General features: G+C 40.8%; 9 protein-coding genes and 8 non-coding genes across 26 annotated transcripts; 14 read left to right on the top strand and 3 right to left on the bottom strand.

The window, feature by feature from the left end:
• Window positions 1–48,003: 48,003 nt before the first annotated feature.
• On the top strand, window positions 48,004–58,216 carry LOC131448113 (glucagon-like peptide 2 receptor). The gene is made up of 13 exons (XM_058620234.1): window positions 48,004–48,778; window positions 51,308–51,407; window positions 51,505–51,609; window positions 52,432–52,553; window positions 52,642–52,748; window positions 53,858–54,014; window positions 54,092–54,251; window positions 54,404–54,464; window positions 54,558–54,624; window positions 54,932–55,020; window positions 55,803–55,941; window positions 56,043–56,084; window positions 56,550–58,216. Exons 1-13 carry the CDS (start codon window positions 48,689–48,691, stop codon window positions 56,916–56,918), a joined length of 1,608 nt encoding a protein of 535 aa, XP_058476217.1. The 5' UTR covers window positions 48,004–48,688; the 3' UTR covers window positions 56,919–58,216.
• Window positions 50,860–50,931, top strand: trnac-gca (transfer RNA cysteine (anticodon GCA)). Its single transcript has one exon. It is a non-coding gene; the product is annotated as a tRNA-Cys (tRNA).
• Window positions 58,217–59,070: 854 nt separating the features above from the next.
• On the top strand, window positions 59,071–63,236 carry pts (6-pyruvoyltetrahydropterin synthase). 2 transcript variants are annotated; one of them, XM_058620202.1, is made up of 6 exons: window positions 59,071–59,218; window positions 60,316–60,395; window positions 60,501–60,520; window positions 61,366–61,422; window positions 62,105–62,175; window positions 62,280–63,236. In XM_058620202.1, exons 1-6 carry the CDS (start codon window positions 59,127–59,129, stop codon window positions 62,401–62,403), a joined length of 444 nt encoding a protein of 147 aa, XP_058476185.1. In that variant the 5' UTR covers window positions 59,071–59,126; the 3' UTR covers window positions 62,404–63,236. The 2 variants fall into 2 exon arrangements, with proteins under 2 accessions (XP_058476185.1, XP_058476184.1); XM_058620201.1 differs by having other exon boundaries at window positions 60,498–60,520.
• Window positions 63,237–68,468: 5,232 nt separating this feature from the next.
• Window positions 68,469–113,081, top strand: LOC131448324 (putative uncharacterized protein MYH16). Of its 2 annotated transcripts, XM_058620677.1 has the most exons (24): window positions 68,469–68,673; window positions 77,750–77,932; window positions 85,934–86,161; window positions 87,914–88,018; window positions 89,713–89,799; window positions 91,075–91,220; window positions 92,105–92,195; window positions 102,103–102,159; window positions 106,093–106,179; window positions 106,366–106,611; window positions 106,704–106,821; window positions 107,661–107,788; window positions 107,874–108,070; window positions 108,160–108,292; window positions 108,380–108,596; window positions 109,221–109,357; window positions 109,659–109,762; window positions 110,036–110,228; window positions 110,314–110,517; window positions 110,608–110,733; window positions 110,824–110,994; window positions 111,191–111,391; window positions 111,486–111,632; window positions 111,728–113,081. In XM_058620677.1, exons 1-24 carry the CDS (start codon window positions 68,590–68,592, stop codon window positions 111,878–111,880), a joined length of 3,543 nt encoding a protein of 1,180 aa, XP_058476660.1. In that variant the 5' UTR covers window positions 68,469–68,589; the 3' UTR covers window positions 111,881–113,081. The 2 variants fall into 2 exon arrangements, with proteins under 2 accessions (XP_058476660.1, XP_058476661.1); XM_058620678.1 differs by lacking the exons at window positions 68,469–68,673; window positions 77,750–77,932 and adding an exon at window positions 83,293–84,087.
• Window positions 113,082–119,313: 6,232 nt separating this feature from the next.
• On the bottom strand, window positions 119,314–171,434 carry LOC131448541 (growth arrest-specific protein 7-like). The gene is made up of 14 exons (XM_058621108.1): window positions 171,126–171,434; window positions 153,344–153,461; window positions 146,543–146,620; window positions 145,640–145,728; window positions 143,863–143,916; window positions 139,501–139,590; window positions 137,382–137,497; window positions 137,100–137,174; window positions 131,358–131,436; window positions 128,255–128,383; window positions 127,627–127,750; window positions 120,569–120,648; window positions 120,368–120,466; window positions 119,314–119,608 (listed from the first exon to the last, which is right to left on the bottom strand). Exons 1-14 carry the CDS (start codon window positions 171,306–171,308, stop codon window positions 119,495–119,497), a joined length of 1,428 nt encoding a protein of 475 aa, XP_058477091.1. The 5' UTR covers window positions 171,309–171,434; the 3' UTR covers window positions 119,314–119,494.
• A 2,519-nt stretch (window positions 171,435–173,953) lies between these two features.
• Window positions 173,954–177,513, top strand: LOC131448648 (radial spoke head 1 homolog). The gene is made up of 7 exons (XM_058621274.1): window positions 173,954–174,091; window positions 174,322–174,435; window positions 174,722–174,827; window positions 174,909–174,999; window positions 175,488–175,623; window positions 176,280–176,351; window positions 176,475–177,513. Exons 1-7 carry the CDS (start codon window positions 174,041–174,043, stop codon window positions 176,529–176,531), a joined length of 627 nt encoding a protein of 208 aa, XP_058477257.1. The 5' UTR covers window positions 173,954–174,040; the 3' UTR covers window positions 176,532–177,513.
• A 15-nt stretch (window positions 177,514–177,528) lies between these two features.
• Window positions 177,529–180,763, top strand: LOC131448647 (radial spoke head 1 homolog). Its single transcript, XM_058621273.1, has 8 exons — window positions 177,529–178,355; window positions 178,755–178,868; window positions 179,003–179,108; window positions 179,187–179,277; window positions 179,360–179,495; window positions 179,766–179,837; window positions 180,428–180,506; window positions 180,626–180,763. Exons 1-8 carry the CDS (start codon window positions 178,236–178,238, stop codon window positions 180,679–180,681), a joined length of 774 nt encoding a protein of 257 aa, XP_058477256.1. The 5' UTR covers window positions 177,529–178,235; the 3' UTR covers window positions 180,682–180,763.
• Window positions 180,764–181,445: 682 nt separating this feature from the next.
• On the top strand, window positions 181,446–184,905 carry adprm (ADP-ribose/CDP-alcohol diphosphatase, manganese-dependent). Its single transcript, XM_058620930.1, has 3 exons — window positions 181,446–182,263; window positions 182,563–182,679; window positions 183,695–184,905. Exons 1-3 carry the CDS (start codon window positions 181,618–181,620, stop codon window positions 183,988–183,990), a joined length of 1,059 nt encoding a protein of 352 aa, XP_058476913.1. The 5' UTR covers window positions 181,446–181,617; the 3' UTR covers window positions 183,991–184,905.
• Window positions 182,247–197,653, top strand: map2k4b (mitogen-activated protein kinase kinase 4b). Of its 5 annotated transcripts, none has more exons than XM_058620925.1 (14): window positions 182,247–182,263; window positions 185,867–186,014; window positions 188,342–188,377; window positions 189,409–189,441; window positions 191,475–191,649; window positions 192,398–192,572; window positions 192,668–192,787; window positions 193,104–193,223; window positions 193,334–193,385; window positions 193,486–193,613; window positions 193,980–194,057; window positions 194,851–194,999; window positions 195,592–195,637; window positions 196,490–197,653. In XM_058620925.1, the coding sequence occupies exons 2-14, from the start codon at window positions 185,900–185,902 to the stop codon at window positions 196,601–196,603; spliced, it is 1,341 nt and encodes a 446-aa protein (XP_058476908.1). In that variant the 5' UTR covers window positions 182,247–182,263; window positions 185,867–185,899; the 3' UTR covers window positions 196,604–197,653. The 5 variants fall into 5 exon arrangements, with proteins under 5 accessions (XP_058476908.1, XP_058476910.1, XP_058476909.1 ...); XM_058620927.1 differs by having other exon boundaries at window positions 182,248–182,263; window positions 191,547–191,649; XM_058620926.1 differs by lacking the exon at window positions 189,409–189,441 and having other exon boundaries at window positions 182,248–182,263.
• Window positions 197,654–201,863: 4,210 nt separating this feature from the next.
• myocd (myocardin) lies at window positions 201,864–264,264 on the bottom strand. Of its 4 annotated transcripts, none has more exons than XM_058621294.1 (12): window positions 264,133–264,264; window positions 230,354–230,419; window positions 209,978–210,162; window positions 209,166–209,270; window positions 208,757–209,076; window positions 207,902–208,058; window positions 207,321–207,821; window positions 206,796–207,242; window positions 206,127–206,273; window positions 205,517–205,645; window positions 204,067–204,124; window positions 201,864–203,321 (listed from the first exon to the last, which is right to left on the bottom strand). In XM_058621294.1, the coding sequence occupies exons 1-12, from the start codon at window positions 264,233–264,235 to the stop codon at window positions 202,774–202,776; spliced, it is 2,766 nt and encodes a 921-aa protein (XP_058477277.1). In that variant the 5' UTR covers window positions 264,236–264,264; the 3' UTR covers window positions 201,864–202,773. The 4 variants fall into 4 exon arrangements, with proteins under 4 accessions (XP_058477277.1, XP_058477279.1, XP_058477281.1 ...); XM_058621296.1 differs by lacking the exon at window positions 264,133–264,264 and adding an exon at window positions 236,994–237,279; XM_058621298.1 differs by lacking the exon at window positions 205,517–205,645.
• Window positions 241,305–241,376, top strand: trnat-ugu (transfer RNA threonine (anticodon UGU)). Its single transcript has one exon. It is a non-coding gene; the product is annotated as a tRNA-Thr (tRNA).
• On the top strand, window positions 241,740–241,811 carry trnat-cgu (transfer RNA threonine (anticodon CGU)). Its single transcript has one exon. It is a non-coding gene; the product is annotated as a tRNA-Thr (tRNA).
• On the top strand, window positions 243,887–243,958 carry trnat-cgu (transfer RNA threonine (anticodon CGU)). The gene has a single exon. It is a non-coding gene; the product is annotated as a tRNA-Thr (tRNA).
• Window positions 244,740–244,811, top strand: trnat-cgu (transfer RNA threonine (anticodon CGU)). Its single transcript has one exon. It is a non-coding gene; the product is annotated as a tRNA-Thr (tRNA).
• trnat-ugu (transfer RNA threonine (anticodon UGU)) lies at window positions 245,066–245,137 on the top strand. The gene has a single exon. It is a non-coding gene; the product is annotated as a tRNA-Thr (tRNA).
• trnac-gca (transfer RNA cysteine (anticodon GCA)) lies at window positions 251,438–251,509 on the bottom strand. Its single transcript has one exon. It is a non-coding gene; the product is annotated as a tRNA-Cys (tRNA).
• A 6,296-nt stretch (window positions 264,265–270,560) lies between the features above and the next one.
• On the top strand, window positions 270,561–270,654 carry trnai-uau (transfer RNA isoleucine (anticodon UAU)). The gene is made up of 2 exons: window positions 270,561–270,598; window positions 270,619–270,654. It is a non-coding gene; the product is annotated as a tRNA-Ile (tRNA).
• The last annotated feature ends 2,335 nt before the right edge of the window (window positions 270,655–272,989 follow it).

The following is a 272,989-nucleotide window of genomic DNA, read 5'->3' as shown; positions in this document are numbered from 1 at the left end:
AGGCTGTGGTTCACCAGGACCAGGATAGAGAAACCCTAAAAGACCTCTAGTCATAAGACAATGAGTTGTCAGATGTTCATGAGTCATCAGGAGCTGCATTAACTTGTGAGAAAATTTATCAAATCAGGGGTTCCTCAGAACCAGGATTGAGAAACCCTGGCCTATGTTATAGCATTTTATACAAGTATAACAACGTTGTTTTATTTGTCAAGATATAAGAAAAGGAAACTAACCCTGGAAAAAAGGACAAACTTTTGTGTAACGTTGAATTTTGTTGTGAAAGTTCCATGAAGTTCCGTGAAGTTTCGTGAAGTTCCATGAAGTTCCATGAAGTTCCATGAAGTTCCATGGCACAAAATGATCTTGAAGAGATTACTTGAAGGTCAAAATCCTACATTAACCAACATTTTACAAACAGTGTTTTCTTGCCTGAGAATAAGAGGTTAGTAACGGTAATGAATGAAAGTAATAGAGGATCATAGCTTTATAATCACTGAAGCTTTAACTCTTATTGAGATCCAAATGTGTGTGAAATTAGCATTATATATCGTTTTTAGTCATTGAAAAAAAACAGTTCAACATTTTGGAAGCTTATTTTAATGTCATTACTGTATATTTAATACGGCATTCAGAACAGTCAGTAAAACGCCAACATTAATGGACTGAATCTGCTATAATGGTACGTCGTGGGAAAGGGTGTACTTTTGTAATGTGCTTGAAATAACCCTTTAAACCCCTCAAACTGAACTCCAGACTCATTTGTACAACTGTGAAGAAGCAACAGCAGTAACAGCGGCTGAGATAATAGTATTAGATAATAGTTGTGTCCGTGCTCTGTCGTATCTCTGTATGTTATGCGACTCCTTTCATGTACGGACCACACGATCCTTTTATACGTTCCACTTAGTCGCCTCCGCGAGGCAGATGACATATTTGCCAGTGAGGCAACGGTGGAGGCTCAATAAGCTTTTAGTTATGGTTCACTTAAGATCCTCACGCCGACCTGAGACGAGGAACATGGGAACAAACGGGCAAATTAATCTCACTGCTGCTCCGAGCTCAGATAATTTAATCTAACCCCCGAACCTGCTGCGTTTCCCTGGTGAATTTGAATAGTTTCTATATAGTCACATACAGTAGGGGAACACTTCACTGGTAATGAATGAATTATTATTTAAAAAGATAAAATAAAAGCTGCAGTGTGTACTTTTTTGTCTTGTTGTTGGTTTTCATGAACAGAAACGATGTAACATTATCTGTTTACTTCGTTTTTTCATCTGAAAATCAGACCTGACAGAGGGAGCATTGTAAAAAAAACTGCAAAAAGCTACTTATTACAGTTTTAACGGTGGGATTTTTATGTTTTTGTAAACTCAGCTCGTGTGGAAACAATAATGTTTCAAACCAGAGGAGAAAAACTCATTGTTTTACAAAAACGCCCACTTATGTGTGGACCGGGAGCCTCATTAGCTTAATCAGCTACATCCGACAAGCGTTCTGTGATTTCTACGACGTAAACACTGCCCTTGTTAGTTTGAAACCTAAAAGTGTGGACAGAAATGATAGCAATAAAGTAAAGGTCACAGGGTCAGGAGATCAATAGGTGTCCTCCTTTGGGAAGATGAATGTGCAGAGGAAAGTTCATACCAATCTGGCCATCGGTTCAGTGTTTGGCAGAGATAACAGCAGGACCGCTGTCTGAGTCTCCAGAGAGCTGATATTTCATAATATCCTTCTTTCACAATAAAGGCCATCCATGTCCTGCTTTGGCAATTTTCCCTGATGTTATGTTCTATATGTATTTCCCAAAGGAGTTCACCGGTGTTATCTCGTCATGTGAAGACCGCAACACCGCGTCACCATCTCTCTGCGCTACAGCTGCAGCAGTCAATACTTTATTGTACTGTAAAAAAAAAAAGAATAGAAAAAACAGATGTCAGCACATTAAGTTTAAGGAGCTCTCACTTAAATATTCCAACTCCTTTGTCAGCAGATCAGCATAGACGCTGCTGAGGTGATCGTTTCTGTGCTTTTTACAGTTTATAAAGTGGTCGCGGAGGGTATTCAGCTGGAGGACGTCAAACACGAGCACATGCTGGAGCCTCAACCGCCTACCACTGTTGAGAAGTAGAAAATATTGAGCCTGTGCATTGGTCTCCCCGCACCATCTCATGGTTCCAATTGAGGTTTTGGTAGATCTTGTCCATGTAGATAAGTGGGCAAAACTTCATCTTCATCCATCTTCTACCGCTTTATCCTCCACATGAGGGTCACCGAGAGGCGCTGTATCAATCTCAGCTGACACAGGGCGAAAGGCAGGGTCAAACAGCCATCCACCCTCACACCTACGGTCAATGTAGGAGTGTCCAATTGACCTTATCCCCAAATCTACATGTTTTTGGACTGTGGGAGGAAGCTGGAGAAAACCCATGCACACACGGGGAGAACATGCAAACTCCATGCAGAAAGGCCCTTCTTCTGACTGGGTCGTGAACCCGGGTCTTCTTGCTGCAAAGGCAAGGGTGTTAACCATGACACCAACCGCGTGGCCCCCAAAACTTCATCTATGTAGCCATTTTTCCATGCACAGTCCAGGGACTCACATCAGACTTGACGATGTGCCACTGTTGACCAGTGTGTCAACTTTCATGAAGATTGGCGCATTAATTTTCACGATACGTCATGATATTCAACACCAATACAATGTGTTTTTTACATTCTGTCGCCACCAGGGGGCACTGCTTTCAAAGTCCAGAGTTCAATCATAGCAAGTTTGGATGTGCTTGGACTTTCTGTTGCGACGTTATTAACAGTTTCTTGTTGGCGAGTCATCAGAATCAGAATTTAACAGAACTCTCATATGAGAGAGATTCTTAGAGAGGTCACAGTAACCTTGACTTTCCATCATTAAATCCTTCTCGAGGTTCAGTAGAACATAATGTGCCAAAAATCTGACAGGATTCCCTCAAGACGTTCTTGAGCTATTGTGTTGACGAGAATGGGACTGAGGGACAAACGGGAAACGTAACTCTGGCCAAGGCTGTCGTCGAAGGCTGAAGGCAGAATAAATCAGCAGTAATGATGCGATTTTAAATGATTTACAGTACGACGCTGTCACCCTCTCTCTTTGTGTAGTCGTTTTGACACGGGTTCCTGTTCCGATCCAAGGTCAAAAGTCCTGTTGTTTAGGGTCATTTCATCTCAATCAAAGATTATGAGCGAGACTCGTAAAAACTGACCGGTGTGTGTTAGTGGTTAGTTAATTAAATTAAAATATAAAGTTTCCCTCGGGTGCTTCCTGGACATGCACTTTTGGTTTTAATGTTGTTCAGTCTCTTAAATCTGCTGCCACCAATAAAGAGGGAGACTTTGAGCTGCTTTCATACCTGGAACTAAATCTGTGGGAGAAAGTAGTTCCACTTTCACTGTGAGGTCTGTGGATGATAATAAAAAAATAAAAACGCAGAGGGAATAACGTTTCTGGGAATAACTGAACATCTCTTCCTTCATGAGGGAGAGTTAAAGCCAATCACAGCATACTTTAGGTGAGAGAGCGGTATAAATCCTAGATATAAAACTTTATTTGAGACTTAAACTCTGGATAATTGTGTTGAGGAAGGATTTCAGATGCTTTAAATCAGATTTATTGTTAAGCTTTAAATGTGTGAAATGAAAGGATGAAAGGATATAAAGGGAAATAAATAATACGAGCTACTGTATGTGCGTGATTCTGAGGATCTGTGTGAAGCACATTTTGTCATTGACCAACGTTAGCTTGCGTAAACAGAGTCAGTACACGTGCAGCTTGTATCCGACTGTTGACTGTTGACTGTTGACTCTTTGACTGTACAAATGACATGAAATGTACATGAACTGGGTACCAAATATTTTGCTACTCAACCTTTTCCAGGTGTGTTGGTGTCACATAATCTTTGGATAGTACCTGGCACCTGGTGCTTTTTTTGACACTCAATACGACACTCTGTATCTAGTCCAATACTGGTCTAAATCCCTAAATCAAATCCAAAAGATCTAGGCACTTCTTTTGGCTTCTCCATTTAGGGGTCGCCACAGCAGATCATCTACCTCCGTCTTTCCCCATCTTTTGTGTCCTCTTATGTTACACCAACCTCCTTAACAACATAAACCTTCTCTGTGGTCTTCCTTGTTGTCAGTGATCCGCAAATTTGATTTGGCAAAGCCATACGCTGGATGCCCTTTCTGACTCTTCTTCTTCTTTTGGATCAGTCCAATACTGGTCTAATTTACTAAATCAAATCCAAAAGATCTAGGCGCCTCTTTTGGCTTCTCCATTTAGGGGTCGCCACAGCAGATCATTTACCTCCATCTTCCCCAATCCCTGTCTTTTTTCTTCGGCCAACAGTAGCCCAATTTCCATCGGCACCCTGTTAGTCGTTGGTCCCTAACCCATTTATAAGGACCTGGGACCAGCACTAGGTGGACACTGGATTTGGCCCTCCATGGCTGGGTTACAAATGCTTCGTTAAGTAGAGACTGTAAAAAGTTCTTCTTCTTCTGAATGTGGATGTGGTACTTGGGGAAACTTAGGTTTTTGAAAGGTTTGGTTATGGCTAGGTGGTAAATGCCTTAGTAATAGTATAATTGGCTGTATTAGACTGACTGAAATCAGAATTAGTACATACTCAAGGTGGTTATATATCGATATAGGATAATTGTCCTCAAAGGAACCATATGAGTTTGGAACACAAAGAAATCATTCTTCATGTGGATGGTATTTCTTGTTGGCGGTCAAAGTAACTCATCAATACATAACTAATTACTTTTGCATGAGTCGGAATGTGTCTCACTGTGTCCCGCTAATTATCTCCAGACGTCCACGCATGTTGTCAAACAAGGACACGGGCGATTCATGTCTCGGTGTGCTGTGCTGTAAAATCTTTCTAAAAGATGTCGTATCTCACCTGGAAATAAATAAAAATAAATCTCTTAGAGAGGCAGCAGATAGCTTCAGGGACACAACAATAACTCAGTCACCCTGAAAAACAAAGGTGCATTGTGTTGCCGAGGACAATGGAGGAGAGAGTGAAAATTAAAGTTGGAGAGAGAATTTGAGGGGAGAAAACATGGTTAAGTGAACTTTAACTAAAGAACTAATTAGTAATCCGATGAAGACACCAGCGGTGTCGACGTAGACGTTGACACTGCTGGGGGAAATTAAGAGAAGACAGAAACAGACGAATGTTGACAGCTTTCCAAATAGTGAATCTAATGAAGATGGCTATGATTTCTCTCAAAGGACAGGTTGATTTAAACGTGGTGTAATCAGGAAGCATGCGAGCATGAAGGGTGGACGTTTTTAACGCCAGCTAAAAGAGAAACGTGAAAGGAATTTTCATGGTATGAAAAATGTTTTTTTGACATTCCTAAAGACTGGGTCGTGGAAGGTTTGTCTTTGTGGGGGTCCCCAAGCAAATTAGCATATTTTGTGAAAAATAACATTAAATTAAGCTATAGTTAAATTACCTAACATCCATTAGCTCCTCCCATGAAGATTCTTAAGTGAAACCAATTGTAAATGATATTAGGTGTTTGCAGATACGGCTATAAATGAGTTGTTACTGTCATTATTTATTCATATTGTGACTTGGGTCACAACAGTTTAATTTCTTTAAAAAGTGGGTCCAGATATAAAACAATTGGAAAACGATGCCTTTAGTTGTCTGGAGCTAACCAAGCTAACTGGTTAAGTTATACATCAATTATTGACTGAATTTGACACGTTTTACAAGTAAAATAAACAAAATTCACAATCTCCTGCTGCATTCTTCATTTTTGACCAAGTAACAAAAATAACCACATCAGATTTGAGAACTGACTGAGAACCCAACGAGCGATGATGCCAGTCATTCAGTTTATTGATTCACCACCACAACATGTTGGTATTGAAGAATTATTGAGAATAAATATGACGAAACTATCATCTATGATAATACATTAGACCCAATAACCAAAGAGATATGGCACGTGACTTTCTAAGGGCAGCAGAGTTAAAGATATTGGCAAAAATGTGACACAATATATCGCTAAAAGAGCCACTCATACAGACCCTTCTCACAAAGCGTGCATTCTGTTCACCTGTTGTTGAATGGTTGACAATAGTTTAGTTTCTTTAAAAAGTGGGTCCAGATATATAGAGCATTTGGGAAACGCTGCCTTTAGTTGTCCGGAAACCAAGCTAACTGGATTGTTTTCAGTAAATAAAAGTTATAAAAGTTGTCGTGGTTCTCGCTCCATGCCGTACCATTACTCTGGTACCTCAAGGGAAGGGTCCCAAGATGGAACGGTTAGGGGTGGGTATTTTGGTACTATTCCTCATGGAAATGCAAAATAAATACGTCCCAAACGTTCCCAAACGTTTTCCTTGGTGGAAATGTGATCATAAAGCCAACCAATATTGGTTTATGTTAAGGAAAAGTTTCCATTGGTATATTACGAGGTAATCCTCAGTTTAGTAAAATAAACTTTGGAGGATAAACAGCATGAGAAATGAAAAATGTATAGAGGCTGACATGACCTGATTTTCCATCAGTCCGGTGGGAGTGGCCAGCAACGGCCGAGCCTGAGAATCATCTGGTCCACAGAAGCAGGGAAAAAAGCAATCAGGCTGCGAGGACAACAAGGTGAAAGCTCAGTGACCGTGCAGGGACAAGATTGTTGTTTGGACACGGTGGAGATAAGGATAAAGGTCTTGTGTCAATCTCTGTGTCCTTTTAAGCATGAGACGGTAACGTCTGAAACTCTTCTCACCCTGAAAAAGTGATAGTGAAAAATCATCAGCGGCCAAACCGACTGCCGGAGCGTTCTTTTACATGTTCCGAACCTCTGAGTTCTGATGTGGAACGCGGCATAAAAACTAAGCTGAAACAAACATGGATGATCTCACCGGGATCCTATATCACACAGAATCAGCCTCAAACATGATCAAAGACAACTGAGTGTGACGGACGAGGACGGAACGACGCGGGAGCGTGCAGCGGCTCAGATGTTGCTGTGGCAAAGTCAATGCACTCCATCATATTTTGCTATGTACAGGAGAAGCAGGATGTGTTACGGCTCCAGTGTACGTTTGACAGGCTGGGTTAGTTATGCTTCTCGCTCCCTCGTATCGGCCCACACTGAGTCCTACAGCTGAATGAGCTCCTGGATCATTGTCTGTGACCTTTAAAATGAAGATGAAACACCGAACAATACAGCTCTGGTTTGTTTTATTTATATCTTAGGCAAAACTGATATTAAAGAACTTGCTGTGTTTCAGTTTTTTTACCAGTAGGGCACATCCATCTTTATCTGGTGACGTCACGAGAATATTCCAGCTCTGTTGTGCTTCTTCTGTTTTGCTGGTAGAAGTAGCTAAAGTAGGCTTGATAAATGTTTTTCTATTAGGAGCAAAAAGGAGACGCTGAATATAGAAACTGAGGAGGGTTTAAATGAGTTTTTCCGCACCAGAAAACACCTGCAAAAAAACATTAATTGTTTTGATGTCCTTCGTGTGAGGAGACATCTAGCACCTACATTAGCTACTAGTAGCAACAGTAGCCAGACACAGTAGAAAAGGTGCCAAAGAATGGAACTGTTGGGGCCGGTTATTTTGGGACTATTCCTAATAGAAACGTAAAAACTATATGTGCCCTTCTCTACCAAACTGAACTGAATTGTTCCAATACTTTAGTGTGGGACATTAGCAGCTACTAGCGTCAGGCTACAGCTGCAAACATCACAAGAAGCCATGTCATCAGCATATGACATTAGCAGCTAGTGTAGCCAGATGCCTACACTCTGGCTACACTAGCCTGCTAGCAGCTACTGTTTATGCTAAGTGTTACTTTAGAGGCTGAGGCATCAGCATTTGATGTTAGCATACCTCTGTAGCCAGACACCAGTAACTGCTAATGCCAAACACCTCTGCTAAATCGTGTACCTATAGTAGTTATTACAATATAAGTGGTCGATCCTCACAGGAAGGACAAGATGATTGTTGAGTTTAGCGTTCTTCTTATTGCGTTGTAATATTGGCAAACAAACAAAAGAAAAGGACTCCTCAGGTTCTTCTTTCTCTGTCTCGTTTTCTTTTCTCACAAAGATCCATTCATCAAGCTACTTTAGGCTACTTTTACCAGCTAGCAAACAGAGGAGGCTGCACCTCATGCTCTATTTACATCGGGAGTCGGAACTGAGTTCACATTTTCCAATTGAGAAGGAAACACAAACTTAACTCAGGCTAGCCATTGTTAGCTATTGTTAGCAGTACCAGTACTGGCACTGGTTTGTTTCAGCAAATATGAGATAAAAAAAACTATTATGAACATTATTCAGTGCTTTATTTCCACTTTAAAGTTCCCACTCATCACACCTGGTCCCACGGGTCTGAGATTTGAGATTTTTAATGAGTAGAAACTCATTACATCACAATACCACAGAGCTTTTATGGTTTATAGGCTGCTCATATAACACAGCTCATTACAGCTGATTTAATATGAGCAAACACATATTTGTAGGAGATTGTGGAGGAATGAAAACATACCACAAGGTTTTTGTTTCCCACGTCAGCCGCGCTTCTGCTGACACTCATGGAGCTTTGAGGCCGGCCGCCCTGCATGCTGTTTTAATTACCCCAGAGCACAGAGCGCGCTGCTTTCATGGATGCTGCGAGGAGAGCAGATAGAGAGCGGGGGGGGGGGGGGTAAGAAAGATCTCGGGAATCACTTTGCGATCACAAATGCACCAAGTATACACCCTGAAAACACACGGCACCCCCAGGGTTAACGGCTGCTCTGACCCAGATACACGACTTAAGCAGAGAAGACGACTCCACGGGCACAATGCCTTCATTAGATATGCGCTTTAAAACGCCGCCTGATACTGGTTCCATTAATCAGAATAGAGAATGGGCTTCGGGATTGGGAGGAAAAAAGGGAAAGATTAAAAGCCGTGAGAGAGTTGTCATGGGAGAAACTCTCTTTCTCGTCTTAACGTACATTTCATTATACAACAGAAATGCACCTGTGTGATTTCCTGGATGCAGGAGGTATTTTTGTGTTGTGCTGTAAATTCTCCTTCTCTTCTCCAGGGTTTTCTGGTTTTGTGTGATCTAACACACACACACACACACACACACACATAAAAACAGGCAACAAGTATTTATGTGAGCTGAGAAGTAGGTCAAGATGGTTGTGTCTACTTTTTCATTTACCGTTCAGTCGTTCCCTTTCAACGTCAGACAATGAAGCCGTGTCTGACGAGAGAGACGACGTTATGGAGGTGAAACTGTGACGCAGGACGGACGCGACACAATGTATGAACACAACATGGATGGTGATTTACGAGTGGTCACCCCTTTTTAGCCTCCAGTTTACTTATTTTGGTATTTGAACCCATCCATTCGTTCATCTTTATCCTCCATATGAGGGTCAAGAGGGTGGCTGGTGCCAATCCCAGGTGACATACCCAGGTGATAGACGGGGTTCCTTACTAACACACAACGTTCAAAGAACGAAGGTTCTCCTGAGGTTAGCTACAACCAAACCAAAAATGAACATTGAGAGAAAGTTCCCTCAGGGTTTGGATGGAACTGAAGGTAACCTAAATGTTCTCCTTTGGTTGCACCAAGGTTTCCACACAACGATTGGTTGTTTTTTGGTTATATTTTTTTGACTAAAAAATAAAAGAGAACTTTCTGATGTTCAAATGCACGCCATCTAATCATGCATCAAAAATTGGAAGTGGGAGGGGCTAACAAAAGTGAAAAAATAAGCTTTTATTAGGTGATTTTTTTGATGAACGGAAATTGGTACACGCGTTAATCATGTTCGGACGGTCCAAAAAGTAACTGAGAGCTTTGGTCTTATGAGTTTTTTTATGTATTTTTGTGGCTTACAAACCAAAAAAGGAATAAAATAATAATATAAAGGATACAAATTTACATTTTAACATTAAATCTAGGGACATTTTGGATTATTTGTCATCTGCTTTGTAGCCCTGTGATATTGATCCACTCAATCGCTGCCTCGCTGTGGATCAGTGGAGGAGTGAACAGGTGTGAGCAGGTGTGCAGAGACAGGTTCGATCTCTCCCTCTCTCTGGCCTCATTTATCTCCCTCTGTCACATCCAGCTGTTTCTCGCTGTCGCCGGCTCATTGTCATTCAGGAGGAACGTTTGTCCTCCAAACTTATCTGTGGACGAGTCCGGCCTCTCAGTCGGCAGATCCTCTGTCGATCGACAGACTCTCAGATTGGGATCAGTGCATTCGATGGATGACGGCTGATCACTTTTGAAAAGGACTTTGTAAATCTGTAAATCTGTAAATCTGTAAATCTGTCCATCCCAGTCTTTGTAAACTGATTTCTCAAGAACCTCTTGGAGGAATGTTTCCAAAGGTTCATGGGACGATCTGATTGGCTGTTATCGGGTCTCTACTATCAGGCGGCTGCAGGATTCAATCAGTAAAATGGCGTCCGTGTCCAGTCAGCACCTTCAGTTAATGAGCTGAGCATTAACGCCACATATGCTACATGTTCTCAGGAATGGACAAAACATATGCTGTGGAGAACCCACATTCACAGTCTGTTTGAAGGAAATATACATCATCAGTGTTTTCTTTGTCTTGTGAAAGGAGTGGAAGAAGAAGAAGAAGAAGAAGAAGAGAGAAAATGGCTGAAAACTTGCTGCCATCGAGGATTAAATACAGCCTAAAACCACTGTCAAGAGCATTTTCATATCTATGCTGAGCTTCAAACAATCGATACAGGGCAGGGTTTTCTCAATCCTGGTCCTCGTGACCTCACTGCCCTGCAGCTTTCAGATGTTTCCCTGCTCTGACACACCTGATTCCAATGGTCAGCTCATCAGCCAGCTCTGCAGACGCCTGATAACAACCTGGTTATTTGAATCAGGTGTTTCACATGCACACACACACACACTCCAGAGAGAAGCTTTGGAGGAACCAAACCAGAATTTGGACCTGAGCACTAAACCACACAAACCTGCTGCCCACACATTATCATGTCATTCATATTTTTGTGTTGCGATGCAAAGGAAACACTGTTGAATTTCTTGAAGTGTTTATTTGTGAGCAGCTCATTACAATGTATTACCTGCCAAATTATTAGGAACACCTGTTCACCAACTGCTCAGTCACATGACAGCAAATTTATTTTTCATTAAAATAAGAAAGAAAGATTGAAAGTCCAAAATTGTCCAAAAAAAGGAGAGAATATCATATAGCAGCAGTTGTTGGGTGAGAATGTCTTGTTGAGGTCAGATGCGAACACTTGAAACCTTGAAACAAAGAAGCTACAACAGCAGATGTCTGTACCTAATAAATCGGCTTGTTTATTTTCAAAGATCCACTTTGTAGCCCCGACTGCTTTTGCCCTCAGTATCATTACACTTCATTTAAGAGTCCAGTCATGGACAGAAGAGCCACTGGCCAGCTGCAGCGCCACCTGTGTGCTGTCACGTCACTGAGATAAGAGTCTGAACTCATTGTCAGGGACGAAGGAAACGAGCAGAACCACCCGGTGACTTCATGTGGGTCAGCAGAAGGAAGCGGCGAGGATCTGATCGTCGCATCTGTGTCACCGGCCGGGGATTCTGTTTTTCGTCATCGTGATACATTTTAATGATGAGGACGAATGCACTGTCATTGTTTGAGGTCAAACATGTTCTCCACTGTTTCTGTGCAGGGAAAAAGTAAAAAAAAGAAAAGGTTCTTTCCTGTCACAATAAAGTAAGATCAGACCTTTTTCCTTGATTGTTGCGTCGGGTGTTTTGTTTGTTTGTCAGTGGGCGAGAATAATGTGTGAGAGCACTTTGTGTCCTATGATACTCAGAAGACAACAGAAGATAAAGTTAATATAGCAGATGACGTCATCAAAGTCACCGTAAAGTGATTCAAAAACATCTCTTCTGACAGAAAAATGTGTTGTTTTTGACATTATCATGTTAATAAAGTGGTAATATTACGAGATTTTGTATCATTATTTAATTTAGTTTTAGTTTCTCATCTTGTCACATGCTGCAGCTGATCATCTATGCTTGATTAATAATGACTTTATTCTTGTAATACGACTTCATTCTCGAATGGTTAAATCATTTTTTTGTTTCAGTTTGGCCCTAATACTCCACTTTGCTGGATTTTGAATAATTAAAAAAGTCAGCAAACGTCACCGTTTATCAATATTTCTATCCTCACTAAAGCATTAATGTGAGTCCGCTGTCGGAGTTCTGTCCCCTCTTATTGCACAGTCACATGCACAGTCAGGCCCTTTCACATTAGTGGGGACCAAAGTTCGCGAACACATCATAAAATAAATGTAAATGCTCTCGTATCAAACCCTTTAGCTTCATTTTCACCTTTTTGGTGCGAGTTTAACGACATACTGACACAAACACAGCGCTGGTTTAGCTACACTTTACCTGCTCGATGTCGCCCTCTTTTCTCTACCAGTGGTACTGCAGTGGTACTTCATTTCCTCACATTTGGGCTGAATTTTTAATAAAATGTTGGGGCTTTTCTGTGTGTTTTTGCACATTTTCAGCGAGTTATGATCCATAATTATTTACTCCACAGTTATAATTTTATATACATAAACATTGTGTGAAAAGGTCTTTAAGGGTTCGGGAGGGGCGGACATTGGGTCTGAGCCCATGTGTTCTGGACTCTGTCATTTGTCAAAGTCTGTGAGTCTTATTTTTAGAGCCGCTGAAGGTGAGACAGGAAACAGAGTGAGGGAGAAGGGGAATAACACGCAGTTAATGACCCACCTGCTGCTCAAGGTGTCTGCATCCGTGTGGGTTTGACATGTAAGAAAGAGAAAACGGAGTTTTCCAGTCTGTATCCTGATTTAGAAGAGTTTGACCAATCACAGAGCAGTTCAGAGAGAGAGGGAGAGAGAGACGGCGCCTCTTATTGGCTGCTCTACTATACAGCTACATGCACTCAGTTGCTATAAAAGGCTGCTATTCTTTCAAAATGTGACTTATAGATATTTATAGATATAGATATACTCAGGCCATTAAGTGCAAAAATGTCCTATTGAAACTAATTCAAACTACAATTTTTAATCTCACTTCCATTAAAGCATAATGCATGTATTTAATTATATCTGATGGTCAATCTGGACTTTTGTCTTGGAAGTTATAATTTTTACCTACTCTCCACTAGATGGCACTGTCACAATTCCCCCCTCCCGCTCATTGACATATTCATATTTTCTGGTGGAATTTTTAGTAGTAGTAGTTTTATGTAGAAAAGGTAGAATATATTAGTAATGTGTAATATTTTTTAATAGCTAATAACATTCTTGTATTTATTCTTGTCCCCCTAGTGGCAAAATGTCAAAACATCACCCTTAAATTTTGGTGTATACAACCAATACGAGTCTTTCTTGACGTCATTCTTCTTGTGTTTGGAGTGTATACATGGTTTGCGAGCTTTATACTTCTTCTGAGTCTTTGGTGTGTTTCTATAGTAGCGTTACAGTGCCACACACAGGTCTGGCATATGTACTGCAGCGTTTAGAGTTGTTGTGTATAAAGACATTTCTTGAAATGGTGCCATGTTTACGAGAAAGGTAAAGAAAAAAAGACTTTCTGTTTCTGTGTGGATAAGGCCTCAGTTGCTTCACTCAAACTGTTCTCACTTAAGACTTAAGGCGTTTGAATTTCCGACAGCTTTGTGTGTGTGTGTGTGTGTGTGTGTGTGTGTGTGTGTGTGTGTCCTCTGAAGCAGGCAGCGCGGCATTATCTCACTTTCACACAACTGCACTTCTGTGCGTCCGACACTGAGAAGAAAAAACAGCCCAACAAAAGGAATCATCAAAGCATGAACACCTCACTTCCTCTTCCATTTTTCATTCACAAAATAAAAAGAGAGGGATTTTTTTAATGAGGCGGTGCTGCAAAGAGAGAAGAAATCACTGAAGTTGTTTACCATGCCCCCGGTTTTTAATTAAGGGAGCCAGACGCAGCACGGAGAGTGGAGGATGTGATCCGTTCACTGGAACCGCTACCTCGACCGTGATGAATGAGCTGTCATCTCCAATTGTCGCCAAACCTCGATCTCCCAACACCTGGAGATTCCTGCCACAGCGGGTCCAAGCTACAGCTACAGCTCCAAGCGGTCGGCAAGGTCAGAGGTCACGCGGGTACGTCAACGTAAGCCAGAAAACTTCCAGTGTGTTGGAGTGAGGTTTGGAGACACAGACTTTCTTCCTCTGTCAGTGCTGTGGAACAACTGTCACACAACCAAGGTAACGTATAATACGCGTAATGTTCGTATATACTGTAGTAGACCCATGGTTCTCAAACAGTACGTGAGCTGCCTCTGGTGGATCTTGGAGGAAAATCAGAAATCCTCCTGTTTGGATTTGGTGGAACTGATTTGTTTGCTGGTTTTTATTCTTCTACTTTCTTCAATCACTTCCTGGTCTGATTACCTTCTCCACCCTAATGATGTAACGATGCTGTAACTCAATCTTTCCTCCGTCTGTGTTTGAAAGTGTGCCTCAAATGTGACCAAATCAACCCGTGCAGATAGGTTGATTATGTCTGGACGTGTAATTACCACGTCACACAGTCTGACTGAAAGGATGGGATCAGATAAAACATCAGAGTCTGAGACGAGGAGAGAAGCTGCTGCCGACGTTTGCCCGGAAGTTTCTACAACGCTGAAGAAAAGTGATGAGCACAGAGTTTGTCTGTGACAGGTGACATTTGTCTAACACTGGCCACAGACTCTGTGGGGAACAATCCTACTTCTGCCTCGGTGTCCTTCAAACACCATGTGGCTTCACACAGAGAAAGTGACAGTGTGACCAAAGCTGATATTTCAGGACTGAACTGTGCTGAAGTTTTGATATCACACAGAAATAACCTGTCGCAGCAGACACTCGTTGGGTTTACATTCAACTTGTTTCACTGTTTAACGGCTTGTTTCTTAAATTCAATGACAGAAAAGATGAGAGGGCAAATCTTTCCATTAATTATGTGTCTTATCTAGGAGAGTGAACACACCAGAGAGCACAGATCTCCATCAAGGCTTAAGGACATTGTCAATTTCTGGCTTTTATTTGGTTTAGGATTAGGGTTAGGGTTATGGAGATGTTAGGAGAAGGCATGGTGAAACTTGGTATCTGGTAGAGTGTATAATTCTATATAGTCACACCAACTTTCGTTTAAATCCAATAACTTTTGACAGATATATGATTATTTTTTTACAGTTTTGCCCATTATAAAACATAGGGATTTTTTGAAAATTTGATAAAAAAAAAGTGTATTTCATCAGTCGGTAGATTCTTACCAAACTTAAATGAGAACATATTTGGTTGATAACCTACCCATCATGAAAAATTCAAATTGATCCGTCAAAAACTGGTTCAGGGTTAGGGTCATGGAGATGGTTGGGGTTGGCAGTTTGAAACTTGGTATGTTGGTAGAGTGTCTGATTCTATACACACACACCAATTTTTGTTCAAATTCAATTGAGTGTTTCCTCATCACTGTTCGTTGAGATTGACGCTGCTGTTTTCATACAAATCATACAATTAGGTTATTGCAAACTCATAATGACGAAAAAGTACAATTATTATATTTTCAATTTGTGTCAAATGAAAGTAGATTCTTCTAAATTTTATGTAGTGAACCTTTAAGTTAGACTTCTTTTAGATGCAGCTGAACAGAAACGGGGATGTTTGATGAAGTGACACCAACAGCAGGAAACAAAGGCGTCTCCAGGCGAGGGTTGATTTGTTTACTTCTCTCTTCAAAACATTGAAAAGTTTATGTTTGATAAAATATACTTTAACAGGAAAAAAAATCACTGAAACCTAGCAACAAAGCTGGAAAAATGTTGTGATTTGCTGCAGGACGACACTTTATAAACGTGATGAGCTTCTCCTAGCATCACGGGGATCTGAGCACAAAGTAATTTAGCTACTGTTTCCACAAATATCAGCAAAACATGTTTTATGTTCCTTTACAAAATGGAACAACAGCTGATGAGTCATTATACTTTTATATTTCCCGGAATAATAAACCTGTAAAACCACAGTCTGTAGTTCAACAACATTTCTGCACTGACTTGATCACAAAGGATTTATGACGTGGGTTTGTTCTTCATCAGATTGACATTTCTCCTCATCCGTCTTTTTTCATGCCGTCTCTTTTGTGTCTGTCCTTGGAGCTGGGACAGAGCAGAGTGAACCGTCCCCAGCATCCTAATCTCAGGTAATGGAAGAAAATTGGTCTCGTCCTCCACTTCTTCGTCTCCATCGTGAGAATCCTGACCTCCACAGAAGCTTACGTTCACCATTAGAATAAAGGCTGACAGAGAAATAAAACCCAAACCAGTGCACCAGTCTATTTTTTACCATCATAAAATCCTGGGATGGAAGTTTCTTCCTCAGCAGATGGCACAAATAAAAATAAAGAGACTTAAATTCTCCCAGTGCAGACTGGAGTAGAAGAAGAAAACAGCACAATGACCTTGAACTGACAAATGAAAAACCCATTTCTAAATTGCTGGGAAATTCCAGGAAGCAGCAAGAATCTATTGTGTTTTTTGTTTCTGATTCTGCTAAAATAGTCACAAATGCTAAATATGTGAAGCATAATGATAGTGACATTTAGCATTTAAAACAGTTACAGCTTTTTAACTTCTGTAATGTGACCCATTGGTCATTTTATGACTTAATAAAGTTCTTACACGTTGGTAATCACTCGTTTACACGCAAGGTTTAATAGGGCTAAGGCCGTAGTATGACTAAGACAGGCAATCGGACAAGTTCCTGAGTCCGATTATCGGGGATGGGAGCAGTTAGCATCCGTCAGCCTGAAAACACACTGTCATGCTACACAAGGTGACCTGTGTTTAAAACTGTGTGTGTGTGTGTCGTTAATATTCAGTTCAGTGTGTTTCCTGTTTCCTTATTCAAATAAAGCTCGATTAACGTAAATGGAACCATAACGAGTCTCGCTGAGTCATTCTGAGCTAAACCAGTGGAACAGCAGCAGAAAATGAAGTGAGGATCCATTCACACACAAACCCCAAACAACCGTGTTTGAGATTTCAAGAGTGTGAGAGTGTGAGAAGACAAAAGCTCAACCATCGGCTCAAGTGTCGCAGAGAAGAGAAATGTTACTATTTGTGTGTAACAGCGGGGGGCGGAGTCCTGCTGAGGCTTGTTTTACTCTGCCGTCACAGACGTGTCGAGTCTAACAGAGAATCTGACGTCATTTATCTGACGCACACATTGTTTATTTACCGTCATGTGGTTTGCCAGCTTTTCTAATGACTAAGGTGAAAGTCTATCTCCTTCTAAAAAATTTTTAGAGACGCGGGTCCATGCTTTCATAACATCTCAGCTGGATTACTGTCATTCTCTGTATGTGGACTTAGACCAGTTACCTGTCCAACAACTCCAGCTATAGTCCAGAAGAGACCACATCACACCTGTGTTGTGGTTTCCTCCACTGTTGGTTTTAGGGTGGATTTTAATGGTTTGCTCAACCGTGGTTATTTTTAAAGAGTTCCTTCACAGATTTACTTTCTCCCTGTCATCTCAAAATGGTCTCTTCTGGTTTCGACAAACACAACAAAAACACAGCTTGCACACAAACTGTTCTTAGGTTATTATTTTTCCATCGACATAAAAGTTGACATTGATTGTTGTTGACGTGTTTCAGCCTGATGGTCGTTCAGCACAGCAGCCATTGAATATCTTTTCATTTTGTAACTTTTGCGATATATAATCAGACTTCAGTGCCTCGCCGACACAGCCTCCCTCGCCTCCCTCGTCTCCCTCGTCTCCCTCGTCTCCCTCACTCTTTGGTGTGAGGGACACTTCTCCTCCCATGACGTCCTTCGCTGGCACCTGACAGAGCCAGTGAAAGGAGTCTGGCAGGACAGCGTTGAAGAAAGAGGTGAATTATTTATCTGAGCATCTGGGCTTCATGTCTCTCATTCATCTCGGTCCTTCTGTGCTCTTCATCTCACCCCCTAATCTCCCTCCTCCACCACCCTCCCCTCCCCTCCCCCACTCGTCCATCAGGAGGAGCTGCTCTGCTTTCACATGTTCCTGCACCGCGAGTCGACTCCTGATTATAAAATGTGATATTTTTGCATTTGAAGGTAGTGTCACGTTTAAAGCTGAGACTCCACTATTCAGCCGTTTCTACGGTGGCCTTCACATGCCAGAAAAGACGTGGTCGTAGAGTTATCGGTGAGCTGATGGTTCACACTGATACAGATGTTTCAAAGCTGTTTTATAACGTTGGTGATAATGGTGTTAATGAGAGAGGTTAGGGTTAGTACTCACATTAGCTCACATCCTTTGTTTGCTTAGTAATGGTGCGTTCCATCTGTCGTCACAACTCGAGGTGTTTCTTACACAGGAACACAACCAACCCCAATACATAAGTAGGTAAATTGGTAAAATGTAGAAGAATTTAAGTATGTTTAACTCGGGATGGGAATCGGAATCGGTTGTAATCACTGGATCAGAAAAATCCAAAAATCGCATGTTTCACTATGCAAAAACTGTAAAAAATGTAAATATTAGCAAAAGCATTTCAGCCGAGTCATGTTTGTTGCTGTTTATTTCTTAATTTTTTCAGAGAACAATATTTGTTACACAGTTGGAGAATTCTGTCAATGCAATGACTCGGCACAAATGTGTTGTTAACAGCTTCACACGTTCATAAATGGTCTAAAAAGGCTAAAATTGGTAGATTCTCGAGTTTGTGATATTGGTATTGGACACAAAATAGTCACATCTTCCCGTCCCTCGGTTTAAAACAAATGGTTGGATTTATGTAAAAACTGTACATTTTTTTGTATCCCATTTTGTTTTTTACGATCTCACGTGCTGCAACAGTTGGAGTCGTTAACGTGCCGGAGGGGTTAAACAGCTGAGCGACCTTCGCTGCCTTTGTGACTCTCTCTCTCTCTCTCTCTCTCTCTCTCTCAGAGATTGAAGCATTCCATTAAAATCCCAGCATGTTGCAGAATGGCACACAGCCGACAGGGCTGGAGGCTGCCACATATCCTCCATGACAACCAGTGATCGATGACGAATGGAAGCGCGCGAGCTGAGGGATTAAAAACAACCCTCCATAACTTGCCAGGCCGTTAATTCATTCCCCCGGTCGTCGCCGTCGTCCTTCGCTGAACCTCTATCCTCCGTCCTCGCCATCACTCCGCTCTGCAATTTCCGGCTGTTTTTGTTTACTCTTAAGTCTCAAGTCGTCTAATTTTTCCCCTCCCGTTTGACATTTACAGTCGCTGAATGAAGCACCCACTTAAAGAGAGAGCACAAATAATTTAATATAATCCAGGGAAGAAGTGAAAAAATTGATTGAACATTTTAAAAAGTGGTGGATTTCTTCAGCGTAGCTGACAGAAGAAAATAAAAACATAAAGAACTGAACATTGCTTAAGTGAAGAAGAAAATGCATCACTGTCACAAAACTTTGAAAATTCAACCTTGGTGTGAAACAAAAGCTAGAAAAATCACCATTTCTGACATGAAACCTGTCAATGATTGGATACAGATTTAAAAAGTATTTACTATACAAAAGTGTGTTTCAATGAATCTATTATTCTTTAAAAAAAAAAAAAAAAGCTTAGTTATTTTAGCCTTAAAACAAACCGTTATGCGTATTTTAGGTAAGGAACTTGTTTTAAGGACGTGGATAATTCGCACTACCATGAGCTAGCCAGAACGTACGTTTAGCATTAGAAAATTACATCTTTTCTGGTTTTGAAGGCCACCGTAGTTCCCTAATATGATTAGAAAAGGGAGGGATGAATAAACGGACAAGAAGTCCATTTGTTGCAATCTGCAGTTTCACCATTAGATGTCACTACTTCTTACACAGTGGACCTTTAAAGGTACCCTCGTATCAAAGCTCCACCCTAGAGAAGCAGCATTGAGAACACTTAATGAATGAAAACACTTGAGGTGCAAGTGTGAAGGGTTTGGTGACATCTACGGGTGAATGTGTATTTTGCAGCCAACTGATTATCTTTTATCTTTTAGTGTCAAACACTCATCAAATGATGATGTTTTCAAATGTCTTGTTTTGTCCACAAACCAAAAATGACTCAGTTTTAATGTTTTCTTTGATACATGGAGCAAAGAAGCGTCCCGTGTTTGTTTTTCTTGCAAATGATTGGTCGTATATGTTGGTCATCATATTTTCTTAGACAACTTTATTGACAGCTGTCGTGACCTGTAAGTGATTTCAGCTCAAATCTTGTCCTCAGGGGACGTTGCAATACCTCCCGATATTGACTCATTCCTAATGACGTGGTTGTGTAAAACTGTCGTCAAGTCTTTCTCGCTGTCAGCACTAATAACATCCGTGTGAATAATTGGCGTGTGTGGTGGTGGCGGTCTCTAAAGGGTCTCGGTCCTATAGTTTCCCTGAGCTCCAGTCCATCCTGATCAGTCGACAGATGATGTGACAGCGAAAGTCGTCCTGTTCTTGCAGCTGTCTCTTACCTCGCTAATGATTGCTGGTTGGACAGAAATTGTCCAGCTGTTGTGTGTATTGTTGTGTTGTGTTGACGCTGTCTCCAGAAAGACTCAGACTGCCAATTAAGGCAGGCTGGAGTTTTTACACCTAATGGTGGAACATAGTACAAGATAGCGGCACAGCACTGCTGATCAAGAACAGCCGGATCAATAATTGGTCTTTTTTTGACAGAGGGTGGAATCTAAGAAAAGACAGCGAAGTGGAGGAGGGGAAAGAAAACACATGTAACGGGATAAAGGGAAAACATTTCAGACTCAGGTCATGGTCTCGTCGTACATCACTGCTCTGTGTGAGACTGACAGCAGGGATAAATATTAGTGTTGTGTCAGGGTTTGACAAAGAAGCTTTGTGTCAATGTTCAACCTCACCTGTCAACAGAGTCAACGAGCGCAGGAGAGAGAGGGAGGGCAACAGCACGGGTCATAAAGTCGTTAAACAAAAAGACATATTAATTCAATTCAATTTATTCATATAGCGCCAAATTCAACATAAATGATCTCTGTCTACTATCATAGTAAGGCAGAAACCTTTAAAATGTTACAGAGAGAAGAGAAAACCCAACAGTTCACAAACACTAGGCATCAGTGGAGAGAAAAAACTCCCATTTAACAGGAAGAAATCTCCAGAAAGAACCAGACACAAAGATGTGCGGCCATCTGCCTAGACAGGTTGGGGTGAAAGGAAAAATGGGGGGCAGAAAGGACAAGAGGTAGAGACAGTTGTATCACGTTATAAGTCTAGACAGGACAGTTCTGAGTCAGTGATGACGTGTTTATAGAACTATACAAGCAGCAGCAGCAGAGATGGTTGATAAATAATTTTACTGATATCAACTTTATTTATATCATAATTATAATGGTGATTTTATGAATGGTAATAACAATAATAACAGCCTTCGAGGCTGGATCTGGATCCTGTAGCCTGCAAGATGAGCACACAGAGAGAAAGATCAAGGTTAATGAAAGTCTATAGCAGCATATTACGATGCAGTCACTTGATCACTGATGCTAACAAACTCCTCTGTTCTGGAATTATTAAGGTGGAGAGTATTTAAACCAGCAAGGCATTATATATAGATCACAGGAATAAATACGACTTTTACAACACGCTGTACGAATTATACAACTTCAGTCATGTGAGCGCAGTGTGTACATGTACACACACACAGTATCACTTTACTTTGTGTCTTACAGCTCGATTTCTCATGCTCCAGAACTTCAAAGATAGAAAAACTTGCTTTAATAATGGAATAAGCCAATTTGAACAGAACCTTTTTCTTTGTGTTTAAAACATGATGTTTCTGCGGGAAACTATAAATATAAAATGACCAAGAGTCCAAAACCAGAGTATGAAAAGGTTTGGTTCATGTGAGTTCATTCATTAACCATTGTTAATTAAAACCGTAAAAACATTGTGATACAGTTGTTTTCCATCAAAGTGCCGTTTAGTTCTCCAATGAATTTCAGATGAAGTTGGTAATGGCAGACAGACTTAAAATGCTGTTGTTTTACACTTGAAACACCACAACCTGGATTTTACTTGTATTTGCTTTGAGTTAAAGGTCCAATATGCAACATTCCCTCAGACGATAATGAGAAACCAACCATGTGGGGTTGTTACCATGTTAATTAGTCACACTTAGCTCCACTTGACTGCGTATGGAAATGTTCCGACTGTCAGGACTGGGATACTTGAGGTCACCACCAGCACTTTAGTTGGACAACTCTGTTGTGCTCTGACAACTGACCGACATAAGAAGGAACCACCATTTGGAGCCTGACACATGGAACCTGGCACCAAATGGACCATCATTTACAAAATGGACGTTATGCTAGACTGAGGAAGTGACTGATACAAAACCGAGTGGAGTTGAATAAAACAGAGCTAGAGCTGTTGTGGAAAAGCCCCATTGGTTCAATTTTTTGGGCTAGTACAGCAGAGTTGGAAGACCCATTCCACCCATGGTCGTTTGCTGTGAACCCAGCCATTGGGTTCTTTTAGCGCCAGGTCCCAAATCTGGATAACTGGGAGGATTGTGAAAGGAAGGTCATCTGGGGTCCGAGTCTGGTTATTGTCCACAGACGTGATATCTTACCAGATTATCCTTCACAGCCACTTTTATTTTGCACAGACGTCTGGTGGCCTTTAAGTATTAGCACAGTGAACCTTTAAAATCAAGATGGAGAGTGACACTGTAAGGCTGTTTACAGCATGTGTGGAGTTAGAGCCGCGATTTATTTGGTGCCGAGTAGAACATGCTCGTGCCCGTGATTCATTTTCCTCACGTCCCTAAAATGATTTGGCACTTAAATGAAATCCTGACCTTGAGGCACGTGAATTACGACGTAGATGTAGACGCTCGCTTGTAATTTGGTGCGATAAAACATGCAGCGCCTCAAATTTTTAACAAGCGATGCACTGTGCGGTATTGATGTCGCTGCTTTGGCAGGAAAAACATGAGGTTTTGGGCAGAGACGGATTGAAGCTGGTGGATGAGATGGCGTTGGGAGCCGCAGCGCTGGTGAATTCAATCCCTCACAGTGAGACAAATTGTTCCATTAGCAACTCGCTGTCCCTTCAATTTCTCAGCCTGTTGATTAATAGCTAAAGAGCTCTGTCTGTCACACCGGCAGTCTGACTGAGCATGTCTTCCCGCGGCCCGAGCTCTCGGCTCTGATGCTTGTATTTACCTCGCCCACACAGAAATGCACAAATTCACCCACTCACCTGCGTCTCTGCCGGGAAATTAGACCGGCGACCGCGCGCAGTAATGGGAGGGAAAAAATCAGCCGGTGCCATCAATACAAATGAAGGTGCGGCGTGGTGGTGTTGCGGCTCACTTTAATGTGATGCGGTAAGACGTGGATTTTCATTTTCCATCAGCTCCGTCTTGGCTCCACCAGGCTCATCAGCCGCTCAGACTTTGAACATGCTGCATATTTCAACTGCGAGGTTTGAAATAAGAGAATGGCAGCAGAAATCAATTGGCCTTGGCTTATTCAGTAATGCCTCAGTGTCGCTGTGGAATGCTAATGTTGTTCTGGCTCCTGATCTGTGGAGACTGACAGCAGCTACTTCTCATTCCCTCTTTCCCCTCTTTCACTGCTTTTTTATTCGCCTCATGTCTCATTTATTTTATCTTTTTTTGGGGGGCAAATTGGCCAAAAATGTTAACCCAAATCTTGTTATTTTTTTCCTACTGTGACCAAAAAAAAAGTGCTTCAAAAACTGACATTAAGGTAATTTCAAGACTTTGACCTCATCAGTTGAGAATCACTGGCTGATTCTTCACACCTGACAGGTGACTTACTGAGGGCACCAGTGTCAGCACTGACGACTTTCACGTTGTCAGGATAAGAAACGCAAGAAATATCAGAACAGTTTACCCCCAAATTTGCATTCAATTACTGAACTGGGAACTATTTAATTTTCAGTCATGTAATGAAACGTTGGGAACACTCTGTTCATACCCAACGTTTCCCTACAGAGATTAAACACTTTTTTTTTCCTCGTTGCTTTTTATGCTCTTTTTTTATTGTCTTGCATGTGTTTACTGTCGTGACATGTTTAATTAACTTTTATGGATTCTAATGTAACTGTACAGCACTTTGGCCAAACGTGTTGCTTTTAAGTGCTTTGTTAATAAAGGTGAGTTGGCTTGGATACAGGAATGGACACGGGGGACAGTCACGCAGCAACGGAGGACGAGTCATTGGCTCCACAGAGGACGTTTTCCCTGTCGAATGCTGTTGTCCCTAACGACAAAACAAGCTGCTCTTTATTGATAAAAGTGCCTCATAACACGTTTATAAATCATCATCTTGAGCCACGGATGGCGGTAATCACCCTGTTCTAATCCTGAGTCAGGATTAGTGATGGAAAGATGCATAACTTCAGCCTTCAGTAATGAAGTGAAGTAATTCACTGACAAAGCAGCAGTAGAAACAGCAGCAGCAGCAGCAGAAACAGCAGCAGCAGCAGCAGTAGAAACAGCAGCAGTAGCAGCAGCAGCAGCAGTGGCGGCACGTCGACGACAGTCCTGATGTCATAATCCATCAGGACTGTGTGTGAGAATGTGGCCTCAGCCCCGGTGATCCATACATCAGACTTTTAGAAGCAATATCTCGCCGCATGACAGCGGTGACACGTTTCAGAGGAACGACCGCGCCGTCTGCTTTCTGCTGACTCCACGCACTCGCAGACAGAATGATGCAGGGTGGTGGATTCTTTTAAATAATTGCTTTTCTGTGTGTGTGCGCGTGTTAATGTGTGTGTGTGTGTGTGTGTGTGATTCCACCCCCATGACAAGTAAATGAAAAAGACAAAAAGAAAACAAAGTGAAATCCAGACACGAGTTGTCACCTGCAGAAAAACTGCTCAGCTGAAATGAAAAATCTACCTGACAGGCATTTCTGTGCAGAAGCTTATTAAAAATAAACATTTAAAAAGAACAGGAAAGCAGAACGGATACGTACACTAACTGTCCGCTTTATTAGGTACACTCGACACCAGTGGCGGTGCAGTAAATGTCATATACTTAAAGTAATATTATAAAAAAAGTGTCATTTTCTGGTAACATCCTTTAAACAAGTCTGCCACAGTCTGAGAACCATGGAGTTAGTGACACACTGCAGCCACAGTGAGCATCAAACAGCTATAAATAAATTGCAAGTGTGATATAAGTGGGACTAAAGAGGAGAAACTCATCTTCTAATCTCAGCTAGAGTCCTGAACTGTTTTGCAAGAAGATTAATTATAAAAATGATGAAATATGGATCAAAAGTTAAAACAGACCCCAAAAAAGGAGAAGAGAGAAGCCGGAATTCAAGAGCAGAGCGAACGACTCTTGAATGATGAATAAAAAAACGCTGCAGTTTACGAAGCCTGTGGGAACATCTAACGACGTCAGCCGCCGCGTCTGTTGAATCATGTTTGGTTGAGAATCACTGTCACAGTGTAAAGTCTGTCCCTCACGAGAGGGTTTTCAAATCGCAGACACAACAAACAAAGGTTTGTTTCTGACCAAACTTTCAGTTTCTTGTGTCTTGTGAAAATATTTCACAAATCACAATAATATCTAGAAAAATCTGCTGCAAAATTTGGATCGCGCCTGCCTCTTGCCGCTAATGTCGTTGGGTGTCAGGGGAGTAACATATGGGCGGATTGAACCTTTAAAACTTACAGAGAGAGACTGACTATTGCAGCTGGTTGATATAAATGTGGTTGTATGAAATAATGACGTTAGCTTGGGTATAACTTTTCCCACTCCTCAACAATTTAAGGGTAAAAACCCCCGAAACTACTCACGTTCTTCACTAAATGTAAATTCAGTCAGTAGAGACACTGCAACAGGATAAGCAAAATATAATTGCACGGCAAAAACTACTTTATAAACCGAGCGTGAACCCTTGTCATGTACAGGAGAAAAACCTGGAAAACCCCCGAGCAAAGGACCAGTGCCACTAGCACGCTTGGGTCTGGTTCGGTTTGGCCTCCCTGTGGTGGCCCGGTGGCCCTGGCCTCAGGCTCACCAGAGTGTCTCCAATAATTGTAAATTCAGCAACCAATTTTAAATATACATATTTTTGTTCACCCGTTCACTCTGCTGCAGTTTGGGCTCAAGTTTAATTTTGCTGCATCTATGGCAACGTCATTAATCCACCAGCAGATGGAGGGGAGCGGGGGGGATGTTTACCAGCTCCAGTGATATTTCTGTGTCGTTCTCATTCTCCGCCTCAGTCACATACCAGGCAAACACACCTAATGAGGAATCACGCGCTATAAAACCATCACATCTGGTTAATAAATCACCGGGAGACGAGGGAGGAGAGGGAGGAGAGGGAGATCTTTAGCAGGATTCATGATTTAACTTTAGATAAACAGAAAGTTTCAGCCAATATTCAGTTTTAACTCAACAATTACACTTGATCTGATCTGCTAGATTTACTTCAAACTTTCTAGTCACATACATGTTTAACAGATGAAGTTACAGTAATGGTTCAGCTCTGTTTGTGGAAAGATGGAAAATGACACTGAACCCATAAATGTCCATGTCCTTCCTGAGAGGAGACCATATTGTAGCTGCTAGGTCGTATAGCTGCTATTGTAGCTGCTAGTTCTGTAGCGACACATGTTACCCAGTCCAACAGAGTACAGAGTAATGTCATTTCAAAGTCAATGTACAAACATTACTTCAAGTAAACTCCATAAAAACCGCTATAGCGACTACAGTAGCAGATTTATTACAAGCCAACTTTAGCAAATTAAACAAAGTTGGATAATTCTTGTGATGTTAGATGTTCTGGCAAAAAAGTAAAATACAACTCTTATTGGGGGTAAATCTAGTATAATATCAAGTTAAATACTGTGTTATGTTTGTTGTGCTATATAAAAACTTAAAGAAACCACAGGCACATTATTCACTTCTTCACTTCAACTTTCAACATGAAAAATATTGTATTTCTTTTTCTTTATTCTTGGGTTCTAGATTGAATTTATTTCCCCACATGTGGGTAATTTGTCAAAGAGCATACAGGATGAAATAGCCTGGATCAGAAGGATCTACGAGGAGGCTGTTGCTGTATTAATTGCATGTGTAAACCCACTGTGGACCAGAGCTTTATGGATTAGCTTACTGTCACTTCCTCTTTGGAAAACCTTCCATCGCGTTTAGGTGGATTAGGCCCTCGACTGACCACTTGTATATTAATAAGTAATTGTGCCAGCAGTCAGGACCCGGCATACATCCTGAATTGTAATGACACGACTAAATCAAAGAAAGTGGGCTACAGGGGGAAACATTGTGCTATGTTCGGTCTTAATCCAACCTGGAGAACCTTTCTGTGTCTCCGCCCGGGCATCCTAATGAGCGTCAAAATGTCAAAGACGACTGACGAGAGGACGGGACAACACAAATATTGGTGTATTCACCAATAGTTCGTCCATTTGTCTGGGGAGCCTTCGATTTTGGAGAGACGGGTAACAAACATGGAACGGTTAGTTTCAGGCGTAAATGCTGTGGTTCTCAGTGCAGGCAGGTTTTTTAGTTTGACACCCAGTCAATAAGATCTGATATTCCACAAAATGATGATTAATAGTTGATTTATTTTTTTTTCAATCAATATTGCTGTATTTTCTCGACGTTATACCCGAGACTTTTCCCTCACCGTGTGAAAACATGCAAGTGCAGCCGATGCCGCTTGTTACAAACCGTAATTGACCATAGACATAGATGCTGCTCAGCAACTTGGATCAACCTCACATACCCCAAGTTAGGCTTCCAAGATGGCTACTTCTACCGTTAATAGCACTTTTATCATATTTCTTTTACAGTAAATCAGTTGATTTACTCCATAGACATGTTGCTACGCTGTTAATATGCACCAAATACCACGTAGAACGTTGTTGTCGACTGATATTGCTAACGATCATAAACAATGGCTAGCCCATGATATCTTTCCATTTCCAAATTTGTCAACTGGAACGTGGTGAACTTAAGGTTAACATCACTCCAAGTTCTGAGTTCCAATGTAAATAAAACACAATAATCAGCACCAGCGCCCCCTGCTGCCCACAGTGAGGACACCAGGAAGACAACAGATGTTAGCCACTTGGCTAACAACAAATGGCTCAACTTTAAATAAACGCTACAACTTCTTTTAATAAAAAACAAAAATGTTCTGTCTGCAAACTGCTAACTCTCCCACACCAAAGTCCGTAGAGGAAAATCAGCAGTTTTAGCTGGCAGGGACACGGCAGCGTCTCGGCTGCTGCTGCTGCTGCTGCTGCTGTGTTTGATAAAATGATGTCACTTGGGTAAAACAAAGTAGAACGAAGGATTTCAAACACTGAAGTCACAAAATAACACATTTGATGTTTCTGTGCGGATGCAGCCATGGATCAACAACTCCTCTGTGCTGTGATGTAAAAATCACACATTTTCCCAATGGACTTTGGTGCAGGCGTGTGTGGAGTGTGTGGTTTAGGAACAGAACGTTCCGTGACTCGACGTATCAAAACATTGCGACAAGAGTCTCTTATATCATCTCTGAATGACACACATAAAGATGTGGAAACAAGTCTTTGCTGTAGAGGAACATACGAGTGTGACTGAAGGCACTGGGTGTTGAATTGGAACAGCTCGTTATGTCTTCTCACGCTGAATGGGATCAATGAAAACACAATCTGTGATCAATCATTTCCCACCACAATTCAACGTTCTCTTAATGTCTTTGATGAGAATTGTAAAATCGTGTGGGGAAAGAAAAATTCCGCCATTTGCCCAAGTTTACTGTAAGTCGTCTGAACTTTGGCTGCCGCTAAAATCCATTGTGATTATTCTCCTTTTCATGTGTGTGTGGAAAAATATGCTTTAAAGCCACCGAGGCCCTGTGGGCGTGTGGAGAATGACTCGCGCTGGTTCAAACATGGAGCTCAGCGAGGAGTCGGCGGCGGCGTCGACACAAAGCCTGCACTCCGCACAGCACAAAGGAAACCGTGTCCTTGTGCTTCTACTGTAATGATGCTGCGGGATCCTTCAAGTCAAAGCAAATTCTCTTTCAACTTAAGTTTCCCACAGAAAAAGTCAACTGTGCCGCTCATTTAGGGACGACTGGTGACGCGTGACCTTTTCATCTTAAAGGATGGGGTTGAAGCGGCGACAGGTGCAGAGGTGTAGCACAGCTTTGACTCTCACACATTAAAGGGATAGTTGAGGTTCATAGAAGTGTGACACAGATGTTCTACAGTTCATAATTCTATCTCTACTCGGTTTGGTATCAGTCAGGTTTTCAGGGATTTTTTAAGTCATTTTAACTGATTTACAGTTGGACATTGTTGGCTTTGATTCTTGTGTCAGACGTCGCGCTCACGACTCTTCCAGTGATGACACTCTCTGACCAATCAGTGGCCAGCAGTCTGTTGACGTCACATTTTAGTATCTGCTCAGCTCGCTCGGATCCTCGGTACCAGGTGCTATCAGTGACCGAAAAGCAACAAACCCGAGTCGAGTCGAGTCCTGCTACAACTGTATGATGGGAAAGCAGCAGCTCACGTGTTCCCACAGGCTGAAAATGTACATTTTCTCTATGGACTTTATGTGAGTACACTTCTTTCATCTGTATTTTCCTTTTCTTTACTAATCTTTGTGTCGTGACTAGTCCTTTAGAGCTGTGGACATCACGTATGTCATTTTAATGCTGTATTGTGTAAGGTATGACTCATAAATGACATAAATGACTCATAAATCACAGTACCGTAATTCCTAAATGGTTGAATAACTTCCAGATATCCAAAGTGAAAGGAAGCCGGCAAATCATCTTGGAAAAAGGGGCAGAAGAACTCACTCATTGAACATTTTTGACAAAATAAATCCAGATTATCATAATGGTCATAAAATGGTTAAATTGACACCTCAGGATCTTCCCTTCTACAGCTTTAACAAGGTGAATAAAATTCACAGTGATTGTTGGTTTTGCTGCAGGAATAAATGGATCATTTCGGTCCGAGACGACAGGGTTAAACAATCTCCACCTCTGTGTGTGTCGGAGTGAACCGACTCCTCTAATGCACCTTGACATCGTGTGGGTGAACAGCTCATTCTCCGTCTGTGTGCTCCAGAAACACACACTCCCATCTTTATGCTAATCCTGCAGCCCCAGACACTCACAGGATCCCAGGAGAGGAAACTACACACCTGGCAGGCAAAGCACCAGAGAACCGACCACACTCACACCAACTGTTCTCCGTGCACTTTATTCATGTGAGGAAATGAAAGCATCATTTGATTAAAACGCTTCGTTCATGCATCTCTAACTCCAATTTCCTTCTTTCTGGGTTTTATTTTATTTTATTTTATTACTGCCATCATGGCGGTAAAAAAGCAGCATAACTAAAACAAATTTACAAACAGTCTTTGATTAAATTTTCTGGGGATGTGGGTTCTCAGTCTAGGGGAGAGCAGTAATTATATTTTGGTTCTGATTAAAAACACAACAGTCATGTTTAACCTTGCAGGATTGGGGAGTTTTTGACTAATGACTGAGAAAATATAATAGTAGTTTATGGTTGAAATACAGAACATGTTTCTGGATGCAAACCATGAAAACCTGATTTATTTTGGTCATTTCACACATATTACATTTGTTTACACCAATAAAATGTGGGTTATGTTGCTTCTTTCCTACAGATCTAACCATCATTTCTCTTGTTTTGTTACCTCCATCAAGGACATTAGGTTTGTTTCTTTTGCCAGTGTTTGTCTGTCTAACTGTTCAGGAGTAGCATAACTCAAAAAAAAGTTTCAAAAAGTTAGATTACATTATCTTGTGCTGTAGGTTCTCCTTCCAAAGAACAAGTCATTAGATTCTGGTCGTATCTGTACTCAGGATTAAAAACAAAGAAACAACTTTAAACCTTACAAAATAGAGTCGTTTTCTAACTTAACAACTCTGCGAAAACTGCTTTAAAAAGTAAAAATCATGGAATTGGATACCACATGTACATCGAGGATCTTGTGTAGTTAGGGTTTAGTTACGCTTTAATATTCATATACTTTTATTGGAAAAATGTATGCGTCACAAATCAGTTGTTCTCTTGTGTCAAAGCTTTATTTAAATTTGAAGCGCTGGCAAAGGGTCGAGCTGACACCGTCACGTCTCAGCTGATACACAAGGTTCAGGAGACTTTTCTGAAATTGATGCAGTGACTGAATTATGGTGAGAGGAAATCGAGTGATCATCGATTTGTCTCCGTTGCCCTTACACAGCACTTACTTCTCTCCCACAGAAACTTTACGTCGAGCTTCATCTCTCATCTGTTATTAAATCCAGCAAAACAGACCTTATAGGAACAAACTGAGATCTAATAAACTCCAACAACCTGAGTCAGACATGTTGAAATTGCAAACAACAATCGCGCCCCCCCACCCCCCCTTTTTGTATTTAAACCTCGAGTTCTGAACTGTGATGAGATCATTTCCTTTGTTTTGCTCCCCCAAGGCTGTTGTTTGGGGCTCTTCAATTATTCATGGGTATTTCTTTCATTTTCAGGGATGAATGTGTGAATAATGTGGGTGTGCGTACATACTGTACTGACTATAGTTTATATGAGGTTGGAGTGTGTTTAGCCTGAGGGGGAATATCTTCCACTAAACAACATTATGAATGGCTACGCTGAGTTTAGCCTTCATATTGCTGGCATGTTAGCCACGGGCGAAGTATCAGCTTTTAATGTTGCGGGTCACAATCAATCAGTCCACTCATCCAAGTCAGTAACACTAACATGATATCAAAAAAACTGATGATTAACCAGAATTCAGCAGGAATGAAAGAATAATCTGGATTATTATCCGGATAAAACTTAATCTGATGATAGAGCGTACGATCCTTCATACCAAATATCGTTCAAATCCGGTATTCGGAGTTTTGACAGAGATATGATATTTTACAGTTTTGCCCATTATAAGTGATCAGGATTTCTTGAAAATTAGAATTTTTTTACAACACCATCAGTTGGTAGATTCTTACCAATTTTTAATGAGAACAGTTGGGTGATTACCTATCCATCACATTGATCTGTCAAAAAGTGTTCCAAACACATGCAGGGTAGGGTTATGGAAATGGTAGGCGATAGCAGTTGAAACTTGGTACATTGGTAGTGTCTGATTCTATATACACACACCAATTTTCATTCAAATACGATGAATTTTGAGAGTTTTGCCCATTAAAAAAAGGACAAGGATTTCTTGAAAATTTTAATAAATATAAATTGTGATGTCATCAGTGGTAGATTCTTACCCAAATTGTATGGGAACATAGGTAGACAATGATCTACCCATCACAAAAAGACTGCTAACAAAAGGACAATTTAACAGATAAATCCACGCCAATAACAATAATTACAAACACTTGAATGTGTAACTAATTCATTCTTGATAATTTAGCTCCTCTTGAAGTTAAAAAGTCACCGACATTTTAACTCCGTCGATGACGCAACGTCAGGAGGAGTTTTGGAAGAAGAAGAAATGTCACATATCATCTGCATAACATTTTATAATCTTGTTATTCAAAGGCCGCAGATGTGTGAGAGTTTCACAAAGTGAACGTGTCGTGATTTTCTGAATGTCAAGTGTACGACGCGATCGCACTCATCCTGGTCCTTTTTATAGACTGCCGTCACATGTCAGAGGATACAACAATTGTGTATGAAAAAGCCGGATGATGATGAACGAGTGAACGACCCACTTTCCCCTTGTAGCCGTGTTTGCCTGATTGTCTCTGTCTCCCTCCAGGACAATGGGGACTGATTTCATTTTCACCCACTCGCACTGTGAGCACTGATTGAAAGGATAATGGAGAAGCGGACACCTGTAATCAGGAATTATTTCAGAGTCAGGAAATGAGTTTGTGACAGGATTTATTACTCTCTTCTGTGTGTTTATTCTCTCTCCCTGTAGAATCTTAAAATCTCATGCCAGAGTTTATCATGTATTTTTCTACTTTTGAATCTGGGTCTTAACCCTTTAACACCGAGTGTATAGCAGACAACACGTTTGTGCAAGCGCACTATGCATTACCGTAAACACATGACGGTTTGTTCTATCGAAAAAATTCTGAAAGCTGAGATGTTGCACAACATTATTACGATGAGTTCACTCGCTCTGTTGCAGGTAGCCGGCCAATCAGCGTCTTTGTCACCAGAGAGGAGTTGGAAAAACACCTGTACATGAGTTTCCATTTTATGGCCTGTTTTTGCACATTTTTGAGACAAAGAGTCAAAAATTTCAAATTTAACACAAAATCTGGTGTTCGTGTAAAACTACAATGTTTGTATGTTTTTCTCAATTTTAAACTGTTAAAACACTATTTTAACATGCAGTAAACTTTAATAACTGCCAGATATTGAAAGTTATTCTGGTAGAATGGGCAAAAGCACTGTGTCACAGGATAATTTCCAGGCCCTTTTAAGGTTAAAATAAGCAAAGAAGTCCACATGGACATTTTGAGGCTTGGGTGTTAAAAGGTTAAATGGCATTTCATTCATTTTGTAAATCTATTCTCAAATTTTTGTTTGTTTGATTGTTTATTATTATTTATCCATTTTTGATTAATTTATTTGTCTGCTGAATTCTGTCCCGTCATTACTTTGTTTAGTCTCATAGACATAATCACCCCTTACCCTAAGCTTAACCATTTTAAGTAATTCTAACACTTAAACCAAGTCGTAACCCTCACAAAAACCCTTAAAGCTGTGCAAAATGTGCTCATAAAGTGAAAATGTCCTCACAAGGTCAAAACCCTATGAACAGCTACTACTTCTCTCTCTCTCTCTCTCTCTCTCTCTCTCTCTCTCTCTCTCTCTCTCACACACACACACACACACACACACACACACACACAAATACACAAAGCCTTCCGACTCACTCAAAAAACATCAGGTGCAACACTGCCCCCCTCAGGTCACATCTGGTATGCCAGCTATTTTGGTGGTTTCATCAAATTTTTTTGTTTTGTCACTCTCAGTTGTTTGTCCTATGTTTTTAAATATAAATAAATACACTAAATACACAACACACTCATATATATGTATGTATATATATATATATATATATATATATATATATACATATATATATATACAGTATAATTACTCTATATACATAGTGAGAAATGTTGCTGCTTCAGTGGCAGTGATGGAATTTGACAGATATTCAGAGCAACTGACAAAAATGAACAGACTGTCGAGATATTTTTAGTTTATTTTTTGACACTAACAATAATAGTGTGACAACTGTAGACTCTGCAGTGTGTGTGTGTGTGTGTGTGTGTGTGTGTGTGAAGCTGAGGTGTCATTAAAGTGGAGTGGAAACACCTGGCCAGTGTTCCCAGTTACTTCAGGCGGCCTAATCAACCACACCAGTTTGCTCCTGTGTGCCTCTCCTCTGCGTTTTCTCCCACTTAACTCCTATACTGTCGCTCCTGAATCATATTTCTCTTATTTTCTTTCATACATTTCAGTTTGAGTTGGATAAATTCCAGTGTTTGTCCTATTTTTGTTGCAGTGGTAAGAGCTGTTGATGAAACTATGAAACTGGACAGATACGAAATAAATAGATGTGAATGTGATGAGGGGAAAGAAAAATACTCCTCCCTCAGTGCTTTATTAAACCAATAAAGCCGTAAAGTATAATATATCATTTAAAATGTTGAGGAAATTATTCATCTGGATTGAAATAAACATATTTAAATATATATTTGGTAAATTCACTAAATATACTATTGCCATTATGCCAGTCACACACAATATACAGTATGTTCCTATAGTGAGGATGATATTACCACAACTGTCACCCCCTACATAAGGTAATATATGATTCTCACATAATAAATAAATACATTTTAATTACAATTTTTAAAATTAAATAATGTTAAAATCATATTGTCATATATTTTTAACATATTTTTACATTTATACAGTGGAAGAAGTGCTTATAAAATATATATTTTGGAAGCTTAATTTAGGTTCTTAAAAATATCAAAAAGAATAAAATAATGTTTATATGTATTTTCATACATGAATAAAGTAAAATACGGGCATTTCTGGCTTTTTGTTCAGGATAAAAACCACAAAAAATGCTGGTTTTACTGTTTTACTTAACAAAAATACTGAATGGGTTAGCGTTTTGAAAACAATGTCAGAACGTTAGAAGAAGCTCTCAACAACACAACTTTTATGGCTTTTACAGCATTGGGTCACATGTTCAACGTCCAAATATTTGAACTCAAGTGACCAAAGGGATTTTAAAAAAGTGATTTCCCATCATAACGGTTCATCGGCCCTGAACCACGATTGTTCCAAACTTTACAGAAGAAGCAAAAATGTTGAATTGCTGCTTCTATGATATGACATGATCTGTAGTTTCTATAATAAGTCAAGTCATAAGTTAGTCATGGAGAAACAAAGACAGGCGGTGCCACAGTTCAGTGGGATTCATCCTCCCCAAACCGTGACTGTTGGTACAAAAGTTGTGTGAATTGTGTAGCTCACAGTCCAGCAGATGGCGCTGTTTACCATACATTTACAGCCACTGTGCTTCATCACAGAGTGTTGAGGTAAACACGAGCCCTCGCACTGACCTTTAAACTCACTTAAAACGTGGGAGACTCGCCTCCAATGACACGACACGTTCACAGCTTCCTGTGAAGGTTTTTTGATTTCTCCCTCCCGACACAGAGGGAACAAGGAAGGAGGTCGGTGATGAAGTGCAGAGGGAGGGATGAGCGCTGACATGTGACACGATCACAGGTCTGCACATCGTCTTGTTAGCATGGGATCTTATCTTCTCAAGAGGAGAAGAAGAAAAAAATGATTATGTAATGGGAGAAAAAAAAGGGTTCTTCACTGAAGCCTCGGCCTGTGATCCTTCAGCAGGGGCCGAGGAATGTCCTGGTAGGCCTGGAGCTCCGGCTCCACCTTCGAGGCCCGAGTGGAAAGGATTCCTGTGAGCAGACACGTCGTCTTTAGCCGCGTCTGCGCTCAAGGTCATGTTCCAGGAGGGGTTAGCAAGAGCGATGATGGAGGGAGACGAAGAAGAGGCCGCCCTGTTTCTAAGTGGGAGACACTTGTGGCCAAATCTGGGCAGGATGAGAGAATGAGGACGGTTTGGACCTCGGCCCTGGAGCCGAGATGAAAATTAATAGTGTTTATGTTGAGGAATTCGTTGCAGGAAATTCTGACGGGATGCAGGATGTGTGTTGATTTGTATCAACATTTTTTCTTTCCCTGCAGCATTTTTCTACAGGAGTGAGACTCCAGAGGCTCCAGAGGCTCCACAGACTCCAGAGACTCCAGAGGCTCCAGAGGCTCCAGAGGCTCCAGAGACTCCACAGACTCCACAGACTCCAGAGGCTCCAGAGGCTCCAGAGACTCCACAGACTCCACAGACTCCAGAGGCTCCAGAGGCTCCACAGACTCCACAGACTCCAGAGACGGAGAGCAAACTCATCGAGGGAGAATCAAACAACACAGAGGAGACCAAAGTCCGTCCAAATCACCACATTTAGAGCATTTTAGCTCAGCTTGAGACAACCTGCGGATATGATGGATGTCAGGGTAGAGACTCTATAGATAATCTAGACCTAATTAAGTCTACGGTATCTGAAGAATATGTCTGTATGTTTTCTATAAAATGGACAAAAATCGAGAATAAAGCCCCAACTAAGAACTGGAATAAATTGGGTGTGGAATTTGGTTTGTTATGACGTGTTTGTTCATGTGTTCTTTCGCTGTCAACAAGAACAATGATGTTTGTAAACCCTCCTGCACCAAAGTCCACAGAGAAAATTGACGTTTTAGGTCGGGGGTGGGGGGGGCACAGGAGCTGCTGGTGTAACCGCTGCCTCGTGTGGTCACTTTGCGTCACTCAAAATAAGCAGTGAACTCCCCGCATACCTGTGATGTAAAAATTGTTGATTTCCAATATGGAATTTGTGCAGGGGCGTGAGCGAGCGTCTGCGATGATGTGTGATAAGGAGAAATATTTTCCCTGGACGATCTGCGTCAATCATGTGGGCAGAGTGAAGCTCCCAGAGCTCGGAGATTGTGTTGTTGGATCTCTGGGGCGTCTGAACCGCTGCCACCGCTCTGTAAACTAATCACACCTCGAACATCCAAACCTTGGACGCGTCTTCTGTTGACGTCTCTGTGTTTAATCAACCTCCTGCTCTGTGTCAGTGTTTGAACGTGACGGCATTTTCTCTCAGCTGTAAAACCTACCGCCGCTGACTCGTCCCGCCCCCCCGTCCCTGCGGGTTCATTGACCGCAGAGTTACTCGCACTGGTTTCAATCATCCTTATGGAAGCAGCTGCTGCTGCTGGGGCCCCTGACGACTGAGCTGCTACCGCATGTACACGACAGAGATGTTTACGTTGCGAGTTCTATCACGAACAGGCCGCTCCCGTAGACCACGTTCACAGTGTAAAGGCAGCGTCTCCTCGGCGTGTTTTATGGTCCGTTTGACTCTAAATGGAACCATTATTTACACTCGATTAAAGAAGAAAAATCTTAATTGATGTTATAAATCAAGCGAGAAGTGGATTTATTAAGGAAAACAGTGGAGACGCCCCCTCATGGCCATTCGAGAGAATACAGGTTTAAGACACTACTGCACTGGATTCATTCTGTGTTTCTTTTAAGGTCTTTAAAATCTATGGCAGTGCTTCCCAAAGACTGGGTCACGACCCATAGATATGTCACAGGAGATTGTTTTTGGGTCCCCAAACTAATTTTGAATTTTTTTAATGAGTTATTACAAAACTATCAGGGGAAAATCATTTATTCACTAATTATAAATGATAATACTGTAAATTAGTCAAACCAATTTGCTCTTGTGGCCCTCTTTTTCAACTAGTTTTTCTTTACAGCTAGTTTAGGGGATAACTAACTTTATCGTAGCTTTATTTATATAATATTATAGTTACTTAGCAAAATATATGACATGTTCGTGTCACATTGGAAGAAATATGCAGAAAACTGATTTTGTTTGCATTGAGAATCTGACATCTTTGCAGTTCTTTTATTTATTTACGGAACACTGAACAATGTCCAGAGTTCTGCAGATTGCCTTCAGAAATTCTATTTTCTCTATTTTCTATTTTCTATATTCTATATAATGGGTAATATAACTTATTACTTTTGACACCAAGTTGTAAATGTGTGGAATATTCCTGCCCATCACTGTTTACATAAACTACAATACATTACATTACATTAACTTAAACAGGAAGTTTGAAAGTATGAAGACAACAAATTACTATTTAATTCAATTTATTTCTGCCTTTTTTAATAAAATGTTTTTGCTGTCACTGAAATAGCTTTTAAATTAATACTTGAGTAAGTGCAGTGAGGCAGTCAGAGTGATATAAACACCATCATTGCCCCCCCCCCCCCCCATTCATTCTTTATGGTTGGTTCAGAAAACAGTTGGTGGTGTACACGATGGAATAGATATGGAACTTACTGCCCCCTGCACTTCCTGTAGTGCATTGCAGTTACTTAACTTTAGGTTTTTAATTAAACAGATTATATTCCTGCAGCTGTAGGGGGGGGGGGGGCTTAGTTGTTTAGCCCCGGTCCAGTTAGTCATCACATGAGGCCCTGTGTCAATAATACCTGAGCTCACTGGTGGTTAAATATAGAACCGGATTATTGTGTCAGTAAACATCGGATCACTTGTTAGCACCATCTTGAAACTTCCACCGACACCACGATCAATTATGACTTCGTGTCTTTGTTTGTCCTGTTGGTGTGACTGTGTGTGTGTGTGTGTGTGTGTGTGTGTGTGTGTGTGTGTGTGTGTGTGTGAGTGTGTGTGCATGTGTGTGTGTGTGTGTGAGAGTGTGTGTGTGTGTGTGTGTGTGTGTGTGTGAGAGTGTGTGTGTGTGTGTGAGTGTGTGTGCGTGTGTGTGAGTGTGTGTGTGTGTGTGTGTGTGTGTGTGCGTGTGTGTGTGTGTGTGTGTGTTTACTCCAGGCTCTCGCTCCGGCTGTCGCCTTCAAACCCTTAAAGCAGCAGCAGCAGCATCAGCAGCAGCAGCAGCAGCAGCAACAGCAGATAACTGCCTGAAATATTAATTATTTGATCGTTATCTCAAGCAAAACACGTAAAAAAAGAAGAGATAGAGACGACGTACAGGAATTGCACAAATCGGATTTTTCTTCACTGATAAGATAGATAGATAGATAGATAGACAGATAGATAGATAGATAGATGATAGATAGATAGATAGATAGATAGATAGATAGATAGATAGATAGATAGATAGATAGATACTTTATTCACATGGATAAATCAAAGTATTAGAGTTTTCTGGAGTTTCTGCATGATTCTTCCCAAAACCTCATGGTTTTATTTACGCAAAGTTAAACCTTTAAGCGCCTCAAACGCGTCCCGTTATCTTCTCTGTCTGTACACAAACATGACAGCAGCTTTTTCATCATGACCTCCTTCCCCTAAATATAAACCGCCCTGCATGGATAAACATCGTTTGATTACCATCGTTTGTCAATGCTAATAAATTATCACGTTTCTTTTTTTAGTCTCTTTTACTTTTATAAAGCAGCTTGATTCTGTGTGTGTGTGTGATCAGAAGTTATCGTGGAAACTCTGTGTTGTGATCGTGACCATGTGAGGTTATTTAGGAGACTTTGTGCCGTGTTTAGACTGAGCTGCTGAGTGTGTGTTTGGGAGAATATAAATGAAGGATAAATCTGTGCGCTGACATATTTCACACACACACACACACACACACAGCTAAACTCTCCCTCTCGTTCCTCCTGAGAGAGCGTGAGAGTCTCTCTGTCTTTACGTCTTTTAATGCAGTATATTTGTCGTTTTTGAAAATCCATAAAACTTAAATGAAGGGATTTGAGAACGAGAGAAATTGACTCCTCTGAGGGAATCGGTCACGTGATCACTGTGACATTAACCAATCACAGCGCACTTCAGACTGAGAGAGAAAAAGCGGGCGCCTCCTATTGGTCGCTCTCCAAAGCACATGCTCGTACAACAACAGTAGCTATTTAGGAATTGGTAACAACTGTTTATGACAAAAAAAGATAGATTTACTTAAAAAAAATCCTTAAATATTAGCAGAGAAAATAAGTACTTTTTACTTATTTATTTTTTGTTTTTATATATTATTTGATCTGAGTCCATTTTACCATAATTAACTTCATTTTACAAGCATATTCTTAACTTTGTACATAACTATTATGTGTTTGTTATATTTACATATATTTATTTTCTTGTTATTTATCAGTTTTTTTTTAGTCTTCACTATTTTTATGTTTTATGTGGTTAAATAAAGGTGATATAAATTAATGTTATATAAATAAAATTTTTATAAGTGATAGTTCAAGTTTTTTGAAGTGTTGTCGTATGACTTGAGCGCCCCCCTGTGTCCAGAACCAAGTTAACAAGAGGCTCGCCAAATAAAACTACATCTGATGATCATGATATGTGAAGAATATCTTCTCTTTTTTCATCTTATCGTTAAATTGAATTTTTCAGAAGTAAAATTCTGAATTTTGTGAACTGGTCACTTTCCTGAACCAAACCCCATTGAAAAAATCACCGTTTTTAACTCACGAGGACACAGAAGCTGCTGGTCCACTGCTGCCCCGTGTGGTCAGTTTGTGTCACTGAGGTGAATAAAAATGAAGGAGTTCAAACCTCGAATGTACTAAATAACACACTAGAATTTACTGATGGAGGAAACAGTGGATGAACGACTCCCGTGAGCCGTGATGTAAAATCGTACATTTTCTCTATGGACTTTGGTGCAGGGAGAGAAAGCAACACAAACTGAAGCAAAAACAATATAAAAACTTAAAGAGGAATAAAAATCCACTCTCATATCCGACACAGAGGAAGAGTGAGCGGGAGAGAAAAGGTGGCCGACGTTTGAGATTGGAGGCATCTTTCATTTGGTCCTCGCCGTCGCCTGAGGACGCGTGGAGCTGTGTGAGAGGAGAATTAAAGGGTTGAGTCCTGTGTCACCGTCCTGTTAAGCTCCTCCTAAGCACAGCAATCACACGCTGCAATAGAAGAAGAAAAAAACAACAACGCCTCAAGCCTTTAAAAGAACGCTCCTTCGGTCCAGAGGAGAGGAAATATCCAGTTAGAAAAGTAGAGAATAAAGTCACGTGTTTGCTCAGATCTTCTTTGATTCCCCTATTTCTTTCTTTTATTGACTTATGCCGAGTCACTAATGAGTCAGAGCAGGAATCCTGGACGTCAAGGATTTCTCTGTTTGTTTTTTAAACATGTAATAAAACTGTGTCCGAGTCGGAAACAGGCGAAGGTCACGTGTCCTTGGATAAAGTCACGTGTATTTTCAAATCTTAGGGCCCGAGCCACGAATGTCAGGGGCGGAAACGGCACCTGGCACGAATTTGTGCGAGGAACCTATTGTTATTCCTTCAGATTATTATTAAATCCGTAGCTTTGAGGTCATTTTTGAGGAGGTTAACGTGCATAAAAACTCTTGAAACTTTGCATGGAGGTCAGGTCTTGGCGAAAATGCAATATCGGCATAGTTCCCGGACCCGTGCCTTGCTCAATGGCTCTACAGTGCCCCCCTCAGGTGAAAACAGAGGCAACATTGAGTTCCACCGAATTTCCCGAAACTTGGTGGGAAGATGTTATAGAACGAACAAAAAAGTCGACTGTAACCATGGCCTCAACTCAACAGGAAGTCGTCAATTTTGAAAAACGGCACCAATTTCTACTCAACAGATCAAAGATGAAAAGTTATCAAAAGTTTTTGCGCATTCAAACTGGCGTAGCCATGGCAACCTCTGTGTCTTGGAATTGTAGGAAGGTTCTTAGTAGAGGATGTGTTATATGCAGAAGAGGAATAGTCCTACGGTGATCAATGAGGTAATAAAAAATTCAAATGATCCTATTTTTGACACTTTCACCATGTTTTTCTCAATGTTGTCTCATTTTTCTGTGTTTCTGCCTCTGCTTCTATGAATGAATGCTTAAACGTGCAGGAGTGGCATTATCTAGGCCAGGGGTCGTCAAAGTAACACAATAATGAGTTGTTGTTGTTGTGTGTGACAATTCCATGACAATGTATTACTACTGTGGTAATAAAAGCCTGTTAACTCCACTTATGGGTCAAACAACGTAAAGAAAAGGTCTTTTTTTCACCTTTTCACCTTCAAATTTGAAGCGTAAATTCATTGTTTTTGTAAAAAGTTCAATATTTGGTCTTGGTCGCGTCACGTTGCCGTGTTTCTCCTTGTGGAAGCAGCCAGAAAACAAACACCCTCGCTGTTGCACAACCTTGGTGCCTCAGGGTCGTTAACCACCTCATCGATCGCGGTTCTTCATGCTGTTATTTGGCGACGGAGCGATGTGGAGCCTGGAGCCACCGGCGTCTGCTGTTGACCCAGGCTGACCGGTGGACGCGGTGGGGCAGGATGTTCCCGAGGTTTGTTTTTCCGGCTGAGAAGTGACACTCGCCATCCTCTCCGCTCGCCATCACTGTGCCTCGGCAAGAATGTAAACACGTGGATGATCCATGCACATGTTCTCTGTGTGCTGGTGTACAAGCTCACACGCACTGTGAAGTGTGCATAGCAACAATATTTATTGGTATCATGTCATACCAGCTTGAAAAAATGTCACAGTAATGTTTTCATTTCTATGAATCCAGAATTTAAGGGATATTTCAGTGTTTTGAGTTGAAAACATGGCTGCCAGCAGGAACACGAGAAACACTTAACAAAAGACTTAACTATCAATATTTCCACTAGCATAACTTTACAGTAATATATTTGTTGCCTTATCTCGTCATTAGATCAGCCGTTTTTTCCAGAGTTTCTAAACTGCTTACTCCCCCACACCAAACTCCATGGAGAAAATCCTCGTTTTTAGCTTGCAGGGACCCAGGAGCTGCTGGTCTATGGCCACCTCATTAAGTGGTTTTGTGTCCCCTGGTTAAATTCAAATGAAAGATTTTACTAGCCGAAATCAAAGACATTTACATATTTGAAGTTAGTGATGGAAGCAGCAGTGATTCCATCACATAATAATAATCCTCAGGGCTGTGATGTAAAATTGCTGATTTTCTCTATGGACTTTGGTGAGGGAGAGTTTGCAGTTTACAAACAGTGAGATAACGTGGCAGAAATATTCTAATGACATTACTGTAGATTGTATTAGGAGAACCTTTCTGTTTCTTGGCTTCCCCATTGGCAGCCATGTTGTTAAAGAGAGTGATCATCCTGTAGCGCCGCCAAGGCAAACATGGGTGGAACAAGCCAAGACGAAGTTGCACCGAATTTCACGAAACTTGGTGGGAACTTGTAACAGCCTAAGACGAACAAAAATGTAAATTGGGACCACGGCTTCAACTCAACAGGAAGTCGGCCATTTTGAATTTGGCGTTCCATCTTGGGGATTTGCGTGCTACGTAAATGAATCAAAACAATTTGTACTAGACACATGAAAGGCAAAATGTTATTTAAAAGGTTTTTGCAACACGTGAAAAAACACGTCACAAAACACTGAAATCATGAATGTCATGTGAACATGAGGAAGTAGTCATTTGGTTTCACAAACTTATGCTAGCAGGTTTTCTCAAGTAGGCAAACACGTAACATGAAATGTCAATAGTTTTCCCTTCTGTAGTTATTAAGTTTCATAAATGCAACAAACTACAGTTCTTTTAAATGTAATACTTGATGTTATCTTCATTTTATGGGTCAAATAGTTTTTGTGGCTCCAAATGAATTGGGGTCAAAATGGCTCTTCTGCTACTAGAGGTTTGCCGACCCCTGACCTAGATGTTCCAGAGATGATCCTGACCCAGATAATCCCGTTAAGGACGACAAACCTTCAGAGCAAAGGTGTCCACACTCAATCTTCTGGAGTGTCTCCAGAAGTCGCGTCTGTAAACGCTTCTTTGCTGCTTTGGCCGTGAAATAATCAGCATGATGCTGTACAGCGTCTTCATACCGGGGGTCACCTCTTTCGCCAAGAAATGTTTGCACTCCTTTGTGGCGTGAAAAATGACCCAAGCTGCATCTCCGGGGCCTGGGGGCCTGCACCTTCAGGCGGCCGAGAGCCAAACTTAAACAACCTGTTTAAGCTTCCACATAGCACCTGTCCCGTCGGCTAAACACTTCCCAACCCGATTTGCAGGAGGTTGTAAACATTTGCAGTGCTGTGTTTACGCAGGACGTGTAAGAGCTCCCCCCCCCCCCCCCCGCGATCCCAACTGACCTCCGTCAACTTTCGCTGCTCTCCGGTCTGTGTGGGCGGAGCTGAGATTTATGCATCGCCTTCAAAACACGCGGTCAAACTGACTGATGGAGGAAAAACACCACAATAATCCCGACCTCGACATTTTCACCTCTCTGTTTAAAGGTCACTCTTCCACCGACGCAGCCACAAGATAAATAACGAGGTGTAATAACTATCCTCCATAACTAGCTTTATTTATGACCTGGTGAGCAGAAACACTTTCTAGGAAAGAGTCGTTCATCTCAGAGTAGATGAGGTAACTCCTCACACACAGGACAGCCATGACAGGAATGCAGTGAACGTCTTAAACTCAGATTATGTACGTGAAACCATATGGAAGAAGAATTCTATGGAACAGGGGCGTTCCAAGAGATTCTGGAGGCCAAAGGCTGAAGGGGACATGAGGGGCCCGTATATCAGCACAACCATTACTAGGTATATTTTTTATTTTTGTGTTTTTTTACTACTGTCGTGACTTTCTTCTTAAATTAAACATCAACAAAAACAGCACAATTCCAATTAACAGTGTTTGTACTGTGGCCTGGAAGTTGCCAAAACATTTTAATCATCAAAAACACTTTCACTTTGAAACAAATTCACAAAATATTAAAGACTTTTACAAATCCCCCAAAAGACAAGTAAACAAAAGTTGAAACAAATTTACTTTTTTTTTCTAAATTTACAAAATTCCAGAGACTTGAAACAAATTTACGGAAAGAATTTGCATTTGAAATGAAACACAAAACTAACTTCATCGGTACAACAAAAAAAATTGATCACCAGTGACCAGCTGACCAGACTTCACCACTTCCTCTCAACCTGGCTTTCAAAATAAGACACAACTTACAATTCGTATATCAAACTTTTTGTCATGCTCCGCCTTCCTGCGTCTCCGCCTTCCTGCGTTCATCTCCTGCACCAGGTCCACACCTGCTCCCAATCCAGTCATCAAACACCTCGACGTATTTCCTGGTTCTCTGGTCACTCGTTGCCAGATTGTTCTAGAACTGTGTGCAGTCAACGTCACTGAAGGTCTAGTAATTTGCTTGTTTCTTTTTACCTTCTCTGCCTTCACCTCATGAAATATTTTGCATTATATGTATACATATATGTATACATAGATAGATAGATACTTTATTCATCTCACAGAGAAATTCACAGTTCAGCAGCTCCAGAATATGTTCCACGATAGAAACATAAGAGGCATGCAAGTCTATGTACAGTCTAAATATAAACTGAAACATATGTATAAAAAGGAAAAAAGAAAAAATATATAAAAAATATAAAGGCGTTAAAAAGAATGAGATGCACATGTGTGCTTGCGTGTATGTGTCATGTATGATGCAATGCACATATATTTGTGTGTATATATATATATATGTATATACACACACATATATATGTGTATATATATATATATATATATATATAATAAATCTATTGAGAATGTGTGAAAAAACACATTATTCTCCACACAGTGATTCATTAACTGTGACTCAAACAGCAGCTGGTTAAAAATTAAGCGAAATGCAATTGGCTGCTTTTTCTTTCCTCATTCCTCAATGAAGACAAAGCACTTTGTCCAAAACAAATCATCTTTTTTATATATATATATATATATATATATATATATATATATGCATGCACAATAATCACAGATGATGTTGGTAAATGTGTTAAATGAGAAACTGGGGAAAGATTCAAGTGTCAAGTTAAAGTGAGTTTTAAATGGGAAACACTTGAAACTCTAATGTTTTCTGGTCTTCAGCTTTAAAGGAGAATTCCACGGTCAAAGTGCGTTAGCGTGGTTTAAATCTCCTCAGATTACTCTAACGTAATTCTCTGTTTTCTTCCCTTATCACAGTCAGGGATAGCGGCGCGGCAGCGGCGCTGTGAGCTTCTGCCTCACACATAATCCTATTTCTTCATATTTCATCTCATGTTTCCTCTGCAGTGGATTCTGTCACATTCACACGGCGGAGACGAATGAGAGCTTTTAAAAACAATGATAGCGAGGATTGTTCTTCTTCTCTGTCGCCTCTTTGGATGAATGTGACGCTAAAGATATTTAATACAGAGAATATTAAGTCTTTTACGTACTTACTTACTTTGGTATAATTACATGCAGATATGTGATTATTTTATATCTTACTATTATATGCACTAAAATTGCCCTATGTCATTGTTTCTCACGTTACAAAAAATGTAAAAAAAAAACAAAAAAAACTTAACTGAATTATATAACAACAAAAATGTTGTACATAAGAATTCTTTTTTGAAATCCCACTTCGAACCCTCACATTTGTTGTCGTTTCCAGCTAAATTTTGGGTCTTTTAAAAACAAAAGTCACCATATTTGAATGAGAAAGGGGGCGGAGCCTGACTGACAGCGCACGCCACGTTCCATTTGTCGTCGGAACTTGAAGTTTCCAACCTCACTAACCGCGAGTTAGCTACCACTCACACAATCACTGCGACTTCTACCGTTTATTTAACTTCTGTCGTATTTGTTTCACATTGAATGAGTTTCATTTTTATACATTTAGACAAGTTGCGACGCTGTTTGTGTGTACAGGTTGCTAACAGTGGCTAGCTCGGCGTCCATGTTTTTTTTGCGACTTCTCTCTGGAATGCCATGAACTCCGACTTCTGACTTCCGAAGTAAATGGAACGCAGCCTGACTCGCCTACACCTGCATCAGTTAAACGTTACCTGATGTCAGTGAAGAGTTGTCCATGTCCAAATATCTGTAATGTTTTACGGTCTTTTATTCTGCTAGCTAACTTTTATAAAATAAAATGTTTGTCAGAAAAAGACCTGAAACTAGTGACTGAGAACATTAACTCCTCAGATTAAAAAAGTTTGAGTTCATTTTGACATAGACTTTACATACAAACCAGTGGAGTCGCCCCCTGATGGCCATTTAATAGAATACAGGCTTCTTCCACTTCCACATTCGCGCCACGTTTTTGATTTTCTTTGTATTGGTTTTTCAGGTTAGATTTTAGAAAAAACATCCTGAATCTGAATTTAGATTTGTGTGTTTTAAACAAGCTTCTTTTTTACTTTAACTTGAGGTACATTTTTAGAGCAGTACATTTACTTATGATGAAAATAGTGGTACTTTTACTTGAGTAGAATATGTCAGAACTCTTTCCACCTGTGCTTGCACTGACGTACGTACAAAAGACTCGTTCCAAGGCGTCAAAAACTAAGTATTTCTTAATGTATAAGTGTTTTAACGCTTGTACAAAAACACACTTTGGTCAATTTCTGCCAACAAACCCCAACTAAACACTGAACAATAGCACGTTAAGTGTCTGCTCCCACACTTACAATGGCCAAAAAACCTTCAAGAGGTTTAGAGAGGTGCTTTAAAACGGGATCATTCTGCTTTGACGTATGTAATGAGACTTGAGTCCATGTATAGGACACGAGGCTGGTGCAGGTGTAACTTTAGCTCTCTGCTCTCTCTGCTCTCTCTGCTCTCTCGCTCTCGTGTGTGTTTGGTTTCACTTCTGTTCGTTTACATTAGATTCCCATTAGTGTCAGAATCACTGGGTGATGCCCGGTCACTGTGTGAGAGAGTGGAGCGGAGCAGAGAGGAGGGACCACAGTCTACAGTCCACTACAACCGTTTACATGCTTTTTAACGTGTGATTTAGTTTTAATGTAACTTCTCACGGTGGCTGTCAGCACATGCAGTTTCCTGCTCTGCAGAGTTAGTGTGGTGGTGATGATGCAGCAGCAGCCCGGCTCTCTCTCTCCAGGCCTTATCTTGATTGGTTGTTGGGGGAGGACAGGGCGGGAGAGGCGAGCTGTCGTTGAGGATCCACATGCACTCTCAGTTTGCACCGCATCCATAGGGAGCACGGACTGATCCACGGACTGATCCACGGACTGAGCCACGGACTGATCTAGGGACTGAGCCACGGACTGATCCACGGACTGAGCCACGGACTGAGCCACGGACTGATCCAGGGTCTCCTCAGGTCTTCACAGACAGGAACGAGATCACGACCTCTTCACCTTCGTCATCGAGAGGAAGCGACTTTTTGTTTTTGTGTTGATAAAGATCGGCAAAGCAGCAAGGAATCTTGGGAGATTGTTGGGGAAAAGACTGAGGAATTCCAAGGAACATTTTTAGGAGGAAACATCTCCCAATAAAATCTGAAGAAGCTGGTGTGGTGAGAGCGGTGTTTGTTTGAGGATGAGTGCGAGGCCTGGCTGGGACCGTGGCTGAGGCATGAGGGAGGAAACCATCTGAGAACCGGTTCCAATGTAAACACAGATCACCATGCCAACCCTGCTGCCAACCTGGCACAAGACCACCTGCACCACCATCACCACCACCCTCCTCCTCCTCCTCCTCCTCTGCAGCCGCCAGGTAAATCAACGCACGAGCTGCAGTTTTTATCTCAACACTGAAGCTGACATTTAAAAGTAGTCCGAGTTTATCCCCTGTGAACTAACGGTAAAGCAGTTTCCAGTCTCTAACAGCAGAGGGCGCCGTCATTACTCCCATTAGTGTTTCCTGTAAGAGTGACCAGTAAGTCTTCTTTATAGAAAGTCTTGTATAAAAGTACCTTAAATGTATTTTTACTTGTTAGAAGTTGAAGTCACTTTTTTTATATATATAATATCACTTCGTCTTGAGAGTTAGGATTGAGCCATGGTGGCTCAGTGGCAGGGTGAGTAGTCTTTCAACTGGAAGGTTGTGGGTCCAATTCCTGGTGTAGTGGAGTAAAAGTTACTAGAAATATAAATAACAAAGTAAAGGTACAGATACATGAATTTGAATGAGTACAGTAACAAAGTATTTGTACTTTGTTACGTAACAACACTGTTTATCTAAATACATGTAACCTGTGCTTGACCCTGCGTTGTGTTTTCATGTTTTATTGATGGAGGAGTGACTTCAGATGCAGGATTGTCCGGGATGGTGATCAAGAACCAAGCATGGCAAGGGAAAGTAAATGTTTGGTTCATCTTGAGTTAACTTGAATGAATCAAACTAAAGATTTCAAAAATAATAATAATACGTATTTTCAGTGTCAAATATCAAGATTTCCACAAAAAGCTAATGAAATAAACCACTCAGGGTTCAAATAAATAATAATTAATGTAGTGGAAATTTTATTTGTTTATCAAAATACACAACATAAAAGCTGCAAATGAACTATTAGTGAACAAAATGGCAATAATGTGTTATAAATAACACAATAAAACTTATAAGACGTGACCTGCAGGGAAAGGGAAAGTAGACCCACGTGGACTAGACTGTAATAGTCATGGTCCAGGTCTTGGTACAAGTCTGATCTTTACAAAAAAACACAACATATGCATAGTTGAGATTCAGGTTTCTTTATTTGTCATTGTATTTTTTAATACCAATTCTTTAATGTTAGTAAAATGCTTCGGGCGTCGGATGTTTTTGACGTGTATTTTGAAACAAATCAGTAGCTTTTCCACAACTTTCATTATTATTTATTTGAAATGTAATTTGCACATTGTTAATATTGACATTGTTGTTTTAAAATGTGTAATTTGTGAGTGCAACAAAATTAGGTTATCACACAGCAGCACAGTGCGTGTCCATCTTTCAGCGGAAAGTAACTATACTTTTATTTTAATTGTTTTTTTATTGTTGTTGTTTTTTATTGTTATTTTATATGTGTAAATAGAGTTTGGGCTTGAAAAAAATTCAAATTCAGTCTGTGAAATCAGCCTGAAAATAGCAGTTTTTACTACGGCACAGTTTTTACTCAAGGCTGAAAAACAGAAAAACTCTTTCATCTTCATCTTCATCTTCATTTTATTTATTTATATTTATGATGCAGTTTTACGTAAGATTCTCAGAGACAGAGACACTCACTGCAGTTTGTCTCAGTAACGACAGCACACGTCGAGCGCTGATGTGATGACCGTTGATCAGCGTCCAAACATCCTGTTTATAGACTTTAAAACCTCAGGAATAAACAGACGCGCGCGCGTGCGTGTGTGTGTGTGTGTGTGTGTGCCCGGGGTTTTGATAAATCACCTGCATCAATGACACAGATTACAGATTACACCCAGGTGGAAGTGTTTCCCCCGGCAACGCACAACAACGTCGCTGCTGAACAAACACTCCCACCAAGTGGGTAAATACAAACACTGCAACGCATCAGGAAGTAAAAGAATAAAAGAATCATTCAAGTTTAACTAAATGAGTTCCTTTTGATTCAGGTTTATGTCGATGGGATTCAAGCATGATACAATTATAAAATTCAACACTTGCAGTTATTGTATTTATACATAAAACTTTCTACATGATGTCATTTTCATTTTATGACTGAACAGTTTATGGTTTTACGACAACAGATTCATTATATTTGGGTAGAGAGGCGTCAAAAATGGCTCCTCTGATACTGGAGGGTGCAGAGTCCTGGTCTACAGTGAACGGTGATGGGGTAATCAGGTCAAAGAGTTGGGGGTGTAGCTCAGTGGTAGAGCATTTGACTGCAGATCAAGAGGTTCCTGGTTCAATTCCGGGTGCCCCCTGCCCTTGGCTTTGAGGAGTGAAATAAGGCTTGAGCCTATAAGTTTGCTGGTTCAGGCTCCCAGGAGAGGGATTTGGGCAAATCCTCACAGACACCATGACTTTCATTTACCAAATGTGTCCTTCCACTTTCAAACTTTCAAAGAAGAGCTTTCAAGAAGCTCTTGAAAACCCAGCTCAGTTTTCAGGATACTAGAGTTTGCAGAGCCCTGGTCTAGACTAGCCCATGATGGGGAAATCTAGCCAATGAGTTTGGGGTGTAGCATCTGTAGCATGAAAACAAGAGTCTAAAAGACAATAAATACAAAATGAAATCATAGTCATATCTCCAGAATAAAAACTGCCCATGTGATCACTTTGTTCTCTCTTCCTGAAAAGGTCTCGGCCTCAGTTCTGGAAAGTCTGATCGCTAAACGGACCGAATACTGGGAGAACTGCAACAGAACGCTGGTGCACTCAAGTCCACTCTTAAAAACTGGTGAGTCCTTTTACCAAATGTTCATCATCATCATCATCATCATCATCATCTTTGTCTGTACATTACCTCGACTAAATCCCGGCGATCTTCATCGCAGGAAACTTCTGCAGAGGAACCTTTGACACGTTTGTGTGTTGGCCTCATTCATCTGCTGGGAATGTGTCTGTGCCGTGTCCTTCTTACCTCCCGTGGATCAGTGAGGGTAACGCCAAGTTTTACCACTTTATCAAACCGTCGTTTCCAGCCAGAGCAAATATACAGCGTTGTTTAAAAGTCTGAAGCCACCGGTTTTTGTCCGTATGTCGGTCAAATTCTGTTATCTTTAGCATGAAATGGAATCTGTTGTGAAGCTTACAGAGACTTGTATCCGTCTCGAAACCTTGAGTTTACAAAGTAGAAGAAAATCCTGTGGGAAAAATGGCGTTCAACCCCATTTTGGGGCAAAGTTGCCAATCTTTTTCTACTTTACTTCAGATTTGAGGTCATCTGCTTCTTTATTCATTTACATTTGGAGCCTGCTCTTTTAGTCCAAAATAGCTGCTTAGAGATGTTACCAAATACGGTTTCTAAGTAGCGAGACTTTCCTTGAGACATTTGAAACCAAGCTTTGACTGATTTGATCATTTGTTGAAAGCACCTTTGTGCCACGGAGTCTTTTCTTTGTCGCATTCATTCACTTCAAACATAAATCACAAGACAGACCGTGGCTAACGTGATCGGCTAAAGTGTTTTCACGGTGGAATTTAATATTGAAATATTTAATCTCGCAATCAAGATTAAAACTGTCTTGTTTTGATGAGTAAGAAGCAACAAACTGACAGTGATTGGCTTTTATTTTTTAAATGATTGACAGAGTGCAGGGAAATCCTGCTGTGGATTTATATAATAGCTAAATATTGGTTTCCTGATTTATAATAAAATATACCCACAGCACACGGTGAAGGGATTACCTCATGAGTTTCAGTCAGTCAGCCTGTCAGCTAATGAAATCATGCACATCAGAGTCTCTTTCAATGACACGCAGACGCTTCCAGGAGGGTGCACAGAGAATGCTTAGAGAACGGGAGGTGGCGTCAGAAGGAGAACTCTTCAGAGCCCTGGAGAGGTGACTCAGAGTGTCAGGAGGACCAGTTCTTCAAAGACAAGGTGAGGAGAAAAGTTGGGACAGGTGTGAAAGCTTCAGCAGAAAGTCAGGTGATTTCTCAGGGTCACTGTGTTCTCTCCGTCCATCCAGGAAGACGAAATGCTTCGTCAGACAGCGCTCAGGCTCATCTCCGTCATTGGCTACTCCCTGTCGCTGACCTCTCTCACGCTGGCCACTCTCCTGATGGGAATACTGAGGTCAGTGGCCGACCTTGTCCGGATTTTCTTGCACAGTAACGATGTAAATTGGCATTTATATATAAAGAGATAACAAAATAAAGTGCTCAGTTTCAGAAAAACATTTTTAAACACACTCTTTTAAGTGGTGAAAAAGATTCATAGTGCTTCCACCTCTGGTTACAGCGTACGTGTGGATCTCCCTACATAAAGCGTGGTTTTGTTGCTCATCTGATGATTTGTTTCCAAACCATCTCCAAATGATTGAGCCGCTGCTTTTTCTTTTCCTAACCAAGAGGCTCTCCTCCGTCCGCACGCTCCGCAGACGTTGTTGCTTTCTCCATGTTGGTTGAAGAGGGCCGGAGTGTCTGTTCCTGCCCCTCCCCCCTCTGTGAATGAAAGAGGAAGGGCGGGGGCGGGGCCGCGGGGAGCTCCGGTCAGTGGTTTGCCTGGAGCAAGGGTCACAGCGCAGATTTGAACTATATCGACATATGTGATACGGTCTAATTCCATATCGATATATCTTTTATATCGATTTATCGCACAGCCCTAAAGAGGACACAATAAACTACAGTGTTTGTTTCTATCATCACACTGACACTTGTTCCAGATGATCATCTAAATTAAATAAGAAAGATATGAACGATCCTAACGTCGTTAGTCATTTGCCTGCTTCGTCATTTCCTTCAAGAAGATTCATGATTGCTTTATTTGTCCTGAAGTAAATCTGTCTGTGACACAACGGCTGCCACGTACCACCACACACAAACATGACAGAGACTAATACAGTTACAGTGCAACACACAAACCCAATAAAACATCAAGGCCCTTCTTCTTATGGCCTGAATTTAGGAGATATGTCATGTTTTTTTGGATGGATTCAGCGTTGACCCTCCATACCGTCATTGACACCGAAAAAGAAACATCAGGAGCTGGAGCAGCAGAACACCGAGGCATTTACCAGACTGTGGGAAAGTTTAATGATCACAAATGTCACAGGAGTCAAGAATCGTTTCCACGTCAATGCGTCCGCGGCGCCTCGATGCTTCGTCTTCCCCTCTGTAATGTGGTTTCAGTTTGCACAGTCACTTAATGGATGTGTCCCGACTCTTCCTGTATCTGCTTACCAGGAAGCTTCACTGCACCAGGAACTACATCCACATGAATCTGTTTGTGTCGTTCATCCTGAGAGCTGTGGCCGTCATCTCCAAGGAAATCATACTATACATCATGTATTCCAACCTGCCAAAGGACGACCCTGGATGGAACTCCTACCCAACCTCTGCGGTATGAATAAATAATATCAATGATGTTCTTGAGATTGAGACGTTCCTAAGTCAGTTATTCACATGTTGTTCCCACAGACAGCGCTGATGTGTAAATTCTCCAAAGTGTGCATGGAGTACTTTGTGGCCTGTAACTACTTCTGGCTGCTGGTGGAAGCCATTTTCCTCCACACGCTGCTCTTCACTGCTGTCCTGACCAAGAGGCGACTTCTGAAGAAGTACATGCTGCTCGGCTGGGGTAATAGATATTGACAATGAAAACATGTCAATGTGAAAAATAGTCTCATAAAATAGCTACTCAAGTTGTTACTAGAAAAGACAAGAGACTTTTGAATTAGTTTCACATTTAGCCACTTTAGCTGTTCATTTTATGCTTTTATGTCTTTCCAGGAACTCCCGTCCTGTTCGTGACGCCGTGGACAGTCGTCAAAATCATTTATGAAAACACAGAGTGAGAGTTTGATCCCCTACTTAATACAATAAACTAATGAGTTATACAAACTGCTCCTCCATGGCTTGACTGTAAATGTCTTGGATTCCTAAGGTGCTGGTCAATCGTGAACAGGTGGTTCTGGTGGATCATCAGAGGCCCGATCACTCTGTCTGTGCTTGTAAGTGAAACTTCTGAACTAACCCTTTGAAAGTCTTGAGAATGAATAACAGTAACATTAGCTCCACATGCAGTATGTTGCTCCCTGGAGACTTGGTCCTCTGCTCTCAGGCCTCTGATGAACATGATCATGTGATTTCATACCCCGTTTACAGAGCCAGTCTTGTGAGGGCATGTGACACTGAACAGTGAGACAGTCACAAGCATGACTGACAGCTAATTTCTCGGTGTAAAGCTTCACTGATCATTGTCACACGGGGTCTGGTGTACTGTACATTTCAAATCCACTGTTGTGTTGTATGTTGCAGGTCATTTTCTTCATATTCATCAAGATCCTGATGCTGCTGCTGTCCAAGCTGAAAGCAGACCAGGTGAAATTTACGGACTACAGATACAGGTATTCACTATTTTCACACAAAAGCATTTCCCTAAGTGGTGTCCTTAAGCATTTACGTATCACATTATCCTGGGGGACCACTGGGCAGCCCATGGCCTGGTGGAAAGGGCAACTTGGCTTGTAACCAAACCCAAATTCCAACAGGGTCAGGGGTTGGGGTAAATCTGAGCAAGGTACTCAATCCCCATTGCACGGGGGATCACAACTGGTGTCGAACCCTACAGAGGGAGAAGAGGAAAAGAATCCTGGAGAACCACTGCATCTTTTAGATGTTCCAAACCTGATTCTTTGGCTTTGGCAGAACTTGATGACGAGCTGAGCCTCTGAATCTTGTGTGTTGTGGAGCAGGGAAACATCTAAAACATGCAGGGCAATGGGTCCCCAAGACCAGGATTAGCAAGCACCGTGGTAAACAATCCCATTTGAACGCAGCATATTTATAAAAGTCCAGCTGTTCAGATGGGAAACTGCTGGAGCAGCGACTAAAACAGTAGCTGGGAAAGAACATACAGAAAAGGAACATGACGTCACGTCGCATCCTACCACAGAAAAACAGTATTAATCCTCCTTTCTTGACATCTTATACGTCTTAATGATTTATACCGTGTGTATAAACAGTACAATTTAAAATACCACCGCCCGTACATTGTGTCCTCTTTATCAAAAACATCTTCACATGTTTACTCTTTCTTTCTTTCTTTCTTTCTTTCTTTTCCCCCTCCTCGTTGTCTTGCTCTTCAAGAGAAGCAAGCATACAGTTAGTTTTTGTTTATGTCCATCAGTTTGGCGAGAGCGACGCTGGTGTTGATCCCTCTGCTGGGAATCCACGAAGTGGTCTTCACTGTGCTGATCGATGAATGTGTGGAGGGCAGCAGCCGCTACGCCAGGAACTTCCTCAACCTCACCCTCAGCTCTTTCCAGGTAACAGCTGGTAACTTTGAGTCCACACCTGGTGACAAAAGCTTCTTAATGCTCTTCTAGATCCATGTCAACCCTAATTTGGGATGTGTAACATTTTCCAGGGTTTCCTCGTTGCTGTGCTCTACTGTTTTGCTAATGGAGAGGTATGTATCCTACATTTTTGCAATTTGTTCCAGAAAAGCCGATTTTGTGCAGCGTTCAACCCTTGTTAAGTGAACAAGGGTGTTTTCCAGACATTAGGTTGCAAATGTCTGCAAAAGTAGCTCTTGACATTTTTTGCAACGTCTTTTGCCAGCTCCTAGGTCAAATATCTGGATTATGTCATAGTGGAAAAATCTTCTGAATGTTCCCGACATTCCTCTGCTGTTGAACTCGTCTGACCCAAACAATCCAATTGTGTGGACCTTTTCTGGAGCTCATGATTAAAAAACAACCCTATCAGTATCTGTTATAGTATATGATTTATTGGTTAGGTTCCTTAGGTGGTTAGGTGGAATATGACTGAAACTACAAAGAAACAGGTTTCAGAAGTTAATTTCACTGCTCAAAAAACCTGCAACAACAACAAAAATCACTGCAACTTTAATCATTTCTTTGTTTGTTTTTAGGTCCAAACTGAACTGAAGAAGCGCTGGCAGCTTTTCCTATTCACCAACCACTTCCAGGTCAGGGGTTGTTTTCAAGGAGCGCCTCTCAAGCACCTGTGGAAGTGCACTCGATGGCGCCACACCCAGTGCGCTCAGCAGAATGACTCTTATGACGAGGGGGGCACTTGCGCGACTCACCCTCACCTGCATCAGGTGGCTGTGCACGGAGGAGGTGGAGTGCTCAGAGTGGGAGAGGTTAAAGGTCAGGGGCTGAAGGGCGGTGACATAGCAGGACTGGACTTCCTCACCAGGAAGAGTTTGTCCAGCAGCGATGGAGAGATGACGCTGGGGGAGACCATGGAGGAGATTCTGGAGGAGAGCGAGTTCTGATCACTGGTTACCCTCCAGGTACTGAGATAAGAATCATATTCATACAAAACCTGGATCACCCACATGGTAACTGCATATAGATCAACAATCAAACTGCCTCAAAGTGACTGAAGACCTTCACAAATAGGACCTCCAAGTTCTCCAGGCCCAAGATTCAAGAATCTGTTAGACACTGCAGGTTTTAGATCTGGGTTACACATGTCTGCATGCATGTACATGGCCACGGTTCCATTCGCGTTGTGTACTTGAGGGTGATCTTCAAAGGTCTTTGTCCTCATTTATATGTCCTTATATTCTCTGAGCGATGGCTTGTACATGTGTGGACACTGACCGCCACCTCAAGTGTCCATGGTTACCGTCTTCTTCGTGGTCTCCTTTGACCAAAACAAGAGCTTGCCGCTAACTGCACAGGAAAGTGTTCTGCTACAAGGAGCTACAAGGAGCTAGCGCGATAAGAGTCACAGTCCATGTGGTCACATGATGCACCACTGAGAACATTGGGCAGTTACAGATATTCATGTGCCATGGACCACAGATAACCAATGTGGACACACAGACATGTTTAATCAGGCAAGCTGAGGGCTAAAATAACTGTAAAGTAACTGGAGGCTTTTTAGCTTGGTCAGTTTATCGTTACTTATGAAAGTGTACAGTGAACTCCCGTCTCTAAAAGGTTAAAGTTGAATTCACACTTGTAGATTCTCTGGTTCCTCGATGGACCAATTGATTCAGAATTACTCACAGAGGCTTGCACACTTCATGATATTTGACATGTCAAGCGACTGAGAGTGGAGATCTGAGCATACATTACTTTTATGTATGATATGAAACATTTACATACATATACATTTGTCGCTGCCATCCAAACTCATAACCTACAGAAGCTAAAAAAAAAAAGATCAAATATCTGTTGCGTACTCTGCAGTCACGGCGTCATATAAACACGTCACAATAATCCTCAACTATACAAACGTTGTGTTTGATTTACCGTGACAGGTGAAAAACATCCTCCTGTCACAGGCCAGTTATAAATATCCATATGACACATCTGGATTGAAACGTAAACGTATAAATACAATGTATTTGTTGTCTGAATGTGAATAGCGAGACTCATTGTGCAGCAAGTTTTACGGCTTTACATGTTTTCTATTTCCTACTACGAAGCTCTACACGTGTATAAGAATGTTGTTGTACAGTTGTATAGTACTGTATATCATGATTTGTACTCGTAGTCTCACCAAACGATGTATGTATGTATGTATGTATGTATATATGCACTAATAAACAGTTTAATTGTCGGGGGCGCTTTTCTTCTTCTGCTGCCTCTAGTGGGAGCCGACAGAACATCTGCTGAAATCAGGTTTGAACAGATATTATGTGACATCAAATTTTACGTTAAATTAGACATTTATCTTAATGGAAAATGTATCTAAATTATCTAACACAATTAGATCTTTCAAAATGATCTAACGGTGTGTTCCAGTTGTAGTCGGAAGTCGGTATTTCTTTAGAATTATGGAATAACAATGGCTATAGCTTGAAGTACGCTTGATTTTTTTCCGAATTCTCAACACGAACGTGGTGTCAAAAGACCCGGCCGCACTCAGAGTGCCCTCTGCTGGACGTTGCAGTAATTACTTAAGGCAGTCTGACGCGCCACTACTGTAGGATGAAATTTCTTTTTACAATGAATGCTTTGGCTTAGGCTTAAGAGTTTTACTGTATGTAGTTGTTTTATCGAACTGAATCTAAATTAGACCATCATTTATTGCTGTATTTAAGTCGAGTAATTGATATATATATGTAAATATATTTGTAAAACACAAACTATTAGTGTACACAAACCCTCATACTTTTTATACACTGTCATCAAATGCTCTTTTCATGAATCACATGATGCCTCAGTGTGATGTCGAAGTAAATGACCTTTATTTGTTTAAATAGGTGTGAATAATTCATTTAAGCTGTAAAACCCTCTCCTTCCCTCTGGACTGTGGGCAGTTGTTCTGGGGGGGCCAGGGGGGATTGTTGGTACGCATGGGGACATGTGAGTTGTATTGACGCCCTTTATTCAAGCCAATCACGCTGTGACGTGAGTCACCAGGGGCTGGATCTTTAGCTTCAGCAGCTTGTCTTTATTATCCCCCCCCTCTCTGTTGCTGCTGCTACTACTGCTGCTGCTCCCCATCCCCTCCCCCGGTGTTGACCATGGCTGAATCCGCTAAGAGCGACTCCTCCGCGGATCGTGTCGGATACATCACCCGCGTCCAGAGCTTCAGCGCCTGTCACCGGCTCCACAGGTGGGGAAACACTGAGCGGCGTCATTAGCAGTGGAGTAGCCGTTATTCTTTGTAATAGCCGGTTGAATTATTCACTTCGCTGTGTGCCGAATGAAAGCACTGCTATACACTTGTTCGGTTGACTTTGTTTTTTCCAATTGGCTGCAGCGGTTTTCGTACGAAAGTGAAAATAAATTAAATGTGTTGACATTTACAACAGGGACTCGCGCTGTCAGCACGAGAGTCGGTCCGCTAACCTCTCTGCTGTCCACAGAGTGACGTAGATTCACCAACAACCTCCTCTGCTTACTAATGTATGTTTTATGCGAAACACGCGTTTAAACTGACATTTTAATCATTAATCTAAACTCTTTCGTACGTTGTTGTGATACGTTAACGCCACCGCGTCCGCCATGTTGGACACCACCGTCAATAATATAAAAAATATGAAATGCTTTGTATTATTCAGTGGTTCATATTTAACGGTCAGGTAGTTGGAAACGATAGTTACACTGGGATGTAATCACTGCCAGACGATGAAGACAGGTTTACAAGATTATAAGGGCCATTTTCTGCTAACGTCTGGAAGATTGTTAGTGCCAGGAAACTTAGTATGGAGGGTTATTAGAGCCATAGTAAGGAAACAAGCAGCTAAAGTAGAAACCAGACCACATACATGGATAGCTTTGGATGACTCTGTAATGATTGTTGTCTGTGTGTGTGTGTGTGTGTGTGTTTGTGTGTACCTGCTTTAATTTGGTAAAGTAAACATAATCCGCTAATGCTCATGTGAGGCTAATGCTATAGTGCTAACTCAGTCAGCAGTCATACGTATTTTTTTTTTAGGGAACTTTCAAGTCAAGTTAAATTTAATGTTGTTGCCGAATTAAAACTAATGACCTTACACAACAAAGTTATGTACGGAAGGTTATTAGGGCCAGGTGTAAGAAAAGTATGGAAGATAATTAGAGCCAGGATTAATAGGTACAGGAGCAGTTTTTGTAGGGCTATACATTCAAAAATGTAAGTTGAGTGTGTATCAACGTTAGATTACATGTACTAAATCCTTTTAGGGTTATAAAGTGGCACGTTCACGTTTCTTGTTCATCTGTTTTCAGTGCTTTGCTGAGTGATGAAGAAAATAAAGAAGTCTTTGGGAAATGTAACAATCCTCACGGTCACGGACACAACTACAAAGGTTTGTCGTACAGTTTCACGCACACACAAGTTATACACGAGCTATACATTAAAGTGTGAACTTTCAATGTTTTCCATTCATCTCTCTTGTTTCTATCCACAGTAGAGGTGATGGTGCGTGGAAAAGTGAGTATCTGTCAGAAATTGTTTTCACTTAATGTTGTTGTTTGATTTGCACTTCACGAAACATTAGCTTTGCTCAATGTACACTTTTCTGAATCACATGTGATTCGTTGCTGTGTTTTCGGCTAAATTTAGCATAGAGAGTTTGCTTTTTAAAAGTAACATTGGTTTTCCTGGTTCCGCTTATGCTCGTTGCATCAGTAGCCTTTGTGTCAATTTTGAATTTCCCCTCGGGGGCGGAGCTGGGGATTAAAAGAACATCTGATCTTGTTGCTTCAGTGTTAATAAAGTGACTAATAAATAAAGGTTTCTTTTGCACATTACTAATCCCACACACACACACAAGATAATACTTGAAAATGATCCTGTAACTCTTGCCCCATTTTTCCAGAATAAGTTTCAACGTGTGGCAGTAATTCACAATTTACTGCCTGTTAAAGTAGTGTATTAACCATTAAAATGAAGAAAAACACTGCAGTTAAATTTAAAATTTAAAAAAAAAACAACATAAAACATAATTTTTTGTCTCCAAATCCGAACTCTCTCGTCTCTCTGGTGACAAAGACGCCTGATTTGCCGGCTTCCTGCAAATAACCATAATAACCACACATTGGCATTGACGTGGAAGTTCTCAGCTTTTTTTTTTCCGATAGCACAAACTGTCGCATTAATACGGTAATTCAAACGTGTCGTCTGCGACACGCTCGGTATTAAAGGGTTTTAAGCTGTGTCAGCACATTCTAGTCCTTGAATTTGAAGGGAATAAGTCCTGGAAAAATCCTTGAATTTGATATCAACCAAGGTGTGAGAACCCTGCGCTCACCTTGACTTCCGTGTTGTGTCTCCAGATTGACCGTGTCACTGGGATGGTCATGAACCTGACGGACCTGAAGAGACACATTGAGGTGAGAACTTCTCTTTACTGGGATTTCACCCAAAAGTCTAAAACAAGAATTTCTATTCAGTGTTTTAAATCATTTTCCTTTAAGTGTGGGATTTGAAATATGCATTTCCATCACTCTTGTACTCCAGTTTTGCAGTTTTCTGACGGGAAATTTGAGTTTGTGTCACTTTTATGAACCACCAACACCTCCACACCAAAGTCCATGGAGAAAATCGCCGATTTTACATCACAGCTCTCCAGAGTTGCTGATCCACTACTGCCTTAATTTCTCTGTTCAAATGTTATTTTGTGACTTTGCAAGTTTAAAATGCTTAGTTCGGATTTACCTCAGTGTCACAAACTTGCCAAACGAGGCGGTGAATGAACAGTGACGCCCTTTTCTCATTTGAGCTAAAATCGCTGATTTTCTCTAGTGACTTTGGTGCAGGGACAGGGAGGAAGACGTTTAGCTGCTTTTGTCACCATACAACATTTTATTTATTGAGTTTCCCTTAAACTGAGCATGAAACTGTCTCTCCAACCGCCAGTAGTAAAACAACGCACCAACTAAAAGCGTCCTGTCAAACACAGAATGGTTCCTACCTGAACAATTCTCACAGATTTAATACAAAATCAAAATCCTGAAATCTGTAGTCAAACAACGGTCATTTCAAGTATTATCCTGAAATGATCCTGTCCTGCAGGACGTCATCATGACTCCACTGGATCATAAAAACCTGGATAAGGACGTCCCGTACTTTGCCACTGTCGTCAGGTAAATATCTCCTGTATCTACTTCATACAGTAGCTTCCACAGATTGTTTACGTGTGTGTGTGTGTTTGTTTGTCTGTTTATTTATTTTGTTCTTTGTCCGTCAGCACCACCGAGAACTTGGCTGTTTACATCTGGGACAACATGGTGAAGGTCCTGCCGCCAGACGCCCTCTATGAAATAAAGATTTACGAGACGGACAAGAACATCGTCACTTATCGAGGAGAGTAGACGACGAGTGTTTTCTTTTAAGCGGGTTTTGAAGTGTGGTTTCAAACATGGGCTGCCTGTGTCGGTACTGACACAAGGAAAGAACAAGCTGCTTTTCCAAAGACACCTTATCTCACTGTTAAACAGCCTTTTGTAATTGGAAATTGAAGTTTGTAAAACTCTCTCCCTCCCGCACCAAACCCCATATAGAAAACTGCTGGTCTTCTGCTGCCTTGTTTTGTAAGTTTGTGTCACTTGGGTCAAGGATTTTACGTTGTTCAAGCTCTGCTTATGTTGGTAAAGAGCAGTTTATTTTTACTTTAAATCATAAATAATTTTAACGTCTTTAAACACATTTAATGACGTACAGATTATAGATTTATTACATGTTAATCCATCAGATTGTTTGTGTTTTTGTAAATAAGTTTTGTTTATGATCATGAAGCTGCGTTTCAGAAATGGACAATCACTTATTTTGTTGTTGTTTTACCAGTGGAGTATTTCATCGCACAGTGTTCCCTGAAAAAGTGTAAAATGGTTGACAAAACAGCAAAAATACTTATATTTTTAATTTAAATTAAAGTTATTTGAAATATATATATATATATCTTTACATAGCTTGTTAAATTAAGCTTGAATGGAATAAAATGTGAATATTGTGTATTTTTCTTTGAAACAATTGTCAACCTTTTTTAATTTTCCCAGTGTAATAACACTGACTGCAGCTAACACTGACACCTAGTGGTAGAAAAGTGCACACCACAGTTTGTTGTATTAAACTTTGAAGGACTGTTGATTTTGAATGGAAACATACATTTTCTTATAAAATAAAATGTACAATTTTAAATCACTGATTCTGTGTTTGAGTTTTTATGTCATGGCTCCTCCCACATTATGACTCCTCCCTCATTTCAACACATTAAAGGGCACTTCAGTAGTTTTATTTTTTATTGTATTTAAGTTCAGAAGATGTTCATGTTCGAGCTCTGGAAACACTCAATCCTACAATTCCCATGATGCAATGTGTTTATATCAGTTATTGGATGTGTGGTTAATTGTCACATCCGTACACAGTTTTACACAAATACACAAAATCTTTCTTTTATTTATTATTACTATGATGTGTGCTGCTGCCTTTCTTGGCCAGGTCACCCTTGTGAAAGAGATCTTCATCTCAATGGGTCTTTTATCTGGATAAATAAAGGTTAAATAAAAAAAATATTATGTCATTTATCCTCCTCCATTGCCGTCTATAGTCTAAAATGACCACATTTTAAAGTGATAAAGATTAAGTCTCTAATTTAATCTCAGAAAGTGCTCACACTCAGATTCCCGGCATAAGATTAAGTGTTATATTGAACTTAATATTATTTTTTCTAAATTTTAGAGGCAGAAAAACATTCAAATTATAAATGGATGTGATCAGTTTTAGTAGTACATGTGTTTGGCCACTAGAGGGCGACATATTACTTCTGTATACATACCCCACATTCACATTTAAGATGCAGGAAATATTGATAAAACCACCACTTCTACAGTTAAATTGAACAAGTATTGACAAAAAATTTACAATTTTGTCACTTAACTGATTAAATATTGATAAAAATCTGATAAAATTCATAGATGTTTTTCATTTGTCATTTTATGATTTCTTCCATCTGTTTCCACACGTCCGTGTTTCCTTGCACATGATTTACGTCGACAGTTGGACATGAAGCAGGAGGAAGAAGACGTGTGGGATAACACATGCCGTCTGATTTATTACCCATGGTTCAGTGCAGCGGGTGTGGAGCTCCTCCTCCTCCTGCCACCGCTGCTGTTGTCTCTGCGGGGTTTGAAAAACTCTCAGTGACAAAAGTGTAAAGTCAGCTCATGACGGCGAGTGTAATGCATCATGGGTACATTTCAGATATTTCTCGGGTTGAAGATAACACGCCACGAATATTTCTCGCCTCATTTCACAGAATGCATTTCCTCGTTGCGGCTCATATGCGTGACTTTGACACTGTTTGAACACTGTGACCTCACAGTGTGTGGATTAAAGCTTTAGTATGTAACATTTAAACATAAACAAAATGTCAAAGTTATATTCAAAACATCGTCACATGACCTCTTTCTCTCTGTGTTTCTCTTAGTATAGCTTTAGTTTTGTTCCTGTGTCTGTGGAGACACAGAGTGTTGCATTTTAAGCTAAACTAGGAAAGCGAGGTGACAACAGTGAACTTTAGATTAAGGTATGAGCCCCGGTTCTCTGAAGTATATTTTGGGGCGGAGTCTGGAATAGCGTAGCAATATTAGCAATGTTTTGATGACAGAAGTAATATACTGGAGGTTTAAAGCTAGGGTCATTACAAGTGGAAGAAACTAGCAATAGCATCATTAGCATATATGGCATCTTATTTGTCACATCGTATTGTATCATATCGTAACCTGACAAATTTTCAAATTGTATCGCAATTAAAAAAACATTCATATTTCGTCATATAATATCATCAATATCGTATTAAATGCATAAATCTTTTTCATATCATATAGTATTTTGCCACATTTTTGCATTGCTTCATATGCTAATGTAGCATATTGAATGTTCCCTATGCTATCTTAACATATTAAATGTTTTTGTGTATCATAAAAGTCATTTCATAGTAAAACAGTGGTAGAAATCAGTTGTTGTCTCTCTGATGGTTGTTTTTCTTCGCGGTTTGGATAAACTTGTTTATTCAAACACTAAACTGTCACTTTCACACTAAACTCTCGGGGGTTTTTCTCTCTCTCTCTCTCTCCAGACGTCAAAACTGTGATGTATTAACACTTGAAGTGTGTGATCCCTTTAATACCACTGTGAACTTCGACCGCAACATGTGTGAAGTGTCACTGGATACACACACACACACACACCTTCACTCACCGTCCTGTATCTGAGGCCACAGTTGTAATCTTTATGTCAGGATTCTCCCGTCAACTCACACCTTTAATTAATCAAATTCCATAAACCTGTGTCAGACAAACAAGCCGGAGCAAGAAGCAGGAGAAGCAGAGATAACGCCACAACCTTCCTCCTCCTCCTCCTCCTCCTCCTCCTCCTCTGTCACTCTGATTCCAGATCAGAATCAGCCTCCATCTCCTCATTATCTCCTCCTGGAATTCCAGGAACGGTTACCTGATCCCACATCTGCTCAGACAGACTCACTTCTTTTTCTTCTGGTGATAGAAAACAAATTTAGTGTCTGTTCTGTAATCACACTCCGATAGAAGGAACCTGGATTACTGCAATTAACACGTAAAAGCTGGTGATTTTCCAGCTGCTTCAGGGACAAAGTGTTTTACTCCCCACGCCTCATGATGATCCTGAATGTGTGTGTGTGCATGTAATGTAATGTGTCGCCCACAGCGAGACAGATGTGTCGGATTACATCGCCCTAATTGTCTTGGCAAAATGTAAGAGAAAGATATGAGGAGAATTTGTGCTGCTGAACGTTTTCAGGACCTGAGTTTTTTGGACTGAAGTGAAGTGGTTTTCTGAGTCGCAGTTTTTCTTTTCACCCCAACCTGTCTAGGCAGATGGCCACTGGTTCTGTCAGAGATTTCTTCCTCTTCTTCTTCTTCTGTTAAAAGGAGTTTTTCCTCTCCACTGATGCCACTAGTGCTTACACATTGTGTGAACTGTTGGGTTTCTCTGCTCTCTATAATGTTGTCTATGTACATGTGAGACTTGAGATAACGTATGTTGTGATTCAGCTCGGTGAAATGTTGAATTGATATCAGTGCTTCGATTTGGATTTGTTTGGGGAAATGAAGCCTGTAAAAGTGTCGGCGCTTCTTCTTTTTTAAAGCCTCCGCTATGGAGATTCTGTTTTCGTCGGCGTGTCATTTATCTGTAACTTGTCTCCTGTCTACAGTTTTTGACGGATCGATCTTAATTTGTCTCGTTTTGAGGCGGTGGAAGAGGTTACTCGTAATTCACCTCTTTGCAGCAAGTGTCACTTTTGCAGTCTAATATAAAAGTAACTAAAAGTCCAAATTAAAGTCCAAATCATTTGAAATTCGATCGCCTTTTTCACTTTAGGTCATGTTGAATTTCTACAGGGTTTTCGGGGAATCAATATCGGAACTTTTAACGGCTAACGTTACCTTACAAAATCTAAGAAGTTAGTGGACTAGCTTAAATATTAGTGGAAGTTGTTTAACTTTATAAGACACACCTGCATACCAACTGCTTGTTAAACGTGCCGTGTGTAAAATGTAAGCTAACAGTCTGGGGCAACTTGGACTTTCCGTAAGGTAACGTTAGCGAGTAAAGTTCCGCGTTAGCCTTTGCTAAATTCTATAATTTGAAATTCAAACGTCTTTATCACTTTAATGTATGTTGAGTTTCTTCAGGGTTAACAACTAAAAGACAATGTAAACCATTCCGGAATCAATATCGGCTAACGTTACATTACAAGGTCGAAGAAGTTAATGGACTAGCTTCAAATTCTTGACACGTTCTTGTTCCACAAAACAAGCGAGAGAGTGTCAGACAAAATGAGGCCGTTCATTTTCCAAAACTTCACCTGAAGAAAAAAAAACCCTGAAGATGAGACACATGAGATAAATTATCCTCCGCTGTCATCGTAAAGTAATCACTTCTCCTTCTCCCGCCCGCGGCCAGACGATGGTCGGAGACGAGGAGTCAGTGAGCGACACTTTGACGCAGGCAGACGCACAAATGAATCTCAGCTCATTGTCCAAGGAATCCTCTTTTTGTGAGACTCGTTGATTCCACATGAATACGTCGATTTCTCAGGGTTTAACTAAACACTGGATTCGCCCTCTGGCTCGTCAGACGTGGGCTTTTAAACGATGCTGTGGAGACGTTTGTGCTCGTCTTTTTTATACAGAACGAGGTGTGAAAGGAGTTTGTGGTTTCTTTACCGTCACAGAAAAAGAATGTTTGTAATAAATGAACGATCAAAAGAAACAAACAAAGTTTATTCAACTTAACGTAGATAAGCCATCTCATTACTCAAAAATATAATAAATAATACATTTCATAAAAACATTTTCATTAACATAAAAATTTCAAATTCAATTTGTAAAATTATTTTATCTACAATTTCCACCAAATGAAAATGACCTTTAAATTTACTAAACTAGTGTATCAGCTTTCTATGTCTTTATAGTGACACCTGTCATTTTCTAACAAAAGATGAAATACTTAAATTTTCAACTTTCTTTAGCGACTTACTTAAATTCATAAAACCTTAACTTTTCTCAAACGTACAAAGTTACAATGAATCTACTTTATATTTGTTTACAGTAGTAACACAACTTAGCATTGATGTGTCCTTGGGCAAGACCCTTAACCCCACGTATTTATATACATATATATATATATATATATATATATATATATATATGTGTATATATACAGACCATTTACATGGGTATATACTGGAATAACCTTTCATATGTACTGTATAAGTGAGAAAGAAATAATTAACACATGACAAAAGGGAAGAAAAACTCATCAATCTTTCCCCCTAATTATTTTTTTTAACCACATAAGGAAATCAAATATTTAATTATTTTTAAATTGAAACACAATCAAAATGTGTGTGTGTGTGTGTGTGTGTGTTCTTGTCCACGCGTCTTTGTGAGGACCAAAAAAACAAAACTCAGGACATTTTGTGACAGTAAGGACAATTTAAGCTAGTCCTCACGTTCACTCACACCTTATAAGGACTGATTAAGACCTGGTTTTAGGGGTAGGTTTAGGCTTGTGTGTGTGTGGTTGGGGGTTGCACTTTGATTTGATTGCGTTGTTCTTCTGTCAGATGTTGGTGTGGCTTCAGGGTGGGGGGAGAAGAATGTGTGTGTGCGTGTGTGTGTGTGTGTGTGTGCCTGTGTGTGTTTGCATGTGTGTGTGTGTGTGCGTGTGTGTCCTGTTGAAGCTCGTTGGTGTTTTCTCTTTGCTCGTCACCTCCCTCTCTGCTCATCTGCAGGGTCAGGTAGCAGGCGTTACACACACACACTCTCTCTCTGTCTCTCTCTCTGTCTCTCTCTCTCTCTCTCTCCCACACATACACACAAACACACACAAACACACACACACACACACACACACACACCCACAGCCTGAAGACAGCGCACACACACACTCATGCTTCACTCTGTCTCCAGAGCCCGCACGGGTGAAGACAGCATGGACGTCTGTGAGCAGTGAGGATGGAGAAGAGAGTGTGTGTGATCGAGACTGACTTCCACCAGTACAGACCCACCATCGTCCTGCACAGCAGACCTCTGGCTCACGTAAGAGACCTCCACCTCCTCCTTCTCCGCTTTCTCCTCCTTCTTCTCCCTCTTCTTCTTCCCCATCTTCTCTGAAGCGCCTTCACTCTCTCCTCTCCTTCTCCCTCTCTGGTGGTTTCGGTCTGTCACTGTTCTCCAGCCTCTTCCTGAAGGCTCCTCCTCTAATGGGCTTCTCTAACAGAGGAGCTCCTCGTTCAACAGGGGGCGCCAGAGTGCACAGGATCATTTTTTGGTTACTGTGTGTGCATTTGTGATGTATGGCATCTGAGTTTCCGCAAGGCTTTTGTACGTTTTACATTATTTTCCTTCCAGGTTTTTGTTTCTCTATAATTGTGAGGACATCAACCAAATAGGATGCATGACATAAAGACACAAAATTGTGGCTTTAACCACTTAATTTGGCTATTGGACCCCAGTAGGGCGTCCCTCAGTGAGGGTGTATGGTGGTTCCCAAAGAAATCCTCAAAAATCTCCACTGAATTGAAATGTGTAGCAACATTTGCGTATCAAAAACAGTCACTACGGTTGTTAACGCATGTAAATTAAAGAGCAATCAATAAAAGTTTCTTTATTATCCACATATCCATAAACCAAAAGCACAGGGTTGCTGGTTGAGCTCTGCTCATGCACTTTAAGGTTCTTGGTCAGTTCCTCTGCATGTGAATCTACATTTGCAAGCATTTGCCACCACAAATAACTCCTAAAATCTGAATCTGGAATATTCCTAACCTTTGTCAGGCGTAGTATACTTAAAACTAAGGATCACGTATCTACCAATACCAATATTATTATGATACATTGTCATTTTTAGACCTTTTATGAACGTATGAAGCTGTTAACGATACATTTATGCTGAGTCTGTCAGATATCCGATCCAGTGATTTTGACCGATACCGATTCCCATCCCTACTCGAAATTCAATATTGATGATGTTAAAATATTCAGTAAACTAACACAAAGTAGGGTTGACAAGCCAGCGATACCGCTTTGGCCAGAAAACTAGAATTTTGTTGTGGCATGAACCCAAAATCAGAGGTTCCATGGAGCTAATACAGGCTTTTGTAAGTTGATGTATCTTCAAAATAATCTTTGAGATATTATTTGAAGGTTAAAAACCTACATTTTGTTGCTTTAAGTCCCCTCACGTGTCTAATGATTCAGAGGCCACTGCTGTACAGTAAATGCTATACGACCATGTCGTGCTAACCGCCCTTCCTCCTCTGCAGACCATGACGATGGCGGCTCATTCAGCACATGAATGTGTGGCTTTTCTTCTTCGATGATGCTTCATGTGGGTCATCATGATACTTATTGTATCTGCGCGTTCTCCTCCAGCGATGCGCTGATAATATGATGATTAGATCAATAACTGCACTTAATTATGTCTACGGGGCGACTGGCACTGCTGTCAATCACGACGGCGGAGGAATACAACAACACGCCGTTGTGTTATTAATGTCTCGCTAACTCCTCCGTGTAATTACCTGACAACAATCGCACCATTGATATGATTCATAAGCTGGTATGATTGCAGCTGACGTGCGGCCAGTGGACCAGTGGAGTGTAAGTGAAATGTGAAGTGGTTGACTGATCAAAGGTTGCCTCTGCCTCCCTCCCTGAACCTGGATCTGGGGTTCAGCCAGAGGCCAGGCTTCAGCCTGAGGACCGGTCACCTGGGAGCAGTTTGTGCTTCTGCGGCACAAACACAGCTCCTCACTGACACTGGAGAGTAAAGGAACAGATGGAGAGATGCAGTATGATTAACAAAACCAGGTCTGAATGAGTTTCCGACACTCATACTTTGGAGATATAGGTTCCTGGATCAAATCTAGGTTTTGCTGCAAGTTTTCTGTGTAGAGTTTGCATTATCCTTCAGTGTTTGTCGGTTTTCATCATAAACTCCAGCTCCCAAAGCCATGCAGATGTGGGTTTAGGTTAACTGAGGACTCTAAATTGACTGTAGGTGTAAACATGAGTTAATGTCTTCATGTGATAGAATGTTGACCTACTAGAAATTCAGGTTAGCTCTGTACATGCATGCAACCAGTGATACAAGGAGAGTGTAATGATTGATGGACTGTCTAGATGAGTCTAGGTGAATCCGCTTCAGTTTTTTTTTTTATTGTATTGGCATTTTATCCACAAAGAAATTATGTTTTGGGAGTCCCAGTTTCATGGTACGTCTGTAGAATGTGCTGGTATGCATCATCAGTGATGTTCCTGGGGTCCTCAGGAGGTTTGGGTCTTTCAACATCAGACCACTTCACCCAGGTGACCCATCAAGGGTTGATTGAGTCCCATAATTGCATCCCAGTAACACCAATCCACAGACACTCCCTCTTTATCCAAATCTAGTGATGGAACATACTGTATGGCTCCCTTCTTGGCAGCTCCAGTTACTCCAAGAACTGCCAGGGCTTTGCAGAAACCACCAGACTGTTTTTCAAAAACCTTTTCCAAACATTTCGTTCCATTTCCATGTGGATCAGACCTCACTCCAGATCAAGGCAAGTGCAAACTGCCGTAAAACACCAAAAAATAAGAAGAACAAGAAAAAAGGAAGGTGATCTGTATTAGTAGACCCCACCAATCACCCAATGTCAGCTGAGATGGATGGATGGATGTCACCTAAAAGTTTGTGACCTGCTCTTTTGGTAGTGGTAATCTAGAGGTCCCATGTTGTTTTGTTGAATCCAGAAGAAACCGTATTTGGAAAAGCGGGGGGTAGGAACTTGACTGAAAGCTTGATCCACCTACATCGGCAACCATGCACCAACTGGACATCACTAACCATGTCAATGTCCACATAAATGCTTTACTTCCTTATCCATTTGACTCCCAATGGAACCAAGAAGACCTGAATCTAACAACTGGGACCATAAGCTGTCAATCAAGACAAAAATAGAAGGATTATCTTCTCATAACCTTGTAAACAAACCAGTAGCATTGTCTTCTGATGGCTATTCATTAGAATACAGGTTTAATAATGACTAAAAGTAGTTTCTCCAATGATTAGAAAGGAAATGATTGAAATTTCACAAAACAAAGAATGGAATTTGGTGTTTTATGTCAAAGAGACGGCACTTCTGAAGCGGAGCATCATAAGATATTTACTGTACACGGTGAGTTCAGCTGTGTTTCAGTTCAGTGAGTGCAACCGGTCAAGCACCGAGCGATTCTGTGAACAAATCTTTTTAATGATTCCCGTGAATCACGTCACTGGACTCCAAAACAAAAAACAGCTGTTTCTAAGTTGTTTTGCTACTCTCTGAAAACGCTGAGTTAAATATTTCACTTTTCTGTAGCTTATCTTGAGTTGTTTTCAGTTGCGTATTAAACCACTGGCAAAGTGTTAATAGGAGCTGAAATCTGGAACATCTGTGCAAATAAAAGAACAAAATCATGAGATTAATAACCCAGTTGCCTCCTCTTAGACATGGAATGTCAGGAATCAGAGACACTAACTTTAAGAAATGACTGTAGAAAGTTATGCATAAAAATGTAACTGTAAATTAGTTGTTTTCACCCCTCGGGTTTGATCAGAGGAAAATCTCTGAGCTTCAAGTCAAAACATGAAAACTTGGTTTGACTGTAACTCGTATTCATCACGTCAAAAAAAGAGCGGTTGGATGGAGACAAAGAGCACATTTCATATTTGCTATTTGCGACAATGGCTCTGGCTTAAGAGGCTGAGCCCTGTGATCATGCTAAAGGTGAACCATTGATGTGTCACATTCGTCTTCCTCCGCTGTTGCCGGAGTCCGTGTGCAGAGCGACGTTGAGTGCGGCGGTAAATCCTGCACTGACAGGTAAATATGTCGTGTGTTTGAACTGAGTGGAGGCAAAGGAAGTTCAGGTGTGTCAGCAGTCAGAGGCTAATGACGGCTAAACACACTTGTCCTAAATCTTACTTTGGATTACATGGCAATTACTCACGAACACTTAAGGGCGGTGATGCAACATTTTAGCCGTATTAGTTTCCCGCTGACAAACGACAAAGATAAACTCTCTGTCTGGTTTGAGAGAGCTAAGCTAATGACAGCTCTTTTCTAAACAACAACTGCTTTATTTCCCCCTCTTTATTCTTTAAATCTCAATTTTATTAACTGTATATACGCCCACTTGCTGCTAGTTTAGCTGCTTGATGTTTCGTTTAATGGCTATATGTTAATTTAGCCGCTAAATGCTATGTTCACCATCACATCATTCAAACACGGCTATTTTTACCGTTAAATCACTTCTGCTGTTTTAGTTTCACAGTTAATCAATCGTATACATTGTACTTTTTAATATTTTGCCATAAAAAATGTGTTATTTGTGTATGCAAAATACCATGTTTTGATTGGTGTTGCTAACAATGGCTATAGCCCAAGATACATTTGCAAGTTCTCAATTGGAACGTGGTAAAGTAACGTTAGTTCCGATGTAACTGGAACACTTTGTTCACAGTGATGTGCTAATTTAGCTGCTAAATACTATGTTCACTCGCTATTTGTTAATGTCGCTGCTAATTTCTACATTATGTTCACCAAATATTTGCTAATTTAGCTTTTAAATGCTACATTATGTCCACCTGCACCAGCTAGTTGGTTATCTAGCTGCTAAATGTTACATTATATTCACCAGTTAGTTTATTATTTAGCTGCTAAATGCTACATTATGTTAACTAGCTATAGCTGGTTATTTAGCTGCGAAATTCTACATTATGTCCACCAGCTAGTTCCTAATTTAGCTTTTAAATGCTAAAGTTTCTGAGATTTCCTGTGACATGTTTGTTGATCTTTTAAAACTGGTGGAGTCCATACAAGTTTTGGAGTCATTTGATATATTGTAATTATGTTCTGAATTGTTGAACTTTTTGGCTAGCATGGCAACTACTGACAGATGCTTAAGAGCGACGCCACTTTTCCCGTCTTAGTTTCCTGCTGTCAAACAAAGGGTTGAGAGATAAACTCAATGTCAGGCTTGATAGACCTGAGCTAATGACAGCTCCTTTCCAACCAGCCTTCAAATCTGCTTTCCCTTTTTCTTCTTTTTCTTCAGATCTCAGTGTCGGAAAATTAGCTCACGTCTGTTTTTCCACTGATGGAAACTACAACATTTTTGTTTGTGCGTCGGAAGTAAAGCCAGATTGTCTTGTAGGATCTTGTTAGGTGGTTGGAGTGAAAAGAGAAAAAGCTCTTTTTGGATTTTGGAATGGAGTGTGAAGTCATGCAGTCAAACCACTGGGCTCTGCAGGAAGCATTAGTCGCTTTGAGCATTGCATGTAGGTCAAGGTGGTTTAATGGAGTAAAATGCAGTAAATATGTGGGTATTTAAGGCCTGAAAAGCCTTTTAATGTTAAGAATTCAACACAGACTTTAAAGACCTCATGTGTTTTGCATGTACTGTCCATGTACAGACTAGTACATATAAAGCACTTCTTAATAACTGCATTCTCCTGATGTTTAAAGGGGTTATACTGTGAAAAAACATTTCTTCACAACTTCTGCAGAGTTTCTCCTGCCAGTTCCTGAGTCTAATCTCTGGAAAATGTCTATGTGAGCTAATGTGTCTTTATTCGGCTGTTGATTCGCTTAGTAGAAATATTATTGCTCTACAGATTAAAATTAGCTTGTGGCTAAATTTGGTGCAGCCACAAACCTGCTGCTCACTGTCCCTGTCAACTAAGCTAATGACTAATGACTACTACTATGATAAATGACAGTAGATACCCAGATGATCCTCTGCTGCGTTCAGAATCTCTGTACTGAATTCTCCGGACACAGAGTTCACATAGTAGTAGTTGCTAGTTTAGCTGCTAAAATGTATGTTTTGTTCAGCAGTTATATGATAACTTAGCTGCTTATTTGCTAAGTTTGCTGTTATTTATATCAGGTAGTTGCTAATTTAGCTTAAACCAAATAATGTTCACTGCCCTGCTAGTTGCTAATTTATCTATTATGTTCACCAACTATTTGCTAATTTAGCTTCTAAATGCTACATTATGTCCACCTGCCAGCTGCTAATGTATATGTCAATTGATGCATGATGTCCACTAGCTAGCTGGCCTTTTTGCCACTTAATGCAATGGTATGTTCCCCATATATTTGCTAATTTAACTCCTAAATGCTACTCTAAGTTATATTATCTCTCTGTTATGTTCTATGACCTGCTAGTCGCTAATTTAGATGCTAAATGCTATGTTATTAGTTTCTTGCCCATTCTTCTGTTAAATGCTGTTATGATCACAGCTAGTTGCTAATTCATTGCTACATTACTGTCACCTGCCTCCCTAGTTGCTACTTTAAGCATCAAATGCTGTGTGTTGTCCATCAACTATTGACTGATTTAGCTCCTAAATGCTAATTATGTTCTCTTCATTATGACCAGCTAGTTGCTAATGGTGCCTTTAGATGTAGTTCACTGTGTTTTTGTTGATGTTTTTAAAGAAAGTGTTTGGGTCCATAGAGGTTTTGAGGTCTGTCAGTGATATGGTTCTGAATTGTTGAATTTTTCCCAGGAAAAAAGTTTTAGAAGCACAAAGTGAGTTAAGATTTCTTAGGGAGGAAAAAAAGGAACAATAATAAGAGAAGAAGAGTCTTCTGGTTTCCATATTTGCCTTTGCCAATGTTCTGTTCATCACTTTACAAGGAAAACGGGCGTATTGACATAATGTTTTTCATTTTTATTCACGAAAATACCAGTTTTTGTTTATCATATCTTGCAGCTCTTCAGTTTGCTGACAGAAGCTAAAGAGAACTGCAGATTCTAGCGATAAAAGCTTTCACACTTTATCTGAATATGATTTGAATCCGATTCTATTCACGGCCAGTCCTCATATGTGTCTCCAGTGTCCACAGTCTCTCTTGTCCAGCTCATTTTTCAGCCATGGCACAGCGTGTGTGGAACATCACTGCTGTTTACATCGGTCTTGCGGCGTTACAGGCGTGTGTTTACACTGCGAGTCTGGTTCCATGTGAATCTGGTCTCTGCAGCGCTGGAGGTTCTGCTGATAGGGAGGACAGCTCTCAGTCCAGAGCAGTGACATTTTTTACTTTGTTTGTCTGCAGCCTCTGAAGTGACTGAGCTTCTTCTCTTGGCCTTTGACCTCTGTACCATGTAGTGATCCTAACCAGAGTGAGAGAACTGTGTTTGTCTTATTTTGTTGGAGTGGAGGAGGTCGATGTTTAAAAACTCATTTACAGCTTCATAACTTTTCAGTCATTCAACATTTGTCTCTTCATCAACAAGTTAAAGCTGGAGTAGGCAACATATTATTGTGATTAATGATCTTTAATCCCATAATAACATTTCAGGATAATGTAGGATTCATGTAAATCAAGTAATCTGAGGGAGAACAAGACTTCTGGTGCTCCTCCTTATCTTGAAAAATGAGTACATAACAAGGGTTCTCAACCCCAAGGCCAGGATCCAGCAACAGGCCTTGATATGAGCTAAACTAGGCCGTGAAAACCAGCAGAAAACAAGTTGTGTTTGGTTTAATTTTTCATGGAAATGTCAAAGTATTTATTACATATTACAAGGAAATATTAATATTAATAAAAAATAATAATAAAATGTAATAGTATCAAACCAAAACAAGGCTCAGCAATGACAAGACGTTAAAACTACTCACCATTCTATAAAACAACTGATGGTGTTTGTGCATTATCCCTCTTTAATACCTTCCTCTCGCTTTCTCTCCATAAGAAGTCAGAGTTCACATAGTTTGACATTTTTCCCATAAAACGTCAAACTATTCATTACATTAAACAAGGAAATGTATATTCATTCCAAATGATTACATTTTTTGCATTTTGTACAGTTGTTAAGGTTGAAATTATGGTTTTACTTCTAATAATAATAATTGCCATCCCGCTGAGACATGTAATGCTGTCCTCCATAGTTCAAAAGTTCTTTAGAATTGTTTTTTTTTGTGTTTTTTTGTGTGTTTGAAAAGAAAAGCGTGAGTTTTGCATGCCTGTGAGATTTGTGCCACCAGGCATTTACATTGACTTTGTATGTAATCTCATTAAGTGAATAATTGGCGATGCTTTCACATCATAACGTGGTATTATTGGATTATTCTTCTCAGCTCTGACAACGATTTTCTGATCTTAATTAACAGCAGAGAGGAAAAACCATAGGTCAAAAGTTGACCAATCAATTTCACGTGTGATCGAATCCTGAGAAGATTTTTCATTTTTGACTCGTGGAATTGGAAAAATTTGATACATTTTTGACTTAGTTTTTACCAGTTTTTGCTGTTTAGAAGTATTTAATCCTTCCAAAAGCACCGGTGGATAAAATGGACACCAGTGGCGCTCCATTACACCATTTCAATTGTCTGCTACTTTTAGTGAAAAAGGTTGGGAATCACTTTTATAGAAATATTTAAGATACGGCTCTGGATGTTTGAAAAAAGGCTGGAAGTGACAAAGTTGTTCTTATGTACAAAATTCACGTATCTGTTCTTTTACTTTGTTATTAATATTTCTAGCAAATTGTACTTTTACTCCAATATATTTCCTCTAACTCTCTTTGTTACTCGTTACTAACAAATAAAATCAGAAGAAGAAGAGCTGTTTTAGATGACACTTTTCACCCATTCACACGTTGCAACATGGGGTTCAGTGTCTCATGTAGACTAGCAGAGCCAGGAATTGAACCCACAACCTTCCAGGTTGAAAGACAACCCTACCACTGAGCCACCATGGCTCAATCCTGACTTTTTTAATACTTTTATTTCTAAACCTTATCAGAAAATTACATGTTGATCCTTAAGGACAGTAAATGTCATAAACTTTAAGACTTTTTACTTCAGTAATATTATATAAAAAATTAATTTTCTGGTAACAAACTTGTACTTTGACTCTAAAAGTATCACTTTTAAGATACTATTATGTCTTAAAAGAGCTCCTGGTTAGAAAGGCAGGAGCTCAGAGAAGAAAGTTTGATGTCGTTCCAGAGAAAAGAGAAGAAGCAGCAGGAGTTCAGAGAGAGAGAGAGAGAGAGAAAGAGAAAGAGAGAAAGAGAAAAAGAAAGAGAAAGAAAGAGGTATCTGAAGAAACTGTGTGTGTGTGTGTGGTTTCAGGTCAAGTCTCTGTCGCTGCAGCAGCAGAACTTTCACACACAGGATCCAGAGATGAGGGAGCGAGAGGAGCTGAGGAGAGCCATCGAGCAGAGCGAGCGACTCCTCACCAAGGTGCAGGAGCTGGAGCAGCAGAACTCTGAGCTGCACGAGGCGAGGAATGAAGCCGCCGTCAGACACCGAGCTGTGAGTCTCACCCTCTTATTTCTCAAAAAAAAACTTTCCTCTTTTGTTTCACTCACTCGATATTTGAGGATTTGTTGTGCTTGAGTCTGAGTTTCTGCTCGATAAGGGATTTTGTTTTTGAACGTGGTCATTACAGCCGCCGTGGCTGGATGGAATTAAGTGGATAATGATAGAGCAGACACAGTCGCTGCTGCTGTGTTGGAGCTTGTTTTAATGCTGCGCCGGCTTTTTTACTCGTGTGTTGACCACTTTCCAGCTGATGGGTTTTATAGAGATGCTGCTGCTGCTGATGCTGCTGATGCTGCTGATGATGCTGATGCTGCTGATGTGAGGACGCACCACACTCTCTCTGCTTCCTGGCCTCAGGCACACATTGTGATGGATGGTTGTGAGGATGACTGGATGAGGGGATGAGGTGTCACCAAGCCCTGAAACCCTAACATTCCTGTTCATCAGGGACGTAAAAGCAGAGAAGGATGAGCTGATTTCTACGCGTTAAAAATCACCAGCTCTGAGTATTAAAGTAACTTTTAATTTAACCAGAATATTTTGCAAGAGTTTCTGGGCCTAAGACGGGCAGCAAAGTCAACTCCGTCTCTGACGTCTTCTGACGTCTCTTCTGACGTCTCTTCCGACGTCTTCAGTGGAACTCATCGTAACTGCAGCTCAGTTTTCTCGTGTCAGTTTTCTTCCTCTATGATCACCTCGGTTCCTTCATTCAAGCGTTTTTCGTCACTGACACGAGTCGTGGTGAAGACTGAAAGTCTGTTTCTCCTGCAGCTTAAATTCTCCCAGATCACTTTTTATAGTCTTCATTTCAGCAGAGTGTGGTCTGCAGCTTCTCTCTTTTCCTCTTTTATTACCGTTTTATGGAAAACAATAACTCCTTTATCGGAATCACCAGGTGTGCTCTGGCTCCCGCTGCGTGTTTTCTTTACTGCTCTGATTCGCCCGACCGTAAATAATGAAGGTGAAGTGTGGAGGAGACACATCGAGCGGTGTAATTCATCGCTCGCAGCAGTCTCGTTTGACTGCAGTGGGAAATGTGAGTCCTTGTCAGAGCTGGTTAGTGCTGCTGCTGCTGCTGCTGCAGGAAACCTTCCAGTTTTCCAGGAGAATCCTGTCCAGTTCCTCATTATTCCCGTTATCATAAGAGGCGGAGGAGACGACTCGTCCGTCAGCGACGGTTTTATGAATCCTTGCTCCTCAGTGCAGCTTCGTCCTGAAAGGTCACCGCTTATTTTAAAAAACCTCAAACCTCTGCACAGCTGATCACACACAGAGCAGCAGCACACAGTGATGCACGTGAACATCAGATTATACATTTTTGTGACATTTACAGAAATAACCAGACTATAATCCAACTTTAATCCTGAGTCATCAAAGTGTGGGTTTCAGAGAAAATACAAAACACACTTTTTACAGAGTGTACTGTCCCTTTAATGCTGAAATAGACTTTAATCTCATAAATCAATAATCAACAGATCATTTTTAATCTTTTTTAAACTTTTTTTTACTTTAAACTTTACATCTTAAACTTGCCATCATAATGTTCCAAAAATCCACAATGTCTGTATACTAATCTAACCCAATCTAATCTAATATAATCTAATCTACTCTACTCTAATGTCATCAAATATAGTCTAATCATTATGATGTTCCAAAAATCCACAATCTGTCTTTATTCTAATACTAATCTATTGTAATCTAATCTAGTCTAATGTAAAATAGTATCAAAAATTGTGTATTAAACTTGTCATTATGATAATAGCAATCAAAATATCCATAATCTCTCTTTATACAAATCTAATCTAAGTAGTTTTTTGTTTTAAACTCTCATTATGATGTTCCAAAAATCCACAATGTTTGTATACTAATCTAATCTAATCTAATCTATCTAGTCTAGTCTAATCTGACTACCCTTTCTTTCAAATTTGTCATTATGATGCTAAAAAGCAATAAAAAAAACAATAATCTGTCTTTATATCTGCTCATTTAAGACTTAGTTATTCTCGTGGTTACAATGATTTTTATAAATATTTATTTGTAAAAAATAGTCGGAAACAAATTTCATCTTTTCCAGATTCTTATTGTGAACAGTGTTGCAATAATTCAGGAAACATTTGATACCGAAACTAAAAATTGCTTCAAACTAAGAGAAGTCGTCAATCACGTCTGTCTCCAGCGTCTCCACGCAGACGTTCACCTGAGGCTCACCTCACCAATTAGTTCATGTTTCCAGTTTTGTCCGTCCCCCCTCGTCTTTGAACATTAAGACAGTCCTTCGTTCCCCTCGTCCTCCTCTCGTCTCCTCGTCTCTCCACAGTCTTTTGTCTCACAGTTTTTTTTGCCTTTGGCCTCAGAAACTTCAGAGTCGCTCCACACTGACAGTTTTTCCACATGCAGCGCTGAAGCATCTGCACAAACGCTCCACATTTATTTCCCATTAACAGTAATTAAGGGGTAAATAGTGGACTTTTCTCTGCTTAAATCCATTTGTACCAAAGATGTTTTGGAACATTTCTCCCACTCACTTCTTGCAGATTCTCATTTAGTTTTATTAACCGTTTTATTGGTGTTTTTGTGCTGCACTTGTGAGTAAGTGTAGCTTATAATAAAGAGCATGTGGTCATCATTTTTCAGGGTATTTTTCATCTGGTTACCTCCAGCAAGACTAGCTCGATTTTAGTCCGACTAATGTGTTTACATGACGTTAAGGAAACCAAAATACTGTCTTAGTCCGACTAAGACTAGCTCGATTTTAGTCGGACTAACGTGTTAACATGACAAAATCTTGCATAAAATGTGGTTGGGAGTCCAAACACAATCCAAGGAAATTTTCCAGAGATCCGCAAGAAAAGATGAGTTGATTCGGTCGCGATTCACAAAGTCCTGATTCAGTCTGATTTCCAGTTTTACTTGCTTATGAAAGAGTAGATGGCAAAGTAACAAATATGCGGACTCAGCTGTTAGCTTAGCTGTTAGCTTCCCCTGTGATAACATAAGATTATGGGCAAGTCTTGTCGTGAGATTTGTGCAAAGGATACACGAAATGGCAAAATATTTAATGGTTGCTAAAATATTTAAGGGTGTTTTGAATCAATATCAAATATTTTAATTGAAAAATCCTTTATACTTTAATGACTTGAGTTGAAAAAGCTTTGTGGATAATTCACAGCTTCACTGAGCCTCGACCCTGGTTGAAGTGGCTTCTTTTTTTCCCCCTTTTCTTTCTCTCTTTTTTTAACAAGACTCCAAGATTGATATCTTCAGTTGAAAGCATCTGGCAGCTGAACCCACAACCTCCTCTTCCCTCTGGTGTTATCACTCATCTTCCCTTTAGCATGTTAAAAGGCAGCTGGTAATTAAATACCAGGTTTTCTACCTCGGTGGAGGCAGCGACAGAACATTCTCAGAATATGGGTTTCATTTGGAATGAAGTCGCCGAAACGACGGCGCAGATCGTCTGTGTAACCAGAGGCTCTTCCTGTGATCCTTTCATCTACTGTAACCCATGTCCTCCAGTTACCTTATGACTCTGTAATCACTAAGAATCAGGAAGAGTCAGGAAACTGGTTTTGCTTTTGGAGCATTTGTATGATTTTAAAAAAAGAAAAGCTACGTACAGTATTTGAATGATCTGATTCTGTGGCGGTTGTTGGTGTTGGACATGAGTGGAGTCTGCAGCTGAGCTCAGTGTCCTGACTTCCAGTGGGAGTGGGAGAAAGAGATCTCTCTGTGCCGCCTCCCTGCACCAGAACCCAGACCACATTGTCAAAATAAGACAATCTGAATTCTCGGAAATCCTCAGCTTTTCACGTTTGTTGTTGGTGCCTGGACGTCGTCCACAGCTCAGTGGCGTTGGCAGAGTGCTTATCCATCAGCTGTTTTTCTGGGTTTTTATTTGATTTGATAAGGTCTTGGTGTTCCAGACAGAAACAGAATCCTCGTCGCTGCATAACGACGGCTCTGGAATTTGTGGTGCGCTGAGTTGTTAGTACACAAACACAGGTGTCGGGGTTTTTGTTTTTTTGATTGCCCGCTCTTGTCGTATTTGCCACAAATATGCACATTTTTCAAGACATAAACATACTCGAAGGTGTCGTATAGCACAGAGAGACACTCTTTACGACCCCCCGTGGACCCATTAATGGTGAAAAATGAGTTTTTTTGCACATCTAATAGCTGTAGGTTTCCCTCTCATTCCTCTACTTTATAGCATTATTTGTTGCCAATGTTTTCCACTTATTTCTTCTGTGAGTTTTGTACATAACTCACATCTTGGCAGTCGAGCTACAGCGTTGAAGTTGACTTTGCAGTTTCTGCAGAGCTCAGTCGTAAAAGTCAGTCAAAAATTCCACATTCACGACTATTTCATGACTATTTCCAACATCAAGAGGAATTTTACAGCTGAAGCTTCAAAAGCTGGCAATTAAATCTGAGGTGAGCACGATATTGTTGTCATTACAGATTAATAACGTCATGCAAACTACTCAACACAATGTAAATGAAGTGACCCGAGAGATCACTAGACTCTTCTTCCAGCCTTGCTCATCAAGTAGGAGGTTCTCAATAAGTCATTTTCCTCCTATAACTCAATAATGAACTATTTTTCTATGAATTCAACCTTCTACGGCTTTTGATAACTCGTTCTGATGCATTTACAGTCTGTTTTGCTGACTTGTAGCGGCAGCGTTTTTGGCACGTGGCACACGTTATCATTATCATTAGCCCATCTCTATTTACAACATCAACAGTTTAGCTTTGCGAAAATCAAGGTCTGGAATTGTGCAGTTGAAGCATAAAAAGGTGGCAATTAAATCTGAGGTGAGCAGGATATTGTTATGTCGTTATTGAGCAATAACTCGGCACAGTGTACATGAAGTGATCTGAGAGATAACTAGACTTCTGCTCCTCCTCAATAGGGAACCCTCGATCCTAGAACTCAATAATCAACAACGTTTCCATTGATTCAACCTTCTACGGCTTTGGACAACTTATATTTACGCCTCTGTTTTTGTGAATGTTTGGCACCTGGCACTTTGGTTATCATTATAATCTCTGCCACTCTAACCCCTCTGATGTAAACTCCAGATATGAAAGTGCTTAATCTAGTGTGTGTGTGTGTGTGTGTGTGTGTGTGTCTTGGCCGCTTCATTCAAGAAAAACATCCACACTTGGACGTGAGCGAGGCACAATATGCCCCGTTGTTCTCGCTAAGATGAATGCCGTGGCATTGTGGGGGGGCAGGTGGGCGTGTGCGCGTAAGACATTTATGTCAATTATAATGTGGACTGTGACGAGAGCAGGCATTTTTCCACTCTGGAACTGTGCCCTTGTTTTCCTCGTCTCTCGGTGTTCGTGGCGTTTGATGCTTCGTCTCTTTTTGAGGATTTTCCTCCCTGAACTGACATCCAACACTGAGCGGCCGCCATCCCAGTGGGACACCTGGATCCACCTGAAACTCTAAGGAGGCACCTGTTCCTGGGGGAGGAGATTATCAGAGCAGGGAAAGTCGTGGTGGTAAAACAAGAGTTTTGTCTGAAAGTGGACTGAGCAGCAGCTACCTGCACATACTGGGAACCGGCTGTGAACCATGTACTAAGGAATGTTTGGATTTCAGCGGCGTATCCCAGCCAGTGCAACCTAAACAAGACAAGATGAACAGAGGAGACGAAGGAAGGCTCTCACAAAGACCAGGCTGAAAGATTAGGTGCAGTGTTGAAGAAAGAAAGAAAGAAAGAAAGAAAGGGAAATATGTTGTGTGAGAGAAACTCTGGGATCTGATCCTGCTGCGAAAATCCACCTGGAACAACCAGAACCAGCTGTGAACCAAGAGAAGGACGAGAGGGGGGAAAAAAAGGAGAAGTGATTAGGCCTCTACAGTAAGAACAACCGGGCAAGTCGCTACATCCCCAAACAGGTGAAGTCTGCACAGGGAGGCGGTTTATAGACTTCACAGAAGCAGCATTATCATCATCATCATCATCATCAACAACAACATGATGTCTGTGAGGCAGCGCCAGCGTCGCAGCTCGCTGTCTGACGACTCTGAGGAGACCAATGGGAACCATGCAGACCCTGGACCAGAGCCAGAACCTGAGGAACTGGACTGGGATGGCTACAGCACCACACTGGAGCACCGGCTAGCGGCTGTGGGTAACGGATGCTGGTTTATGAAATATTTAATGATATTCCTGCCAAAAGATATTTTGACAGGACAGTAAGTGTGAGGGGGTAGAGGGGGGCGGAGACAAGCAGCAAAGGATCATGGGTTGCTGCTCATGTTCTAGGCCCTGAAGCTACCATGTGTTACCATCCAAATGATCTGCCATTTTAAAGCATTTACAGTAATGATGTCCATTGTGTGGGTTATCCAGGAGAGTGACCATGTCTTACATACTAATGTAGCCGGTCAGAGATGAAATGGTTACTATGGCGACCCAATGGCAACCACCAAATACCCTTGAGTAGTTCTAGAGTAGTCCTAGAAAAGTGTTTATGTTGATTCTTCTCGCAACTTGCCACTGTTTGTGGCATTTGCGACTTTTCAGGAGTTATATGCTGTGATTGGACGTTCTGGACAATGAAGATTTAATTCTAGAACTAGTAACAACCTCCTACGATGCAATCAATGACTTCATCTGTGATGGTTATTTAGCTGTTAGTAAAGTTTTTCAGCTGATTTTCAAGGTTTTCTTTCTGTTTTGTAAAAAGTTGTTTTGTTGTGATTCTCATGGTATTGGTCAATGACGATGGACGTCTAGGAACAGTTTCCATACGTTTTCATCAGGTTTTGTTTTACTCCAAAAAAGCTGATACATTTCTGACTTTTCTTTCTCTTAGTTCTACGAAAAAGTTTGTCCCGTACGCCAAAGATTGCGTACTACAACTAGCAACAACCTCCGACGCTACAAGACATGTTTCAGCTGCTTTTTAAGGTTTTTCCTGAAAAGTTGCGTTTGTTTTCCGAGGCATTTTGTGTTCTGGAACATAGTGTTTTGTAAAATGTAATTTTGTTTTGATTCTCCGCAAGTATAAGTATACAGTAATTATACAGTACTGTATACTTACAGTTGAAGTGATTCATGTCTATGTTCATGTGTTTTAAGGTGCATCACTTCCTGTGTTACAATCACAGTCAGCATACCTGCACCAACAGCTGTGTGCACTTCCTCCATGTTTGACGATCTCGTGTTACGGTCACACCTGTTTGTTAAAGGTGATAAAAACAGCTGAGAGTGAAAATGATGTGAAAAAAAGAAAAACCCCAAATAAGTGCAGGCAACCGAAAAAAACTCAAACTCAAAGTACTTTTATGGAAATAAATGCAGATGGAAATGTGGTCGCCTGTTCCTGTCACAAAAGCCAGATATTTGGGTTTGCTATTAGCTCGTTCCAAATGCTTTGCCCATGATGACTGGTCCATGAGAGAGTAACAGTAACCAGAGCCGGCGCTCGCACTCAGCGCTTTCACTCCTGTTATGGATGGCTGTCGACTAAGTGATGTGGTGTTTTGGTAGAACTCGCTTATCTGGTCAGCAACGCTGCGTCACCGCTGCGGCTCTGCTCCAGTATATTAGCACAAGTGCAAACTAACAAAGCTCGGGGGTGGATAAGTTTCATCTTGTGCCATAACCTGTGGTAAGAGCCTCTTGAATGAATTGCTTTTATTTGCTTCAGCATGTTTCACTACCACTAATACCCTGATGTTCACCTTTTATTCTCTTAATACCTTGATTTTTTTTTCTTACCTCATTTGACCTCACTCCTTTTCTTTCCCTTTTTTTTTGCAAAAAAAAGCTATGGTCCGTGTGCAGATACGTCTGAATCGTGCAAAAGTTATATAATATGATAATTGTTGAGGTTATATTGAGAGCAAGAAGGTGTACCAGAGTTCTGAAATGCAGCAGTGATTCTGTCTCAGTGGTAAACTTAACACAACATCGCATGAATACATGAATTATCTGTAACTGTAAGTCTGTGCTGGTTGGTCTCCAGGAGCAGGAGTGCGTCCAGGCGTCCGAGCAGCGCTGTGTCCAGCTGGAGAAGGCTCGGCGTGAACTGGAGCGGCAGCTGTCGGGCTTGTCCGAGTGTCTGGACGAAGAGAAGGCCTGTTCGGCACAGCTGGTCCTCCAGAGGGACCGGCTGGAGGTGGAGTGCAGCAGCCTGAGACGAGACCTGGACGAGCTGGACAGTGCTCTGACTGTGGCTGAGCAGTGTAAACAGGTGGGCTGTTACGTAATCTCCACCACACTGAGCTGACAGTATATCATCAAGGATAAACACTGTTTTCTGACTAAAGTATTTCCATATTGTACTAATGGATTTTAGTTTAGTTTTAGTTTTAGTTTTTTGAGGTTTAATTTACTCTCAACTCCAGCAGCGATCGCTACATAAGACTGGAACAAACTATAGTTATGATACAACTAGATATTAAATGTGTATGTAAATGTTCACTCATTTTAGACAGATTTGGGTGATCATGAAGCAGAGAGTACAGAAAAGAACGATCATCTGCATAGAAAAGAATCATCTGCATATAATGCAAATAACGATCGTCTGCATAGAGAAGTATAATAATCGTACTTTTCTGCGTTTTTTTAGTCATTTTCTAGCAGCTGCTCTCACTGAGAACGTGAACGTGGTTTGTCACGCTCTGTCACTCACAGCGACGATGGAGAACAGAAATAGAGAGAACCTTTAATTTGATGACAAAAAGGATTAGAATGACATAGATGTAGTTTGTAGATGAGTCATGGTACGAGTTTTGTGTGCATTGCTATGACTTTAACGATATACAGCGCTACCACCGTTCCTACCCTGAATTAGTATTAGATTGATGTTCGCATCACTTCCAAATATGTTTGTTTTTATTATGCGTAGCTGCCGAGCGACAGAGAGCAGATGACGGACAGATGACTTGTTGCTGGTGTTTGAGAGCAGATTTATTATCAAGTGGGAAAAAAAACGTCCCCAAAACACATCAAAATGTTTTTTAATCACGACAAACTGTCTCGTGTCTGTGTGCAGACACCAAGGAGCGGAGGCTGCTTTGACATCTCCGTTACAGCCCCCTTCACCAAACCCCTTTATCTTCTTTACTGAGGGGTATTAAAGGATTAAGATGCTATCTCACCTCAGGAATGCCGTAAGAATGCACTGTACTGTCTGCGCTGCATTGTCAGGTCGGAAAAAACGGGCCCGACGTGCCGCTGCTCGAGCCTCCGCAACTCCATACATATCAATTAGATCTGGGTCACTGCACTAAGGATCCCGATCCTCGGGTTTTATGAAGCTTTTTTCCGCCACTAATTGTTTCCCCCACGTGGGGAAGGTCACTGTAACATTACAGAGAGGTGTGAGACGACTCTGGCGACTGTAGATGCAACAAGACCGGGCCTGTGTGGAAGCAAGAGTTGACACAAGCCTTTGAAAAAGAAATGACGTGACCCTCATGTCTTGTGTCTGTGGTATGCTGTCAAAACAGTCGTTAACACCTGGATGCAATGCCATTGATCTAAAGGCGCAAAATTTTTTCGGTGCATGGAATTTGCTCATAAGTCTGCTTTTGGAAATTTATTGTCGCAACATTTGTGGTTGTTTTTGAAGAGTAGGCGTACAAAGCCACCAGTCAGCTGACATGCATTTGCTGCCCGATGCTCTAAACTATCACACATGTCCTGGCGGGGTCCTCGGGTCGGCGGCGGCGGCGGCGTTTTGCAATACGGAGGCAAAATGAATGGCATTTGTTTCTGTCATGAAAGGAGACTCTTGTTTTACAGTGTGGCTGAAAAGACCATGCTGCACTATCCATCATGGCCGATGATGAAAACATTTGTAACCAGACAAAGATGAAGGGTTTCAGCGGCACTAGATTAGCAAGTTATCTGACATCTGCTGGTGGATGCAACACATCCCTCGCATTCACTAATGGCTCTGCTGATTGAAAGTCTTTATCTGCGTCCTTTTTCTGTCCAGTTGTCAGACGGCGAGTCGAGGAGTCTGTCGGAGCAGCTTTATCACAAGGACAAGGAGGTGCAGAAGCTCCAGAAGGAGAAGGAACATCTGGTGGAGCTCAGTCAGGTGAGATCACAGTGATAGAGCTGTTACGGGCCATTACGTTCATTTAATACTGCGCTTCCATGAAGCCAGGAGACTCCAGAAAAACAACACGAGTCATAAACGGAGCAGTACGTGGTAACATAGATCACGTCTTCCTCTGACATCACAAGGGTTATTTAAAGGTTTGTCTCTTTTCAAGAATTTACAGAAAATGAGGGGAAATAAAAATGAAAATGTGTTCGTTTTGCTGGCGTTTGGTTCCAAATTGTAACCTTCACCACATGAAAATGACGCATATTCTACCTTTTTTCGCTCCATCTTCTCTGCAGACATTGTACACATGTGCGGCGCAGGCCTCAGAGAGTGTGGAAATAATTCAGTTGTCATCATAGAACTTTAAGTATGTGTAATTTTAAAGTTCAGGACTTAATATATCTACGGTTAAAGAAAAATGAAGAGAACGGCCATGACAGGCTGCTGAAAAACCACTTCAAAACCACTCAAAACTAACTCTGAGTTTGTTTTGAGTGGCTGGTCGGAAGGAAGGACGATCGTCAGATGGGCAGTCGGTCATTTGGGCGTCTGGTGTTTTGGCCTTTTAGATAGATGTCTGGTTGGTTAGTTAGTTAGTTAGTTAGTTAGTTGATTGGTTCTTTGCTTGCTCGGATGGGTGGCTGTTATCTGGCTGGGTTGTTTGGTTCTTGGATGGATGATATTTTTTGGTTGGTTGTTTGGTTAGTTGGTGGATATCTACTGTACCTGGATGGATGGATAGTATTTTGGTTGGTTGGTTGGGTGGGTGGATAGATGTGTGGCTGACTGGCTGGACTGGTTGGTTATTTGGTTGACTGGTTGTTTGCTTGGTTGGTTGGATGGATGATTGGCTGCTACCTGGGTCTGTTGGTTGGTTGGTTGGATAGATGGACGGATGCATGATGGATTTGTCAAACTACTGGTTCCAAATTGAAGAGTACACAATGTTTTTTACTGTAATGTGTGCAAAAATCAGTTATTATAAAGTTTTTTTTGCGTTAGATTCAGTGTAAACTCTGTAAGTCTCAGTTAAGTCGATATTTGTCACAGCGTACAGAGATACCTCACTTACGGTCTGACTGAGAGGAAAACAGAACCATACGTCCTGAAGATCTGCCAAAAAGCCCAGGACTGGAGATAAACGTGCTGCCTATCACCTACAGCAGCAGCATTCTTTCAAAAGTGGGGCAGACGCTTTGAAATGGATAGAAATCATAACATTTAACGGCCACATCGTGTTCTATGGCAGCAATTCCTCCCAGATGCTTTGACCAACAGTAGCCTCCTTCATTGTGTAATGTGTGGGAGCAATTTAGCCTCAGACCTCATTATCCTCCTGCTATTTGTTGAACATGTCGTACATTATTAATTCGGCTCGAGGAAACATAATACGGATCATCTTGGCACCGCCGGAGCTCTCACAGCTGTTTTAGCAGAATCACAGAGTTTGACGTTCGTTCCGAGGCTTTTGTTGCCAGTCGATGAAAAGCCGGAGAGAAAACGTCTGATCCATCAAATCAAACTGGAGATGACTTCTGACATTCTCTCTGCAACCAAACATCTCCCCATCTTTCCGAGCAGCAATGTGGCAAACAGATGGGTGTGAATCAGCCCGCTGGATGATCAGTGAATTAGGGGCACATGTGCAGCCCAGACTCAGACATCTTGTTTCACCCCAACAGCAGGCCATCGAGGACCTACAGAGCGAGGAGGAGAAAGTGAACCTTCTGACCAAAGAGAAAACCAAACTTCAGATGCAAGCTGAAAATGTAAGTACAGAATATTCCATATAGCATTAATATTTTTGCATTATTCTCTATTCAATACCACACTCTCTTAGATTTTTGCCCCCGTTTTAGCTTGGAAATGTTTTAAAATGAAGCTTTTTGTGGCAAAACATTGGTTTCTTCGACTCCAGTTTTGAAGCCTTGAGTTTAGAACTTTGTCCAGCTCCATGATGGGTTTTTTTAAACCAGAAGAAACTATATTTGGTGGAGTTGGGGCGAGCTTCTCTGAGATTTCATCTACTGAAATATGACCTACAACTGCAACCAGGCATCTAATGAACAGATTAACTGTCAATCACATGGTGTCCATTCTCATAAAAACGTCCTTTATTTTCTACCATTTCAAAAATGGAAGTCTTTTTGACCTGAAGCAACCGAGTCCATACATTTGTCAGGAAACTGTTTCTAAACATTAATATTAAAGTGAGAAGTAGGCTAATTCAGTGGTGTCACCCCCTGGTGGCCATTCAAGACAATACAGGTTTGAGATTCAGGTATGTACCGACCAAATCACACTTCAAATATATCCTTTGTCATGCTTCCTTGTTCCACCATTGCTGATCCTTTTTTGTCCAGAGTGTTTAATCTGTGATGTGCATTTCTTTAAGGATATATACATATATATATGTATATATGTGTGTGTGTGTATATATATATATATATATATATATACATACACATATATACATATACATATATATGTATAGATAGTATATAGTATATATTTATATATATGTAGTATTACTGATGCATTATTTTAGGCAAATCTTCATATCAACTTTAAAATACAAAGAAACATCAGTAAGAACAAAGGAAATGCTTCAAAAAACCATACAGTTTTCTTTTTTTACTGCAAACTTTACTGCAAAACACTGTGGTAATATTAAAGTTATGGACTGAATATTTGACAGTGATATGCGGAATGGAAACTCAAGGTTGTTTCCCTTAATTGCAACCCTGTTAGCCAATAGGCTTTGGCAAATCCAGGGGGGAACATTGAACACATGTAATTTTACACATAAAAATGGTCAAATATACGGTCAATGAAAAACATATCGATTACCGGCAGAAATTATTTTAACTACCGGCAGTTATCGTTAATAAAAAAAAAGAAAGTATTAGTACCCATTTTGATCTTCAAAAACCTCGGTTCATTGGAACCCTCTGCCTGTAAACTATCCTCTCTGCAGCTGTATGACATTATGATCACAGCATATTGTCTTTCCTACCTCCCTGCACCGTTGTGTTTGTGTTCAGCTGGAGTTCCAGCTGGAGCAGGAGCGCCGTCAGCGCGGCGAGCTGGAGAAGAGCCGGAGGAAGCTGGAAGGTGACAGCCGCTGCTCGCAGGACAGTCTGGGAGAGATGGGGAAGATGAAGAGCGGCCTGGAAGACCTCATCAAAAGGTCGGCCAATCATAACGTTCGCCGCTGATACAGGAAATCAAATGCTGTAAAAGAGAAATTCCAGTTTTGGTCAGTGATAAATCACCTTTTAGTCTTGCCTGTAGTGTTGGTCGGTCCGCCATAACTTTTGCCCAAACGTTCATGGTTTGGGAGGATGAATCCCACTGACTGTGGCACTGTCTGACAATGTTTCTCCATGACTAAGACATTCTGGTGTTGGGGTAAACTGAACAACCATTAGAGTGACTTGGTACAAACATTAATTGTCCCCAGAGGACAGACTCTACTGATCATGTGACCTGATCAGGGAGGTGAGGTACAGCCAGAAGAGAGAGACCAGGAGCAGATATATAACCGGTGTGTCAACCCATGCCAATGAGCAACACCTAGCAAGGAAAGGGCGGGGCAGAAAGTTAGCGTGAAGTTTGTACCACCTGGTAACTTGCAGTTAGTTGTATTGTTGTGGAAATGTTTGTTGATTATTATTAGTGAATAGTTGTGGTTACTCTCAAGCAAGTAGCGCGAGGATATACAAATGATCAGTCAACACGAAAAGCACACGTTAAAAATCGTTAAAAATCAGATTTATCGTATTTATCACATTTAATCCCGTTTATGGTTTATGGACTAACGGTACAAGTTCATCATAATTAATGAACTTTTAAATTACATTTCTAACAATCTTTTTGATGGTTGTTTAGATTTCCACCCAAATTCTTACCTCTTGTACTAAGAGAGAAATGGCTGAACCGTGCATGAATCTTCCATCAAGTTTCACTTATTTACTTTGTCTCTGTCTTCTACAAGCATCTCAGTTAGCATTACAGTCACCGTGATGTTTAGCGATAGCGGTGGGTGACATTAGAGTCTCTGTGTCTCTGCAGGAAGGAACTGGAGATCACCAGCACCAGCTCCAGGCTCGAGGCAGAGGAGGCCCTCAACAGTGGACTGCAGAGGAAGAGCAGGGAGCAACAGGTCAGTTCACCAACTTTGTGTTTGTATGAGAGACTGTATGATACTTAGTTATTAGCAGATGCTGGTCACAGGTTTGAATCCCAGTTTGACAAACCAGCTCTAGATGTAGGTATCTTAACCAATTACCTTTGCATGTTCTCCCTGCGTGCACTGGCTATCTGTGAGTTCTCCAGGTCCACAGTCCAAAGACTAGGATTTAGGAGATTAGGTTATATGGACACTCTAAATCAGGGTTTCACAAACCTGGTCCTAGGCACCCAATGCCCTGCATGTTTCAGATGTTTCATTGGTCCAACACACCTAATTCAAATGGTCATATTGTCATCAGGCACATCTTAAACATGTAGTGTGGTGGGTCCTCAGGACCAGGATTAAGAGACACTGCTACCAACGGACCATAGGTGTAAATGTGAGAGTGAAGGGTTCTTCAGGTCTGTTTGTTGGCCTTGTTCCTGTAATGGACTGTTGACCAGTCCAGAGTGAACCCCGGCTTTTGTCCTAAATCTGTTAGGATTGGCTCCAACTCCTTCCACAACTTTCTACATAAATGAAAGAATGAACGTCAGCACTCGATCTGAGAGAGTCTATTTCCATAGTCATCTGGTAGGAGGTAGGAGGACTGGTATGTTCCTGCCACCTGCAGCCTGTAATTTGAGAAGATGTCGTGAAATTGTTTTCAAAGCGCTGCGTAATTACACATCCATATCAAACACCTTTGATAAAATCATATTCCACAGACAGCTGCATATCATGTCTATTCAATACAGTTTACAGAGAGAAGAAGAGAACCTGATTCTAGACATAAACTCTCCATGATTGTCCACCTGAGAAGAAGTCAAACTACCAAGCTATGGTGCTGGATTGTCTTTTAAAAACACCCCGACTCAGCGATTCAATCATTGTTCTTGAAGGACATGCGGGGAGCTCAGCTGTAGCTCACAGAAGAACGTGGAGTTGCATACCTGTCTTTCAGCAGAGCTGCTGGGTTCTACACTGTGATTGGAGAATCACTTCACAGCTCCATGCTTGTCAGGAGATGGTTAGAACATGCGTACCGCCTACATCCACCCTGATAACCATCTCCTGCTTTCCTCGTTGGTGTCACAAGGTGCAGTCGGGGGTGAAAAAGTTCCTACTTTTAAAGAACAATATCACATGTATATTTTTCTGTTCCTGGTTTCTTATATGGAAGTTTCCATCTTTGACTGTTCCTGCCACTTTATTCTGTGGCTAAAATTGGCAACAAAAAAAAATGTGATTATGTCATTGACATTTTCCAGGCACGGTTTAGTGGGTCAGTGATTGAAAGATTAATATGCAGGGACCACGTTTGTCTGTCAGTGTCAGGTTGAAAATAAAATCTTGGATTTGCTGGGTTACCCTGATCTGCACTGAAATCTAACTGCATTCAAATAAGAGGTTATATTCAAGCTGACAATATGGGACCCAAGCAGGTTTGTCCATGGTTTCCACTTCAAGCCCATGCCCACTTAGTACCTGTTCCAGGCTACCTGGGTACTAAGTGGGCATGGGTTTGAAGTGGGCAAATTATGCTGGTCCCATATGGTTTCAGTGTGTGGGCAAACCCACTTGGGGCCCATATGGTCAGCCCAAATGTGGGGCCCACATGGACACGCTGGCTGATTGTGAGCTACATTACTCAAGAAGATGAGAAGAGATTTTGATGCCAATTTCTGGGGGGTATACTTTATGGCCCAAGGAAGAAATGATTCGATTTTGATCATGTTTTGACCTGATTTTTTTTAGATACGCACCGGGAACCAGTTTTGTTTTCTTTCTGACAGGGATGCACTTCATTTTCACTTCATATTCAGCCTTTTTCTGCGTTTAAAATGAAAAAGAAAGCATTTCTCATTTGTCTCATCTGCTTCTCATCTGCTCAGTCATTTTACTTGAGTGTGTTTTTATGGTTTTTGGGAATGTAAAAAAAAAAAGCAGCATCAGTGAGTGACTGGTAAATAACCAGTGTGGTCGTAAAAGCTGTGCCACTTTACTGAACCTCAGAACAGCAACAACATTATGGGAAACGCCATCACATTAGTGGCCACACAGATTACGACCAAGAATGTCCATGTGCAGTGGAAAACCACCCACAACAATCAAATCCTCCACCGTTTAGAATGCCGCCATTTAAAGAGCCATCTTAATTATGCCGACTCTGAGAGGCCTTGTAGCACATAATCATTTTATAATCACGATTAGTGCGGCTCTATTTGTTTGGATATTGTCGTTAGCGGTGAGCGGACTCTGGTGTTTTGCCTCAGTGATGTTTATACTCCAGAATCAAAACCTGAGTCTGAAAGCTTTTATCTGTGTTTTTTCTGTCTCCGTCTTTTTTGATGGAGCGTTTAGATGAGGCGCAGCACGCTCAGACAAGTCATTTTAAAAGCTCAGGTGGCTGTCGATGCTTTGTTTTTCCCTGCAGAGGTTCATCAGAGGAAGAATAAAGAGTGTCTTTGTGAAGTGAAAGGTGATCCCTGTGTCTTTGAGGTTGTTTTTCACATTTACTGTAGCTTTGGCATTCTCCCTTTCTTACAATGAGGCTATTATTATTAGAGTATGTGTGTGAGTGTGTGAAGACGCGAGTGGACAGTCCTTCACTTCTGTTGCCCACTCGCGTCTGGTTCTGACGGAAAGGTCACATGAATATATCCATGAAGTAGCCACACATTCATTGTTTTGGTCATTTTCTCAACCTAAATTGCGGTGACAGCTTAGTGTTGGTAGATATGAGTTAATTCGTGTGATGATAATGTAATGCATGAGGAAAAGATTATGTTTTCCTCCCTCATGGTGTCACAACCGTCCGTCTTATAAAAACATACCAAATGGTCTTCGTCACACCACAACAATCCACAAACAAGTCTTCAGGTGTTTGGGTTTTTAAAGTGTCTGTAAAGTATCTTGTGAAAGCTGCGACGTGACTTTCAACACTCGCTGGATTGAACGGCATCGCTGGGTTTGAATTTTCACCTCAAACACTCGGTGAACTACGTCATGTTGATACGACTCGTGTGAAACAGTTCACCCAAAATGTCTCTTTCAAACACTTTTGTATCTGTTTTTGCAGAAAAAGAAAAAATAGAAAGGATTTCTGTCAGACTGGTCGTGAAGTAGGACAAATAATAACATGTTATTCTGTCTGAAATTGCACTAATGGCAGTTCTAGCACGACGACTTCATAGCTTATAAGTACCACCCGCTGACCGTTTTTCTTCTCCAGTTCCCTCCATTAACAGTAAAGCCTCTAAAGTTGAGCTAAATGTTAACTCATGTTTTCAGGGATTTCTTTTAAGTCTTTTTAACTGATCTGCAGTTGAACAGTGTTGGCTTTGATTCTTGTGTCGGACGTCGTGCTCATGACTCTTCCAGTGACGACACTCTCTGACCAATCAGTGGCCGGCAGTCTGTTGACGTCACACTTGGAACCTCGTCAGAGCAGGTACTCAAAAAAAAACCACCAGATACCAGGTACTAGCACTGAAATGAGTCGAGTCGAGTCTTGCTACAACTGTATTATAGAAAAGCAGCATGAGCTTCATTCTCATGCTTTTATTCCACACATTAGGAAGACAACAGCCAGAGAAACATTGGAAAAATCCAGACTGAATTGAATTTATTCTCCGTCAGCTTAAAGAATTTAATACAACATCGTACCAACTATCCACCAGCTAAAGATAGTTAAAGTTAACGTATTCTGACAAACTGAAAAAGGACATATCGCCACCGAGTGTAGCGGAGTTAGACACAGTCCATTCACTTCCCTGCTAGTGTTGTACACTGGGACAAGGACAGTGGTCCAGTTAAATGGACAGTAGCTGTGAATGGAAACGTACGGACTGACTCACCTCTTCACTCAACAGTAGTTGACCTGAAAGCAGAGTCTTGCTGAGGGGTCACAGTCCTGCACTCAGCCCCTTGTTTATTAGACGGTCGTAAAGCAGTTCATCTCAGAGTGTCCTCGCTGTAACGGGGTTATCACCAGCAGGAGCAGATACAGCTCCGTCATGACCTGCCGTCTGTTTACTTTACACCAGATGTTTCTCTGGAAGTGATCTGTCTTACCTCGACGCAAAAAAAACACACAAAATATGTATTTAGAACTCCCAAAGATGAAGTAGAGAAGAAGAACAGACTCCTGCTGTGAGGCTGCAGTACCAGTGACAGAGGAAGAGGGAGACAGAGAGCAGGACTGTAGCTAAACCCCTTCTGTGATTGGTGAAATAGTGAAAATGTTCTGTTCAAACCTGACAAACAGTGATGTTTGCGGACTTTGGTCCTCACTAAAGTAAAAAACCACAACAGTATGTGTGTGTGACAGTGCATTAGAAGAAGAGGACTGTGTTTCCATCGTGGTCCAGCTCAGTTTGGTAAAGTCCTGGGTCAGGCTTGCGTTTCGACTGCGAAAAGTACTTTTCTCTGCTGCGGTTTGTGGCTGTTTGTCTCAACAAGACGCCAAACTTTGTATGAAAATAGTCTGTGGACGTTTGAAAACACCGATCAAAGTAAAGCAAGGTCGTGACATTTTTCTGTCGCCCAAAAAGCTGAAAAAGGCTCCGCTCTGACCGTACCATTTTTACCATTTTTACTCTGGTACCCTGAAGGAAGTGTGCCAAAAAATGGTTATTTTGGTACTATTCCAAATGGAAACACGCACAAAAATACGTAGCATACTGCAGTGTTTTTCAACCTTATATAGACTATAACGACGCTCCCTACTGCCACCCACTGACTTGGAGGAGTATTACTCTACCAGTCACTGCATTGCTGGCATCGACACTGAACAATTACATGCCGAGTGACTAAATCATATTTTTTGGGATCTATTAAGTGACATTGTAGAATTTCCCACCGCACATCAGACAACTGCAGCTCTACTCAGTGGAAACACTCTAGTGTGGACCAAAGCAGCGTGAACGTTGCTTCTTTGTGAAGAAAAAGGTGTTTTGTTGAATTCAAAGTTTGATACTATTACGTTTACATGTAATATTCTGCTCAAACACAGAAGAACAGCAGGGTTTATAGACGTTAGTCCCCACTAAAGCGTCTAAGTATCATTGTGAGGACATTTTTTTATTGAACCCCACAACTGTAAGGGGCTTTTTCGGGGGGTTAAGACCTGATTTTAGGGTTGGGGTCAGAATTGGGTTTAGGTTAAGTGTTAGGGTTAAGTATTAGCTGTGAGGGTTAAGGGGTTAGGAAGGCATTATGTCTATGATGGGTCCTTACTAAATGTCACTGAATTTTTCATGACCTAAAACCTCATTTTTAAACATTTTTCTAATCATTCAAATGTGACACAGTGCTCAGAAGAGTTCATCTTCGCTTTGCCAGAACTTTAAGGATCTGCAAAAAAACGTTCCCTCATGACCAACTTTCCTGACCGTCCACTGCGTGGGAAAAGTGCGATCAAAAAACAGCTGAGCATTGTAAGAAAATCAGGGAGTGTATTCATACATGATTCATTTCCTGTAGCTGCTTTAAATTGGGGGAAATCAACAATCCTCTGCTGTACATGACTGTACGCACCTGTGCCAAGGCCCAGGTTTTTACCTGCCGTCGACACCGGGTCAACGGAGAACTTTCATCACGACTTCTTCCCTCAGCTGCTGCCATCTGAAGCCATTTAAGAGAACAAAGCTGCGGCTCCACTAGTGGGGGCCATGTGTGGACAGTATGCTGGACGCTGCAGCAGGGGGTGCACAGGCACGCCTTTCAAATTCCAAACAAAACAAAAAGCAAGAAAAAAAAAATTGGCCCCTGTGACTTCCACGGGGAGCAGCGAGGAGGGCAGAGTCCGACAGGATGTAACTGCCCACGAACACGAGCGTCCACACACACACGCACACACACGAGGCCACATCTGACTGTAATTCATGAACAATTATTTTAGCTTTTAAAAAAAAAGAAAAAGAATTACCGAGATCAAAACCCTTCAAAGTTTTCTCAGCAGTCACGGGGTTAATGTTTCTGCGACTGTGGAGGAAAAAGTCACTGAGGGTGAATTTCATTCAGAAAAATTCACACAAAAACAAACACACTGTTTAACTCTTTCTGGTGCAGTGACGTCACAGGGACTCGCGCTCGCGCTCGTCGCTTCTTCTCCACAGTTTGTATCAGAGCCGCAATATTTATTTTGAGGCTGAGGAAAAATAGAGAATCTAACGAGAAACAGACACAAGAGGCAGAGAGAGGCTGTGCATGTGTGTGTGTGTGTGTGTGTGTGAGGGGGGGGTGTGGACGGTGAACTGCCGGAGGGGATCAGCAGAGTGTGTGTGTGAGTGTTTCTGTGTGTGGGACAGTCAGACAGTCAGACAGACAGTCAGTCAGTCAGTCGGGCTGCTGCTGCCTCACCATGGCTGTTCTCTCTGCAGACGTGCTGCGCTGGCATGTGAGTCTTTATTATTTATTTGTGTTTAATGTTCTCTGTTTAACAGACGTTTGTGCCATGGTTACAGTGTCGTTTTCATTTTGAATGTTTATTTTGGTCATTTGATTTTAGCTCCTGTTGAATTCTAATGAATGAAACATGGATGAGATGATGTTACAATTATGGTTTTATGGTGTTTTTTTTCTGCATTATGGTGATTTTTTTTTATTCTTGTGATGATCATGACTGGGTGAAATGTGTAGTCTTTACTCAGAAATTCTGTCCTGCTTGCCAACATACAGTCCTAGTGATACAATTTAAACTGCCACAAGGGGGAGTTATTTTATTTAATTTGTGAAGCTTCTGTTTTGACCAATTATAACATATTTGTTGTCACATATGTTAGAAAATTCTGTTTCTCTTTCCATCATACAGTCCTTGTACTTTATTTTGAAAAACTACCAAAAGTGGGAGGTGTTTAAATTCAAATGATAATTTATGATTAACTTATTATTTATTTATTAATTTTTTTAAATGCAATGTATCATATTTGCAATTGCAACCGAATTGTAGTGTAAAGTGACGTCACTGTTTTTTAGAGTCATTTAAAGAGTTGATCGCATTTTTATAAGTTTTAGTGAAGATGATCGCAACAACATTTTTTAATAAGTTTCGATGTCTATTAGCTATTGCAGCTAAACTGACCAAATATAACCAATACAACCCACCCTTATACTGAAGCTCCGCCCCAAAACACTGGAAGTCACTAAACGCTTACATATATAAAATTACATGTAGATTATGTAGTCTATTTCCTCTAAGTCTTCAAAAGTTTAAAGCGTTTTTTTTTTTTTTACAATTATCGCAATAATATTGCAAATTTCAATTTGTTTGGTCAGGATAACCGTGACAGGAATTTTCATGTCCTGCCGTGTCGCCGCGTCGTACATTTTATTGCAGTATTAATGGATTTGAATCACATGAAGTTAAATTACAGACATAAAGCTCCTCCCATTTCCTTTCAAGTCTCCAAATGATACAATTTTTTTAACAATATTTTGTCTCTTGACGATTAGCGATTAAATGTGTTTGAATGTGCTTGTGTTGTTGCTGTGAACGGCCTCGGGGCCGCTCGTCATGTCAGACACACTTCCTGACACTGAGACGTAGATAGAAAGTGCAGATAACGGCGAACATGATTCAACACGGTCACATGCAGCCGCGTCGGGAAAACCAGCAATAAATCTTTAGTGGAAGCAGCAAACACGGCTTTGGCACGAGATGAGTGGAGCCGTGATGCGATGCTGCTGCTGCCGCTGGTGATTATTTATGTTTGTTCGCTCTGATTGTTTTCAACGCTGGAGCCGAATCAAATGAAATAAAATTAGGATCGTTTAGTGCTTTCAGATGGCGGAGCAGGAAGAATAAAGGGTTTTTATTTACATTAAAAGTAGCAGCAGCAGCTGCAGCAGCACCGTTTTGAAAATATTCCATTGAGAGTTGCTGTCATCTTTAAAAATTTCCTATTTTATGGATTAAAAATGTATGTTTTTAATGTAAAATCTTACTTTTTAAAGTTATTTGTGGAAGAAAAAGTGAAGCAAATCCAAAAATACAACATACTTTATACTTAAATAAATGTTCATATTTAATGTGTTTTACCCACATTAGCACAAAATGTTTATTCCCTGTGAATAAAATGACAAAGTAAATCCACATTTACACAGTTTTGGGTTAGGGTTAGGGTTAAGGGTGGAATCGAACTTGCGACCATGATGTCTTTGGTACACAAGTTAGGGTCTTAACCACTGAGCCACTCCACCCCAAAACCTTTGTAAGGCATTAATTAAGCATTAATAATAATTTCACATGTTCAATATTCACAATGTTGTTATTATTAACTAGTTTGTCCTCAAAAGCAGTTGTGAAACACATTTTAAAATCACATTTAAACTCGGTTGCCCAGGAAATGACCTCACTTGAGTCAAACTTTGCATGAATGCCAAAATAAAAGCATCACTTTGAAGAAAAAAAAACCTCAATTAAATCAACTTTTCACATATTTTTAGACAAATAAAACTTAAAAACTGCAATAATAAGATAAAACTTAACAGAAATATGTCCAAAGAAGAAGAAGAATGGTATTTTCAGGAAGAAAAAGTCACCAAGGAGCAAAAAACAATAACGAAACACAATTTAAGTTTAATTTAAACTTTCACTGGACATGAACTTTGAAACCAAAAAAAAAACACAACAAAAAATTCCCTGAATGTCTTGAAACTGGCACCAGTGTTTTGTTGGTGGCGCTGAACTGGACACTCCAGAACCAGAACCACCAGCCCTGGGTCACGGGACAGATAATGACGGTGGATACAAACATTCTTACTCTAAATTACTACCTGAGGAAAAAACCAGAGGCACGGATCCAGATCCCCAGAGGGGGGTGGAGTGTGTGTCTGTGTGTGTGTGTGTGACGGACTGAAATAGCAGTAACAGTCTGTGGAGTTGACGCCCCATTTGTTCTCTGAATGTCAGAAATGATCTAGACTCTGTGAAAAACCACACGGTAACAAATCACCGGCACACATGTCCGAGTCGTACGTCACATTTCAGTGAAGGGCACCAGACTGTTTTCTTTTTTACGCTAAAAAGTCCTGTTTAAATCTTGCCATTACGTATGGGGCAGGGCCCAGAAATGGGTCCCCCCAAAAAATGTCCCCCCCCTTTAGTTAAGATTTACATGTGTATGTTTTAAATAAAACGCATCACATTAAGTTTTAATTAATTTACCAAACATTTCTGAGCAATAATTACAGATATTACAAATTGTAATTTTATGTACGTGTACAGGTTTATAGTGACAGGGATTTGTTCATGTCGCAATGTAATAGATACATCCCGCCCCTTCCAGTCCCCCAAAACAATGGGGGTGGAGCTACAAAAATTGGTAATGTAAGTCATGTTTTGTGCAACATTAGCAAGATTAGTTGGTGTTTTCTACATATTCCAATGGACACAAATCTACTTTGCCCAACTTTTGACTAAAGCTGCTGTTAGCATTCCCCTTTTCAATTCAATTTCATTTGTATCTGGCCAAATAATAAGGAAGAAACCATGGCAACATTATAGTGAGCAGCGACACCTCACAATTCACACAATGAGCAAACAATAGCCGTCAGTAGAGAGAAAAAAATCCCTTTTAATAGAAGAAGAAATCTCTGACAGAACCAGACTCAATATGTGCGGCCATCTGCCAAGACAGGTTGGGGTGAAAGGAAAAATGGGGAAAAGAGGTTGTGACATGAACATGTTTGGTGAGGGGTTGGGGCATTTATTCGCCTACAAATAGCCTAGCATCACAAGCAGAATCCTGATTCTGCTTGTGATGTTGTAGGTTAACTTACAGTGAAAAGTTTCTCTGAGAATTCCGATTTGTCACCAAGCAAAAACTGACATTGATTTAACTTAAATAATTTCACCAACAGCAGCTTTAACTCGATTGTCTATTTTCTTCAGGCTCGCATTGAGGAGCTGGAGGAGGAGCTGGAAGCAGAGCGGGCCATTAGAACTAAGGTATGGTCACATCTACACAACTCAATATGTTGTCCTCTTTCTTTTCCCAGGATGCAACAGCTCAGCCTCACATCTGTCTCTCAGACTGTACGCTAGATTAGAGGACGTTCGGAACCTTCAGGTCCATGGGTTTGAAGGCAGTTCAGAGTAAAAAATTTAAATAAATAAAAATAAGAGAAGAAAGGTGGTTGATGTGTTGGCAGTCAGTGGTGTAGGTGTTCTGGTGGAGGCCTCTGGTCACCTCAAACCATCTGCACCTGTGATAATAAACTCAGGGGGAGAGACCGCATGTTTCTGATTAACATACAGGGCAACCCCAGAGGCGAGGAGGGACCCCAACATCCCTGTTTCTTATTTTTCTCTAACTCTTTCCTTCTCTCTCACACACACACACACACTGGTGCACCTTCTGTTTCTTGTAATCCCTTCATCCTGCTCCTTTAGAAGAAAATTGATAGCGATTTCCTCCTTCACCGTCTTCACTTATCATCTTTATGATGTGAAGAATTTTTAAGTGGAGATGAAGAACTGGACGTTTTGACTGTTCTTTGTTTTATTTTCATCTCAGGCAGAATTTTGCACACAGTTGTTTTTGCCATAGAACACAGCCATCTTTAATTAATGATAGCACATAAATGGCTACAAATTGTGGCAGCTACAGTAGCTGCTAACGTTACACTAAGAACACAAAATGTAGCTACAGAAGCTGCTAACGTCAAACACCAATACCATAGCGTCTGGCTACAGTAGCTGCTAACATCAAACATCCTATAGCGTCTGGCTACAGTAGCTGCTAACATCAAACATCCTATAGCGTCTGGCTACAGTAGCTGCTAACGTTGAACATTAGACCACAAAATGTGGCTACAGTATTTGCTAACATCAAATACCAGTACTAGCATCTGGCTACATAAGCTGCTAATGTCAGTAGTAGCTGGCTACAGTAGCTAACATCAAACACCAATACTTTACCATCTGGCTACATTAGCTACTACCTTTAAATGCCACGGCGTCTGGTTGGCTAGTTAGCTAGATGTGAAAATGAATGGGTACAATTTATTGGAACGTCCAGTAGAAAAGAACCCTTCTCTAATAGTTCCGTGCTTCATCTTCAATTTTCACCTGGTATATAGCATAAAGCTAATCTTCTGGGGTGGGCGGTTCAAGTGCTTGTTGTTGTTTCAGTGGAGACGCTCTCAAAGCGAGTGTGTGTTTAAGCAGCTCACCCAGGTCGTCCCTCTTAAGCCCCGACTTCACTTCACGTCTTACAGTAAAGGTGAAGGCAGCCAATGCAGCAGGAACATTTTTCACCAGCGAGTGTTGAATAGAGTGACAGAGGGCCTGAGGGTGTGTTTTATACACTTCTCCTCCACTCTGGGTGGTATTCCTAATGGTGCTCATCCGGGTCTCCCAACCCCACCCTACTCCACCCCACCAGTCCCTGAAGCCACAGAGTAGTGTAGTGGGGGGACAGGCACGGACATGCAGGTCTTTATCCGCTCACATCCAACATACCTGAGCTGCAGACAGGCTCGCCATTGTTAGGCTCTGCTCCTCAGGTCACACAGGGGAGATATCATCAGGAGATAGAGGCTGACAGACGGACAGACAGACAGACAGACAGCATGGTTTTCCATGAGATCTTCCTCCTGCTGGAATGCCAGCCCATCACACACACACACACATTTATTTGTATAGTGGAGTGCTCCCACTCAAGAAACAGTTGAATCAGTGCCTAAAACAACACAAAATTAGGTCAAACTATGACCTCAGGGGAAAAAAACGGCACTTAATTAATAATTCTTACATCAACAATAATAAGTTAGGTTATGAAGTGTAACGTGAATTCTGCCACCTGACTCTTCAAAAACTGGACTACGTCAAAGTCCTGCAAGTGGTAGCTTCCAAGTCTATGGTCTTTGGTGCAGAAGCTTATCACTTAAAAAGACAGCTGTGATGAACACACGCTCCTTGTTTGAGCAAAGAATTATCTTCACCACACCTTGTTAATTGTGAAGGAAACAGGGTGTTAACATACAGATTAGTTTCTCACACACTGGCATGTATTTGCACAACACAGACACACTCGTACTCTTTCACACTCTTGAGCAAATGAAGATGAATCTCCCTCCTCCGGCCGGAGACTTTGGGGGCGCTGACTCCACCATTAGCATGTGAATGGCAGCGAGTGGTGTCGGGTGGTGCTGATCTAGAGGAGCTGTTGACTCAGCTAGTGGAGCACAGGGGAGTGATGAGTGAGCCGAGTGCTCAGAGGGTGAGGCCGGTGGGCTGCAGGTTCCTGGAGGCTGGTGGGAGTGAAGGGGAGAGGGCCCCCAGTGAGTATCATCTGTTTTCCCTCGTTCTGCCTGAGGTGTGATGATGGCTGTGGCTCATTGCTGCTATCAGGGAGGCCTGAGACGACGGTATTTACAGACCAGTCTCAACAGCGACGGCGGTCTTTAAAACAGCTGTAAGAAGGTCCGAGTTAAAAACAACAAGCTGGTTTAACTGCACGTCGCTGTAATGGTCCTACATTAAAGACTAAACTCTCTCCATGTGTGTTGCTGCACCACAAAGGACTCAACATGTCCACAGCTTTGTATATGTTATTGCACCAAACAGGGGCCGACAGGACACATTTTTTAAGGAATCCTTTCAAATTTGGCACAAACATTCATTTGGACTCAAGGATGAAAGGATTAGAATTTGGTGGCCAAACATCAAGATTGCCATGGTGTCACAAAAGTGTTTTGCAATGTGACCGCATTATCTTAAGTATGCCTCAAGAAAATTTGGTACAAATATTCTCTTGGACTGAAGGAACTGATTAGAACTTGGTGGCCAAAAGGTCAAGGTTGCCATGGCTAGTAAGTGCAGTTGCTAGCAAGTCTGCATCATCTTAAGTATGCCTCAAGAGTGTTCTTTCAAATTTGGTACAAATATTCTGTTGGAACTGATTAGAATTTGGTGGACTACCGCTATCTTCTGAAGATGGCTATGACCTGGATGACTTAAGGTTGCCATGGTGTAACAAACCTGTTTTGTCATGTAAATCTGGCACAAACATTCACCTGGACTCGTGAATTAACTGTTTTGGAGACTAGATTTGTGTGGACAAGAAAAAAAGTCATAATGGCTGTATAAAACGTGTGTTAGGCCTCTTTAAGTCCACATTCTGGAGAAAAATGGTATCAACTGAAACTGTTGGTCACTGGTCATTATTTGAAATGCAAAATCTAAAATGACTTTAAAAAGAGTATATGATTACTCAATATTTCAATGATTTAAAACTGGAACCTATTGATTCAAATAACCATTTGGCAACAGGGATCCGAGAGCCTTAGGGCTGATTTCCACCGTCAGGATTGCAAGGGTGGATTTGATTTATTTGACATTAAGAAAAATGTAGAAGTAAATCAGCCTTAGCAAATAACTGTAATTGTGCTCTGTAAATGACAAATGTAAATCTATCATCGCTGCATTTATTACCCCTGCCAAGGAGATTAGGGTGAAGGGGTTGGGCTGAGAAAGTACCCATTAAACTCTCAGTAAAGGGGGCAGAGCCAGGATTAATTAATCATTTCATTTGACATGGCAATATCAGGATTGCATGATCTACAGTACATTGTTTTGTTGGCTTAGCTGTAAGGCTTTATCATATTTAATGGGACTGTTGGGCCTTGGCAAAGGTATGCACGCCACTAAATCATCCAAACAGAGATAAACAAAAAGTCTGTTCAATCTTTGAAGCTATTAAATTCAAAATTCAAATGTTTATTTTGATTGAACTGACTTGAGAGACAATGTGGTGCACTGTCTCCAGGATAAATCCATGTGAAATGTGTTGCTCGCTGTACGAGGACAGAAAACATGACGGATCACACCCGCCGTTTTGTTGAATCAGAGCACTGAGAGTTTGCTCCATGTTGTCAGGTGGAGAAGCAGAGGACAGATCTGACCAGAGAACTGGACGACCTCACTGACCGGCTGGAGGAAGCAGGCGGGGTCACGGCCTCACAAGTAAATCCTTCGTTATTTTGACATGTGCACAACACAAGACAACAAGACTTACGCGACTTCCAGCCTTTCTCTTCACCATCAACACAAAACATTCTGTAAAAACTCCTCACATCAGCACAAGATGACACTTTCCCACCATAGACACACTTATGAAATCCTGACATCCAGTCTCTGTGCGATCATCAGATGGAGGTGAACAAGAAGCGCGAGGCTGAGCTGCAGCGTCTGAGGCGAGACCTGGAGGAGTCTTCGGTCCAGTCTGAAGCTCTGGCTGTGTCTCTGAGGAAGCGCCACAGCGACGCCATGTCCGAGCTGAACGAGCAGTGCGAGGCTCTGCAGCGCACCAGGGCCAAACTGGAGAAGGAGAAGCAGAACCTGAGGATGGAGGTGGACGAGCTGGCCGCGTCACTGGACAATCTGCAGAAGGCTAAGGTAACCACCCCGATGTCACATCGTGTGGATTTTCCAGCCGCTTTAGCCCTGCTGTGCATCACGTGTGCATGTGTTTCTGCGCTGTCTTTCAGATGTCCTCAGACAGCCAGATGAAGAAGCTGGAGGAGCAGCTGTCAGACGCCAACAGGAGAGGAGACGACCTGCAGAGGGCGCTCACTGAGCTCAACGTAGCCAAGAACAGACTCACAGGTAAACTGACACTAGACCTTGACCCTAACCAAGGTTAAAAAATTTGTCATTTTTTAACCTTTCGATTTTACTGCTGGGGACACACTTGTGGAGGCTTGGCCTCATATTTCATAAAGCAGAGAAACTTTTGTGCATTTGTACCAAATTTGAAAGGATTCCCTCTCAAGAGATACAACATTCACCAATTACCATTAAAATGTAATCAGTTTTTCCTTGAGTCCAAGTCAAATTCTGAGCCAAATTTGAACGGAATCCAGGTGAGTAATGGGAATATTGTGAGATATACATATACCATAGTGTACAGGATACGGATCCCCCAACAACTAGTGTTGAAAAAGCCTTATTCCAGGGCTACGACATGCTGCAGCTTGTTGCCGATTGACCACACAGTAGATCTGTATTTATGTTTCTCGTGACAGCCGTTGGTTATGTAAACTGGTGTAAAAGCAAAAGAAGAAAGGTTCCTGGCTGTACCCTACCCTTGTTTTTACCTTTATGTAACCTTGTAAATCATCATCGGATGTCATTTTTTTACTTTTCCTAGAGAAACGTGTGAGAGCTCAATGAAAGACCTCATTCTTCAAGTGTTTTCAGCATCAGACGCACCTCACAAACCTTATTTTCATTATACTTATATTATTATTTAAATCTATTCATGCATTTTTGGCCAAGACCATTAGGGGGTGCAGTAAGTCCCTTGAAAGCAGGGGTAGAATTGATCTATCAGGTGCTGACATGACTTTGAGTTATTGTATTATGTATCCAGATATCAATATTACACAATGTGGCTTGTGTGCAGTTCTTCAAAACAATTGTGTTGTTGTTGTTTGTAACGTCAGCTGATAACGCAGACATCAGTCGACAGATGGAGGAGGCCGAGAGCAGAGCCAGTCAGCTGTCACGCTCCAAAACTCTGCTCCAAGCCCAAGTGGAGGAGCTGAAGAAACAGCTTGATGAGGAGGTGAAGGTAAGCTTGCAACACAATCATTCTGGGGTTTTTATGTTTTCTCATCTAGAGTTGCTTATTGGCGTGTCTTTGGTGTCGTTGCCAGAGTAAGCAGGCGTTCAGCAGCAGTCTGAGCTCAGTGCGGCAGGAGTGCGAGGTTCTGAAGGAGCAGCTGGAGGAGGAGCAGGAGAGCAAGCAGGAGCTGCAGCGTCTCGTCTCCAAACTCAACAGCGAGGTGACGCACTGGAAGACGAAGCACGAGTCCGAAACCATCCAACACTGTGATGAGCTGGAAGAAACCAAGTACGGGGGTGTTGACACTGGCAGTCAGTGATCACATTTTGACACTTTGAATGTGTTTCTCAGTGTGTTCATAAATCTGCGGGTCACAGGAAGAAGTTGGCGACGAGATTGCAGGAAGCTGAGGAAGCCGCGGAAGCCACACAGGCCAAATGCTCATCATTAGAGAAAACCAAACAGAGGCTGCAGGGGGAGGTGGAGGATCTCTGCATGGATCTGGAGAAGGTAGAGCAAGGGATGCTTTGTGAGGTGGCCGCAGCGGCGTGAAAATTTTTTTGCTGTTGTTCTTGAACGTGTGCTCCGTCTATTCAGGCCAGTGCATGCGGCCAGACTCTGGATAAGAAGCAGCGGGTCCTGGAGAAGCAGCTCGGAGATTGGAAGCAGAAGTGTGAGGAGCTGGTGGCCGAGGTGGAGAGCTGCCAGAAGGAGAGCAGGCAACACGCCAGCGAGCTCTTCAAGCTCAAGACGGCACATGAAGAGACGCTGGAGCAGCAGGAAGCTCTGCGCAGGGAGAACAAGGCCTACCAGGGTATGGGTGCATACACGGGTGCATAGGAATGTTTAGGTATTTTGGTATTTTTATATACTTGAATGTCTCGAGTCAGACACCACTCTCATGTCTCTGTGTTAAATATGGAACCAGCTTTGTTTCACTAACAGCTGGTTTGACTTTGTCCAAAGTTCAAAATTGTGGCTGCTCTTCAAAGTCAATAGAGCTGTTTTCAGAAACTCTGCACAATGTCTGCAGTGGTTGCTGTTTTTGTATGATGATGAATGCCATGGGAGATTGTCTGGGTCAGATCAGATGAGAGGTGGCACCTGGATTGAGTATGCAGGAGGCAGGATATGACATCAATCCCCATTGTGGAAAACCCCCGTTTTTTTTTTTATTTCAGCATCAGTTCATTGTAACAAAAGCTCTCAGATGTCCTTGTCTCACCATCTTTGACAATGATGACAATGATTTTATCTTCTACTAATCATGATGCCTTGGTACTCTTTCAATTCCACATCCGTAATATGCCCATACCCCTATTGTGATTCTACTCAGACAACGTCCAGATATTTGACAAAAGGGGAGAAGTTACGGAAAATGTCTTGAGGGACACTGGTAGCTTACAGTGTGTGTGTGTGTTCTTTCTTCCTGTGACAGAGGAGATAGCAGACCTCACAGACCAGCTGTCAGACGGAGGTAAGAGCGTCCATGAGCTTCAAAAGGCAAAGAAGAAGATTGAGATGGAGAAAGAAGAGTTACAGGCATCGCTGGAGGAATCTGAGGCGGCGCTGGAGGTAAACAGATTCAACGAGTGATAAAGTAACACTTAACATTTCCCCTTGAAACAACAGCTTTAGGGAGCATTGTTAGATGTTTTCCTGTGCACAGCGCCCCCTTGAAACAATATTATCTGCTTGAGGGCCCTACATCATAACAAGGGACATTTGCAGTTTGAATCTGAAGTAACACAAAAGAATAATATTTTTTTTGGTCAAATATATCAGAGTGTCATCGGCATAGAGAGAAAATCAAAGGTTGAGAATGCAGGTAAACCAGAGGTAGCACAGTAAAGATCTAATGATGGGGTTTTTTTAGGCTGAGGAGACCAAAGTGTTGAGGCTGCAGCTGGAGTTGTCTCAGGCTAAAGGGGACCTGGAGCGCAGACTGCAGGAGAAGGAGGAGGAGTCTGAAGCTGCAAGGTACCTCATCCTTTCTTACCCATCCATAGTACTAAATAATACATGTTTAACACCATAGAATCAAACTGGTTTACCTTGTTCTCTGTCTTTCTCTGCTTCCTCTACAAAGTACATTATCTGTGGAGGTAAGACCTGTTTCATGCAACTGTTCCTGTGACAAGAAAATCTCGAGGGAATTCTGTCAAAGTTTGCACTGGGACTCAAAGATGGACTTGCTCAAATGAAGGTCAAGGTCATGATTTAAAACCCCCTTGTTCTTCTCTCCCCTCTCAGAAAAATCCACCAGAGGGCGTTAGAGTCCCTGCAGGCCAGTCTGGATGTGGAGGTGAAAGGTCGAGCAGAGGGACTGAAGCTTAAGAAGAAACTGGAGGCCGACATCAACGAGCTGGAGCTGCAGGTCGACCTGCTCACTAAGAACAACACAGAGCTCAACAAAAACAGCAAGAAGATGCAGCAGCAGATCAAGGTCTGATGATACGATATCTGTGTGACTTCCTTATTCAGCTGCGGTTCACCCTGAGTCTAAACATGTGTGATCGTCCATGTCCCAGGAGCTGCAGGTTCAGCTGGAGGAGGAGGTGCGGAGTCACGAGGAGCGCAGGGAGGAACAGGCAGCTGTGGAACGACGCTGTGCTCTACTGGTCAGTGAGGGCGAGGAGACTCGCGCGGCACTGGAGAGCGCAGAGCGGGGGCGCAAGGCCATGGAGACAGAGCTGCAGGAAGCCGGCGAGAAATACAGTGACCTCAACAACCAGGTGATTAAGGATGGACAAAAGAATAAGACGTAGAAGTACGAGTTGTTCCTGATGTTCACACTCAGCCTTTCTTTTTCCCTGTTTGTTCAGTTCCAGTTGGCTCTGAGCGGCAGGAGGAAGCTGGAGGTGGATCTCCAGACTCTGCAGCAAGAGCATGAGGAGCTTCAGGGAGAGCTGAGAGGATTCACAGACAAGGCCAAGAAGGCCAGCAGTGAGGTAAAACACGCAAGACAATTAAGTCTTTTCGGACCTATTCGGTCAGGTGTTGAAGTGATGTTTTAAATCCAAATGGTCTCATCATGTCAGTTGGCCCGAGTCGGGGAGGAGCTGCGTCTGGAGCAGGAGCACACCCTCCACCTGGAGAGGGTGAAGAAAGGTCTGGAGGCTCAGATCAAAGATATGAGCAGCAGGCTGGACGAGGCCGAGCAGATGGCTCTGAAAGGCGGGAAGAAGATCATCCAGAAGCTGGAGGGAAAGGTACGTCAGCGTGAACATCAGAGTGAGACTTCTCATGACTTTACCTTTGGCGCCACCTTCAGGTTAAAGAAAAAACTATCAAATTTTATTTGGCAACACTTGTCTTGATCATTTGGAGGCAATTCTGCGCACAGTTACCCCATTTTTATTTGTAATTCCTTTTACTCAAGTGTAAAGGATGTGCCATCTTGTGCAGGTGAAGGAGCTGGAGCTGGAACTGGACTCGGAGCAGAAGCGGCACGCTGAGACCGTGAAGACGCTGCGGAAAAACGAGCGCCGGTTGAAGGAGCTGCTGTTCCAGTCGGAGGAGGACCAGAAGAACCAGCAGAGGATGCAGGAGTTGGTGGAGAGGTTGCAGAACAAGATGAGGGCCTACAAGAGACAAGTGGAGGAGGCTGTACGTCACCTTGTCCTCTTATTCCATCATCATCATGTGACCTAGACCACTTATCTTTTGATGATATCACGCACATATGCTCGTCTTATTTCAGGAGGAGCAAGCGAACATGAACCTGGCGAAGTACAGGAAGACCGTCCATGAGCTGGATGACGCTGAGGAGCGGGCCGACATCGCAGAGTCGGCACTTACCAAGATCCGAACCAAGAACAGAGGCAGCTTCGGCAAAGGACACTCCTCTGTGAGTGAAAGGGATATCTCTCCCTGTACAAAAATAAAGTTATATATTTATGTTTATATCTGTGTAATGACTGAGGCACATCTGTGCTCCTCCAGGGTTACAGCACGCCGTACCCCGGCAGGGTCAGGTCACCAAGCTCCGCAGGGTCCGAGGGCAGAGGTGAGAAGATCCTCAACGACGACAACGAGTCGGTTAACTCCCTCATCCCGGCTTATCTCAATTCCCTCAAGAAGCTCATGATCGATTAGACACCTGTGTCACCGTCTACGTCATATGAAGTTTGAAACATCAGGGAGGCGGAAACTGTAGATTCACAACACGTTCAGGTCACTGGGATGTGGTGCCTGTTTGTGAGTACTGTACATTCCCATTGAACTTTATTTGAAATATTCTCATTTGTTCCTCTTTGTGTTAGGAATGCAGTCAGTATAGGATCACAGCTTTAATTGCGTAACGTAAATCCTCACACACTTTACGTCCACTTAATTATATAATGTATTATTTGTATGTGAAAACTAATTGAATATGGAAAACTGCTCGGTAAGTTCCACCACAAAAGACCAATAATGAGGAATCAATCAGGAAGAAAATTTGCCAAATGTTTTTTTATCCATTTTTTCCATCCAAAAAAAAAAAAAAGAATCTGTCTCACTGTGTTTTATTGTGAGTAATAATTGTATTAACTAATCTCATAAGGCTTATTAATGAATTAACTACTGTAAATCAGTACAGATTTGGAGTACCCAGAAAAGGCAGCTCAGTTAACATAAACAGTTTTTGATCAAAAATACTGTAAAATGTGTTATTCTTAATTCTTCCTGGACTGAAATTGGCTAATTTTTTGTCCAGAGCACAGACTACACAACATATATGTTACCTGAGTCACTAAAACACACAAATTATGACCTAATTCCACAGGCTAAGTGGTTTACGTGATATCATACTTCAAATTGGCAGCAGAAAGAAAAAACTGCGGTTAGCTAACCAAAGATGCTGCCTGTCTGCAAGCTAGCTAGTTAACTAGCTAACTGTTGTTTATTAAATGAATACACAATTCTGTTGGTTGTAACATACAGTAATATACTGTATGAGTAACTAGCTTTTTTGTCTTGCTAGTACAGAGGAACGCCGAGGCTAACAAAGGCTAGTACTATGCTAGTAAATTAACCATATGCATTTAGCAGATTTATTAAGTTAACTTCTAACAGTTTATAGCTACATGAATCCAGTCAGTCAGTGTTACCAAGTAAAAAACAAGGTGCCATCAACACACATGTGTTATTATAGGTCAATATATTTTGACTGTTTTCTATTAAGTTAGTGTATTTGTTTGAGTGTTATTGTTTGTTTTTTAACCACATCTTTATATCACTGTTTATTCTGTAACAAATCAATTTATTGTTGAATGTGAAAATGTTTTTTAAGAAATTAAAAACTTTTTTCATTTAATATTTGTCTGTTTGGATTTTTTTTTTCCCAACACATGAAAATAAAGCACAAGAAAGAATAAACCACAACGACCTGTGAAGTATCTCAAATTTACCAGAACTGTTTCACACAGAGATCCAGAATCTAAGGCCACAGATTTCTTTGTTAATCAGTAGTGATTGTGTTCACCTGTCTTCTCCCACAGCTGAGGTCAATCATCCTGGCTGGGAGGTTATATATGCAGGTTGGAGATCACCTGCTCGCTTGGTTTTGTGTTTCAACACCTTCAGTTCTGTTTTTTTGTTTTGAATGCTGCAGAAGTTTAATTTACTTTTCAAAATGACATGCTCTACTTTTGGTTTCCACCTTCCTGTCCAGTGACTCCTGCAGTTTTGGGCCCAGTTTTCATGTTAAATTATATTATTGGGGGACATTTATTCTACATTTACAACTACATTTAACTCCTGACCTTTTTAATGTTTCATCTTCTGGCTAAATTTAACACAAACCAACCTCGAACAAATGTTATGGTTGTTTAAAACCTTAAAACAAATGTTCACGCAAGTACAACTCAACAAGACAAGTTGTTTAACTTAAGAATTTGCTGTTTAAACTTCTTCTTAAGCAGATCACTGAAACTAGCAATGCCAAGTTAAGCAATTTAACTGGGCCATTGTTTTTAAAGTATATTCTACTTGTATTAAGTTAAATGAATGTTTACCACTTGGTCAAAATTCACAATTTGCCAAAACTGGGTAATTGTAAGTTTCGACTTATATAAACTTAGCAACTTAACCAAAACCCACAAGAAATAACTATATTATGATTTTTCCTTTTATTACTGAAAATGCTAATTTTCTTTTTGGCTGTTAATTTACAAAAACATACAGATCATTAAGTTCTACTATAAGCGATAAGACATAAGAGCACTTTGAACAACATTTGCTGTAGCTTCTGCGAGTTGAACAGCAGCACACAACGAAAACAAAGACTCTCCCCAAAACTGTAAAATTTCTCTTGCATAATAAACATTTTGTATATTTTCACATATTACTGGTGCCAAATATCAGACGTCTTTGTGTAAGATGCTACTGTTTATTGTATTTCAATCTGTCTGCTTCCTTTTACATAGGAAAACAAACATGTATTATAATATATGTATATATATGTACATATATGTGTATATGTATATATATGTATATATATATATATGTGTATGTGTATATGTATATATATGTTTACAACCATTATTAATAAGATGTTTAACAATAATAAGATGTCTTTTTAATGAACAGCGACTCACAGTAAAAAAAATCACTTGGGTATAGATAGTGCAATTGGCTTTTTTTAATGACCAGGAATGAAATAAAAACAAAAATGTTGTTCTTGAGCTGTCGATTACCGATTAGCATTCAGATGCTAAGAGACGTAGCTGGGTTTGTGATGTTGACTTGGCAGTAACTGCATGTCAAGCCTTAGGACACTACTGTGAAATATTAGGGCTGCCAGTATGAAACCCCCGCCCTAAAAAGCGGTTTATTTTACTTCCATGACCTGTACATGAATCCTCTGAATGTTTAATTTTTGCCCTGAATTTAGGTAGTTGTGAACATTTTCTTGAATTTGACTGGATGTAGTGTATGTGAGAACGAAAACGTCCAAAAATATTTTCAGGAAATGAAGCATGAGTGTGTTTCTGTAAATAACAACTGCTAAAATGTCAAAAACCAAACCCCAATCAAATCAAATCAAAGCTTCATTCTCTTTATATACACATGTATTTAATCTTTCTGTTAATCATCATCATCATCATCATCCTCCGCTTATCCGGGGCCGGGTCGCGGGGGCAGCAGTTTCAGCAAGGGACCCCAAACTTCCTTTTCCTGAGCCGCATTGACCAGCTCCGACTGAGGGATCCCGAGGCGTTCCCAGGCCAGAGTGGAGATGTAATCTCTCCACCTTGTCCTAGGTCTACCCCGAGGCCTCCTCCCAGCTGGACGTGCCTGATATACCTCCCTTGGGAGGCGCCCAGGAGGCATCCTCGCCAGATGCCCGAACCACCTCAACTGGCTCCTTTCAACGTGAAGGAGCAGCGGTTCTACTCCGAGCTCCCCCCGGATGACCGAGCTTCTCACCCTATCTCTAAGGGAAAAGCCAGCCACTCTCCTGAGGAATCCCATTTCGGCCGCTTGTACCCGCGATCTCGTTCTTTCGGTCATGACCCAACCTTCATGACCATAGGTGAGGATGGGAACGAAGACTGACCGGTAGATCGAGAGCTTTGCCTTCCGGCTCAGCTCCCTTTTCGTCACAACTGTGCGGTAAAGCGAATGCAGTACCGCACCAGCCGCTCCGATTCTCCGGCCCATCTCCGGCTCCCTCGTCCCCTCACTCGTGAACAAGACCCCGAGATACTTGAACTCCTTCACCTGGGGCAAGGAGTCATTCCCTACCCGGAGAAGGCAATCCACCGGTTTCCTGCTAAGAGCCATGGCCTCAGACTTAGAGGTGCTGATCCTCATCCCGACCGCTTCACACTCGGCCACGAACCGATCCAGTGAGCGCTGAAGGTCGCAGGCCGACGAAGCCATGAGGACCACATCATCTGCAAAAAGCAGCGACGTGATCTCAAGCCCGCCAAACCACAACCCCTCTCCCCCACGACTACGCCTCGATATCCTGTCCATGAAAATCACAAACAGGATTGGTGATAAAGCGCAGCCCTGGCGAAGGCCAACACCCACAGGAAACAGGCCTGATTTTGTGCCGAGAACCCTGACACAGCTCATACTTTGGGCGTATAGGGATTGGATGGCCCTAAGTAGTGCCCCCCTCACCCCATACTCCCGCAGCACCTCCCACAGTATCTCCCTGGGAACCCGATCATACGCCTTCTCCAGGTCCACAAAACACATGTAGACTGGATGGGCGTACTCCCAGGCCCCCTCCAGGATCCCTGCAAGAGTAAAGAGCTGGTCCGTTGTTCCACGACCAGGACGGAATCCGCATTGTTCCTCTTGAATCTGAGGTTCGACAACCGGTCGAACCCTCCTTTCCAGTACCTTGGAGTAAACCTTACCAGGGAGGCTGAGAAGTGTGATGCCCCGGTAATTGGCACACACTCTCAGGTCCCCCTTTTTGAAAAGGGGGGCCACCACCCCAGTTTGCCACTCCTTTGGCACTGACCCCGACCTCCACGCAATGTTGAAGAGACGTGTCATCCAAGACAGCCCCTCCACACCCAGAGCCTTCAGCATTTCTGGGCGGATCTCATCAACCCCTGGGGCCTTGCCACTGCGGAGTTGTTTAACCACCTCAGTGACCTCCCTCAGGGAGATTGACGATGATCCCCCATCAGCCTCCCTCTCTGCCTCCACCACAGAGGGTGCAGATGTCGGATTCAGGAGTTCCTCAAAGTGTTCCTTCCACCGTCCGGTTACCTCCTCAGTCGAGGTCAACAGTGTCCCATCCTTACTGTACACAGCTTGGATGGTCCCCCGCTTTCCCCTCCTGAGGCCCCGAATGGTTTTCCAGAAACGCCTTGGTGCCGACCGATAGTCCTTCTCCATGTCCTCTCCGAACTTCTCCCATACCCGCTGCTTTGCGTCTGCCACAGCAGAGGCTGCCGCCCTTCGGGCCCGTCGATACCTTGCAACTGCCTCAGGAGTCCTCCGGGATAACATATCCCGGAAACACTCCTTCTTCAGTCGGACAGCTTCCCTGACCACCGGTGTCCACCACGATGTTCGAGGGTTACCGCCCCTTGAGGCACCTAAAGCCCTGGAGCCACAGCTCTCCACTACAGCTTTCACAATAGAGTCTTTGAACACTGCCCATTCAGGTTCAATGTCCCCAGCCTCCACAGGGATACAGGAAAAGCTCCGCCGGAGGTGAGAGTTGAAGGCCTCTCGGACAGGGGCATCCTCCAGACGTTCCCAGTTCATCCGCACTACACGTTTGGGTTTACCAGGTCTATCCAGAGTCCTCCCCCATCCTCTGACCCAACTCACCACCAGATGGTGATCAGTTGACAGCTCTGCCCCTCTCTTCACCCGAGTGTCCAGAACATGCGGCCTTAGATCAGATGAAACGATCACAAAATCGATCATCGACCTTCGGCCAAGGACACTCTGGTACCAAGTACACTTATGAGCGTCCTTATGCTCGAACATGGTGTTTGTTATGGATAGTCCATGACTTGCACAGAAATCCAATAACAAACGACCACTCTGATTTAGATCAGGTAGGCCGTTCTTCCCAATCACGCCTCTCCAGGTTTCCCCATCGCTGCCCACGTGCGCGTTGAAATCTCCCAGCAGAACTATGGAGTCCCCCGACGGAGCCCCTTGCAGGACTCCATCTAGGGCCTCCAAGAAGGCCGGGTACTCCGAGCTGCTGTTCGGTGCATAAGCACAAACAGCAGTCAGGGCTTTCCCCCCCGCAACCCTAAGGCGCAGGGAGGCGACCCTCTCGTCCACCGGGGTAAACTCCAACACAGCGGCGCTCAGCCGGGGGCTTGTGAGTATCCCCACGCCCGCCCGGCGCCTTACACCCTGGGCAACTCCAGAGAAGAATAACTTCCAACCCCTATCCAGGAGTGTGGTTCCAGAGCCAAGGCTGTGCGTGGAGGTAAGCCCCACCAGATCTAATTGGTAGCGCTCCATCTCCCGCACAAGCTCCGGCTCTTTCCCCCACAGCGAGGTGACGTTCCATGTCCCCAGAACCAGCTTCTGCCGCCCAGGTCCAGTACGTCGAGATCCCCGACCTTCACCGCCACCCATGTGGCAGCGCACCCGACCCCAGTCGATCTCCCTGCAGGTGGTGGGTCCACAGGAGGACGATGAAGAGGCCACGGGACTTGTTCGGGCTGTGCCCGGCCGGGCCCCGTGGTAGACCCGGCCACCAGGCGTTCGCTCACGGGCCCTCCGTCTGGGCCTGGCTCCAGGCGGGGGCCCCGGGCTTCCTCCGGGCAGGGTCACTCTCTTCCTCTGTTGTTTTTTCATGAGGTCTTTGAACCATTCTTCGTCAGGCCCCTCCGCTGAGACCAATTTGCCTTGGGAGACCCTACCAGGAGCACTAGGCTCCAGACAACACAGCTCTCAGAATCACAGGGGCACTCAAACCTCTCCACCACGGTAAGGTGATGGTTAATATTTAAAGTAAATTTACCAACTTTATAAACCAAAAAAATTGGAAACCTTAAAAGAGTTTTCAGCCATAGCATTAGCTTAAACAAGCTAACTAGCAATAGAGCAATCAGTGTGTGTGACAGAATTTAACCAAGAAAATCAGCAGTTGGACACAAGAAATGTACGTTTTCTTTACTTCTTTGTAAAACTGAACATTTATTACTCTGTAAATCTGGCATCCTTTATTTATTTTATAGATAGTTTTTCAGTACACATGTGTTGTTAGCTTGACAGGCACACGTAGCAACAAGAAATCAGACAGCTGGGGTTTAGCAAATAATCAATACTTGCTTCTATTTATCTTCAAACAACTTTTGCCATATTCTATTACAGAGCAAGATTAACAACTCTGAGATTAAAATTATTTTGTCCGAGCAACGTCAACAAATTGAGTGAATGCGAGTGAATTCAGACAAAAGCAAACTGCGAAAATGTCAAAAATTAAACCCCCTTCAAAGTTTTCATGCCTCAAAACAGCTTCAGTCTCTTTAAACGTGTGTATTTAATCACTGTGTTAACATTTAAACCAACTTTTTAAACCAAAATACTGGAAACTTTTAAGAGTTTTTAGCCTTAGCCTTAGCATTAGCCTAAACAAGCTAACTAACAATACAATCTGTGTGCGACAGAATTTAACCCAGAAAATCATCAGTTGGACACGAGAACTTTGTTTTCTTTGTTGTCTTTGTAAAACTGAAAATGTATTACTGTTTAAATCTGGCATCGTTTTATTTGATAGACACATTTTTTTTCTTTAACACTTTTGCTGAAATCCAACCGCTGGGGCTTTAGCAAATAATCAATACTTGCTTCTATTTATGTTAAAACAATTTTTTAGCCGTATTCTGGTGCACGGTAACATTAACTCTGAGATTAAAACGCATTATTTTGTCCGAGCGGCGTCCTGACGCTCCGTGTGTATAAATACATGAATTCAAAACCCTCACAGAACAAATTTAAAGCAACATGTTCACGTGTTTAACATTGTCGCACAAACCCGCTGCTCAGATTTCGCGGTTTTCCCCGCACAGTCGGCGAGGAAACGCACAAGAGACGATCATGACTCCATTTTAGACGATTTTATTCATCCCCCGAAAATAGCAACGTCGTCCTGGAGACGTGAGGAGCCACAGACGGAGATCGATCGCCCCACAGTTTTGCAGTTTTGTTAGACTGTTTGTGGATCAGTGGTTAATCCCAGCACAGATTTAATCTCCCACAGTGACATCATCTGTGGTCCTCAAATTAAATCTCGATGTCCACCGGTCTGATGTCTCCCGTCTTATTGTCTCGTACCCACAGCTCTCTGTCTTTGCCCGGGTCCACACTCTGCAGGAGCTGGTCCACCGGCTCCATCGTCTGGACAAACAGGGAAATTACACCAAAAAATTTAAAATTTACACCAATGTCTTTTTCTATGTCTTCTTAATTATATCATACAACACTAAATACAATATTTATACCCTAGAATTGTAAGTTTAAGTCTTTTTTAACTTACAATATACATTTTTTACCCTGTATGAGACTTGACTTATTTTAAATGTTGTAATTCTCTTTTTACACTTGATGCTTATAAGTATTGCGATACCTTTTGTCTCAAGATACTATTATATTTGTATACTTACTACTACTTTTACTACCTTTTTACCCACTATAATAGTTTTTTTTTTATATCTACTATGCAGTGTTTCATTATGATGCCATGATATTAATTTTATATTATTAATGTGATATTAATGTCTTAAAATATGTACTTTGACGTTTTTAGGTCTTACTTTGACATTTAATATTTGAATTTTTACATGTTACACTGCTATATATTAGCATATTTGTCATCTTTATGTCTATACTACATTTATGCTCTACAATGCTATGGTATTGTCATTGAAATTTCTGAAGGTGGACCTAAAACCACAATAAAAGCACATTAAAATCATTAAAAATAACTGTACATTTTAAAATAAGAGTAAAAAGTGAACGCCTGCGATTCCTCTGATTAACATTCAACCAAAAACCTGCTTTTTTGTTGTTATTTTTATTGATATATTGAGAAGAACCCATGAGACACATGTTTTCTTTCACTTCTGAACACGTCGTCGTCGTCGTCGTCATACTCACACTTTGGTTGAACATGTCCGTCTCGTGCCTCAGAGTGGTGTACTGACACAAATGCTGTCGTATCATCTCCACACGCTCCACCTCCAGCCGCTCCAGCTCCTGAAGAGAAAAAGAAGAAGAAGAAGAAGAAGAAATCATCCTGAGACAAAGAGAAGCTGCTACACTTCATATCTGACGACACTGAGTCAGGGGATTTCTCACCAGACTCGTCGTGACCATCTCCTCAAACCATTTGGACTGGGACTGGTTATAAAGGTCGACGCAGCGCATCAGATCGTCTCCTGTTACAGAGAAAGTGAAAGAAAAGAACGTGATGAGAGCCATGGTTCTCAAACTGTGGTTTTTGGTATAAAAAAAAGTTTGAAAACATGGGCATCATTTGGATGGAGAATAATTGTTTTTTTTTATTGTCTTTTAAACCCAGATTATTAAAGACAATGATCTGTTTTTGTATAAAAATGTACGATTTTTCTAATTAAATCTACAATTGTATTATTAATACGTGAGTTTTAAAGGTGACATGATGAAAAAAAGAGCCAGAAAGGACAGACTTTAAATCCCTAAAGCTGCAGTAGGACGTCATGATTTCTGCAAGGCAGGAAATTGTCGACACAATCATGGAATTGAGCAATAAAAATGTTGGAATCTTGTGGAATTTTTTCATGATTTGTCCAAAATTTCCATTTTTCTGAACTCTGGAATAAAATAATGATGGTGAATATTATGGCGATCAGGGCGTTACTTTGAGAACTCAATATTTTCTCAGGGTTTCAGAACCACTGGATTAGAGGCTTTTATTCTGGAATAACCTGTGATTCTGTAGGGTCCTCACACTTGTGTCTTTTAGAGCATTTGTAGCAGTACCACTTAGCCTCCAGCAGAGGGTGCTCATAATGTTTCCCACCTTGTCATATATGGGTGATTGTGACTGTATTAACATTATTTAATCTTAGTTTAAAGCTGATGAAGGTTCGGTAAACAAGAGCAGAACTGGTAATAACTTCACAATGATTAAAATTGTTAATAAAGTAAAGTGGGTGTGTCCTTTAAAGGGACAGCCCTAACTTTTATTCATGAATATGTCAATTTTCAACAGTAAACATTAAAATGATCAAGATAAAAACAAAACAACACTGGCTGGTAATATATATGCATAATATATACATTAAAAAACATACTGTATATGGGACTGCAAGTAATAACCTGACCTAACCTGACCTGCTAAAACTGAGCTTCTCCAGTATATACAGGACTGTATATGTAGGACACACTATGTCCACCAGGTGGTGCTGCTGTGCAACTCTTCCCTCACAGCAGCCGCCTTCACTCATCCTCACTCATCCTCACTCAGTTGATGTGATTATGAAGAAAAAAAGGTGACGATAACAACACGATCAAATCTGTCCGGTCGTGTTTTGAGCTGACGACAAACAAAACATTAATCATGTGTGAAGATGAAGGAAGTGATGCAGATCATTGTGTTCCACAGTAGTTTCTATATACGTCCAGTGAATAAAGTGAGTAGAGTGTTTGTGAGCAAACAAGTCATTTCACCTTTGACCACCAAAACTGAATCCCTTCATTCATAATCCAAGTGAACATTTGAGAAGTCACAGAACATTGTAGATCCAAAGCTACTCAGTCCATCGTTGAGTTCAAGTGAACATTTGTGCCAAATTTGATTCTGAAGGAATCGTGTTCACAAGGCAAAAACAATGTGAGTTTGGTGAGTCCAAGTGAACGTATGGACAAAATGTAAAGTTCTTTGTACCAAATTTAGAAAACCTCACTTATAACGTTCCTGAAATACGACATTCACGAGACAAAAAAGGTTATTTCTGAGGTCACAGTTACCTTGATATTAAAAAGTTCATCCCTGAGTCCAAGTGAACATTTATTTGTGGATATTTAAAATGATTCCCTCATGATGTTCCTGAGATATCATGTTTGTGAGCAAAACAGTGATTTATAAAGTCAGTTTCCTTGACTTTCTACCTTTTAATTATTTAGTCCAGGTGAACGTTTGTACCAAACGAAAGATTCTTCGGGTAATTTTTGCCTCTGTAGGACATTCACAAGGCAAGAAAAGTGCTTTCTGGAGTCAGTTCCGTTAACTTTTTCCCTCTGAACACCAAAATTGAATCAGTTCATCCTTGAATCCAAGTGAACATTTGTACCAAATATGAAATAATTCATACAAGACACTTTTTGACTGGAGTTGTGAGAACAGTTTTTCGTGGGTTTGAACAGTTTTCAGGATGTTGGCCTCCTGGAGCGTCTGTGGGATTTAACAGGTAAAAAAAAGCTCGTAATAACTGCTGCTGCTGTACAGAGTTAACAGCGGCTTCCACTCGGCTCAAAATGTGTCTCTACGAACAGAAACTGAAGATAAAATGAGGAAGGAAAAACAAAACAGCTGCTGCTTTTTATATCAAAACCATCATCGACTGCAGCAAGACAAATGCCCTTTTTTCTGTAAGTAAGAAGTGAGACGGGTGCGTTGGGCCTCAGGTGATGGATACACAAACATTAGGAAAAGGTGATAATAAAGAGACATGAAGGAGCCACTGCTGTGTGTCTCCACGGCAGCCATAACGAGTCTTTGTTATGAGCACACTGATGCCGTGCTTTAGTTGTTTTGGCATCAGCGTCCTCGCTGCTTCCCTCACACACTGCGCTCATCATCACTGGCAGCCAGACGCCCAGAGCACCGTCAACAACTGCTGCTGTTTTTCTCCCCGGTTACATAAACTCTGTGTGTGTGTGTGTGTGTACAGAGAGAGCCTGTGTGTGTGTGTGTGTGTGTGTGTGTGTGTGTGTGGAGCAGCACTCGTACTTGTGTGTAACAGCATGTGGTCGTGCCTGGTTGAGTCATGACATCACACTTTTGGCGGCGAGTCGACATCTGTTTACTTTTAGCAAAGTCGCCTTTTTTTCTCAGGTTATTTAACCTTTTTAAAAAAGTTTTCACAAAACCAAACTGGTAATTCTGCTAATGCTGATTCTCCACCTACACACACACACACACACACACACACACACACAGGTTTGCACAGCTATTCTTCGGGGTGTGTGTGTGTGTGTGTGTGTGATCTCATACCAGCGCTACGACAAAAAATGACAACATGGAACACCACAAAACAGTTTGTGGCTGATTATCTCAACACGATGACTTTGACTGCGGATGTTGAAGAAACATCAAATCACAAGGGAGTAACTCTCTTGTCGCCCCAGTCAGCTGTCTTAGGTAGAAACCGGTCTAGCTCCATCCCCTACTGTACTGTACTATTTCATATGGCACCCCAAGGGAAGGGTACTGAAAACAGAACAACTGGGGCTGGTTATTTTGGTAGTACTCCTAATGGAAACGCAAAAAAAATACATATGAACCAAACCAAACCAAACTATTCCACTTGATGGAAAAACATGGCATCCAAACATTCTCTGTAGACAAAACTGTGTTGTATCCAAACATGATTACACGGAGAATCTCAACACTTACCGATTTTTATGTCATTGTATGAGGAAACGTTTTTGCTTCATATGTAAAAGAAAATATGAACATCCAAATCTACTCAGTCCAATTTGATAGAATTCACTCCTGGCATTCCCAAGGAACCACAGGAACCTAACTGTAACCTAACCACAGTTTGAGTTTTAGTCCCAAACTTATCCAGTTCCTTAGAAATGAGGGGGTTCTGCCTCATTAAGACCAGGTTGTGGTCTCCGTGAGGACTACTGGTCCTGAGAAGGTCAGTGTTTATGCTAGAAAAGCTCCTAAAGAGACAACAAATACAACTGCATACACCTTATGCCCCATTCTGGTCAAAAAAAAAGTTTAATCCCAGAGTTCACTCCCAGGTCAAATAACTGGTCGACTTCTTCTTCTTCAGCTGCTTCTTATTTGGTAAATATTCCAGCTGTTTGCATAACGTTTAGCTATCAGTGTTTGTCGTGAACCTTACCTTTTAAAACTTGAGATATCGCTGAATGTTTTGACCAAAGTTAAAGATACAAAACAGAAACGACTGTTGCTGAGTTTTACGGTGCTGTTGTTGTTGTTGTTGTTGTTGTTGTTGTTGTTGTTTTGTCCTCCTTCTGCATGTTTTGTTTCCAGCACATTTGTGACATCACAGTTCACACACGTGTGGTGAGGTGAAAAACATCACCACAGGACAGACCAACAACTGACACACGGGAACAGTGTTGAGCACCTTCAAAAACACCAGGTAAAGCCACTAATTTCAGTGTAAAAGAGGCTCAAGGTGCAATAAGCTCGGGTTCAAACCAAAACAAAGGGCAACTACAGTATTGTACTGTAAAATTGTTTTGTTAAACCATCAAAAACAAAGCTAACAGTTTGTTTTTTAACTCCTTCTAAAAGTGAGATTTTCCAAAACAGCCTGTACATGTGAAAAAACAAAGCATCAGCCTGGTGTTTCCTTGCATTTTGTTCCAAACAGAGCTTTTAGAAAACAATGTTGTGAACCGCCCACTGTGACTGTTTCTCTGTGATCGTTTACATTGTACAGCAGCAGAGCTGCTCACATTTGTGCTGATTCTGCCAGATGGACTCTTTATAAAACAGGAATCACTGAAGGTTACAGTGTAATAAATGATTATTTCATGCTTGTCTGACCATAAACATGAAGAAATTACTACAATTACATAATGACTTCAATGATAATTTGAAAAGAGGACAAAGGTAAGAGAAACTCAATGTTACCTCATTTCTTAACTGATTCAAAAAGCTTATTCAAGAAGAATAAATCATTTTAAATATTATGTTAAAGCTGCATTTGTCAATAGTTTGGCTAACTTCCTGTCTGTTTTTAGCATTAATGTTCATCCTCTGTATATATTCCTACAAGTAGAAAACTCAAAATGACAACAAATTATCATTTTAAAAGTTAGTCAAAGCTGCTAGTCAGCAATATTACGCATTCCCCTCCCTCCTCTGACGTCACCTGATGAACGTGTAACCCTTCCTACAAAGTCCTAGTAAAGAAAACTAGTCAAATATCAACTTTTGGCTAATCTTGTGCTAACTTCCTGTTACCTGTCCTACAAGTCCGAGAGAAGAGAAACCTCAAAACGTCAACAAATTGTCTCAAAAAATATCACCAGAAAAGTTAGCGAAACCTGCTGTCATCATTAGCATCTTTTTGGCTGACGCTAACTTCCTGTCTGTTGCTGCCCATAGCATGAAATTTCCTCCCTCCGTCATCGCCTCATGAACGTGTTACCTACATTTTCTTACAAGTGGAGAAAACTCTGAAGATCAGCATGTTTTTCTGAAAAAATATATCATTTTAAATGTTAGTCAAAATATCAACTTTTGGCTGACCTTCTGCTAACTTCCTGTCTGTTGCAACACTTAGCATTGAATTTGCTCCTCCCAATGACACCTCATGAACATGCTACCCCTCCTATGAAGTAGAGAAAACTCAAAAGTGAACAAATGTAAGTTTAAAAAAGGTTTTCTGACCTAAATTAATGTCTAATTTATTTTTCTAAGTATCACGCTAACAAGCCAGCGTTATATTGATTCCCACATTAATCAGAAAATAGTTCCTCATGTTTCCACTTGAGCTTTGGACATTTTATTTAAACAGAAATCTGACCACAAATTCCAAAAGGCTGGAATTTGTCATATTATCTTGAGTAAATTTGTACTCGGTATAATCTGTGTGATAGACGAAGGGACTTTATGGGCATATGGAGTTAGTCCACGCCCACGCTGTACTGTCAGTCTGGTGTGAAGGGACCAGTCGAGTGAAGAATGTTTCTGACCTCTCTTGTTCCCTCCCAACATTAAAAAGAAATTCCCAGTCTCGCTCGAAGTGCTGATAAAGCTCATGACTCATGTGCAAAGACAAACACAGCCGGACCTTTTGTTGGCGCGCTCCACTGAAGCGGCTAAAGAAACACTGAAGGATGATACAGAGTTACGAGCAGCGGGTTAACTATTGACGGAACAATATGAGATCTTCTGCCAGCACAGTTTGATTTGTAGCTGCAGGGCCTGCGCTGACATAAACCACTGATGATGATGCTCAGTAGATCACTGATGAGAATCCTCCGTTTGAACACAGGGTGGGGTGGGGGGGCGCCTTTTATAGAGGGAATGATGAAGTCCAGACCCACATTTCTGCTATATGGAAAAACACGGAGTTCCACGATATATTTTCTTTTCACAAATCTCAGTCTTATAGGGTGATTTGCACTGACGCCTCACAGCAGGTAGGTTCTAAGTTCCGGTCCTGGTTCATCTGAGGACTTTCTGTGTATGCATGTTCTTCATGTGTCCCCATGGAGTTTTCCAGGTACTCCAGAAGACATGCAGATTGGGTTTAAGCTATTTAAAGAATTGCCTATAGTCTGATTGGTTGTGTCCTCACAAGCTACCTCTCACACAATGTCGTCCATGACCCTCAAAAGATAAGTGGTAATATCTGTGAAGGTCCACAGATCATTGTATCTTCTTGAGTTGAGTTGAAAACATTTCACCATCCAAGAGGCTTCTTCAGTTCTCAGAACGGAACTTAAACTTGGATGATACGTTTTCAACTAAACTCAAGCAAGTCCAGATGCCTATATCTTCATTCTTGAACGTAAGCGGTAACAGATGGATAGAAATCAGGATACAAATGACCAAAATCTGAAACCAAGGCCATGATGAAAGTTTGTAGAGTGTTTTATGATCTCTATTACGAGTTAGAGCAGTACACGTTGAGGTGAAGCAGGAGCAGAGTTGGAAGTCAATGAACTTTGGGTAGTGACCATGAGAAAGAAATCTCAGCTAGGGGTGAAATTTTTCTAAGGTTAGGACCTTAGACATCAAGACAAGAAGAGTACGCCACTGCTTATAGAGCAGTAATAGTAGGAGAGTGGAGTACAGGAGGCACTGAGATGAGAAGGGATGACGGGAAGAGATAAGTGTGTGCTTGAGTGGGATGGAAAAATATGAAAGGTGATGTAGGACTTTTCTAACTCCAGAAGATGGCAGGACTGCAACACCATGGATGCAACCTGAGGTTAAACCCCACTGAAGAAGAGAAAGTACAGCCACTACTCATCGAGTAGCATCCAACAACGACTCCATAAATTCAGGGTGCCTTTCAATTGGGCCATATCCAAGGAGAGACCCGGAATTCTTCAGGATTCCCCAGAAGGAGTTGGAGCCACAGCCCTCAGAATATTGGACGAATGGATGGTAAATCAACCGTACACCGACACCTTTGACCTCTGACTCTCACCTGCTTGTGTGGATTTCCTGCGGGCCTTCTTGATGTCTTCTTCGATCTTGCTGTTGAGTTTAATCTCCATCTGCTGGCTCTTCAACTCCAGCTCTTTCTGTCTGTCAGCCAGTGCTTTGCGAGCCTGGTGGTGAATAAGAGAATCAGAAAAATCAAGCTCTCGCACACCACACCCCAATGTGGGAAATCTTTCACCTTGACAGAGTTTTGTTTGATCGCATTTTTAAGGTTTTTTCCCCCAACAACATGCTCAAGCTGCTTCTTTAAATGCCAACATGGCCAGGGACCAGTTTCCTGACCAGCTTGAGATGCTCCGTCTTTCATCAGATGAGTTCATCACACAGAAATTGTGTTTTCGAACAAATGTTGCTCAGATGACAGATGATGCGAGACAGATTTGCAGTTGCCTTCAGGCTTCGGCAAATTTGCATTTCATTGTACACATACAAAAAGCAGGAAGCATTCCAGTGACAGGAAACAGCCGTCATGGTGGAATTTTAATCACCAGTAAGACGATTCCCTGAAATTGTGCTGCTGCCAAGTGCAGGGACAGAGCTGAGTTACATTAGTTGCTCTGCCTGATCTTAAATCTACATTTTTGTTTTGTTGCGTGTGTTTGTGTGCTTACCTTCTCCACCGATGAGTAGCGCCCGACCAGCTGCTTCCGTAGGTCAGCGATGTGGTGGTCAAACCTCTTCATGTCCTTCTTGAAGTTCTCCCTGAAGTTCAGCAGAGGCTTCTCCACTTCACTCTGGAGCTGCAAAACAAAAACAACAACCACCAGTTCATCAGTAACTAGCAGAAGACAACAGTAGGAAATAGAAGAAGGCATACAGTAGAATGCAGAAGAGAGAATACAGAAGAATATGCAACATTTTGGATGCTAACAGCTACAAAACACTACTACCAACCAACCAACCAAAAGGCAACGATTGAGGGTTAATTTTGAAGGTTAAATAGTTGTCCCAATCCCTCATATGAGAGATAATGAAGGTGAAAATAATGAACAATCTCTTTTTCCAGGGACTGAACATTGTCTTCGGGCCTAACTAAACATTCTCTGTCTGTACCAACACTCCTGAAAATGCACATGACCACTGGTCATGTTTTCTGCCCGTGAACAGGAAGCACATTGTCTACTCTGCAGCTGGCTTCTTCGTTAGAGAAAATACTACAAATGAGAAACAGCGATGGCTGAAAGAGTAAAAAATCAGTTGTTGGACCAACAACGAGGTGGAACTCTTCCTGGAAGCTAAAGCGAATAACTGCATCACTGTTTCCATACTTCCTTATTTCTGTTTCAACCCAAGAGTTTTCAAACTGAAATGGGACCAGCGGTTACATCCAAATGTCTCTGTTTTAGGTGCTTGAACACTCTTGTTTAGTGTGGACACAAGTAACCATAAAAGTGAAATTTGCATTTAGGGAAAAAGTTCTCATCTAAAATAAAGTAGGACAAAGCTACAGCTCAGCAGCTTATCACATTTAATCAAACAGTTTCGCCTAAGGACAGTGACTTCACCACCAGGAACTTTTTCCAGGAGGTAAAATGTACCCGCAGACTTGATTATTTGATCATATTCTGTCTTTCTGATAGTTATAAAGAATAAATCTATCAGGCAACATTGAGTAATGAATGACAATTGAGATCCGGGTGTAGATACATAAACTGTCTCCTGAAAAAACAATGATAGCTGACATTCAAAAATGGAAATCACTTTAATGCCCCCTCTGCATATATCTGATTGAATTATCTAAAATCCATAATTGGCTCCATTTCCTTTAATTCCTGTCTAAATCCGTCATCATCCTCCCACTCTGTGCCAGTTTAGATGAGCGAGATTTAATTTTATGGAGTCAAACAAACAACAGCCAGAACATTGTAGGTACCTGGTTTACACCACGACCTTAGCCCAAAGTTTACACCCAAAACCCTAATCTTACGAAACCCTTAATATTTAGCCTTTTCATTACATACTTGAGTAAAGCATTTTTTCCTGGCTGACATTAATTCTGCTTCCTCTCGTAGCTGCAGTGGAAACCATCAGTCAAAGTTCACGTCCACTCGATCCCTTCCGTCTATCTCCGGGCACATCTGTGCATCTCTGGGGGAATAACATCACTGACTCCATTTCCTCCATCAGTCCAGCTGTAACCCTGGCCTCGATCTCGTCTCTTCCCTCCAACACTCATCAATCGCTGATTCAACACAAGCTTCAAATTACTCGTCATGCTCCCCTGTGCAGTTCATCTGCATAGAATATGGTATTTCCTAGACTCGTCCAAGTCACGACTGCTAATAGATGATTAATCCAAAGCCTCAAATGTCAATGTACAGGACGTGCATCAGCCCACAGTCATCACGCAGATCTTTACTGTGTAATTACATCTGACGGTGGCCTGTCATCCACGTGAGTCACATGATGAGTCCACGGTCAATATGGATGAATTTAATCAAACACTTTATCATACTTCATGGTACTTCAATGCACAGTTTTATACAGAAGTCCCAAGCACTTGGGGATTTTCCTACAACCATACGCTTTGTGTTCCTCCTTTTGTAATGTAAAAATGTAAAGATTCGTAGTTTGAATCTTACTGTCTATTAGCGGAAAACCAGCCTTGCAAGATCAGGCACGCCGACCCAGAGTCCTCATAATCCAGGTCAGTAGAGGGGAGAGTCAGCTGTGAGAGTTTGTTTTACGACTATAATGATAAGGCAGTAAACAATGGATGGATGAAAGGATGTTTATGGTGGTGTTGGAAAAATGTGTACTCCGAAACTGTAGGGGGAGCACCATAGACAATAAAAGCAACCAAACTATTCTATGTCTAAGGAATCATATCAGGGCCCTCAGCTGGGATTGGCTCCAGCAGCCCTTCATGTGGTGTCTCATAACTTGTAATCTGTTGATATGATTCAATAGCCATAAACTGTTAAAGGCTTTTTAACTATCACCCTCGAAAGCACCTCTGATTTCTCAAGTTGTCTAAGATTTTTTGGATCCCCAAACTGGAGAGCACAATAAGTTTGCCTGAGTTATACTGTGTGAAAATCACATTAAATGACACTAAACATTAAATATTACAGCGTCGCATACCTCTATAACTCTCATTACTGTTTTATGAGAGAAAACAAAGAAAACAAAGTTGTGTTTAGTCTGTGACGTGAAAGGAGGCAAAAAAGTTAACAAAACATGTTCTGAGGTGTCTAAACTGAGGTGAACACGACTGTGAGATGTAAATGTTTTAACCTGCTTCATGACTTAAGCCAGTGAAAGTAAACAGATGTGGGGGGAAAAAGGTTTGAAGAAACTACCACATTAGAAATGACTGCCCTGTGCTACCTCTGCTAAACACCGAACTTTGGCCAAATCTATGCAGTCCACCTGGGAGTCCAAATTAAAGGGTTCTCTCAAGGTGTCCTTAAGATAATGCATTCAAAAGGCAAACACCTTAGACCACCACAAATGTATCTTAAAACTTAATTGTTGACTCTAAGTGAACGTTTGAGCCAAATTTCAAAGCACTCCATCAAGACGTTCTTGAGGAACTGATCACAAGAATGGGAGCACGGGACGTACGAACGACCCAATGACCCAACCCCTCTGGTTGTTTGGGTTCTAAGTTCTGATTCTAGTGAACAAAACAAAGAGGCAACTGGACTTTTCATTCATTCTTCATCATGTTGAAGATATAATAGAGAATAAACAAAAACGTGGCATGACTACCTTTGAGGAGAACTTTAGATGAACTTCAGCTTCGTCTGCCAGACTCTTCTTCAGCTGGGCCCAGGCCTGTCCCAGAGTCCTGAGAGCAGATACGGGGGAGAGAAAAAAGTGTCTGTGTTTAATATCTTACACTAGAAAGGACCCCACACACACAGACATACTTTTACATCCCAGACATGGAGGAATGGCAGAAAGTGTCAGGGAAAAGTGGGGAGTGAGACAGAACTGGGTTGTGGTGGCTGAGTGGATTCAATCCCACGAGCGCACACTCACACATATGTGGCTCGGAGCAAAAGTTCACAGATACATAATGTGTTAGTAGATCTACAAGCTGAGGTCCACGGCCAGTTCAGCAGATGATTAGGACGTATGTGACATGAGATATGGCTCAGCTTTTCACCGCAGCTGGCGGCTTTAACACTCTGAAGGCCTGTATTGTTTTCAAGAGAAGCGTTACAATCAAGTTAGCCGATAAACATGACGCAATAGTTATGGGCCAGACAAAGTGATTCATGGTCCGGGATTAGCCCTGACAGAAAATAGAGTAAGGCAAGAATCCACTTCATATTTCTCCCCGAGTTGTAAAACAATCACCCAGCAGGCGGAGAGAAGCCGACGCGAGGCTCTGGGTCCAGAACTGGCCGTTTTTTTTTTATGGGTAAGCGGGTCACTTCAAAGCATCGCTCTGAATGTAGACATGTGTGGAATTCCCTCAGACTGACATCCAAAACATTCCTCACACTTTCAGAGCAAAGTCTGGCACCTGCAGCTCTATGGCAGAAAAAAGAGGGTCCAAAAAAATACAGAAAGCATAGGTTTCACTGCTAAGTTCCTGAATCCTTTTCGATTCAAAAGGTTTTGATAGATTTCTTTCGTACACCCAAATTTGCTTGGACACCAGAGAGTTTATCGAAGAACTACAAACATTTGTCCAACACTTCTGTCTTTGTAGTTTTTAGATCCAAAATGTAATCAGACATTTGTCCTTTTAGCTAAAGTGGAGGTCAACCAATATGAAGTTAACCTTTCACAAAAAAGGCAAATATTGACCCAATTAATCGTTACAACTGATGAATTGGTCTACCTCTACTTCAGTAGTGGAGATCCTTTTTCAGTTCTGATAGTTTTTGGAATCATGGTAACGTTTCGCGAGACTAACACGGTTACATAAAGATTGGTCTTGCAATTTTACGGGATCACTCAAAGGAAAATCTCTTCTAATCAGACAATTTTACACCATAACCAACAAAGTCAAAATCAATCCAATTCAAACATACTGTAGAATTATATTGCTCATTTAGATTCAGCTGTAGTTGATTAATCCCCATTTCTGGCCTTTATTTCACTAACTTTTCCCCAACTGTGTCAAGATCCAGGCGAGGTTGCTGTTTCAACAGGAATTTCAAGCAGTATTTCATGGTGTGTTTAATACGGTTAAGGTCAGACCGATGCACAATATGGTCTCTGCATTAAAAACATATGAGAAACTAGTGGAAAAAAAGTCTTTACAGAGGCTGGAATGCTCCAAATGTTCTTCACACTCAATTAATTGCATCTGTCAGGTCCCCGTGGTCTGGTCCCTAGTGACAGACCGTTCGTTTCCAACAAAATACAACAACTAAAGGAAAATGAACTCCTAATCATTCAACAGCACTGATACGGAGCACGACAGGCAGAAGGAAAAGAGTGGTCACATGCCTCCAAACCACATCTCTACCAAACAAATGGCAAATTCAGGAATAAATAGACGAGTGGCTCTGGGCTGCGGCCACTCGGACGGTAACTGACCAACAAAACAGCGATTGTGCTGTGTGACAACAGAGCAGCCTGAGAGAGAGAATAATGACAGTATTGTGCTGCACTTTTCAGCGTGTGGGCAGACTAAGCTGGCTGGCATAATCTGGATTCTATATAGGACAAGTCCATCCCACTCTCACCCCTCTGCTACCATGCTAATATGAGTAGAAGTTACCTCTTCTGCACGTAAACAGTGCAGGGGAGAGATAAGCCCAGCTAAATCTGCTAAAACTTTCTTGTTCTGATGTAAAAACTTTTCCTATTTTTAGGTTTCAAACAAAGTAGTATAATAATTAAGACAAATTCAGAAATGTAATGAACAATAGTATATTTCTACATTTGCTAATATTAGCTAGCACACACCAGGGGAACCTACCAGAAAGTAAAGATTAAATGATAAACTTTTCCCAAAAAAAGTTGTGCTAAATGCTAGTCTTTTCAGTTCAGTTCACAAATGTCAGCTAAACCACTGACTATAGCATCTAGTATTGTTATTACTTATTGTCTTAAAGATTTCATTGCTATAGCTAATGTAGCTATGTAAAGTAAGAACCCTAACCCCAACAGTGTCACATGTTTAGCCATCACAAAACAACGAAAAATTAGCTCGCTAGCGGCTCCAGCATATATTTACCCTACACACTGACATGTTATATGCTACTAGCCATCCCATAACAAAAAATACTGTTTTAAAAAGTCCCATTCAATGATATTTTACACAATAAAGGCTTAGTTTTCTGATAGTGTCGACACTTAAACATAGCTAGCTTTGTTTGTAACAGCCATCACAATTAAATCTTTATGGCTGTTTAATTTAAAATTTAAAACAGAGAAGAATGCTATTGCTCTGGTCAGTGGTTTTTCCAGCTAGCCTGTTCTGGTAGCTTCATTTGGTTTATGCTATAGCTAATGTTGGCAAATGTAGTCCAATGCTGTATCGTGTACATTATGTATTAGCATTTATCATGAGCCCAACTTTACTGCGTTTTCGGCAAAGGTTTGTCATTTAATTAGTTCATATTAAATGACCTGGTGTGGTCGGTATGAAGTGCAAACTTTGTTGTCAAAGCATTGTTGGATATGTTTAAAATATCTTCAAACTATGAAGAGCTGGTAAAAACTAGGGTTTTTACCAGTGACACCGTTATTTTAGACTTTTGTGCTGAGTCATTTTAAGCTATTTCCAAAAGACACAATTATCCAACTGTGTAACATAAAGAAGAAATAAAACAGCCCACAACCTGACTCAGCTGAAATGCTGTTGCTGATTTGTATTGACAGTTTTACAGTGTGTGCATTGTGATGCATGCGATATCAAGGTTTTTAGATTATATTGAATGTTACATTTTTATCCATCCAATATCCAGTCCAGTGATTTTCACCAATAGCTCATCCCTAGTAAAAACCTATCCATGTTCATTCTTAATGTAATACTGTGAGATTATTATATATTATATAGTGTACTTTGATTATGTTTTCCCATTCTGACACTCAGTCACATCACCATGCACTCTCACACTGTCCTTGTGGAATCTCTTAATAGCGTTGAGTTTAATAACAACACAGTGGGCGTACAAATCACAGTGTCTTCTCTTTGTGGCTCTCATGAGCCGGCCTTTCCCCCTCTCTCAGCTCCCCGTTACTCTGCTTTCCATGTTCCTGAGACTCAGACAAAGAGCTGCCCTCAGCTTGATATCTCCTCTGCTGTCAAACTGGCTACAGACTCCTTCTCCCCTGCAGGGACTCCCCGGCCCCCAAAAACACACAACTAACAGTCTGTCTCCTCAGATCTCACTGCCCTCATTTTCACTCGTACCAACCCTCCTTCGTCTCCTCCGCTCTCTCTCTATCGCAAAAGTATGCTGCAGCGCTGAGATCAAAGCGTCCAGAGATTTTACAGGAAGGACGGACAGTGTCACAGCATCACTGGCAGGACCTCCACACTCAGGACACCCACCAGAAGTTCTTGCCTGGACAGTTTAGTTGACCGCATAGCCCACGGTAACACTGTCTGCCTGATGTGAGCCTGATCTTGTGAGACAGAAACTTCTCTGAGATGAACTTTAGAATATTTATTTATTCATGCCTTCTGATTCTTAAAGAGGTCTCAAACTTGCAGCCCCCCATTCAATTTAATGTGGCCCGATACTCTAAAATCAAGTTTATATTGTGAACTATTTATCTTTCCATATCAAAACATACACTTTTATTGTGAAATTATGTGATATGTCATAATAAATATTATTATTTTCTCCCCCCTCAAACCCCTCAGTGGCCCCCGGGTTTGAGACCTCTGACTTAACCACTCTCCAGTCCAGTAGGTGGCAGTAACGCACCTGTGAAGTGGTTTGCAAACTGCGAATAAAATCCACAACCCACAGAAGAAGAAATCAAGAAATGTAGTAATCAAAGAACAATTATATAGCCATTCTTCTACGAGTTGGCCCAGAGCTCCAACTTTTTTAAGGCCTCTATACTTTCCGTTAAATGACCTTAGCGTGACCCAAATGTCACAATTAAAGGCCCAGAAACAGCAACATTGAGTTATATCGCATACATCTGAAGAGAGAAAAGCTTAATTTACCTCTTCTCCACTTCAGGACGGACTCATGGATGATCTGTCGGACATATTGAGGATTTGAAGATGGTTCTGTTTGTTTTCTAATCCGTTCCAGTTGTTTTGCTCATTTAAATATTTCCAATGTCACATCAGCAAACGTGCATTCACATTCGTATGGGTTAGGTTTGTTCTCTCATCAGAAACAAAACACTGTCCAAAAAAAATCAAATACAAAACAAGCCACAAAGTTCTGTTGCTGTCGTGAAAGCCCTCGTTGACTGGTTACACATTTTGTCATGAACATAAGAAAACGGAACTTTCCAACACAATCTCAACATGTCATTTATTCAACTGTAAATGCTGGAGTACATATGACAGGCCTGTATGTGGCGCTGCCACAGAAATACAAAGAAAGTGGAGAAGAAGATGGAGAGGTGGAGCTAAAGTACACAAGTACGATCAGCTTACTTCCTTGTTGTACTGTTAGGATGGCGGGTGGCGCCAATCACTTAAGCCTCATTACCGCCTCCAACAGAGTGTTGATAAGTAACTGTGTAAAATACTTGAATTAAAATATACAGTACAGCAGAGGCGATCTCCGCCAACGTCAGGTTTGTTCTCTCTCGCTGTTACGCGTACTTGAATTGAAACAGATCTCGGACTGAGGCTGATGACGTTTCACAAGGACCAGAGTACGCAAGTACAGAGAAGTACAGTATGTATAATTAACGGTTAGAGAGGTGGAGCTTAATGATCTTAAAACTGCTTTCTCACATGTTTTCTCTGTTTTCTCCGGCAGTTCGAACAAGTCACCTCCCAATGCTTACTTGGTAAAATAGGCGGAGCGAGAACATTTCCCAGGTATGAGGACCGGACTTAGTCCGGGAGTACTCAAGTACAGAGAAGTATATGAAACGGCCATTGTTTTGATTGTATACACAGAACAACACAAAGATGGCAAATCAAGATGTTTCCATTTTCCAAAAAAAACCCTGTTGTTTCTGTGTGGATAAAAAAAGGCCGTTACGATGCAAAACCTCTGCAATTTCTCCTGAACTCGTTTGTGTTTGTGTGCTTACAGGCCGTAAATACCGCATAAAAAAAAATAAAAGCCATCTGCTGTGAGAGGGGCCTTAAATCACAGCCTCTCACATCCTCCTCATCATCATATTCATTACACGAGAGGAAAGAAGGCCAAAAATACAAACTTCCAGCTGCTGTGTTTTCAGAGCAGCTGTGCACAGCAGAGTCTGGCAGGTTCGCTTTCAACTCATTTCTTCTCATTTCATTTGAATATTGATTCATATCTTTTCATGCAGCCATATGTGTGTGTGTGTGTGTGTGTGTGTCTTTCTGGAAATAATTGACAGAACAAAGTCGCTCACCCTTCTTCTTGTCCTGCGAGCGGGATCTGGGAGAGCTTGGAGAGGTTCTTGGCGTACTCCTCTTCTATCTTTATCCTGAGAGGGAAGTTTAAGAGTTTCATTAGCCTTTATGCAGCGCTGACTGTTTCCATGTGTTATGCAGCCCGGTGATGTACATGAATGAGCATGAAGAAAAAGAAGAAGAAAGGGGGAAATGGTTTGTTTAATGAGAGAAGTGTATGGTTTTCATGGCGACCCGCAGAAGAAGAAGAAAAGCCACACAGCTGATTAGAAAGCTGATACCTCTCTCGAATGAACTCGGCCATCTCTTTCTGCATCTGTTTCCCCTTCAGCTGTTTCTGCAGCAGAACCTCGAACCCTGTGATGCAAGCGTTGCCCTGGAGATCCTTCTTATCGGCCTGCGAGAGACAAACATGACATCGCACCTTAACTGACGAGTGTAGTCAAAGAAATCCACAGAGCTGCTTCTGCGACGTTCACTCTGCACTTTATCTGATCTGATCATCAGCTCAACAAACTCGGCTGATGCTCCTGTTTGTGAGGGAGAACTAAAAATCTCACTAAAACGACCACTCAAGAGGGGGCAGGGGAGAAACAGCTGTTCATCTTAAATTCAAACGATATTTGTGGTAGAATTATATGGAACGACGGAGATTTTACTGTTAAAAAAAAAGTTGTGATGCAATGAATCTATAATACATCTGTCAACGATCTGCTAATGCTAATGACGCTAATGTGAAACAAGTACGTTGGAAATCCGAGTTCAGGACGAGTCATGACCTCAGAGTTCTCAGAGGTCATCATCAGCATAGCTGGGTGTAACAGTCCACTTCCTGTCAGCCATCTTAGTTTGTAGTTTTCTGGGTTTCCCTCCATGTTTCCCTCTCACCTCCCCTCCTTCCTTCCTTCCTTGATTACCTGATTGTTCCCAGGTGTGTGTGTGTGTGTGTGTGTGTGTGTGTGTGTGTGTGTGTGTGTGTGTGGTATTCAAACCCTTTCTACCAGAGAACAGAGAGAGTTTTCCTGTCACCAAAGTTGCTTGTGTTTCTGTATGTTTTGGTTTTGTTTCACTACTTTTCCAGCATGTTTGTGGATGAGCATTGCTTTGAAGATCCCGTTGCCTGTAGAATGTTTGAACTCCTAAGACCTATGAGACTCCCCCTGGCTCCAGCTTTAAAGTTCCAGTATGTAAGAACTAGTGACATCTAATGGATAAAGGACTATTCCATCCACACCTCCCTTTCACAAGCACGCCAGGAAGCGACTATGGCCTTCATGGACCAGAAGGGATGTCCTTCTTCTCTGTTTTCATGGTAAGTTTCTGTTTCAAAACACAAAACCTACTAAAGTCCATGGCTGGTTTGTCCATCCAGGCTGCCGTAGCAACATGGCAACACAAGATGACGGCCTCCACAAAGCACAACCCCTTTCCTAAAGTATTTGGCTTTATTTCAAAGCAATTATACACTCTTACAAATGAATTCATGGGACTTCAGTGTTCAGGCTTACAAACTGTTTTTTCCTTGTGATGTTTGAAATATCAACTCGGAGGAAATAAAATGAGGGTGTGGGTCTGTGGAACGGCTGCACACAGGGATTAAAAGTATGTACTTTCACTTTCTGAACTTTTCTAACATTTAAAATCCTGCCTATTGACACATATATGAAGATAGAGTAATATTTTGGATGGAGATAAAAGTATTTTCTTGGTTTTTGTTTTATAAAATCCCACGCTGACAGGTAATTAAGTAAGTTCATTTAAGTTTGGGCAAAATGAGCTTGAGCTTCAGCGTTTGTCAAAACAAAATGAACTAACAAACTAAATAGGTAGTAATAGGAGTAATAGTAATTTCCCCAGGTTCCCCAGGGTGGACGGGAACCATGTCTTGACCAGATCTTCTCGTGATGATTACAGGGTTCTTGTTTATGCGATGTTTCAGAAAACGATTAGTGTCATGATCCGGTTCCTTCAGTGCGAACAGAAGCCACAGCTCGGAGGTCTGACCGGTCGACGCGGTTCATAAAAGGAAAAACTGACTTGTTGGGTTTCAACTTCCCCGTACGTACCACACCTGGTCGAGATTATTACCCTGCAGTGGTGTGTGTGTGTGTGAGTGTGCGATGTCCAAACAGAGCATCAGAGAGCAGCTGGCAGACATGTATGTAACATATTATCCTTCGACTTCGCCATGTGTTAGACCTCATGAACGTCCACGCTGGTTCTCACAAAGTCTGAGATAAATATAAAAAGATGAAACAGATTCGCTCGAGTTTTTTCTTCTTCCACTTTTCCTGTGTTTGGTCCGTAAAGCGGTTCCTTCTCCCCTCCCTGCCTGCGTTATGAGTCGCTCATCATCAAGTACGATCTCTGGACGCTTGGTTAAGTCGCGGTGGAATTTACCCAGAAGAAGTCGCAGTAGCTCCACTCGTCTGGTTTCAGCAGCTGCTGCTCGTGCAGAGACACGGGCGACGGGAACGTCACGCAGTTGATCTGAGACACAGAGAAAAAGACAGAAAGAGAGAGTTTAATAAGTCGTTTACAGAATCACAACAGACTTTAACTTCAGGACTGTAGAGCAAGTGTTTATGAGCGCACACACACACACACACACACACACACAGAGAGGCACCTCGTCTCCATTGAAAACAGATTCAAGATTATTTTATGGATTCTGTACTATGACGGGTAGAAATGTAGAGAATAAAGTCATGTAGAGAAAGTATATGTACAAAATGGTATAAGATATGAGAATAATAATAATAAGAACAAGATATGCTATTGACCATATTGACGTACATTCATACTAGAGGTCGATTTAAATGGTTTTTCTATGGCTGATGCCAATTCCCAATAATCAATGATAAATGTTAATTGTTTTTTGTTTTTTTTGGCTCATAATTTAACTCCATCAGATAAAATATAACTGTTTATTGAACAACACTAATCGTCCGTTTCTCCAATCTACATTTAATGCCCGTCTGCACTGCAGTGCATAAAATTTTTTTAAAATAAAAAATGTATAAATTAAATATTTAACACATGAAACAAAACTAAAAATGTTTAGTACTTTTTGGATAGTCAATACAGTTTTAGAGATTTGCATTTATCAAGGCAAATAACGACTGGATTATTTAACCCAACCCAATATTTGCTCAATCCATCATTTATTCTTGAGGACAATGAGCCTAAATCTGGTTTCAGACTACAGGATTTAAATCATAATCTGTATCAGTCTGGGAAAGGCTGGAAAATCTGTTTAAAAAAATGGCTAGAGAGACATAATCTCTGTCAATAATGTTCTGGAGTAATCCCAATTTCAAATTATAAATATTGAATGAATATTTTTGATTTGAATTGGTTTTATTAGATTTTTTTGGATGCCGTGAAGATCGGAAGGCATCGGAAGGTTTGACGACAAAACAACCTTGGTACAAATCATGGTTCCAGACCAGATTTATCCTGGAATCCCTGTTTGAACCAAGCTTTAGTTAAACCACTGCCACCACTATTCCAAACCATTACCAAGAACTTTAAAAGATTCTTAATGTTAAAATGAAGTGATTTACCTCGTGGGACTTGCTTATAATGTGGTAATTCTGGTGATTTTTAGTCTGAGCTCTCATCTCAAGATACAGAGAACAACACCAAAGACCTCCATCTCCAATCTACCCGACATAGTTCAATCACCTTCCTCTAAGCGCTGTGAATATGGAGCCTCACCCATTTTGGGATCTAACTCTTTAAACTTGTTCTCTGGCCCAAAGCAATCAGCAGAATAGATTCCCAAAGACACCACTTATTAATCTCAGCGTAATTAATTGTCTCCTTGTTTCCTCCACTGATGTTGAATCTGCTGCTGCGGGGACTTCCTGCTGTGAACTGGGTGGTTCTGCACTCAGAGACTCTCCAGACCCATTTTCCACATTTTGGTACAAAAACCATCTAACGCATGAAAAAGAGTCTGTTTTTTGTCAGCAGTGCGAGTGAACACGGGCAGAGTTAAATGACTCTGCTGTAGACGCAGGTTTTTATCAGCTCTAAACACGACACGGAGGTGATGATACGTATTTTTAACTCTGATAACACCCAGGTGCTTATTTTGGTCTAACAGAGTTGAAAACATGTGGTGCTGTTTTCTTCTTTTAACTGGAAGAAAGGTAGAATTCAACTGAAATGTGATTAGATTTATAAAAATATGACATTATGAAGCTGTCTAAGCTGCCAATTCAAAGACATAAACAAACAAAAACAAGGCATCAAACAAGAAAATAAAAGCAAATAAAACAAACATGTCTCGACGATAAAGAGAGACAGACAGACACCAGGTCCCGGGCAAACAAAGGGACCTTTGTCTTCTCTCGCATTCTTTCCAATTAACCTCGGGAGGTAAACAGCCTGCAGTGAGGATGTTTCTATTTAAAACCCGTCTGCAGCAGCAGCAGCAGCAGAAGCAGCAGAAGCAGAAGCAGCAGCAGCAGCAGCAGCAGCAGCAGCAGAGAAGCTCCGTCTAACGCCAAACCCCCGACTTTCAGAGCTAATCGACAAATACGGCTTCACTGATGACTTTTCCAGATCCAATATTTAGATTCAAACTTCAGGAAGACGATGAAAAAAGGCCTCTAATTCAACTTCATCTTGGCTTATGAAGTGTATAATTTATTTAAGGGACTGGCCTCGTTTTCAATAACAGAGACTAAGACGTCCCCGCTGAAGTTCAGAGGTTTTAAAGTGACCTCTGCTTCCTCTGGTAAAGACGAGGACGACGCTAACTCCTAACACTCTCCAGTGGGCAGCTGAGTGTGTTTGCTTTCACACCCACACGTCACTGCCAGCAATGACCTTTGGTGACCTCACGAGTTGACCATGCTCCTTTCAAACACAGATTATCCATTCTTAGATTAAATACTGTTGGATATTCCATGATTTTAGATGGTTTTTAGTTTTCAAAACATCTCAAACTAGGTCCCTAACTCCATTTCCATTGGTTAAAAAACAGATCTCAATCTCAAATGACCTAGGGGCCTCTGAGTGTATAATCTGGTCAGTGAAGTGGGGGAATGTATATGTATATGTATGTGTATCATTTTTTCACATGTATTTAGAATGCAAATGAATAAGTAAAATATAACTCATGACTGGGCCACTGGGCTGGGCCACTTAAAAGAGGTTAGCGGGCTGCATATGGCCCTTGAGCCACGAGTTTGATACCTTTAGAACCATTTTTTTATGTTTCAAAAACTGCTAAAAAATAAATTGAAGCATTAAAGCTTCATTGTCAATAGAACGTTGTATATGTTTGAGAGAAAAAGGACCTTTGCAAAGATTGAGATACCATCTCTATCTAAATATAGTATCAGTTAATCTGGAAACAAGCTTGTCTCGCGTCGTCTCACTCTTTCATCTTTCCTTCTGCTTATCAAAAGCATCACCCTGGTTGCCATGGAAGCCGAGACCCCCCCCCCTCCCCCCACGGTCTCATGAAGCTTGTATAGTGAGAAAACACAAGATGTTAGGAAAATAAAAGTGTGATACAAATTCATAACATCACAGCAGCAGCAGCTCAGGTGATTCAGACTCAGTCAACAAACAGGATGCGACGATCTGAGTGACAAGAGAAATGATGTGGTTGATAGAGACGATGATGTCACTGTGACTCCGTGTCCTAGCAACCGCAAAACAAGCACCAAACAAGTACGTCTCCATGCACAGTGAAGTCAAGCTACTTGACTGGGGCAACACTTGAGTGGACGACTGTCTTGTCCCAGTGTACAGTCCACCTCCACAACCCTAGGTGGCGATATGACTCCCTTTCAATGTGTTATTTGTATTATCTTTGACCAGTCCAAAACAACTTTAGCTTGTAGCTAATTGGCGCATGGCTAGTTGACCTATTACTTTAGCTTGTGGCTAGTTGACCTATAACTTCAGAGACCAAAACAGCTTTAGCTTGTGGTTAGTTGGCGCATAGCTAGTTGACGATAACAGACCAAAACAACTTTAGCTCATGGCTAGTTTATCAATTATTTCATATACCAAAACAACTTTACCTCATGGCTAGTTGAACAATTACAGACCAAAACAACTTTAGGTTGTGGCTACCTAGAGGTCCTGTTTGGGTCCAGTTGAACGTAGTAGTAAACATTCCAACTGTAGTCAGAAGTCAGAATTTCCATGATCCGAGTCGGAAGTTTAAACTGGAATGCCCAGATTTCCAACTCCCAGCAAACCCACAAACCCTAACATAGGCTAAGGGTTAGAGATGCTACATCATGCAAAATACTGTGAAGAGTGTTGTTCTCACTAACAATGGCTAACAACGTCTAGCTCCAGATATGTTTGCATGCATGTTGGTGACGTCAATCCCATTACAGACGTCGGAAGTAAATGGAACAGATTAAACCAAATTACCATTAAACTGCCAACTGCATTATATGGGTGTGTTAGCAATTTCTTGTTTACATGTTTCCCACAAGCCTGGTTTTAGTCAGACTAACACGATAATTAGACTTTTTTCTTTCGTCATGTAAATGTAATGAGGAACACACCTCAACATTTCAGTGACTGTTATGTTCAGATGTTCAACAACAAAACAGAACAAAATGTGTTTTTAATGACCGAGGATGGAGGAATATCTGGGAGAAATAGATGCTACCAGACAATTCTGGACGTTCCCCCTCAAACTCTAGCCCCCTCTAGGGTTCCTGTTCAGAGGTGAGGGGAGTTCACACGTAATGAAACGTTCCACTGAGTCGCTCCACTCACCGTGACTGTCGTCTCCTTGCTCTGTTTCCTGGTGGGCGACGACGATGTCGGGCTCTGCAGGGACAAGAAGGACACGCCGTCTGTATTTGACATGATGCATTCAGCACATGCACACACACTGTCACACAGAGTTGTTTTCCTGACGAGTGCTGGCGTCTGTCTGCTGTTCTCGCTGCACTGACTGCTGCTGCTGCTGCTGCTGCTGCTGCTGTTGGTGTGTGTGTGTGTGTGTGTGTGTACAGAGCACACTTCTGCATTGCAAAGCAAAGTGACAAAGTCTGTGTATGTGTGATTTCTAACACTTGCTCAAAGCTAAACTAATTTCCTGTAACCTGTAAAAACCAAAACTGTGTTACAGCTGCAGCTAACAATAACCTTTATAACAACCTCCAATCTCTAATCTGATTTCCTTTTATTTTGTTATTATGATTGGTTTGGTCCATAAAATGTCAGCAAATGAAGTAAAATGTTCTTTCCCAAACGTAAAAGTGATGACGTTATTTTTGTCGTCCACAAACCAAACCGAAAAGTACGGCTACAGGGAGTTATATTTAGTAGTAGAATTGTGTTTTAAGGTGCTTTTCCATTGACGCCAGAAGTTGGAAGTGGGAATGAAATCACCTCCACACTTCCTGCATTGAGAAGTCAGAGGAAAAAAACTCAGGGATCTCAAGCTAGCCATTGTTAGCATGGTATTTTGCGCACACAAACAGCGTAGCAACACGTCCACGGTTAAAAAAGTAACTGAACTATGAGTACGAGTGAAATAAACAAGATGGAATTGCAATTAAAAGTAAAAAGTAACAGATTTGTTTTTGCTGAAGTAGCTAAAAGCAGCCTGACATTATTTTACTTGGAGGAACAAGTCGCTAATACAGATTAGCGACTGGTCCGAACACTGCGGCAGAAGTAGCTAAGGTTTGGCCAGAAAGTCGCTGGATATGTCGGCAGTCGCTTTTTAGAAATAAATGAGTTACTAGGGTGGTCTGAAAAGTCGCTAAATGAATACGCTACTGGTTACTCCTACTACCTTAACACAGAATTTCCGACTTCTGACTACAACTGCAACCAACTTGCTTCTGTAGGAGCAACAAGTCCTCCAACTGAATCCTACATTTGGGTCATTTTGTTCCAACGACACATCCAAGGTACCGGATTGCTGTAATTTATGCTACCACTAGGGGGCGCTTGTTTTGAAAGCGTAAATATAGGTCATAATTCCTGCCTACGACCTACAGTTTATGTACGAGGACAGTCTGTAGGAGTGTAAGATACAGTAAAGCAGGGAAATGAGGAATTATAATTATAATTTCGACAGCGTGGATAAATGGTGGGTGGATCACAGCTGCCTGCTTAATTAAGATCAAGAGAGCAGATAGTGTAGGAGGGATTAATCTGCCATCAGCCTCTCCATTAATAATGAAGAGAGGAGGGAAGGCTAATCTGAAATGTGGAAAGACCTTGTCTTCTCGTGTAACGTCTCATTTCTCTTAAAGACTCTAGAGAGACACTGTTGTTGTTGCTGCTGCACAGTTTTATGAGTTAATTTAAGCTGACTTTAGCTAAACTGTAGCTGGTAGCTAGTTGTTAGCATGTAAAGTTCCATTTCGTGTCTTGTTACCATGCATTAAGTTAAAAAACATTACATATTTTAAGATAACGGTGCATAAATTCTGTCTCCCTATCAGTCCAAAAATGTTAGTCTGGATTTCGCTTCTTTCAGTCAAGGTTTATGCTTTTTTTAACAAAATATTGCGAGTGTATATTATGAACTTACCTGTGGCTCTGAACTGCTTTTTCTAACCAGGCTGTTGTGTGAATGATCCAGATGATGTAAGGGACTTCCACCCGAGTGAAATCCATTCACTGGTGACACGAATGAGAAATAAAGGGTGAGGAAAAATATCATTATCTTTTAACAGTTTAGTGCAGATCCATGAGACATTCCCTTCTCTTTATGGTGAGATCCCGCTACTGTAGTTTGTGTGGAGAATCACATTATACACTATTTACACATCTATTTAAGTGCAATCAAATGAAACTCATGGAAATTCAAATCATGAAATTGTCTTTGAAAGTCTATGAGGAAACCTTTCCTCACATAAATTAATGTTTATACACTGGAAAATTGACTTCAAAACATCGCCAAAAATGTTGCAACTCATGAACATGAACTACTGAACACAATATAAGGGGGTGTTGAAATTGTCTAATCTCATAAAAACAGTAAAAAACGAAGGCACAAACTTGTAAACAGTAAAATATAAATATGACATCCAAACTGTAATTTTGCCAGCAGTAGTTTGTTTATTGATTTGTTTATAGGGGGCAAAGAAACCAGAAAATATTCACATTTAAGAAGCTAAAAACATCAGAGAAACTTCTTTAAAAGTGAATCTAGTAATGGATTATTAATCTATTGCTGCCTTCCACTCACACAAACAAAAGCGTTTATTTCAGTTTGTCTCATTTTAGGAGCAACAGAGAAACAGAAGTCCATAAAATTAGTCACAGGAAGTGTGTGTGTGTGTGTGTGTGTGTGAGTGTGTGTGTGTGTGTTTGTATGAGTGGCTGCTTTGTGCCACAATGAATGTTCAAGAGAATCCACAGCCTGTAGGGCACGGACTACTTGAGTTGAAGTTGAAGTTGGTGGAGAGTTCAGACGGAGGAGCTAAAGTACCTGCTGGCAGCGAATTCTTGTGTCGGATCGAGGTTTTGGGGGTTCCAGGAACGCTGGACGGTCTCTCCCATGTCGTCTCTGATGAGGCATTTCATAGAGAAGGGAAGGGAAAAGAATTACATTAGGATTAAAAAATTTCCAACTGTAAAAACTGCCAGATTCCATCTATGTGTTGCAAACGTGGAAGTTTGTGGCAGTTGAAACATTGTGACATTGTTTTACGATAAAATTGATGGGTTCACATAAAAATCTGACTAAACTGGCATTTAGTTTCACTTTCAGTCTCTTTTATTAATATGTTAAACAGAATCTGTGGTATCCAGGAAGCTTGTTCAGTCAGTTTCTTGTTAGGCTGTTAATTTTCGGGCAGTGCTGTTGCTAAATACACCAGACTCCTCTGTAAAATATTGAGATTTTAGACATTTCCTTTGCTGTTGGATGTTGGAGACGTTTTCAGGGATTTCAGACGTCGCGCTTCCAGTGACGACACTCTCTGATCAATCAGTGGCTGGGCAGTCTGTAGACGTCACATTTCAGTATCGACTCAGCTAGCGTGGAACATTGTAAGAGCAGGTACGAAAAAAGTACCAGGTACTATCACTAAAAAACAGTCGAGTCGTGCTAGAACTGTGTAGTGGGAAAGCACCATTAGTTTGTCCTTTTTAGCAACTTCCTGTCTACACTTTTTGACGGATCAATCTGAATTTTTCGTGATCGGTAGGTGATCACCCATGAATGTTACCATTCAATTTTGGTAAAAATCTACCGACTGACGACATCACAAAACAATTGTCATATTTTCAAGAATTCCCAATCTCTTATCATGTGCAACACTGTAAAAAAACGCATTGGATTGGAACGAAATGTGGTGTGTGTGTGTGTGCAGGATCAGACACTCTACCATCAGACCGGGTGTCGTCTGGATCTTATCCCGATTACAGATTTGACGTCAATTTAAATGTAACATGATTCCGTCCCATTGAACAAGTTCAGGCTTTTGACCCACTGGAAAAGCCTTGGACGTCTTTGGAGACATTTCCAGGAGCCAATCATCTGCCCTGAGATGTATCTATAAAGACTGGAGTCACAGTTCAAAACACCAATTGTGGTTTGGATCAGATTTACAAAAAAAACAGACCAGATCCAGAAATAATACAAGCTGTGAGTGGAAAAACATTCATGTAGTTGGAAAGAATATCCTGTCATTTTTAACTGACTCTGCATGGATTAAAAACCTGTTTCGGTTTGTTTTTAGTTCTGCAGTAAAGTTGATGCAACAGGTGCAAACCCTTTAACGGCAAAGTAAAAATTTAATGATCTTCGTAGAAGCTTTGATACTTTTTTTCTCCATCATCTGCCACTCGTTTCCCTGCAGCTGCTAAAGATGCTGAAGTGATTAAAGAGCGTCTCGTAACGATGCTCTCAGTTTTGATTTTTCATTCCTCTCTGACAGTTTCCACCATAGCGCCGAGCTCAATTAGACCTTTAACTGTCATCGTGAGGAGGAGGAGAAGAAGAAGAGGTCCCAGACACGTGAAGAGCTCGATCCTAGATGTTTGGAGCCAAAGGAGGCGACTGAACCGAGAGCATCAGCTCAAATGACACGCGTGGAGAGGCTAACTGACACAGGGATTATGGAGAGAAGCTGTGGCTTCAGGGTTGATGTACAACAGTCTTTTAGTCTCAGGCTCTCAATATCTCAGTCTCTCTCGCTCCCCTTTTTAGTTTGTCATAGACAAATCAATATTGTGAGAAATATGGGCCGTTAATGCACAAAGATGGCAGCAGAATCTACTTCGCTCAGGGTAATTGGTTTATGTTGTGAAAACATGATTTCGAAATCAATTTATATTTCATCCATCAGCGATTATTCCTCGTCCAATACTGATATCACGAACTTGAATATTAGAGATAGACTTTAAGAAACTTTACTTTACTTTGTTACTTTAGAAATTAAGGACTTTTTGCTCAGGTGTTTCTTATTCATGAGAGAAAAAGGATACAATCTTTTAAACTATTAAGTTGTTGACAACACATTTGTGGCAAATAAAAACAATCCTGTAGTTTAATAGTTCTTTAGATTGTTCTATATTCTAACTCGATTTAAAATATTGTAATGTTTCATTCATGTGTGTCATCCTTGCATTAGAGGTCAGTATAGTAGTATAATATTTAGAGTACGTCTCATGCTCCATCTCTCCTTAACAACAAAAATTATACCACGACTCAAACCGAAATGTCAATATGTCAGAAAATAACACAATTTGTAATTCCACCTAAATGGTTCGGTCCCGGATTGATGTGTGAAATCCTTCTACAGTGTTTGACAAATAGAAACATCTTAAATTTCCAGGCAACTGACTCTTGAAATACAACATTTTTTTCGGTCTTGTCACCTGCCGGATTAATTTATGTCTCCAGATGCAGTAATAATATAATTTCCTTGTTGTGACAGAAGAGCTGAAATAGTGGAAATAGTCTTGGAAACTGCTGTGATGATGGCCTCGATTTTGGAGGATTAAAGCTTTAAATTTACCCACTTAAATTCTCGCATCCGCTCTTTTCAGGCCTCCCAATCATGTGATTGCCGTTCTGAATAATATTATGCAATTAATACTATAATAATATTAATATTAGCATCTAATGACTCTTCTATGGACCAGAAAAACAGACCAGTTCATGCTTTTCTGATTCCCCCCTCAACCCAAAATGTTATTATTATGCAACCAAGTCGCTGCAGGTTCAGGCTCAGCAGAGCAGAGTGAGGCTGACAGTAGTGAACGTATGAATGGATCTGAAAACAAAAATAACCCTGCATACACATACGAGTGTCTGTGACACCATCGTGATGCACAACAACCCACATTTTCAACCAGAGGAGGAAGAAGAAGGCGTGTCCCAGTTATTTTATCAGCAGCCATGTGACTCTGGTCCCTGATGCTTTCACGTCCTCCTGTGTCTGATTCTCTGATTCTTATCGACTAAATCAGCTCATTCACTCTCTGTATTAAACCCCAAAAATACAAGACACAGCAGTGTTTCAGGGATCTAATCTCAGCAGCAGTAAAATAAAAGTGGGGACTGGTTGCTAACGGAGATTTTTTCAGTTGACATTTTAATAGGTTTTCATAGCACAAAAAATATAAAAATGTTTCCATTAGTGAAAGAAAGAGAAAGCATATGTACATTAGAGATGCTCTTTGACCTCGCCGGTGTTTGACTGACAGCTGAGCTGTTACAGGTAAAAACTGTCACTTTCAAGCTTTTTAAAGCTCAGAGGAAAAAAAGAGCAGATTTTTTCCATTGAAAATGTCAATATTTGAGTGTTCAAAAATGTTCAATAGAGAGCAATATGGGGAAAATGCATGAAAAAGAAAGCTGAGCAGGGAGATTACAAGGCGTTAGTGCAATGCTAACAAGTTAGTCATTAATCGTAAATATTTCAGTTTTTTACACGAGAAGAGTCAAGGTAGCTTTCTAGCTAATGTAATGCGTCTCTTTTTTTTTTAGCTTTGTTAGCTTGAAAGCTTACCTTAGATTAATAAATTAAAATAATAATAATAAATTAAAAAGCTAGCTTTCCTTATCTAGAAACCTTTTGTGAAATGTTTTCCTCTATATGTTCCTGTATGGTTCAAAAGGAGTTTTAAAACTATATTAAGAATGATATTGCATTTAAAAAGTAGAAACCTTGATTTGTAAAAAGTAGTTTTGAAGCCTTAACTTGAGTAGTTTTGTATTTTATTGATTTTATAGATGTTACAACTTAAGCTATAACTGTGAGGTAGTCTCATAAATACGCTTAAGTGCGGTGTGTGGGTAATAAATACACACTTGTTCACGTTAACTTAGCTATTTGCTCAATATAATTTCCTCTATATGTTTCTGTGTTGCTCAAACAATGTTTTAAAAACTATATTAAGACTGAACTTATATTCAAAATAGAAGCTTGAAGCCAGCACCCAGTAACACAGGAAGGAAAAAACTACACACAAGGACATTCAGCCCTCACCCACGCACCCTGCTCTGTTACTATGACGATACAGGAACACAAAGTGCACACACACACACACACACACACACACACACACAGGACAGCAGCTAATCTGGTTGAACTTTAGCGCAGTGAAAGGCAGCAGAGATGCTATAAATACTGATTGTTTCAGGACAAACGTTATCAGATGGGTTTGTTTGGAAACAGTGTCGGTGGTAGAAGCAGCGTGTGTTAGGACCAGGACTCTTCTGAAGGCCTTCATTTACCCATCATCATCATCATCATCATCATCCTCATCATCATCAACATGATGTAAAGACACAGAAAACAAAAAAGGTCCTGGAGGTTTTTTCCACCGCAGCAACAAAACGGCTTTCTTTATGATGCAGATGCTGCTGAATGAACACAGACGTTAGGAAAAATTCATCACTTTCTGTTTAATTCCAGCACAAAACTTATGTCTTTTGTGAATGTGAAGTAAACCTTGTCACAGCAAGTTGGGAAATTGTCAAAACATCACCTATAAGAGTATAAAAATCCCATTCTGGTGCTTTAGGATTCAGGATTATGCAATAATAATAATAATTTTTTAAGAATTATTAATCAGCCAATAAATACAAAAAAATGTATTTCTGTTCTCAGAAACTTGATAAATGTTACTAACTTTTATTTTTTCATCTGAACGTTTATCTTTGTAGTTTTTGACGACGTGTTTCTTGTATTTAATACTATAAACTTTAATAGTTTATACATCAATTTTAATAAGAAATACTGCATATTATTGCACTGCAGTGCAGAGACAGACCATTAGTGTTGTAAACACAAAATCTGTGAGCCAGAAATCAGCATCAATCATAGGCCATCAGCTGCCGTCATTGCTAAAAATACAGAGGAAAAACCCCCATATTGGTCAAATTCTAGCCATGTTAACATTTTGCAACTGGAAGTTCACAGATGCCACCTTTAACCACGCCCCTATTGGACGATACCAGCTGTCAATCACACTGGTGCCATACTTTATTCTATTTTACTCAAAATGAGAAGATTATTTACAGAAGAGCTGAAAATCGTGATTCAGTGATTTATTTCCTGGTTGGTTTCAAGAGAAAACCGGCAGACTACATTCATCTTTTTTATTAAATGGCCCATGCTCAAATACCTACACCTTAAACAAAGTTCTGAGGTTAATAAAACATTCCAGATGGTGAAAATAGAGTCCGTGCTCTGCTTTGTTTCAACCTTTTTCAACTGAACCATATTTAGCATTTCATTCAAATCTAAATAGAGAAAGAAAAAAGGGAGGAACAGGAGCAGCAGCAGCAGCTTCCCCCGCTTTTGTGCTTGGGTGGAGCCCCCACCCGGGCTAAATTTAGAGCCCCTTTCATGGCCACAACTTGACCACGGTGACCGCGGTCAGAGGCGAGCATGATGTCAACAGCTCTGGTTTCTGCCTTAAGTGACTGCGAAGCCGCACGGCACGCCGTCGCAGGAAGTGCACAGGTGCGCAGAGTTTTCGCCACACACCACGTAACGACACTCTTTCTCTTTGACAAAAAAACACCACAAAAACAAACCAAGAGCTCGTCACCTTCAGAACAACTTAACGCTTTTGGTGTCAGTCACCTTGTTTTCCATGACTTCATAGTTCCTCCTCAACGTGGGGCGGGGTCGTCGTAGTAACGCCTGCGTGAAACTGCTGTGGCGTGGTTTTATGTGCGACACAAACACAGTTGTTTTCGGACGTCTCCTTTGCTAAATGTTGGCAATGTTTTCTGTTTTAACTGATCTACAGTTCGGCATTGTTCGCTTTGATTCTTGTAATGGACTCTTCCAGTGACACAATCTGATCAATCAGTCAATTAGTGTCGGCTCAGCTCGCTTAGAACCTTGTCAGAGCAGGTACTAAAAAAACCAACCAGGTACTAACACAAAAACTTGAGTAGAGTCGAACCAATTTGAGCTGGAACTGTAAACTGGAAAAGCGCCATAATTCAACATCGTCTGTCGCAACTAAAACTAACGGATTATCCCCGAAACTCTTAAAAGTGTCAGTGTAATGAGACGAATAGCCGTCGTACCATTATCTGTCCGACAAATGACTTCTTTGTTGGTCAAAACTGCACTTTGTCACTTTTATTGCATCCTGAAGTCAAAAGGCTCACGGGAGTTCACAGCACAGCAGATATTAATGCCATCAGTCAGCTTTTACTGTGACTGATAGTAAAAGCAGGTTCTGTTAATGTTTAAGTGTGAGTGTCATCCATCTCTCTCTAATATCACTGCCTTAGTTTCAGTTGATTGCACACGGATACGGACTGGGAGGCGTTTTCAAAAAATACCGTTTCAGGTCCCTTAAAACGCCGTCTCTGTGTGGAAAGAACACAAGAGTGTTCACACCTGAAACCTGGACCAAACCAGACCAAGGTTCATGTCCTTGTTACTAAATTTGATGTGGTTAGTTTTGGTTTTATAACCCTTTGTCACTTGAGTTTGATTGATTTGTAGATGTGTGCATGTGATGCTTTCATTTGGTCGTTGGTCGTTTCATTTTACAGTTAAACACAGTGTCGCCTCTGTCTCTCTACAAGCTACAACAGTTACTTTGTTCCCCTCAGGCTCCACTTCATGGTTTGAACCGTCCAATAAAATGTTTTTTTTCTGGCCAACAAACCAAAACCAAACCGATGCTTTCTGTCAATTAAGTTCTCATCATACTCACGTCTGTTCAACAACAACAAAATGGCAGCACTTCTGTTACTCGCGACAGTAAAATGTTCATTCATATAAAGAGCAAATGATCTTCTTACCGTTATTTGTGGTGTTCACGTAGTATCGCCGCCCCTGTGGTGACATGTAGCACCTCCACTGAGGCGGTAGGGGGTCTCTAAGGTCCTCCACGGGGAGGTGAGTCAGCGATGCCGTCCTCTGTCGAAACGGAAACAACAACAATTGGTAAGAAAACGCTAATTAACATGAATTTGTTCCCATACGAAGAATTATTTCTGCAGGATTTGTCACAAAGATAAACAAACACATGATGAAAGCCAAAACCACTGAAGAAATGTGCAGCGCTCAGATCTGGTTCAGCGAGCTTCTCCTTTCCTCAACTATTTCACAACCAGAAAAAACATCAGGGCACATTTTGCAGAGCACAACAAACTGGCGCTCTGCTCTGCACTTGGACCAACACCAGGAGTCATCGCATGTGCTCACAACAAACGGCTGAAGAACATGGGAGAGCAATGAAAACAATCCAGACACAAACATCTGCTCCTGATTAGCGGGAGAACAGCAGGCCGGGACCGTTGTAACACAGTTTGGAGATGATGTTCAGGGATTTGGGCGAATCAAATGAACGTTCAACTCGGATCAAGTTTGGCTATTGGAGTCGGTGCCATTTCATTCAAGTTTGGGTTTTTTCACCACAATGAAAACAATCAATGTGATTCAGTAGGAGGAGGACAAGGTTTTGGACGAGACGGGGACATGACTGACCTTCTGCTAAACCTCATCTCCGGAAAGCAAATGTCCAAACAGAGCTTTGTGACTGGAACTTACGGTGAAAAATCTGCCAGGCTTAAAATGGGAGCTTACATACTGTATAGTAAGAGCAATGTTTGGTAGTTTAAGAAAAAACATGCTCCTTTTAGTAGCTTAATACAAAGCTACTTTCCGTAATCCGTGTCCACAAAAGGTTAGTAAGTGTTCCAGATACATGTTCCATCCAGGAGTGACCGCTTCAGTCTGGCGCTCCATGCCTGATCCAGATTCATCCATTCAATTTCTACCATTTCATTATCCACGAGGGTCATGGGCAGCTGGAGCGAAACCTCACTGACATGGCTCCAGTTAACCCTAATCTGGTTGTTTTTACTCACAGCAAACGCTCATAGACATCCAATCCTTCCATTCATCAACCCATCATTGGAGCAGGGGGCCCCAGACATCCCTTTCCCTGGCTACATCATTCAACTCTTACTAGGGTATCCCCAGGTGCTACCAGGCCAGCAAGGAGATATCATCTCTCCATCTATTTCTTGGTCTGTTCTGAGTTCTCCTTTTCAGTTGGACATGTCAGAAACACCTCCCTAAGGAGGCACCCGAATGGCATCCTTACCAGATGCCCGAACCACCTCAACTGGCTCCTTTCCACACAAAGGAGCACTGGCTCTACTCTGTGAACAGACCATTAGAAAGTCATTGTAGGGACATTGTTGTCTGTCCTCCTCATGGAGATAAAAGCTGCTGCTGCTGCTGCTGCTGCTGCAACTCAAAGTGAATGAAGTCATTGCATGTAAACTGTTTCACTGGAAGAAGCAAAGCAAAGAAACCCGGAGCTCTCTGGTCCCACAGGACTAGAGAATATGAATCCATGTCAGTGACTTATGACTCCATGTAATTACACAGTCTCCAACAGCATTGCATTTGTCATGTTTGCTCTTTGATGGTCTCGGCGGTCACTGTTATATTTGTCCTTTTGAAACAGTGGATTTACTTAAATACTAGAGTAATTTCCTTTGGCGAGGGGGAAAAAATAGCCATGGATTTTTACAACGGATAAAGCGAGAAAAGAAAATCTGAGCTGATGTTAAACACAATTGCATGTTTATGCGCTGAAAATCAATCACTGCTAAAACCACATACACAGTTACATGAGAGCAGAGCAGAGCAGGACATGAATGTGTGAAGATGCCGTTTCCACACATGTTGTTCCTTTATATAAAATGATATACTTGACTTCACTGTTCTATAAATATTTGGACTTTTTCATCGTTCCATGTTTTCATTTAGACTTTTGAGGGGTTTCTTTCTGACAGATACTACAATTTCATTTGAGTTACAACTTTTTTTGCCTTCAAGAAATTTACCACTATAAAAACTCCCAACCACACTTCACGACTTATATCCTGAAATACAGCCTTTGTGTTTTGCTAAATGCTACTACAATCCAGTACAAAAGGTCATGTGATTAGGGTTGAGTACATTTGAATCAACACCTGTACCTTGAATTTGGGACCACTTTTCAGGACTTTACTCTATAAAATAAAAAAGAAAAACATAGTTTTAGTTCTAAAAAAAGTCCTAAAGTCATAATTTCGCCAACGTTCCTGAGCTGTAATGGAGATCAAGGTTTATTTGTGACGTTAGCTATCTATCTGTAGTCTGTAGTACTCTGTAGAACTCTGTAGTACTTGCAATCCATGTTTGGTAACCAACCATAAAGTCAGAGGTATCGATACATAACAAAAATAAGTATGTACTGCCTTTGTAGTACTTTTTACTCCGATATTCAATGCTACTGAATGTAATAACGACTCTAATCCAACAAAATTCTACCAAGGAATTAAAAGGTTCTTCATCACACTGGTGCAAATTCCTCAAATATCCCTAAATGTAATATTCCATGTTTTTTTGTCTCTGCTCCAACAGCAGTAGAATTCTGCAATAACCAATTTCTCCCTTATTTCCTGCCCACTTCCTTAACCCGCTGTTGTTAGGTCACATGTTTATCATCGATGAAACAATACCACAGTGTTGCTGTTTTTCCTCACAGCTAAGCAGATATGGTTCCTCCGCGGAACGAGCCAAAACAGATGGGAGGGGGGGCCGATGAGGTTGGATGTGAAAACCCTTAAGTTTTTGGTTTATTTGGACATTTTACAAAATCCTGATCTAATGCTTTTGACTGAGCCAGAAACGTCGAGAATTCTCCCTCCAGGACAGAGTTTGTGACGATTCTGACGGCGTCAACCATTCATCATGGAAGAACAATGGGAGCACCTCGTGGTGAGAAGTGTGACGAATCTCCCGAGTCAGCTTGTCTCGACATATGCGGCGTTAAATAATGCACCGCTCCAGATGGTTTAACCCTCTAAAGCCAATGGTGCCTTGAGTGAGCCAGCAGAGCCTCGGGGGCTGAGAAGGACTCTGAGGACTGAGGAGAGAACCACAACAATGTGAGCTCCTCCACCACCGATGATCTCAACATCGTCTGAGCTCCAGCTTAAAGGATGAACTATTAAGTTGAGTGATTATTAGTTATCACAGCTGTCACAGCTGAGAAGAGTAAAGCTGTTTCTGTCAGCTGGTGAAGAGTTGTGCCATTCATTATTTTATTCTTTCTATCTTCGCCTGGAGAGAGAAGAGCCAGACCACATCTCAGTGAGAGTGAGTACGGAGTCTGGAGACAAGTGAAGTCACCTCCCACTTCCAACAGATGGAGATGAAAATGTCTCTGTAACTGGACACACCTACAACCAGTCAGACCAATGATCGGGATGATACGGTGGCCCTGAAGTCTCAAAGCAACAACACTAAAAATACTGAAGTGCCTGTTCTTGTTGACTGCATACACAGACATAAGCATTAGAATTTGACTTTTTCTGGGTTTGGATGAAAAAAAATATGAACATACTTTTCATAATTTCAGGACAAAAAATAATCCCGAAGAGTAGCTCAATTATTCTAGAAGACACGAAACAGCTCCTGATGTTTCCTCCAACTGATTAAAAGTCCATTACATATTCAACAATTGAATTAGCTTAGTGTTTAAAGTCAAACCTTTAAACCCAACACTGGATTTGTTAAGATGCAAATCCCATAACTGAGATTTCCATTCATTTAAATCAAATTGACTCAATAAACCCCAAATATGTTGATGCTAGATAAGAAGTAACCAAACACAACAGTGGTATCTGGTGTCACACACAGATCCCAACATTTGCCTGCTATGATTAGATCACAGACGTTTCCCACAAAACGCTTTTTATGGAAAACTAAATACCTCACGGTCTCTATTTCAGTGACACTGGCTTCCTGCCTGGAAAACAGGGAATCATTTGTTCAATTCCCTCAGAAAATGCTTTTAAATCAATAAATGGGGCTTGTTTTTTGTTTTGCTTTCTTCTTCCTCCTTCTTTAGGTCAGATGGAGAATAACAGTGTAGTAAACTTATTTGCCCTTCACCAAGATTTCGACAGCCTGACTTTGTTCTTATGTAATGGACTTTTTTGAGGAAGTTTAACCTCGATTAAGTAACTTTGGGGTAAAAATGCACTTATTGACAAAAACACTGACAAAGAATAAAAATTCCTGTTTTCTCTACATTTAGTTATAATTGTGTAGTGTATTCCACCTTTAAATGAGTTCATACACAAATATAAGAATATTTGGATTTTAAAAGATAAAAAATTAAGAAAAATATACACTGGGTGCTCATTAAATTCAGCTGTTTTCCACATGGGGGCAGTGTAGGAATTACTGCAACACTCGGGGTGGGAATCGACCAGAGATACCACGATACGATATTATCACGATATTTAAGCCACGATACAATATAATCAGGATGTCACGATACGATGTTATCACGATATTTAAGTCACGATACAGTATAATCAGGATATTTAAGTCACAATACAATATTATCACGATATTTAAGTCACAATACGATATTATCACGATATTGCAAAATCACATATTGCGATAAAATCACACAGCTAGTGCCATCTAGTGGACTGACACATCAATTGATGTTTTTATGCTAATCCACAAAAAGTTTAACGTTTATTTGTAACATCAGGTAAAAATGTAAATGCTAAAAAAAAGTGATACACAAAATATCGTAATATTTCACTGTATCAATTTGTCCCCCATCCCTCCACAACAATGTGAGATTGGATGCTCTGGGACCAGTGGGATTAAAGCCGTAGTGTGTAACATTTAAGGATATGTTAAGTGTTTTGATCTTGTGTCGCCCGGTGACATCCCCGCGCTGCACACAGGAAGTGATCATTTTATGTCTAGGCAGACGGGGGCAACAGCAACACTGTGCTAGTAAAGTTGGACGATTGAAAAATAGCTTTGAATATCCATCCATCCATTATCTACAGCTTTATCCTCCACTGGAGGGTCGTGAGGGTGCTGATCTCTGCTTACATGGGGCGATAGGCGGGGAACACCCTGGACACTTAGGTTTGACTAAAAACACAAAAAGTTTCCAAAGTGAATTCTTCTGCTTTTGTCCCCGCCCACCCTTGCTCTGTTGCCGTACACACACTCACAAACACTCCCTCAGTCAGGTCGGATATTTTGGAGCCTGTTTTCAAATAAAGAACGCCAACAAGCAAACCAGCAACACTACATCGTTGCAAAGAAGAATCAGCAAAAGTTACGCACTGCAGCTTTAAACTTAATCACGATGTTGTGGTTCATCGCAGAAATAAACTGCTACTGCTGCTGCTGCTGCTGCACTTAAGCACTTTTTTAAAACGACTTAAATAACGACAACCTGCCTCCCCCCTCCCTCCCTCCCCCGGTGGATTAACGCCGTCAATGCACAGACGGTGTTTGTCTTGAAACGGTGACTCATCAAAAATCCCTCAGTCACCGACCGTCATGGTTTTATGAAACACTGGTCACCCACTCACGGGCTCTGTGTGGAGGAGGAAGGATGAGTGTGTGCACCGTTTCAACAGAGTGGATTATTGGACTGGACTAACACTGAGCTGTCCTCACACAAGCCTGAGTGACTCACAGCCTCCTGACTCTGGTGACTCTGGTGTGTGTGTGTTGTATATCGTGGGTAGGTGTGAGGTGAGACTTTGCCAGGTCTGCAAACTGAACCGGACCTCTGTTGACCCCCGTGTGGAAACATCTGGACATGGAGGAGAGGAGAGAATCTGTGGAGGTCAAGGTCTGTCGGAGCAACTGTCCGCTTTCCAGAGAAAAAGAGTTTTCGAGCTCCCAGAGTTTCCATGACGGACCTTTGACATTAAAAATGTATCGTGTAGTTTTAACACTTGCAGATATTCTGGGGCAGCCGGTGGCCAAGTGGAAAGGGAACTTGACTTGTAACCGGAGGGTCGCCGGTTCAGCCAAAAAGGGCTGGGGCTGGGGTACCCCTGAGCAAGGTACCCAACCCCCAATGCTCCCCGGGTGCTACTCAGTGTGGCAGCCCACTGCTCCTAATTCTAGGATGGGTCAAATGCAGAGGAATAGTTTCCCTAAGGGGATTTATAAAAAATTCAATTCTAAATCTCAAGGTCCCACGTAGCTCCTAGAAAACAAGAATTCTGTGGTTTGATACAGAAGCCTTGAGTCTCTTCAGTCTTATCATCAGATTCTTTCTTGTTTATCTTTAAATAAGTCCACGCTGCATCTCACACTCACATTCCTGAGCTTAAAGAACCTTTAACTTCTCTGGTTTTTGGATCATGTCTGACAGACACTGGATACTGATACTGATACTGAATATCGTACCAGGACGTTTGCAAGAGAGAAAACTGATGTGGTGTGAGGAAACTTGTACATCAAACAGTACAGTACAGTCAAGTAGGAGTTCCTTTTAGAATAATAAAAAGACAACAAACACCAAGTGGTGAGTGATTAAAACTGTCAGTTTATCGTCCAGACAGTGGACAAACTGCCTTCCTAATGACTGCAGTCTGTGCTGATGTAAAAATAAATCAACACCATGACAGTCCAACAAGGAATTGAGTCTATATTTGATTATACGCCATCGTTTAAGTACAGATATCTCAATAATGTTTGACTCTATAAAGCTGCAATTACACCTTATTGTGTGTACCAAAAACATCTCCCTGTTTCTCTCTTGATTGTTTTTAATCCAGTGTTTCCGGAACTTCTGTGGGTCCAGACCCAGTCTTTGGTAAACACTGTTTTAATCAACAAACTGACCGGCTCCTGTTGTCGTCTTAGTCGGGCTGAATGACTAATCACAATACAGGAGGCAAAATATCATCATGTCAAGTCAAGTATGTTTTTGGAATGAAAATGTGAATAATGATGTAAAAATTACAATTGCACAATTGCAATTCCTGTCAAAATAATCAAGATGAGATGTTTATTTATCGTTCAGCCCTACTCCTTAGGAAAAGTCCAATTAAATTCTTCAAATCCATCTGCTATAAAAACAAAGAAGAATACGGACAAATATGGACGTAGATAAACTAGCTGACAACATCCATCAGTGGTCAAACTGAGCATAAATGGAATTATGCGACTCATCAAACAGCAATTATCAAAAATGTTGAGGGACGCCGTATAAAGACTCATCAACATGTGATATGATGATGATGATGATGATGAGTCCACAACTGAAGATAAAACCCCATGAGACGTTCTTCTCCATTCGTAAACAAGCACCAGCACAAACTGAGATGAAGACGGTGAATGTTGCTAAAGGACGAGCTCCATCGCTGTCCTCTGTCCTCCCTCATCACATCAGGAGCAGAGGTGCCGCAGACAGCAGGAAGTGTCTGTTTCCTATTATTCACTCGTAAATCTGCCTTCACCTTCCCTTTCTGTGGGCAACACGGTCACAAGCACACAGCCCGGTTACTGGGAAGTTCACGCAAAGCGCGGATGCTGGTGTCAGAGTGAGACTGCAACAGCTGAAGATGCTCAAGATGCTGAAGACAGAGATCTTGGAATTTTCATTTCCCAGGCATCACGTCGTCATTTTTCCTCTCTCGTTGCTTAACTTTACTCGCTCGTTGTTCTGCACGGAATCTCACGTCAACGACGGCGAGAAACGGTGGACAGTGTCCACAACAACGCTAGTAATTATGACTCTGCAGGTGGACACACTGGCTCCGTCCTTCATAAAAAACTCAAAAATTGCAGCGTACAAACCAATGAATGACGTCACAATGGTTTCAGATTGATCTCACACTCAAAATGGATGTCGTGCTGAATGAAAAAGACCAGAAACTCGTGATTGAGACTTAAAAACTCAAGCAAATCAAGTGAGAAGTAGCAGCTTATGTCGTCATAATCTTCTCATGAAGACAAATGGACATGTTGGGAGGTGCCACATGAGCTCGTGGACATGTGGTTCTTCAGAGGGTTTTTTGAGGGGATTTTCCCTCTCGACAAGAAGAAAAAAATGTGTAAATTGTGGATCTAGGTTTGGACCCAAACCCTCAGGACTGGAGTCAAGTGACACCCGAGACGAGAGCATGCTTACAAACAAACACGACTCCCACACAAACATCATCACCGCTGTTATTGAAACGCTTCGGCAGAGACTGTTAACACTGACCCCCAACTCTGGGCAGGACATTCATGTGAGAATCTCACGTGAAGCTGCTCAAACCTAGAAAGACCAACATGTTAAGATGTGGGAAGAGAGAGAGAGAGGGAGTAAACAGAGGAGGAGAGAACGAAATAATCCCCCCGGGGGAGAGGGAGACGGAGGGGAAGAGAGTGACGGGGGCTGCCGACCATATCTTTATTTGGGAGACATTGTTTTGGTTTGGGCAGATGTGGGAGCCTGAAGCGAAGCCACGTTCCCACATGGAGAGACACTTCAGACACTCAGGGAAAGAGGAGGACGAGGACGAGGAGGAGGAGGACGAGGAGGAGTGATGCACATGCGTGTTCAAGCATGTCCTCAGTCACACATGCACACACTCACACTGACTGACTGACTGTTTTTTAGTGTGTGAAATGTTCGGCGAACAATGCCCCGTTTTGTCAAATCCCGCCTCCTTCAGTTTATGTGAATATCTCGTGTCCTGTTTCACCAGTGAGATCCGGATCCACTTCAACAGATGAGACACGGGACTCGGAGTGACATCACCCCCAGAGTTCACTGAGTTCAAACTGAGAAGTCGGACAAACACATAAATATACTGTAAGTATTTGTCCAAACCTGCGTTTCACTCAGGCTTTGGTCTCTAGGCCCCTTGTCTCCAATGAAGGACAATCTTCACACTTTTGGACAGTGCTATGCTTCCAACTTTGTTTTGCAACAGTCTGAGGAAAGTCCTTTTCTAGTCCAACATGACTGTGTCCCAGTAAAGAACTATAAAGACATGGTTTGACTTTGAGTTTGGTGTGGAAGAACTTCATTGACTTCGCAACCCCATCGAGCACCTTTGGGATGAAGTGGAACAGAGACTGTGAGCCTTAGACCTTCTCGTCCAACATCAGTGCCTGACCTCATCAATGCTCTACAGAATGAATGGACACAAAATTCACATAGAAAGTCTTCCAAGAAGTGTTGGTGTCATGGTCAATTGTCCAAATACGTTTGTCTATATCTTATATCTCATTCCACGAGTTGGAAAATCCAACTTCAGGGCATGTTCCTATGTAAGGAACGTCCCGTAAAACTCTGAGGAACATCTGAATATTTTCACACTATTAGATACAGATATGGCAGCGAGTCAATCCATTATCCTTCTTTACACCCAATTAATAATCCCACTTTACTCTCCACAGCAGTTTATATTGTATTCTCACGGTAAAGCAGAGGTTTCAAACTGTTGGTCTACTGCTGCCTTTTATTGGTAAGTTTGTATCACTGAGGTGAAACCAAATGAATGATTTCTACTGAATCACTGGTGGTGACAGTAATGGATCAACAATTGTCATGACACAAGGTAAAATTGTTGATTTTCTCTCAGGTCTTTGGTGTGGGGAGTGATCGTTTTACTGAAACTTCTGTTTCCTGTTGGAAAAAGGTGTCTTCTTGTGAAATAATCATTTTGGATTGGTATGAGGCTTTGTTACGCCTGATGTCTTCACTCGGCCAGTAAAGCAGAGTTCCCCAGCATCAGAAGTCTTGTTTTTTGTGGATATTTCAGGCGTTAAACTTCCCCAAAAACCCATCGTCCTAGTTTAAACAGACGCAGCTCCTCTCGTCAGAGTGCATGCCAGTGGTTTAGTCTGTGTGTGTGTGTGTGTACTGTTGTGAAATATCAAATGGTCGACTCCTGTGGTGACGATTGATCTGGGTTTTTTTAGCTCCTGATCCAGATTTAGCCTTCAAACAAGCGCATGTGGCACCAATTCTCCTTCTCGAAAGAAGACAAAGCCTGTCGTAAGTTATGGGTCACACATGCTTTACCGTATATGATATTTGGATGAGCATTCACGGTCGATTTATAGCAAAATAGCACTCGCACTTGAGTGCGCGCAGTCCTTTGCAGATGTTTCGTCAACATGTGAAACTCCTGGATCCGTTTACGTCCGAGTGTGAAGTGACTGCAGTAGAATGAGAAAGTGATGCGTTGTTGACTTAGGACTGGAAACTTCAAGTATCTCAAGTTGAGGAGGAGTATCAGAACAATGGTTTTGACTCTTTTCCGGTCAAGTCAGATCAAGTCAACTTCATTTCTATGGAATATTTGAAAACAACTATTGTTGACTAAAGTGGTTCACTTTGTACTAACTGAAAGGTCTGGAACAGGTCACCACTAGTTTTGTTGTTGTTGTTGTTGTCCGTAAGATTCTGTGATATTTTCTCATTTTCATTGGAATGTGTTTGAAAGCTGGTCCTGTGTAACAACAATCTTCCAGTGAGTTCAACTCATACAACCTTGTATGAAATGTGAACGAGTATGTCTTGAACAAACCTTTCGTACAACATTTTTCACCACAATCATTTTCAAAATGACATTAATTTGGGTCCCACTCCATTTAGGTTTAAATGAGCAGAGTGTGAGCTGGAGGTCACACTAAATACTTGACACTTGTGTGTGGAGAGGCTGTTTACTGTTTTTTTAATTCTGAAAATGTTCTGCTATTTTATGACTGCATAAATATTTATGTGTGTTTTCTGGGTTCATTCTGATACAAATCCGAAGACCTTTGGCCAGTACTTTATGTCATAAGATCTAAGGTCTTGTTCATGAAGGACATTCAGAGAGAGCTGGTAGATATTTTGTGTTTTCGACCAAACTTTTCATGAAGGAGCTCAAAGCCAAGTACTGTGAATACAAGCATCCTCTAAGGTGATCACCATAGACCCTAAAACCAAAGTCTTCTAAATTCTTCAACACTCTAATCAATTTGAACAAAGAAAGAGTATTGCTGAATTTGGTTGGGCCTTTCAGTGAGGAGTTGTTGTGTCCATGTTCTCCCCATGTGTGCCTGGGTTCTCCTGTTTCTTCCCACGGTCCCAAAACCATGCAGGTTAAGTTAATTGGACACTCTTAAATTAACCATAGGTGTGAATGTGAGAGTATGCCATAAACTGGCGACCTGTCCAGGTTGACCTTCTGCCCTAATCGGCTGGAATTGGCTCCAGCAACGACCACAAACCTCATGTGGAGGATAAAGTGGCAGACAATGAATGAATGAAGTATGTGGGCACAGCAGGGGGTGACTCACAGGGGTAAAACACAGCAAGGTCAGCTGGCAAGAAAAAGTTGAACCAGGCTTAACTTTTACCACAAAGCCACATTATCTGGACAATCAAACATACAGGTACATTTTTTTGAGATAACCCTTTGTAAAAATCACTTGATGCCAATGCGATAAACTTTCCAGACATAATAAATCCTGTCTGAGTGCATTACAAACCACCGACGTGTGTCGTGATGGCTGATTAACCATAAACCACGTTAATCTCTTACTCAAACTCTACTCAAATTTCACCTGACGCAACCTCAGGGCACTGTTTTTAAAGCGGTGTCGATCAACCGAACCACTGTTTTGTCAGTGGAGGTGTTTTGGGTGTCAAATCAAGGAAGGGGCAGCTCCAGCTGGATGGAGATCCTGAGATAGACCCAGAATACTTTTTGATGTAATATAAAACCCATGCGGCCTGGGAATGCTTGAGGATCCCTCAGGAGACACTGCAGGATGTGGTTAGTGGGAGAGAAGGGCACTTTGCTTACACTGCTATTACGACACAGAGCCAGAGAAGAAGCAGAGAAATGGATGCATGATCGATGCAAATGTTTTTCTCAAAAACATAAGCAATAAGCGAGAAATTGATTCAGAGCATCCAAAAATGGACCAGTAAAGTGTGACTACTTTACGGAAGTTCCAGGAATTAAAAAGTTATATTATGTTTTTAGTATGTTTCACTCTGGCCTAAAATATAAGAGCCACTGACCTTGGCTTTTTACTTCTTCCTGTATAAACCTTTAGCCATAACACTTAAAACGTTGCTTACAGAAGGTAGGGTGTAGGTTTGCGTGTGGACAGTAGGGACCAATATTTGGAGAAAGCCAGATTGTCCCTCGACCAAGGAGGTTGTGTTTTCATCAGCAACTTCCTATATATATATATATATATATATATACATATATATGTATGTATACATACATATATAAGTATACATACATATTCTCTACAGATCCAGAAGATCAGAAAGTAAACAATTCAGCTGCTGTTTTGTAAAACACAGGTGTTTACAAAGTGTTTACGCCTCAATAAAGGTCTGCGCTGTCCTTACATTTTTGTACAACGGTTGTGAAGCCTTCATGGTAACAGGAAGTATACATCAGCAATTATTGGACACAAGCTTCATAAACTCAGACTCAACAACACCAACCATGTCTGCTTCACCAAAATTAGCGAGCTTGAAATTTAGAGGGGGAGATCAGAACACATGGGTGAAAGACCGAGCTTCATTTCTTCACATTTACACAATGATTCGTAATTTTTTTCCCCTGAATCATTAACTAAGATTTACACAACACCACAAAGGAGCAAATCACCAGATTCTGGCCCGAATTCCATCGTCAAGTTCGGGACACAACAATGAGGAAAATTGAGACGCTGTTGAAGTTGAAAATAACAGTAATTACTATTTAACTGAGCTAATGTTTTTCGAGCTATAACTCAAAAATAGAGCAAAGACATTTGGGGCTTAAAATAGTTTCTTCTGGTAACACATTCGCCTCATTACATCAATCACACATACTCCACTAAGCCCTAAATTGACCTGCTGCCACAAACAGTCGAGTCCCTTTTTCCTGCTTCCCCCTGTGTTTGTTGACATGTTGTGAGAGTGATACACAGAGAGACACAGGCTCCTCCACAGCAGCTCAAATCTATTCTTCAGTGTCAAAACAAACAGCAGATTGTGGTTAAGAAGGTGCTTTCAGACGCCGCAGTGGGTGTTTCACAGTCATTCATGTGAAATTTCACTCAAGACAACAGATGACTGTATGCTGAGGACATCGGCATGGTTGGGGAAGCACCTGGCTGTCTACGCCAACTGTGTGACCCCCACATTCCACTACAGGGATTATGCCAGACTGAATCACCATGTAAACCTCTGCGAGAAGTCCCCACACCCAAAACCCCCACAACACTCTCCTACACGCCCTCAGTTTCATAACAAACACAGCTGACACTCGAGAAGGAGAAGCTCCTACAGTCGTTCCCCCTGACACGTTGTAATTCACACTGAGGATAATGTTAATAAAGTCAGTCCTGTACTAAAAATCAACATTCCCTCATGTCTGATATTGATGAACTGGCCTCTTCACCTAGAAAGAAAGAGTCACACTTGACTCAACTGAACGGTACGTGGCGACAGGCACTGACATATTTCATCCACATGACGGAGTTGGAGAGCGGGGGAGGGGAGGGTAGGTGAGGTGAGGGTGGCGGGGTCTTCTACCAGCTGTAGAGACTCTGTAACATGTTAAAGAGACAACTTTCCCATCTCCTGTTTGCCTCTGTTTCCACGTGGTATTGTTCGGTCACAAGACAATCCAGACTCTTTTCGTGTGTCGTTCCACGCTGGTAGAATGACCTACCGATTGCTACCAGAACATCCCTGTCTTTATCCCTGGAGGGTAAGGGTAACTAACCCTAACCCTAACCCTTGGGGTAACCCTAACCCTTACCCTACCTGGTATCCCTGGACAGAACATGCTCTTCCAAAAGCTGCACAATCTCATTCTGCATCAGTCCACCGTTCCAATCTCGTGGAGTTCTTTGCAAGACTTCTGTCTTGTAGCTTATTCCTCTTTTCTTAGCCGCATTGGATAATAGCGTAATGTAAGACACGAAGGTAAGGTCATTTTTCTCAGAGCCACTAGTACTTTTCTTTCATCTAACCCTGTAGGGGGCGCCACTGTGGATAATCCGCATACTTGATTTTTACGCCGGGTGCCCTTCTGGACGCGACCCTCCCATTTATCCAGGTTTGGAACCAGCACGAGGAGAACACTGGAAGTGGCCCCCTGTGGTTGGGGGGATTGGGTAAGGTACCCAATCCCAGGGGTACCCCAGCCCTTGACTTTGCAGGGTTTAGAACCAGCAACCCTCTAGTTACAAGCCCAATTCATGAATGAAGAATATGATCAGCTAAATGTGATTTACTTCATTACTTTGGATACAGACAGACATAGTTCTTTGATCAATACCAACATAAATCCGATAAATCTTCCTCATGAGTTCATCACTCACTGTCTCTGTGAGTCGGGTCGGGGTTATTACAACAGGAATACAGAGTTCTTCTTCAGTGACAGAGAAAGAAAAGAGAAGTTCACACTGTTCACTCTTCACCGCTGTCGAGAGAGAGAACGGATCACAATGTTCTCTCTCCAAACATTACCTTGACGGAGGAACGTGTCAGTGTTTCTACGGCAACGGTCACCCCCGCTCGCAGCCAGTGACACTCAATTATCGTCATTTTTCCTTGCGTTTTTTAAATAGATACTGCACTTTTACACGTGTTTCTAAGCTATATTACTATATTATATTGTATATATTACCGCATTTATTTAAAAAAAATAACTATATTTATGGGTTGGATGTTTCAAAATATCAACGAAAATTTGTGAAATATCGCAAAATTATGTCACAGTATTGATTGTTTTTAAGCCTATCATTTTTAACTGATTTTTGTGAATTAGCATATACAAATCTATTAATGTTTCATGAGCACATTGTGGTGTCTCTGGCGATTCCCTCTCACTCCTAGACATCTTGCGTCCATTATTTTCTCAATTATTCCAGTAACTTGTTTTTAACGGTAAAATGTCACAAAATGTTGAACGATTTTGATTTTTATATTGAAACAAATGTTTAAATATTGAATTTCAAGCAGCATACATCAAGTGTGTCACTCAGTCTGTGACTGAGGCACCAGCAGCAGCAGCAATAACATCAGCAGCAGTTACAGCGGCAGCAGTAACATCAGCAGCAGTAACATCAGCAGCAGCAGTAGTAACATCAGCAACAGTAACATTAGCAGTTACAGCAGCAGCATCAGTAACATCAGCACAACAGCAGTAACATCAGCAGATACAGCAGCAGTAACATCAGCAGATACAGCAGCAGCAGTAACATCAGCAGCAGCAGCAGTAACATCAGCAGCAGCAGGTTCTGAATGATTCATTCTGCCTGAAGAATGAGTTTATTTGTACAACAAAGGCTCCAGCGCTGGAGATGACAGAAGAAGAAGAAGAAGAAGAAGAACAAAGAAGAAGAAGAATGCTTCATTGTCAGCAGCAGAACAAATCTTCGTCTCTGTGGTGAACGTACATCAGCTTGGATTTCGCAAACCATATGAAAATGAGGCAACAGCGTGAAAGAGTGACGCCGTTTCCCTCTGAGTTTGGAGGAAACCTTTTTTTTACCAGAATAAGGAAACAAAGAAGTGGCCTATGATTCACTCTCATGTCCTACGACCCTTAAACGCATCACAGGCAAAAAAAAACACTATGACACAAACTCAGCGAGAGGAAACCTGTAGTTTCACTACTGTGTGTGTGTGTGTGTGTGTGTGTGTGTGTGTGTGTGTGGTGATGGAGGAGGTCAAACAATCGTTGAACACTGAAACCAAACAGGAAAATATGATCAGTGACAAGTTCATTCATGGAAACTGTCTGTCATCTTCCTTCATCTGATTAATATAAGTAGGATTTTAAAAAACTTTATAAAAAGGATAAAATAGTCCTTTAATAATCCCACAATGGGCAAATTAAAGGTAATAAACATGTATTCTCAAATCTATAAATGAACAATTTAGAGAAATATTGACTTTTAAGATAAAAATAACTAAATTAATTGTCCACTATTTTGATAATCGATAATCTGGTTTTGAGTGTTCAACTACAATTTTAATATGTTAAGTGAGAATGCTGAGTCATCATTGTCACTCTATATTTCCTCTTTTTTTGTTTATTGAGAATGCATAAATATTGTGTATTATTGCGTTACTATGAGTAGTTTTCCTGTTTTAATTGAGAATATGCTGAGTCATCATTCTCAACTGCAGTTTTACTATTTTATTTTTGTCGAGATTGCTGAGTCAGCATTTCCAACTATACTTTTTCTGTTTTCTTTTGTATTAGTTGGGAATACTGAGACAGTATTCCCAACTCATCTAACTAATCTAACTCTATTTTTCTTCTTTCTTATTTTGTTTATTGAGAATGCATTTCCTTTGTTATTAGTGTTAGTTAATATTAGTAGTTCTACTATTTTAAGTGAGAATGCCGAGTCATCGGTAAGTATAAAAGGTGACGGTGAAAAACTGTCAACAAACAAACAAACATGTTTTTACAGAGGTTTTCTGAGTCGAAGGATTCTTTTAAAAAAATCACTGGAGAGGACAAAAGGGAGGGCGCGATGGTTGTGGACGAGAGAGAGAGAGACAGACACAGAGAGAGAGACAGACACAGAGAGAGAGACACACAGAGAGAGAGAGACACACACAGAGAGAGAGACATTCAGACCTGAGTGTTTCAGAGGAATGTGTGGAATGAGGAAGTGAAGACAGAGCTGCTGCTCTGAGTTAATGTGATCAACACAACAAGGGAAAACTATTATGTGTGTGTGTGTGTGTGTGTGTAGGACCTTTTTTCTGTCATAAACACTGACCTTGTCAGGACCGCTAGTCGTCATGGAAACCAAAACCTGGTCCTAATGAACCTGTGAACCTCATCTTTGAGGAGCTGGTTAAAGTTGAGGACTAATATTTGAATTGCGGTTAAGTTAAAGGTTAGGGTTAGTTATTAACTGGTTATGGTTAAGGTGTATATGACTTAATTATTGGTGAAACGCTGCCCCCTACAGGAATATAAAAAACAAACAAATTCTGTCTTTAAATTTCTTCAACTGGAACGACCCCTAAGTCGGATTTCCAACTCAGAAAGTCGGAGAAACCTCACCAAGCTCCCGACATATTTATATCACAAATAAATCTGTCGTAATTTTTATCGGACACATTGGTACGGGTTAGGGTTAACCCTAAACCCGGTTTTGAGTGTGAAAAAAATATCACGTGGCGTGTTTTTATCGAATGGCAATGCTAAAAACAGCTAACAAAGGCTAACAAAGGCTAGCCTGAGGTATGTTTGCATCCGACTTCTCAGAAATGGGTTAGGGTTAGCAACTCAGAGGTGACATCTCCGACGTTAAAGGAACACACCATTATTCCGACTTCTCAACTGGAACACACGGCCAAACTCGGAAGGCGCCGTCACTCCCACTTCCAAATTTCCAACTTACAAAGTAAATTGAACACTTTTTTTTTTTTTACACTCAAGTTTGTCATCTTTAAGTATTTACTTAAAACACTCTTAAGTGGTTCTTAAACCTTTCAACACCAAGTACCACCAGAGGAAGCTCGCGTACCACTGCTGGTTCACGTATTTCAGTTTGAGAACCATAGCTCTGAGGTTTATACTTCAACGACAGAAACCAAATGATTTTTTAAGATAAATTTTATGAAGATTCTTAGTAAAAATCTGCTAATAAATCCTCCTAAATGTTACATACTGGACCTTTAAATCCACGTGTGTCCATAATAACTGTTGTAATAAGAAGAAGAACAACAATAACAGTAAATGTGTCGAGTCTTCTTACCTCCAGCACTTGGACATAACTGGAGGGGAACCAGCCCCGGACTCCATCGTCCCTCTCTCCCTCCCACCAGCCTCCGGGCAGAGCTTGGACCACCTTGATCACGTCCCCGGTCTCGAAGCTCAGTCCCTGCTGGTGCTGGTCTCCACTGAACCGGTACAAACTTTTACAGTACGATCCAGACATGACGCGAACGCTGTGTGTGTGTGTGTGTGTGTGTGTGCAGCAGCTCCTGGCGCGTGCTGGAGCAGAGTGAAAGTTGTGAGGAGTTCGTGAACAGGTTCTCCTCCTCCTCTTCTCCTCCTCTCCTCCTCCTCCTCTGACTCACAACCACAAGACCTCCTCCCTCCCTCTCTCACTCACTCACTCACTCACTCTCTCACTCACTGCTGCTCAGTCTGAGTCCAGCGGAGACTTTTCTGTGAAGCTACAAACAGTGACGCCGGAAGTCAAGTGAACGCGCCTTCAAAATAAAACCAGACCATTTCTTTTTAAATCATCTTACCGTTCCTATTTTCTTGTTCATTGGGAATTCGTTTGCGACAGGTTTTCCTCAATGTTCATGCTGAGTCAGTATTTACAACTTTCGTTTTCCGTTAGAAATGCTGATCTAACTATAGCATTCCTATTTATTTTAATTGAAAATGCTGACATAGTTTTCCTGTTTTCTTTAGTATTAGTTGAGTCAGCATTTCCAAGTACAACGTCAGTCAGTCAGTCATCATCTACCGCTTTATCCTCAACCAGAGGGTCGCGTAGTACTTTTATTATAATAACTATTATATTTCACACTTTCACTGTTAAATTATTCATTCAATTAATTGATCATCTGAGCTGTGTTTTAGGGTTTATTAATACATTTAGTGAGAAATGTTAGCAGACAGTTCTCTGCGCTGTCACCAAGTTTTATTTTGAAATACCTAACCGGAAGTGACAACTTCTTTTCATATAGACTTGATGGTGACAAGGTTTCTATTAGAAGCACTTATGAAATAAGAAGAACATCATATTCTGTTTATTTCCAGATAGCTCGAAAGATTAAAGCTGTTAAAGGGCCAGTCTGTAGAATTTTGGTGAAATATTTTTTCATCAAATTTAATAAAAAAACATCACCTGATTGTATTGTATAGTATAGTGAACACTCGATTCTTGGAATGAAGAAGTTTTGAGTCATCTGAGTCAGCACTGACTTTCATATGAACTGAAAATTTGCCCGAAACACAAAAAAACCTGTTGGTTCCTCTTTCACTCAGTTGCCTGGCATCACTGACACATCACTGTTTATTGTTTGCTCCGGTTGCCACGAGTTACACGTGACATATTTTCTATTTATGTGGCTGCGATGATGAGGCTTGCGGACGTGGATTTTCTTTCATTTTCATTCTATAAAATATAGATTTTATGTGATTTATCAACTAGATTTTTAAACGATACGATACTAAAATCAGCCAGATTTATTTTCACATTAAATGTAGGTTAACCAGCAACTCCAGAGCTAAAATCCCTGATCATGGACTTATTTGCACATCCGCTCCAAGTTTTAAAAAACAAAACCTACTAAACTGGTTTACTTGTTTACAGCAAATTGAGTATTTTGTTATTATTCCAATTCAAAACAATAAAATATTACATTACACTTGGTGGGAGTGGGGCCCCAAATCAAATTGATCTTAGGGCGCCATAAAGACTTGGGCCGGCCCTGATGACATGAAGTTATGGAATACAATTATGACATTTAATTTGAATAAATAACCATGTAATATGTTGTTGAATTCTTCTGATTGACAGTGTGCACACAGAGATATTACTGTTTCCCCCAAATAAATAAATGTTTCTGCACTGGCACCATTTTACTTTTACTATTCAGTGTGACAACAAGGGTCCAGAAGGCTCATTCGTCAGATAAATATCCCTCAGCGACGAAGGAAGCACAAACTGTCATTTTTATATATCTGTTTACGACCTGCTCTGCTCCTGCTCTTTATGTGGAGTTTACCGCGTCCTGACTACATATTCAACACCCAAAAAATCAATTTTTTCCAGCCTCACTCTTTCTGCAGGTAATGAAAAATGTGTCCATGTGGTGTAAACAAGGTAGAAATTAGTAAACATCGACCAGATCTGAGTGAACTGAGCTGAGAGGAGGATTAGACGGATGTGAACGGACAAGGAATGGACACATCTTAAATGTGGGCTACGTAAACATACCTCAGGCTAGCTTGTTAGCAATACCAGTCAGTGACAACGCTTAACATTGTATTTTGCGCACACATGCAGCATAGCAACATGTCCACAGATAAAAAATCAAACTACTACATGTACGACTGACTTAAATGTGAAACAAATAAGACAAAAGGTAAATTAAAAGTAAAAGTAGCAGAGTTTTTGTACTCTTTGACGCAGGTGGCAGCCATCTTGGAATCCTATGTCGGGGTTTGTAAGGTTGCTCCGGCTTTCTGAGTTAGAAATCTGACTTTCCTGTTGAAGGAATGCCCCCTAAATTCGGAAATTCTGACTTCCAACTAACTGAAACTTGCAAATATTACCGTTGTACCACAAGCTAGTCGAGCTATGCTACAATATGTAACTGGACTAGAATAATAATCCTAATTTTTCTCAATAATCAGGATAGCTGCAAGGGATTGTTAGCAATATTCTCACAATTAGTTTTACTTTTTGCAGATATTAACTTCTTTTACTGTTGGCTGCGGCCCCAGCAGTGAGCTAACCTAGCGCTGGGACTCGTTAGTACCTTGAAAGAACATTATTTCACGTTCATAACCATGAAAACGGAACGCCTTTGAATTATCAAGTTCAAAGTCATGGACCGACTTTGACCACAACAACGGAAGAAGACAAAGAAGACATATCTGAAGGACAACAAGAGGAGGCAAAGAGAAGAAGAACCACACAGAACCATGTCCGACACGGGGTCTGATGACCTTGAAAATGAACGCAATAAACTTGGGGTGAGCGAATATGATTATCAAGTTAGCTTCCTAGCTTGGTTAGATTGTCAGCTAGCTAAAGTTAACATTGGGTCTAGCTAACTATGTGCGCATTGCTAATTAGCTAAGCAGCTACTTAGGAAGTCAGCCAGTTGGCATCTTAGCTTGATACTCTTCTGCTGTTTGATATTGTTTGATAGCTTAAGCTAACGTTGGTACTAGCTAACTGTGTGCGTGTGTTTGTGTGTCAGGAGTACGAAGGGGACAGAAATGCAGAAGGAGAGAGACACGGAGTCGGCAGAGCTGTCCTGCCCAACGGGGACATCTACCAGGGACATTATGAGAATGGAATGAGACATGGATCGGTACAGTCATAATACCGAATGTGTCTTTGTGAAGTCTGAATCCGATCCATTACAAGCCCTAATCTAGTTTAAGTCTTGTCATTGTTTATGTGCTAAAAAAGAAGGCAACTGGACTTCTGTTAGGTTCCTGAAGATGCTTCGCCTCTCATCCAACAGAAGTCCAGTTGCCTTTGTTTTCAGCACTTAAAGACTACCCGTGACCTGGATGACAGAGAACCTTCAGACATTGAGAACCCTCGCAGACATCTTGTCGTGTAATGTTGCCTTGTACTTTTCTGTCAAACAGGGGACATATTACTTTAAGAATGGGGCCAGATATGTGGGAGACTATTATCAGAACATGAAACATGGACAAGGATTGTTCTACTATCCAGATGGATCCAAATATGAAGGTACAGATACTTGTTTTAATACCTTGAGCTTTGTTTTAGTCAATTTGATGTCGTGACTCAGAGCCTTGTCTCTTCTGTCAGGATCCTGGGATAAGGATGTGAGAAAGGGTCACGGTGTCTACACGTACCCCAACGGAGACATGTATGATGGAGAGTGGCTGCATCACTTGAGGTTTGTCCCAATCATTTTTAAATCATGCATGCATGTTGTTGACTTGTTACTTTTCAATTATATACTTGACCCCAAATCAGTTCAAAGTTATCTGTTTTCGAAGTCATTAAAGGTCCAGTGTGTACAAATTGGTAGCACCTAGTGGAGAGATTGCGTATTGCAACAAAGGACGGACTTCTCAGCTCATCCCTTCCTATAATACTACGGTGGCCTTTGTATACCAGAAAGAATGTTGTCATCAACAAACACGTTGAGTCCTTGTCCCAACTTGAGTCCAAAACGCCGTCCTTGCCAGAGTGAAAACAAATCACTATCAGACTCGGCTGGGTTCACCTAGACTAGGTCTTACACTAAATTTTGCTTAAATTCCATGACAATAACATTGTCAAATGTACCCTGAATATTGGCTGAATGTTAGCAGATTTCAACAAACTGTAAATCCCACATGATACTGAATGCGCACTAACTGGTTGTCGTTTGACTGACAGACACGGTCAGGGCTTGTACCACTTCCATGAAACTGGCTCCAAGTACAAGGGCTCATGGGTGAACGGCAACATGGAGTCAGGCGGCGAGTACATCCACTGTAACCACAGATACAAGGGAATATTTGCCAACAATAAGGTGAGTCCTGACTTTATGACTCCATGACTCATTTCCTGAAAAGCTTAATAGGTTTCCTGCCTCACGCGAGATAAGAAACCCGACTATCTAGCCGTATACGCCCATAATCTTCCAATCACTTGTAATCTTTACATTGTTATGGAGATGAAGAGCCTGATTAATACAGAAAACATTAGTTCTTATAGCCACTAGGGGGCGGCACAACACATCACTGATATCTTTCACAGTGTATAGCATCATGTTAACACCAGCAATCATCTCCAAAAGGGGAAATATTTAGCTCTTACTCTCTCTCAGTATGTTGAATGTCCATAGAAGGTTGTCTAATGTTTGCCAAATACAGGTTACAAGGCGTTAGTGGCTCACAGGGATCATAACTGCCAGTAAATGGTTACCCCCACCAGTAAATATGGTGTGTTCCATCTGCATTGAAGGTCGGAAGTCAGAACTGGTAACTGGGAGTGATGTTATTTCCGAGTTGACCATGTTCCAACAGAGAAATCTAAAACGAAACATGGATGCAGATGTTTCTTAAGCCAGTGTTTCCCACTGGAAAAGTGTTTCTTTTCACTGGACTAAGACTATCATGAAGGTCTTTAAAGGTCAGTATCTTTTTATGTTCAAATGTCTTCTGATGTTTTGTCCTGACTTCACAGCCCCTTGGACCCGGGAAGTACGTGTTTGACAACGGATGTGAGCAGGGGGGTGAATTCCAGCAAACAGAGCCGGTAAATTTAATTTTTAAACGCCATCACACATATGGACATATGTCCTGAGATGGTGACTGAAGATTAAAAACATGGCCCTGATATCATGGAACATTATGTTTAATGACTCATCTTTTTTAACAGGATGAATCTGACGGCGACGCTGGAGTCCTCAAGTGGATTCCCAACTGTATGAAGTGAATCTCACAGAGATACTTCAGGTGGAGCCAGCTGTGGAAGAGTCCACTTATCTGATCGACCAATTACTTTTTACATCTGGCCTTTGTTTTAAGACTAAAATAAAGATACACAATATCTTTTGTAGGTTTTTGACATGAGCAGTGCTCAGTAGTACTCGGTACTTTACCAAAAACAAGGACATTTGGTGTTAAGACGCTTATAGAACAGAACAGAATAGATGCTGTGGAAGTGTAGGAAAGCCTAGCAGTGCCCTCTAATGGACAGAATAGGTAAGACAGCCAGAGTACCGACTGGTGACTCTGCTGCTTTCTGTCCAGATGATGTTGTTTCACATAACTGTGAGACAGGAGGGACGTGCAGTCCTGTTTGTTTTGCTGCATATGGAGCAAATTGTAGTTTAGCTGTTGTTCATGTATAAACCTACTTTTAATTTGAATAAAAACTTTGAAGAATATCCAAATTCTGAAGCCTGACTCTCTGACCTGAGTCATGAGGTAAGTTTTTATTTAAATGTATCAGAAATGTTAACCATAATTGGCAAAAGAAAGTCAATTAGTCAATCAAACTTCACATCTATGTCACCTTTTGTACTGATGTTAGTTCACTGGGAAAAGCAGTAGTGGCAGTGGTGCTAAACTGCAGGTCACCACTGAAGAAAGATGGGAATTAGGCACACGTTGATGGAGTGATTGCGATTGGCAGCCGTCTTGGAATCCAATCCTAAGTAGCTTGGAAGTAAATTGTCAGGAAGTACCCGTACTTTTTTATATAAATTAAAAAATTGGGTTTTTGGTACAGATTGGGTAGCACTCTAAGGTGATGGTCACATGACCACGTTGCAGTAACGTCAGTGATCCTAGATTAGACACATATACAGTATGTTATGTGGCCATGAGACATGAGTGAGAATCCATGTAGCTTTCCCCCATACTCATCAAAGAAATAAAGATTAGAGAAAGAACTTATAGTGATAAGACATGTCTCACTGAACAACAACAACACCTAACGATTAAAAAAACGTGTGAAAAAACACATTTAGTTTATTATTTTTATAACAGTTGGAGTAGTAATAATAAGTAACAAGAGTAAATGTAGACCACAGCGCCCTCAAGTGTCACTGATGTGCAACAACATGCACATTACATACTAGACAACAGTAAAAAATCTGACATACGTATTATTAACCAGATTTAAAACAAAAAAAACATGTCTGATGCAACATGAACTGGCAATTTTTTTTTTTTACATCATATATGTGTTAAATAGAAGTGTTAAATGTATGTTACAACATTCTCTACATATTTATTTTTGCCTGTAGTGAGACAAACTACTGTTGTACTTGTACTTAATACGGCTGTTGCTTTTTTGGTTTTAACTTAGTTTACAGAGTTTTACAGAGCTAAAATTGATGCTACATATACAATCATTGGAGGGATATAGTAAAGAAAAAGAACAAGTAAAGTTTAGTTGAAGAAAAACACTGATTTCCTCTTAAATTCTTTAAAAACTCGCCAAATAAATGACTTTCTGAAAGGTTTAACTACCCAGTTCGGGAGAAGACCCGCCCCTTCTCTGCATCTGATTGGCTCTTCTTGATGATGCAACACCAGAGTTATCCAATCATGCCTGAAACTGACGAACCATACAGGGGGAGGCGGGGGTTTTGGTAAGGAAACAAATGCACCTCCTGCTGGTCACGTGTGGATGTTCTGTTGTCATGGTAACTGTAAACAGGTTTCCTTCACAACCACACACACACACACAGAGAGAACAATGTCGGATGTCGGATCAGATGATCTTGAATATGAACACAACAAACTCGGGGTGAGAGAACACAGTTAGCATTAGCACATTTAGCTCAATACTCCCCCCCCCTTGTTGTTATGTTGTGATCAAGCTAATGATGGCACTAGCTAAGTAGCTAATTGGCTAATCTTGATTTTGTTGTGATATTGTAAGCACACTGAAGCTGAAGTGCTACTAGCTAACAGTGTTTGTGTTTACCTGCTTGGCTAATTAGAACGTGAGCTAAGTAGCCAATCAGAAAATTAGCTAAGAAGCTAATTAGGAGTTCACTAGTTACCCACATGTGTTAATTATGAAGTTAGCAACGTAACCTGTTAGCTCAACACTCTTTTCATTGTGTGATATATCTTTAGAAAACGGAAGCTAAATTACCATACTAGCTAACCGTGTGTGTGTGTGTGTGTGTGTGTGTGACAGGAGTATGAAGGGGACAGAAATGATGAAGGTGAGAGACACGGTGTCGGCAGAGCTGTTCTGCCCAATGGGGACGTCTACGAGGGACATTATGAGAAAGGACAGAGACACGGACAAGTACAAAACATACTCTGGACGTATCTTTGTGAACACATGCAAATGTTATGCATAACGTTACATTTATGGCTTTTTTTTTTTAATGCCAATTCTGTAACAGCTAATGTTTTTTTCAATGTTGTTTTGTCCACCAGGGGACATATCGCTTTAAGAATGGGGCAAGGTATGTGGGAGACTATGACCAGAACATGAAACATGGACAAGGAACCTTCTACTATCCAGATGGTTCCAAATATGAAGGTAAATATTCCTATTTTAACTCCTTAATAGAGTGCGGAGTGTTTGGGAACCTGACCTTGTCTTGTCTCTGTCCATCAGGATTGTGGGACAAGGATGTGAGACACGGTCATGGCGTCTACACGTATTCCAACGGAGACTCGTATGAGGGAGAGTGGCTGAATCACATGAGGTCCATCTGTCCCTCATATTAACATCACACACAGTTTTCAGTTGTCTGTGTTTCTAAAGTAACTCAGCTGTTTGACTGACAGACACGGTCAGGGCACTTACGTCTACCACGACACTGGCTCCAAGTACATGGGCTCATGGGTGAACGGCAACATGGAGTCAGAAGGAGAGTACGTCCACTCCAACCACAGATTCAAGGGGAAATTAGCCAACAATAAGGTACATTTTTTAAGGACTTTTTAAGCTTGTTAAATGTGAATATTTTCTTGGTTCTTTCCTCCATTGAACAAAGAAATTGTTGAAACCGATTTATTTTGGTTTGGGGACAAAATAAGGAATTTTTTTCTAGACCAAAAAAGTACTCGATTAATGGAGAAACAAATGCATCAATTATGCAAATAATCGTTAGTTGCAGCCACATGTGTTTTTAGAATCTTGTCAGTCAATAACAAACAAGCATCTTTTTCTGTCTCTGCTCTTACTCTGCAGCCCAGTGGCCCCGGGAAGTACTTGTTTGATATTGGGTGTGAGCAACACGGAGAATTCCGCCAGACAGAGGAGGTAATTTAACCGACTTATTTCACTCATAAATGACCTTTTAAGACCTCAAACTGGAACTTTGTCGTCGTATAAGATGTGTGCCAAACTTAAAAAAACATGAAAGTTATCACAACTAGGGCCATGCACAGGGTTAGGAACCATGGAACCAGGTTGTACACACCAGAGCCAAGTTTTCATCTACACATAAAAAGGACGCCTAAAAAAGTCGCCAAGTGCAATCATGACCATGCCAAACCTATAGGTGGCAGTGTACCGGGAAGCATAGAGTCATGGAGTCATCAGAATCCTGAAAATTACAAAAACTAATTACACGTCAAGAATAGGTTTTCTGCTTTATCGCAGAGTTAGACAGACTTTTGTCCAGTGGGAAACTGGAGTTCTTAAACCACTCACTCTCCCACACTAAAGTCCATAAAGAAAACCAGCTGTTTTTAGCTCCCGGGGGCACAGGAGCTGCTGTCTCGTATGGTCAGTTTTTGTCACAGAGGTAAATCTGAACAAGGATTTCATACACGGAAGTGTATAAATCACTGTGACTGTGTGTGTCTTGACCTCATACAAGCACATTTCAATGACTCATCTTTTGACAGGAGGAGTTGACCAACCCCAAGTGGATTCCAAAGTTAATCACAGGTCTGACGCTGTTGACTCCAGGAAGAGAGACTTCAGGTGAAAACATTTTTCGACTGTAAAAAGACAGTTCACACACGATAGTCTAAATGACATTTTATACAGTTAGTTTTAAGTGTGTCTTTTCCTAATTGTTGTGTGTGCGGTTTATTTTTCAGCTGTGGAAAAAGAAATAGTTTCAGCAGAGGAGGCTGAGGAGAACACACCTGACTGACCCGGCCACTACTTTACATTCCGTCTGTCATGATGTTGCATCATGATATTGCTGCCGATATTCACAGAATTTCAAAATAAAAGTGTTTATGTTGACATATTTACTTCTTAATAATAAATGTATTTATACACCAATTTAACAAAATACTTCTACAGTTATCTGCTGCTAATAATAATAATTAGAAAACAAATAGTTTAGTTTGGAGAGTCTTCTCTGAGCTAGTGTTCTCATAAAATGAATAAAGCTGCTTTAGACATGACACAGCACAAACCTGAGCCTTCAAATTAGCTTCATTTCAGTGACAATTATACATTTTCCTGCAGATTCTAAGGTTAAAAAAAACCAACTTCTGTGAAGAAAATATCCAGCTAGCTAGAAGAAATATCACGATTCTGTGGTTGAAAAATTTGTATTAATATTGTCTTTTAGAAAATGATTACATAATGTTTGACGAAACAATTTGCAAGTTGCACATAACAACATTATAACTGTTTTAAAAAAAATGTAAAAAAAAGTTAAAAGTATAAAATCAATAATAAAAGGTTTTCAAGGTATATTTTAAGACGTTGTATACCTATGCTATTATAAACAATCACGGCTATTTGTTTTATGAAATTCCTTTTTAAACTCTCATTCATGAAATACATCATCATCATCATCTCATAAGCTATACTAGCAAACTGGCTAGCTATCTCTAGACGCCTGTTGGAAGGTAGGTGGCGCTACCTTCCAACAATATTATATATTCCTGATATATTCCAAATATCAGGTTTCCTGAGTCTTATTTTGAAGGCCACAGCCGGAAGTTTGTCGTTTCACTTCCGTTCAGTTCGACCTACTTGTTTCTGTGCTGTCATTGTGAGTGACGTCGCAACTGCGAGCAGAAAGTCGTCATGTGCGGGAGCTGACGGGAACGTGTAGGCCGGTCCCCAGTTGATGTTCTTCCGCCTCTGTCGGGATATCTTTAACGTCAGCGCTTCCCGTCGTTTAACGCAGAAACACCGGTCGATAATGGAGGACGGCGCTCAAACACAGCCGCTGTTTAGCTTCGGTGTTGTAGCCGACATCCAGTATGCTGACGTCGACGACGGATACAACTACAGCCGGACGAGTAAGCGCTACTACCGGAGCAGCCTCCAACTGCTGGCACGCGCCCGGGAAAGTTGGTCCGAGGCGGCGGTGAAGCCCGACTTCGTCCTCCAGCTGGGGGACATCGTCGACGGCGTCAACAAGAGACACGGCGCCTCGCAGCGAGCTCTGGACACGGTGCTGAGAGAGTTCGGCTCCAGCCCCGAGCTGGTGGTCCACCATGTGTGGGGGAACCACGAGTTTTATAACTTCAGCCGGAGCTCGCTGCTCCTGTCAAAGCTAAACACGCGACCCATGAGCGGAGACCCGGCCGCCGCCTGCTGCTCCGACATCTACGCCTACCACTTCAGCCCGGTCCCCGGGTTCAGGTTCGTGGTTCTGGACGCGTATGATGTGAGTGTGCTGGGGAGAGAGAAGGACAGTGAGGAGTACAAGAGAGCCATGAGTCTGATCCTACAGCACAACGATAACGAAGACCTCAACTGTCCCCCAGGTACAACACCGCTCACTTACAGCCATGACCAGAGGCGTTTACAGGCAATTTGAGGTCCAGGGGTTTTGACAGAATGTCGATGCTAAATGCTGTAGTACATATGCCAGGCCTTTATGTGGCGCTGTAATGTTGCTACACTACAAAAAGGAAAGGAAAGAAATTGTATTTTATGAAAAGATGACCGCAGCATTGGCGTTTTGAGATTTCCCCACTCTTAATGAATCCATTTTATAATTTCTTTGTTATTATTATAATAATAATAATAATAATTAAAAGGTTATATCATTTTGTTGTTTCAGCACATGGAAAGCAGAGGTTTACAATGTTCAACGGAGGCTTCAGTACGAAACAGTTGGACTGGCTCCAATCTGTCCTGACGTCAGCTGACGACAAACGAGAAAGAGTCACTCTCATAAGTAAGTGAAAGAAAAGATGTTTTCTTTTAGTTTGTGGCGTGTGAACTGAGCAGATTATGTGTTTGTCCTTCATCTTTTAAATCCAGTGTGTGAATATTGAAGTAAATGTCATAATTAGCTCCTTAAGGCGTTTTCTGATCTGTTTTAATTATTATACTCTGAGGTTATAAATTCTCCCTCACAAGCAGGAAGTTCAAACTAGAACACCCACTGAGGTCGTAAACTTGGGGTGGGGGGGCCATTCCATTTGTAATCAGAAGTTGGAATTTCTGAATTGAGTTTTTAAGTGTTCCAATTAAAAGAACTTCTGCTAGTTTCCTGCTACAGTGGCTAGATTTCAGGCATTGTCCTGCCGTTGTGTTTTTGACAGAGATCATTTCTCGCTCCATTCTTTATATCCTCTCAAAGACGCATTTTTTGAGCAGTAAGATTCACGTTTGAAACTTTTTGTGGGCATTTCTTTCTCTTTTCACTCAAACATCCAGTGGTAGGGCTGAACAATTAATTGTAATTTGATCGAAATCAAAATACTACGATGGAGTATTAGGACCACATTGAGGAAAAAAAACATTTCACAGACTTCAAGAACAAAGTCGGAATAAAAAAAATTCTAACCTGTTGTTTTAGAAGAGGAGAGTTGTTAAAACGAGGGCCGTGGAGCATTTCGTGGAATTGTACTTTAGAATAGGTTTTACAAACAAAAGTAATAAGTATCAGGACTTTAAAAAGAATGTGGAAGAAAATGCATCTTTTCTGCCGAAAGAATCGGGCGGACTTGGAGGAAATTGCTGCTTTTGTGGAGGGGGAAATAGCTGTAATTGGTCCACCGCAGGGTTAAACTTTATTCTCGTACATTTACGACTTTAATCTTGTAAATGTATGACTTTATTCTCAAAGTCTGTGTAACAAATATTTGTGTTTGGTGTGAACACAGCGTAAGAGGGTTAAAGGTCAGGTGACCTAAAATCCAATAGAATTAGAATAGATTTTTTTTTTTGTTCCACTCCCTCCCCAGGTCACCTCCCCGTCCACCCCTTCTCCGCCGACGCCATGTGTCTGGCGTGGAACTTCGACGAGCTCCTCGCCGTCATCCGCTCCCACCGCTGCGTGGTGTGTTTCATGGCGGGACACGACCACGACGGCGGATACTGCCGCGACGAGCACACGGGGGTGCACCACCTGACCATGGAGGGCGTGATCGAGACGCCGCCCGACAGTGACGCCCACGCCACGGTCTCCGTCTACAAGGACCGGATGGTGCTGAAGGGGAGTGGCCGGGTCGAGGATCGAGTGTTTCCGTTTCCACAGTGACACTCGATCATTTACGACTGTCCGTTGCTACATTTAGCATTCCTTTCCTCGGCTTTTATCACATTTTGTGAGGGGGGTGGGGCCTTTTTTTTCACCAACACACAAACTAATAACTTCATGAGAAGAAAGGACCTCCTCTTTGTGAAGTTTCTGGTTAAAGTTCAAGTGTGATGAGATACAATTTAGCATCAGACGGTTGTGAATACTACAAATTACGCAAAACATGAAATCTTTTCTACTGCGTTTTTCCTCTCGTCACCGAAAAAAAACGTAGATTTCTTACACGCACATTTAATGAAACTAATCTTGTTGAAATTGTGAATAAATCTGTCAGAAATAATAGCTTTTAGGTCCAGGATGAATCAGCAGATATGGAGGGGCAGTTTCTGACAATCGCCTCCTGCTGGCCGGGCAGTTTGTGTTCCTAACTGAGTGGAATTTAAAAAAAACAATCATATTTTTGTTTATCTGCAGTAGTGAAGACAAGGTACAGGAGACCGACGTCCTTTAGAAAACATCATAAATCTGTGAGAAATGTCAGAAAATACTTATTTATTATAGATTGTACTGCTTTAAATATATTTTTTAAGAAAAAAAAAGATGGTGGCGTTATAAAAACATACAAATATATTATATATATATTATTTCAGCAAATACAATATAAATACCTCAAAAACATTTTATTGCACTTTTTTTAATGAGATTTTACTTAGATTTTTTCCTGTGTCTGTACAGGGTTGTTTCAGGGGTTTCTGATCAAAGATGAATATTTATTTTACTGAGACAGTGAATTTTTCTGAGTTTTCATGTTGCAAAAAAATGACATGATGTAGCTAGAAGTTTGAAATCTGCATTATGTTGTTAAATGTGATTAATTACACAAAACAGAAAATAAAAACAAAAACCCTGTAAGACTTTTTCCTGCTTGGCTTAATTATTGTGCTATCTGGCTTCGTGTGCTGCATTCAGGGAACATGGGAATGTAGTAAATACAGGTTTTCTATTTGGAATGAAGTAAAGAAATGTCCGTTTTTCCTCAAGAAGCAGTTGAAATATCTCACAATGTTCTTGTGTTAAGGATTCGGAAGTGATTACAAGTAACTTAATACATAGTATTAAGTTTCTGTAGTAATTTTGCATTCTGTAACAGAAGTCAACTTCACATTTTTGCTATATAACTTCACACATTTAATCAGTATTGATCTTTTTTTTTATATTCATCTTCCAACATTTGACATGTCATGTCATTTAGCAGACGCTTTTATCCAAAGCGACTTACAATGGAATTGAGTACAATCAGCCAGTGGTGGAATCGAGCTTGCGACCATGATGTGTTTCGCACACAGGGTACTGGTCTTAACCACTAAGCCACTCCACCCTGAGTATTGAGTATTGAGTATTTTATCAAACAAAATAGATAATGAATTCCTGTAAATCATTGAGTTTAACCAGTGATGATAGTTTGAAACTCAAAGAAAAATAAAAGCTTTTATGTAGACCCTGCGATACGAATGTTATTAATTATTATTAATATATGAAATTATATTAAACATCGAATTAAGCTATAAACAAGTGATGACGGACAAACAATTGCCTTTTTGTCATAGGATATGGAAAAGTTGTTATGGATGTATATGGTTAACAAACGTGAAACGTATGTCTGATATGATTCACTATTTACAACATGAATGTAAGTTAGACCACGAAAGCTGTTTCTCCGACGGCCCCTGAACGCCTCATCGGCACAGACGTGGCCGTGTTTGCTGCAGCTGCTGCTGTTCAAGTGACGCAGTGTCCCGCCTCTCTCTCTCTCTCTCTCTCTCTCTCTCTCCCTCCGTCCCTCCCTCTCTCCCTCCCTCCTCCCTCTGCATTGCAGCCTGAAGCGCTGCTGCCGGAATCCAACACAACAATGGCGACTCCCAGTCCGGACAGTAACTCTAACAGCAGCAGCTCCAGCTCCGGCTGCATCGTCGGATCCACGTCGCACCAGTTCCACCAGCAGACGCAGAGCAGCAGCATGCAGGGTGAGCGACCGACAGTCCCGCTTCTATCCTCTCGGCTCTCTCGTGTTTATATCAACGCTTCTACCGGAGACTCTGGAGTTAAAAGTAGGGGAAATGTAGCTTGTAGCTTGTAGCTTCCACCACAGGCAGCGGCTCCACACGCAGTCAAGGCGGACGCTGTGAGTTAGCCTTTTCCGGTCCGAACTGTCAAAATAAAAGCATTAGCTTACCCCAAACGAGAACATGTTTTTTATTTGTTAAATTTAAAAATAAATAAATGCATTAGAATGTTGACATGTAGTTAACACATAAGCTCATGAAAATACTAACGCAGCTTTAGAAACAGTCCATAATTTTAATAATAAATCTCCTTTTTAACTTATGGGAAAGTCCATAATAGTAAGTGGAAGTTCTTAAATAAATCACACAATATTTTTTTTTTTTACTTTTTCATTAAGTTACATATGTTATTGAATAATTAATGACTGATGCAACTGTAGCAACAAATAGAAATACTTGTAAGTGAACCAATACACCATATTGATTGTAAAGTGGTGACAATATGTGCATTTTTTTATTGATTGCTGCTCTTATTCTTGATGAATATCCAATTTTTCTCATTTTTTAAAAATTGTGTCTGGTTTAAAAGATTTAACAAAGTAAGCTTTGAGCTTGTAATTCGACTGTAAGGCATGTGTGTACTCAAATACCAAAAATCATACAAATGCGTTGTTGTTCAATTGACTTTTCAGTTAAAAAATGAAAAAGGTCGATAAAAAATCTATGTGTCAGCTAAAGCTATACTTTTATTTTGAAACGTGGAGTGAGCAGTTTCCCGCGCTGGCGTCACTTCTCTTTACCTAGCTTGAAGTAGCAGGTTAGCAGCGGTGCACTGAAGCGACTGAGCGAACACGGGCCTCAGTGGAGTGTTCTCTCCTTTTAAGTGTGTCATGGTTAATAAAAGACGCTTTAATAAAACCAATAATGTCACGTAATCTAAGTAAAAACGTGATAAATGTATATGTATCGATGTTATTACCCCAGGCTGCTGCTGTTAGCATTGTCACGGCCTACATTGGAAAGTGTCTCTCCCTCCTTTAGCCAGGTCATCGTTTTCATTCACCGCTGTCTGTAGCTGATAAATACACACAATTAGAGCAATTATATCAATAATTATTACATTCAATATGTTAATAATCGTGTACAAATGCTGTTATTGTCGCCGTTGAGTGTCATTAGCGCCTGTACTATGTAGGTTACGTTAGTTTCTTGATGTTTCATGGCCCCTTAGCCCTAAAACAAACGCACTGGTGTTTATGAAACAACAAATATGAACTTAAAATAATTGTCTGCCGCTTATTTAGGTGATGAAACATGTTTATTTTCAAGCTAAGCAGGTGAGAATGTTGTCTGATGGCGGCTTGCTTGTCGAGTACACACTCTAGATCCATTGTCGGACATGAAGCCTGGCCTAAATGTTTTATTTCTCATTATTTTTTACAAGGATGTGACGATATTGAGATTCCATGATATGATAATAACTTGGTTACAAGTCCACAGTACGATATTTATCGCTTTTTAACTCAAATAAAAGTCAAATGAATAACAATTTACTAAACAATGTAAAACAGGAAGTTTTCAGTTTTACTTTCAAGGAACAGAGCACAATCCTGTAATAATATACATTGTAGTTTAGGCTTGAAGTTTAAAGTGCTAAAAATAAGTAGATAAGTAGTAAGTAAAGTGTTTTCTTTTTTAAAAACTTTACATTTTGAAAATCTCAGTTTCTCATTCCGATATTTATCCTCTTATCTTCTCTGTTGCTTCTATTGCTAGCATTGTCCATTTTTGTTGTATAGACTGATGTAAAGACCTTTCCTTCCGTACCATTACAGGTCCACAATGTACTTTTTTTGTTAACAAAAATATTGTGAAATTGACAATACAGTTACATTCCTACATCAAAATGACTATTAATATTGGTTATTATTTCCATAATAATGATTATAAACTGAGGAAAAACCATAGTTCCAGATGACTATGTTGTTGTTGGTGAGTGTGGGATTTAATTAGCAGCATTACTCATTACATTAGCGTGTGACTTGTTGTGATTTACTGTCCAAATATCACTGGGTTAAGAAGGGGTCATGTCCGATAGCGAATGTGTTATGTGTCCTGTTAGCTGCTGGATAATGAACAGCAGCCATTGCCATTGATTTGATTGACTGTTAGCGTCCGGGAGCTAATTAGGAGCAGTGCAGCCTTGTGTCCAGTCAGTGGTTGTTGTTTATTTTTGTTTTTCCCTGTGGCAGATGTGTAGTATCAACTGTTTTATCTAAACCTTACAGAAACCAACACCTGCTGGAGATGTCAGAATGAAACAGGTATTAATTCACACTCTGCTGTTAAAGGTTATTTATTATTTGTTATGTTGTGTGTTTGCCTGGGTCATTCCTTGAAATGTTCCCTTTCCACCCTCTCATGTTGGTCTTTTTTGGTTCTTGTTAAAAAAAAAAAAAAAAAACTAGTTTCCTTTTCTTCTTTTTCTTATTTAAATGTTAATTTACCCACACGTGCATGTTTATAAATCTATACCCTCCATTTTAGAATGACATGGCATAGACACAGTTGGCAGACCCTGTTTCAAGCAGCTCCACCAGGGAGTGTTTTCCTTTGACTGTTTCAGAATGCCACTGGTGTGTTGTAGACAGATAACCACTCATGCAGCACAACGATAGTCAAAAGAAGCACACGTTACTGCAAGAGTAACCTACCAAAGCCACTTCTAAAGTGACTGTTCAGGTTTTTAGATGTGTGGTTGTGCCCAATCAAAGCAGTTTGAGACATGCAGCAGTATGAGTCACTCAGGAACACACTCAAAATATCAAAATAGTCAAAATATTTCTGCCAGTGGGGACACCAAGGCTGCAACTAAGGATTATTTACATTGTTGATTATGTTCCCGAGGTACCACTTGGTCCATCAAAATATTGAAACTATTGGGAAATGTTCTCCAAAACTCCAAAAATGATGATGTTCTCAAATTTATTTTGTTTACAATCTAACATTATTCTGTTTTTGTGATGTTTTGGTAACCCTTAAAGGGTATTTTTGGAAAACGTGTCCCAAAGAAATCTCAAAATGCCACACTTATTAATACGTAACTTTATTTTGCCCTCTTTGTCTCCATGTCATCTCAATTTTTTGTTTATTTAGTGTCTCGAAATGATGCCAAGTTTACAGAAAAACCTTTTAAAAAGTCCAGTTTCCATGTGGATAAGACCTCTTTTTTTAGTATATATTCCACTTGCAGCATTGACTCGTAATGGGATGTCACTTGCTTACGAATGCCCCACTCACTCGCAAGTATTTCAGCCCTGAGAAAATGTAGTAAAATGTCTTTTCTTTACTTCAGGGTTTCAGATAAGCCTGTCTGGAGTGCCCCAAAGTAAGCACTAGCCTTGCACACGGTGCACACTGACCTCTACTTTGTGTGGGTTCACCTGACCTCAGTAGTCTAAAGTGGTTTCCTTTCCAACAGTCCTGTTACTGTCGCCTTTTTATAAACCGATCTGTTCTGTCGCTCAACTCCAGACGAAGTGGAACCACTGTAAACTACTGAAGCAGCCTGTGTGGTGCTTTGGTAGTTGTGGGGGGAGTCTGTCCACTGTCCACTGCTATGAACTGTCACAAATGCAGTTATGGCTCAGACAGAGAAAGAGAGAGAGGTTCCTTTGCACTGGGGCTTAAAATGTTGAGGGATCTGTTTGCACTGAAGAGCTGGTTGAACATGGGCACGGCAACGAGAAGCCAAACACTTTAACACAGCACTTTCTTTTACTGAAGCCACGTTTGAAAACTATTTAAGCCTTGTTCACACTACAGGGTTTTCCAATCATTAAAGAATTTCCTCATTTCTTGAGTGGAACATGATCGTCAAAATATGTGAACTTGATGGGACAGTATTGGAGTTTTGCCAAAATTGCGATTAAAAGCACTCACAATAACTTGTTATGGTGAATTTCCCTTATTGTGATAATGGTGAATGGGACAAAATCATGTGAGAGACTTAAAAATGCTGTCCAGCTCCCGAACATGCAGTCCGTGTGCCACAAGGGGGCGCCTTATTCTTGCCAGTCATTTCAGAACGTTGTGACCTGTTTGTGACAATTGGACCAAACTGTAACAATAAGTGAGTTTTCGAGACATTTTAAGAATTTATTCGCAATTTGTGCGTCGCAATTTTTATTTTTGATAGGACATTCTCATTTGGGGTGCATGATATTGGACTTTTATCAGTCAATACAGATACCAATACTGATACAGAGATGGTTTAGCCTCTTCTGCAGTGAAAGTAACATAATATTTTTCATACTCCTTTTGCAGCAGATGTAGATATACATTTACTTCATCGTGTAAAGAATAAATAAAATAGTTGGAATAGAGAGTTGCCTATTTGGCCTACTGTCATTGGACATATCGTTGGATGTTGGCTTGTTTGCCGAAATCAGACACGCATATTTAAGCCAATATTGGCCAAGACTGATAATATCGTACACCCCTAACTTTTATACTGTCCCATGCCTGGTGTTAAATATTCCGAGACGCATCTATAGAGGCTTGCCGATGCCTCCCCGATGTTTTGCAGATTTGTTTTCCGTCCCGCTGGAAATTTGATCCATGCAACTCAAGCTACCTCGGCCCATTCCCCATTCCATGATTCTGAAAGTTGTGTAGTTTGAACTCGGCTTTAGCTGCAGTGCAGTTTTACAACATTTGAAACCAAAATCTGAATCTGAAAGTGCTGTGTTAAGTGTTGGGTATTTTTGATATCCATCAGGATTTTGTTCTGGTTTTATTGCTTATTTTTTAAAAGGAGTTCTCGAGGGGAACTGTTCTGGACTGGGATTCCTAATATCTTCAGCCTGCAATGAGCTCTTTCTTTTGGTTTTTTGCTTTGGCTCAGTCGCAAAATATAAATATGTGACAAAATACAGGATTTTAAGCTGAAAGAACTGGTGCAGTGTCTGAGTATTGGGGATCCTCGTACATGTGGGCACTTTGCTTGTGATCAAAATGCATTTTGTTCATTCTCCTTATCATGAGAAGAGGTTGAGATTAACCAGGTCAGTCTTTGTATGAAATAGTCATATCACAATTTTGTGGCATGAATTTCTTTAGTTAAAGTGATAATTGCAGTGTGGTTGTAAGAGGTACTGACATAGAGCAAATGTTACCCCCAAAAGACAATGTTTACTTTATCTTGGCATTTGACATTCCAGTCAGATTGTAAACCCAACCAAAGTCCATTGAAAAAATCTTTTTTTATTTTTTTATTAAACGACTTTTATTGAGCACTGATTAAAATATGTGTCAATACCTCATAGAACAACACTTACAATAAACAGCTAAGTATCTCAAGGCTCATCTTAACTCAGGTCAGATGTTACTCAGATTATTGTGTCTCCTGCCCGCATTCAGCTGGTCGAAGCCACAGTGTCGTCTGGTGCATGTTGTGTGGATCTGGATCTGTTTCTGTCTTCACTCTGTCAGGGAAACGCAAAGCGCTGAAGTTGAACTTTGCCAACCCGCCAGTAAAACCCACCTCCAGGCTGCCGCTCCATCCAACGCCTCCCTCCTTCCAAAACCCTCACATGTGAGTATGGAGGTTTTTCTTTGACAAATTTCGAGAACATTTTTGTCTTGTGGAACTTCTGCACAAATTTGGCTGAAATATTCACTTTTGCACACGAGAGTGAATCGATTTGAATTGGCTGACCAAAGAGCGAGAACCCTGCGACCTCTAAAATCCAAATTTGGTCCAAATGGTCACTTGGACTTGAGGGTGATTTGGGTTTTTGTCAAGAGTTAAAATTTAAAAGTCCAGATCACCTTGACCTCAGAAATCACACTTTAACTCGTGTGACTGTGACGTCTTAGATTCACTATCAGGGAATCCTTTTTAAATTTGGTAAAAACATTCACTTGGACTCAAGGATTCATTGTCTTTGGGTGACCAAAGATCTACGGTAATGGTCACTTGTTCCCTCAGAAATGTATTTTTTGACTTCATATCCCCCGAGTATCTTGAGTGAATCCCATCAAATTTGGCCCAAATGTTCACTTGGACTCAAGAATGAATTGTTTAGAATTTGGGTGACCAAAGATCTCAGGTTATGGTCACTGTGGCCATGGCAATATATATATGTTTTTCCTTGTGATACCTCAATAATATCTGAAGGAAGTATTTAAAATGTGGCACAAACGTTCACTCTTTATTCACGGCTAAAGGTCATGGTCATTGTTACCTCAAACGTCACGTTTTGGAACTCTTGAACATCAAATTCCAAGTCAATAAACTCCTAAAGCCTTCCTTCTTTTCTTTACCGCCTCTTCTCCTCCAGAGAGCGACTGCGGACGCACAGTATCGAGTCGTCGGGGAAACTGAAAATCTCCCCCGAGCAGCATTGCGACTTCACCGCCGAAGACTTGAGAGACCTCGGCGAGATCGGCCGCGGAGCGTACGGCTCCGTCAACAAGATGGTCCACAAACCCACGGGCCAGATCATGGCTGTCAAGGTGACCTGGATTTACCTTGCACACGATGTGCACACGATGTGTTGACGTTGTTCGTCAGAGTCGTAACCGCGTCCTCTGTGTCTTTTGTCCCTCAGAGGATTCGCTCGACCGTGGACGAGAAGGAGCAGAAGCAGCTGCTGATGGATCTGGACGTGGTGATGAGGAGCAGCGACTGTCCGTACATCGTCCAGTTCTACGGCGCTCTGTTCAGAGAGGTCCGAGAAAACACAACACGCATCTTAATTATGTTGCACAGAACATGATGAGGGCCACATGTGAAGCACGAGATTAAAGTCCGTCATGAAATTCTTACTAAAATCTCAGACTTCTGACTTTTTTTCTCTCCAAGTTTTGACTTTTGCCTCCAAATTCAGACTTTTTATTTATAATTTTTTATATATATTATATTACCAATTATAACCCTCTTCCGTAACATTATCACACTTTTAACGAATTAATAGAAACAAATTTCTTATTGATAATTTCTTGATTATCTGTCTGGAAACTAACGTTTGTCCCTCTTTGTTTCAGGGGGACTGTTGGATATGTATGGAACTCATGGCTACCTCATTAGACAAATTCTACAAATATGTTTATAGTTCACTAGACGACGTCATTCCAGAGGAAATATTAGGCAAAATAACATTAGCTGTAAGTAGATTCATTATACTGTTGTTTTTTCTCTTCGTAGATTGATTGATTATTGATTATGGATTTTAAGACGATTTTATGTCACAAAGAAATTATTTTGTCTTGAACAGACGGTTAAAGCACTGAACCACTTAAAAGAAAACTTGAAAATAATTCACAGAGGTGGGTTTTTCTCTTTATTAGCAAAAAATACAGATTATTCCACATTTTCCTTTGAAAACATGAAAATTTAAATCAACTTTCACACTCTTTGTCGTGGCAGACATCAAACCTTCCAACATTCTCATGGACCGAAAGGGAAACATCAAGCTATGCGACTTTGGCATCAGCGGTCAGTTGGTCGACTCCATAGCAAAGACCAGGGACGCAGGCTGCCGGCCGTACATGGCGGTGAGTTCATTCAACAAGTTTTCAGGACAGTTCGCAAAACGTTTTCTATCATTTTTGGCTTTTTATTCAAACCAGCACTATTTGGTAAATAGTGTAAAAATATCTCATGTACGTAACCCGTGCACAAGTTGGGAAAACGATTATGTCATAGCCTCGTTTAAGAGTCGTTGTTTATAGAAAGCTTTTTTAAGAAAGGAAAAAGTAAAAGATTGTGTTGTTTCCACGTGGATAAGGTTTTAGAAACATGTTCACAGCCAGTAATTTGGGTCAGATTCTTGATCCTGCTCCTGTGGAAGGATGCAAAAAGTGTCCAGCAGAGGTCAGTAAAGTATGTTTGGTTTTATTTTTTAAACTCTTGTGTTTCAGCCGGAGAGGATAGACCCCAGCGCTTCCAGACAAGGCTACGATGTCCGGTCTGATGTTTGGAGCCTGGGAATCACTTTGGTAAGAGATTATTTTCTATATTTTATTATAGAATAACAGAAGAGGAAAAAAAGAAAGTGAAAATCTGAAGTCACCAAAGAAGAACACATTTTAAGTTAGAAAGTTGAGTAAAAGGTCAAAAATATCTTCTTCCCTCAGAAACAGTAAATTTAATAATTTTAGGAAGAATGGCATTTATTTTTACACCGTAGGAGGTGGAAGGATTGATTATTTATCAATTTAGAATATTACTACCAAGTTTTGAAGGTTATTTGCAAAAGGAAATAATGAAGAATTCTTTAATTTATTTAAAATACAACTTATTTTGTAACCAGTTAATAAGGTTGACTTTAGGTTTTACTTTTATCGTGTTTGTCAGTTTTTCAGTGTTAAAAACAGAGTTTTGTTTAATTTCCCTTGTGTAGAATAAAGTTGGATTTTGTGAGAGTCATGACAAGTTCAACATTTCAAGAACATATTAATGTGATAAAATAGCCTCAACTAAATGCTTTCGATGTCAAAGCATTTGTTATTTGTTATGGGGGTGGAGTGGGAAGAGCATTTGTGTGCGAAAGACATCATGGTCGCAAGTTCGACTCCAGCCCTGGCTGATTGTACTCAATTCCATTGTTAGTCGCTTTGGATAAAAGCGTCTGCTAAATGACATGTAATGTAATCTTTGAAGGTTTAAATGTGTTCTCAAAATTTAGATTTTCAAAACCCTGAATCTCAGCAGGTTTCGATGTGAGTCGACGTGTTGGAAAATAAACGTCTGAAATCCCAGTTTTTTTTGTGTGTTTTTATCTTTTCTCAGTACGAGTTGGCCACGGGCAGATTTCCTTACCCCAAGTGGAACAGTGTTTTCGATCAGCTCACACAGGTGGTGAAAGGAGAACCACCTCAGCTCAGCAACTCGGAGGACAGACAGTTCTCGCCCAAGTTCACCAACTTTGTTAATCTATGGTGAGCAAACGTGAAACGACACGGTTCAATCTGTGATTTTAAAACGCCTGAGATAGAGTTCTCAACGGACCTGAAAATTACAACCTGACCCGACCCAGCCCGCGAGTCTTTACACCCGACCCGGCCTGACATACCAGTGTGAATTGTCCGCACGAACCGAAATACATTTTCCCATTGATGGAAGCGTGGTGTTTTATTTGCAGCGGAGCGGCTGCTGCTGCTGCTGCTGCTGCTGCTGCTGCTGCTGCTGCTGCTGCTGTTGACCCAGCACCCGTCTCCTGGCTCGTGTCATCTGGGTCCTCCGGTACAGCTTATAGGCGGGACTTCACATACGGTTGTACAGTTGCCCTTTGGTGGTTGACTTTTGTCCAGAGGAATGTTGGGGCTTTGTGGAGTGGTGCACATGCAGGGGCGTCAGGTCTGCACCACTCCAGATTTACTCTTCACCACACGTGAACGCCGATGATTCACATCAAACATCATATCATTTACAAACGTGTTTTATGAGGGGGAAAAAGGAAGCCCGTTGAGAACTCTAGAACTCTGGAGCAAGTTATAAATGAACCATTTCACAATGTCACTCTCTTTCCAGCCTTACAAAGGATGAATCAAAACGGCCAAAGTACAGGGAGCTTCTGGTAAGTTCTACCTCACTTTTAAAGCAACCAGTCAAATATTTGTTTTTTGTGAATCAGTGGCGAAATCACAGTTAATTGATTCCTCAACCACTAGACCGATTAAAAATGTGGATTAATCCTTTAAAAACTAGTTCAATTTGAATGTAAACGGAGGTCAAAGTGACTGAAAGACGCCTCAAATCCAAGCTAAAAACAGTAGTAAAATCCTGAAAGGTTAATAACAATACTAATAATAATAATAACAGCAGTAGTAATAATAACAATAATAATAAAAAAGGTTCTAAACGTATTTGGGTTTAATTTTCAGAATCCTCTGCTGCCCTCTACTGGCAGAAACAACTAAATCTGAATTAAGCAGCACTGAAGTTCAGATTATGTTCCTCTAAATTGTCTTTAAGGGCACTTTTTAAAAGAGGTTAGACTTTAGACTTATCAGATTGATATTTATCATTTTCAATAAACAATGGGTCGATAATTTCTTGTTAATCTGCCAAATTATTACAAATTACTCATTTTTGCTGTTTATCATTTTATATATAGTTTATACTTATTTTTTTAACAGCTTTTTGTTATCATTAGATTTTTTTTAATCAATGGAGGGAGAAAAAAAAATGAAAATTGTCTAAATATATGGACCAAAAATTTGGCTTCAGTTATCCATCGCTGCCTTGATGTCTAAAAATCAACATTGGCCAGAGTAAAAAACTAAAACTAAATTAAAACTAAAATTAAACCTCTCCTGCCGGCACACTTGTCAAATTTCCAGATTATGTTTAAGAGCGTTTTTCTCACTTTGGGAGTTTTACCTTAAATGTCACACAAACGTCTCTGCTTGTCTCTCCGTCTCTGTAGAAACGTCCGTTCATCATGATGTACGAGGAGCGCTTCGTGGACGTCGCCAACTACGTGTGTCGCATCCTGGACATGATCCCCACCTCGCCCATCTCGCCCATGTACGTGGACTGACCTGAGCGAGTCCCAGTCGTAGTTTTATTCACACGTTCCAAAGATTTTAACTAAAGAGGAACTTTTAAAAGTCCAAAATTGCCCGGTGCAATACGTCGAGTCGTTAAAAAACAAAGGTTCAACTCGTAAACGTGTAAATGAGTGTTTTGGTAGCGTGGCTTTATTTTTCTTTTCGTTTATTTTTCTTTACATTTCCCCCCGATATGCAAACCTGTGTTTGAGTTTGTCTCTCACAGCCGACGCTCGCTCTCGGCGCGTTCCACTCTCATGTGTTATGGTGACGTTTGTGTTCAAAAAAGATTTAAGCGTTAAAAAGTAAACGTAAAGATGAATTGCAAAAAGGCCATTTAACAACACACAAAAAATATTTGATACCCTACAATAGCTGCTGAAAACCAGAGGACACAAAATGTCCACACACCACCTGAAGCATAGTGTTACCTTTGTCGGTGTCTCTAGCGAGTGTTTGGTCATTTTCTTTGTCTTCTCGTTGAATGACACAAGTGGACGTCTCCTATGTCTTTTATTTAAAGCTAATTTCTCGACATGATAACCGTATGAGACTGGAAAGATCACCACTAGCTAGCAACAACCACATTAGCTGCAAGTATTTGACAGTGTAAAAGATTAGCATGGGTGCTTTGCTATTTTTCTAAAGGGTAACTGGGTCATTGTCGTTGTTAAATGCTAGCTAAAGGTGCTTTTTTGGTATAACAATGAAAAAGAGATTAGCAGGGGTGCTTTGCTAAAGGGGAGCTAGGTTATTTTAACTGTTAAATGCTAGTCAATGCCAGCTAAAAAATATTTCTCTGTTAAGAAAAACCATACAAATAGCACTGAGAATACGGTTAGCGTGGGTGCTCTGCATATTTTATTCTTTGCTAAAGAGGAGCTAGGTCATTGTAAATGTTAAATGCTAGTAAGTGCTAGCTAAAAATGTTTCTCTGGTATGAATTAGGGACGCTACGTGCTTGTTTTGTTATTCTCATCGATGACTTTCATTGAACACCGTAAAAGGAACTGTTTTAATTTTAATCAAAAAAAAGAGAAGAGAATCTACTGATATTTACCGTGTTTTTTTATTTAGTTGTGAATATTATGACACGACCTTAGCGTCTCCCTACGGCGACATTGACAATGACTCAACAAAATTGCCTTTAGTTTACATATAACCATGGAACACTTAAATCTGGCACACGTGTGTTGTTAAATGGCCTTAAATAATCAAAAGTCTTTCCATCTCGAAAGTCTTTCCATATACATAGATATATATATATATATATACACACATATGTGTATATATGTATGTATACGTATGTATGTGTGTATATATATATATATATATATATATATATATATATATATATATATATATATATATGTGTGTATATATATATACACACACACACACACACACACACACACATTTAGTGCATCTAATCTGCTGTTCATGGCAGGTTCTGCTCGACAGTTGAGGCTCATTTCTTTAAACCCAGAGATGATGAGATTTGTGAGTTCTGGCTGCTGGACACAGAAGGAGCGAGACAGAGGAAAATAAATGAGTCTTAATGCTGTTCAGCAGTCTGTCATAGCACTGTACCGTTCAACTGATCACACACTGCCACACGGAGGCAAACAGCAGTAACTACACGTTTAAAAAAGCCCCCAAACAGGGACCCCCACGAAAATGAAAAAATGCTGCTAAATGAACAAAAAACTGGCCACCAACGCACAACTGTCAGGAGATGAGGACAAATGAAGATTCACTCCATGGACAGTTACTGGTCACCATGAACTTGGCATGTTTCACCGTTACTGGGCCGTTACTGGTTCTCTCTGGTTTGCACCGCGTTAGATGAGTGTTTCTAAGATTTATGCATCGTCGTTCTTCTCTCAGAAAGCCACGTCCACCGTGCAGGGACGGTCAAAAATGTCTCGCTACCCCAACCCTCCCAATAATTGGACACTGTAGAGTCTAAAAATGATGTACAGCCACACTTGTTTCAATGTGATATAAACAAGTTTTTACCCTACCAGCAATTCAAGGAGGAGAAAGTGCTTGTTCCTTTTTCAGCTCGTAGCCAAAGAATCAACTTTCTTCAGAAGTGAATCCTGAGTTTCTAACAATGCGTCCAAGTCAAACTTGCAAACTTTTATTTGCATTATATGGGACGTTCTTGTATTCGCAACATTCGGAAAACACTTGAACGGCTCATTCTAGCATATTCAAAGGATTCTCAAAACTCTTGTTCTCACAGTATTTACATTTGGGTGATGTTTATTTCCTGCTATTGTACTTTGAAATTAATTAGTCGTAATTAAAGGGACAGCACAGACAGTGACAGTCTTGAATAGAGTCGGACATTAAAAGGTATTTACCCTGATGACGTCATCGAGACGGGCTCGAGTATGTGATTATTTGCTTGACTATAAAAACAAATCTTTCTACTCCAATGATTGACCCAATTTGTGGCGCATCTGTTACCACAAGGTGGCAGCAGCAGCAAACATCCAGTTAATGGCCTTCATGCGTGTTTACAGAAGTGATGAGGTCTCTTGAATGCATCTTGTTCGCTGCTCCCGTTGAACCCTGCATAACTTTCACTAAGATTAGAATATTTGACGAATAATACGTCAGGATATTCAGTGTTGGTCCCTTTTTTTTTTTTTTTTTTTTTTTTCCCTGAGTTTTTGTTTAGCATGCGCTTCTGCAGATGTTAGCCGTCTTACAAAATGGCCGCCATAGTCAGGGAATGTTAGGAGTCACTATTAAAAGAACCCAAATGCATTAAACGTGGCTTAATCGAGAGGCTTAAACTTCATAAGCGAAAGACCAAACACGACTTTAAGTCTCATGTTAAATGGTGCAAACCTCAGAGAGAACGCCCAACATTTGACACGAGCGTTAAAAAAAAATTTAAAAAAAATGAAATGCAAACACATGTTCTTCTCTCGCAGGGACGTTTCTGGGAAGCTAACAAATACCACTGGTGAAGATACATTTCCAGGGGTACTACGTTGTATAAATTTGCAATTTTACTAGAATGTTCATATTAGATTATAAGATAATATTATGGGCAATGAATATTATATTGTATCTTTTATCGAGGCTTACAAAATAAAGTTCCCATGGAAGAGAAATAAAAAAACACCTGTATTTGTTTGCTTCTTGTTAATTTTTGACAAATAAAAAAAAAAACAAAGAAAAGTAAGTGATGAAATTATTTTTGCAGTGATCCTTTTATTGCTTTTCTTTCTGTCGTATACAGAGATGCAGGCAAAAAAATACTGTCTCTTTTTACAATAGTAACGCAAATCAGTGGCCAAGCAACATGGAGGCTTCTGTCGGAGGTGAGTTTGTTAATGTTTTTTTTTTTCTTTGATTTTTAATTTGGAAAAATTAGCGTGAAAAGACCCCAGGCACTTAAAAAAAAATAAGAAGCCTAGTAAATATTCTTAAAATAGAGACATAAAGAATATCAACTTTATCTTATATTCACGACATGTACAAATAACCATTGAACCCATTGAATAAGTGCAACACTTAATAAGTAACAGACAACCAGCAATAATTGGTCAAACACGAAAGTGAGACGCCCGTTTTTATTTATGGAGAGGGTTAACTGTAGGAAATGTTTTTGACTGAGTGCACTTGAAGTAATAGTTTGAATTGACACTTTGGGAAGTAGTTGGTACTCACTTTTTTCTTCACAGAATTTCCCTGACGAGAATTTACCAATTTTGAGCTCCATTTAAATTGGAAGTGACACAAACGGATCTTGGGCTAGCCTTTCTTAGCATTACCTAGCATTTTGCCGTTTGTCGATGTATAGATATTAACAGTACTATGTGTACGACTGATTTACTGAAAACTAATAGACAGAACTCTAAAATTAGCAATGTCAGGGTTGGTGGGGTCAGCTCCCGCCATGTGGAAATTCGGACTTCTGACTACAACTGGAACAAATTATTAAACCACTCTTTTACCTGTTTGGCTAAATAGGGAACTGGATTGATGGTTAGCAGTTAGCTTAGCTTAAACAGCAAGTTTGGCTCTATCTACGATAAAAAATCTAGTTACGCATTACATCTAATAAAAAAAAATCACAAAAAACATGATTTCCTAAGGATTTAAGTGAAGTAGCGTTTTTAGATATGCTAGTTTGATGTACAGGCTAATAACTTAGTGAAACCTCAATACGTTGCTAACAACATTGAGGCTATTGGTGTCTTTAATTTGGGTCGTGTTAGCAAAGTTAAAACCTATTAGTAAAGTGACAAAATTCATTCAAATTTTATTCTTACATTTCTTAGGTTTTGACAGAGCCAAGTTAGCTGCTAGCTCCCCAATTCCTGCTGCTAGCTGCGTGTCATCAACTGTCACATCAAACCGTGAGTGTCACAAAAATGATTAACTATTACTTCAAGTTTGTATATTTATGTAAAAAAAAAAGAAGCTGTTTTGAGAAACTGCTGCATGTCTTTGTTTAGCTCTAGTTTAGCTCTGCTCTTCACAGTAAAGGGTCTGAATATATTACATTTTCCTATTCACAAGTGCTTAATAATGGGCGTTTTACACGTCACACAATTGTTGGAAAACAAAGTATTTTAAGAGAACATGGCTTTTTCAAAGTGGTTCCTTTGGTTTACTTGTCAGAGTGGGAGAACTGGATTTAAATCAAATAGAAAAAAGGAATGCCAGTTTAAATACAGGTAAAAGTATAAATATAAAAACAAAATAAATAAATGTACTTGGTCTAAAAGATAGAGGGTGAAAATTTAAAAATAGAGATGAGTTTTTTCATCAAAAATTGTCCGATTTCACTGGAATCTTATGTGTGTAGCTTTAAGGGAACATAAAAATGGGGGGGGGAGATTTGTATAAAAATAGTAAAAAGCAGTTTCATATAAAGCACAGTTTGTCGGTGGATTAACAATAAGACCAAAGGTTTTTCACAGACATTCTCTCTCCATAATGTGAATATAAAGGCCAAAGAGTGAACAGAAACTCGTATAAAAAAAGAAAGAAAATTACATTCAAGCAGAATTGTGACAAATGTGTATAAAGCTAGAAGTGCACAGTGACTTTTTTGTGTGTGTATCATATTTACATCAAATAAGGAATTGATTACATAATACAATGGATCTGTGGTTGTGTCACGTCCTCAGATGTCAACATTGTTTCTGTCGGCAAACGTAGTTGTGATATTTACAGAAATGGCCGCACTGAGTCGAGTCGTCCTCGTAGTTCCTTTCGTTGTTTTTGTTTTTTGTTTTTCCAGTAATACAAACACATAGACTCGTAGAAAATATACAATGATTGTCGGAAAAATAAACGTGTCTTCAAGTCTAGGTGGGCGTTAACACTGATGTTGCGTAAAAAAAAAGAAGCGTAAAAGCACTGAAATCGTGCTCATCCGTTCAGAAGGAAGTCCTTCGCGTGTCCATGTGCATTTTTGTGAATCGTGTCCAAAAAAAGCACTTGGTCTTTGAACTCTAGGTCATGAGAACCTCATAATTGTGTAGTTAAACTCCTGACTCCTTCATCAGTCTTTTAAAAAAAAAGTAGATTATCAGCTCTTCAGGTTTATTGAGGTGTGGTCGTGTGGTCGAGCTCTCACCAAAGTCCATAGAGAACATTTTTAGCTCTCTGGGACACAGGAGCTGCTGGTCTCCTGCTGCCTCGTGTGGTCAGTTTGTGTCACTCAAGTAAATCCAACACATTTCAAACACAGAAGTTTGGACATTTGAACTCACTGATGGAGGCAGCAGTGGGTCAGTAATTCCTGTATGCTGTGATGTACAGTAGGTGTTTGGTGTGGGAGAGCATATTATTTTATTAGGTGTTATGAGGCTAAAATCGGTTCTTTCTAGTGTCCCCTGCTAGCAGATACAATAATGAGTGTTGGTGTTCGTCGATAACGGTCAAAACCACATTAGATGTTGAAGAGGCCTTAGTACAAATGTGTTATTAAGGCTAAGTTGATGTTAATCAGTAAAATAGTCTATTGGACTTCTTAATTTAGCAGAATCAGTAGAGATATAAGGAAATATTAGTATCGGACACAAAATAGTGGTGTGGAGACATCTCCACTTCATCCAACCACACCTCAGAAAACCTGAAAAAAAAGAGCTAAGTGTTAGCGAGCAACTGGGAGGTGCTGTTGCTTTCACCAGTGGTCCAGGTGAAGGTCCATGGCAGAGTGCAAGTTAATGTCCGTGGCGTCCAGGAACTCTGCGTTAAAGACGCCCCCCGGCGGCGGGACACTGAAGGCCGCGGCCGAGTTTGGCGGCATCAGGTCCAGCCACTCCATCGTCTCCCATGGCGTCTCACTGAACGCCATGTTTACCATCCCCATCACGTCAGGGAAGGCGGATGCCTTGGCGCTGACAGGCGACAGAGGCGTTTCCATCTGCTCCCTGCTGGTGCTGGTCACGTGTTTGTCCTGTTGGGGGTGCGGTAGGTGGTGGTGGTGGTGGTGGTGGTGGTTGTGGTTGTGTGGGCTGCCGTACCCGTCGCCCTCTCTGTGCCCGTCGTCGTCAGCAGCAGCAGCCATCTTCGGGAGGGCCGCCTCTGCGCCGCGGCCAATCGGACCCACAAGCAAAGTATCCAGGTGGCTCTCGGCACTGTGGTTGGCCGAGTGCTCGTAGTGGGGCTGGTTGGGGTACTGGTGCTCGTAGTGGCGGTGGCACCTCGGGATGAGGAGGCCGGGACACCCTGAGGACATAGTAATGTGAGGGACAACTTTGGTTACACAGCGCACTTCTCTGTCTTCTCTGGCGTTAGTGGGCATCTCTTGAAGAGAAAGAGGGAGATGAGGGAGGCTCACAGGAGGAAGAGGGGGAGCAGTGCATTCACACGTGGCTTTAGTTGCGCTCTTTGTGTTGCTGGATCTTTTTGAGTTTACTCACGCAAGTCAGCCCTGACCCAACCTAAAGGACTTTTTTCGTTTAATCAAACCATTTCAGGGCGGAGATTCCAGGGATTTGGGATCTCACAGAAACTCGTGATTTTACGTTGTTGGTTGAAGTCACGGCTGAAAAGACGCAATCGACAAAAGTACGCAACGCAGGATAATTTGGCCAGAAAATCTGTTCAAATCAGCCTTAAAATCTGAAGGGACCCATGATCGGTATCTGGCCAAATATCCTCTAAGTGTGAGGCGGGGCTTTACTCAAGTAAACCCAATTGGTGACGACTCACCTGCGGCTAATGCTAGCACTAACAACAACCAAGAACTACAACTTTTTTGGGTCATTCTCTCTTTCTTTACTTGGTCTAATTGGGATTAGTAGTTCAAATATTTCTAATATTTCTATTTACAAGAGTTGCCTACTTTGCGTCTTTGTATTGACGTTGTTGTAATCTCATTGTGTGGAATATTTGGTTGGCGTTTGGTGTGAATGCACCTTAAAAATCTGATTGAAGAGTACACACGGGGGATGGGGGGATTTCCTCTTACCTCCACTCTCTATGAGAACGTCCAAAAGTTCGTCCATCTGCTGACTTCTGGTCAGTTGCTGTAAAAAGAACAAAAACACACACTTTTTTACTCACCGAACTTTAACGTTACACTGAACTTGTAACGTTTAGTGAACGAAAAATGTGAATGTCGTTAAATTACAGATTTTACATGTAAAGCTTTCAAGCAGTTAACTCAGACTTGCAGAGGAAAGTTTCTGTATCGTTTAGGTGAAACTTTAACTATATTGTGTAGCAAAAGTCTTCATTGTAACTCACAATTTTGTGTTCTAGACAACATGAAACCCAGGTTTATCCGACCTGAGGTCTACGATTTACCAAAGTCTAGGCATTCTGTACATTATGATACGCAAGACCTTGTAAGAAGAAAGTAGGTTTTTGTGAATTAAGTTTTAATATATGACAATGTCCATTTTTCTCTAAATTCAGGTGGATGGTGTAGGAACTACGACTTGTAGATATTACTTTAGATTTTTTTTAAGTAGAAGGTTTTTTAGGTCTTAGTGTTAGCTTCATGAGGTTAGCAAGCTGTTAGCCTGGTCTCTCTCATCAAATACTACTGTGTCTTTAAGCTAGTTGGCTATACTTCTCCATTATCGTAGCTTTTCTTGTTTAGCAAATTTGTAGCTTAGCCTCCCTCATCAAACAAGCTACCTGACTAGGTTGCTATACTTGCTGCATCATCATAGCTTATCTAGTTTAACAAGTTTGTAACTTAGCCTCCCTCATCAAATTATTTTGTGTCTTTTGGCTAGCTGGCTAGGTTGTGATACTTGCTGTATCATTGCAGTTTTTCCTTGTTTAGCAAATGTGTAGCTTAGCCTCTCTCATCAAATTATATTGTGTTTTTTAGCTAGCTGGCTGGGTTGCTATACTCGCTGCATCATCATAGCTTTTCTAGGTTAGCAAGTTTGTAGCTTAACGTCCCACATCAAACACTATCATGTTTAGCCTCAACTTTTGTCTCTCTTTTGACAGAATTTTTTTTTTAAAAATGTAATATTTTTCAGTCATTTATTATTTTGTAATGGGCAAACTTTGTAATATTTAACTACATAACTACATATTTTACATTTCTGTGTTGCAGCACATATTTACAGCCTGGAAAAACAATACATTTAATTGAATCAGTTTCTTGTTTAATTAAACTTTCGAAAAAACATCTGCCGCCATGTAAACACCAGTGAGCTGCAGACCTGATGAAGGGTGAAAAGTTAGTGCTGTGAACAAAGCGAATGGATGAATTAAAAGAGGTGCAGCAGAGGGTGGTGGACAGATGGAAAAAGAACAAAATAAAAGAAGAGGAGGGAAGAAGAAGAAGAAGAAGTGGGAGTTACAGCAACGCTGACAGGTCAAATGCAGAAAAAAAAATGATCTCTGGCCAGCCATTTAAATAATCCACGGAGCTTTAGCACAGATTTCAGTTTTACCTGCTTCACTGCATCCTCATAGCACGGGGGCTGTCTTAAGTCAGATGCATCTGAATCTGAGCTACTGAAGGCAGGGGAAGAGACCTGGCTTTTATGGTCAACATGCCGAGGAGAGGGCAATACTGACATCTACATGAGAGATAGGTGAAAAGTGACATTAGCTACGTAAAAAAAGATCCCATGATCCCATTGATTAAACATTTGACTGTGAGGAAAGTTGGGCGTCGTATTCGGGTGAAGGAGTAACTGACGTGAGAGACGGACAGACGTGTAAAGAGTGGTGATATAATGACACAGAGACGATCATGTAGAATCAGACTAGAGCTGCAACTCACTATTTTTATCAATTTGATGATTTTCTCGATTGTCCCGTTTCAGTTTGAATGATTTCTTTTTTCGAATGGAGCAAAGAAAATATTCACACTATCAAAATGGTCGATCGCTTATATATTAATAATAATAACCGTTGCAGCCCTAAATCGGACAGATCACAAATTAATGGAAAGAAGAAAAACGTGAGGTGATTCAGACGAACACTGTAAGAGCATGTGAATGAATGAATGAATGAATGACTGAGTGAGTGAGTGAGTGAGTGATTGAGTGGACGTACCTTTGTCTGCATGTTGTGGTTCTCGGCTTTGACTAAGACGCTGTGGTTCAGGCCACAGTCGGCCGAGGAGGGAAAGTCTCCCTGAAGAACTCTGTGGTCAGAGGCGTAAGAGCAGTTCACCGTCTGTCCACCACTCTTCTGCTGCATCTGGACGAAGACCAAGAGACCATAGTAATTCATGTGTTCAAGGTGTTAACCACCATATTTGTATTAGAAACAGTCTTTACACAACCATTTCTTAAGAGGAAACTGATGTTTCTATTACTTTTTAATCCGCACCCAAGTCCATTGAGAAAATCAGCTATTTTAGCTCACAGGGACACAGGAGTTGCTGGTCTTCTTCGTTTGGGCAAATTTAAGCCACTGAAGTAATTCCAAATTAAGGATTTCAAAAGCCGAACTCACAGAATAACACATTTGGACTTAGCGATAGAGGCAGCGGTGGATCAACAACTCGTGCGTGCTGTAATAAAAAAATCACTGTTTTTCTCTATGGGCTTTGTTAAGGGTTAATAAGCAGAAGCAAAACAAAGGCAGTTTTAATGACGAGATGAAGCAGAAAACATGCTTTAGCTTCTTTTCTTGTAATGGCTAAAATCTGGTTCCTTGACTTGGTTTATCACATTTTCCTTCTAACTCGAGAGGAGAGTTACTAAAGATAATTCCTACCTGCATGTTGGATGCTCGATTGTTGCCCGGGGTGTGGGGGTGAGGCGACAGCAGGTAGGGGTTATTAGGGGATGGCGGTTGAGGACTTCTGCAGGTCTTTCCATTTGGTGATTCTGTGGGTGAGCACTCTGGACTGAGGAAGGCAGACATGGCGGGGGGGCCACCGGAGGACGGGGCAGTGTCCATACACGACATGGACGTGTTGCAGTGTCCCACGTCCTCCACGCAGCTTGCGGGAGGACTCTTCAACTGTTTTGGAGAGGACAGAGGACAGCTAGTAGACAGGGACATGGGCTCCTGCTTGATGGTCACGCCAAAGAAGTGTTGGCTCATCATGGCTGGAGTCTGCTGACGGAGCATGGACGGGTGAGATGAAGGCGGGACGGCGTCCTGCGTTGCTCCGTAGCAGCGTTTCCTGTTGTGGAGCTGCATCTTCAGCTCTTCAACCTGCACAAGCGTGGTGTCAAGATGTCAAAATATGTCTTTCATTTATTCTTTATCTTTATTCTGTCACTTCAAACCCACCTGTCTCTGCTCCTGGTGCAGCTTCCACGTCAGCTCCTCGATCACCTTCTGCTTTTCCACCAGCATTTTATCTTTTTCCGCCTCCACGCCGTCCACGTTCCCCGCCCTCTGTCCTCCGCCGTCCTCCATGCTGAGCTGAGCCGGCGACGGCTGCAGGCCGAACTGCGTCGGCGAGGACATGGGGACGTCGCTGAAGCTGTCGGGGAGCGAGCCGCTGAGGGAGAGCTCCGAGGAGGCCGGAGAGATGGGAGGGGTGGAGGAAGTGCTCGGGTACGGGTAGTAGCCTCCCTGAGATAAGGCGCTGGAGGAGGACGGGGACTGGTAGGAGGACAAGGACCCTGTGGGTGTGATGGGGAAGGTCACTGTAGTGATGTCAGAGGAGCCTGATGGCGAGGAGCCAGTGTTGGAGTCCTTGAAGGGTCGGAGTCTCTCGATGAGGGTGGTCTTGGTGCCTGAGACAGGCATGCCGCGGATACGAAGGTGCTGCCTGAGCTCTGAAACCTTCCAGAGAAGAGATGTTTAAGATGGGAGCATTTCTTACACGGTGGACATTTGATAGTCTGAATTGCTTGAACACCTACTTTCAGGTCATCCAGATTGGCCGGCAGTGAGCCAGGTTTGACAGCTGAGATGTTGCTTTGGTTGGGATGTGTGCTCTTCACTGGAGAGGAGGAGTTGCTGTTGACCGTGCTGGACGGACCACTGGAGCCGCACACCGATATCTGCTCACTGGATCCTCTACAACCACACAATGGAAATGGACCGATCACTCGAAGTAATGTGGAGGTAAATATGAAGTTTATTTATAAGTCTGATGTGCCCCTCGGCAAGACACTTAACCACAAAATTGCTTAATAAATCCAGCCCATGTGAATGCAGGCGTAAACTAGTGCTGGTCCTAAGCCTGGATAAATGTAGATGGTTGAATTCGGTGTAAATTTGGAGCAATCAAAAGATGACCACTGTAGTTCCCTGAAGCGACGGAAAAAAGCTACGGGTAAGTCTTCTGCTTGTTGCAATCTGCACTCTTACCATTAGATGTCACCAATTCTTACACACTAGACCTTAGAGTATGGAGCTGAAAGCCAAACCAAACTCACTTAATCCTGAGAAAAGCTCAGATCAGAAAAATTTGAGGTACTTCCTTGGTTCAATCCTAGATTGTGGCATCTTCACATCGTCTTCATCAGCAAATAAAGTGAACAGACCCTTTTTTTTCTCAAAGGCAATCAGTTGGGAGAACGTCAACCTGAAAGGTTCTTGGTTCAATCCTAGCTAGGATCAGCTGAAATCTGGCCTTTGAGGGTCAAAAGCCTTTGGTCAAGTACTTGATTCAGCTTCATCAGTGACGACTGTGACATCATGTATTCAAAAGCCCCAGGAAAAAGCTGGTAAATTGATATTATTTTTGTATTTCTTGAGCTTTTGCGACTTACTTCTGGGTCTGGACCTGCGGGTGAGGCTGGTAGCTGAACGCTGGCTGCCTCTGCTGGACCTGCAGAGTGTGTGCATGCTGCTGCTGCTGCTGCTGACTCTGTGAGTGTGTGTGCGAGTGTTTCTGCTGGCTGAGGATCTGCAGCTGCAGGAAGAGCTGCTGCTGCTGCTGCTGCAGGAGGCGAGCGTAGGCCGAGTCCATGGGTGGAGGGGACTTCTCTGCCTTCTGGTCAGGAGGAATGTACTGGTGGTACTTGAGCTTCTTCACTTTGGGCTTCACATCTTTGGGTTTCTTGTGCCGGTTCTTGTCCGACGTCTTGGACTGTGGGACGTTGAGAAGGCGAGATGATGTGAGCATGCGAGGTTGATGTTCGTAACTCGTTTTTAATGCGTCTTAAAGACTTTGCTCACCTTGACGATAGCGGGGACAGGTATTGGGGGAGTAGCCAGGCTGTTGTTGGTGCTGGACAGTCCTTCATCCTGACTTTGTTCTGTTGGGTCTCTGGTTGCACCTCCCTGTTCACAGACAAAACCAGCATATAGGACTCATATTTACACTGTTTTTCAGACATCACCTGCAACCAAGCTCCTATTGGACGACACCAGCTGTCAATCACACTGGTGTCCACTCCCACTTAAGTTCATTTGGGCTTTGGCAGAATTGTTTACTTTAGCATTTATTAGCATGTTTTTTGGAACAGGATCTTGCCAAATAGTGAGACTCAGATCAATAGTTGATTGAAAACTTATTTTTAATCGTTTATAAAGTGTTAATAAGGAATTGGGATGGTAGCCAGAGGGCTGGTGCTCCCAATCCCCCTATTGCTCCCTGGGGGCAGATATTAGCGTATGTGCAAAAATAACTGATGGTAACTATAATTTCCTTGAATAAATAATCTTATCTACTGGGATTTATTCTTCAGAAGGTGTTGAAGTTGACTCTGATGTTTTAATCCAAACAGATTGATTATCCTTGAAACATTTTCAAAGTTGGAAACTGTCGGAGAAACAAAAAGACATAAACAAAACTCTTGTTCTGGCTCGTGTCTGTGTCGGGCAACCGTTGGGTTAGGACGGTGGCAGTTGGAGTGATGATGATGATGTCACAGAGGAAGGAATGTGGCAACGGTCAGTGCAGAGATACAGTTACACTGAGTCACCACAGGAGGGCAGGATAACCAAAGCTTTGTGAAGACAAACAACCAGGACACTGGTCTTTTTACCTGTGGGGTACTGGTGAGGGCAGGCGAGGAGGACGAGGATGGTGCGCTGCCCACTGCATCGGACGAAGGACACGCCGAACCCTGGGACTCGTCGCTGTGGATCTGCTCCGGAGACAGACTCTCGCTGCTGCTGTCCTCCTCGAACGCGTACGAGTCCTCCTGCTTTGGGAACTTTCCCTGGTTTACTGTGTGAAGAGCAGACAGAGAAACAGACAGACAGCAGTGGGCGTCAGAGAGCTGAGACGAGAATTGTAAATGTTGGTGGTTCAGGAACACCCAGGTGAGTCTCTACCTGGAAAAGCAAGGTTTACTTACTGTTTGATTAAAAACAAACTTTATTTATTGAACATTTATAACATTTACAGGTGGAATATACAAAACTTCAGCTTTATACAATGTTCAGAAACAAATAAACTGTTTATGTTTGATGTGAATTAACTCTTTATATTAATATGCCAAATTCAAATAAGGTTTTTCAACATTTTCACAACATTTAAATCCGGTCCTGTTAGTTCTTTCTTTCTGTTTGATTGTTTGTAAAGCTCAGAGTTTAAGAACTACATTTTTACAAGTTCCTCTTGAATATAGCAAGGATGGGAAAGTATTTCGAAGTGGGTCTCTGTGGATTTATTCCCAGAGAAAAACCTGGATTCATACTGAATCATGATCACGCTTGTTTTGGGCCACTCACTTTTGCATTTTATATAAGTGAATTTATATATGATGTGGTGTATGTGAAATTTTCAACACCTTGGACTAATAAACATGAAAATGTCCAAGAAAAGGTCTCTGTTTAGTTTGTCATCAGTGTTTAGTGCTAAAATATATTCATAAAGTGAAGTTAAAAAGCATAAAACCATGAGTCAAAAAAGTCATAGTATAGTATGTCGTCCAAAACAGTCAAAAAAGTCAAAGTATAGCATGTCGTCCAAAATCAGTCCAAAAGGTCAAAGTATAGTATGTTGTCCAAAATCAGTCAAAGTCATAGTATGTCGTCCAAAACCAGTCAAAAAGTCATGTTATTTATGTCGTCCAAAATCAGTGAAAAAAGTAATAGTATAGTATGTCGTCCAAAATGAGACAAAAAAGTCATGTTATGTATGTTGTCCAAAATGTGACAAAAAAGTCATAGTATAGCATGTCGTCCAAAATGTGACAAAAAAGTCATGTCATCCAAAATCAGTCAAAAAAGTCATAGTATAGTATGTCGTCCAAAATCAGTCAAAATAGTCATAGTATAGTATGACGTCCAAAATTGGTCAAAAAAGTCATAGTATAGTATGTCGTCCAAAATGAGACAAAAAAGTCATAGTATAGCATGTCTTCCAAAATCACTCAAAAAAGTCATAGTATAGTATGTCTTCCAAAACAAGACAAAAAAGTCATATTATAGTATGTCGTCACAAAATATGACAAAAAAGTCATAGTATAGTATGTCCTGCAAAACGAGACAAAAAAGTCATAGTATAGTATGTCGTCCAAAATATGACAAAAAAGTCATAGTATAGTATGTTGTCCAAAATGAGACAAAAAGTCATAGTATAGTATGTCGTCCAAAATCCTTTAAAAAAGTCATAGTATTGTATTTCGTCCAAAATCATTCAAAAAAGTCATAGTATTGTATTTCGTCCAAAATGTGACAAAAAAGTCATAGTATAGTATGTCGTCCAAAATGAGACAAAAAAGTCTTAGTATAGTATGTTGTCCAAAATATGACAAAAAAGTCATAGTATAGTATGTTGTCCAAAACGAGACAAAAAAGTCATATTATAGTATGTCGTCCAAAATGAGACAAAAAAGTCATAGTATAGTATGTCGTCCAAAATCACTCAAAAAAGTCATAGTATTGTATGTCTTCCAAAATCACTCAAAAAAGTCATAGTATAGTATGTCGTCCAAAATGAGACAAAAAAGTCATAGTATAGTATGTCGTCCAAAATGAGACAAAAAAGTCATAGTATAGTATGTCGTCCAAAATCACTCAAAAAAGTCATAGTATAGTATGTGGTCCAAAATGTGACAAAAAGTCATAGTATAGCATGTCGTCCAAAATCAGTCAAAAATGTCATAGGTTAGTCTGTCGTCCAAAATCAGTCAAAAACGTCATAGTAGAGTATGTCGTCCAAAATGAGACAAAAAAGTCTTAGTATAGTATGTCGTCCAAAATCACTCAAAAAAGTCATAGTATAGTATGTCGTCCAAAATCAGTCAAAATAGTCATAGTATAGTATGACGTCCAAAATTGGTCAAAAAAGTCATAGTATAGTATGTCGTCCAAAATCCTTTAAAAAAGTCATAGTATTGTATTTCGTCCAAAATCATTCAAAAAAGTCATAGTATTGTATTTCGTCCAAAATGTGACAAAAAAGTCATAGTATAGTATGTCGTCCAAAATGAGACAAAAAAGTCTTAGTATAGTATGTTGTCCAAAATATGACAAAAAAGTCATAGTATAGTATGTTGTCCAAAACGAGACAAAAAAGTCATATTATAGTATGTCGTCCAAAATGAGACAAAAAAGTCATAGTATAGTATGTCGTCCAAAATCACTCAAAAAAGTCATAGTATTGTATGTCTTCCAAAATCACTCAAAAAAGTCATAGTATAGTATGTCGTCCAAAATGAGACAAAAAAGTCATAGTATAGTATGTCGTCCAAAATGAGACAAAAAAGTCATAGTATAGTATGTGGTCCAAAATAAGACAAAAAAGTCATAGTATAGTATGTCGTCCAAAATCACTCAAAAAAGTCATAGTATAGTATGTGGTCCAAAATGTGACAAAAAAGTCATAGGTTAGTATGTCATCCAAAATCAGTCAAAAATGTCATAGGTTAGTATGTCGTCCAAAATCAGTCAAAAAGTCATAGTATAGTATGTCGTCCAAAATGTGACAAAAAAGTCATAGTATAGCATGTCGTCCAAAATCAGTCAAAAATGTCATAGGTTAGTCTGTCGTCCAAAATCAGTCAAAAACGTCATAGTAGAGTATGTCGTCCAAAATGAGACAAAAAAGTCTTAGTATAGTATGTCGTCCAAAATCACTCAAAAAAGTCATAGTATAGTATGTCGTCCAAAATATGACAAAAAAGTCATAGTATAGTATGTCGTCCAAAATGAGACAAAAAAGTCATATCATAGTATGTCGTCCAAAATGAGACAAAAAAGTCATAGTATAGTATGTCGTCCAAAATGAGACAAAAAAGTCATAGTATAGTATGTCGTCCAAAATGAGACAAAAAAGTCATAGTATAGTATGTCGTCCAAAATGAGACAAAAAAGTCATAGTATAGTATGTCGTCCAAAATGAGACAAAAAAGTCTTAGTATAGTATGTCGTCCAAAATGAGACAAAAAAGTCATAGTATAGTATGTCGTCCAAAATGAGACAAAAAAGTCTTAGTATAGTATGTCGTCCAAAATCACTCAAAAAAGTCATAGTATAGTATGTCGTCCAAAATGAGACAAAAAAGTCATAGTATAGTATGTCGTCCAAAATCACTCAAAAAAGTCATAGTATAGTATGTCGTCCAAAATGTGACAAAAAAGTCATAGGTTAGTATGTCGTCCAAAATCAGTCAAAAATGTCATAGGTTAGTATGTCGTCCAAAATGTGACAAAAAAGTCATAGGTTAGTATGTCGTCCAAAATCAGTCAAAAATGTCATAGGTTAGTATGTCGTCCAAAATCAGTCAAAAAGTCATAGTATAGTATGTCGTCCAAAATAAGACAAAAAAGTCATAGTATAGTATGTCGTCCAAAATCACTCAAAAAAGTCATAGTATAGTATGTTGTCCAAAATATGACAAAAAAGTCATAGTATAGTATGTCGTCCAAAATGAGACAAAAAAGTCATAGTATAGTATGTCGTCCAAAATGAGACAAAAAAGTCATATTATAGTATGTCGTCCAAAATGAGACAAAAAAGTCTTAGTATAGTATGTCGTCCAAAATGAGACAAAAAAGTCTTAGTATAGTATGTCGTCCAAAATCACTCAAAAATATCATAGGTTAGTATGTCGTCCAAAATGTGACAAAAAAGTCATAGTATAGTATGTCGTCCAAAATGAGACAAAAAAGTCTTAGTATAGTATGTCGTCCAAAATCACTCAAAAATATCATAGGTTAGTATGTCGTCCAAAATGTGACAAAAAAGTCATAGGTTAGTATGTCGTCCAAAATGAGACAAAAAAGTCATAGTATAGTATGTCGTCCAAAATCACTCAAAAAAGTCATAGTATAGTATGTCGTCCAAAATGTGACAAAAAAGTCATAGGTTAGTATGTCGTCCAAAATCAGTCAAAAATGTCATAGGTTCATATGTCGTCCAAAATGTGACAAAAAAGTCATAGGTTAGTATGTCGTCCAAAATCAGTCAAAAATGTCATAGGTTAGTATGTCGTCCAAAATGTGACAAAAAAGTCATAGGTTAGTATGTCGTCCAAAATAAGACAAAAAAGTCATAGTATAGTATGTCGTCCAAAATCACTCAAAAAAGTCATAGTATAGTATGTCGTCCAAAATATGACAAAAAAGTCATAGTATAGTATGTCGTCCAAAATGAGACAAAAAAGTCATATTATAGTATGTCGTCCAAAATGAGACAAAAAAGTCTTAGTATAGTATGTCGTCCAAAATGAGACAAAAAAGTCTTAGTATAGTATGTCGTCCAAAATCACTCAAAAATATCATAGGTTAGTATGTCGTCCAAAATGTGACAAAAAAGTCATAGTATAGCATGTCGTCCAAAATCAGTCAAAAATGTCATAGGTTAGTCTGTCGTCCAAAATCAGTCAAAAACGTCATAGTATAGTATGTCGTCCAAAATCAGTCAAAAAAGTCATAGTATAGTATGTGGTCCAAAATGAGACAAAAAAGTCATAGTATAGTATGTCGTCCAAAATATGACAAAAAAGTCATAGTATAGTATGTTGTCCAAAACGAGACAAAAAAGTCATATTATAGTATGTCGTCCAAAATGAGACAAAAAAGTCATAGTATAGTATGTCGTCCAAAATCACTCAAAAAAGTCATAGTATTGTATGTCTTCCAAAATCACTCAAAAAAGTCATAGTATAGTATGTCGTCCAAAATGAGACAAAAAAGTCATAGTATAGTATGTCGTCCAAAATCACTCAAAAAAGTCATAGTATAGTATGTCGTCCAAAATCACTCAAAAAAGTCATAGTATAGCATGTCGTCCAAAAACTGTCAAAAATATCATAGGCTAGTATGTCGTCCAAAATATGACAAAAAGTCATAGTATAGTATGTCGTCCAAAACGAGATAAAAAAGTCATAGTATAGTATGTCGTCCAAAATGAGACAAAAAAGTCATAGTATAGTATGTCGTCCAAAATCACTCAAAAAAGTCATAGTATTGTACGTCTTCCAAAATCACTCAAAAAAGTCATAGTATAGTATGTCGTCCAAAATGTGACAAAAAAGTCATAGGTTAGTATGTTGTCCAAAATCAGTCAAAAATGTCATAGGTTAGTCTGCCGTCCAACATCAGTCAAAAATGTCATAGGTTAGTATGTCGTCCAAAATCAGTCAAGAAAGTCATAGTATGTCGTCCAAATCACCGAAAATTGCCTAGGTGTCTGTCAGGAGCAGGATTTGAACTGGTGACCCCTGGGGGAAGCTGGCACATAAATTAAAGTGTCATAAACCACTAGGCCAACTAAACCAAAGGTAATGTATACAATCTAGTTAAAATAACAAACACTTATGTAAAACTTTGTAGACACTCATAGGTCATCCAAAATCAGTCAAAAAGTCATAGTATAGCATGTCGTCCAAAATCAGTCAAACATGTCATAGTATAGTATGTCGTCCAAAATCAGTCAAAAAAGTCATAGTATAGCATGTCTTCCAAAATGAGACAAAAAAAGTCATAGTATTGTATGTCTTCCAAAATCACTCAAAAAAGTCATAGTATAGTATGTCGTCCAAAACCACTTAAAAAAGTCATAGTATAGTATGTCGTCCAAAATGAGACAAAAAAGCCATAGTATAGTATGTCGTCCAAAATGAGACAAAAAAGTCTTAGTATAGTATGTCGTCCAAAATCACTCAAAAAAGTCATAGTATAGTATGTCGTCCAAAATGAGACAAAAAAGTCTTAGTATAGTATGTCGTCCAAAATTAAACAAAAAAGTCATAGTATAGTATGTCGTCCAAAATGAGACAAAAAAGTCATAGTGTAGTATGTCGTCCAAAATCACTCAAAAAAGTCATAGTATAGTATGTCGTCCAAAATCACTCAAAAAAGTCATAGTATAGCATGTCGTCCAAAATCAGTCAAAAATATCATAGGTTAGTATGTTGTCCAAAATATGAAAAAAGTCATAGTATAGTATGTCGTCCAAAACGAGATAAAAAAGTCATAGTATAGTATGTCGTCCAAAATGAGACAAAAAAGTCATAGTATAGTATGTCGTCCAAAATCACTCAAAAAAGTCATAGTATAGTATGTCGTCCAAAATGAGACAAAAAAGTCATAGTATAGTATGTCGTCCAAAATGAGACAAAAAAGTCTTAGTATAGTATGTCGTCCAAAATCACTCAAAAAAGTCATAGTATAGCATGTCGTCCAAAATCAGTCAAAAATATCATAGGTTAGTATGTCGTCCAAAATATGACAAAAAGTCATAGTATAGTATGTCGTCCAAAACGAGACAAAAAAGTCATAGTATAGTATGTCGTCCAAAACGAGACAAAAAAGTCATAGTATAGTATGTCGTCCAAAATCACTCAAAAAAGTCATAGTATAGTATGTCGTCCAAAATGTGACAAAAAAGTCATAGGTTAGTATGTCGTCCAAAATCAGTCAAAAATGTCATAGGTCAGTATGTCGTCCAAAATCACTCAAAAAAGTCATAGTATAGTATGTCGTCCAAAATGAGACAAAAAAGTCATAGTATAGTATGTCGTCCAAAATGAGACAAAAAAGTCATAGTATAGTATGTCGTCCAAAATGAGACAAAAAAGTCATAGTATAGTATGTCGTCCAAAATCACTCAAAAAAGTCATAGTATAGTATGTCGTCCAAAACCACTTAAAAAAGTCATAGTATAGTATGTCGTCCAAAATGAGACAAAAAAGCCATAGTATAGTATGTCGTCCAAAATGAGACAAAAAAGTCTTAGTATAGTATGTCGTCCAAAATGAGACAAAAAAGTCATAGTATAGTATGTCGTCCAAAATGAGACAAAAAAGTCATAGTATAGTATGTCGTCCAAAATCACTCAAAAAAGTCATAGTATAGTATGTCGTCCAAAATCACTCAAAAAAGTCATAGTATAGCATGTCGTCCAAAATCAGTCAAAAATATCATAGGTTAGTATGTCGTCCAAAATATGACAAAAAGTCATAGTATAGTATGTCGTCCAAAACGAGATAAAAAAGTCATAGTACAGCATGTCGTCCAAAATGAGACAAAAAAGTCATAGTATAGTATGTCGTCCAAAATCACTCAAAAAAGTCATAGTATTGTATGTCTTCCAAAATCACTCAAAAAAGTCATAGTATAGTATGTCGTCCAAAATGTGACAAAAAAGTCATAGTATAGCATGTCTTCCAAAATCACTCAAAAAAGTCATAGTATAGTACGTCGTCCAAAATGTGACAAAAAAGTCATAGGTTAGTCTGTCGTCCAACATCAGTCAAAAATGTCATAGGTTAGTATGTCGTCCAAAATCAGTCAAGAAAGTCATAGTATGTCGTCCAAATCACCGAAAATTGCCGAGGTGTCTGTCAGGAGCAGGATTTGAACTGGTGACCCCTGGGGGAAGCTGGCACATGAATTAAAGTGTCATAAACCACTAGGCCAACTAAACCGAAGGTAATGTATACAATCTAGTTAAAATAACAAACACTTATGTAAAACTTTGTAGACACTCTCATAGGTCATCCAAAATCAGTCAAAAAGTCATAGTATAGCATGTCGTCCAAAATGTGACAAAAAAGTCATAGTATAGCATGTCTTCCAAAATCACTCAAAAAAGTCATAGTATAGTATGTCGTCCAAAATGTGACAAAAAAGTCATAGGTTAGTATGTCGTCCAAAATCAGTCAAAAATGTCATAGGTTAGTATGTCGTCCAAAATCAGTCAAAAATGTCATAGGTTAGTCTGTCGTCCAACATCAGTCAAAAATGTCATAGGTTAGTATGTCGTCCAAAATCAGTCAAGAAAGTCATAGTATGTCGTCCAAATCACCGAAAATTGCCTAGGTGTCTGTCAGGAGCAGGATTTGAACTGGTGACCCCTGGGGGAAGCTGGCACATGAATTAAAGTGTCATAAACCACTAGGCCAACTAAACCAACGGTAATGTATACAATCTAGTTAAAATAACAAACACTTATGTAAAACTTTGTAGACACTCTCATAGGTCATCCAAAATCAGTCAAAAAGTCATAGTATAGCATGTCGTCCAAAACCACTTAAAAAAGTCATAGGTTAGTATGTCGTCCAAAATCAGTCAAAAAGTCATAGTATAGTATGTCGTCCAAAATGTGACAAAAAAGTCATGGTATAGTATGTTGTCCAAAATGAGACAAAAAAGTCATAGTATAGTATGTCGTCCAAAATGTGACAAAAAAGTCATAGTATAGCATGTCGTCCAAAATCAGTCAAAAATGTCATACGTTAGTCTGTCGTCCAACATCAGTCAAAAATGTCATAGGTTAGTATGTCGTCCAAAATCAGTCAAGAAAGTCATAGTATGTCGTCCAAATCACCGAAAATTGCCTAGGTGTCTGTCAGGAGCAGGATTTGAACTGGTGACCCCTGGGGAAGCTGACACATGAATTAAAGTGTCATAAACCACTAGGCCAACTAAACCAACGGTAATGTATACAATCTAGTTAAAATAACAAACACTTATGTAAAACTTTGTAGACACTCTCATAGGTCATCCAAAATCAGTCAAAAAGTCATAGTATAGCATGTCGTCCAAAACCACTTAAAAAAGTCATAGGTTAGTATGTCATCCAAAATCAGTCAAAAATGTCATAGGTTAGTATGTCGTCCAAAATCAGTCAAAAAGTCATAGTATAGTATGTCGTCCAAAATGTGACAAAAAAGTCATGGTATAGTATGTTGTCCAAAATGAGACAAAAAAGTCATAGTATAGTATGTCGTCCAAAATGAGACAAAAAAGTCATAGGAATAGTATGTCGTCCAAAATGAGACAAAAAAGTCTTAGTATTGTATGTCGTCCAAAATGAGACAAAAAAGTCATAGTATAGTATGTCGTCCAAAATGAGACAAAAAAGTCATAGTATAGTATGTCGTCCAAAATGAGACAAAAAAGTCATAGTATAGTATGTCGTCCAAAATTAGACAAAAAAGTCATAGTATAGTATGTCGTCCAAAATCACTCAAAAAAGTCATAGTATAGTATGTCGTCCAAAATCACTCAAAAAAGTCATAGTATAGTATGTCGTCCAAAATCACTCAAAAAAGTCTTAGTATTGTATGTCGTCCAAAATATGACAAAAAAGTCTTAGTATTGTATGTCGTCCAAAATATGACAAAAAAGTCATAGTATAGTATGTCGTCCAAAATCAGTCAAAAATGTCATAGTATAGTATGTCGTTCAAAATGTGACAAAAAAGTCATAGTATAGTATGTCGTCAAAAATCAGTCAAAAATGTCATAGTATAGTATGTCGTTCAAAATGTGACAAAAAAGTCATAGTATAGTATGTCGTCCAAAATGAGACAAACAAGTCATAGTATAGTATGTGGTTCAAAATGTGACAAAAAAGTCATAGTATAGTATGTCGTCCAAAATGAGACAAAAAAGTCATAGTATAGTATGTCGTCCAAAATGAGACAAAAAAGTCTTAGTATTGTATGTCGTCCAAAATGAGACAAAAAAGTCATAGTATAGTATGTCGTCCAAAATGAGACAAAAAAGTCATAGTATAGTATGTCGTCCAAAATGAGACAAAAAAGTCATAGTATAGTATGTCGTCCAAAATGAGACAAAAAAGTCATAGTATAGTATGTCGTCCAAAATGAGACAAAAAAGTCATAGTATAGTATGTCGTCCAAAATCACTCAAAAAAGTCATAGTATAGTATGTCGTCCAAAATGAGACAAAAAAGTCATAGTATAGTATGTCGTCCAAAATGAGACAAAAAAGTCATAGTATAGTATGTCGTCCAAAATGAGACAAAAAAGTCTTAGTATTGTATGTCGTCCAAAATGAGACAATAAAGTCATAGTATAGTATGTCGTCCAAAATGAGACAAAAAAGTCATAGTATAGTATGTCGTCCAAAATGAGACAAAAAAGTCATAGTATAGTATGTCGTCCAAAATGAGACAAAAAAGTCTTAGTATAGTATGTCGTCCAAAATCACTCAAAAAAGTCATAGTATAGTATGTCGTCCAAAATGAGACAAAAAAGTCTTAGTATAGTATGTCGTCCAAAATTAGACAAAAAAGTCATAGTATAGTATGTCGTCCAAAATGAGACAAAAAAGTCATAGTATAGTATGTCGTCCAAAATCACTCAAAAAAGTCATAGTATAGTATGTCGTCCAAAATGAGACAAAAAAGTCATAGTATAGTATGTCGTCCAAAATGAGACAAAAAAGTCATAGTATAGTATGTCGTCCAAAATGAGACAAAAAAGTCATAGTATAGTATGTCGTCCAAAATGAGACAAAAAAGTCATAGTATAGTATGTCGTCCAAAATCACTCAAAAAAGTCATAGTATAGTATGTCGTCCAAAATGAGACAAAAAAGTCATAGTATAGTATGTCGTCCAAAATGAGACAAAAAAGTCTTAGTATTGTATGTTGTCCAAAATCACTCAAAAAAGTCATAGTATAGTATGTCGTCCAAAATGAGACAAAAAAGTCATAGTATAGTATGTTGTCCAAAATGAGACAAAAAAGTCATAGTATAGTATGTCGTCCAAAATGAGACAAAAAAGTCATAGTATAGTATGTCGTCCAAAATCACTCAAAAAAGTCATAGTATAGTATGTCGTCCAAAATGAGACAAAAAAGTCATAGTATAGTTTGTCGTCCAAAATGAGACAAAAAAGTCATAGTATAGTATGTCGTCCAAAATGAGACAAAAAAGTCATAGTATAGTATGTCGTCCAAAATGAGACAAAAAAGTCATAGTATAGTATGTCGTCCAAAATGAGACAAAAAAGTCTTAGTATTGTATGTCGTCCAAAATGAGACAAAAAAGTCATAGTATAGTATGTCGTCCAAAATGAGACAAAAAAGTCATAGTATAGTATGTCGTCCAAAATGAGACAAAAAAGTCTTAGTATTGTATGTTGTCCAAAATCACTCAAAAAAGTCATAGTATAGTATGTCGTCCAAAATGAGACAAAAAAGTCATAGTATAGTATGTCGTCCAAAATGAGACAAAAAAGTCATAGTATAGTATGTCGTCCAAAATGAGACAAAAAAGTCATAGTATAGTATGTCGTCCAAAATCACTCAAAAAAGTCATAGTATAGTATGTCGTCCAAAATGAGACAAAAAAGTCATAGTATAGTATGTCGTCCAAAATGAGACAAAAAAGTCATAGTATAGTATGTCGTCCAAAATGAGACAAAAAAGTCTTAGTATTGTATGTCGTCCAAAATGAGACAATAAAGTCATAGTATAGTATGTCGTCCAAAATGAGACAAAAAAGTCTTAGTATAGTATGTCGTCCAAAATTAGACAAAAAAGTCATAGTATAGTATGTCGTCCAAAATGAGACAAAAAAGTCATAGTATAGTATGTCGTCCAAAATCACTCAAAAAAGTCATAGTATAGTATGTCGTCCAAAATGAGACAAAAAAGTCATAGTATAGTATGTCGTCCAAAATGAGACAAAAAAGTCATAGTATAGTATGTCGTCCAAAATCACTCAAAAAAGTCATAGTATAGTATGTCGTCCAAAATGAGACAAAAAAGTCATAGTATAGTATGTCGTCCAAAATGAGACAAAAAAGTCATAGTATAGTATGTCGTCCAAAATGAGACAAAAAAGTCATAGTATAGTATGTCGTCCAAAATGAGACAAAAAAGTCATAGTATAGTATGTCGTCCAAAATCACTCAAAAAAGTCATAGTATAGTATGTCGTCCAAAATGAGACAAAAAAGTCATAGTATAGTATGTCGTCCAAAATGAGACAAAAAAGTCTTAGTATTGTATGTTGTCCAAAATCACTCAAAAAAGTCATAGTATAGTATGTCGTCCAAAATGAGACAAAAAAGTCATAGTATAGTATGTCGTCCAAAATGAGACAAAAAAGTCATAGTATAGTATGTCGTCCAAAATGAGACAAAAAAGTCATAGTATAGTATGTCGTCCAAAATCAGGCAAAAGTCAAATTTGGTGCAACTCTTTTCCTTATTTTATAGAATATTTCACAAAATTCTGACTTGTGAGCCAATTTTCGTCCAATTTCACCAACGTTTACCGCCTTAAAAATGCGATCCTTTACTTATACTAATTATTGAGGAAGTGATATAAGAAAACTTTCATAAACAAACAAATATGTTACAGCAGTGATCGTGTGTGTGTGTGTGTGTCACCGACAACTTGTACCACACTCAGCCTGGAGGTGTTACGCTGTGTGAGCGACACACACACACACACACACACACACACACTCTTTCCCTCCACTGCACTCCTGATTGCTAAGAGCAGCTATCTTACAGTGTGTGTGTGTGTGTGTGTGTGTGTGTGTGTGTGTGTGTGTGTGTGTGTGTGTGTGCGTGCGTGTAGAGGTATAAGATCCTCTTTTTGTATCCAAACATGTGACAGCCGAGAACAGACCCTGGTTTCAATCACAGCACCAGACTCTTTGTGTGTCAACTCAGTGACCTCCCAATAAACACACACACACACACACACACACACACACACACAGTACAATACATCAGGTACACAAGGAAAAGCACATTATTTTAAATCAACTCTAAGCATTTTAAGAATATTTTTCCAGCCCTACCTCACTATTAGACATTAGGCCTTTTTTCCATTTTATTCTCTACAAAAAACCTTGTACAGAAAATCAACAATTTGACATCACAGCAAAACAGAAGTTGTTGCTGCTGCGTCCATCAGTAAATTCAAGTGTGTCCTTGTTGTGAGTTGAGTATTTGAAAACCTTTGTTTTGATTAAACACGGTGACAGAAACTTGTCAAGTGAGACGACAGCAGTGGCTCCTGCGTCCCTGTGAACTTAGAACGGCGCTTTTCTCCATGGACTTTGGTGCAATTTAGAAACATCAGGAACACAAGGAAAAACTGGTTATTTTAAATAAAATCTCAGCATACGTGCATTTTAAGAATATGTTTCCAGCCTTATCTCACCGTTAAACAGCCTTTTTCCTTCAGGAAATTGAAATGTGTCGCCCGTTGTGAACCGCTTACCCACTAAACCAAACTCCATAGGAAAAAAGTGCCATTTTACATCACAGCACAACAGGAGTGGTTGATCCACCGCTGCTGTGTCCTTGTTGCGACTTCAGCATCTGAAAACCTTTGTTTTGATTAAACATGATTTAATGTTTTCCAGTTAGAAATTGACTGTGTAATGGTTGTAATGTAATGCCTGGTGTGTAGGTGCAGGGGGCGCTCACAGGCTACGTGTCAGTTCCTCATCTTTTAAATAAAAACCTAAACTATCTCTCTGTACATACACTTAAACACATGCGTTCACGAGCCTGTGAGACAGCGGGAGATTGACATGTCAGAATTGCAGGAAATCTGCGAGTCACGTACACTTCCTCTTTTCAAGTGGCTGGTTTAGAAGTTACTGCGAGGTCACATAGTTTCCAACACTGCCACACTGAGGTCCAACCAGTCATCTGGAGTGTTGTGTAATGATGTAGAGCTTTAAGGTCAGGGGTTAATGCTGTGCAGGGCCAGGCGGACGCAGCAGCCTCATCGTATCACGACACTCTGTAGGTGTGTCCACACACACACAGGTAACGCCCACATGTACACACTCAAACACAAACACACACACACACTCCTGAAGATGAAGGTCGGACAGAAACGCAGCTGCCGCTCGTCTCAGTAAACGACGCAAACGCAACATGTTTACGGGAAACTCAGAGGGGCAAACATGAGGACGAGCGACGCCGCGTAACAGCACTACATCAGAGGCGCGTCCAAACGTGAGAAGAGGAGGACGAGGAGGACGAGGAGGAGGACACACGAGTAAATACTCATAACCAAAGCCAAAATGTGCTGATTCAGCAACAACAACATTTTTGCCGAAGCAAACACCGTGTCAACAACATTCTTTGTGCACGAAAAACAAATATTTTTCTTCCTGCTAATGAATTCCAATCAAAATAAAGTATAAAGTACCTTAAAGGTATTTTACTTGAGTAAAAGCAAAAGTATTTAACCAATTGTGGGTTCAATTCCCGGCTCTGCTAAGTCTATATGTGTCCTTGAGCAAAGACTTTAACCCCATGTTGCAGTGTGTGAATGAAGGGTGAAAACTGTTGTGTAAAGCAGCTCATTTACACATTACACACTATATACTGTAAATACAGACCATAATACCAACTCTCAACTTTTATTTGGTAGTAACGAGTAACAAAGTTAGAGGAAATATAAATAACAAAGTAAATGTACAGACACGTGGACTTAATTTTGGACTTAAGTACGGTCACAAAGTAAAAATTACTTTGTGACCATACTTAAGTCCATCAAATTAAGTACATCAAAACAACAAAATACTTAACATAAAAACTGCAAAGACCAGGAGGTAGCAAAGAGACGAAAGTCAGTGGCTCTTATTTTGAAAGCCAGGTTGAAAGGAAGTGGTACTACATACAGATACATCGTCAACACAGTGTTTTTCTCACACAAACGCCGTAGCAACACGGTCCATGGATGAAAACTAAACAAGACAAGAGAGGATGAAAGGCAAGGAAGGAAGGAAACAACCTGAGCAAGAAAGAAAGAAAAGAAAGAAATGGAGATAAATCAAGAAGAAGGAAAGTAAACAGGGGTGGAAAAAGGAGGTACAGGAGGAAAGGAAGAAAGGAACAAGGAATTGTTAAAAAAAGTAAAGACGAAGGAAAGAAAATGAGCGTTGAAAAAAGGAAAGGATGGAAGGAAAAGTTTGAGGAGTGTAAGAATGAGGAAAGGAGGCAGGTGGATCTAGTATCCTTCCTTCCTTCGTGCTACACTACACCTACACTGTCCTCATCGTCATGACAACATCGCTGAGTCAGCGTTTCACTCTGCCGTGTCATCATTGAAAAAAACAGACACTGCACCTTTACCTGAGATTGATTTTCTACTTTTTACTCTTTCTTTTCCTTTTTCACAAAAATAATCAATATTTCTGTGATGGATCAGCAGTGAAATCCAAACTTGGCTGTAATTAAAGCCGCAGCAGGTGAGATTTAATCCAGCATAAATAATCTGACTCGACAAAAGAGCTGATCCAGAAGCAGTGAGGAGAAACCCAGAGCGTCCGCTCTTATTTTGAAACAGGAAACTCAGGAAAAAAGAACAATGTGTGAGGATCAGTGAAGTCCATGAGAAATGAATTCAAGATATTACAGATGATAATATTAATAATAATAATAATAATAATAATACTAATACTAAAGTTATTTCAGGTATTTTTGGCTTCACGTCTCCATCTCTGAAATGTATCTCCATCTGTGAAAGGAGGATGAAATAGTGGAGGAATATTCAGGTGGGAAATGATAAAAGGAAACACACAAAAAAAACAACAAATGAAGAACGAAAGGGAAGACGAATGGATGAGATAAAGAGAGAGAGAGATGAAAGAGGACGAGAGTTTTTACGAGAAAGGATGAACGGAAAAACTGAGAGGCCGAGATCATGGAGGAGGAGGAGGAGGAGGAGGAGGAGGAGGAGGAGGAGGAATAAACAAACACACGATAAAAGTAAAGGAGTTAAAATACAGAAGGGAGAAGAGAGGAGGAGTAATATTGTTGCACCTGTGTAACGTTACTTTTTTCTAAATTAAAAATGACCAAAAAAAGATGAAGAGAAGGGAAAGAAGGGCAGAGTAAAGGAAGGATAGAAGGAAAGGAATAGAGGAGCGAGGGAATGGTCTAAGAAAGAAAGAAAGAAAGGAACAAGGAAATGGTTTAACAAAGGAAAGAAAACAAGGGCTGAAAAAAGGGAAGGATGTAAGGAAAGGATGTATTTTTAGGAGTGTAGAAATTAGGGAAGTAGGCACAGGTGGATCTAGTGTGCTTTCTTCCTTCCTTCCTCAGGTAAGGTAAGAAGATGTGAGGAACCACACAGGTGCACTGTCCTCGTCGTCATGACAACATCGCCTGCATTTGTTTACAGGTCATGAGTCAGCGGTTCACTCAACATAAAGTAACGTAATGCGATCACATGATCACACGAGATTTCAGACACTGAAACATTTGCAGGATTTTAAAACATCGCAGGACTCTGTAAACACTCACTCACTCACACACACACACACACACACACACACACACACACACACACACACACACACACACACACACACACACACGCTGATGGTTCAGTGACACAGGAAACTTTCCCCTCTGTGTTTCCATGATTTCAGGTAAGAAAGAAAAAGAAACGACGCAGGAAAGAGGAAAAAAGTGCAGTAAAACCTGCAGCTATTATCTTTATGAGGAGATATTAGATAGTGTGTGTGTGTGTGTGTGTGTGTGTGTGTGTGCAGGGCCACACGCCAGTCAGAGCCCGAGAGGCCTGTGTCGGACTCTTGAAGGCTCTAATAAACACCAGATGTTCTGAGGGTAATATATACACAGACCCTGCGCCGCGTCCATCAGCAGCATCAACAACCACAGACACAGAGACATAGAGGACGAGCTGAAGGAATTCTGAGGACGGAGACTCGCGCTGCCTGAAAAATACATCTCATTTTGTGGGACATTGCAGCTCAAGCGTAGTGGTTAGCAAGACCCAAGACCCGGGGTCACGACCCGATCTGAACAAGGACCTTTCTGCCTGGGTTTTTTCCGTATTCTCTGTTTCCTCCCACAGTCCAAAAACATGTGGATTTGGGGATCAAATTTAAAATCTGATGCTACACAAAATAATAATAATAATAACATATTTTTGGCTAATCTTTGACATATCCAAAACACCAAACATTTGTTTGTATCAATTTTGTGTGGGATTACAGTGACATCAAGTCATCAAACTGGCATTTAAAGGGTTAATATCCTCAAAATGATTGTGTGTGGTAGTTTCGAGCAGAGCTGAAGTTGTTTCAGAAATGTTTGCAGAAAAAACCTGAAAAAAATATTAATGTGTAATGTTTTATGACAGTTTTTAGAAGTTGACATTTTTGTCCTTAATGACTCAAGTGTATTGTAATTTTTTCCCACACTGTTCTATTGATCTATTGCCACATGCACTAACACCAAAATGATGGACATATGGACAAAAATGTCTACAATGAAGCCTGAGGCTTCAGGTCACATGTCTGATGCTACAAAAATGTCTATAGCGCTAGTTATCGCTTTAGCGTGTGCAGCAAAAATAGACATGCACATGTTTTTACAGTTCATATCAGAAACATTTAGACCAATTACCAATAGCAATATGTACATAATGTATGTTTAACGTATAGCAGCTTTCATAAACGTCCAAAATAGGCCACTGACTTTTTGGTTCCATTTTAGGTCAAACGAAACGATTGTCGACACGCTTTCTGTTGCTCTGCATATGTCATCCTGATCATGGTCTGATTGGTTGTAGGTCCATACAATTTTTGATCGACGTCCCATTGGCCACACCTCTTGGATGTGGGAGGTGCCAAAGGAAATTATTCAGGGATCATAATGAGATTATCAAAGAAACGGCCAAAAAATATGCACAAAAAGTCAAATAATTTTGCCCAGAATTCAGAAAATTGGTAATTTCAGCTCCATTATTATAACAAAATTTAAAATTTTCCCCCAGTGAAAGTAAATAGAGATTGTCTTGTCACATTTGCTTCTGTAGAAATGCTCTTGCAGGTGTGTCCCATTTCTCAGATTTCAACCACTGCCACTGGTAACTCAGCTCCAAGCGACCAAAATGGTACAAATGAGGACTAGGACTGGTCCAAAAGATCCAGCGAGGACAGAGCGATAAGACATCAAGTGTAAGAAAAGTGTGTACGAACAAACGCAAGCGTTTTGTCTCTATCTGTGCCACCCGCCTGCAATCGAGAGATAAACAGCCAATTGAAAGTTCCTTTTTTAAAAAACCGCAGTGGCCAATTGTGTTTCTCGTTGCAGCCTTATCTGCGACAGACTCCCAGAAACTGATAGGGAACCTGGTTGGGGCCTCTGGATTCCGTTCCCCCGCGCACTTACCAGCAGTTTATCTGGAGGCTGGAGCCTCTGTGAAATGGCAAACGGTGCCAGAGATATCATTGGACAAAATCCCACTGTGCTCTGCCGTCCAAGTCCTCGTCCAAGTCACCGTGTTTGTTGTTCCAGAGACACACACACACAAAAACAACTAACACACTGGCATCACTCACTGCTCCAGTGTTTGCCAAAATGACTTTAAAGTGTCACAAATCGATAAGATCTGGGTTTCTGGGTGAATTTTCATGGTAGCGTGACACAGCTGCGGACGCGACCGTCCGACCTTGACCTGCTGTCCAGAACACGTGTGGACATTAATCGTAGGATTTAAGAGAACGGGGTCTGTGTGGTCTCATCACTATGTCGTCCGTGACATTATAGACGAGTCAAAGTTTATTTATACAGCATGTTTAAAGGTGCAGTGTGTAAGATTTAGCAGGAGATACTACGTAGCCTTTCAGTTAGAACAGTATTGGACTTTTTTCTTTTGCCGATATATCAGGAATGCTTGGGCCGATCACCGATACCAATAAGTACCAGGGTTCCCACACCTTGGTGGACATTAAATTCAAGGACTTTTCCAGCTTTAAAGTCAACAAATTCATCAAAAAAGTTGCATTTCTGGTATTTGAAAAGTTGAGAGAAAGGATTTCAAGTACCCGTGGGAAGCCTGAAGTATGTTTTGAGTTAAACAAGATCGCAAACTTCATTAAAGCACGACCCTTACCTTAAGTACATAAAAAAGCCTATTCTAAGGCTAAACATTCCAAATTGATTTAAATTTTTATACAATTTCGAACTTATACCAACTTACTTATGGTTAGTATTTTCAATTTGTTTACCTAAAAATGTTAATTTTGTCTTTTCCACAGGCATGAACTTTTATCGTCACTATTGATCAATAATTCCACAAAAATAACTGTTCAAATCAAGTCATATAAGGCAGGACTCCTCCGCCTCGAGACTCTGTTTTCAGTCTTGAAGAAAACCAAGTAAACTTTGACCAATCACAAGTCAGTTCGGAGAGGAAAAAACAAACAGCGCCTCCTAGTGGCTGATCTACCAAGCAGCTGTGTACACATGTTCCTTCAGCATTTTAAACAATTCTCTACACTGCAAAAAAACAAATTGAACGATCTCGAGATGAGATTCAACACTATTCTTCTATCGATCCTGGCGTTTACAGACTTACAATCGAAGGAAAAGCTTCACTGAACGTTTCCATCTTTCTGCTTAAAGCCAAACAATCTGCTGATTCTTCCTCATCGTCCTGATCCTTCTCCTTCTTCTTCTCCTGTTTCTTAAACCAGCAGCAGATTTTATTGTTTCAACAGACAATCACTGACTAGTTCCCTTCTCCTACAACATGTCAGAGTCAATCAAGTCGACTCAGGTTAAGAAGCAGCTTCTCACGGCTGCTCTCCAAGACGTTTGACGTAAAAACGCACCGAGCCAAGCCAAAGATCACGTCTGAAACAGGACGAGGACGTTCAAAAACAAAACAAAAAACCAAGTACTGGATTGTTTATGTACAAAAGTATCGCACAAATCTTGTGCACATACGTTTGCTCAGTGGCTGATTATATTATTTGTACATTTAAACCTCCTCTATTCAATATTTTTACACCAACAGTGACTCAACTCATAGTTTATTTCCTTTTTAGCATAAAAAAAACTACATATTGACGTAAAACTGTGGAGAATCCAGGAGCTACAGAGTCCGATATTTTCTTGTGGAGATGGTGGAGACCAAAAATGGAGTATAAAGAAGAGGAATTCTCATGTTGTGGCCACTAGGGGGCCCTGAAACTAAACGCAAAATCAAAGCTTATGTTGCTAAACTCTACTTAAGGGACTTTATGTGAATGAATGTTCTCTTTTTTGGTGTAAAAACTTGGTCGAGTTTTGTGTGAATGTTTAATGAGGCGTGGAGCGTGTGTGTGTGTGTGTGTGTGTGTGTGTGTGTGTGTGTGTGTGTGTGTGTGTGCGCTGCGGCGGCTCAGTGTCGGAGTGTCGGCGTTACTCACGAGGCATGATGCCTTGGTCTGCCAGCTGCTCTCGTGTCCTCCTCTGCTGAAGTCTTAACTGCAGGACTGAAGGTGGAAGGAGGAGAAGACAGTGAGAGGAAAGATGAGACAGAGGGAGACAAAGAGGCGGACAGACAGACAGGGGACAGGTGAGGTGAGAGACAGGAGAGGGACAGAGGAAAAAAACAGCATGAGGAGAGACTGAGAATTCAACCCACTTTACTGTAAATGCTGTTTCACAAGAGTATTTGTTGTTGTTTTTACTTGACTTAACTGAATAAATCAACAACCACCGTCATCCTGACCAATATGACTGTGAATAAATGTCCTTAAAATCACAATGAAATCCCTTAACCTTACATTTGGGGGACAAACAAAGACATTTTCCTTTTTGGAAGGTTCTGGAACAACTGGGAAGATGCAGCTTCCCCTAGTGGCCCGTCAAAACAACTGTCAAGGGCCGACAGGCGGGACACAATTATGTCAAAAATGGAAATTTACCACGACTAGATTAAATGCTTCACTGGAACTTGACCCTTGTTTACTCTCCTCTCTTCCTGGTAAACAAGTGTTAGATGTTGGTCTTGGATTTGAGGCTCAAAGTTGCTCTGGTGTTTTGGTGCAGATCAGGAATAGCAGCAAGAAAATAAATAAATAAATAAATGTAGGGAACTTCTTTAAAACATTGTGAAGAGCCCAGTAAAGATTAAAGCAGATTAAATCAGTAGAAGAAAAGCAGACTCAGTGTAGAGGAATTGTGTTTTTAAATCATAGAATTAAAGGGGTCATAATAATTTATAAAACTCAGCCATTCTGATTCTAAATAAGTATCAATAAGTAAAGAAACTTTAAATTCAAATTATATCTAGCACTACTGAGTGGTTTATATTTCAATATATGGCAAAATCAAGGATTAATGAATATAAAAAATAATGAATTATTCTAATATTCTGCATCTGATTGTGAATAAGTATCGATGCGAATCGATGAAGTACCAATGCGATAAGTATCGGTACTTATCGGTATCAGTATCCTATATAGGTGTTTTTCTTACCAGAATATCTAATAAAACCATGATCAGAAGAATATCAGAATATCAATAAGTATTAGTACTATATTGGTACTGTCAAACTCCAAATTATACCCAGTATTCTGCTTCTGACTGTGAATATAAGTATCGATAAGTATCAATACTTATAGGTATCAGTATTGTATCAGTATCGAGCCAGTCCTACTTTGTGTTTTTTTTTTGCAGCACATGCTACATGTTACATGTGTCCGCAGTCATCATACAATAAATATAGAACATGTAGAAGAAGAAGAAGAAAAAAAACCCTGCTTGCTCACAAATATTTCTGTGAGCAGGATGTAGAGGACGATAAACACAGCTCCTGACTTTTAAACAGATCTGCTCTCCTCGCCAGTGTGTGGTCCACAGGCGGCGCGCGTGTGTGTCTGTGTGCGTGCGTGTGTGTGTGTAGGTGGGAGTGTGGGTCATAAACATTGTGTGTGTGTGTGTGTCCCCCCCCGCGTCTGTCGGTCGTCCTGTGTCTGTGCCTCTTTTCCTCCACTGTTATCTGAACAGCGCTTCTGCGACGTCGAGGCCTTTAATTACTCACTGTTCACCGCTCACTGTTCACTGTCTGAGCTCAGGTTCACGGTTTATGTTCACGCAGCTGAGGCTTTTAACGTAACCACAGAGAGAGAGAGAGAGAGAGAGATTATGTAAGCGCTGCTCGCCTCCCTTCATCTGACATCTGCTTCGGTTTACAGTGGAGAGGTCGTGACCTTCTGGTCGCGCGAGAGAGAAAACGCCACAGACTCCAAACGTCGAAGAAACGTTTGGAACGATCACGCGACCACAAACAGGTTTATGATACGTAGATTTTTAGTTTTCTTTGTTGTTGTCGTGGAAAAAAGAAGTTAAAGGAATTAAAAAACACTGATATATTTGAGATTTACGATATTTGCAAGATTTGTATTGTTATTTTCCAGTTCTATGAAATCCTACTGATTTTTGTTGATGTATTTCTGATTGTGAACAACAATGATAAATACCGATACTTAGTATCGATACTTAACGGTATCGTATCAGTTTCTTTAAAATTCAAATTTCATGCAGCCCTACTTTTTTTTTTTCTTGTTTTTGCAATTCATGATAAAATTGTGATTAAATATTCCGATTTTGTAAGTGAAAAGAATCAATTATCAGGTATCGTATCAGTATCTATTATATTCAAATTATACGCAGCCTTACTGTTTTTTTTTTTTTTTGCAATTCATGATAAAATCGTGATTAAAGATGTATTCCGATCATGAATGTGAGTAAGAATCAATTATCGATACTTATAAGTATCGCTACTTATCGCTGTCGTATCTGTATCTTTAAAATCTTAATTAACATGAGTAATAAAGTATTCCAATTTTGATTGTGAATAAGTATCGATAAATACTGACACCTATATTTATCGGTATCTTATCCACATTTTTTTCTAATACGTGATAAAATCATGATTATTAAAGTATTACGATTTTACTTGTGAATAAGTATCGATACCGTAGCAAGTAGCAACTTGTAAAATCTGCGAGTAAACGGTAACGCAAAAAGAAATTTACTATGCTGTCAGATGAAAGGGGACTAAAGACTGGATGACAAGTGCTAGCAACTGTTAGCTTTGATATTTAAGCACATTTTTAAGTCACTTTAATGTTCTTTGAGTAATTTTTTTTAACAATTCAAGTGTTTTTTTAATGAATCTTTGACATTTGGAGGAGACAACCAAAGAAGAAGAAACAAATTCGGATTGTGTTCACGTTAAAAATACGTCAAATATGTACACATAGAACTAGGTCACTCTAAATTGACCATTGAATGTGAATGTGAGAGTGAATGGTTGTTTGTCTCTGGCCGTGCGATGGACTGGCGAACTGTCCAGGGTGAACAGCAGGAGGATAAAGCGGTAGATAATGGATGGATGGATGTACACATAGAAATATATATATATATATATATGTAAAAAAAACATATACATTGTCATCACTTACATCCTGGTCACATAACCAACAACATGTCACCTGTATTTTGTCAGTTTTTACAGTTTTCCCATATCTGATTTTTACCAATATTGAACCAATACAGACACTAATGATCATATCTGCTCATCTACAGCAGCCTGGTTGGACGACAAACCCCGGCTTTAACACTGAAGACACTTTTATTTATCAAAAGACAAAATTGAATTGAATTGAACTTTAACCCTGCAGATTTCCACTGCTCTGTTTTCTGGTTTCACATCACTGAAAACTCCGCTCCTCTCGCTATTTTTAAAAACACAGACGTTTGTTTGAAACTGTTTCTTTTCTAAAACGCACACATGTAACACGTTTGTCCAGATTTATGGAGTCAATAAAGTTAGCGATGAGTTCAGATTGTTCAGATTGATTACACAAGGCCAGTGTGGTTGTCCTTTGATTTACTGTCACACGTTCACAAGAGAAGGAAACACAATAAAACTAAAAAAAAAAAAGAGGCTAATTTTAACGGCGTCGCTGAACATGAATCGCAGGAATATGTGTTTGTGACACATAACACTAAACAGTGTATTTGAGGTTTATTTTAAGAAAAAAAATTCAACTTAAAAGTGTATAAACTCACATTATGCGACTTATTTATGTCAGTTGAATTTATCTGGTGTCAAACTCTTCAAATCAGTTGAGTTTTAACTCATTAAATGTCACTTAAATCATCAGAATTCACTCCGACACCAGTGAAACTGCCTCAGTGGTCGTTTCTGCTGCGTCACAGTAAAAAACAAAGCTAATTTGAATTAATAATCACCGACTAAGTGTCCTGATGACTGATTAATCAGCCTGATTTCAGCATCTCAGTAAAACACGTCATAAACTTCACAACAGATTATTAACACGTCGTCAAAGATCCAGTGGCGAACCAAGAAGAAAACTTAAATTATACTGATAAATCACATTCTAGCCGCTTTAAAATGATTTCTTTATCTCTTTAAGTCAAAATGTTCAGTTTTTCTTATTTCACACACGTATGACGTGTGAAAAGCAGAATGACATAGAAAAATAATGCAGTTGCATTTAGTGAATAAATGAGACAAATATTGATAAAAAATGCATGGAATCGACAAAATTACACTTTAACATTTAAGCCTAATTACTTGTATTATAGCAGCATTTTTACCATATTTCTTGTCAATTTCATCGTTTCTAACACACGTAAATATCCTTGTATCATTTAATACAGATCAGAAACAGTGGGTATGTTTATTTGCAGCGTATCGTCACTCTCACATCTCACATACGACTCAAAATATAGACACATTATTACAGAAATATTGATTTGAAGATCATTTCTTAAAGGTTTGGTGTTATATTATTTGTACTTTATCGTCCCTATCCCTTAAATTAACAATAATAATAATAAAAACAGGTAATCTGAGGGTGTGCGTTTCACACCTTGTCGGCCGCCGTTATGTAACATTTTTGCAGTGCAGTTACAGAGCTGTTAATCAAATCACCACGAGAACCCGGTCACATTTCACAAAACACGGGACGAGGGGTCTGAGGGGAGCACTTATAAAGTCAGATCCTTATCTTTGCTGCCTTTTAACTACAACCATGAAGCAGCAGCAGCAGCAGCAGCAGCAGCAGGAACAACAACAGTTCCCATGGCTGTGATTCTGTAGCTCCAGCCTGTTTTTTTTCATTTTTTATTTCATTTATTTTCACAGGCTGTAACCTGAGTAACCTGCTGCTGCAGCTTAAAGAAAACTGTAAATCCTGAACAAGCAGAGCGTCGTCCACCTCCTCCCGTGTCATCAGCTTTTATCACGAGGAGATTTACAGATTTACAGGCTCCACCGACTTCACTTCACTTACGCACAATATTTCACTCATGCGCTCATACATTCAACCTCAAACGAGTCACGCGGGTCGTCACATTAATAAGACGTCGGAACGTGACGATGAACTTCACTGCGGCGATGAAGAGACGCGTATCTCTACATCTGTGCTACATTAAACACGTCAAGAAACACGTCAAACTAAGTGTCTTAAGTGTGTGTGACCTGTGTGCACCCCCTGCTGGTCCAACTGCACCCCCCCAATGAAAACATGAAAATCACTTGTCTGTTTCTATTTGTAAATTGCTTCACTCTTCCACACCAAACCCCATAGAGAAAACCAGTGTTTTTAGCTCACAGGGACACCAAGGCTGCAGGTCTGCTGCAGGTCTGCTGCAGGTCTGCTGCAGGTCTGCTGCAGGTCTGCTGCAGGTCTGCTGCAGGTCTGCTGCAGGTCTGCTGCAGGTCTGCTGCAGGTCTGCTGCAGGTCTGCTGCAGGTCTGCTGCAGGTCTGCTGCAGGTCTGCTGCAGGTCTGCTGCAGGTCTGCCTCACCTGCTCACTTTATGTCACTTCAGTAAATCAAAACAAACTATTTCAAGCACAGAAATCACAAAAACACCTTTTTAATTTCCCGATGGAGGCAGAAGTGGATCAACACGTCCCCGTGTGCTGTGGTGTTAAATCAATGGTTTTCTTAATGGGATTTGGTGCAGGAGAGTAAGTGGTTTGCAAAAGTTCAGGAAAAAGTTCTGCCACACAGTGAAATAAGAGTTCATAGACATGCATTTTATGAGGTGAGTCTTTTACTGGAGAGAGAAGGTTTGGAACGGTGTGTGAGAAGGAGATTTTTAAGAGTTTTAAATGATTTCCTCGCTGACATTAATGCCTCACAAAGTGATTTTGTTGACTTGTGTGATTGTGGAGAAGAAACTCCTCCACCCTCTCCATGCTCCCCGGGGTGGTGGTGGTGGGGGTTTCTTGGGCATCATTTCCCGCCCCGCTGATTATGCTCTAAACATTTGTAAGGAAAAGAATAATTTGCTCCTGGAGCATTCGTGGAATGCAAATATAGAGACGAGGAGCGACTCAGAGAGAGAGACGAGAGTTTGACAGGATTCACAGAGAGGGACAGAGAAGAGACAGGCGTTCAGTAACGTTCTCCTCAGGGAGGTGGCAGTGTTGGGCAGACAACTCTCACTGGACACACTGTCAACATGAATCTGAGGAAGGTTTGACGGAAGAATCTTCAACATCCAGAACAACCCGGCGTCCTGAGAAACAGCTGCTCGGTGTTAAAACCCTCCCTGCTCCCGTGATGTGCCTGCAGGTACACACACAACAAACTGCTGCTTCCACTTCAGCCGTGCACAGATAACCTCTGACCTCCACACCCCCCAAGCCTTTATCTGTATCTGCTGGTGACGGTTGCAAGAACATTGGAGGCTTCCCTCAGCATGAGAACAAGTGCAGGAACCTGCTGCCCCCCCCCCCCCCCCGCCCTGAAATAAAGACCCCATGAGGAGGAGAAGAAGGAGGCGATGGACGTCAAAGTTCACGTGTGGCTGTAAATCCATCGCCACGTTGATGGCTTCAAAGCCCCCAGGAGGGGAGGATTTCAGGCCGTACATCACGCACACCTGTCACTGCTGCACCCACAGAGGAGCGGCGACCAAGTGCCACGCGTTGGCAGACGAGAACCCTGCGTGTGTTTGTGTGTTTGTGTGTTTGTGTGTTTGTGTGTTTGTGTGCAGATGAGGAGATCTGGTCTTACCTGATCTGAACTTGCTTCGTATCAGTATGGAGTGCTCAGAGCCCAGAAGAGTCATAATGCTTCACAGTTGTTACAGTTCCCACGTACGAGTCACACACGGGTCAAATTAAAGCCACTGGGGAGCGTCTCTCCACGGGGGCGCCTCCTGAGACGAGATGGAGCCGCCTCATCAACTCAGCTGTGCGGGGGGAGAACTCAAAAAGCAGCAGCTTCTTCTTCTTCTTCTTCTTCTCTCCGTCTGTCTGTCCTCTCTGAGTCAGTGAGTGTGAAGCGTTGGTCCCATGAAGCTGAGGAAGCTCTGAGCAGAGTCAGAGGCAGCACACGGGGGTAAGCTCTGAGCGGGGAGGAGCCAACAAAGCAAAGCAAGGGTTTTCCTCTAAACCACGCCTGCTCCTGAGCTCAGACCAGGCCTGCTGGATCCTGGAGGCTGGAGCTGATGACTTCTTCTTCTTCTTCTTCTTCTTCTTCTTCCTCCCCTGCCACCGCCAGTTTAAATATATCTGCCTATCAGCTCTGCTGACTGTCATTAAGAGGGGAAGAGGAGGAGGAGGAGGAGGAGGAGGAGGAGATCAAGATAGAAGCACAGAGAGATAATGGACAGTGTTGTAGTGTAACTTAGTACAAATACTTTGTTACTGTACTTAAGTACAAAATTCACGTATCTGAACTATTTTGAACTTTAACTCTATTGTGTACTTTTACTCCATTATTTTGTACTTTTACTCAACTATTTTGTACTTTTACTCCACTATTGTGTACTTTTACTCCACTATTTTGAACTTTTACTCCACTATTTTGAACTTTTACTCCACTATTTTGTACTTTTACTCCATTACTCCACTATTTTGTACTTTTACTCCCCTATTGTGTACTTTTACTCCACTATTTTGAACTTTTACTCCACTATTTTGAACTTTTACTCCACTATTTTGTACTTTTACTCCACTATTGTGTACTTTTACTCCACTATTTTGAACTTTTACTCCACTATTTTGTACTTTTACTCAACTATTTTGTACTTTTACTCCACTATTTTGTACTTTCATTCCACTATTGTGTACTTTTACTCCCTGTTGTTTACTTTTACTCCCCTATTGAGTACTTTTATTCAACTATTTTGTACCTTTACTCCACTATTGTGTACTTTTACTCCACTATTTTGAACTTTTACTCCACTATTTTGTACTTTCATTCCCCTATTGTGTACTTTTACTCCCCTGTTGTTTACTTTTACTCCCCTATTGTGTACTTTTACTCCACTATTTTGTACTTTTATGCCACTATTGTGTACTTTTACTCCACTATTTTGTACTTTTACTCCACTATTTTGTACTTTTACTCCACTATTTTGAACTTTTACTCCACTATTTTGTACTTTTACTCCATTACTCCACTATTTTGTACTTTTACTCCCCTATTGTGTACTTTTACTCCACTATTTTGAACTTTTACTCCACTATTTTGAACTTTTACTCCACTATTTTGTACTTTTACTCCACTATTGTGTACTTTTACTCCACTATTTTGAACTTTTACTCCACTATTTTGTACTTTTACTCAACTATTTTGTACTTTTACTCCACTATTTTGTACTTTCATTCCACTATTGTGTACTTTTACTCCCTGTTGTTTACTTTTACTCCCCTATTGAGTACTTTTATTCAACTATTTTGTACCTTTACTCCACTATTGTGTACTTTTACTCCACTATTTTGAACTTTTACTCCACTATTTTGTACTTTCATTCCACTATTGTGTACTTTTACTCCCCTGTTGTTTACTTTTACTCCCCTATTGTGTACTTTTACTCCACTATTTTGTACTTTTATGCCACTATTGTGTACTTTTACTCCACTGTTGTGTACTTTTACTCCACTATTTTGTACTTTTACTCCATTATTTTGTACTTTTACTCCACTATTTTGAACTTTTATTCCACTATTGTGTACTTTTACTCCACTATTGTGTACTTTTACTCCACTATTTTGTACTTTTATGCCACTATTGTGTACTTTTACTCCACTATTGTGTACTTTTACTCCCCTATTGTTTACTTTTACTCCACTATTTTGTACTTTTACTCCACTATTTGATATTTTCAAATGTAATACACACGTATTATATATTTTTAGAATTTAACATAATAGTTTTTGTTATGAAACAAAAACAATTATTACTAACTTAATATATTTATTTTTCACCTGAGCATCAAAACTAATTGCTTGTAATAAACAATTTGTATTAAAGTACAATATCATAGAATTTGCATCTTTCACAATGAACCAAACTCTATGATATTGTACTTTAATACAAATCTAATCCTCACATCTCTTTTAAAAAAGCAAAACTTAAATAACTTCTTTATTTAAGAGAAAAACGATCGTATTTACCCTTTTATTCTGTTATATCTGCTATGCTTGTTTTTACACAGCTGTAATATTCATATTTTTATTGTGGGGTTTTTTTATATTCTGTGAATTATATCCGTCGTATATGTCAGGCTGAAGGGACAATAATGTGTTTTTTAATTTGGGTATAAAGGCAAATTGTGTAATCTTTCTACCTCTATTACAGTGTGAAATCAGTTTTAACCTCATAATGACGTTAAATTTAAGTTTAAAAATAGTTTTCGTGACAAACGATTATGTGAGTGAGGTCAGTTCAGCAGCAGCTGAGCAGCAGCCGTGATTCAAACAAAGACTCCACGACATACCAGTCCAACATTAGTCAACGCAGGACGTCGCTCACTCACTCACTCACTCACTCACTCAGTTGCCGCCCGGCGTCGCCAGGACAACCCTCAGAGAGACGTCCGTCAGCGTGTGACATCAGCTAACATCACATTCCTCCACAGTTGTTGTTGTGAAATGGAAATACTCACACACTGGTGTAGTATCATGAGTAAAGACCAGGTATGGGACGATATAAATATTTCCCGCAACAATTATTTTATAGCTTCTTAAACTTAAACAGGTGTACAGTTTTCTATCTAGAGGTGTGGGGAAAAATCGATACAGTGAAATATTGCGATATTATTGTATCGCTTGATAACATATCATCGTGATAATATTGTATAGTGATATAAATATCATGATATTGTATAATGATAATATCATATTGTGATTTAAATATCGTCCTAAGCTTGTATCATAACTCAAATATCTTAATAATATAATATTGTGACTTAAATATCGTAATAATATCACATTGTGACTCAAATATCTTAATAATATAATATTGTGATAATATCGCATTGTGATGTAAATATCGTGATATCATATCATGATAATATCGTATTGTGAATATTGTGATAATATCGAATATTGTGATAATATCGTCGCTGAAACAAAGTAGACACACGACTGCTGCTAACAGCTACACACACACACACTGAGGAGAGACGCACAAAACAAAACACACAATAATTCACTGTTAGAAATGACACGAAATGCTCCATATGCTGTTAAAGGCAGATATTTACGTACGTTTATGTTTCTCAGGATGAAGTTCTTTTGTGTCCTCACACACACACACACACAGACACACAGACAGTGTGTATGTGTCTTAATTAGCAGGTGAAAGTGCTTAAAGGGACACTCTGTCACGGCCTGACAGTGTACACACAGAGATTCCTGAAGAGGTCACTCAGCCCCGGCTTAATCCTCCCCTTTAATTGGGCCCAGTGTCAATGGACATGACAAGTCTCATCTGAACTGTCTGGAGACACGCACACACACTAAGACACACACACATCTTAGTGTGTGTATCTTTATGCGGATATTTTGTCTGGTCCCCACAACTTTAAAGGGCCTTTTAAGGGTTAAGACCTGGTTTTAGGGTTAGGGGTAGAATTGGGTTAAGGTTAAGGCTAAGGTAAGGGTTAATGTTAGGCACTTAGTTGTGATGGTTAAGGTTAAGGTAAGGGAATACATTATGTCAATGATGTGTCCTCACTAAGATATAAAAACAACTTTGTATGTGTGTGTGTGTACAAAGTGATTTTGTACACTATTTTTGTACAATTTTCACAGTTTAATGTTCATTTCATAAAAAAGGAATAGAATTGTAATATAAATATGCAGTATGTGATGTTTAAAGAACAAAAAAAAACAATTTACTGTCACAAAAAGCATGAACAAATGGGAACGAAAGGACATTACGTCAACGACTGTCCTCACTAAAGACGCTGTGATAGTAATTTGACTTAAACATGTAGTACGTAACTATTCAAGGACAAGAAAATGATAGTTTTCATAGCTCCACTTTGGAAGCACATCGACATGAAGTAAAGCAAAACACAGAAACTACAGCGGTGTGGTGGCCAAGTGGTAAGGCGTTGGTCTTGTAAACCAAAGAACGTGGGTTCGATCCCCATCCATACCTAGTACTCAACATATATTTCCTTAAAATGTTAAACAGGATATATATCAGCAGAAACCAGATGTTCCGTGTGCGACCCTGATTACGGGATTATAAAATGGCAAATACATGGTGTTGTTGAAGTTTTTCTGTGGAACTACTGGGTTAAGCCTTTAGCTGTGATGGGTAAGGAAAGTGTTATGTCAACGACTGTCCACATTAACAATGAGTGTGATACTCATGTGATTTAAAGATGCAGTACGTAACTTTTCAAGGAAAAAAAAAGACAAAGAAAATGATGGTGTCAAAAGGTTTGTTCGCTCCACATTGGAAGCATTTGTTCCACACAGATCGTGATCCAGACAAGCACAACACTTCATAAACGGAGGCGTGGTGGCCAAGTGGTAAGGCGTTGGTCTCGTAAACCAAAGAACATGGGTTCAAACCCCATCCATGCCTAGAAAGAAACAATGATATCTCTAAAATTTACAAAACCACACAGTTTTAGAGCATTTGTCATAAAATTATTAATGTTTTAGAAATCTTTATATATATACATTAATATAAAATGTTATTTATTTGGCAAATAATAAACTAAATTCACCTATTTTCAATTACCCAAATTTGAGCCGTAGCAGTTAACACTTTTATTTGTAAATCAGTAAATCAATTGTAAACATATTACTGTTACATTCATTTTAACCCATGGAAATGTTGCTATATGTAATGCAGGTTAAGGTTAAGCATTTAGTTGTCATGGTTAAATTAAGGGTAAGGGGTTTCGGGAATGCATTATATGTATAATGAGTGTCCTCGCTAAGAACGCTGTACATGTTTTTTGTTTTGTACATTATAACAAAAGTGAGCCATGATCTGATTAAAATACTTCATATTTCATAAAAATACTAGGATTTAAAGCTGCAGTAAGTAACTTTTTTGTTTTTCATGAACAGAAACTTAACGTCACATGTTATTTGTCATTTGCTGCGTCCTTCATCTGAAAACAGGCAAAACTATCAGACCTGACGACAGAGAGAGAGAGAGAGAGAGAGAGAGAGAGAGAGAGAGGGGGGAGTGTTTGTGTATACAGCAGCAGAGCAGGGACGGGGGCGGAGACAGTCGTGTACTGTTTTCTGAGCAGCAGATTTCACGAATTGCCGTCGTCACCTCTGTTTGTGATCACTTCCTGTGTGCAGTCACACTAAACGTGGTGGTTTGACTGTAACTGAAGTTTGTTTATTTTTAATTATATTTAAATGTTCTATTGTTCTGTTCTGAGTCATCGTTTCCAAGAAGTGATGAATCAGAGAAATGCGTCGCATTGACCGAGTGGTGGTCACATAAGTGAAATATCTGTGTACATGAGACACGCGTGGAATCCAGCGCGCGCGCACACACACACACACACGCACACACACACACACACGCACACACACACACACAGCACTGCAGGGAGGAAGTGGACAGGAATGTGACCGTGTGCTGGACACTGTGGGAGCTGCCGTGTCCAGCATGTGCTCAGCTGTTCCTCTGCAGAACAAGAGAGGAAACACTCCTTCATCACTTCAGGACCAGTAGTCCTCATGGAAACCAGAACCTGGTCCTTATGAGGCCAGAACCTAATTTCTGGTTAAAGGTACTGGTTAAAGTTTAGGGGTTAGTCATTAATTGGTTATGTGATAAGGCTTTCTTTAGACCAGTGGTTCCCAAAAAATGGGTTGGGACACACAGACAGGTCGCCTAGGACCTTTTTCTGCCATAAACACAGACCTTCTCAGGACCAGTAGTCCTCATGAAGACCAAAACCTGGTCCTAATGACGCAGAACCTTATTTCTGAGGAACTGGTCAAAGTTTAATGGTAAGTAGGGCTGGAAAACAGACTAATTTAAAGCCTTAATTTGTAATTTAAAAGGGTTTGTTTTTAATAAAAAGTGTTCCTCTTGCTCTCCTCTAGTTTAAGATAAATTTCCCTACCTTCTGACTGGTTCTGACTTCTTCAAAGGGCTTTTTTGGGGGTTAAGAACTGATTCTAGGGTTTGGGGCTTGGGAATGCATTATGTCTATGAGGGTGTGCGTCGGTGTGTGTGTGTGTGTGTGAGTGTGAGGGAGTATGGAGATAGACGAGGTTTTGATAGAGTGCAGATAAAGAGTTTGTCGCCCAGAGCTGAGGCCGCAGGGTCAGGAGAGCACAGGATATGGGTGGGAGGTCTTCTAGGCCATGTGTGTGTGTGTGTGTGTGTGTGTATTCATGTGTGTGTGTGAAGGGACACACCTCTTAGCCTGTAGCAGCAGCAGCAGCAGCAGCAGCAGCAGCAGCAGCAGCAGCAGCAGCAGCAGCAGCAGCAGCAGCAGCAGCAGCAGCAGCAGCAGCAGCAGCAGCAGCAGCAGCAGCTGTGTGGCATCAGTCTGCCGTCACTCCGCTCAGTCTCAGGTAAACACTGACGTTTTAATGACCAGTGACAGTGAAGAGAGAGAGAGATGCATCATGGTCCTGTGTGTGTGCGTGTGACATGTGTGTGACGGAACACGTGGAGGCGTGGTGGCCAAGTGGTAAGGCGTTGGTCTCGTAAACCAAAGAACATGGGTTCGATCCCCATCCATGCCTAGGACACAACATACATTAGCTGAAAATGTCAAATTTGACAGAAATCTATGTCCCTGTTAAAGGAAGTGGTCCAAGTCACTCCCACAATGGGATATAGAATGCTGCGATGTTACAAAAGGACAATACGTCAACGACTGTCCTAAACATGCTGCACAACAGTGTGTGTGATAGCAACAAAAAATGATAGTTTTCATAGCTCCTTTGGTAACACATCGACATGCAGTAAAGCAACACACAGAAACTACAGCGGTGTGGTGGCCAAGTGGTAAGGCGTTGGTCTCAGTTGTACAATTACTCATGATCTGTTGATATTTACTGTATGTCTTTAAATCAAAAAAAATCTTATGTGTGTTGAAATTTCCATACTGAGTGAGCGGAAACGTGGACTAGTGGCGTGGACATTTTAATGAAACATATATTTCCTTAAAATGTTAAACAGGATATATGTCTGTAGAAACCAGATGTTCCGTGTGCGACCCTGATAACGGGATTATAAAATGGCAAATACTGCTTGTTGAACACATAGTATTGTTGAAGTTTTTCTGTGGAAATACTGGGTTAAGCCTTTAGCTGTGATGGGTAAGGAAAGCGTTATGTCAACGACTGTCCACATTAACAATGAGTGTGATACTCATGTGATTTAAAGATGCAGTACGTAACTTTTCAAGGAAAAAAAAAAGACAAAGAAAATGATGGTGTCAAAAGGTTTGTTCGCTCCACATTGGAAGCATTTGTTCCACACAGATCCTGATCCAGACAAGCACAACACTTCATAAACGGAGGCGTGGTGGCCAAGTGGTAAGGCGTTGGTCTCGTAAACCAAAGAACATGGGTTCGATCCCCATCCATGCCTAGAAAACAGCATACATTTACTTAAAATGTTCACCAGGTTATCTATCAGATGGAGGACAGGATCACGCTCTAAGTCTGTGAAACCTCATCAACCTGAAAAATGGCAAATACAGCTTGTGTAACTGTTACTTAGGTTAAGCATTTGGTATCGAGGGAAAAAAAGGCAAAGAAATGGGTGCTGTCAAAGGCTTTGATAGCTCCACATTGGAAGCATTTTTTTCCCACAGTTCGAGATCCAGAAAAAGAAGAAACGGTGGCGTGGTGGCCAAGTGGTAAGGCGTTGGTCTTGTAAACCAAAGAACATGGGTTCGATCCCCATCCATGCCTAGAAAGAGACAACTCTCTAACATGGTAACTTCACCAAGAACAGACGTACACGGTATGAACGTAAGGTAGATAACTTTCCTTAAAGAAGAACGCTAACTCATTCACCCTGAATTGAGATTCCAAGATGCTTGCCACCCATAAACACAATAGATTTCCTTTACTATTGGCACCATGAAGTGGTAGAAGTTGGATGAATGGATGGTCACATGGTGAAGACGTGAACTTTTCTCCTGTACAGTTGTAGCTTGAGTGGGCGGAGCTAAGCAAACAGCGGGAACTGCATTTGTCTTGCGCCCCGCGGCCCGTTTCCTACACATATTTAGAACCGGTGATGAAGTGAAGTTGATGTGTTGTTTTTGTAAGCTATCATTTATCATTTAACTCCACTGTTGAAGAAATTAGAAAAACGTGAGGAAGTCGGGAGGGTGATGCGAGGTTAGATGATGGAAGTTGGATCAGAGAGAAAAAAGACAGACAGAGACGTGAGGGTGATTCATTCCTTTATCAGAGCCCAATCAGTCTTATCAGAAAGAGAGGCGCGTTTCTCATGACACGTATATGAGGAGGGGGTGTGATGTAGTAGAGAGAGGGGAAGAAGGAGAGGTGAAGGAGGGTGGGAAAGTCAGAACCAGACGCGGAGTCAGGTTCAGCGGTCGCCGTCTTCCTCTGAGCTGCGGTTTTTAAAGACATGTTCCAGGGGGAGCGAAGCCGAAGCCGAACCCAAACCACCAGCAGCAGCAGCAGCAGCAGCAGCAGCAGCAGCAGCAGCAGCAGCAGCAGCAGCAGCAGCAGCAGCAGCAGCAGCAGCAGCAGCAGCAGCAGCAGCCGCCTCCCCTCCCGTCTCCTTTCACTCCATCTTTATCTCAGTCACCTTCACTCCTCGGGTCCCCCCCGCTCCACCCCTGTGCCTGCGTTTCAGCCGGCGGGGTTGGAAATGTCAGCGTGTTTTGAGAGACGCCGGCACTGCAGCCAATGCCAACTGAATCCTTAAAGCACAACAAGAGTGCAAGAATGGATAGATTTCCCCCAAAAAATGCCAGGGGGGGAGATGACTGTTTTGTGTTTTTGTGGTTGTTTAGATTTTCGGCAATTGACTTTGCCTCCGCTGTAGTCTGCAGGCGCTGGCGTTCGGCCATGGGAGGGAGGGAGGGAGGTTTGTTAGTGCGTCTGTGAGGCTTCAGCACAGAGACGGGCCTGCATCACCACAGCTTAGCTTTAACTCCTACCTATTACCGATGGCTTGATGCTGTATTACCAAAACTTCACTATCAGAAATTTAATAACTCAACGTCTTCTTTGTTGTTGTTAATGTGTGTGGCCGTGACTAATGGGCCCAGATGAAGGGAGTGTATATCAAGAGTAACCGTCATCCATGCCAAAGTTGAATATTCTTTCATTCTGGCCTCAAAGACGTACAAAGAGGAACCAATTAATGAGAACATTTGTAAAAAAACAAAAAAACAACCCAGTTGTCTTTATTCCAGCACAAACAGACAGGATAAAAGTGTGGCGTGGCGTGCCACAGGTCTGCTTTCCTTACTGCGGCTGGTAAAGACACAATCAGCTGTGTCAGCAAACAGCACAGTAGCCCAGCCTCGAGAGATACACACACACACCTTCTGAAAGCCTTTCAACCTTGATTGATTGGTTTTGTGCGACAAACCACACGTGTGCTGTCAAATTAGAACACAAAAACAGAGCTGCAGCAATCTGGAGAGGACAAACCTCTGATGATACACAATCAGTGTTGTAGACAATTGCTTAGTAAAAACATGTCTGACCGTGGAGACACCAGGAAAAAACTTAATGCTTAAGCTCGGAATTTGGTAGTTTTGACCATGACCAGTCCAATTAAGATAGGCCAATGGGGGCTGGGGGTGCAGGGTGGTTGTTTGGCAGCAACAGAAGTTATTTGTCTTCTTATCTGTAATTTGTCTCCCTGCTCTTGTGAAGGACAGTTCTCATTTGGACAATAACCTCCAGAAGTGACCAAACATTTCATCCAAACAACACAAACGTACACAGCCATAAATATGACCTCTTTGGGCATCACCACGGCATCATTGCAGAGGAAGTAGAAGAAAGTACAGCAGTACAAATATTTGGCTATCTGGATCTCCAGAGCTGGTACGGCACTTCTAAATGGTCTGGCTGAAATGGCCTGTCAGCCAGAACATTCCTCCTCTCAGTCAGGACCGACCAGAGCCGTGTTTGTTAGTATGACCCCACCCTACCCACCTCAAAATCCCTCCTTCCCCTCGCTGACGTCTGTTTAACTGAGTCAAACATCTTCCCCTTAGACACTGATCCCAGGTCGGGTCATGAAAACGTTGCCTCTGAGGTTGCGCCGATGCGTGATCTGACCCAGGAACAGTGTTTCAGTCGGTTGACAGACGGAGAGCAGACGCAGACGGTTGCCATAGACTACAGACTGATCGCTGGGTACAGAGCTGGTATCTGCTGGCCTGGACTCCACTTGACCATTGAGGACCAAAGATTTATTAATAGCCTGTGTGTGTCTGTCTGTTTATCTGCCTCTGCGTACACGTGTGTCATATGTTGTTTGCACGTCGCCCAGAGCTTAGAACGTCTTATCAGCATCGCAGAACATTCGCCAGGGGGGTGACATTTTCTGCCGTTCCGCGACTCAAACCAAACATAGCGCTACATGCGCTACCACCGCTCTGCGGGACGTTGAGAGGCCTGACTTATGTGAGTTGTCAGTAAGAAATTACGCTATCATCGCACCACACTCACTGATTCGGTACGTTGCCTTTTCCTATTATTTTTGCAGTGATAGGTAATTCAGTCGGACAGACCTTTCTTTTCACCCGCCTACCCGATTCTGAAAGCTGAATCAACAAAGGGGGGGCACCAGCGTCTGCGCGGCCCTGCTTGCTTTTAACACCCCGGGGACGCCGAGTGGGTCGTGATCACATGTTGTTGTAGAGTTCGTAAAGAGGCTAACGTGTATGCGTTTGTGTTTCTAGCCGCCGTTCACCCCAGCACACCTTTCCAGCCTTGGTGGGTTTGGACACAGTCGTGATTGAGATAAAGTCATAAGATACGGTGAAACTGATGTTGTTGACTCAGTTAACAGGATTGTGAACTGTGTCAAAAGTGTTGCCTTTACTTCATTTGTTATGGCAATTTCCTTGGCCAGAGGGCAAGCGGGGGGCGGGGGTTCAGTCTATGGTGACGTATGGAGAGAAAATACAAAATAAAATCTGACTGATGGTTGAGGAAAGGTCAGATTTTTTAACCTCTGTCTTTACAAATTAATCACAATCAAAGAAGTAACCCCACAGTGCCAATAGCACCAACTAAATAAAGACTTTGGACACGTACTACTTTTCATTTGCGTGATTTCTGACGTCCGTAGAGTCACATGGTGCTAATTTTATTGCATCAATATAATTTGCACGGCACTTTAGGATTCCGAACAATATCTAAATTTCCCGAACAAGAGCATGTACAATACCTGTAAATGTTTGTTAATCGCATAAGTGTCCAACGGTCCACTTGAGGCTCTACCAATGTCCAAAGAATGTCTTTGGAAAAGGAAAACAGTGATTGCTGATGAAACTATAAACCCTGTGTTATTTAAAATTGGCTGCACTTTATGATGACCATAGTTTACCGTAGCGCTGGCTGTAATGTAACACGTAGCTAAAAATAGCTTTGTATTTGGTGTGAACGCAGCATTAGCATCATTAATTCATAATTCTTCTTCTGGCTGACCCTTTAAAAGATGAATTATTACAGTGACCCAACACTCTGCATCAACGTCAAGTGTTGCTGAAATGCATTGTGGGTGCATTATTTTACTTTTCCAACCGGCAGCGAATTATACCAAATATTACGCAAATATTTCAACACAAATCACATTTGTGTGTATAGCTCAAACACTTCAAATACCAAATAGAGCTTTTCTGCCTGTTTCTGGTGTTTTTTGTCACGAAAAATTGTCTTTTTTGTCACCATCAATTTACCAACATTAGCAGCTTTTGCTATGTTGTTAGCCACGACGGACACTGCTCTGCCAACCGACAATAGCTAGCTAGCTAGCCCCAGCACAAAGAGTCCAGTGTTGGGATATAATTACAAACTTGACAAGAAATAAAACTGTTTATTATTATTTTCAACTGAATTTCTTCAAACTACAAGCAAAAACTGAGCCTCTAATCATGAGTGTTAGCATCAGTGCCAACTTCCATATGGAGGCCAGTTTTATTTCAACGCAGACAGACAGCTCCGTGTCCCGTGATGATCACCCCGTGTACGGTCACGGTGTCCGCAGTGTCGGCACAGAACACCGTCTATGGATTGGCTCTGCTGAAACCAACCACACATGAAATATTAATTATTCTTTAAATGTCACACAGATTAGAGATGAGAGACTTTGTCTCTGTGGTTATTTACACCTGTGTACACACACACACACACAGTCTGGTACGAGATTAAATGTGTGCTGAATGATAAAAATCAGCTTTTACACGCATTAATTCACTTTTACTTCAAGAAGAATTGTGTAGATTGTGTTTCTGAAACATGTTGATGCTATCCGTTATGGAATGACTTGGTTTTCTTCACGTTCACAGGCAATAAAGTTGGAATTTACTCCTCTGCCTTTTTATGAAGTGAGTATGGAAGTACGGTCATGAGAGCAAACATAAAGAAACATAAAGGTCTTGTGGTTAAAGGCCACATGTCTGTGGATTACCAACACACACACACACACACAACCACAATTAGATCTGACTCAGAGCATGGAGTCGGTGGGTGAGACTGATAGTGTGTCACAGTGACCAGAGGTGTCACTTTCTCTTTCCTCCTCCTCTCAAAAACACACACACACACACACGTCCACAGTGATGATGTCATTGGCTGCTTGTCTGCCGAGTCGTGGACCAGAGCCACGATTGCAGGCTGAACGACTCACAGGCTCCACACGAGGGGGAGAGGAGGGGAGACACGGGAGGAGGATGGACGGCAAAGAGTAAGACGAGAGACAAAGTCAACAGTTTGTCCTGGAATGGACACGGAGAGAGCGACATTGCCATGAGGCGCTGAAGCCAAACAACACTAGTGATGTTATATAGAACATACACTTTATTAATCCCCTTAGGGAAATTATTTCTTTCCATCCTAGAATTAGGAGCAGTGGGCTGCCACACTGAGTAGCACCCGGGGTTGGATACCTTGCTCACGGGTACCACAGCCCTTCCAACCTAGTGGGGACTTGAACCAACGACCTCACGGTTACAAGACAAGTTCCCTTTCCACTTGGCCACGGGATGCTCATAGCAGATATATCTGAAATGGGCAACTCAATCATATACAGTATACTACAATTTATGTTCTATTCAGCCCTTATATTTGAAAGGAGGCCTCTCAGCCACTTAGCGCTGATTATCATGTGTTGTCTTTACAGGGTCCCTTATAGGGCCTCATAAAATGTATTATTATGATTATTAGCCTTAACTTTTCTTCTTCTTGTTGAGCTCAAAGATCCTTACACAGGCTCCCTGACCGCCAAAGAATTGATTTGGTTAACTGAATGGTTTAGGCCCAAAAAACATGTCTGATTTGTTGGCTTGCTATGAACCATCCTAAGGTGATCTAAAGTGATCTGGGTCAGGGTTTTGCTCTGTGTCCCAAGAACCAGGACAAAACACGAGGAAGCATCTTCAGGTGTATGCCCCCAAATAACTCAATCAATCAATTCATTCTTTTAAAATCTAACCTGAAAACCCTTGCATTGAAATAAAAATACAATTATCACTACTACACCTCAGTCGTAACAGTAAGTTCTTTTAATTTCCTTTTCCTTCCCTCTTTCTTACACTTCTCTATTTAAACATTTTTGTTGTGTTTCATTGAGCTCTTTTAATAGCTTTAATGCTGCTCCTGCTGTATTTCTCTTTTAAGTTTTATAAATTGTAAGCACTTGTTGTAGAAAGTATAAGAATAGCAGTTCTGCTAATTAAGTTAATTGGCAAAGGCTAGCGTGTTAGCTGACTGAAGCTACAGATGGACTAATGAGTACAGATTGTCAACAGAGGCGCTAGTTAGGCGCAGTGGGTCACTTAAGTCAAGCAGCAGGTTTTAAGTGGACCTAATAACACATACAACGTCTCATATACAATATTTTCTGGTAATAAATTACATTTTCAACAATGGCAGTAGAGTATACTGGACACAAAGACACCACACCCTGATACAGGTTTTGAACAAGCATCCCTGCAGTGACAAGTCTAATTTTGTTCCTCATGGCCATGGGTTGCCAAATATGAGAACAGGGGGTATCCGGAATTGAACCAGGGACCTCTTGATCTGCAGTCAAATGCTCTACCACTGAGCTACACCCCCCAGTGTTGAACTACTAGTTGCCACTGGTAATGGCTGAAAGAATATAGAGATCTTTAACAGATTTGAAACAAAGCGTTTCCCTGACAGCAGCTTTAACCTCAGCACTGTGTCCACACTGACGATTTTCACTCTCTACATTCCTCACATACGCCCGCAAGCGCTTCTCCTTCCCCCCTCCCCTCCCCTCACTCCTCGTCAGCTGCTCGTCAACTTGACTGACGGTTTGGAAATGTTTGGGCTTCCCGACGCGTCCAAGGTCGCAATTTGTCCGATAAACAACCCTCAGAGGACGGACGACGGACGGCGACCAGCTTGTCAGACTCAGAAGCAAATTAGGAGAAGCTGAGCAGAGTTTTCTTCAGTCAGTCTGTCAGTGTGTCCGTGTGAACAAGACAACGGGATTCCTGCTTTAATGAGGGGGCAGAAAAAACTTTGTATTCATGTAGTAAAAGAAGCTCCCCCATGTGAAACACGTGCTGATAACTGTGAGACGTCAAAATGAAAACGAGCAGCGACCGAGGCTTTTGTCCAGTGTGACCTCGTGTTTGTGCTCGGTGGTGATTGGGAGCACGCTGCCCGGCGACTCTTATCGCGCCTGTCTGTCAGAGACAAGAACACTGGAGGCCTGTGGGGACGGCTGCCTGTCGGAAATTCTCCCGAGAGCCTTGTTGTTGGCTAAGACTCACACTCGGGGTCAGAGGTCGCGGCGCGTCAGCCACTGGCCACATACCAGGGAGACAGCAGCAGAGATGGTGACGGCTATGGGAGTGAAGACCTGGCTTCTGCAGGTGTTCCCTTCACAGAGAAAAACAGGGCTGCATCTAATAATCTGGTCAATAATATTTAAAATGTCAGACAAAATTTGAAAAAATTACATTTTTGTTACTGCACTGTTCTCAAAGGTTTTGTTTTGTTCATAGGGGAGCAAAGAAACAATTAAATATTCACATTTAAGGTGGTTTATAGGCAGAAATGTAATATGCTACCCATTTTTGGAATGGGTCCTTTCAAGTTTGGCCCTAACATTCACATGAACTCATGGACGAACACTTTAGAGTTTGGTGTTCCAAAGGTCAACGTTCAATTATACTGTGACCCCACAAATCTTTGTTCAGGAACACCTCCAGGAAAAGTTCAGATTTTATCAATATATCAATATTTTATCCTGGTGGTGAAAGGTAACTGAGATTTTCCAAACCTTTCCCAATGTGCTATCTCAAGAAGGTCAACTTTAAGGTCTTCACTGACCTCATGGAACATTTGCCTTGTGATTTGTTCAGGAAATCCATTTCAAATTTCTTGGAAATGTTCACCTGGACTCAACGATGATCTGATGAAAGTGTTCAAAAATGAAAGGTCACAAAGACTTTGTAAACCTTATGCAATGTTTTATCTCAAGAAGGCCTTGAAGAAGAATCCTTTCAAATTTGACCCTCATTCACTTGGACTAAAGGACAGTTGCTTTAGAGTTTGGGGTTCAAAGGTCAAACTTACAAAGTTACTGTAAGACAAAGTCTGCAAACACCTACAGGACATCCAATGTGTTATCTCCAGAAGGCCTCAAGAGAATCCTTTCAAATTTGGCCCTGAAATTTGGACTCTTGGACTTAAGGATGGACTCGAGTTTGGTGTTCAATGGTCAACTTTGGAAACGTACATTGAACTGAAGGATGAACTGTGTTCAAAGATCAAAAGTCACTGAGACTTTCCAAACTTTTTCCAATGAGTCTCAAGAAGGCCTTGAGATAATCCTTTGAAACATTCACTTGAACTCAAGGATGATCTTTGGTGCTCAAAGGTCGACTTTCAGGTTACTGTGACCTCACATAACCTTTTATTTTATTTTTTTTTGCCTTGTGAATGTGATTTGTTCAGGAACACCTCCAGGAACTCCTTCAAATTTTCTTGGAAATGTCCACTTGGACTGAAGGATGGACTGATTAGAGCGTCCAAAGATCAAAACCTTTTCCAGTGTGTTATCTCGAGAAGGCCTCGAGAGAATCCGTTCAAATTTGGCCATTACGTATACTTTGACTAACAATTAAATTTTTCATAAATCAACAAGCACATGTGACACAACTCTGGAAAAAAAAAAAAAAACACTGTGTGAACTGTTTGCCAAAAAAAAAAGTTCCATCTTTCTATTATTCACTGATTTCCTGTTTTATTATTTCAGATTTCCCTGATTTTTCAACCCTGCCCTTATTGTTTACACCTGTTTCTTGTTATCCTTAATCCTGTCCAGTTCATGCACTCACCTGTGTCTAATTAGTTTGCGTACCAGGATTTTACCTTAAGTCTTTTCTTGTGAACGATCGTTTTATCTGTTTTTGTTCCTGACAATTTTCTGAAGAGTTTTGTTTTTGTCCAAATGTCAAGTCAAGTCGGATTCTTGGGTGTCTACTTCTGAGTTTGTGAGCTCCCCAGTGAGTGTTTGTTAGGGTCAACAAACACCCACAAGGGCTCGGGAATTCTGGTTTCACGTTGTGCTGGTTTCCAAACTAAACCCGATTCTTTCACCACTTCCAGTTGCATTGTAGATCAAAGTTCTCAATAGTCAGCAGGCCATCGTCAACAAAGCCCTTAAATACCTGTTTTTATGACATGTTGGATTGAAAATATTCAATGTTTTCTCTCCTCCAATTCACCTTTTCTTTCATTTCCCGGTGTAGCAGCTGTACTCGCCCTGCACCAACAGATGTTTCTCCAAAAAAAAAAAACAACAGCAGTGTTTTCTTCATCATTAACTTCCAACACCTGCTAAAGCTTTTTTGCTCTCACAGAATTTCGGGGATAATTGAAGCGAAAAAACACCGCGCCGAGAGAGCTCCGCCGCGGCCTCTCGCCGAGAAGAAAAGAACAGCGCCGCGCTCAATCGAGCCCACATACTGAGAGGGAAGTCGTAAAGTGGATTACACTGAAGATTTATGGCCGATTTGCTTTTGTTGTGGAGAAGCCTTCGTGTGTCCGTCGCCGCTCGGATCGGCTCGTAAACGCGGCGTTTGTGTCCGTGTCCGTCATCGCAAACACTCCTTCAGAACTTCTGCACGTCCTTGCTGTGATGTGAGTCGTGTTGTTCCGTGCGTTGAGCGGCTCACTGTGTGTTTCCACTAATATCTACACACTCACTGTAATCACAACCAGGTGCCTCCCATTCAAATTAACATGTGGTTCTAACTTCACCCCCTGCCCTCCCCCCGACTCTCTATTTTGACAAATGCATACCTGTGTTGCTGACTAGTAAAACCATAAAATGAATTCTTCTTTTTTATTATTCACAGCACATGAGGAACAAGAGAACGAGAGAGAGAGCGGGAGGTGGAACAGAGCGGGGGAATGATTTCACCTTGCATGCAACCCCTGCGCCGCTGGTACCATGTACCTTGATACGTGACTGGGATCACAGTGATTTAGAGGCAGGACAGGTTGATTTTTTTTGTTCTCGACTGAATCAAATCCAAATAAAAAATAATAATAAAAACATGAGCAGGGAGGGAAAATAACCCATTAATGTTGTGTTTTAATGATCTGTGCTCCAGCAAACACCAGGATTTCACTGTTTTCGGCCATTTTGATTAAAAATGAATTAATCATGTGTGCTCTGTTTTTCGGAATTCCTGATTTTAATCTCCAATTTTATTCATATCTCAGAATTCTGACTTTAAACTCTGAATTCCAGCCTTTAATCACGGAATTCCTGACTTTAGTCTCAGAATTCATATTTTAATCTCAGAATTCAGACTTTAATCTCATAATTCCAGACGTTAAACTCAGAATTCCAGCCTTTAATCTCATAATTCCAGACTTTAATCTAAGAATTGACCTTCATCTCAGACTTCAGACTTTAATCTCAGAATTCCAGACGTTAAACTCAGAATTCCAGACGTTAAACTCAGAATTCCAGGCATTAATCTCAGAATTGACCTTTATCTCAGAATTCAGACTTTAATCTCAGAATTCCAGACGTTAAACTCAGAATTCCAGCCTTTAATCTCAGAATTCCAGACATTAAACTCAGAATTAAGGCTAATAATATAGCCATTTGGTATCAAAACCTGAAAATCTCTATATATCAGCCTCTATTTCTTTACATGAAAGAAAAAAAGCCTTTATTCAGCATAAAAATCCAACCTGTTAAGGTTCAAATTTAGTTGTGTAGTAATTAATTAATTAATTAATTTGTCTTTGTTTTGCTGTGACATTACAGTTAGTATTCCACAGAAGTTGTAGCCAATGAAAGCAGTCGGGGATTAGAAACAGCTTCAGGACGTTCTGATGATGACAGAGCTATTCATTTAAAAATAAAAAATAAAACTACATGATGGACTACACTGTCTCTTTCATTGATAGTTATGTTAAATTAATAAAAGGCTTAAAAGAGAAGACGGGCTTGTAAAAACCCCTAAAACTGTTCCGCAGACTCAGAGAGCTCCTGTGGGAATATGTGGCAACGTTAAAACGCCTGTGATCGATATTGGAAGAATAATCCCGGAGGAATTTGGAATGCTGGTGTTCCTGCGTCTGAGCTGTGAGCCGGATCACACTCACATATTGTGTTACTGTTTTCATTTCTACTGTGAGGATTTTTCCCCACATGGTTAAAAAAAATCACTGCCCCAAAGCTCTTGTATCCACAATACAACACCTGGAAAAAGAAACTCTTCATTAATCTCCGCTCGCTTTAAGAATCTGTGGCGTTAAGCAGGCGCTACCGTTTCCAAACCACATGTGAGACGGCAGCAGCGGCGGCGGCGGCGGCGGCGGCGGCGGCAGCAGCAGCAGCAGCAGCGGCAGCAGCAGCAGCAGAATAACTCTCTGGGTTATTTTCAGGTCAGCGCGGGCGAGTTCTTAATTGACTTTCTAAGTGTTTTGTTTTAACATGTCACTTTTAAAGGGATCTAAAAATAGCCTGGGCGGATGCTATGACCTCATCTTTTCCAGAGTTTTGGACACACAGAGATAATCCTGGACAGTCCTTTATCTCTGCCACTCACAACTGAAGACCACAGATTAGATTAGATCTGCAGAAGGGCCACATAAAAAAAAAGGGAAAAAAAGTCAGCTGCTCATTTTCTCAGATTTCGGACTTTACTCTGAGAATTCCTTACTTTAAGATCATAATTCCTGATTTGAATCTTGGAATCCCTGATTTAACCACTCTGTGGTTCGTCATCACAGATCGCAGTGATGTCACCTCATCGATGACCTCACCTCTTCACACACACACACACACACACACACGCTCATCTACAGATTTGTCAACACTGCCACCATCTCTCTCTCTCTCCCTCTCCCTCCCTCTCTCTCTCTCTCTGACTGACTGACAGAGCTGCTCTCAGTCATCACCAGGCGCTGCCATCTCTCTGCACGCGCTCTGTATTTATATGAGCTGCAAAAAGCACGTTTAACTGTACATTCCTGATACGTGAACAACGCTTGGCTCGCGTTGACGAATATTTTAAAAGCAAAAAAAATAAAAGTAAATATATATAAAACAACGTAGTGTCCAGTGGAGAGCAGAGCGCTTGGCAGGAGGAGAGTTTGCAACAAAGCTGCTAACAACAGATTTATTTATGTGCTTGAGCTCACAGAACCATAATAGTATACCTTTCAATAAGTTTGACTGTATCACTAAATATGAAACCAATTACCAACCTGGAGCGGCACTAACACAGACGCACTTTATTATTTTCCCCCGTGCTCAAATACACGGATATTTACTTCACGATAAATAATAAATCTGTTTACTGCCCCGCGTGTGTGTGTGTGTGTGGACTGAGGTAATATTTGCCCTCTCAAATGTTTGATCCATCAACTGCTGCTCGTCGTCGTGGTCTCGGCTCTGCTGCTCCGATGATGAATGAACATGTGAGTAATTTCATGCATGAATTACCAGCTAGAAACAACAGAGAAATTCACCGGCACACATTCCACCTGTTGCCTAAAACACACACACACACACACACACACACACGTTGTGTTATGCTGTTGAGACGTCGTGGCGATCGTGATTGAGATAAAAACGCCCGCGATAGGAAGAGAAACATTTAGCGACTACTTAGAGAACACGCTGTTCTTATCGTGTTTACTGTAATATCTGTGTTTTCATTTAAAGTGATATTTTTTTTGAGTGCTGACACATAGCCAGTGAAAACATGGCTACTGGCCACCTAACCAAAGACGCACCTAATAAAATCCACATCGGCTCAAGTCGATGAAATGTTCGGAATATGTATTTTGTGGCTGGAAAGTGAAGTTGGTATAATACTGCACCAAACCCCATGGAGAAAATCAGTGATTTCAGTTTACTGGAATAAAGTAAGTCCTTGTCTACTGCTGCCTCTTTTGATGAATTTATGTTACTTAATATATCCAAACAAAACATTTTGAACACAGAAGTCACAAAAAAACACATTTGAACTGACTGATAGAGGTAACAGTAGACAAGCACTTCCTGTGTTCCAGCAAACTAAAATCGCTGGTTTTCTCTATGGGGTTTGGTGTGGGAGCACGAGAGGTTTACAGTGAATGAAACTTCAGTTTTACTGTTGGAAAAGCCTAAGAGTGAAATCAATCTGTGAACATATTCTTAAGATATTTAAGCTGCTGTAGATTGTTTTAGATAAGATTTTGTGGCCTAAATCTGTCTTTCCTTGTAGTTTTCAGAACACTTTTCAATGATGACGATAGAAAAGACTCGGTCTCAGTGAAAACATGGCTGCCAGCAGTGAGAATAGAAAAAAAACACTTTTAACTAATCAATGAATAAAATCTACACCATGATATCTTAAAAACATGTATTTTGTGGCTGTAAAAATAAGTTGGTATCCTGCACCAAACTCAATAGAGAAAATCAGTGATTTTAGTTTGCTGGACTACAGGAAGTCCATGTCTACTGCTGCCTCATTTGATGAATTTGGGTCACTTAAGTATATCTGAAGAATAGATTTTAAACACAGAAATCACAAAATAACACTTTGAACTTACTGGTAGAGGCAACGGAAGACAAGCACTTCTTGTGTTCCAGTAAACTAAAATCGCTGGTTTCCTCTATGGGGTTTGGTGTGAGAGTGCGAGACGTGAATCAACTTCAGTTTCCTGTTGGAAAAGTCTGTCTAACAGTGAAATAAGTCTGCAAACATATTCTTAACCTGGTGTAGATGTTTCCAGGTGAGTGACAATTCTTCTCTTATGCTAGTTCTCAGATCGTGGGGCCCAGCAGGGGGCGCACACAGTGTGGTCAGGGCTGACTGCTGTATGTGTCAGTACCTCATGAACTTTCTCTTCAAGATAAAGTGCCTCTGCAGGTTTGCAGAACACTTCCAGTGATGAGGATAGGAAAGTAAATATTAGCACTATTTACAGAACAGGCCCGATCCTGTCGTGTTTACACTAATATCTGTCCATTACTTCCATTTAAACTGGGTCACAGGTCAAATTTTAACCACAGACATGCACGAGTGTCTCAAATCAGAAGGCTAATTTAATTTCCCCCCCGATGAAAATGAATCATACAGGTTTCCCAGCACAGAGCAACAAAAACAGGCGAGCCGATAGTTGAGCGGCATAAAATGATGAAGCGCCAGCGGTTGATCATGTCTATCAATATCACTGACTAATCTCCTCCAGATGAAAGTAATCTGGCCTAAACGCCAGCCGCCGGTAAATCAGTGCGGATTCCAGTGGGTCTGTGGCGCGAGGAGAAGGTGCTGCACGGAACAGTCTGACCGGAGCAGGGACTGCAGGTGTGAGACAGTCCCGAGCTGCCAAACTACCTCCTCACACACGAGCACAGAGCGCCGGCCCAGATTAGTGTCGGGCAAAATGTTCACATGAAAGAATCTCTGTGGTGTTGGGGCCACCGAACCTGAACACTCTCCCTTCTTTAGACCACAAAGTCCACCTGAAGATCTGAATTTTCTACCACTTTATCCTCGTCAGGGGGGCTGGAGCCAATCCCAGGTGAGAGGCGGGGCCACACCCTGGAGTCCATTCACAACTACAGTCAATTTAGGCCACGTGGAAACATAGATAATCTTTTTCTTTGCTGTTTTCAAAAAGTTCCCCCGTAAACACGGCATCATTTCAGGAAATATCTCCGTCCACACAGAACCCCTAACCACCGAAATGACTCAAAGCGCTGTGGTACTTATGCCAAGACTGTAGTGGCGCTGTAACGTTACACCAAATACAGAGAAGAAAACGTTGTACATGTTGCAGATATAATAACAGAAACTGTGAGAAACGGGAATAGGAGACGGCCCCTTCGAGGGGGTCCAAATAACCCTAGCGGCCCAATATTTGGACTGTGGTAACTCCTCACAGAATGGCCCTTGGTATTCGAACCAGTAACCTTCTTGCTGTGAGGCAACCATGCTAGCCACTGCCCCGCAATGTGGTCCAAGATCTGCAACTCAACGTACAAGTAGTTTACCTTTTCCCTTCTACCCTTTCATTGCTGCAGGAGAGTTTCATCAATGGCCGTTCGAAGCTAAGTTTGTTTGCTGGGTTCAGACACCGGCTAGCTGCTAGGTTCTGCTCATCCATTACTCATAATCTTCATGGGTTAGAGAACAAACTGAAGTGTAATGTAGCTTCGGTGCCTCAAAACAAGAAGGTTCTCCGTTTGAATCCTCGGTTGGACTGAGGCCTTTCTGAGTAATTCATGGGTTTTCATTAGGTCCTTCTGTTTCCTCTCACAGTCCAAAAACAAGCAGATTAAGGGTCAGATTAAGAGGGGACTCTACTCTACATCTGTATCCACACTTCAGCATTTACATTATAAAATGAGTGTATCTGATTTTTAATGTGTGTTTTTTGTGTTTTTGGTAGAAAGGCCCCCCGCAAACAATGTCAAAGTTGGCGCCGCACACACTGGTGCCCTTAGTGAGTCACCTGACAAGTTTGAAGCCTGTCAAGCAAACGTCGGACAGTTAGGTGGAAGTTCCTTGCATTTACAGATAGATGTGTTAACTTTGCTTTGGGTACGTTTGGTGTCCACATGACCCTGGAACCTTCAAGCCCTGAACATGGAGAACTTTCAAAATGCTGGAGGAACATGTGGAACTGATGACACAGTGCACTGACCATCAGATGTAACAGAAATATTAGCTTTTACTTTTTTTCCCAGTGCTGTTTTCCATCACTAGTATTTTCTGGAAAATAATTTAACAACTTCCTTTTCACAGTGGCAAACACGATTCTACTGTACCTGAACAGCTGCAGACCTTAAAGGATCAGCGTTATAGAGGATTTATGGATATCTGGTTTATCATGTTTGAGCCAAACTGAAATCAAAAATGTTTTATTCACAAAAACTCACACTCATTCACTACAAGCCTCAAAAAGAAGATACAGTGCTTCAGTATCATGAGCTTTCTGGTGCAGAACATTTGAACTCTGTGTGCATGAAGTTCTTATGGATTTTATGGATGTATGGATTTTCTCCAGGTCCTCTGAACGTCCCCCCACAGACCAAACTCTAATTCTACGTGACTTTTATGTGTCAGAACTGTGATTTATGTGAATCCATGTTCAACATTTCTCACGACATATCAGCTGGAAGAAGCTCCGGCTCCCACGCAAACGCTTAAAGGATGAACAGCAGAGATGATGGACGGACAAGAGGTCACATACTTGTCTCACGTCCTGTGTTTGCCAATGATGGTAAGATGTAGGCGTGGGAATCACAGGGTACGTCATGATACGATACGCGGTCCACGATACCAATAATATCACGATACAACGACTCTGTGATTGCGACACAATCGTATGTGAAAAGTTAAAAGTGCAGGATTTCTCTAGAGCAAAGGTCATAAAGTCTATGTATTGAACGTCCCATAACGTAGTTTTCTCCACCATTATCCAGCTGTAAACTCACCCTTCTTCAGGTCAGGTAACTTCCACCCAAGTTTCTCCTCATTCATTTGAGCAGCGCCACCGTGAGGAGACATGAAGTAGCTACGCCTCAGTGACTGAAACTGGCAGAGACTGTTTACTTTAGGGGTAGGGGTGGCGAAAAACATCGATTCTTATATGCATCTCGATTCAAGGGATTTAAAAAATTTAAACCAGTTTCTCTTGATTGTTTCAGCTTCTTTAATGTGAATATTTTCTGGTTTATTTGCTCCTTATTAACAAAGAAATCATTCAAACTGAGTCATTTTGGTTTGCGAACATTATCATTTCCAGGTTTGAGACACGCTGTTCAATATTTTTCAACATTTTCTGACATTTTATTGACTAGAAACGATTAGTCGAATAATCGAGCAAATAATCGATTATGAAAATAATTGTTAGCTCCATCATTGGAGAGAAAAAACTCCCTTTTAACAGGAAGAAATCTCTGACAGAACCAGACCCAAAGATGTGTGGCCATGTGCCAAGACAGGTTGTGGTGAAAGGAAAAAATGGGGGACAGAGGAGAGGAAGGGGGGACAGAAGGGACAAGAGCAGGTGAGGTAGAGACAGAACAGAGACCAGGAGCAGAAACACAACATATTCACAGTTGTTAACCGCTTGAGTTTGAGTGTCGTTAATGGCCACAGAGTTCCGCCTGATCGCAAACATCAACCGTATATCTGATATCACTTCTCACTCCCTGCTGTGATAAACTTACTGGAAAACGTCCAGACACAAGACATCAACGCTCTGACCACGAACACAGAGACGTGGAGAAGCTCGAAGCTGTAACGTGTAACCGGTATCGCTGGTGTTTAGTCGTCGCTGACGGACTGTTTTGACTCTCGCCGATTACGTCCCTTCATAATAAAAGCTCGCACACACTCATCTGAGATTTCATCCGTGACGAGGCCGCGCTGTGATCGGCCGTGATCCGCGGGTTGGTATTTTCCAACAGCAGACACATGAGACGTTCACGCATTAAAGGAGCAAAATAAAATAATAATAAAATAAAAAAGAGGGTTGTAACAGGCTTCCTGTTTGACGAAAAGAGCCAAAGAAACAATAACAGTATTGTTTCTGAAAATTATTACTGTTGTAGCCAAAAAACTGCCAAGTCATGGATGACGACTGGCAACAATGACTCAGGTTTTTACAAATAAATGATCTCATAAATCTGCAGTAAATGCATGGTTTTATCATACAGAATGTGAAGTGCTTGATATATATATATATACATACATATATATATTCATTTAAAGCTGTAGTACGTAACTTTGAAATAAAACCAACATCTGTTCAAGCCATTCACACACAACTGATAAAATCTATGAGATACAAGTCACATGACTCTATCTGTTTTTCGCAGTGTTTAGATCCCGTGTCGCCCGGCGGGACTACTTTAAAAGTTGTGTCACATGATTCTAGGATAAATATAGTTAGCTGTAGCATTAGCATCAGACGAGAATCTACAGGTTGCGTCGTCACCGAATTATGTTAAACTTGAATTTTACATAAATAGCGTAATGCAAAAATTAGCCACGCATTTGGTTTCAATGTATGAGTGAGTGAGTAAGTGAGTGAGTGAGTGAGTGAGTGAGTGAGTAAATGAGTGAGTGAGTGAGTGAGTAAATGAGTGAGTGAGTGAGTGAGTGAGTGAGTAAATGAGTGAGTGAGTGAGTGGTTTATTTTACAATTTAACTTTGCAGCAGAGGTTTTGAGTTAAACCTAATCATAAATAAACCATTTTTATATATGTTTTTGTGTGTGAATGTTGTTTGTTTAACTCTTCAAAATCAAAATGAATAAAATGTCTCAACATTTCTACTCTTGTTTCAAAACGACAACCTTTTTGAGCAGAAGTGGCTTTTGTTGCTTGAGTCGAGTGGGTGAAGAAACGATAACCCTCTCATCATCATCATCATCATCATCTTCGTCGTCCTCTCTGTCGTCCGCTCTCAGAGAGCGTTTTTTAAAAAATGAATGAGTGAAGTTCAGTTCATGTTCCTCTGCCTCTTCACTCACCTCTCACTCCCGCGCCTCCGCGTCATGACATCATGGAAAAGTCTGTCAGGTCTCAGAGAGCGGGGGGGAGAGGGAGGGGGGAGAAAACGTGATGGGTCTAAAAATACCGCCTTAAATCACAGGAATTCCTGGGATATTTTCACCTTGTGATTCCCGTGGCATTTAAAAAAAATAATCATCAGATGGATTTGATTTGTTGAATCTGGCCACGTTCACTCATTCACCTGCTTGAAAAGAAAAGAAAACAAAAACCGCACTTCTTTTCTTAAGTTTCTAACGATAACAAACACGTTGTGTTGTTCTAAAACTGAGGCGAACTTGTTTGTGTTTTACTCGCTGTTTTTTCTAATTGAGTCCGACGACTCCATAAATCATCTCTAACAAACCATTAGTGCCCTAGAAAACTGTGAATGTTTGGCCGCGTCAGGTCCGAGCCGGAGAGGATGAAAGATAAGCACTTGTTTATATACAGTACAGATATATATATATAGATATATATATATATATATCTATATATACATATACATGGAAATGCAGGTTCTTTATACGTTGTTTTTTTTTTCAAGCACCTGTTCTTAGACCAGAGGAAGAGGAAGTCCAGGTTCTACTGATTCATCCACCTTTTTGAAGAACTTGATCACATGATCTTACGTCTACAGAAGAGAAGACTCCAGAAGATAAATAGAATCAGTGCTCACCGTCTGTGCTTCCTGCTGATGGATGTTGCTTCTCAAACACGTGCTGCTTCGTCCTCAGTGGTGAAGAATCACAACCCTTTGAGTCACCGCGACGAACCTTCATGACTCACACGTCACTCACCGGTGGACAACATCTCCTCAAGGGGCCACCGCTGCTTCTCTGCCAAAGACAAGAAGAAGAAAAAAAAGGGCCATTAATGATGAGAGTGAGAGCACTTGACTCTGACGATCAGCTGTAACAGCTCCACGGTCAGAAGGATAATTGAGTTTGAAGGAGCTGGAAAGACAGAGTGAAGAAGCCATTTGGATGTTTGTGGTTCTCCGGGAGCTGGAGAGCGGCCATGTTAGTGTTTGCAGAGCGCAGCGCGAGCTCCAGCTTTTCCTCCTCAGAGGCCGAGCTCGGCTCGTGGCAGGACGGCGGAGCGCGTGCCGCTTTGTTTACCGAGTCGTAAGCTGCACTTTCGACCTCGCGGACTCATCTCTCCGTCAGCCACTGTCCCAATGTTAATAAATGGAAGATGTTTCAACAGCTCTACAAGGTTCTCAACACGCAGGCTGCAAAACATCACCCATTCTGGCCCAGTTATTTAACACAGACACACAATAATTTTGTAAAATTGAAACAAATAAACTCTCGCCTCCGGGTTCTCCGGTTTCCTCCCAGCAGAGGACAAATTTGGGCACGCTAAATTGACCGTAGGTGTGAGTGTTTGTGTCCCTGTGATGGACTGGCGATCTGTCCAGGGTGGGACCCCGCCTTTGGCCCTATGTCAGCTGAGATTGGCCCTCATGTGAAGGATAAAGCAGTAGAAGACGGATGGATGTATTATACAGTATGTACAAAAGAAAATGGGCTATATCGCCAAACAAATGCCACACACTGTTCTGTGACAGAAACCTAAACCTGTGTATTTGCTGTCAATCAAAAGTTGGTCCCGCCTTTGGTCACGCATTTTTGACCATTTATTTTAGGACATTTTAGAGGACAAAAAGACAGAGAAGGAAATGAACGGAGACCATTCATTTCGTCTGTTGTTGCAATCGAGTTTACGGCGAGCAAGGACGAAACGGAGCAATACCACTGGAAATCATGGGGGCAGTATGGAGCCAAACAGTCCAACAGTCAGACGACAAAACAAGAGCCGGAATCATGAAAATGCTCCTCATCGCCGTGAAATCCTCTTTACCTAACCTCATCGATATGAGGTTAGCTTTGTTTGTACTCAGCACTGCCCTCTAGAGGAAGTATTGCATATAAACGTCCATACTGATGCAAAAGACGCACTGAGGTATGTAGGGCAGTAACGGAGATAACATTTGGGATGTAAGACGCAAGTAAAAATGGACAAAAAAAGTTGAGAAAAATAGGCCGTTCAAAATCTATAGACATAAGTTAACAGCTGCATCTCTTTGTTGTGATGTTGATCAGATAGATGTTAGACTGCCATGTTTATGTTTTTCTACTTATTAGTTTATTCATCCCTGTAGGGAAATTCCTTCCTCTACTAAAAACCTTCCTAGCATTAGGAGCAGTGGACAGTCACTGAGGAGCACCCAATGGGGCTTGGGTACCTTGCTCACGGGTACCCAAGCCCTTTTTGACCTGGCAAAAGACGAGATCCCTTTCCACTTGGTCATAAAACATAGCTCATCTTTTATTTTTACAGTTTACACCTTCTCTATCTCTTGAACTAATGGTAAACACATCTACTCTGGTGCTGTATAGCGCCCCCACAAGGAAAAAAATGAGGCCTTAGTTGCTCAGGATCTCCAGCAGCCTGGTCTGCAGTCCACCATCCCCTGAGGTCTTCACCATAGGGCGACGCAAACATACATTTCTGTTTTCTTTAATAAGGTCTGTTTGGAGAGTCGACTATAAAACGCTCATAAAAGTTTCTGAGGCCTAAGGAAAACAGGAACCTTTCTTTTTTTCTCCTCCAGTAGTTGGGGATCAAGTTTTATAGCAGAATCTTTACAGTGATGTAAAACATATTATTATGAGATTAAACAGCAGAGATTTACACTCAAGTGTTAGGTTGATAGAAATGTGCTGAGGACACTCAGGACGATTAAAGCTGTGCTGGACCATTTTTCATTCGTCAGTTAATCAAAACCGTGAGTATTGTTCAATAAATACTAGTGCAGTACCTGTTAAATATGGCATGTGCCTGTTTTTTTGTGGATATTTTTGTGTTTTTAAGTTCATTTGTGTGTATTTCTGTTGGGTTTGAACAGTCATAATTACTGAAAGTTGTGTTTTTTTACATTTATACAGATATTGAAATGATGACACTGTAATAATCAAAATTCAATTCAATGAAAAGCGTCTCCTTTAGTGATAAATCTACCACATTTCTACCGATATCGCTTACATTTCTCGCTCAAACGACGTCAAAGTCAGCACTGCACACACTGGCGTGCTCAGTGAGTCGCCTACCAAATTAAATGTTAATGTTTAACTGTTAAATTTGATAAAATCAAGTAATAAATAAGGAAATGAGCTAAATATATTGATGCAAAACATCTCCAGACTTCTACGAGCTAATCCAGGTTTCAGACACTTGTGCTTTGGCCTCAATCTCTGCACCTAAAAGTCTTCAGGTTTATTTCTTTGATATAAACTTTGATATAAGCCACACGGACGAGTCCTCATCCCTCCTTTAACCAGGCTCCAGTTGCTCTCCCCACTTAGCCAAAATGTCACGGCCCAACAGCAGCCTACATCTGAGAAACCTCAACGCCGGACCCGTGATTAATGACGTACCGCGATCTGCCAGGTTGATTTGGCCAAAGGAACGAGCGTTCCCGAGTGTTGTGTTGTAGTGCAGTAACTCAAGGTTATTCTCAGTGCATCAGACAGAACCAGTCAAATCTGGCAACCACATGTCGGCCAATCGCTGCCCAGTCTCAGCGGGACGCCTGGTGATCTGCCCTCATTTGTAATGTCTGGCTCCAGCAACGACAAAAACCCAAAAACCCAGATCGAGGATTCAGAACTCCTGCGGTTGGACTCACATGTTCTCTACAGGACAGAAGTCTTCCCTAATATCTGGAGAATGTGTTTGCCAATTATTTCCTCGTCATTAGACGACGTTTTTTTGGTCGGAAACTGGGGAGTTTTTTTTATGGTTTTGCACCAAAGTCCATTGAGAAAAACATCAATTTTCCATCCACTGCACTGCTGCCTCAGTCACTTCAAATGTGTTATTTTTGTAACTTCGGGGTTTGAAATCCTTTACTCGGATTTACCTTAGTGACACAAAGTGACCACACGAGGCAGCAGTTGACTGGCAGCTCCTGTTGCAGTGCATCAAAGTGCATCAGGCATTTTCTTAAGATCCCGTAGACTTGAGATTTTTATCAGGGGAGATACAAGTGAGATTTAGCCTGGGTCCCCACACCTTGGTTGACATCAAATTCAAGGACTTTTTCAAGGACTTTCCAGGCACAATTCCCTTAAAATCAAGGACTAGAATGTGCTGATACAGCTTAAGATGGGAGCGTTTTCTATTCGGACTATGAAAGAACTCTGCTTTTCATTTAGGCCGACGACTGTTGTCAGGACAAACTGAACCTACAGACGTTTCACCAGCAACTCTCAGAAGTGAAGAAGCTTCTTAGATGAGAAGAGAATCTTCTCCAACAAATCTACAAGTCCATCGTCTCACGTGTGAAGAAGAGAAGACTCCAGATGATAAATATAATTAGTGACGCATGTCTATTTAGGGCGATCTTTCAAGGACCTGTGGGAACCCTGGCTAGTGTCCGTGTGGCAGCACTGGCAGCAAATATCAGAAAGTTAAACATTTATTTTCAATATGTTACTGAAATAAAAATGAATCACAAGTCAAAATAGATATTTATTTAAAAGCCGTGTGTGTACTTTAACTGTAGTTTTGCAGTTTTCTTGGAGTCTCTTCTTCTAAGAAACAAATCCGCTGCGTCTGCTCAGGCCGTATCTTGACACACAGATTACAGGCGGTGACAGAACGAAGCGTTTGTGAGGCAGCGCCGTGCTGCACATAAACATCAGCATTTACCGCAGAAACAGGACAAACAGTGACGGTAAATCACCGGCGTCTGTTAAAAGGCTCGGGAGGAGACTGGGACTCCTCCAGCGCAGCGTCAGGACCAACCGCTTTAATGAAGCCTTAACTGATGGGCCTGGTGCTGCAGCCCACCCAGACACTGACAGAACCCCACTCTGCTGATTTATACGCCAGTGACAGCGCCCCGACAGTCAGAGGGGCGGGGCTTTGTCTTTCTCGCAGACAAAGAGCTGGACGAGAATGAAGTTCAATGGGAGTTAATCGGTGAATCTGCTTTTTTTTTGAGTGTGGATGGAAAGAAGAAAAAAGGGTCTGCGTTCAAAAGAGACCGGGGTTATAAAGCCCGGATTTTATCTGACACGTGGCACTCGGCGCGTCGTGGAGATGAGGCGATAGCGGCTCACGTTTAACGGTCGTCTGCTTATCGATTCTTCCCCCTAAAAACATTTGTTTTTATCTGCTCTTATTTCAAAAAAATTCCTCCTCTATCTTCTCCATGTTTAATCTTTATGAAGTCGTTTAAGTTATTGTGTGTGTGATGTCACACTCTTGTAGATTTTTGTCAGTGATGCAGGGAAATAAAAACACGTGTCGCTGTGAGACGCCGTGTGACCTTCTCGGCTCAGATGCATCGTCTTAAAGGGGAAAATGATTTTAACCACACTTAATGAAAAGCTCACCTCATACAATCTACACCTGCATGAGTCCATGAAGTCTTTAAAATATTAATTATATATTTAAAACAAGGAAACTTTCCTCTCTGCACAGAGAAAAGAAGCGTTTTTACACCACGGCTGACATGAGTTGTTGATACACTGCTGCCTCAATTATATAATAATAGTCAAATGCCAAATGTGTTCATTTGTGTCTTCTTGATTTGGGTTTACCAGCAGACCGGCTAAAAATGCTGATTTTGGTGTGGGATGACAAACTTTAGTCTTAGAGCAAAACACATATTTTTTAGATGCTGCGTGTGTAGATTTGATTATGTGAGTGTAAAAAAATTCTTTTTTATTTTATTTTTTTATACTTTTCAGTAAAATGTTCATCAGTGTTTGTCAAACCTGGAAACGATGATGATGATTTTCTCAATGTCTTGTTTTTTGTCCACAAACCAAAAACAACTCTGATTTTCCGTCTAATGAAGCCTCGTCCCTCTAACTCTTCTTCACCCTCACATTTTTTTCCCCTCCTCGTCGTCAACGTCGTTGCTCATTTTGCACAATTATGGAATGAAACGGGACAAAAAACTCTTGTGTGAGGCTGTAAAACACGACGGGTTATCTCATCTCCTGTGTTTGACAGGGACAGTTAGGGGGGAAATATGCCTTTAAATTACAGGAACACCAAAGGTGGGCTGTGGGTTACTGGTAGTCCACTTCCTATTATAGTAGAACTTGTGCGCGGATGACGTCACGCGGCGTTTGTGTGAGTCGCTCCTTTTCTCCCGTAATCAAGTGTTTGTTGTGTTTTGACTTTGCAGTATTTCACGGTGAATTACAATGTTTTCATCTCCCCGCAGCAGCCAAAGATTCACACGTTCAGCCCCTGGAGCTGCATCATCATCATCATCATCATCATCCTCTCATCAGTCCTGCTGTGTCTTTCACTGTGGACATCATTCACATCTGCATTTCATGTCTCTTTCCCGTGCTTCTCTTAGACTCTGCGGGGTCCACAAGTGACCACCAGCCGAGCCCAGGACCAGGCCAGATTTACAGGAGGCCTGTGAGATTATTTGTGTTGGGCTGGGTCCAGGATTTGCAACCAGTGATTGTGAATTTATGCTGGAATCAATACGGGGGTGATCCTCCTCCAGCTGAGCTCATTAAGATAATTCCCTCCCGAGTTCTGCTTAAAAACATTTGTTTTGCACATTGTGATGAGGAGCAGCGGAGCTGAGGCCAAGCTGCTTTTAAACTGCTCACTCTCCCCACACCAAGCTCACGGTGACACAGAGGCTGCTGGTCCAGTGCTGCCTCGTGTGGTCAGTTTGTGTCACTCACAAAAGTCCAAATAAAGGACTTTAAATGCCGAGAATCAAAAAATGATCCATTTGAACTCTGTGACGTAAAAAAACACTTGTTTTCTCCGTGGACTTTGGTGCAGGAGGAATAAGCAACGTTTCCAGTGAGAAAATACAGGCTCATGTTGGGAATAAGGTGACAAACATACTCTTTAGATATTGTAGAACTGGCATAGGTTTAAGTTGGTGAACCATTTTGTCAACTGGTTTGAAGCAGGATTTTTACCTTCATTTAACAGCTTCAGATTTTTCTCCAACAGAGGGTCAGAGAGTGTTGCATTAGAAGAGTCCTGAGCGCGACGTCCAACACATGCTGGAAAACTGTGTTAGAGGGAACTAAAGACAGGAAACCGGCTCCAGTGGCGCAATCGGTCAGCGCGCGCTACTTATACGGCAGTAACCTGCAGAGCCATGCCGAGGTTGTGAGTTCGAGCCTCACCTGGAGCAAAACGGCTTCAGTTTGATAGTTAAAAAAACTTGATATAAATAATGATTTAACTGTGTATTTAAATAATCTACCAAAAATATTGAAAACCAATATTCCAAATTCTCCTTAAAATTCCAAAATCTCCCTCACGCAGGAGGAACTGTGAAGGAGTAAAGTCACCATTCTTACCAGTGTTAAAAAACAGTGACTTATCCCTTTAATCCATAATAATAATAATAAAACCTAACACAGTCCTGCGTCTGTGATTTGAAGGAGACGCAGCAGTTTTTTATCTCGAGACTCGAGCGGCCAACATGTTGAACCTTTACTGTAAGACAGGTGGTGTCCGTGGATTTGTTTGAAAGTAAATAAACTCTGCGGAGAATGAAGAAGGTCTCAGCCCCGCGTACGCGGCGCGTCACGTTGTTCATTCCGACGATTCTCTCGACAAAGGATTTGGCGAGATTTAGATCTTTTTTTTGCCATTTCTATAATAAACAATGGCACGGCCCTAATGAAAATATTTACTTAATTCTCCTAAAGTGACTTATGGCAACTTTGGCCACTAAACAGAGTGTCATGAGTGTTATGGCGTCAGGTGCCACGGCCTGTATAAATACTGCCTGTACACTTGTTTATAGGAAAACCCCCATCTGGCTTCAGCCAACACAGTCACAGACGACGCACCGTGACCCCTGGGATTTTTCAAACGGAAAATAGAACAGGGCTGTTTGCGGAGTGCGGGGCGTGTGTGTGTGTGTGTGTGTGTGTGTGTGTGTAACGTGTGTCCACTGTCAAGTGACAGACAAGACAACGTTGTAAAAGACTGCAGGCTCCACATCCCTGAGCCCCGCCCCCCCCATTCTCAACCTGTAAACACAGAGCCGCGCTTTTGAAGAACTATCCAACAAAAAAAGAGAAAAGAAAAAAGAGAGAGAAGGAGATACAAGTGGCTTTTTTCATCCCCCATTTAGTGGATTTATAAAGCATGACAGCGTTACAGCACTGAGCAGAACTCACATTTAAAACAAGAATAAACCAAAGAACTGGAAGAAAAACAAAGAAAAAAGAGAGGCAAAGCTAACTTCGCTTAAAATACATACTTTATTTCAGCTATGGTTGCCATGTCATTAGGGTTTTATGTCAGCAGCTAATGTAGCCAGGTGCTACGTAGCACTAGCATTTGGTGTTAGCACCTGTTGTAGTTAGACACCATAGCATTGGCATTAAATATTAGCAGCTACTGTAGCCAAATGTTGCGGGATCAGTATTTGTTGTTAGCAGCTACTGTAGCTGGTCCGCATGGCATCAGTACTTGACATTAGCAGCCTCACTTAATGTTAGCCCCTACTGTGGCCAGGTGTCAGTGCACTGATGTTTGACATTAGCAGCTAATGTAGCAGTTGCTGTAACCAGACACAGTAGCATAGGTGTCTGGCGTTAGCAGCTCCTTTAGCAAAATGCTGTGTTATAGCCATTTGAAATTAGCTGCTACTGTGGCCAGATGTCGTGGAATCAGTGTTTGGTGTTAGCAGCTACTTTTGCCAGATGCTGTAGCACTGATGTTCAACATTAGCAGCCAATGTAGCCAGATAACTCAATATGAGGAAATGTAGACAGATGTTGTGGCACTAGGTTTTGACATTAGCAGCTACTGTGGCCACACACCCTCACATCAGCATTTTATGTTAGCAACTCCTATAGCCAGATGCTGTAGAATTAGTGTTTGATGTTAGCAGCTAATGTAACCACATTTTGTGGCATCTACATTTGGTGTTTTGTAGCTAGAACATGTAGCATATTTATTTGAGATAAGCAGCTATTGTGGGCAGAGGCAGTGGCATCAACATTTGCCTTTCGCGGCTGTTACACCACATTCACTTAAGAGTAACTTTAGCCAGATGCTATGTATTGGCATTTGACTTTAGCAACTACTATTGCCACAAACCTCACCACATCACTGGTTAATGTTAGCAGCTACTTTAGCTAGCTTTAGCCGTAGCACTGATGTTTGTCATTAGCAGCTACTGTGCACTGGTTGTGGAATTGGCCTTTGGTGAGTGGGGCTAGCGGCTAGTTAGTAGCTGCTAGCTGCTGTGAGGTCTGGGTAGAAAAGTACCTTGTCTTGTTCGAGTGGAATCAAGTTTCATTGATATAAAAACTCATAGTTTTCATGTCCACTTAAAAGAATGTAAACAAAACAACGCGTCATGAAGATAAAGCAGCGTTTACGCTCACGTCGTTCCTCAGCCTCAGCTCGTCGCCGGATTTATTACCAAACGTGGGATTATTAAACGTATTCATTTGAAAGTGCATTAAACAAACCAAGTGTTTTTTTGGGTTCCTTCTACCTTT

The sequence above is a fragment of the Solea solea genome, chromosome 21, assembly GCF_958295425.1.
Source record: "Solea solea chromosome 21, fSolSol10.1, whole genome shotgun sequence".
Classification (NCBI taxonomy): domain Eukaryota; kingdom Metazoa; phylum Chordata; class Actinopteri; order Pleuronectiformes; family Soleidae; genus Solea; species Solea solea.
Note: the sequence above shows the minus strand (reverse complement) of the source record. Positions and strands in the feature narration are given on the sequence as shown.

What these genes read in the sequence shown, in the direction of transcription:
- LOC131448113 (XM_058620234.1), top strand. Translation starts at nt 48,689, where the DNA reads ATGCCAACCCTGCTGCCAACCTGGCACAAGACCACCTGCACCACCATC. An exon ending in ACCAGTTCTTCAAAGACAAG is followed by an intron (nt 52,554 to 52,641) that starts GTGAGGAGAAAA and finishes CCGTCCATCCAG; the next exon opens with GAAGACGAAATGCTTCGTCA. An exon ending in TTTACGGACTACAGATACAG is followed by an intron (nt 55,021 to 55,802) that starts GTATTCACTATT and finishes TATGTCCATCAG; the next exon opens with TTTGGCGAGAGCGACGCTGG.
- pts (XM_058620201.1), top strand. Translation starts at nt 59,127, where the DNA reads ATGGCTGAATCCGCTAAGAGCGACTCCTCCGCGGATCGTGTCGGATAC. An exon ending in TCACGGACACAACTACAAAG is followed by an intron (nt 60,396 to 60,497) that starts GTTTGTCGTACA and finishes TTCTATCCACAG; the next exon opens with TAGAGGTGATGGTGCGTGGA. An exon ending in ACCTGAAGAGACACATTGAG is followed by an intron (nt 61,423 to 62,104) that starts GTGAGAACTTCT and finishes CCTGTCCTGCAG; the next exon opens with GACGTCATCATGACTCCACT.
- LOC131448324 (XM_058620677.1), top strand. Translation starts at nt 68,590, where the DNA reads ATGGAGAAGAGAGTGTGTGTGATCGAGACTGACTTCCACCAGTACAGA. An exon ending in AGCCAAGAACAGACTCACAG is followed by an intron (nt 106,822 to 107,660) that starts GTAAACTGACAC and finishes TTGTAACGTCAG; the next exon opens with CTGATAACGCAGACATCAGT. An exon ending in TCTGCATGGATCTGGAGAAG is followed by an intron (nt 108,293 to 108,379) that starts GTAGAGCAAGGG and finishes CCGTCTATTCAG; the next exon opens with GCCAGTGCATGCGGCCAGAC.
- LOC131448541 (XM_058621108.1), bottom strand. Translation starts at nt 171,308, where the DNA reads ATGTCTGGATCGTACTGTAAAAGTTTGTACCGGTTCAGTGGAGACCAG. An exon ending in CGTGAACACCACAAATAACG is followed by an intron (nt 146,621 to 153,343) that starts GTAAGAAGATCA and finishes ATGCCTCATCAG; the next exon opens with AGACGACATGGGAGAGACCG. An exon ending in CTCGCAGGACAAGAAGAAGG is followed by an intron (nt 131,437 to 137,099) that starts GTGAGCGACTTT and finishes ATCTGCTCTCAG; the next exon opens with GACTCTGGGACAGGCCTGGG.
- LOC131448648 (XM_058621274.1), top strand. Translation starts at nt 174,041, where the DNA reads ATGTCCGACACGGGGTCTGATGACCTTGAAAATGAACGCAATAAACTT. An exon ending in ATGAACGCAATAAACTTGGG is followed by an intron (nt 174,092 to 174,321) that starts GTGAGCGAATAT and finishes TTTGTGTGTCAG; the next exon opens with GAGTACGAAGGGGACAGAAA. An exon ending in AATTCCAGCAAACAGAGCCG is followed by an intron (nt 176,352 to 176,474) that starts GTAAATTTAATT and finishes CTTTTTTAACAG; the next exon opens with GATGAATCTGACGGCGACGC.
- LOC131448647 (XM_058621273.1), top strand. Translation starts at nt 178,236, where the DNA reads ATGTTCTGTTGTCATGGTAACTGTAAACAGGTTTCCTTCACAACCACA. An exon ending in AAGGACAGAGACACGGACAA is followed by an intron (nt 178,869 to 179,002) that starts GTACAAAACATA and finishes TTTGTCCACCAG; the next exon opens with GGGACATATCGCTTTAAGAA. An exon ending in GAGTGGCTGAATCACATGAG is followed by an intron (nt 179,278 to 179,359) that starts GTCCATCTGTCC and finishes TTTGACTGACAG; the next exon opens with ACACGGTCAGGGCACTTACG.
- adprm (XM_058620930.1), top strand. Translation starts at nt 181,618, where the DNA reads ATGTTCTTCCGCCTCTGTCGGGATATCTTTAACGTCAGCGCTTCCCGT. An exon ending in AGACCTCAACTGTCCCCCAG is followed by an intron (nt 182,264 to 182,562) that starts GTACAACACCGC and finishes TTGTTGTTTCAG; the next exon opens with CACATGGAAAGCAGAGGTTT. An exon ending in AGAAAGAGTCACTCTCATAA is followed by an intron (nt 182,680 to 183,694) that starts GTAAGTGAAAGA and finishes CTCCCTCCCCAG; the next exon opens with GTCACCTCCCCGTCCACCCC.
- map2k4b (XM_058620925.1), top strand. Translation starts at nt 185,900, where the DNA reads ATGGCGACTCCCAGTCCGGACAGTAACTCTAACAGCAGCAGCTCCAGC. An exon ending in ACGGCGCTCTGTTCAGAGAG is followed by an intron (nt 192,788 to 193,103) that starts GTCCGAGAAAAC and finishes TCTTTGTTTCAG; the next exon opens with GGGGACTGTTGGATATGTAT. An exon ending in CAAAGTACAGGGAGCTTCTG is followed by an intron (nt 195,638 to 196,489) that starts GTAAGTTCTACC and finishes CCGTCTCTGTAG; the next exon opens with AAACGTCCGTTCATCATGAT.
- myocd (XM_058621294.1), bottom strand. Translation starts at nt 264,235, where the DNA reads ATGAAGGTTCGTCGCGGTGACTCAAAGGGTTGTGATTCTTCACCACTG. An exon ending in CCGCAGGTCCAGACCCAGAA is followed by an intron (nt 208,059 to 208,756) that starts GTAAGTCGCAAA and finishes GTGTGGTTGTAG; the next exon opens with AGGATCCAGTGAGCAGATAT. An exon ending in ATGAGGATGCAGTGAAGCAG is followed by an intron (nt 204,125 to 205,516) that starts GTAAAACTGAAA and finishes TTCTTTTTACAG; the next exon opens with CAACTGACCAGAAGTCAGCA.